Source organism: Thermobia domestica, chromosome 5 (genome assembly GCF_964235325.1).
Source record: "Thermobia domestica chromosome 5, izTheDome1.hap1.1, whole genome shotgun sequence".
Lineage (NCBI taxonomy): Eukaryota > Metazoa > Arthropoda > Insecta > Zygentoma > Lepismatidae > Thermobia > Thermobia domestica.
Window position 1 is genome coordinate 18,559,176 of NC_137458.1, and position 216,727 is coordinate 18,775,902.

Here is a 216,727-nt window from a genome sequence, read left to right on the forward strand (position 1 = left end):
CAATTACCACACTGCTGTTTGTCATGTGCCAAATTACGATGAATTTCAATTAAATTATCATAATATAATTATTTCCTTGTTGAATTATCAATACTTTTCAGTGGAAAAAAGGATGAAATTTCAAAGTTCCAAATCAAAGTAAGTAGACCAACATAAAGGAAAAAAAAGTGTAAAATTTTCCATATAATTATGCGTACAATCCAAACTTAAAAGTTCCGTGTAATTAAGCTTACAGTACAAATTTTATGCCTATTTTTCTCACAACTTTATGGGTTGATTGCACTGTGCTGTAAGCGCTCCATATAATAAACATAAGCTTCAGCAATTATTATAACAGAAAGCAATGGGTATATGAAGCCAAGCACTGTATTTTTTGTTTCTGATTTTTTTTCTTAAATAACATCGATCGTTTTCGATCATTTTTACTAGAGGTGGGCACGAGTCGAGCTGAAACTCGACTCGACTCGAAACTCGACTCGATTTCGAGTCGAGTTTCGAGCCGTGTGAAAGGTTGTTTTCTCGAGTCGAGTTTCGAGCTGAGTTACTGTTTTTGAGATCGAGTTTCGAGTCGAGTCAAGTTTGGTACATGGCTCGCTCGTTTAGCTCGTTTTAGTTCGATTTGAAATCATGGCCTGATTAAACTGTAAAGCGAAAGCCATGAGAAATGTAAGCCGTACTGTGGAATACTTTTAGTGTTGCTCACGAGAGGGGACACTGCTTGCATCTCATCTCGTCTCGATAACGAGAGCACAATACATTTTTTTTAAAATAAAAGGACAGCCTCAAATGTCGTGAGCACCAATATATGTATATACTGTAGTTTTTACCATAAAGGATGAGACATGCACGGTCGTATTTCTGAACCTAAGCAGAAGCCCAACCCGGGTAGTGATGTCAACGGGCTCGGCTCGGTTCAACTGAACAAACAGCTCGAGCCGGCTCGGTTGGAATGAGCCATCGGCTCGGCTCAATTGAGCCGATGGCCTGAGCCGACTCGTTCGGGATGAGCCACCGAATCCGTTCGGTTCGGCCCTGGTGAGCCATCGGTTTTTGCCGTCTCGGTTAGGTGAGGTGTTGACTCGGTTCATTTCTCGGTTCGGCTCGATAGTAGATGAGCTGTGAGCCGAGCCACTCGATCCGTTGACAACCCTAAATACGGGCGGAGCACCGCGGTGATTCAGATAACTGCTAACTCCAGAACAGAAAAAAAACAGGGTTGCCGGGGTATTCTAAGATGGATATAGGCCTATACATGATGTGTCTCATGTAACCCCTCTTTAATCAAATTGATGTGGGCATCAATTTATCTCCTGGTATACACCTTTATGCTATAGCCGTGTTGAAGCAGCTCTCACGTTATGAATACTCGTAATTAATTAATTAATACACAAAATTTACCATATTTTCTAATATTTTATCATATATATCTCGAATAACCCCTCCAACCATAATTATCAACATTAAATCTCCTTGTCTTTATATATGTGACTGTGTATAGCTGTGTTGAAATGGCTCCCATTATGAATGATTAATAAAAGGGATAATTCAAAATTGATAACTTTTCTGAATATCTTATCATAGGCTATGTGGAGAAATTACTAATTTTTGAGTATTAACATATTGGTTTATTAGTCTGTTTTTCTGTTAGTATCAATCATTATAAAGAATTCTAGTGACAAAAGAAATCATACTTAACTTTAAATTATCTTCATAATACTCTTTAGTAATATTCCTATATTGTCTTTAGCTTTATAATTTTCCTATGGTATTTTTAAATTCCTCATATTTAGAATTTCTTGCGAGAAGAATAATCGTCATCTAGTTTCTACATATTATTATTATTATTATTATTATTATTATTATTATTATTATTATTATTATTATTATTATTATTAACAATATTATAAAAAGCCTATTCCGGATAACAATGTTGTTATTTGTATAATATGGGCAGCTCGTGGAAACATAATTGTATGCCACATTTTCTGACTTTCGAGTAAGTATGAAAAGAAAGTTCATCATTCCTATGCAATTCGATACAATGACACATACCAAACAAGTTTCCCTTGTGGTTTAATACCAATCCGGTCCACCTAATAACTTAATTTTACCAGAAGTGACAATTATCATGATGTTCGCTAAATCCTCTAGTATCATGGTAAAAACGAAATGAATCTTTAAGTTTTATGTCCCACGGTTTTGCCGGTTAGGCTAAAGGAGACGGTGATGATGAGAGATGAGTGAAATGGTGGAATGAAGAAAGTGTGAGGAAACGGGAGAATCCCGAGAAAACCCACGAGCACGGTGTTTGTCCACCACAAAGTCCACACGGCGCGAGCTGTGATCGAACTAGGGGCCCCAAGCACCGGAGGTGAACGTTCTACTACTGAGCTACCGCGCCCCCCCGCCACACACACATCATGGTAAATAAAGTGATGACTTCGCTTCTTCATATTTTGTATGGCCGGAAATTCTCTTTTATCTTATTCGTTGGAGGCAAACGTTCTTACAGATTTAGACTGGACTGCAACTGAACACGTGTGGTTTATTGTTCAACAGCCCTGCAACTCTGCAAGTAAACAAGTTACCACCAAACGGAATCTGTAATCAGAGGTCCCTCCCTACAGAGGTTCAGACTTTTCTTTACTGAATAGTTTTAAGCTCTTTCCTTTTTTATAGGAGGCAATAAAAATAGGAGAAGAACAATATTACTTTTCTGAGGCACTGTGTCATTTATTTGAGCAAAGCTATGGAAGTCAAAATTTGCAGACACTCCTCAAATAACAGGAAGAATCGCACAGCTATTTACAAAGGGAATCGGAAAAACAAGTTCATTTCTCTGCTTTCACGAAAATATTTACATGTGTGACACTTTGCGTGCTGAAATTAATAATAATAATAATAATAATAATAATAATAATAATAATAATAATAATAATAATAATAATAATAATAATAATAATAAGAAGAAGAAGAAGAAGAAGAAGAAGAAGAAGAAGTAGTAGTAGTAGTGTCATTGATAATAATTGTATTGTGTATGTATAATACTTGAAGAGAGTACTTGAACTACACACACGATTAGGCTCGATTTGGCTCAACTCGAAACTCGAACCAAATTCGAGTCGAGTTTTGAGTCGAGTTGGAGGAAATTTTTCGAGCCGAGTTCAAACATGTCTGTTTCGAGTCGAGTCGAGTTTCAAAGAAAACTCGCTCGTGCCCATTCCTAATTTTTACAAACCAACTCACTACAAATTTTCCATATATAGAAAAGTGCCCCTCCCCCACATAAAGGAGAATTTTAAAAATGCTAGGACACATTCTATTTATTTTCAATAAAGAGTTAATACACTGAATTTCAGCTCCGTAAGTTTAACGGGTTGCGAGATACTCATTTTTTTTCCGCAAAAATTTGAATCCTCACTACCTCCTTAGGATATTATGCATTATAATAAAAGCAATATAACATCCCAATTTGGATTAAGGCCGAACTGTATACCAAAAGTAATTTCATTTGACTTTGCAATTTGACCGTGATGATCAGGCACACATAGTTACATTCAATTTTTTATATATTACAGTGATTCAAAAATGTATTTTTTCCCAGTAGTTAGCTCTAAAAACTCACAGGTCTCGAAAGCCAAGTTGTAGTGTAAGTCCTATTGCTATTATTACAATTAAAAATATCAATATCCAAAAGTGCCAGAAGTTCTTTTTTCACTTGGTTAGATATACTCACCTCAGGTAGGTAGACAGAAACAAGTGGAAAAGGAAGGGAAATAAAGGTCTTGAAAGTAAAACAGACAAATTTACCAGTCTTCAGAAGATACTGTCTACAATTCAGTGAGCAGAGAGGGTCGGTAGACCATACTGAGTTGGTGGGTCGCAGTGGGTCACGGTGGGTGGTAGGTCGCAGTGGGTCATGGTGGGTGGTGGGTCACAGTGGGTCATGGTGGGTGGTGGGTCGCAGTGGGTCATGGTGGGTGGTGGGTCACAGTGGGTCACATGCTGTTGACCCACTACCCACTGACCCACTCAGAAAACTTGACCCACTTGACCCACTGACCCACCGACCCACTGACCCACTCCAACTCTGAATGGCACTAATGAGCACTTACTTGCTCTAACGGTTAACCTCATTTTTGAGATGATTCTTAGAAGTGGGCGTGTTGGCATGCAGTTAGAAGACTTATATCCATTATTTAAAAAGCACACGTTATCTGTGGAGTGCTAACGATTTGCGTCACTATCGAACACTAACATAGCACTAGCAACGTTTAAAGTCGAAATTGGAGTCTGACATAAGTGGCTTATCAACTTCACGGACATTATATTTTCCTTGAATGCGAGAATTTTGCGCCCGTGAAATTTGCGCCCTACCACAAAAATAGGAAAAAATGCGCTCCCAATATATTTGCACTGGGATGTTTGCGCTCTACCGCAAAAAGAGGGGAAAATGCGCCGGCTATATATTTGCACTGGGATGTTAGCGCCCTACAATTCAACTTATTTTTGTATTGTGTAAAGTAACTTCCACTCACACTTGAACTAGGCTTGCCTCTCATCGTCTCAGTGAGTTACTCCATCCGTTATAATATTCCGAACAAATGAAAAAAATACAATTTTAGTTCACTAAAGGGCAATCCATACAAATACAATTTTTCATTATACTACAAAATTTACAATAAAAGTATAAATGACTGATATATAATTATTTATTAATATAATCAAAGAGTATAATTTAATCTACAAAAGGCTGTTTGGCTCTACCCAGATATCTCTGTTCACAATCCTTGCGAGTTGTTTCGCTTTTTAGGACACAAAATATAGAAAAGGAAATGTAAAGTAAATGTAAAATCAGTTCAGTAATATTATCAAGAAAACTATGTACAGTCTGTTTACTTGCTGGAATTACACTTCAACTTCAAACACACAATTGCGTTCAGTCGTTCTTACAGAAAAAAAAGTTCCGGGGGGCACACTTAGTATTCCGGAGGGGGTCACTGCTGGTACTATTCTATTTATTATTATATTATAGACGTATTATTTTGGTCTCCTCCGAGGGGGCACTTTGAGAGCTCTGGGGAGGCCAGTGTTCCCCCAAAATCATCTCTGGAAGAAGCAGTGATTGCGTTGATCCGTTGTGTTCTTTTGGCTTATATTGAAGTTTATTCTCCCCTTATGTAGCCACAATGAAAATAAATCACAAATGGCATGGTTGTGGGGGGAGAATTGTTTATGCTGTAATGTCAGCCCCTCCGAGCAAATGCGTAAGCTCCAATAGGTTATTTTATTTCGCAAGGCTCAAACTTCCCGGTGGAGGTACATCGCAGGCGCAATTTTCCCTGTTCTTGAGGTAGGGCGCAAATTTCCCAGACGCAAAATTCTCGACACCGTTCGAATGACGTTCGAATCTTTTACAATACTTTTTAATATTTTTTTTACTCGAGATTTCTTCATAGCTTCTTATTAAAATACTTACTAATATATCCTCATTTTATTGTCCTAACCAATCAATATGGGTATGTTGTCAGTAAAATATTTAGATTGATCGAGCCCTGTGTAACCCCAGTATTTCATATCATCCCTCCATTAGAAATCTTGGCTAAACGAACCAATATATGTTGCCAATAAAATAGTTTAGAATGATTGAGCCCCTAGAAATAACCACAGTATTTCGTGACAGACCCCCCCCCCCTTCCTATTACCACATTCTAGCTACGTGCCTGACTCAGCTAATTCTCTACATTCTTTACCAAGGACACATTTTCTAAAGCGGAAAATGCTCTCTAAATACCTAAGGTCATTATTTTCAGCAGATGCACAAATTGGGTAACATTCTATCTACATGAATGTTATATAGTCTATGTCGATTACTGGAAACCGCTTCTCGCTATCTATTACCATATTTACTATATAATGATTAACGTTAAAACCGGAAATGGTTGATTTGTACCGCTTCCGGTTTGAATATTACATTCATCAGGGAACTCGATTCTTAACTATTGACTCTGCATCGTGGCCAAAATTGATGGTAATCGATCAGATAGCTTTTGAGACTGTTTGTTTCACTGACGGACAGAATGAATATATGGCTATAGAGTTTTGATAAACTAAATTCGTTAATGAGTGATGATGGAACAAATATAAGAAAGGGAACCAAGAGTAGGCCTACCACCGGAAAAATTTTCGAACACAAAATTAGCCATCGAAAACCCACACGTCCTGGGTTAGAATACCATAGATGAAAACTCTACCACTGAGTCATCAATCACCCGCTTATTAGTTTTATTAATTATTATATTAATATAAATTAATGAATGCCTGCTTATGTTAATTATTGAACAATTACATTGTATACTTCGTAAAGTCAAAAATAGGTGAAATCAATGCCACGAAGACTACAGACAATCATTAACGCACAGGGTAATCCCACAAAATATTAAATAACGTAATATACTTTATAAGCATTAATTCAATCATAAGTGTACGGTGACTTTTTGCGTTTACAAAAAAGGAATTCTCTCTTTCTTCTGAACAAAACAGTGATTGTCTTTGTTTGGCCTTTCTCTTGTACAGTATATAGAAATAAAATGTATGAATGTGTAGTCTTAATTCTGGTTATATATATATTTTCCACCTCCCGTTCTCATGCTAGCTGTTTTCAATATAAAGTATGCATGGTGTACGAACACTTTCTGCGCTCACTGTAGGTATGTTGACAATAAGCGAATGTTATTAGAATATTTGTTGAGATTTCTTTTCCTTCACTGCCTTTCGCCTGGTTAGAAAGTAGTTTGCAGTGCTTTGGAGCAGCTGCAGGTGGGAACGCGATAATGTTTGAGACATACCGGCGACTTTTTTGTGTTTGAAAATAAGACCTTCCTCATAAAGCAGTAAATAACTGCAGTAGCAATTGTCTACGTAAGTGATAAAGACATATCCAACTACAAGAAACTAATACAGTATATATATTCATTATTGTGTTTCTCTTTTAACAGCTACTAGCTAGGGATGGCCAATTCCAGAATTTTTACTTTCCGGAACCCGAAAAGTAAAATCGGAAAAATTCCGAATTTTTTCTAAATTCCGGATTTTTTCCGAATGTCGGAATTTATCTGAATTCCGGAATTTTTCCGAATTCCGGAATTTTGCGAATTCCGGATTTTTCCGAATTCCGGATTTTTTCCGAATTCCGAATTTTTCTGAATTCTGGAATTTTTCCGAAATCCGGATTTTTTCCTAATTCCGGAATTCTTGCGAATTCCGGAATTTTTCCGAATTCCGGATTTTTCTGAATTCCAGAATTTTTCCGAAATCCGAATTTTTTTCGAATTCCGGAATTTTTCCGAAATCCGGAATTTTTCCGAATTCCGGAAAGTAAATTTTCCGATTCCGGAAAACAAAATTTCCGGAATCCGGATTCCGGAAAATTTTGGCCATCCCTAATATATATTCATTATTGTGTTTCTCTTTTAACAGCTACTAGCTAGGGATGGCCAATTCCAGAATTTTTACTTTCCGAAATCCGGAGAGTAAAATCGGAAAAATTCCGAATTTTTTCTAAATTCCGAATTTATTCCGAAATCCGGAATTTTTCTGAAATCCGGATTTTTTCCGAATTCCGGAATTTCTCTGAATTCCGGAATTGTTCCGAATTCCGGATTTTTTCTGAATTCCGGAATTTTTCTGAATTCCGGATTTTTTCCGAATTCCGGATTTTTTCCAAAATCCGGAATTTTTCCGAATTCCGGAAAGTAAATTTTCCGATTCCGGAAAACAAAATTTCCGGAAACCGGATTCCGGAAAATTTTGGCCATCCCTACTCTATATACATTGGCTACCTGCTATCGCCCTCCTGCTGACATAAAGGAAAAACCAGTTTCGCCGCTTCCCAAACAACGGATTCTTTTGGACAGGGAGAGGGAGTGCGCCAAAATACATGTTTTTAACGAGGAGATTCACTATTTGTCCACTAGAGTGCAGTGCTGCATAGGTAAAAATACCTTTCTTGCTTTCATGAAGTTGTAATATGTAAATACAAAGATTGGGTTGCAAGTTGTTTTTTTTAATGCCAGCTACAAGATTCATTTAACGTGGCAATGTGGCGTTAACTACTATGGCGCGAAACCCCACAATGTGTGTGTGTGTGGGGGGGGGGGGCGACACTTCCAAGGGAGCCCTCCTAATAGGTCGAATCTGCTTTTCAGTTTTGTATTAGTCGAAAATGTTCTTCCACCCTCTCCCCCCCCCTTTTTTTTTACTATCTTTGGGAGGCTTTGCGTGTAGGTCAAGCACTGCGAACAAAAAAGAGGGAAAGTATGTTCGGTCGGCTTTTCTAGGCTATATATTTTTCTTCGGCGGGAAATATTGAGTCAATCTTTAGAATTAACATCTATATTAAACTATTTGACGTGCTAAATTCACAGTTCCATTATCGTTTTACATTTTTGCGTGATATATAGTATCCAAATTTTCCTATTTGTTTCCTGCCAATATAATTCATCTTACTGATTATGGAATTCTAAGAAGGGCACAGATACTTCAAACAACTTACAGTTGTGATATTGGTTCTTCGTTTCCGATGGAAGTAATTTGCTTTGTGAAACAGCAAACCCAAAATAAGTGTTCAGAATTCTGTGTTTGACCTACAGGCTTTTAATTGTGAAATATGTCATTGGCATGTAGCTTTTCAGAAATTATTACACCGTGTTTGTTGTATTTGACGCTTCCTGTCTCTGTCAGTTCTGCGGGGAGATCGTTCTCAAACTTGACACTAATATAAAACAATGTGAGAAGCAGAATAGGCCAAAATAGCTTGAGCAATCTAGCACTACTCTCAATAAATGCGGACGAAGCTGAAACAATGAATGTACGGAAGTCAGTAAAGGATTTTGCTGACAGGAAAGCAAGAAAGAAACCATATTAATTAATTCCTGCTACTTTTCATGAAGATTAATGTCACTGACTGAAAAGAAGTAAGTCCATCTTCCATTGTAAAGTTTATTGAATAAATTATATGTATAATAAAGTGGTTTCCATTTATGAATATTTAGGCTTAGTAGTTGCATGCATTTAACTCATTATACACAGATACAGGAAAGTATGGTTATTTATTATGTTATCTATTATTCCACAAAAGTATTATTAAGGCGGTGCCCTGGGTATTCTTGTGGGGGGGGGGCATAAAACGTAGTTACGTCACTGGTCAGCTGAGGTTTATCAGGATATTTGATTTACTTGAGCTTGAGGAAAGATTATTGTGCTTTGAAGATAACAAAGCCACCTGCCATACTGAAACCATGAATGTTTTACTACTTTTTTTTTTCAAAGGACAGAATAATCTGAAGGGAAACATGGTCTCCAGGATATCCTCATCTTATCTGTGGACTTCGCTTATGTGAGAATTTTTAAAGGGATAGGTTTATCTTCACAAACAAGAAATGTGGAGCACTTGAAGACAAACATTGACTGAACTTTATTACTGAAATTACTTTTGTCACACTGCCCTAAGATATTTTATCCCCTCTTGCCTCTATGAGCGAAAGTAAGGATGTCGTTTAGAGCATTTTCTATAAATTTTCTACTTTGTAAATATTTCGATACAACGTGGTCGTGAATACCGCCTTTTGAATCACCCTGTATAAGAAATTTAATTTGTATCGAAACTACTCAGTTAAGGAAAACAGGAAAAATAACTTTTTCTGGAAATTACTATAAATTAGGAACCTGCATAGTAACTGGACTTAAATCTTAAAACGCAATAAATCCAAGTGACAATCGACAATACCTTCATATTTGTTACTCAGTTCATTCAACCTGTTTAGTAAATCCCATGCATCTTATGGATAAACCAATTCCAGTTTAACATAGAGAAATTGTCCATAAGAATCAATTAAAACCAACGGCGTAACTTGGTTCATCGGCTCCTTGAGCGGACTGAAATTTTTCCGCCCCGAAAAGTCGTGAGTTACACCCTCTGTCCCTGCTCACAATATTAATGCTAAGTGCTATATTAATTAGGTCAAAAATAAGTTAAAGCTAAAAATCTACGTATAAAGCTAATTAATTGCATTTGTTTACTTTTTGGTTTACCAAAGTACATTTAGTTTATCATTACTAAACTTTACACTTCTTACAGAAGAATTTTACGCTCCTTCCGAGCAGCAAACTCTAAAATAACACAATCAAAATCATTTCCATCTGTTAATTCTCTTTCAAACGACAAAATTGCCAAAATAGTCACCCTCTTGTCCTGGGTTATGGATGATATTTTACCTAATTCTTACTAATTCTTAGTAGCTTTTACTTCAAGAAGCTGCGCTCACAACTGGCAACCCCATGCCGTAAGCGTCGGTGGACCATCGTTGGGCAACTATCAACCATTCGCCAAAAATTGGCGGCCCCGCAGCGACTATCTGCGATGGCTCCGCTTCCGTTTTGAAAATTATACCTCCAGCGACCCACCAGTAGCAGGGACGCAACGAAATACCAATGAACCATAAAATTACTCCTCCAAAATATGTTAAATCGCCTATATGTGTGATTTGTTTACATTAGGCTAAGGTGAGTCTAAAAAAAGCTAAAAACAGTACCCCGGGATGAGTGCGAACCACCAACCTTATGATTAATCGGCGCGTGTTCTTCCGACTTCGCCACGGAGGCGATGAAGGAAACCTCGCTTGTAGAGGAATGAATCTTTGAGGTCTTTTTAATTTGGTTAATCAGAGTGCTTCTTTAACCGTGTATATTGGACGATAACCGTTTGAGATAAGATAAAATGTGTTTGCTGTGTAATTTTATAACAAAATGACACGCGTCTATTTACTTTATTTCTTGGTTCTTCCATATTCACTTTCTAATGATCGGCGAGAGTTGCCATCTACATTCACACAATTAAAATCACTCATCTCAAGATTTTTCACTTCATGATATAGAATAAGAGGTTACTCTCGACTCTAGGAGCTCACTTTAGGAACAAATCGTCAGGAAAAGGTAATATATAATAATAACCGCATGCACATGACTGGCGATAGTTTGTGTTGGTCTCTTCGTGATACTTCGCGACGAATCGAAGGAGCGCAGGCCAAAATGAAGGCTTCGCTGCTCCGCGGTGGTAACTTCAACGCCCCGACTATAGATATCTGTTTCGACTCGACGAAAGCCTGCTGTCAGTGGTACACTAACAGCAATCTTTCGACACATTGCTATATCGACGATCGACATTTACCGGCAAGTGGACCACTTACTGTTGGCGACGTTTACGGCATTTGGAATGGTGGTCCTAATCCTCAGCAAAATTCGTAACATTATTACAATATTTGGAATAGCAATACTGAGGTTAAACTGTTAGATAAATTGTAAATTTTCAAAAGGAATTGTGTTTATTATATCTTGTTCTGACCCGGCAATGAAATTTTGCAAACGCTTCGTCTCCAGTTCAAACTCTTCCTTGTTAACGTGATTAGGTACATTATCCAGTTTGCACTCATATTCAGAATCCAAAAGCTTCGATAATACCAAGAGATAAAATCGGTTATCCAGGTTATAAAATTGTTGGAATAGTGTAGAAATATCTTGAGTGATCTTATCCAGGAACGTAATAATCTGCCTTCTCAGTTGATGTTCGTATAATAATGTATCATCCCTCACAGTCAATTCGCTTCTTCTTTCTTGTTCTACATGGCATAAACTCCAGCTCCTCGTAGAGATTCTTCGCATATTTGAACCTGTCATACACAAGATTAACTTTGTCCTTCAGTAAGAATGATCCTAGTACACGGGGTTTTGCCACACAATCGTAAACAATCAATCATTTTGTTTCCATGTAAAGCTGTGTTAATTTCCCCAAGTATCCTCAATCTAGACCAGAGATAGCACAAAAACACAATCGAATGTATTGCTACGGACAATAAGGTGGCATCGAATCGTGTTCTGTCATTGTTTGTTGCATTTATTAAAAGTTGCTCAAATACTTCAAGGATTTGAGGGAAGAGATTCTTCATCAACTTCATCGTGTCGTGCACTCCAGTAAGATTCAATTAAGCTCTTCAAATCTTATTCTGTAACAGCAATAACAGCAGCCTGTGATGGAGAAAGCGTGCACACCAGCATGTTCAGGAAATGATTCGTGTATGCTACGAACTGTACTTCAGGGTTCACATCTTTAATACGTTGTTGGACTCCAGTATGTACATCCTCATCATTATTGTCGTATCCTTGTCCTTTAGAATCCTGAATGTTCAATTATATTTCTTGACCTTACCCAGAATCAGTGTTCTCATATCTTCTGCATTCTTCTTCTCCATTTCAATAAAATTGACGATACATTCCCCAACTTCCACTTGTGTACCATCCATTTTCAAATACCTCAAAATTTGACTAATATGGACATTGAGAGAAATGTCAGACTCACTGTCAAAAATGATGCAGAAACTCTTTGCTACGTGAACTTACTGAATCATTTTGCCCCACATTTGTTTTCCCAACATTCTGAATGTCCAATGATACATAAGAAGCTTATAATCTTCTTTTCCATTTTGACCTTTCTACGGTTCTCACATATGATTACATCGTATTTTCCCAACAGATTCACAAGTTTCAAAAGGCTCCCGCAGCTGGCAGCATCTTCAACATTTCAAAGTGGTACCGGTAAGTCACTAATACATGTAAAGTATTGCAATAAAAAGAGGATCAATTAAACAACTAGTTACCAGGGGTGGATTAGCCCAAAGAGCAAGCAAGCAAATGTCTGGTGCACCCTCCGTTTGATGACACTCCAAAAAACGAAAAATAAAATGAATAAATATCCTTCTAATATTTACAATATTTTTCTACTTTTCATGACGCGTATAAGTTTGGCTAACGAAAAATATTCTTACTTTTCATGGTGTGTATAAGTTTCGCTAACGAAAATAAAATAAATACATATATTCTTACTTTTCATGGCATGTATAAGTTTATCTAACAAAAATAAAATGAATAAACATATTCTTACTTTTCATGGCATGTATAAATTTGGCTAAAAAAATAAATAAATATATTATCACTTTTCATGGTGTGTATGTTTGGCTAACGAAAATAAAATAAATAAATATTCTTACTTTTCATGGTGTCTTACTTTTCATGGTAAATACATATTCTTACTGTTTGAACACCTCCAGATGAAACATATTCACTCAGACTGTGTTGTCCAAGTATCCTCCAGATGTATGTACAAAATGTGCAAAATGTATGATATTACTTTGTTTTCGATCTGTTTGCCGGGAAGAAGTAAAATGAAATGAAATGAAATCTTTGAGTTTTACGTCCCACGGTTATGCCGGTTAGGCTAAAGGAGACGGTGATGATAAGTAATGAATGAAATGGTGGAATGAAGAAAGTGGGAGGAAACGGGAGAACCCCGAGAAAGCCCACGCACACGGTGTTTGTTCACCACAAAGTTCACTTGGCGGGGGCTGGGATCGAACCCGGGACCCCAAACACCAGAGGTGAACGCTCTACCACTGAGCCACCGCGGCCCCCTGCCGGGAAGAAGTGTTTCAAATATATCATACTAGTTACTGTTTTTAGAGAAGTAACGTTTTTGGACACGCGAAGCACACTTTATAAACACTATTTCATTCATTTCCCGCTCACCTTCTGTACTAAAAGTGTTTCAACGGTGTTTTATTTTTAAAAGTGTATGTACGAGGGTGGATCAGAAAGTAACGCATAATATTTTTTCCCTCAGGTATTGCAGCTGGAATGGTGAAACTACACAACGAGAGAGTTTGAAATTTGTGCTACAGAGGGTATTTTGTTCTTCTGTGCAGCTCTAATGAGAGAAGCCTGAACTACGAAACAAACATGGCGCGCATGTTACTGTCGTCCACGTGTGAAGAGTAGCGAAGTGTGGTTAGATTTTTGTGGGCCAAAGAGCAAAAAGCGTGTGAAATTCACAGGGACATGCGTGGCGTGTATGGGACGATTGTAGGGACCGTAGAAATTTCCCCAGGTGGTGTGCATTTTCTGAAGAAGGCCGTGAGAACCTTAGTGAAGCACCACGCTCTGGACAGCCGGTAACAACTTCAACACCGCCGCATATAGGTTGGAGGTGCTCGAGCATCCTCCATACAGTCCGAATCTGGCACCGTCGGACTTTCATCTCTTTGGCCCCATGAAGAAATTCCTGGCCGAACAACACTTTGCGACAGATGCGGAAGTGAAATCAGCAGTCCGCAGATGGCTATACTCCAACCAAACGGACTTCTATGAACAGGGCATCTTGAAACTGGTACCACGCTGAGAGAATGTGTCCACAAACTTAGTGACTATGTAGAAAAGTAGGTCAAAGATATAAGTTCATCTGTACTTTGTTTGGTTTTGGTATATATTGAACTTTTTTGAAAAAAAAATATTGTGCGTTACATTCGTATATTGCCGAGGCACCGTGGCTGTCTCCTGTAATCAAACATCAAACTAAAGTAACACTTTTGTTTGAAGTATATTTATTTCAAAAATATGTCATAATTAAAATTATTTTATGTGATTATCATAGACGTGTATAGCAACAAAGTTTTAATACACTCCTCTGCAACCAATTGCCATGCCCTTCTCTCATTATTGGTACCACCGGCCTTTCCATGTAGTCTGCCCATTTATGTTTATTACGTACCTCACAACGAGGAAAGGACGTGTAAAATCCACGACTTTCATTCTATTTCTGTTTACAGAGAAATGCACGGCAGCCATGTCTACTTCATCCCTCTGGAACATTCCAATCATTCCAGAAGCGTTTCCAGACGACTTCACTTTGCCCCACACATTTTCTAGATTTGGAATTATGGTGAAGCTGAAAAGGTCAAAAAAATAACGCTTTAGCATTCAGAATTATTTGTACAGTACTAAGCTACAGACATTAGTTACATGGTAAACATTTTCTGTTGTCATAATTTTAACACTTCTTAAATAATTATTTGTGTAATTTATTGCTTCAGATGTAAATAATTTATTAATGTGTTTTTTGACCTTTTTATTTAGAATATTCTTTACTTAACAAATCAAGTAAAGATGCCCAAGAGAGTTAAATATTAGCAGACAGTTTGGTAGTAAAAAACTGGGTTCGTGATGAGTTGTACAACAACCTGGAAACAAAAGAAGGACGAGAGATGATTTACAAGGTTTCGAAGATGAAATAGAAGCAAAAGAAATACATTTTGGGTGTGTGCTGAATAAAGGATGAAAATAAAGAGGTTCTGACAACTGAGGAGAAAATAAAGGAGTGAAAAGAGTATTTTCAGAAACTTCTCAGTGATGAAAACCCGAGGAAAACATGCGAAAGTCTACTCACGAATCAGGGACTGATTCGAGTTGTGACTATGGTAGAGTTAGAAAATGTCATGAAAAAGATGAAAAGTGGTTAAACCCCAGGACCGAATAGTCTCCCTACCGAAGCATGGAAAAGGTTAGGTAAAGGAGTGCATTGATTTGTTCGAGTTTTTATATGGATATTGAAAACAGGAAATATACTAAAGGAATGGAGAAGGAACTATGTTTTGCCGGTTTTTAAAAACAAAGGAGATGTGCATAAGGGTAACAACCAGTCTTTCTTCCAGACCTGTTTTTGGGGGACACTGCCCCCCGGAGCAGACCAAAATAATACGTCTATAATATAATAATAAATAGAATAGTATCTGGAGTGCCCCCCGGAATACTAAGTGTGCCCAAGAGCGTCGATCCTGGGGGACCGAGGGGGCCGGGCCCCCAAAGCTCATGTGGGTCACTTATTGTATTAATGAATATACAATATTTGGCATAATTTGAATGCAATTTGTCTTAAAATCCTCATATATATATATACCTTCTGCATCTGAATGGGCCCCTCAAATTTATGGAGAAATGGGCGCCCTTGAGTGTGCCGCCCCCCGAAACATTGTTTCTGAAAGAAACACCGGTGACAACTACAGGAGAATAAAACTTACGAGTCATGCAATGAAGCTCTGGGAGAAAATAATAGCAGTAAGATTGAGTGAAGAAACTGAAATAACAAAGAAGCGATTTGTTTTCATTCCAGGACGGTCGACAACGGATGCAATAGTTGCACTTGGGATGCTAATGGAAAAATATATGTAATACCAGAAGGATCTCCATATGATTTTCATCGACTTAGAAAAAGCGTACCACGGGAACTTATTTGGTGGGCACTTAAGAAGCATTGTGTTCCGAACACATACAACTGTGTAATTCAAAATATCTACGATGAATGTATGACAGGAATGAGGAGCATGTGTGAAATAACAAGAATAGGACGTCATGAGGGATCTAGTCTTAGCTCATATGTTTCTGCAGTTATGATTCACGACCTCACAAAGTATACCAAGAGTGAGCATCTCGGAATATGCTGTTTGCGATGACATCGTGCTGGTAAGTGAAACCAAACAGGGTCGTGCCGTTGGGGGGGGGGAGCAGGGCGACAGCCCCGGGCGCCGAAGTAAGGGGGCGAAAAATTCGGGAGAAAAAAGGAAAAAGATAGCAAAAATGCTTGGAATATACGTATGGGGGCGCCGTCGTATACTCTCGCCCAAGGCGCTGATTTTCCACGGCACGGCTCTGAAACCAAGACAGCATTGCAAGAGAAATTGGGTACTTGAAGAGGAGCATTGGAGAGCAAAAGGCTTAGAATTTGTAAAACCTAGAAAGAATATTTATATTTCCTATTCAGCAAAAATGTAATCGAAAATACAACAATGCAACTGAACAAAGAACAAATGGTAAAGACGAAGAAATTCAAGTACGTATTTGGGATCAATATTGCAGGAAAATGCAGCAATAGAAAATGATATAAACAGCAGAATTAGGAGCAGTTGAACAACACGGAGAGAAGCAGTAAGAGTACTATTATATTTTCCTAAGATGCCAATACACCTTAAAGAAAAAGTTTACAAAACAATAGTGAGACTTGCCATGTTATATTTAACGGAATGTTGGACAACGAAGAAGAGAACAGTGAAGGTGAGACCAGTAGTAGAAAATAAAGACTTCGATGGTTTAAACACGTAAGAAGAAGATCTTCGGAATGCATAGCATTAGATTACATTAGTTAACTAAGTAGATGTTATAGAACTGGAATTGGAAACGAGAGTGTACCGGCCAAAGAAGTGGGAAGATATGTGAACCGAACGATACGATACAGTGCGATGTCTCAGTGAATATGACATAAGATAGAAATAGATGGATGACAATGATCCCGAAAGCCGATCTTACAACGATAACGTTGTATGTATCATTGGCAATCTGTGCCTATTTTCAGAAAGGGATCAGAGGCGAATTATGTGAACATTATAATGTATAAAAGAGAAAGAAAGGTATATAGAGATATATATAGAGAGAGATTTCGAGATTATTGTTTTGTAAACGGTAACTAAAATAAGAGTTGTGGTTACTATAGCAACGTCGTAAATAAATGTACATGTACGTAGACATATTTACGAGTAAAGAAGTGTGTGTATGAAGTTCCATATATTTTATTATATGTGCACAAAAGTTAATTATATATACTTATCATGGTCAAATATTAAAAGCCAATTAAGAAAGTGATAAAACGTTTTGAGTTATTTTGAAGATTAATTACAAACCAGGAGACCCCTTACAATCTCAAGTAACAGAAAAAAGGCTTAAAAGAAGAAGAAAAATAGCTAAAAAGCTAACTCAAGAAAGCGTACTTAGCAATGAACACAACGCACAAATCAAGAACGCTGATTAGCCTGGTGAACCACTCCCTATATTCCTAATGGAAACTCAGATCATTCCCACAATGCAATGAAAGTGATTCGGCGACACTACTGGCTATAGTTGGAACTAACTGCATCGTCTGCTACTGGCAGTAACTAAGTGTGTCATTGGCTAATTCTATCAGACTCACTCATTCTAAATGATTTGATTCGTTCTTGCTTTTAGTAATTCGTGGTACCCAACTTCCTTGAGTGGTGGCGCCAGTCTCCATAGTTTCAGCGGGAAAAGTAGCTGAAACCTCTTATACTATATATCATTACTCTATGATCAAAGGGTTGTATAATTTAATCCTCGTTTCAACGCTAACCTTTGTAGGTTTTAAATGTTCGAAGTCGCAGCAGTAAAGTCTACTCGGCTATATCATTCAATTCGTTAATGTAGAAATAGTTGTAATTGTAAAATAATTACATTATACTTCTCAAGTAGAGGTTTCAAAACAAAAATCTAGGAGTATGTTTAAATATTGATCTCTTATTTAATATTAATAACCTCAGTATTGAGTAAGTTACTTGTAAAAATGTAACGCGTTACTTGCCTCATCAAAGTAACTGTTACCTTACTTCGAAAGTAACGCAAGTAACGCGTTACTTTTAGGTCGGAAGCTTTGAATGTCTAAAAAAAATCATTATTTCAATTTTGCCTACTACTATTATTACTATTATTTCAATTTTGCCTACTGCTACTACTACCACTATTATTAACCTCTGACACAATACTAAGACAATAACTGTTGCTCAATATGCAGGTAATAATTCAAGAAATAGGTAAGCGACCACCAGATTACCTGAGATGTATCTCTGATCTAACATATAAGTAGTTCTGGAGGTCAAACTCTTACATTTACTATTCTATAAACAAAGTTTAATTTTACTTTTTCTCGGCTTTTACTAGTAAAATTCTTCCCTAAATTTCAAATGGATAGATTAAATTTTAATTTAACTTTAAAAAGATACTAAAATATACATTAAAAAGTTAAAGTAACGTTTTATTTTTTTAAAACTCACTAAAATTTAGAAGCCAAACTAGTTGTTGTACAAGGAAACTTGGCCCCAATATAATGGTGCCAGCCATTATTATCATCTTATCAAAGTTTACCCTTGTCTCACATTACATTTCTGGTCCTTGCTATCCAAATTCTTACATCATGCTAATTTTATATTCAGGTGTTCACACATTTGAATTTTCCTACTGAATACATATATCATAGTTGATTTTGTTGACTTCAACATTCTAATTAGAAACACTGACACTCATACAAATTTTAAAGTTGTTTGATTGATAGGAAATGGGTGAGAAATTGGTGAGAACAATAGACTCGGAAGATATGAAAAGTTAATAAAAGTAGAACAAGGACTAATTATATTGGGAGAGTTTTCTTTGGATTCAGTATTAGTACAAAGTGCACTTCATGAAAGGTATATAAAAATCTATTTATGTATGTATGTTTTAGCATAACTCTACAATGCTGGGAGCAATTTTAACCGAACTTTGTGCACATGTTACTTACAGTCTAGAAAACAGTATGGTGGGAAGAAGACCTCCTGGCACACCTATGGGGGAGTGGGAGGGGATTACACAGAAATGATCGACATTAGTGTCGAATTCATAGGTTTCGGAGATACTGAGATGAATTGGGAAAACTCGATGTGCACTTTATGAATGGAATATAAAAATATATGTGTGCGTGTATATTTCAACATAGCTCTACAATGTTCGGAGCAATTTTAACCGAATTTGGTACATATGCTAGTTACAGTCTAGAAAACAGTACTGTAGGAATAAGAACTTCTGCCCCACCTAAAGAGAGTGGGACGGGATGGCATAAAAATGAGCATGCGGGGGGAGAGGGAAAGGTGACATTAAAAAGTAATCGAAAAAGACTGATATTAGAGTCGAATCAGTCATTTTCGGAATCGATCCCTAAGTTAATTGATAACAGTCCTGATGCCTTTTGATTTCAATTTTAGCTTTCAGTGTGAGTAAGACCTTTTGCATCCCTAGGACGTGTGGTAAGGAAAAGTGTGTAAAAATAATTTTAAAAAATTATCTGTATTCATGTATAATCTTTGGGGGGGATTTTTCCGCATCCCGAATGGGGGATTTTCCTTATCAGCATAATGTTCTCTTTTGTGTCCCTTCACGGTTACAAAAGGTTTCATGTTTCTATCTGCCTTGGTTTCTTCAGGAGACGGGCCTTAGTGTTATTCGTAGAACGCACTGTATATGTGTGTGCGTATATTCCATCACAACTTTAAAACACATGGATTTTTTTTTCAACCAAACTTGGTACACGTATGATTTACAATCCGGGAAAGTTGGTGTGGTGTAAGACATTTCTAGCTCTACTAGGAGTCGGCGTGGAAAGGGATGACGTAAAAATAATTGAAAACGAGATATTAATGTCGAATAAAAAGTTATAAGTGGACCACTGATATGAGTACTAACACTACCGATGCCTCCAGTGTGGGTAAGACACCGCTAGCACCCGAGTGTGGGGTCAAAATGGACTGACATGTAAAAGTAATTGAAAACGACCTATATTCCATAGTTTCCAAAATCACTAAGATGGATACTCCATGCCGTAAACGTTGCCAACACCTAGTGACCATTTGTCGGTAAATGGCGGTCGTCGATATAGCGACGCTTCGAAGGATTGTCGCTGGGTGTGGTACTGGCGACAGAGTTTCGTCGAGTCGAAACAGATATTTACAGTGTGGGGAAATTGAAATTATCACTGCGTAACAGCGAGGACTTCATTTTGGTCCGCACTTATTCGATTCGTCGCGGAGAATCGCGAAGGGACCAAAACCAATTATCGCCAGTCCGTACATGCGGTTATTATTATATATTATTTATTCTGACGAATTGTTCCTAAAGTGAGCTCCAGGGGTGAAGAATAACCCCTGCCTCTACATCTTGAAGTGAAAAAACGTTGAGATAAGTGCGTGTAATTGTACGAATTTAGAGGGCAACTGTCGCTGATCATTAGACATGAGGTTGGAGATTCGCACCCACCCAAGCGTACTTTTTAAAAGTGTTTTTAGACACCTTTATGTAAAAAAAAATTCGCGCATATAGGCAGTTTAACATATTTTGAGGTGTAATTTTGTAGTTCACTGTCGTTTGCGTCTCTACCTCTGGTGGTACAATTTTCAAAACGGAAGTCGCTGCGGGGCCGCCAATTTTTGGCGAGATGTCGTTAGTTGCCCATCGGTGGTCCACTGAGGCTTACTGCATGGGACACTGACACTACGGATGCTCTTTAAGTCCATATTCAGTCCCCATTGGCATGGTAAATGAGAGGATGAAATATGAAACATCCATAATGACGAAGAATAGTGTCGATTCATAGTATTTTGGATCGGGGAAACGGCTGACCCATTTGAAATAACTTTTTGAAACATAGTATCAACGTCAACGTTTGTTTTTTTCATGTCACTTCGATTGAACTTTATATTTTATAGGGGATAGAATGTCTCAAAATTTATGCCAAAAATAGAGTATCTTGTGGACTATTATTATTACACTTTCATTGAAATGCGTTTCATAAGGGGGGAAAGGGGTTCAAATATATCCTATACACCTATTCTACCCTAAGATAAATCAAACTCTTACCTGAAATTCAAAGCAGTTGTTAAATCAGACCATACATCTCCTACATAGCCTCCAATTTCATATTCATCTTCTGAGACTTTCTTCCAGTCAACCAGAGGATATTCCTATTAGACAAGTTATTTAAAAAGATACAAGTGTTATAAATTGTAAGTAAAATAGCAATTACTCAATTAATTTATTTACTTATTTATATAGTTTTATTTTTACAACTGCTTATCCTGCTTATCGATTGAGTTGGAAGCGAAAACCTACCGTTAAAATGTAACGGAAACTACGTACATATTATTACAAGGTGATTTTCTTTTTTTAAACTCACGGATTTCATTTGGGTCTAGAATTTATAACTGAAGTTCGATTTTCATGCGGTTTGTGGCAAATGATTAAGGATGGGAGATTCCAGGCAGTTTCGACGAGGTCCCTTAACAGCCTTGAGCGCGAACACTTTCAGAGAGCCTATGAACAATGGAAAAAACGCTCGCAGCGGTGTGTTGATGCACAAGGGTCATATTTCGAAGAATTTTAGTTCGCTCTACAAAAATGTTTAATACATTTTGTATTCTCCGACCAGTCTTGAAATTTTGTGAACACACTCTGTATGTTACTCCTTTGAAGTGGTAGTAGAAGGGAAACAATATATACAACATTTACTTTTGATTTCTTAGGAAGGAAATTGACGCACCAAACTGTCTGTCTTTGTTGAAAGTAGTGTCTAGGAGATGTTATTGCTGTGTAAGTTCTTGCCAAATCATTCAAACAATCTGTGTAAATTATTCTAAATTTTAAGGTACTGTTTTAATGGCACAAAAAGATATGGACGTTTTCCAATAAAGTTCCCTAAATTGACCTTGATATGGTTTACTTATTTATCAAACTTACGAATGTTAAAGAATTTCTAATACTTGATAAAACCTGATATTAAAGTTTAGTCTTGTAAGAGTGTTCAGTTTTTGTACAAATTCATGAGATATGTTTTATGAATGCTATGGACTTCAACTACTAGGACCTACATAAAAGGATTGTTTATATTGCTGTGCATAAAACACGTTCAACATATGTGAAATGTATTTATTGCTATTTCACGTTAATTGTTACATAGTCGGAAATATGGTGGAACGATTCCAGATGTTATTCATATAAGTGTAACTAAACAATTTACAATATAGCGGTATTCAATAAATGCTATTCGATATTCTTTTTGTTTATACGAGGGCTGTCAGAAAGTTCCAGACGTTTTGCCCTATCGCGGCAGTGGGCACGGCTAGAGTCGCCATCTTGGTATCAGAACATTGCCACACTCAGTACGCATCCAGCTGTGGTAGCGTGATGACTGTGGCGCTCTTACTGTGCTTTGGTATGACGTGTTACAATGTTTGCTGCAATAGAAAATCACGCTTTTTGTGAGGCGGTCTGTGATTAGGCTTTTGTTAACAATAAACCACAAGCCAATTAAAATCCACCGCCAACTGTGTGAAGTGCACCGACATGGAATAATGAGTAGTAAGGGCTGAGTGAGGCAATGTCACCCAGGGCCAAGCGTACCCTAGAGCTCTTGGATGGTTTTGGATGGGAGGTGTTCGATGGGCACCCACCATACAGTCCAGATTTGCCGCCGAGTGACTACCAACCCTTCCCAGCGAGAAGATTTGAATCGCTACTCAACGTTTTGATATTGACGCCAAATTGGATGCCGGTGTAAGCAAGTGGTTGAAATCGCAAGTGGTAGATTTGTAACGCGACGGTATTGAAAAACGTGTGCCACGGTATGATAAGTGCCTAAATTTGCATGGCGATTATGTGAAAAAATAGCTTTTGAGTGTACCTTTCAAATGTATATAATACAATTTGGTTTGTTCATTCTGTTGCTTGTTTATTTCAAAATGTCTGTTACTTTCTGGAAGCCTCGTATATATTGGTACATAAATAATAATAATAATAATAATAATAATAATAATAATAATAATAATAATAATAATAATAATAATAATAATAATAATACAATGTAATTAATACCATATGTATATTTTAAGTACTAAATATGCCTATACCACGTATTTGAGTATTAATTTTTCTTTTTGAAAAATTGGTTTAAAATATTAAATTCACTTTAATAAAATGTGAAATATAGGCTAGGATTAGGGGGGCGCCAAAAAGTTACTTTGCCTGGGTGAAAATTTTGCCTTGGTCCGCCCATGATGGGGTTTGTTAGAGGATTGAGTGAAGAAACGTTTCCTTCCACCACCTGAACGTGCTGAACTTGTTACTGCGCTTTATGAGAAATGGCTGAAAATCTCCCTGCAAACAGTGCAGGAAACTCTATGGATCCATTCCAAGTCCTATTGCTGCTGTAATGGCCAGCAAAGACGCTCTAACACCTTATTAAATATAAGTTATAACTTTCTACCAGGTGTTTCAGTTGCAATGTCCACTACCTACCTGTATGTGATACCTGTCACACACTGAGGATTTTTGAGCTAAACGTCCCATCTATATCATTTTAAAAAAAATAACAACTTTGAGAAGTGGACCAAAAGCTATAACCACTGGTCGTAGTGAGACGCTATGCGATGGTATGCCATACCGCCTCTGGTCTTTCAGTGTTCAAGACATACCGTCACTGGAGGGTAGATCCTACATACCTTTAATAAATCCATTTTTATACACAGTATTTTACTAATAGTTTTGCACGTAAAAGGATTTTATTTCTTATGTAGAATTTCTAAGTTGACAACACCGACATTTTTGTTATATTTTTCCTAGATTATTTTTTAATGAGATGTCTTTAAAGAAGCTAATCTAGTTTATATTTTGATGTACTGTATTGGATTGTTTCTTTCGTATGTATGTGTGTGTCTTCTAGTCTTAATTCATATAAATGTTTTGAGCACAGGCGGATTTAAGGGTTGTCTGCTATGGAGGCGGATTTTCCGGGCATTTGGAATACCCCTCAGTTGAGTAGGGGGTCCGGGGGTTTTCTCGCAGGAAATTGTTAATATAAAAGCTAGGTTTTTGAGTATTTTCGTGTATTTTTCATCAACATCACATAGCTCACTAAGTATAATATTAGGAGTAAAACCTATGAATATTGTAGCTCTGCAGAGGGCAGCGAACTATTGGTTAAGAAAAGGAAATCTAGACAAAATCAGGAATACATTTGATAAGAACTAAATACCGAAAAAGAAATTGAAGATCATATGATAGCAATTTGGAATGAAGATTGGCAACGGCATGAAGGAGCTCACAGAGTACATCAGATATTTCCAAACATAAAAGATAGACTAGAAATAAAACATTTAAATCCCACTTAGGAATAATTCATTTCCTAACAGGACATGGACCGTATGAAGATTACTTGTATAAAATAAAATCCAAACGAACACCAAACTGTGAATGTGGAGAAATTGGCACACCAGAATACCACATTATGTGGTGCCCAACAATGGAAGATGAAATGATATTAAGAAGGGATATTCGAAACAAGACTTTACAAGAAATATTAACTAGTAAGGAAGATTGTGAGAAATTGAAAAAATGACTAATGAATACTCAGATATAAGAAGAAATATATACAGAAGAAGTTTAAACAATGGAGAGAATTAAAGTGATGAATGAAAGAAAATGAACGAATGTGAGACTTGTTCCTGGACCGGAGAAAAGACTCCAGGACAGGAAACACAGGAAAACCGTGTCTCCCACCGGGAACAAATTGAATGAATGGATGTATATACCTCGAGCCTAGGGACTGGAAGAGGAATTCCGGTGTAAGGGTGTGTGAAGAGTGCGTGAAGTGGAGAGTGGTGGTGGGTTCACGGGAGGGAATAGGTATATGATAAGAAAGGACATAATGGAAAACACCGCATTTACCGTTCGGGCGCCAGGGGAGGTTGGTGAGGATAGCACTGGGATACAACGGACCAGGGTCCACACTAAGTGCTCCGAGTGGACCCCGGACCCAGTCTATAAGAACCAGCCAAGATACCAAGGAACGCTAAATGAGCGGTTAAAACAAATAAATAAATAAATAATGAATGAATGAATGCAGTAATACAATTAAACGAAAAGATATTTTTTTTTTAGTATGTGGAAGAGTGAAAGTAAACAATAAATGGAAAAACACACAGGCTGAAAAACTAAATGCGTAATCCAGAAATTCGTGTGGTGCAAGGTGAAGTTAAATAACTAACTAACTCTGTGGCCTATGGAACCCGGAGGTTCAGTGCCGCGTTCACAAAAGCTCTCCACTGACTTCTATCCTTAGCTAATTGCATCCAGTTTCTACTTTGTATTCCAATCTCTGCGAGATCCATCTTAATATTGTCCTCCCATCTGCGCCTAGGTCTTCCTAATGGTCGTTTTCCTATGGGTCTACCAGTCAGTACTTTGAAAGCGTTTCTAACTTCTTCCATTCTAGCTACATGACCTGCCCACCTAAGCCTCCTAGACTTGATGACCCTAACAATGTTGGGTAAACCGTATAAACTATGTAGTTCCTCGTTATGAAGCTTCCGCCATTCCCCATTCTCGTTCCTCTTGGGTCCGAATATTCTTATCAGGATCCTGTTCTCAAATACTTTCAGTCTGTGTTCTTCCCTCAGAGTAAGCGACCATGTTTCACAACCATACAGAACAACAGGCATGATTATCGTTTTATATATTTTAAGCTTCAAATTCCTCGACAGAATTCGCGACGACAAGAGATTTTGAACCGAATAGTAACACGAATTCCCTGCTTTTAGTCGACATTTAATTTCTTCGTGAATATGATTTTCGTCTGTTAATATTGATCCTAAATATTTGAAAGTATCCACTTTATAAAAAGCATTATTTAATATTTTAATGCCTCCACGCCTCCACATTTTGCCGTATTACGGTCCCGACGCACTTCCATGTATTTAGTTTTCTCTGCATTTACTTCTAAACCCATGTCCCTGGAAGCGTTTAATAAGATCTCTGCATTTATTTCTACTGTTCTCCTATCATTCCCTATTAAATTTACATCATCAGCATATGCCATAACCTGGTGAATGCCGTTCAACTCTAGGCCCTGGTTGCTATCTTTGATTTTCCTTATGGCGTATTCCAGCACAAAGTTAAATAATAATGGCGACAACGCATCTCCTTGTTTCAGGCCATTTTCGACGTGGAAGCTCGTGGACAAAAATTTTCCTACCCGGACTTTACTTTGGGATTCACTTAAACATATCTGAATTAATCTAATTAGCTTTCTCGGTATTCCAAGTTCTGTAAGAACGTTGTATAATGTTTCTCTCCTAACCGAGTCGTAAGCCTTTCTAAAATCAATAAATAGTTGATGTACCGGGGTATTGTATTCCCACTTTTTTTCGAGTATTTGGCGAATGGTAAATATTTGGTCGATAGTTGATCGATTTCGTCTAAATCCGCACTGATAATCTCCAATAATTTCACCTGCGTATGGGGTCAATCTTGCTAACAGAATATTTGAAAGGATTTTATAGGATGTTGACAGAAGAGAAATGCCTCGATAATTATTACAGTCAGTTTTGTCGCCTTTCTTGTGAATTGGAACAATGATTGATTCTTTCCACTCTTGTGGCAATTCTTCCTTGTTCCAGATAAGGAAAATGAGTTCGTGTATCTTGTTCCACAATTTTTCGCCTCCAGCTAAAATTAACTCAGCCGGAATTTCATCTACACCCGGAAATTTGTGTTTCTTCAATTTCTTTATAGCGGCTTCCACTTCTATTCGATTGGGTTCTGGTAAATATATATATATATATATATATATATATATATATATATATATATATATATATATATATATATATATATATATATATATATAGAAAGTCATAGGTGAAAAACAAGTGTCAGTGATTATTAGTGTTAGTGACAGCAAAAGCATACAGTGTAGTATAGTGTTAAGAATATTAGTTTTGGTGCACAAGTGTTAGTGTGGAAACACAGGTGAAAACCATTAGTGCAGTGAAAGAAATAGGTGAATACCAAAGAAATATATTTAAAAATATGTATATGTGTGTATATATATTTATATAAAACATATGGGTGAAAAAACCTAAACACACAGGGAAAACCTGCAAGAAACAAGAAGAAGTCTAAGGTAAAAAGAAGAAGAAGCCAAAAGGTAAAAACATAAAAACATAAATACGCAACAAACACAGATACCAAACACACATACAGAAATACACAATAAACAAGCAATCTAGATTCAAACCCTTTTGTTAATTTTTTGTAGTTTTTTTTGTTTCGTTTTTGTAAATTTTACTTTTTTGTTCTCTTTTCCTTCCCCATCCTTTCCCTCCCAAATTTTCCTATTTTTTCTTTTTTCACTTTTGGAGATAAAGAAAAAAAAAAACAAAACTACCATAGAAATCATTCGCAATGATGATAACTCGTCGGTTTTCGAATGCTCTAGGTAACCGACTAAGAGTAACGCGACTGAGCGAATGTTAAAAAAAAATCGTGTATAATTCTCTGCAATACAACATATGGGGATATTTTTTTTTCAGAAAGTTTTTGACAAGGGATTGAAGTCTGTGTCCCCTATTAATTAAAGAGAAGTTGTTTCTAGTCATTATGTAAATAAAAATGCAATCTTTAGGCAACATACTCTTACTGTATTTCAGCATTTAGATACCTGTATGTGGATTCAAAACCGTACAACCTAATAATTTTTATATCAAATTTGAATATATAAAATCATTCTAAAATCAAATGACTGAAAAAATGCCCTCGTATGCATTTTTGAATACAAAAGTGCGTCTTTTTGTAGTACGTAAAAAACTAAATTTTCACCGAAATTCACTAATTTTAGTTCATATGGGGGAAGTCTAATTGTACTGCTGTTATTTTGAAAATACTAAATTAAAGTAATTTCATGCTATTCAAAGTCGAGAAAGTTAATCTTTAAAATTTGAACGTTAAAACAATAATTCGCGATTTTGGTCATATTTTGTAAACTTTAGGCACATCGCGCGAACTGAAGATAAAATATAGATTTAAAATATATATTTCTCCTCCATTAGCATCCGAATACCCAACTTCTCCTCACTACTAGAATTCAATATTTGAAATTCACTTTTTTCGACCTTTGGGAATCTCTCCCAATGTTATCCTCTGGGGTCCTTATTTATCTGATATTGTGGAGTGTTGTACTGTATGGGACGGAAACGTGGACATTACGTAAAAATGATGAAAAACGACTGGAAGCATTCGAAATGTGGGTGTGGAGAAGGATGGAAAGAATTAGTTGGGTCGAGCAGAAAACGAATGAGTGGGTGTTAGAAATGGTGGGGGAGAAAAGAACACTTTTAGATATTGTTAAGAAGAGGAAGAGAAACTGGTTGGGACGTTGCCTAAGAAGAAATTGTATCATGAGGGACGTCATAGAGGGTATGGTGGCGGGAAAGAGAGGCAGAGGGCGAAGGAGATTACAATTAATGGATGATATAAAAACAGAAAGATCATACGTGAAGACGAAGAGGTTAGCGAAGGACCGTGGAGCGTGGAAGCTTCTCAGCTGCTGCAAGTGACCTGCCAGTAATGGCAGAATACCTATGATGACGATGCATTCTATTTGTATTGAGCTGTGCCCATGAATGTTCATATTGCATGAAATTTAACGTGAAAAATTGCACCCTAATGGAGTAAAGTCTTGCTGAAATACTTACTTTTGCTACAGCAACTCGAAAGTGAACTCCTTGTAAATTCTTCCTTCGTTTCCAAAAATTATTTCTAGCCAAGAAAGTTTTAGTTTCACTAGCTGCAATACTGTTAAATTGAAGAGGACCATCTTTGGTTATTTGGTAAGTTTCAAATATTTCATTTACATTGTCACGTTGTGCCATATAGACATGGCTGTCTAATGGCAGAAAACACCCAGAGGAGAACTTAAGAAAATATTCCTTGTTTTCAAGTAGTATCAGCTGAATTATATGGTTAGTGTTGTGAGACAATACCTAAAGAAAGTACAAGAAAACAAAAAATACTTCGTAAATCAAGACAGAGGTTATTTTCACTTAAACATTAATTATAAATGAACCTATAATTTCATTTTAGAATAATACAAATTTAGCATTCACTATTTGATCTTAAATACTATTTAAAATTTTACATAATATTATAAAGTTTCGCTTGTGCAGGAATAGGTAGGGCATAGGCAGATCAAATTATAGTCCAAAACTGTTTTCCATCTACCGGTTTGATTACAAAATCCACTATAAACAGTATATTACAAAATATTAATTACTATAATATAAATTCTTTATACTGGCTTTGTGGTAGACAAACACCGTGCTCGTGGATTTTTTCGGGGTTCTCCCGTTTCCTCCCACTTCATTCCACCATTTCATTCATTTCTCATCACCACCGTCTCCTTTAGCCTAACCGGCATAACTGTGGGACGTAAAACTCAAAAATTTCATTTTCATTTCTTTATACTGGGTAAAGAAAGGTGACTCAAGGCCCGAGCAGTATAGGGAAGAATTTCCACAGACCTCCGAAGCAAGCTAGGTGACAGAGGTTAGAAGTCCCAACAAAGCTCCGAGTAAGCTGAGTGGGAAGAAAGGAAACCTAGAGTTTCGAGAAAACTAGAGGCTTTGAGTTAGGTATCTCCTAAAACTCCACTCAAGCTAGAGGAGGGTGACCAGTCGCAGAATAATGCTTGTCGCTGAAATCTTCTCGGTTTAGGTGCTTCAGGTGAGGCGCTGGCGCGGTTGTTCCTTCATCATCAGCTATCCTTGTCGTCTGCAGCTATAGTAATCCGTAGTAAGACACACATGGTTGATGTTTGTAAATAAAAGCATATGTCGGTAGTTCGTAAACACAACTGTGCGGGATATTGCAATATACAGTAAAACCTATACGTAACAAACTTGTATAAATAAACAGACAAATTCTGACCAAAGCATATATTAACTAATAAATAATAATAGCGTTACAGTTTCGACAAATTAACTTTGCCTTCATCAGACACGTTATGAAATACAATTTCTGAGATTACAGCTTATATACTTCTTAAAATGAGAGGAGGTCATCCCATGAGCCAATCATATTCGTCCTTTCCTTTAACAATTTTTAATTAATACATATGCAACTTTTAATGATCAACTTTCACGTACGAGCTAAACTTTTAATTGGCACAAAGGTGAAAGTTATTCATACACAGGTGTGCCAATTAAAAGTTTAGCTCGTACGTGAAAGTTGATCATTAAAAGTTGCATATGTATTAATTAAAAATTGTTAAAGGAAAGGACGAATATGATTGGCTCATGGGATGACCTCCTCTCATTTTAAGAAGTATATAAGCTGTAATCTCAGAAATTGTATTTCATAACGTGTCTGATGAAGGCAAAGTTAATTTGCCGAAACTGTAACGCTATTATTATTTATTAGTTAATATATGCTTTGGTCAGAATTTGTCTGTTTATTTATACAAGAAGTTCCAAAGTTAGAATGAGTGGTATTCAGTAACAAACTTGTGTATAATGGACGTACCGTAACTAATGAATAGTGGTATAAAACAAAAAAAAGTTGTTCATTTGATTTTTCAAGGGTTTGAGTTTACCAAAATTCCTTTATGTATTTACCTTATTTCTCCGTGTGTTCATCCGGAAGATAAAAGTTTCAAAGACAACATGCTGGATCACCATTAGTTTTGGACAGGATGTACAGGAGTCAGAAGTTCGTTGACGGAAGTGGTATTCAAACCGGAAACAGTAGAAATAAACCATTTCAGGTTTTAATGTTGATTACCATAGAATAAATGAGGTTATACATATGGAGAAGCAGTTTTCTGCAAACGACTAAGTGTCCCAAGAATACATTTCGTCTCCATCCTTAACTCTCTATTAAAGTCGAAAATCATAGAAATCCATTGCAACGTTGGGTTTGAATATTTATTACGCAGAAATAAATAAATAAATCTTTCAGATTAACGTCCCACGCTAATTCCCTTTAAGCTAGGGGGGACGATGATTGAAACAAGTGTATGATGATGGAAAAGTTGGTAAAATGAAAACGTGGGAGGAAACGGGAGTACCGCGAGAAAACCTACAAACACGATGTTGTCCACCACATACTTACTTGGGCGGGGATCGATCTAAAGACCCCACACACCAGAGGTAAGCGCTGTACTACTTTTTTTTAAATTCTTCCACTACCCCTGCCGTTGCCTATAATCAGGTCTTAATGGCAGACGCATCTGCCCCTAACTCTGGTAAATCTCTCTCCTTTCCTTTCTATCTCTACTCTCTTTTCGTTTCTTGTGTATCCCTAACGGTGGGAGTGGGGCTATGTGTAGCCTGTTTCCTAATATTTAAAACAGGCTTATATTTTATATTTTTCTTCTATATCCTGAAAAAACAATATTTTTTTATTATTATTATACATTATTAACATAAAAACACGTATTACATATTACATATAAACACGCAATACAAACACAAAACAACACATAATACATATAACTTAACAACACTCACTGGTGGCCAATTGACTTAGTCTATATATTCAATTTATAACATGGTTTTTTACCTGTATAAGCAAATGAGCTCTATGGTGGTTTCTCACTTAATAAAATCTAGGTTACTTTTGTAAACAGAATAAAATTTGGTTTTCACCTGTTAAAATAATATCATTTTTCACCTGTATAACTATCAACAAAATTATTGATCATGAATTATTGATCATGAATCATAAATTATTGATCATGAATTAAAATTTTGGTTTTCACCTGTTAAAATATTTTTTTTCCACCTGTATGACAATCTATAAAATTTTGTAACTATTATTGATCATGAAATAAAATTTTGGCTTCCACCTGTTAGTGATAAAACTTTTCCACCTGTATGAGCTACCTTTCTTTCACACTAGCACGAAAACACAGACATTACATGAGATAATTCATCGGTCCTCCTTGCATTCCATAATTTGTTCCCGGTCCTCCGAGTCCGATTGAATTATATTATAGAAATTGCTTGGTGTTAACTAATTAAACATAGTTCAATATAGCACTACACAACATTCTACACTACAGTACACAAGACTCACACAAACCACATTAAAATAATATGATTCCATTATACGTATAATTTCTTGGTTAATATTATAAATGATTGAACAAGTCCTTTGATAGGGACTAATTTTGTGTTCTACGTCTGGAAAGATCAAGTCCTATTTGGGCTCTGCAGATTTCCAGGATTTTGTTACAAATCTTGTTTAGTTCCTTTCTTTTACCTTGATCACGAATGAGTTGATAAAGGCCATTATTTTCGAATGCTTGTTGTAGATTTGACCTTATTGCTTGAATATTATCTTCCAAAATCAAATCACGACATTCGAAGACCACGTGATTTGATGTCTGTATTTCTCCGCAGTCACATTGATCAGAATTTAGCATCCCGATTTTGTGGAATGTTGCACGGAAGGGTCCATGGCCACTTAGAAACTGGATGGTATGTTTATTGAGATCGAGTTCACCCAAGGCCATCCTTTCCTTAACGTTAGGAAGTACCTCGTAGACATTTCTTGATTTAGTGCTGCTATCCCAGTTGTTTTGCCACTCTCTCAAAATGTATGTTTCTAAATCTTCCAAACTGGTTACTCTGCCTTGGAGTATTTTCTCTATTTGTTCAAAGTTGCCTTTTTGTTACCAGTATTTGACTGCAGATTTTAATACTGAAAGATGTAGGGGTTCCACACCAAGGATTATCTGCAGTACTTCTACTGGGGTCGTAGCCATGGCTCCGCACATCCTTAGTAGTATCAGTCTTTGGATACTATCGATTCTGGTTCTTATTTTGCTGTTTTGTTTAATACAATGTCCCCAGGCACTGGCTCCGTATGAAGTTATGGCTGCAAAAATGGTTTTGTAATATAACTGGCAGTGTCTGGGTGATAGTTTGTAATCCCTGGCCATGATACAGAATATTTTGTTGGCCAAGCCAGTTATGTTTTCTTTTTGTTTAGTAACATGATGGTCGAATCTAAGGTGTTCGTCCAACCACACTCCAAGGTATTTAAAGGTATTAGTCCTGGCAATCGAGTTTTGTCCAATTTTAATGATTGGATTTCTATCCAGATTTCCGTTTACTAGTACGTATTTTGTTTCGCTTGAAGATATTTGTAGTTTCGCCGAGTCACACCAGGTCGCCAGAACTGACATGACTCGGTTTGCCTTGTATTCCAAGTTGGTTCTGGTGTTGGCACTGATGACAATTGCGATGTCGTCGGCGTATGCAACAACGCCTGCGGTTTCATTCATCCTATCCAGTATAGTTAGACCTGGTTGCAAAGTAATATCCCACAGAAGTGGTCCTAGCACCGAACCCTGAGGGCAACCTTTGGTTATATCTTTACTGACTGTAATTGAATTTGACCTGTATATAACTTGTCTATTAGTGCAATAATTCTTGATGATTCTTAAAATTGCTTCATCTACTTCTAGTTTGTCTAATTCATTGAGCATTACAGGCCACCACAGGTTGTCGAATGCTCCAGTTATGTCCACAAAGATAACCGCCGTGTACTTATCCCCAAGGCACATGGTTCTTTCAACATGCTTCAACAAAATGTTGATTGCGTCCGTTGTTCCTTTGTTTTTACGGAAACCATATTGTAGTAGGCAGTTTCCTATATTCGATGTTTTCTTGTTTATTCTGTTCTTGTTTGGGTTAGTTTTTCTAGAATTTTCCCCATTATATCTAAAAGACAAATCGGTCTGTATGATTTGGGTGTTGCGATTTCACCTAATTTATTTTTCTGTACTACTGAGTCACCGTGACCCATCACTGATTACACGGAAGCAAAACGATAAAATATAGCGAGAGGTAGTTTCTTGGAATAGATCTAGTGTAAGAATACCTTGTTTTTTACTAATATTTCGATCCCTTATAGAAATGTGCTTCTAGTTGGTTGCGAAATGTTCTTAGTATTCCTTAATAATTCACGTGTGTAGGTTTTATAATGGTTGGGGAATGGAATGAAATTAAACTATTCTTATACGAGGGGGGACCCAAAAGAAATCGGATTGAAAGAGCGCTTCCGTTCCTAGGCGTAGTAGAGAGTTCTCCTAATAGGTCGGTCTAGTAGAGACTTTCCCTGATCAGTTGGCCAATCGGCGTCTGCGTAGGAGGTTAACGTTTGATCGTATTATTGTTTTTCTCAACTGTTCTCGTTTGCCGCCTGCGAAATCGTTATGGCAAATTCAAAGGAGCAAGGAGTGTGTTTGCTTCCTACTTGCAAAATCGGAAACGAAACCCTACCAAATGTTTCAACAGGCTTTAAGAAGGATACTATGAACCGCACACAATTTTTTGAGTAGTTTGGGCGCTTTAAATGTGGCGAGATGAGTGTTGCAGATCATGCTCGTTCTGGGTGCTCTTCATCATTTCGAAACGACGAAAACATCGAACAAATCTGTCCCAAAATCAGCGAGGATCGTCATTTCTTGATCTAACAGGCATGAGTGAGTTGGAGCTCATGCCAGCGTGAGGTTTTGCAAATGAGACATGTTACCGCTAAGTTTGTTTCTCGCCTGCTCATACAGGATCAAATCATTCGTCTGAATTTGAGCTAGGACTTGAGAAATCAGATTGAAAGTGATCCAAACTTTTTGACCAACATGACATTTTCCGAGAATTAAACAAAATCTAAAAGGAAAATGTTTTGATGGTGTAGAGGCTGTAAAAAGACAGTGCGCATTGGACGATATAAAAGTTCCAGAGTTCCAGAGGTGCTTCAAACAGTGGGAAAGAAGATGGGAGAAATGAATCGCATTTAATGGAGAGTACTTTGAAGGGGACTGAAAGAATTTTGTAAAAGATGTAATAAATATTTTTTTTAGAACGAAAGTCCGGTTTCTTTTCTGTCCTCCCTCGTACGTTCTGTTTATTTATATAGACCTATCTAATATAAAATGTACTTTGTAGGGTCCAGGCCCGTATAGCCAGCCCAAAAATTTAGGGGGGCCCGGCTGAAGTTAGGGGGCCGATCCAACCATATTACCATATTATAGTTCATTTACAAGCCTACCGTGAAAATTGTAGGGGGGCCAGCCAAAATTAAGGGGGGCCCGGCCCCCCCAGACCCCCCTGGATAGGGCCTGGTAGGGTCTATATTATCAAAATAAATTCTTCAAGTATACTTCTTTTAGCTATTGGATGTGTCTCAAGTCATGCATTGTAAACTCATCTCTGCTTATAAGTGGTAATCTTGCGTATTTTGAACGCACTTGTAGACAATTAAATGAATTCCCAGAAATATCTACATCAAAATGATATTTACATGTGTAGAATGACTTACCTGTCTGAAAATGTTCCGTGATTGCTGTCCATCATCAGCATAAACTAACATATCTTGTGGTCGAAGAGTCTGAATAAAATAGCTGATAGGTAGAGGGAGCTGAATGTATATACTTTGTTTCCAAAGTTTGGATAAAGTCTTCATAAAACTATACATTTCAGAAATACATCTCCAATCTACAAGAAATAACTTCGTTTAGAAGAAAAACGAATATCTATAATCGTAGAAGTTTCCTTATAATAATACTCATAAAAACAATATCGAAGTGCATTGACAATGTTAAAGAAATTATTGGCGTAGTGAGAGGTTGTGTAGCATCAATGGGATGATCACAATGAGGACATAGGTGTTGGAGAGTAGGATCTGTAAGGTGTTCGATACGTCATTAAAACTGAGTGGCAAAATGACGAGGAGGTGGTGTAGACGTAACAATGGTAAAGTGCTTACAACAGGGATGCAAATAACCACTCGTCCATTCGCCCGGGACGAGTAGTTCATCGGTACCTGCGAATATTTTATATCATACCGAAGGTAAGTAAATGATTTCTATTGTGGAATGTGTGCTAGTAGCTTTTTTCTTGGGCGAGTAAAATTTTATTGCTTATTTGCATCTCTGGCTTACAACCAATAGTGGAAAAATCTGCCTTTATTATTTAATTATGAAATTAATACTGTTATAAAACCTAAATGAATTGCTTATCTTTATTGATTTAGAAACAGAGTTACATAACATACCGAAGCTGAAAAAAATCGTTCTTCTGGAAGATGTTGTTTTTAATCTTTTATTGTATCAACTATTGCAAAGTATCAGAGAGAGTATCAAGTAATTAATATTTGCTACAATCACAAAACCTTCAGCCTAAAAATATTACAATGGCGTAGCAATGGGTGGGCGTGGTGGGCCCGCGCTCGAAGGGCTCCGCAGGCCTTAGATTACCCCCCCCCCTCCAAGAAAAGAATTTAGTTAAGAAATGAAGTTATACAATGACTGGAGTGAGGATACGAATAAGATGAATTATGATACAGTTTTCAATGTATTATTTCTCATTTAGAATATTCCGTGGCGTATTTATTTGTTCAACCGACACCAACAAACATTATCAGCTGACAAAGCAATATTAATTGAAAATAAAGAAAAACATGCTTACTGGCTGGGGTGAATGTTGCAGTTGCCCCGGTAATTAAGCAAAAACAACGTACATGTATGTCCTGCGCCAAACTTTAAGTCGCTGGAGCCACAATCATCAATGGAATGAGGTCCCGCTTTTTTTTTTTCTACACATACGTAAATGGAAGTAAATTGTTCTTTATACATAGTCTGGAGGCCTATATCGCAAAGAGCCGCTTAAAGAAAAATATCTTCTGTCTGCAATGGAACAGCATTAAATGTAATTTCCTTATTCATACTCCTTTTCTGTTATTATTATTTTTGTTATTATTATTATTATTATTATTATTATTATTATTATTATTATTATTAATTATCTTAATTGACAAGATAAATAATAATTAAACATTCACTCATGCTTAGTTATACAGCTACTGACAATAAATTTAAATTGAGGCTTAATATCAAATTAGTATTTTTGTAATTATTAGTCGTAGCGCCACCTTGCACCGGACATACACATAGGGCCTATATCAAACATGAAGTCAATCCGACAACTCCATCGATATAACGGAATCTTTCGCATAACGAGTGACAGCATATAATTCTTCTTTGGCATCTTCCAGAACTAAAAAAATTTTTTAAAAAAAAACTGATTTTCTTGGTAGCCTAAATTCTTAAAAATTACAGTGACGTTGAAAGGGCAATGTCGTTAACTATACATTCCTTGTTAACAAATGGGAGATTCCCCTAAGATTACAAAACTTTACTCCCGATCAATCAAGTTTTTAGTTTGTGCCTTTTCCAGGCAATATTTCTCCTTAAATTAGAAATTAAAATTGTATTAAATAATATAAATCTAGAAAATCGGACGCGGGCCCTCTTTTACCTGGGCCCGAATGTTACGCCACTGTTAGCGATATATTTTATAATAAACCAGTGTAGTAATGAATTTCTGGCATTTTCTTTAGAAAAGTTTCTTAGTACGAACATTAGGCTCAATGTTATTTCGAAGGTACTCATTTCACCTACAATTTTTCCATTGAGACTTTCCATTGATTGGTTCTTATCATGGGCGTCTCTGGCGGGGGGACGGGGGGGACGCGTCCCCCCCAATATTTTGAAGTGACATGATCTAAAATTCCGCTGAGATACTAGCAGTTAGATCATTTCCTTTGATGTCCCCCCCAAATTTTACATGCCAGAGACGCCAATGGTTCTTATCGTATATTGTTCAACGCCTTTCTTTTTTTTAAATAGTCATATGTTCATTGCATGGCATTATTATTATTATTATTATTATTATTATTATTATTATTATTATTATTATTAGGCCCTATTATTATTATGAGCTGTGTTCTTCAACGGATTGACAAGTGTATTGTGTCATTATACACGCGTAAGTATGTATGTAGCTACAGATAATTTGCGTGATGTTTACTCGTATGTTTCAGTCCCATGATTTATTAATTTTAATTATACGTACATACTTCTGGATATTGTCGTAATCTACGGCCTTAACCCCGTCCCGTATGATGGATTACGTTCATCGATTAGCACACTATCTGGGAAAAGGAGGAGGAAGAAAATATTGGAGAAGGAGGGAAGCGGCATGGGACCTGTATGCTAGGTACCATTCTGCCATTTGGCTGGTGTGAATGAGGTAAAACCTAGGAAAGACCTCACTTAGAATGAGGGGGGTAAAAGTGAAGGAGAACGTGAGGGGACGCCGTCCTCTCGCTTCCAGAAAATATCATTGGCGGCCCCCCCACTTTCCAAAATAATTACAATGGGCAAAGATAGGTATGGGGTACAGCGTGGTGTCATGCGTCCCTCTAACCTTTCCCGACTCACTTTTATCCCTGCTTAAGATACATGGCCGCAAAAAGCTGTTACACCTTTTAGATCGAGCCAGCAATACCGTATGTGCAACACGTACATTTCCACGGGGCGTCAAAATCTATCATAACTATATATTATTTAAAATAAATATTTCTTGTTGGAAACAGACTTCATGATGATGGTCGTTAAATTTACTATGTTTTGCTGACCTATTTGAATACTACATTCATAAATCATGTTTATGTCGCACATTAGTTTAAGTGCTTAAGCAAATGGTCAAAAAATACCAGCATGAATTGCTTGATTGTTGTCAAATACAAGAGCTCAATTGTTGAACAATAGCGAACACCTGTTCCATTTAGTTAGTTATCACAGTTTTGATATGAGAACTAGTCTTGTGTTTCTCACAAACAAGTTCCTTATCATTGAAGGTGGAAACAAGTTAAAAAAAAAAAAAAAAAAAAGATGTAAAAATAAAGAGCTAGTTGCATTGGAATTGCAAACTGATATATCGAGATTGAAGCTCGATATTAAATTCTATAAAAAGGATTACCATCTTTCCTTTGCGCATGTGTTTGCTTTACCTTTCACTAACAATAGATTATTATTTAAAGAAAGAAAAAGAAAAACACAATGAGATTGTATTTGTAGTGTTTACGAATGAGAACTTATGGAACAAAATAAAATTAACGTTTACGTTTATCATATATAATAAAATATTTTAACTTGAACCAATGTCTGCAGTGCCCTCACACGGTAATCATCTGCTGCCTGCGTCGTACATCATAGATGTCGCCTCTTTGTAGTTCTTTAGTAGGGTCATAAATTAAGTGATATCAGTAATGTCAACATGGAATCCTATAAAATCCCATCTTGAAAGGCAGCTCACGTGCTATACTAATTACAAAATTTTCTAAATATATAAAATATGAAAATTGAAATTACTGTATGTAACTTTCTTCAATATTAGAGTGACTTATTCGTAAATTCCAATCTTCTAAACTCCTAATAAGTATTTTCCGTAATTAAAAGAGACTGTTGAAATTGTTGATGAAAACAAATACATTTTGTTGTCAGAATTTAGTATTTCCATCACGCTATTGTGCTATAATCTTCTACTGAACTTAATGAAACTACACAAACTTCATTCTCCAATTATTATGTGTGAGACATTTTAGAAAGTAGCTGTTTCTCGTTTGGCAACACTTTTTCCATTCATGATTTCTTTTTTTAAAAAAAACTACAATTTACGTTCCTTGTTGCTTTTTAAAATTATTTTTTTAAATTCACAAGTCCTTGCATAAATCACTTTAAATCTAACATGCACTTCGCAACAACACAATTTGACAATTAACACTCACCACGTTCCTTCAAGCGTCATCAGCTTACTTTATACTCATAGGGGCCGCGGTGGCTCAATGGTAGAGCGTTCACCTCTGGTGCTTGGGGTGCCGGGTTCAATCCCAGCCCCCGCCAAGTAAACTTTGTGGTGGACAAACACCGTGTGCGTGGGTTTTCTCGGGATTTTCCTGTCTTCTCCTATTGTTTCATTCCACCATTTCATTCATTGCTCATAATCACCGTCTCCTTTAGCCTAACCGGCATAACTGTGGGACGTAAAACTCAAAAGATTTCATTTCATTTACTTTACGCTCATAATGAATTTTCTTTGCATTGATGAAATGTAAAGTGATCTTAGGTTTACAAAGTGATTCGTTTTTCTGACTTTAAAGCTTTTGCAAAGACATATCATCTTAATCTACTTACATGTTAGAGAAATCCATTGATTACTATGCGCTCCCGTCTTTGGACATTTTTTCCCCTTAAAGGTCAATAATATTTTAGAAATAAATAACCTCGTTTCAATAGAAAGACTATTAAAACTAAGAAGGAAAACGTTATAATGTGCATGGATAAAGATAAGTTAAGTAAATCGTGCTCAAATTTCTGTCGAATCGAGTTCCTTACAGGGGCGTCATTTCAGATTTCGCTTGGGGGGGGGGGGCGCAAGAGCACCACCGACATAAGACTTTCATGTTTAGTACTAGTATATTAGTATACAATTGATTAAAGTATATGTGTTCCTCAAACTCATGGGGGAGCAATTGTCCCCTCCTGCCCCCACTAAATGATGTCCCTGGTTCCTTATCGGAACAAATAAAAATTTATTGACCAACGTAAAAAGAAATAATAATAATAATAATAATAATAATAATAATAATAATAATAATAATAATAACTGTTTACGAATTTACATTAACTACGATCTATGGAACCCTGAGGTTTATTGCCGTATTCATAAAAGATGTCCAATGGCTTCTTGTCCTTAGCCAAATGGATCCAGTTTTTCCACTTTGTATTCCTATTTCTGTGAGATCCATCTTAATATTGTCCTCCCATCTGCGCCTAGGTCTTCCTAATGGTCGTTTTCCGATTGGATTTCCAGTCAAAACTTTGAAAACGTTCCTACTTTCTTCCATTCTGGCTACATGTTCTCTTCACTTGAGTCTCCTAGACTTGATAAGCCTAACAATGTTTGGTAAACGATGTGAACTATTGAAACTAAAATAATATGCACTTCAAATAACAATAAATTTTAAAAAATAACATAAAAACGACAATATGGTAAGAATGCACTCCATAATACCTTGTTTGCAGAGATGATTGCTATAATCAATGCTAAATAAATTTGATAACCAGAGCTCCTTCGTGGCTAAGCGGTTAGCGTACGCGCCTATGGCGTGGGAGACCCGGGTTCAATTCCCGGCGGGAGCTCATGTGTTTCGGATTCTACGTTAATCAGTAGGTCCACGTCTCATATAGCCTCGCTGCTGAACGGGACGTTAAACTCAAAAACAAACAAACAAAAAAATTGATAACTGCTAATCCATTCAACCACAGTTCACACAACAAACGGATATCAAACTGGGTATGGGAAGATACGAAACAAGTACTGTCCAAAAGTAGTACTCAACTGAAGACTTTTATGTTTCAAGCATAAGGATATTTGTTGATACCAATTGGTAAGTTCAGAACACGTCATTCTATGATCTGGTAGATTGTGTCCTAGATAGGGTGAAAAGTCTGCGGCCTACTATTAAAAAAAAAAAAAAAAAAAAAAAAACTATTCTTACATGTGATACCATTTTTATTCTCCAGCATCTAATATTTTGATACCTTTATAATAATACGGTTTGTTAAACTACAAAATTGGCTTCCGTTTGCGATATGTCCTGCTCACTGGTGTGAAGTATTTTCCTCTGCAACCATCTGTTCGTTAAGAAACAAATACTATTCGCTGGGGGCCAAATATGGAGTATACGGTGGATGGGGAAGCAATTAGTAACCAAAAGAATCAAATTTCAGCATGTCTTTTATGGATAAGTCCGCAGGTCGTTGTTAGCATGAAACAACATTTTTTATTCTTCAAAATTTTTACTTGATCTCCTCGTCGAATTTGTCCAATAATGTAACATAGTACTTGGCAGTTACTGTTTTTCTTTTCTCCATATAGTCGATTAATATTATTCCATACCATCCCAAAGGTATTTTGCCGGCCGAACGTTGTGTCTTTGGGCACTTCGATTGGTTTTCACCTGCTTGTGATCACTAAGCAGAATGTCCACTGGATTCTCGTGTGTAATAACAGATCCATCATCAAGTTGTCAGGAACCGATGCAAAAATTCCGTTGGATTATGCTGAAATAACACCAAAACATGATGCAAATCATCATCAATGTCCAATCATCATCCAAATCATGTTGCTTCTGGTGAATTGTTAGACAACGTGGCACCCATCGCTCACAAAGCTTTCTCATACACAAAGCTTTCTCATACACAAAGTTTTAATTCATTTTTTACTTCCGTTTTTACACTGTCATACAATTGAATCGTTGAGTTCGAAGCTAATTTGAGAGGAAAAACAAGCAAAACTAAATTATTCAATATTCATCAGACATATAGGGCTGTTTTCGTTTTCGGACTGTAGAACTGCCATTTTCCTACGATCCAGAAATAAAAACAACCGTACATGTCAGATGCATATTGATTAATCTGGTTTTGTTTGTCTCCGTTCTGAAATTAGCTTCGATGGAGATGGCCGGTTTTCGAACTCAACGATTCAATTGATGAAGTCTTCTTGTCATAGACTGTTTTGAAGATATATGCTCTTCCATAGAGAATGACCGCACTCTTTATTGCTGTTTTAAGGCAACAATATTCTAAGTCCAACTTCGGGTATCTTCGAAAAAAAAAAAAAAAGTAAACCAGGTTCGAATCTTCAAGCCAACCTTTGCAATCGGAAAAAGAAAAATGTGCAGGATGTCAGTTATCTACCTCACTTTATGTTTTCGGTCATCCCAAACAATATGTTGCACCTTTTTTTTACATTTTCTGCAGCAACTATCTCACTTGGATGAACTGAATGTTCAGCATCATTGGTGCATGTACGACAATTAGAAGATGTGCTTTAACATTTATGAAGCCATTCTTTGGCTTTGGTGGTATTTTTTCCCAAAGCAATGTTTATTCAAAACACGAAAAACTTTGGAATCCATGTTTTGCCACACAGCACAAATAGTGTCACATTAATATATGTAAGTCGCAAACTAAGAGATTGACCAGAGACTAGATAAACTTGGGGCTACTGAATAAATATAATGATCGTCAGGTTATATGTAGAGTACCCGTATATGAGGCCGCGGACTTTTCATCCTATGTGGTATAAGGCTTTGTTTTATTGCTTCGATGTGAAAATGAATAGCGGAATGTTGAGTTCTTGGTGAGAATTGGAAAATAGCTTACTTTATCAATAGTGTAGACTTCCCGCCATTTGCTTTATTTTCTTTTAAAGAGAGGAAGGATATCAATGGTTGCCGGCAAATATCAACTAAAGACTTTAGGTCATTGTTGAAATGTTGGAGAAGGGTCATATATTTCATAGCACAGAATTCTTCTAATTCTATTAACTTATAAGTCAACTTGATACAGGGGCGGATCTAGGACGGACTTCTGGGGGTGGTGGTGGGTTGTAATATAGCTACTTAGAGCTACTGTTAAGAGCTCCAAGCTCTAGGATGAGGTTTATTTATATATAAAATAAGAAAGTTTCCTCTTGTTTGTGTGGGCGATCCCCCTGATCGCCCCTCTGGATCCGCCCCTGACTTGATACATATCTTTTCAATATCTTGTATTGGATTTCCTAATTTTATCACCTACAGTCAAGGGCGCCCTTGTTGTTGTTTCCAAGGAGAGGCAAGTATAAGCGACGTTTCAAATAGTTTCAAATTTTGCTGTAACTAATGCTAAAATTTTATTGGGTTTTCGATATGCTGAAGTACAATTTCCTCTAGGGGGGCAATCGCCCCACCCTCATGGGCGCTCTTGCCTACAGTTACTTCTGTCGCTCGTAAACAACTTTCAAATGTTCTTCCGCTTTTCTCTTTCATTCTTTAGAAAGCAAGAGATGAAACGAGATACATGAATCGCCATAAAAAGTACTAATATGAATCTTACTTACCTGAAACCGCTGTCGGGTATTTGAAAATCCAGATAACACCGTTAATATGATTTTCTTGAATGAATAGCAGTATGGTATCCTTATATCCCTGTACATCTAGCGAAACGTTTATTATTTTGGGGGGTAAAAATATCACGATAAATAAAAATAATACAAGTTTCATACTTATCAGTGAAACGATGCTTTCTCAAATTTATTTTACGGCGGTTGTTTTTATATTAGAGTTTTTCATTTACGTGGAAACATGAATATAGAATAACGATATATATATTTTATAGCAAACAAGTGCAGCAGTGTATTACTCGCAGTCTCTTCGAAAAGTTTCTTAGTGGGAGCATTAGTTTTAACATTGTTTCAAAGGTAGTTTCCCCACATCCACTACAAACCGTCTGATTTTGCCCCATAATAGCTCTCCATTGATTGGTTCTTATCGTATGTTGATTAATATTTTATGTTTAGTATACGGCGGCTTACTACGAAATTAATACAGTATTCATGTTAAAACGATAAGTTTACCGATTCGTGCGTGACCTTTGTATCTCATAGTTTGCGTGAATGTTTATACTTGAGTTTCGTGTAATATTCAGTTATAATGAGAAGTTAGAAGAAAAGAAAGCAAAACAAAAAAGAATAATATAAATAACCCTCCCACACGTTACTGAGAACAATATTTTTGCGTTCTTTCTATACCTTTGTACTCGAAACCTCACGAAATCCGAACGCCTTCTATGGGAATTTATACTTAAGAAGCCTGACGTACTGAAAATAATACAAAATTTTCCATTTTTCTTTTGCTTGTTTTTCATACGTGAAAGGAGATAATGAAAGGTAACTTATCACAACCATACATAATGTTATTCTACAACAGTAAATATGAACCTGAAGAATTTTCAGTGTTGCCATTCATAGAAATTACAGTATTGCCAAAATGGCATTTCCCAAAAATTTAAGTAAAAGCAGTGACTAGAGGAACGAACTCAACTGAATTTAATTACGTATTATAGTGTCTTGGAATTCTGTAAACTACTTTTTTACATAATAATTGTATTTAGTTTGTAATAATACTTTGTAATGCGGTTATTAAAATTAAATAATAATGTTATTTAAAAACTAGTTCACAGGATACCACAACAACATGACGTAATCAAATGCAGTTGAGTTCTTTTTAACTTAGATTTTGGGTAAAATGTTATTCTGGTAACACTGTAATTTCTATGGATGGTAACACTGAAAATTCTTCAGATTCATATTTTCTGTTGTAGAATAACATTATCTATGATTGTGATAAGTTGCATTTCATTATCTCCTTTCACTTATGAATAAACAAACAAAAGAAAATGGTAAATTTTGTATTATTTTCAGTACGTCAGGCTCTTAACTACACCTATAACGCCTTTTTTTTTTTTTTTTTTACACAATTATGACTTTTAGGCTAAAGGAGGAGATTATTAAAGCAAGTGAATGATGATGAAATAATTGGTGGAATGAGAAATTGGGAGGAAACGGGAATACTCGAGAAAACCCACAGCCACAATGTTGTCTACTACAAACTTACTTGGCCGACGATGGAACCAAAGACCCCCCAGGCACCAGAAGTAAGCTCTATCACTGAGTCACCGTGCTTGGTCAAACATCAATAAACGCTAAAACAATTGTTTATTTATTTCAGATGAAAAGTCCAAACAATGTCTCGAACTGTAATAAATTCCGAAATATATGGACACCTTAGGGCCTGTTATAATAATTAAACAGCGTCTCTTATTTTCTTTCCACCTTTTGTTTTCTCTTCTATTACAAGAATAAAGTTACACTTAAATACTTGTTTAATTGTTGTAAATGAGAAGTCGAAATATGAAACTCCGTGTCTGTAACTTGAAGAGATTTCGAATAAAGTAAAATGAATTTTTTAGTCTTACGTCCTACGATTATGCCCTTTAGACTAAAAGAGACGCATTATTAATGAAAGTGAATGAGAAATGAAAGAATTGGTAGAATGATGGAATGAGTATGTGGGAGGAAAACAGGAGAACCTTGATAAAACTTACGGATATGATGTTTAATATAAGCTCTCTGGTCCTGGGATCAAACCAGGGGCTCTATACCACCACAGGTGAGTGCTGTCTGCCATTTACTCAGCATACCCCCATCTTAAGAGATTCCGAGATATGGACATTTTATTATGATAATAACAAAGCTCATTCCTTTTTCTTCGCAGCTGCTGTCTAAAGTTATGTTCTATTGTAAATAAAAACAGTGAAACTTGTGCTTAATTATTCAAATGAGAAATCCCACATATCAAATTCCCTATTTCTAACTTTAAAATACTCCGAGGTATGGGTATCTCAATATTGGAATCCTCATTTTCCCCACTCTGTGTTGAATTTCTAAAAATTCTTGGGGACACGGTGGCTCAGTAGTAGAGCGCGTACGTCTGGTGTGTGAGACCCTCGGTTCGATCCCCGACCAAGTAAGTTTGTAGTGGAGTCTTCGCGGGTTTTCTCGGGGTACTCCCGTTTCCTCCCGTACTCTCATTCCACTAAATCTTCCATAATAATTCATTTACCTTCATCATCCATCTCCCTTAGCCTCAAGGGCATAATCGTGGGACGTTAAACCTGAAAGATTTTGTAGAAATCCTTCCTTAGTGCTAGCTTACGTAAGAAAATCTATGCACTGTCAAACTTCCAAGTTTCTAGCATCAGTTAGTCTTAGTCTGCACTTGTTCTTTTGTATATAGAGATAATAAGTAGGGATGCATTCGAGTCGAGTCGAGTCGAGATTTAAGCCTGTCTCGACTCGTCTCGAGAAAATGTTGTCTCGACTCGTGTCTCGACTCGAAAATATGTTTCTGTCTCGACTCGTGTCTCGACTCGACAGTCTCTGTCTCGACTCGACTCGAATTCGAGTCGAGACGTCTCGAAATTCGAGTCGAGACAAAATGTACGAGTTAAAATATACGCACACATCAGCCAGACCATCATGACTACCTACCTAATTGTCAGTATGTCGACTTTTGGCATGGATAAAAACGGCGACACGTCTTGGCATACACGCAATGATCCTTGATAGGTCGCTGGAGAGAGCTGGCACCACATGTGCTCAGTCAGTCACCTAATTCCCGTAAATTTCGGGAAGGGGGGCGATGTGTTCTGACGTCACGTTCAATCACATCCCACAAGGGACATCACTCAAATGTCCGGCTCCAATTTCAATGAAACTTTTTTTGCTGATAGAAGGCATGTGTGCATCATTACTTGTGATGACAAATTTTTGACATGGTGCATGTTTTCTATTTTTTTTAATAACTTTTAAGAGTTGTGATGTGGTTATTAGAGATTACTACAGAAGTCCCTTACTACCCTTTGTAAACGGAGCGTTAATGAAGAAAAGTGAAGAAAAACCATGTGGATACATATAAGTCCTGGGGGGAAGTCGTATGGTAGATATGACCTTGATGGCAGCCATCTTAAAATCCGCCATTTTGAATTAAGGTCAAGTTTTTAAAATGGGAATAGGGTAATATGATACATAATTTCGGGCTAGAATTTAATTAGAAAAATAATGGTGAGGTTAGTTTTAAGATACACCCATTTAGGGGAAAGTTACCGGCATATTAATTGTTTTTACTTACTGTGTGCGTAAGACCCTTCTTACTTTCGTCTCAAGACCTGTAAATCGATCGCAACGGCAGAGCCCGGTTTCGCACTAGTGTTTAGAAATCTTTAAACTCACTTGAGGCAATATTTGTGGATTATTGTATTGTATTTTGCCTTTAATTAAATTTGAACCCACTTCATGATCTTGTGTAAAGTATCACTAAAAGAGAATTTCTGTTTTTATGGAGAACGTAAGCATAGCAATTATAAAAGGTGAGTAAGGTGAGTATGTATTTATAAGAAAGTTTATTTTACGAGTCTTTTGTGGTTCCGCTAACCTATTCTTTAGTTGTTTTTTTTTTTCAAAATACTCATATCTCATAAATAAAAGAGCTATTATAAAATCTCTTACCACTATTCTTTAATACTTATAAAATTTTATTTATTGTAAAAGCACTGGCGAGATATTTCTTATCGCCCACTAAAATTATGGTGGAGCTCCTTCGTGGCTAACGGTTAGCATACTTGCCTTTGGCGTGAGAAACCTGGGCTTGATTCCCGGTGGGAGTTCATGAGGTTCGGATTCCACGTTAATCAGTAGGTCCACGTCTCACATTGCCTCGCTGCTGAACGGGACGTTAAAATCAGAATCAATTCAACTCAAAATTAGGGTTTTGACTTTATTATGATGTCATTAGTTTAAACGCCCAACTGCCCAGTAATTATAAACATTGACTACATTATAAAATTGTAATTTGTGACGACTAAAATATCAGAAATTAAAGATTATTCTTTGGGTTTTGGAACATTTTGAAAAACGTGAAAAACTGGCACTGCACCGATACAACACACCTTTTGGATTTGTCATTGTGTAAAGTGATACAAACTAAAGAAGAATTACAACTTTATGAAATTGTATTAGGACTTATTATTTAGAAATAAACACCAAATAAGTGTAATAGTTCATATCCGTATCAAATACCAAGTTTGTGATGAATCAACTACACAAAGTAGGATCCAAAAACGCTCATTGCAATTTGTTCCATCCTTCAGTCGAACCAGGAACTGAAACATAAAGAGTGACATTTTCTTTTTAAAGATACTTTGTCCAGCTAAGTATTGTGAAGGTTTATGTCAGTAGAAGGAATTGCATTCCATTATACAAGCGCAATTTCACAACTTTATGTACACATTAATAAATATCGAACACCCTTGTCCATATGATTAGCGTACGCGTCTTTGGTGCGGGAGACCTAGGTTCGATTTCCGATGGGAACTCCTGTGGTTCTGAACCCACGTTAATTTGTAAGTTCACGTCTCATATAGCCTTGATGCTGAAAGGGACACTAAACTCTAATCTAATACTAAATACAAATATTTAAAGAAAAATGACGACGCACCAAGATGACGTGAATTTGGCTATCAAATCCATTTTGTGTTTTCAGTTATTTTCTAGTAGTATTTTTTCTAGGCATCCTTTCAAAAGACAGTGATGCAAATTTCGTAACTGCGAATTCCTGTTAGAAGCCATGAAATTATCCGATTAGATGCAAAATTTCCCGTCCACTAAAATAGATACCGTAAATTTACAATATCTAACAATAAATAATTTTGAAAGATAACGCTTTCGAGGGAAAAAATGAAGTGAAATCTTTGAGTTTTACGTCCCACGGTTATGCCGGTTAGGCTAAAGGAGAGGGGTGATGATGAGAAATAAGTGAAATCGTGGAATGAAGAAAGTGGGAGGAACGGAAGAACCCCGAGGAAACCCACGCACACGGTGTTTGTCCACCACAAAGTTCACTTGGTACGAGCTGGGATCGAACCAGGGTCCCCAAGCACCAGAGGTGAACGATCTACCACTGAGCCACCGCGGCCCCGCTTTAGAGGGGCCACGACGTATAGTTGAACTCATTCTCGTAGTATGAAAGGCATTATTTATAATTATGCATGATAGGATCACAAACAAAATTTAAAAATATTATGTGCACTTTCTTTTAACAAACATTATATTGTCTTTTGTGGTGTGGAAGGGAATGTTATGTTCGAAAAAAAAAGTCCTTAACACAATTCTTGTTGCTACACACTGCATGTTTCTAGCCACAGAAAAGATGCAGCGATAGGTAGGCTATTTTTCAATTGCTTTACATTAGTTTGATGTTTCAAGTCTTTTGTGTGTTTCTGAAGTTCACTTTTACCACAAAAGAGCTCAATATTAACATGTCTTACATAGCTTTGGTTCGATTCTCAACACGGACTGCAACTACCCGTTAAATTGTGCATCCGAAAGGCACTCTTTGTTAAACCTCGCTTATCACCGCTCATCTTAATAATATATATAACTTCACCTCGAAGCAAATGTTGCATTTCTCTCTTTCATCCTAACACAAAACAAAACTAACCACAGCTGTGACACGAAGGAGCTATTTCAAAAAGAAACAAGCTGTGCTTCATAGAGATGTGTACCAAATGATAGAAGTATAAAGTATTGTTTTCTTTCCTGTTTATTGATATCAGTTGGTGTTCTTAATGAGTTTACTCATTAGTTTAGAAAGAGTATATATGGAATTTGGACATATGTTGTACGTATTCTCCTGAGAAATTGATGAGACCAGAAAAATTTAAGGACAGATGGAATAGGTTTAAACGCATCTACGTGACTTTATCAAATATTTATTCTCCATAATGGTACCACGCGGAAAACTTGGTATAGGCCTACTTTTATCTTTGCCTCCCTCTGTTAGCTGTTTTGTATCATATATATCGGATGGTTTTGATATTTCTTCTGATCATTAAAACAACAATGGTACCTGTGTGCGTGCAGAAATGCAAAAGCACAAGGTAACTTCCTATTTGTTTTGGAAACAACAAACCCATTTCACGTGTGCGAGAGAAATTGAGCACAGCGAGATCGGGTGTTTACTCACGGTCAGTTCGCAGCAGGAGTCCATGGTAAAAATTTGGCTATCCCGAAAACACTCGCAAAACCTTACAAATACAAAAGACTGCGCTTCAAAGAAAGTTTAGACACAGATGTTTCAATTTTCTTTTAGCATCGTTCTTCAGCAAAAGAGTCGGTTCATTGTATTCGAAAAAGAGAAGCGAGAAAGGGTGAATTTATATTTTATGTGGGGGGTAACGTTGTAAGTAGTATAAACAATACATACCGCTTCCGACTCTGTACGCATACACTAGCCACGGAGTTCACACACACACACAGAATCAGAGTCCTCACACACCAAGGGTGAGAGCTGTGCCACTGAATCACAGCGGCCACGGGGCTAGGTCGAGTCCACTTTACGTTCATAGTTTCTTAGTACATAAATGTACGATTATGAAATAGATTTTCCTTAAACATAAATTAAACATAACTTTCTTACAAGGCTGTCTGTATTCTTTATTATAAATTAACGAGAAATGTAACAGTTTCGGAAGTATATCACTTCCTTCATCAGACTACTATTTCAACTGAAATCATAGATAACATAACATAATTTGTTATCTCTACCAATCAAGAATCATCTTTTTCATTAAAATTCAAAATATAAAAAATTTATGTTTAAGATGGACACAAGGCCTTTTTATAAAAATATCTAGATTTTCCTTAATGAGCTGCATAAAAACAAAAGCTTTCGAAATGCATTAAACAATTAGCTCGATTTAAGTGTGAACTTAAAGTTATATCAGAGTGTAAATACGGATACGCACCAAAGCTCGAAAACTTAATACACTATTTCTCCTATATAGTCAGCATGTATCAAGCAATCATTCAGCTTTCATTTGAGAGGATGGAAATCGAAGGCCCCTGAACAACTATGTTACTAATGTGCGGAATGTATTTATCTTACAGTGAACTGCTTTGATGCCAAGTGGCCTAACTCCAAAATTGAAATTTTCCAGGAGTGAAAGTTGAAGTTCAATATCTCATGAACAATCCATATTTCTTTTATGTTGGGAACCAAAACCATAACTACTGTATGTAGTTCATTGTTTTATAACTTAGTGTTTACAAAAATCCTTTTAAAAAATACATATTCATAGAAGTGGATGGTACTTATCTGTACTAGTTCTTGGCATCCAAGCAGTCCATTTATTGTAATACTAGCTTAATATATCCATTCTTCGCATGAGGGCTGTATTTGGAAGTCAACACCTGTGGAAGTATCACCATTCATTTCAGTGACCGCGAAAACTAAGGATTGGACACTAGTATCAATCAATATGGGCTATTTATACATGTTTCGGTATTCCTCACCCGCTGACACCCGGCCCGCATACAGTAGTAGCTGAATTTGCAAGTCATCGCTGATGGAAGTGTCACCATTGATCTCAGCGACCGTGAAAACTATGGATTTGACACTAATGTCGATCAATTTGGATTACTTTTACTACATGTCTCGCTAAACGCCCCCCTGAGACCCCCTGGTTCCAATTTTGACAAAAACGCTTCGCCTTAGACTGGGACCTGGACCAAGGTATCCGTGACCAAAATTTGGTAACTCTCGGTCAACTTGTCTGGTCCCCAGGTCGGTCCCAGTAAATGTCCCCCCCGAGACCCCCCTGGTTCGAAATAAAAAAAAACCGCTTCGTCTTGATCTGGGGCCTGGACTAAGGTACCCGTGACCAAATTTTGGGAACTCTCGGTCCACTCGTCTGGTCCCAGGTCGCACAGACAGACAGACAAACACACAAACAAACTCTTTATTTTATTTATATTAGATAAGATATACTATGTAAAATAGTCTCGTATCATAATATGTGATGTACAACAAATGTTACATTATATATTATCCGTAGCTCGTGATATGCTGCAACATATTAAAGCCTGAGAATAGTTGGGCAAGCGAATAATCCAGAAGTTACGTAACCCTATTGCGTTCATGGGAACGAAAACACAATAATTATAACTATGCTAAATTACTATAGACTACCAACTGCTCATTCAGAGAATTTATGAAGTTCACTTTATCGCAATAGTTTTATACAAACTAGATTTAGACTACGGATAATAGTTTTATACAAACTAGATAATCAATTATTATTATTATTATCATTATATTTACAGTACAACCAAATACAACGACATTAATTACTAGTTTTAATTAACTGAATTGATCTGAAAATTAAATCTTGATCTTTAAAGATTAACTATTAATTTTATGCGTTCTGTACCTTTCTAAAGGAATAAAAGCTGGAATTGGTTTCAAGGCTGTTTCTGAGTGAATACTTTCTTCAAAATAATATTAAAAATTATAGAAAGATTTTCGAGACATTCGAGTCGAGTCGAGATTTTTAAGAGCCGTCTCGACTCGACTCGTGTCTCGACTCGAAAATTCGAGTCGAGAAATACGTTTGTCTCGACTCGTCTCGAATTTTACAAAGTGTGTCTCGACTCGAATCTCGACTCGAATTCGAGTCGAGTCGAGTCGAGATTCGAGACATGTCTCGACTCGAGCGCATCCCTAATAATAAGCATTTCATTAGGATCATGTTAGTTGGAGACAAGGACGCCGATTTCTCTGTAAATTTGGTGGTGGGGGGGGGAGCATTCAGGTGCAGAAGGTATATATATGAGGATTTTAAGACAAATTGCATTCAGATTATGCCAAATATTGTATATTCATAAATATAATAGGGGGACCCACATGAGCTTTTGGGGGGGCTCGGACCCCCAGGACTCCCCCAGAATCGGCGCCCTTGGTTGGAGATATAATTTGTAATATTAGTACGTCCGTCCGTTTGACCTTTAATGGAGTCAATTCGGTAACGGTCACCTTACAATATTCTCTTTCCAGTCTTAGAAAAGAGTAGAAGTAAACAAACCCACCTGACTACCAGTGGGTGGATGACCAGTGATTGGTTGTTGGTCTCACTGCACTAGTATCCTACCGCAATATAATCCCTACTAAAATAATGATTTCAAATAAAGATATCTGAATTTATCCTGCATTTTGTGATAATAAACGCAATATATACAGTATAATATTTAACAACCGATGTAGCTTTATTTCAACCTCACCCGTTTTTGGACATATAGTATTTACTGCGCATGCGTATGCGTTCGCGGGCCTACCCCACTCATTTAAAATTATTGTAGAATGCATAGTTTCATGGCGACGATGTGTGACAATAATCCATTTTCGTCTCGTGTTATAAAACACAAAAGAGGACAACAGGAACAAGAGGCAATCTCGTTTATATAAGGATTTAAGAAAATACATCTTTCCAACGTAGCAGTAGTCAGTGTTAGTGCACTTTGGAAATTATGCGACGACAGTAAGTAAGCAGACGATCTTGCTGTTCACGTTTTTCGCTACCGAAGCACGTGAGAGCCGCGGAGAAATACATTTCGCTTTGTTTACGTCTACTTTGTTCTAAGGCCGGAAAGACTTGAGCTATGCATATCCCATTTTCCTCATTTGAAACAAAGTTAGTAGAAATTATACATCTCGCCATTAGATGGCAGCAAACGCCCTCCAGCAATTTTTTTTTTTTAACTGTTAACCACGGTTGATTTCAGCTCAAACCTACTTAGAATATGCTTTATGTAGATATGTGCTGCAATTCAATGTTGCCAAACAGCGTATTAAGATGCCCCATCACGGCGAAACTAAAATACCCCTAATTTTACAGTAATTACGTGATTATCTTCAAATAGATAAAAGATAATCGAAATGTGGAACAAGAGCTCGTAGACAATATTATTTAACATGAGATATCGTTATCACGACTCACTTATCTGCTTTCGATTTCCAGCCATTTAGAAAATCGACATTTATTTTCGCGCTTCTAAATGGCTAAAAACGGAAAGCTACTAGGTGACTCGTGATAACGGTACCTCTTGCAAAATAATATTGTCTAGCGCTAGTTATTTTAGGAATTTGCTTATTACATACGAAGGGAGAGCTAGTAGAACTTCACATGTACGAATCAAGCGGATATGAATACCACTATTTTGGGTTTTCAAAAACAAAACTCATGAAAATATTCAATTAAAAGTAAACTGAGCTTATTCTATTTATTGGAATAGAGAAAGAATACTTAGTAGATATCTTAATGAAAATAAAACCAATGCTCATGTGCAGAAATTATTTTATCCTAAATGATTTTTTCCTCACTCTCACAACAAAGGAAAACATTAAATGTAACACTTCAAACATTTTTATAAACTACACATTTTCATTACCTTCTTTAAAACTTTTAATATACAGGTATTATAATTAGTACATGATAACAAAAACTATTATGTGTTGTAGAAACAGCAAAACGGGCAGTATTATTTCGAAAATAGTGGAAGATTATAAATTTCAGTATATCTAACAGTGCTTCGTCTATATTGTCCTGTTAAAATAAACTAACTTCACTTGTGTGCTTGAGAGCTGTAACATAGGTGGTGTGGTGTGACGTAATTATGCAGCACTTCGAATATCTTGGAACGAATTGTTCAAGATAGGTGGTTGTCAAGAAATATTGCAAAAAACTTTCATCCAGCAACGGCTTGACAATTGTATGTGTTTCAAATATGTATAAATAACCCTCACCACTTCACTCATATGATCCCAGTTTTCATTCTTAATAACTAAGCATTTGAGATTAAGGAATAAACACCTATACTTTCTTCTAAGAGATCCTATGTTTAACTCTGTAACTGTCAGAATTTCTAAGAGCAAAGATACTTAAAATAAAGTTTACCATTCCCTCCGCCCTCCATTAATCTTTTGGTATATACAGAACAAAGTAATGTACTTGAAATAGGTCAATTGTTTTTGGTTGTGAAAATTTTGTATTCTACAAGCTCTCCCTTCCAACTGAAATATTGAAATGCACACGCTTGCTATGCTAATAGAAATACATAAGATGTAGAAATCTTATCTGCTTGGTTTATTTTCGATTTTCGAAAATGGGTTCTGCTACGTGATGTTGGCAGCGCCCATTTTGTTTTTAGTTTAAATTGTTTGTAAATCATAAACAAACAAAAATTCGAATAAATGTGAAGAATTGATGAACAAGCGATCTGCATGGTTTACTTTCGATTTCCGAAAATGGGTTTTGCCAGATTCAAACACATAATTTGTTCGGCTTCTTTCTTTCACTCTTTGCTAGGTCATGTTTGTGTGTGTGTGTAGTTATGTTTGGATGTAACAAACGGTTCTGCGAACTGGAAATATTTTAACAACCGGTTCTAGCAAACCGTTGCGAACCGGCTGAATAGCACAACTGGCTGTAACACATAGAAGCATTGATCAATACCAGTTTGTAACGGTACACATCACAAAAAGGTATGCATTTTTCTTAGGTGGTTAATAAAACTTCACATGAATACAAAAACAAAGATATGATAAAACCATGTGCATTTGATATGATAGTAAAGAAAATAACTTACAGGTTCATACCTCTATTTAATGCCTCTATTAATCTTTCTATTCTTGTGGGCAGCAGCAAACGTATCAACAACTTCTTCAAGATCTAACGATTTAACAATTTTCTTCTCAATGTAAAGTAATCCTAAGTTTCCCAACCTATCATCAGTCATTGAATTGCATATGCAAGTATTTAATCTTTTCAAACATGAGAATAACTTTTCACATGCAACACTAGAAACCGGTATAGTCACCGAGATGATACCTAGCTGGTACGTTTCTAGGAATGCGTTTTTGTAAACACACACACACACACACACACACACACAAATCAATGAAACTCATCAAGAAATCAACTTTGGTTTTCTCTCGCCTTCATACAACTTAATTGTGTTTGGGAGGATTTTGAGTTCTCACTTTGGTGTTTCCAAATCACTTCCATAATGAAGGGCCATAGTCTCAACAATACTGTACTGTAATTTGTCATGAATTCTTACAATTTCAGAAAAGTGTCCCGATTTTACACTCTAAAAATATGGTAGCCTAATCGGTGACGGAACTAGACATTGGTGAACTTTGCGATTAGCACCCCGTTCACCTACATCTACATATATAGCAATATAGCTTAATTTGCTAGCGCCCGGGGCAACTGCCCCGGTTGCTACCTCTTGTTTTGTAAATGGCCGAAGTTCAATTATTTTTGGTTACTTTTTCCCCTCAGTTCTAAAACTGAGTATTGAATTTGCATTTACTTCCTTAACATGATATATTGAACACTCTTTGAAGTAAAGAGAGGAAATGTGTTTTTCTTTTCCTAATATGAAACAGACATTTCAATGGGGACTCTTTTACAACAAAAGAAGTAAATTATATCTTTTTTTTTCCTTTACTTCGTTTGATTACCTTCTCCAGTTTTTTTTAGAATTTGACATGAATTAAAATATACAAACACTTCACACCTACACCGAATGACCAAAGCCAGCGAGAGAACATCGACTTCAGATTCAGAAGATGGTGTGATTAATCCCTCTTGGGCAAATATTTCAACCTAGAAGTTTACCAAGATTCTTCCTCAGTGTCACTAGGGAAATGTTTATGGTCCAACTGACTCATTTCCCTCATTTGTATCCTCTGAGAATCGGATTTATCAAAGCCTTAAAATAAATTCAAATATAGTTGAAGTAACTTAACACTACTATCCAGTAGTCGATGCTAGTTTTGAGATTAGATATGAAGGAGCGGCATTAATTAGTATATCTTGTTGAAAATTCATGTCACCACGGACTTACTGCCCGGCATAATTTCTACAATGTAATTTTCTCAGAAATATTTAAGGATATTTGAAGAACAATATAAATCTGCGATAAAAATTCACTGAATAAAATCTCTATGGACCAGTCCCATAAACTCCTGATATCTCTCTGGTTTCTAAACATTAAATAAGATAACGGGATGACACAATCTGTTCAGGTAGTAACTACCGCTTTTACACAAAATAACATTACTACCCTTACCAAGTTGTATCGCCTTTGGTATCTTACCTGATGATTAGTAATCAAGAGATTGTAACACTGGCTCTGTGATAAACTTCGAAATGTTTCTATGAAGTAGCATTTTATGGATTACACTTGAAATCGTTTAAAAGAAAATACTTCTGAACGATTTATTTACAAAGAATCACTGATTTTTACTACATTTCCCCAGGTTTTAGTTAGTAGTACAGGTCCATCAAGCGTTAATTCCATTTTCCTTGAGATCGCTATCACAACTTGTTAACATCGTAGCAGAAGGTTTCTACAGAGTTACCAACGGCCAAGAGCGTTAGGAAACTAGACGTACTCGAGATAAGACCAGAAGATAATCAAGAGGGAGAACCAGTATCAGTATCAAATAGTAGGTGTTGGTAGTATTCAGTATCTAATATTTTTCAAACGACCGGGATGCGAATGACAGAAAGAACGATTATTTCAGGAATAATAAACTTTTGTTTTCTTCTTTTACTATATATTAAACAAGACAGCTCGATATTAAGATTCTTTGATAAATAAGATTATTATTATTATATTTATTATTATTATTATTATTATTATTATTATTATTATTATTATTATTATTATTATTATTATTATTATTATTATTAATAATAATAATAATAATAATAATAATAATAACAAATTATTTAATGGATGTTATGCATTTGTTCTATGTCGCAATTATCAATCGAAATTAATTACTTAATGTACGAATTGTAATAAGTAGTGTACAAAAAGTTATTTCGTTCAACGCAAGTGTAATGTTTTGTTGCAGTAGCCAGGATTTCGTGAAGGGGGAGGGGTCCGTGACATGAAATGCTGTGATCATCACACCAAGGGCTCGATCATTCTAAACTATTTTACTGGAACAGATATTGGTTCGTTTAGCCAGGATTTCGTAACGGGAAGAGGGGGGGGGGGTGATATGAAATTCTGAAGGCTCAGGAGCTTGATCAATGTAAACTACTTTACTATCAACATATATTGGTTTGTTAGGACAGTAAAATGAGGATATGTTGGTAAGTATTTTAATAACAAACTATGAAGAAATCTCGAGTAATAAAAGAATAAAAAAAAAAAGTATTGAAAAAGATTTTACAATATTTACGTTCCTTTCTTTGTTCATTCAAATACAGTAGAGCGTCGATTATCCGAAGTAATTGGGGGACATGGGTGTTCGGAAAACTGGTTTGTTCGGATAATCGAACTGTACATGTTTATTTGCCAAAAAGAAGTACTGTACAGTAAATTTATTCATAAAAAGAAGTGTGCTGATTGTTGAAACACAGCGACTGGCGGCTTGGCCGGTCAGCAGCGCCTTATGAAGGCCCCATTAGAAGCAATGTTCCGCCAGCGGTGGCTCAGTGCGGCGACTACTGTGGGAAACTTGGTTTGGGAGTGAGGGGGATGATGGATGGTAGGGTGGGAGAGTAACAGGTGCGAGCGAGTACACAGTTCGATTAAGCGGTCGTTCGGTTGACCGACGTTCGGATAATCGACGCTCTACTGTATAACAATTTTCCTTTCATTATGATCTCAACTATTATGAAAAGTACATATTCACTATTATAAAAAGTACATACTCAATAATGTCTTGTAAAATATTTTACAATATCTGCGTTCCTTTTTCTGTTGAATCAAATGCTAACAAAACTCCTTTTCCATATAAATTTTTGTTTTAATTATTCCTTCAACTACTGTCGGTTCCAAATAACAGGTTAAAGGAGCAGTAGAAAATTGTTTTTTTAAATAACATGTTTGATTCTGTAAGGATGCGATGACGAAAAATTATGATAAAAAATGTCGACGCTGTTACTCAACGGCTCTATGCTTTCGGAAGCTTGAAATCTCCCTGACTAGTAGCAGAAATTCTGAGAATTCTGTAACCTTTTTAGAAATTTCAAATTCCCTGACTCTTCCAGGATATCTCGCTCACCTCGCCACCATGTAATGCAAGTAAAATCTCCTCATAAGAAAGAGTAACCAAAAGCTTCCTGTAGTTTTTTTTTATTATTTTTAATGCTGATCCTTCTTTTTCTCATTTCATTTTGTTTCATCCTTCCGTATTTTTTCATTTCTGGTCTCGAAGGGGGGTCCGGGAGGTCCTGACCCCCTGGCTACGTGCCTGTCTTAATTTGACTTTCAACTTTCAAGCGAATGAGAATGCCAACTGATTTTGCTCTTCTTTCAGGTTCTTTGTCGAAAACAAAGGAGATAACTGGATAAAACATGCTCAAGTGATGATGAGGTCAATTCATGCACTGCACAGATTTCGGTAAAGTAGATTTTGTTGTACCACAAACAAAAACGAGAGGACCTATTTTAGACGGAACGTAGACTATTGGAACATGCAGTTGGTGACTCTACTGTCGAGATATGTTTTGGTAGTAGTTTCACTTCTTATGACCACGACCCCACTCACCGTTTGTCAATCTATAACAATATCACTACGCGTGGGGGAGGGGCACTAGGGGGGGCAAGAATTTGAGCAAGGGACCCTGGCCCTCCATTGGCTCCACCACTGTATCGGAATTTTAATTTCGCAGAGAATAGGCCTCTTAAGCAATAGACATTATTGTAGCCATGAAAATGTAATAGTATATCTAATATTCCGCCATATTTTGTTACATTTGAAAGATACACATCTCTTCACTAGGCACAAAAAAATCAAACAATATCAGTCTTTTCAGACACAGCCATTGAAGTGGTACAGTGTAATAGCGTGGCGTGACTACTCTGAAAAGAAATACGAACCAAGCAACTGACAACAAATACTGACATTTTTTTGATCTCTTATGTTTTTTTTTCTTTAATCTTTCAACTCCCACCTACGTTATAGTTTTGTGTGACAGGATTACCAGAATACACAAGAAATACATAGATACGCACAAAAAAGCATATAGACATACCTTTCTTCATGTGTGTTGTAATGTATTCAGCAACTAGCTATTTAAAATATTATTATTATTATTATTATTATTATTATTATTATTATTATTATTATTATTATTATTATTATTATTATTATTATTATTATTATTATTATTATTATTACTATTTTGTGTTAGTTTGGTTAATCTCTTGTCATCAACTGAAGTATCTTGGTAATTTGCTGACCAGCCATATAAATTCGCCAAGTGCTTCAATTGACGTAGGCCTAATCGCCTGGTGAATAATATATATAGGGTCAGATCCAGGATTTTCTGAGGGGGTGCACCAATAACTACCAGTACATTTGAATTGAATTGGAATTCTTGAAATGGCTTTAGGCGTCTGTGGTGTGAGTGAGAAAATACCCTGGAAATGCTGTGTTTGTTCTCCGTGAATCGTTATCTGTCAACTTTTAGAAAATTGATTTAAACTATCAATTTTGCAAAATTTCCCTTTGTTTTAAGCCCAAACAGAAACATGACACCAGAAAATTTCGAAAAGTGTTGCCATTTGCACTGCTAGCTTCTCACTTTAGATAGTGTATATTAACAACTAAGGGAGGTGCACGTGCACTTTTGCATCCCCTAAATTCGGTCATATATATATATATATAAGATTTTAGAATGTTGTCTCCACATTTTGAGATTTAATTATTATTATTATTTGACTTTTTTTAAAACTTAAAGCTGACGCCATTTTTTTATTTGATTATTTGACTTGATTTGATTCCTTGCTTATGAACATCTTAAAATTCTGTCTGGAAAATTGTGTGATCAGATTATTTAATAACAAATTGCAAAACAAATAAATAGAAAGGATAATATTAATCATAGTAATGAATAATGGGGCTTGTTTTGTAGAAGTCATATTGAAACTGTGAATCAATGAAAAACTTATATTTTTAATTCCATACATGCCATTAAATGTATGTCATTACGATTAGAAAATGAAAGACAGTAAATTCTACAAACATATGCTACATTTAAAGAAATATGCAATTGCAATATTAATTTCTTTGAATTGTAATTAAAACGCAATTCCTGTAGCTTTCTCAACTCCACGGGAAGACAAATAACCAATACCTACTCATGCAACGGCAAATATTATATGGCACCATTTTTGTCTATGAACCAGTAATACATACAAAAACTTTACATTTCCAAATGAAACTATATACATTAAGGAGTCACTTCAAAAAAGTGGGGGCAACTGTCCCCACTTGCCCCCTTAATCGCCGCCCCTGTTTATTGGGAAATGGTTGCTAATAGTAAGAAAATATTTCTTCTCTTGCTGCTAAAGAAACAAGGACTGCAGAATCTCGGCTCAGAAGCAGCGGAGGGCTAACCACTTACATGTTATCCTAAAAGACCATCGATATATGTTTTGTTTTGTCAACAACATATTTCGTTCTTTACGTACTTCTTTATTTAGTGCTTGAATAATAATAATAATAATAATAATAATAATAATAATAATAATAATAATAATAATAATAATAATAATAATAATAATAATAATAATCAGTGGAGTATTTACGTTTTTGTTTCGGGGGAGGCTTTGCTAACTTTCAGGGGGGGCTTTGCCTGAAAATGTGAAAATTCTGCAAGATATTTCATATACTTTACTATAGTAAGTACGATTTCGGGAGGCTTAAGCCCGGAAGCCCCCTAAATACGCCACTGACAATAATAATAATAATAATAATAATAATAATAATAGATCGTGAAATGCTTCATTTAGCATCACTGAAAAAAAGGACTTGGTTAGGAATACCAAACTTGTTTGGTCAGGGCATTTGGTCACTTTGTTTTTGTAGTTTAACTAAAATTTGGTCATTTGCACCAAACTTGTTTGGTCATGATCACTATATTTTTGGTCAGAACATTTGGTTGATTAATTTGGTTATGCGAGCCAAGTCTTAAGTGATTTGGTAAAGATTTGGTTTTCCTGACCAAAATGTTTAGTCGCAAGGTCACATGTATCTACTTCATTTCTGGGTAAACATGGTGAGTATGAAAGTGTAGATCGCGGTTTGAGCGTAAGAGTGAAAGTATATAGTATTTCTACCGGGAAAAAGAGACCACGTTCAACTAATAATCACAAGTTTACACCGCTTGGAATTCCAAGAACGTGTGCGAAACAGACTTTTGTCTGCACTATCTAACTTTTAACACCAAAGTCCCAGTGATGTGAAGTGACACGTAATTGTCATGGGGCACCAACACAATGGATTTCTACACTTACCGCAGCTAGTCGACGTGTTTCGAGGTAAGCTTACTTTTTCGTATATATTACTTAGTCTTAGTTAATGTGTTTTGGTTATTTTATTCGCTGTAAATTTGCCGTAACAAATGCAAATTGAGTAAATTTTACAATACACGCTCCAGTTGCGCATCGATGTGTATGACCGCTTTAAAAGGGTGTAGTAGAGTAGGGTAGAGTACAGTAGAGAAAGATAAGGATACGAGTGGGTTAGCTTGAGGTTAGGGAAGTTTTGACTCATTTTCATAGAATTAATAGATTGTAATTTCTATTTTTCTTTTTAGTTTAGTATCCATACCAACAGTATTTGGTAATTGCTAACAAATGTTTTGGTTAAATTCACAAAATGTACGTTTAGTATTTACAACCAAATTATTTCGTTCCAAGATCCAAACCTGGAAAATTTTAACCAATTTTTTGGTATTCCCAACCAAATCCTACTTATTTGATCATTATTTGGTCAAAATTACCAAATGCATATTTGGTACTGGTAACCAAATACTAGGTTCCTGCAACCGAACAAATTGTAACCAAATGATTTCGTGCTGGTGATCAAACGTTTGGTTGGCGCTATATTGACCAAACAATTTGGTAACCAGCACCTATTTTTTGGTCAATCTAACCAAACCTTTTTTTCCAATGAAATGGGGGTGCTGAAGATGGGTTGATTAATATACAGATAACAAAACATAACAGACGATTAATTAACTCCTAACGCAACTTACAAAAAGTCAGGGATATAAAGATAATTTGGAAGATGGAATGGTACTACATGTAATATAAAGAGGTGGGCAATAATCTCTTTCTCTCTCTCTCTCTCTCTCTCTCTCTCTTTCTTTCTTTCTTTCTTTCTTTCTTTCTCTCAGGTATTTTACGACAATGTTCATTTTCTTTTACCTTTTGACCAACGTTCATTGGAGGTATGATACGGCATTGTAACACAAAATACAGAAGTAGTCTATGGTTATTTTAATATAGTCAAGAACTCCAGTACATGGTGTAAAATGAAGTCAATTTTTAGCCATGAAAAGTAGTGCAATTTTCGTCTCTGATCAGTAATTCAAATAAGTTTATACCTTTTTACAAATTTTACACCGTTCATAAAGATCCATTGGCAACCCTGAGTAGTGGCGGCCACTGCAGTGTCGCTATATGAAAGCTCCCATTTAAGAAAATGCTTCTTGTCGAGTTACGAACGCTGAGAGTGGCAGATACAACTTGCACGAAAGAAAGCAGTGGCAGCAACCATTTTAATGGGGGCAACTGCGGTGGCCTTGTATGAACCCTGCGATTTATTAAAATAATGCTTCACAAACCCTGGCGCAGCTCAATTGATGTGTATGAAAATACACTGATAATAAACTTATTGAAGTAGGTAATACTGATTCTGAGGTTCTTGCAAAACAAGCAGTTCAAGATGGATTGCATGCAATAATTAGGATAGGAGATTGAGAAATGCGCCAATGGGATAGGACATGAGCAAAATAAGGAAGTGTTTAAACTATAGGTAGATAGATAGATATAGATAAAAGTGAATAAATTAATACAGGGTGGCACAAAAGTGAATCTGGTCCATCTAATTATTTCACGTAATTATTGCAAGTAGTAAGGACGTCACTGTTAGTTGCCGCTGGAAGAAGGCAAGAAACTAATACGTTTCCAGTATCCCTTGACAGTATGTATATAATATATACAGTATATACATACATGCATATATATATATATATATATATATATATATATATATATATATATATATATATATATATATATATATATATATATATATATACAGGGTTATTATAAATGATGGACCCATTTTTAAAAATTCGTAGTAATTAAAGTGGAAAGAATCAATCATTGTTCCAATTCACAAGAAAGGCGACAAAACTGACTGTAATAATTATCGAGGCATTTCTTTTCTGTCAACATCCTATAAAATCCTTTCAAATATTCTATTAGCAAGACTGACCCCGTACGCAGATGAAATTATTGGAGATTATCAGTGCGGATTTAGACAAAATCGATCAACTATTGACCAAATATTTACCATTCGCCAAATACTCGAAAAAAAGTGGGAATACAATACCCCGGTACATCAACTATTTATTGATTTTAGAAAGGCGTACAACTCAGTTAGGAGAGAAAGATTATACAACGTTCTTACAGAACTTGGAATACAGAGAAAGCTAATTAGATTAATTAAGATATGTTTAAATGAATCCCAAAGTAAGGTCCGGGTAGGAAAATTTTTGTCCACGAGCTTTCATGTCGAAAATGGCCTGAAACAAGGAGATGCATTGTTGCCATTATTATTTAACTTCGTTCTGGAATACGCTATAAGGAAAATCAAAGATAACAACCAGGGCCTACAATTGAATGGTATTCACCAGGTTATGGCATATGCTGATGATGTAAATTTAATAGGTGATGATAGGAGAACAATAGAAAGAAATGCAGAAATCTTATTAAACGCTTGCAGGGACATGGGTTTAGAAGTAAATGCAGAGAAAACTAAATACATGGAAGTGCGTCGGAACCGTAATACGGCAAACTATGGATGCGTTAAAATATTAAATAATACTTTTGATAAAGTGGATAGTTTCAAATATCTAGGATCAATATTAACAGAGGAAAATCATATTCACGGAGAAATTAAATGTCGACTAAAAGCAGGAAATTTGTGTTACTATTCGGTTCAAAATCTCTTGTCGTCGCGAATTCTGTCGAGGAATTTGAAGCTTAAAATATACAAAACGATAATCATGCCTGTTGTTTTGTATGGCTGCGAAACATGGTCACTTACTCTGAGGGAAGAACATAGACTGAAAGTATTTGAGAACAAGATCCTGAGACGAATATTCGGACCCAAGAGGAACGGGAATGGGGAATGGCGGAAACTTTATAACGAGGAACTACATAATTTATACGGTTTACCCAACATTGTTAGGGTCGTCAAGTCTAGGAGGCTTAGGTGGGCGGGTCATGTAGCTAGAATGGAAGAAAGTAGAAACGCTTTCAAAGTCTTGACTAGAAGACCAATCGGAAAACGACCATTAGGAAGACCTAATCACAGATGGGAGGACAATATCAAGATGGATCTCGCAGAGATTGGAATACAAAGTAGAAACTGGATGCAGTTAGCTAAGGATAGAAGTCAGTGGAGAGCTTTTGTGAACGCGCCATTGAACCTCCGGGTTCCATAGGCCATAGAGTTAGTTAGTTAGTTAGTTAGTTAGTACTTAAAGTACAAATCCAAAATGAACAATCTTTATACCAATGGAAAAAGGAAGATTGAAAGTTTCGGTGGGCAATGATGGATCCCGAAGCGGCCGGTAGAGTTCGCGCGGCAATAGGCCGCCATTCGTTTTCCTCTCACTTGTGAGTGAGATGGCCAGAATCAGAAATATCAGATGGCAAGGATCAGAAAAATCTCCTGATCTCACCCCATGTGACTACTTCTTATGGGGTTATGTTAAGGAAGCTGTTTACGTCCCACCTCTACCAATAACTCTGGATGATCTGTGGAACCGTATCACAGCTGTCGTGCACTCAGTAACAGGAGATACATTTGCTCGTGTGTAGGACGAATTCAGTTACCGCATAGGTGTTTGCCGTGCAGTAGACGGTGGACACATTGAACATTTATAATATATTGGAAAAAAAAAAAAAAAAAAAAAAACTTTGAAACTTCCACTTTCCATTGGTATAATGAACAATCTTGGATTTGAACTTTAATAAATACACATCTTTAAAAATGGGTCCATCATTTATAACAATCCTACACACACACACACACATATATATATATATATATATATATATATATATATATATATATATAGACAGTTATATAGATATAGATATAGTATATAAATAAATAAACGATTTGTTACAGTAGAATAAAAAACATTCATATATTCTGGCACAAACGACATACCTTTTGGCATCCTAGAAACTCATTTTCCCCGATTTCTTCTAAAACTAAGCATAAGAATTTACTCTCAACCATACATTTTTTTTTTCAGTTGTATGCCTATCTATTGATTTATGAATGTCTCATTTTTATACAATATTAGAATTAGAATACAATATTAGAAGTTTAAGAGTTGGTGATCATTTTAAGCTATATTTCATTAATCTTTAAACGCCCATTGACGCAACTGTTGCGTCAAGGATTTAAGTCTCAATAGCTCAGCCCCTAATTAAGCTAGAAAGATAATTTTGGTATGAATGTGTTCCTGAAGGATGAACCTTGCCGCCGATATTCATTTCATATATCTCCACTGAAAAGAAGAAAGGTGCTAAGCGCCATTCTCCTTGACTTCCAACTGAGTGCATATCCTTAAGGAGACAAGTGGCAGGAGACAATATGAAAGGTGTGCAGTCAAAACTGAGTTCTATAGAGGAATGAAAGAATTGGAATTAATTAGTATTTCATTCGTTTTTATGCTCTACTGAGAAATTTGCAGTTTGGCGCTTAGCACCTTTGTGCTTTCTGGGGGATACTACAATAGAGAAGGGGGTAAAGTTCATGTTCTATGTTTTTTTTTTTTTTTTTTGCATCAGCTTTTTGGGGGCCATTTCCCCCTTGGAAGTACACTCCTAAAAATTAGTATCTGAAACAATGAAGTGGTCCACTTCAAAGTAATACCCTGTATGTGTATTTGTTGCTTATATGAGGGAGGAGGGGGACAAAGTTCCAATTTTTTGAGGGTCAGTTGTTTTTACATGAACTGCATTTGTTTTCAGGACGGTTCTATATAAGACAAGATATCTTTTTACTGGATTGGTCTATAAACAAAATTTTTGTTGCTGTACATGATGTGTGCAGTAAAAGTGATATGCATATAACATGATAGGGGGGAAGGCGGGGCGAATGTCAAATTCAATGGAGATCTCTTCTACACATAACATTTTTTTTCTTTTTACAATATTTCCTACATAAAACGAATTCATTACGTTTTTCTTTTTAGTAACTCTCAAAAATTCTGTTTTCTTGCAACACACAGACAATATTTTCTTGTAGGAAGAAAAGAGTAACTATTGGCTCCCAATTCTAATTTGCCAGGGCTCTCTAAATTCTATTTTTTCATATTTTTAGAACTTTTGTTTCTTCTTCTTCTACGACTAGGGCGGGAATTTATTTCATTGAAACCTGTGTTCTATAACCTTTTTAAAGATATATCAATCATGACTCTGTGATAATAGGGTGCCCAACGTGAGAGTTTACAAGTTCGTTCAAATCCCTGGCGGGGCATAATCATTCTGTTTCCTGCCATACAGCGAACGTCATAATGAAAAACTTTTCAAGTTGTCCTACACATCTAAAATATATTCTATTGAAGGTGCATGAAACATTTGTACACTGTCTTTCTATTACATATATTACAGTTAAAACGATAGAATCTGTTTACATTTTCACATTGCTTTTAGCAGTTTTATCAAAATACTTAATGTTCAAAAGGGATTTTTGGGTTGTGAATTTTTAAATATTATATATCAACAGAAAGGCCAGGGTTATTGGAAAAGCCAATGTCCTAGAGACCAGGGCTCAAAGTATCAAAGAGGAACTATCAGCAATAGTTAGAAGAACAAAACATTATCGAAGATTGAGGAAAAGAAACTAGAATATTGTAATATTCATTGCAATAACAATACATGGGATTTTCCTCAACTTTTTATTATAAAAAGATGTTTATACAGTTTGTACAAATGATTACAAATACGTAGTTTTCTAAGAGTTCTTTCCTCTAAGTTAAGTACAATTGGATCTCTTGGCCGTTGCAGCTCGGAGGTTTGAGTTTTGCTGGTTAAGAATGGCCCTGCCTGTTGCAGCTGAGTCTAAAAGAACTTCTTGCCTGTTGTAGCCCAGAGATAGAGTTAAGACCTCCTGCCCATTGCAGCTCGGAGATAGGTAAGGATATCTATTGCCCGTTGCAGCTCAGTGGTAGTGTAAAAGGAGTCTCTCCCACCCGCCGCAGCTTGGAGAGAAGAGAGTATCTCTTGCCCGTTGCATCTCAGAGATACGTAGAAAATAATCAATTAAGAATTGATGACTTCTGCTTCGAGATGTTCGTTTATATAGCCAGATTTTGGAGGTGGAGTCTGTGGAGGGGTCGAAGGAGTCTTCTTCGTATCCCTTTGTGTTCTCTTCGTGGTGATGGCATCCGTCGTCTGCTTGCTGATGCTTGTGCCGAAGTACGTGGTATATTTACTGATATGGGATGCTCCCAACATGAAGGGATATCGCAATATTGATTTAGAAGAAATTGTAGAAGAAGAGATAGATATATGATAAAAAGAAAGCCAAGGAAGAAGGATAAAAAGAGTAAAACGGTAGTAAGAAAACGAATAGTTCATATTTGAAATGTATGTGATGTTATTTCCAATTAAAATGTGTGATATTGTTAGCACTACTTACGTAACTGTTAAAAGTGTGTGTATGAGACTATTACGTGAAAACAAAACACTAGACACAATCGGCTACGTAACAGTATGTTTCTTTTACATATTCAGTACAAAGGTTTAAATAAAGAAACACTCTGTTCTAACAATAAAACTATCAAAGGATATACTTATTAACATCATAAAATGTATATTCTTCTCGATTTTCTTGAAAACTACGCACGAGATTCCACTATCAAGCATCTAAAATGATGAGATCAATATTACTTATCGATCAATATATGTATAATCTTTGGAGAATAATAAAATAGAAATTAAAATTTAGTACTTAGAATTATATATATATATATATATATAATTTATTTTTTTTTTTTTTTTTTTTTTTTTTTTTTTTTTTTTTGCTGTAACTTATTAAGCATATATTTCATCTATAAGCGTTTCATTCGTGCCAATGCTAGTGCAATTTAGTGCTTTTTCTCCGATTATTATTCCAGTGCTTCTGTCATCGTGTCATCATGTCAAATGCTACGATAAATGCTTCCGTCTAAAACTATTCTTATACACCTTGCCTCAATTAGATCTATTAATTGGTGCATGTTTATCTTTGGACATTTTCATTTTTAATTGAGCGCTAATAATATTGTTTGAAATTTCAGTATTGCAAACTGGTGTGCTTTTAATATTATATTTGTAATAAGTACTATTTTATAAGTACAATACTAATGTCATTGTCCATAGAGAAATGATTGTTTCGTGGAAGCATGCGCCGACCAAATATTCTCACAGGCGAATATCTTTTTTTGCGGTTTCGTCCATACTTTTCTCGCTGCTTAAACTTGTTGACTAATATTTCCAGCCCAAGAATTACTAAGGATAAAAATACACCACACAGTAAAATAGCATGAGCGAAAAGTACTTGGTCCAATCGCACTACATCTACATCAGCATGTGAAGTCTTCGTTGATTTTACTCGAATCCATTTCTTCTTAAGTCGAGCAAATATTCCAGATTCCCCCATCAGATCCAATCTGAAACAATTAAAAAATTGAACGATATTATTTTTTTAAAAATGAAATTTTAAAATGAGCTATGCATATTTTTTATACGACCTGCTCGGGAGAGTAATACTCCCGGAAGTGTTTTTCCGCGCGCTACTCTAGCCAGCTGTTTTACGCGCTATCCTAGCCAGTTGTTTTAAGTTGGTCACAAAATTTATATCATGAAGTACAAGGGGAACAAAACGAGCCCTATATCATGGAGTACAAGGGCATAAGTACTACAACTACTTATCTGGACAAAAATAAATAAATCACTTTTTTAAGAATTATTTTCATATTATTTTAATTTAATAAGTGTTATAAAAATGTAAAAAAACTTTCCTCGCGCCAAAAGAGATTTTTACTACTAGCATGTAGCGCTAGCCCACTCGGCTACGAAGGCCGACAACAGCAAGTGTTTGATTTCTGCTATTTTAATGTAACGTGGCAAGAAGTGGATAACGCCAACCAATCACAACTGTGTTTCTCGTTTCTACTTCCGGGAGTATTACTCTCCCGAGTTAGTCCTTTTTTATGCTCTACTCTAATCAACTGTTTTAAGGTGGTTAGAAGGAAGCAACAAGCAAGTGAGAATAGATATACATTGAAGTTGCACCAACCGAATGTGGCGTAATGCCACTTGGTATTATTATGGGGGTCAAGGTGGAAGAAAACGAGCTCTGCGAGGCTTCTAACCCCCTTCGCTCGCTCAGCTGTTTCGTAACGTAAGTAAATTACATTTTATGCATTGTATGTTAGTACAATGGCTAATGAGTATTGTTTTTACCTTATTTTAATGATAAAAGTGTTATTTTTTCTTTTTTAAAATAAGAACTTCTCTTGGGTCGGGTTTGAACCTACTCCAGAAACCATCTTCATTAGCGCGCTCGGCTACAGTGCACTAGATGCTCGGCCACGAGAACCAACACCAGTCCACGTTTGTTTTGTGCTATATTTATCCTACGTGGCGCGTAACGGATAACTTCAACCAATCAGGACCGTGTATTTAGCTCCTATGGCTAGGGCCAAGCGTGATTAACACGTTCGCTGCGGCAATATAAAACAGTTTTTATTTCAGTGGTATACGAAGTTGTATAGTTGAAGGGTAGCACGTGTATACTAGTAATCTTAAAAATCTGTACAAACGAAAATACTACAAACGTAATATAATGCATAAAACGGTACCGCACAGAAATAAAGTATCGCACGAGCCACCGGCGACTCCTAACGCAGCGAACGTGTTAAAATATATGCATGAGCTATATATTTATGCTCTCTATCCCATGTACTGTACATGACCAAAGTTACAATTGGAGCTGAGGAAGTCATTTTTACATTTAGTAAATACCTAACAATGAAATACAGGAAAATATCGTATTTAATGTTTAGTTTGAAGTTATTGATACACGTAATTGGGTTTTACAAAACTACACTATTTTAAAAATTGTATAAATCATAATTGTCAAAGAACAGAGAAGTTGTAGATATCTGCAGATGGAGATAGAAATATTTCGGTATCTTATATCCAGCCAGACTTCTACAAATCAGATGCTTTTCAGAATAGAAGCAACACTGGTAAAACTCACAAACTTTTACGCATCACAACATATTTATGTGGACTGAGTCGGCATAATACTATTTTACTGACACAGAACTCAGCCTGAAACCACCTCATTTGAAGAAATGAAATCTTTAAGTTTTACGTCCCACAATTATATCGGCTAGGCTAAAGGAGACGATGATGATCAGAAATGAAGGAAATGATGGAATGAAGAAAGTGGGAGGAAACGGGAGGACTCCGAGGAAACCCACACACACGGTGTTTGTTCACCACAAAGTTCACTTGGAGCGAGCTGGGATCGAACCAGGGACCCCATGCACCAACCTCATTTTTTGCAAGAAATAAATATGGACCAAAAATGACCCGAGTTTAAGCCATCCCTAAGGTTAAAGAAATCAAAATCAATACTGCTATTCTCTAGGAAGTTAAGCAGTAGCGTAAATAAAATATGATCAAGAGTTGATTCAAACATCATATCATTTCAGGAAATCTAGAATTTTTATTAATGTCTTAATACAATACATTAATATTTTTCATAATATGTATCTTGTAGAAACAGGCAGGATTAAAAAATTAGAATCCAGTTTGTGTACGCTTCTGCATTAAACAATTATATCATCGAATTTTTAAGACGCATTTTAATATGTTGTATTTTTGTTTCAAAACTCTATGTGCAATGTCGATTTAAGTGCCTAAAACAGCTTAACTCAATCGCCTTATACTATGTATATTTTATTTCGCTTACTGCTTCAAATTAATATTCTATAAACACCCTTACAAGATTTCGATTTTAGGAGTATTTAATGCATTTTGTACCATCATTTCATGCAGCCTAGGTTATCTTATTTAATGGTACACTAAAAAGTAAACCGAAGTTTGGGAAAATGCTTATTCCACAAGAAATATAAGACTACGAAACACCAAATTCAAATCAAACATTTAGAATAAAGAGAGACACACACTTGACCAACGCTCGTACCAGTCACGAAATCAGTACTGAGGGCATTTGGTGATCTCTTTTAGAGCACATATTTTACAATCTTCTGACTAGGTGAATTAGCTGATCAAGTTTTAGAGCTTAGAGAAATGATAGTAGTTGGCTGCAGCAAGATCTGGATAGTATGGAAGCTACGGAAGAAGTATGTTTTGCTTGACGAAGTACAGGATTTTCATAAAGTATGGACGGATTTAATTCGCTTATAATTTACATAAAAATGCTCAAATAAAGTGGAAACGGTAGCGGAAGGATTAAATTTTTACCTGTAATCTGGACCAGCTCTTTTCATTCACCGCCACACCTCCAACTGGGCGCCATTTACGTCCACACATTCGCGTAGGCGGCGCTGGAATCCACTCACAGCGTTCCGCAGTGTTTGATCCGAAATGCCAGCCACAGACGCCCTGATTTTGTCCTTTAAGTTCTCCAAACCACTTTGTTTCTTTGCATAAACTTCCGTTTTCACATGACCCCAAAGCCAGAAGTCGCAGGGGGTAAGGTCGGGTGACATTCGGCCGCCTACGCGAATGTGTGGACGTAAATGGCGCCCAGCGGTGAATGAACTGAGCTGGTGCAGATTACAGGTAAAAATTTAATCCTTCCGCTACCGTTTGCACTTTATTTGATTTCATTATGAGCATTTTTATGAAATTTATAAGCAAATTAAATCCGTCCAGACTTTATGAAAACCCTGTATTCATGTACTAAGAAAGCGTTCGGTACGCTGGACTCGGTTAGGTGCTGCAGAACAGGTCAACATATGCACAACAAGCGTTGTGAAACTAAGCAAAATGGCGTGCACAAGTATTTTGTAAAATCTTACATTTCGTGTTATAATATTTTCACAAATGCCCGGTTTATTTTTCTTGTGCTACAGGTGACAAACACCATATGCGTAGTTTTTATATGGGTGCTTTCGTTTCGGTTTCTCTTTCCACTGATTAGGATAACAATTCGACCATATTTATCATTGTAAACATTATTACAGTAACGCAACACATACTTACAAATTATCAATTACACTTTTATAGAGAAATTGTTTTTTAACTGGAAATGCTTTCTGTGTCTCAATGTAGCTTTGTCTGATGGCCATCAACTGACAGGGTGCTGTATGCATTACCATAACCATCACTTCATAATTATTGATAAAGGCATAATTCTCTGCGCAGGCTTTCTCCATGGCTTCTTCTAACGTATGGAATAAATTGTTGTCCTTTAATGTAGTTAGTCCCTACAGATGGAAAGAAACATGAACAAATAATAATTACTATAGTACTTGTTAGCCAATGAAATAACGTTACATGAATGAATATATTATAAGTTTATACGCCACAGTAAATACTTTGCTACATATTTAATTGGGTGCAGACTTAGAATATGGGAACCATTTTTAATAAAATTTTCAGGTAAATTCTCTTAATTCACGAAAGAAGAGTGATGTTTAACTTACTTATGTTGTCAGCCAACGTGTAATTCAGTTAACTGAAGTAAATTTCTCGAAAACAGTTCCACTAAAACATGAAACAAACTAGACGGCGTTTGAAGATGGCGCTCCAGATCTCATTAAACACTGTTAGCAAATGAAACGCCTGCGGTATTGCCACCTGTCTGTATACGTTCACGTAAGGCCATCTGCTATCTGTTCACGTGCTTGGGCTATAGCATGTCTGCTTATCTACAACCATATACAACATGGCAACGTTGCGTCACAGTCGTCTTTTGATTTGGTTAAGCAACCTGCCATTAACCCTGCACGTACACACTTATTTTCTTACTCACAAAGTACATACTGGGGTTTGTAGGACCCCAATCATATTTCTCTAAATTATGGAGTTTATTTTTATTGAATGAACTCATACATTTTTACACAATATCTATCAACAATGCTCCAACATTTTACTCAAAATAGTATTTCTAATGCCACTCTTGTAATTATTGTATTATTTTGAAAAAATGAGGCAAATTTGTAAAATAATTATTCCTTTAAAATACATACTGGGGTCTGTGGGACCCCAACAGCAGTAAATGTTATCACCTTTCTGACAATTACGAAAATAAACTTTGTGATACTTTGTTGTAAGTAGTATATGTAAACAGAACATTTTAGACACTACTAGAGTTTCGAAACTGCAACTTGATTCTATTTACATCCCATACAGAGAACTCACTTAAAGTACACACTGGGGTATGCTGGACCCCAATCAACGCAAGAGCGAAAATAACGTCTATTTCCAACAATGAATCTCACTAAACTGGCTAGACTGCTATTAATCCGCATAGACAGCGTTGCAAACTTAATTTAGATTGATAGGCCAAACTGCAAAAATAAATAGAATTGTTATAGTATTAGAATGAATATGCCTTGGGGTCCCACAGACCCCAGTGTGTACGTGCAGGGTTAAGTTTATCCCACGCTTTAATTTGAACTAAAATTGGCGTGAAGATCAATGATGGCATACGTATGTGGTCTGTCAATAAGCTTGAAATGTGTAAAGATCAAAAGCAAAAATTGGTACTGACCGATTAATTTTCTTTTTTTTAAAAAAAAAAAAAAAAAAAAAGAACTGAAAATACGCAGTAAAGTCACTACTAAACAGTATTATGTTGTGTAAATCTCGGAGAAGAGGGCTGATTCAAGAACGGTAGCCAGGTCAAAATAGTGAATGATCTAACTGATCATATCAAAAAGACACTTTAAAGAAATAAGCGAACACTGACGTCAAGCAGTGCTAAATGATTATTCTGATATTAATTAGGCAAGTTATTTTGTGAAACTTTGAAGAGATACTGATTAATTGTGTATGTCGTATATTTATTATAATCGCCAAGTTTCAAGTTCAATGGCGCATATATTTATCTGTGGTATGACTTGCTTCGTACTGAAAAAAAAGCAATATCTACTTGTTTAAACCTTGCTCAGCGTCTTGATCTTCTCGCTTCGATATATAACACTCTTAGTTAAAATCAGTGACGTACAGAACTTCATCAGTTAAAATATTCAATCCTATATCCCTTTAGGGCAACCATGATTTTTGTATATACATCTTAATATAGTAAATGAAAATGAAATGAAATCTTTAAGTTTTACTTCGTACGGTTTATCGGCTAGGCTAAAGGAGATGGTGATGATGTGAAATGAATGAAATGGTGGAATGAAGAAAGTGGGAAGAAACGGGAGAACTCCGAGAAAACCCCACACATGGTGTTCGTCCACCAGAAAGCTCACTTGGCGCGAGCTGGGATCGAACCAAGGACCCCATGCACTAGAGGTGAACACTCTACCACTAAGCTACCGCGGTCCCATTTGATATAGTAAACATTTATTCTTGTATAATGTCTTTCTCAAGGGGGTTAAACCCTTAAATTCCCTCTACGTACGCCACTGGTTAATTCATATAAAATTTTATACAGATTTTTATAGATGCCTACTTGTATAAATGTTTCAGCTAATTCTTTCTCCACAGTAAAATTCTAAGGACGCATATTGCGTCAATACCATTTTCTGGACACTGCTGTTATAATTGTCATTACCAAAAAAAAAAAAAAAAAAAAAAAAACTATAATGTTAAAGCTGCTTACTAAGTATTCACTTTCAATTGAGCACTACAAAAAATGCTCAAGGTATATCGGAAGATTTACGCAAACAACATGCAAGTAACTTAACTCTCCTTTGATATTAATCCGTTTGATATAAGTGCGGATGATATGACACAACTATAACATAACGTTAAACTAACATTGTCCCACCGTTGATTCAATGTTATTGTTTCAGTGACATTAATTATAAAAATTAGCAGAATATGAAAATGCTCTTACCTGCATCAAACTCTGAGTATTGGAATCCTTTTCAACCAATGGCTGATAAGTCTTCTTGTCCAACATCTCTTCTAGCGAATGAAACGGTGGGTCTATAACTCGGAATGTAATATATGAAGTCAACATGGTTTCAAATGCTCCATACATTATCATTGAAAACATCAAGGTAGACAGAATCACCAAACGACATGAGAAACTGTAGTGATCGTAGTAGTAACCTGAAACAAAATAATAACTGTAATTTGTATATCCACTCTTCTTTTCGAAGTTACTTGTCTTATTTCGTTAATTTTACGACAGACCTAAACAGCATTTGCTTATAGGGGTACCAAGTGTACGACACATCCCCTACTAAGCTCTCTTGACATGTATCTTCCTCAAAACATTTAGTTTAAACCTTGGCTCAATGGTAGAGTGCTTACCTCTGGTGCATCGGGTCCCTTATTCGATCGCTGGCCAAATAAGTTTGCGGTGGACAACATCGTGTTCGTGGGTATTTCTGGGATGATCCCGTTTTCTCCTACATTCTTATTTCACTATTTTTTCCACCATCATTCACTTGCCTTAATCATCCGTCTCCGTTAGCGTATAAGACAATCGTGGGACGTTAAGCTGAAACATTCCAAACAAAGATATTATTTTCTCATGGTAGGGCCCTGATTAAAAGTACTACACTTTCATATTATATATATACATGGTGTTTCAAAACAACACCGACAATGTTTGGGAGATGATTCCTGACACCAAGATAAGACAAAAAGTATAGACCAACCTGGATGCACAAATGCTTCCTTTCAGAGTTATAGGCTGCCGAAAACATGAAAAAATTAACTTCAAAGGTCCATAGCTCCAAAACTGTGGGACCTACCGTAGTCGGGTCAAGACTTCACTTAGGAGCTATGTGCACTATCCTAAAATACATGTTTCAGAATCCTAAGGTACTCACACAACAATTTTTATAGAGGCAGTTTGGCTACGGGCATATAATTTGGAGTAGTCAACAACTATCTCTATAAAAATTGTTGCGAAAGTACCGCAAGATTTTAAAACATTGATATTTGAATAGGGCATATACTAGTTCTTAAATAAATCTTGACCTGACTACGGTAGGTCCCATAGTAGTGGAGCTATAGAACTTTGAAGTTCATTTTTTTATGTTTTCGGTAGCCTACAACTCCGAAAGGAAGCATTTGTGCACCCAGGTTGGTCTATACTTTTCGTCTTATCTTGGTGTCAGGAATAAACTCACAAACATTGTCGGTGTTGTTTTGAAGCACCCCATATACATATACATATGCATATACATATATACATATATAGGGTCTACATATATATATTCGCTCCCCTCCCTGCAATTTCAATAATGCACTTTCGTTGTAATTCCCTTCCCCCTTCTTGACACTTTTCTAATCTATATAATTTTCGGAGTTGTGTAATATTACAGAAAGACAAACTTGAATCACAATTAGTAGAGTGTTCTATGCGAACATGTATCTCAAGATAGTATGTCTATATTAAATTTTCAATCTAATAAAATAAGAGTGAATATGATCTATCAATAATTATTGAATATTCCGCGTATCTCTCTACTATGCTTGATTTCCAATATTCTCATAAATGGAGAACCACAATGACTTGACACCTAGTCTTCCGTTTCAGGCGCTGCTATCGGTTGAAGGAATTCCACTCTCTTTCGCTAAGGCTCTCTCGCTTAGCAGCTGCTGAACCCTTATTGGCTCAGCGCGTGGGTGTGTCGGGGTGTGAGCTTTAGTTCGCATTTTTGCCACGGCTCAAGACATTTTGGCAGCACAATAGTATTTTTATTGGGCCACGCTGGATCAGTGGTAGGGCATTCACTTCTGGTGCATGGGTCATTGGTTCCATACCACCTCGCGCCAAGTGAACTTTGTGGTGGACAAACACTGTATGTGTGGTCTTTTACGTGGTTCTCCAGTTTTCGCCCATTTTCTTCATTCCATCATTCCATTTATTTCTCATCATCACCGTCTCCTTTAGCCTAGCCGGCACAATTGTGGGACGTAAAACTTAAAGATTTCATTTCTACTATTTTTATTTATTTTAATTTATAAGTACATGGTGCGAAATAAATAAATATATATTTCTTTCTTTTACACATCCAATACTAACAAAATAAATGAGCTTTAAATATTTATTTAAGTTCCACTCTCTGAAAATGACCTCGCGCCATGTTTCTGCGGAAATGACGTAAGTGGTGCCGAAGAGCCTATCCTAAGTCTAAGAAGTTATCTCGATATATAGAACTTTTTTTTTAAGAGAGAGAGAGAGAATTTGGACAGAATGTCTTTCCTAGATATCTCCAACTATTGAAAAGTGTTTGAAGAAATATTTTAAGGAAGATTTTATATCACTGTTTTACATTTATTTATTGAATCTGAATATTAAATCCAAATTTTAGTGGAAATCCCCATTTTACCGTAACATTTACATCGTGGGGTACCACACTATTAGAGTTGTATACACATGCATCCCCTCACTGTTTTAAAATGTTATTGTGAATAAATACAAACATAGCATGCTATAGGCCAGTGCCTAATGATAAATATTTTTTTCAAAGATTATAACATTTACCTTGTTGTGACATAATCCCGAGAATACAAACAAAGCTCCAAGAAAGTGAACGATGCTCTGCCACCCCATATTGGCAGTTTATGGAACAGATGATGAAGTGAAATATTGTAAGCATTAAAAATAGGCCGAAGCAGCAACACCACAGCAAGGTCGTAAAAGGATATGTAAGAATATTCCATCTAAGCGGAGCCATAGGTTGACGAATGTAGAGTCTCTTCCTGAAAATAACTCAATGATAATTCTAGTAATTCTTGAGTAAAAATTAAACACAAATTAATTGTTTATAAATAATGTTATTAATGTTGCCCATTTGTCGCATTTCAATAAATTACGTAACTATACAGGATGATCCAAAAGTTAGTATTCTCTTGAAATGAAAGTATATTTCTAGTTTTATGTACCAGGTGCATGTCCTTTAGAGTAAACAAGACAGATGATTACTACAAGCAAATCAATATGAAATAATTAGTGGAATTAGGATGTTGAAGGAAAAGGGGAAAACCTTAAAAAAAAAAAAAAAAAAACAAGGACACAACGTTGTCTGCCACAAGCTTGAGGGGCCGGTGATCGATATCTCACACCTGAAGGTTCCACCAACAACCCAAACATCTTCCTGGAAATTTTACTTTATTCTGACAGAATAGTGGTTTGGTGTGCCATATCCAAGCACCAAGTTGTAAGTTCAGTTTTCTTTGCCACTACGGTAACGGCTGAGATTTGTCTGTATATTGCTGTACATTTTATTGCCTTACTTGAACCTTAGCAAAGATGTTCGTGGTTTTAACAGGGCAAAGTCATTTGCCATGCAACGGCCGCAACGATAGACGTTTTGTTACTGTTTTCTCTCTTTATAAGACAAATAATCTGAAGGGGAAGGTGGTTTCCAAGACCTCCTTATGTGATATTTGAGCAATTCTTGTCTGTGAGGATTTTTAAACGAACAGATGACAAAAAGATATATAGAGCGCTTGATAAATAACGCTGCTCTTTGCTACTGAAATCAGTCCTGTCATGTTGTCTAACCATAAGATATTTTTTGTGCTGCCAAAATGTCTTGAGCCGTGGCAAAAATGCGAACTAAAGCTCACCCCCACGCGTTGAGCCAATAAGAGTTCAGCTGTTGGAAAGGGAGAGAAACCAAGTGGAATTCCTTCAGCCGATAGCAACGCTTGCAACGGAAGACTAGGGATCAAGTCAATGTGGCATATCATTAGTAACTTTTCACCTCTATGAACGTCAGCATGAAGTGTCTTCCAATATTTTATATATCTGGGAAGAAATACGTCTGTATATTTTTTTTTGTGTGTGTCCAAAATCTCCAATTTCAGCGGAGAATATAGGAAGAACTAGGTCTGTATATTTCTTGTGTGTGTCCATAGAATTCTAATTTCAACGGAGAATAAGGGAAGAAATATGTTTGTATTCTTCTCGTCTTGTGTCCATACAACTCTAATCTCTAATCTAGTCTCAGTTTAGGTTTCTTTCAGCATCGATGCTATATCAAACGTGGATCTACAGCTTAATGTGGGGTCCGAACCTCATGAGCTTCCGCCTGGAAAAATGAAACGAAATCTTTAAGTTTTACGTCCCACACTTATGCCGGTTAGGCTAAAGAAGACGGTGATGATGAGAAATGAATGAAATGGTGGAATGAAGAAAGTGGGAGGAAACGGGAGAGCCTCGAGAAAACCCACGAGCACGGTGTTTGTCCACCACAAAGTCCACACGGTGCGAGAACCAGGGACCCCAAGCACCGGAGGTGAACGCTCTATTACTGAGCCACTGCGACTCTCCCATATCAAAGGCGCATACGCTAACCGCTTAGCCACAAGGGAGCTCAATCTTAACAGAGAATATAGGAAGGAGTACGGCTGTATATTTCTTCTCTATCTTTATAGAAGTGTAATTAGCTACTAATTTCAACTAGTGATGAGCGCAAGTCTTGGTCTTGTAGCTTTTGCAAGAGTCTTGCATGCAACACCAAGACCAAGACCAAGACCAGGAATCCCGATGCAAGACCAAGACCAAGACTCTTGCGCAAGTCTTGCACAAGTACCGGCTCAGTGGTAGAGAGTTCACCTTTGGTGCTGGGGTCCCTGGTTCGATCCCAGCTTGCGCTATGTGAGTTGCTTTTTGGTGGATAGAGACCGTGTGAGTAAGCTTTCTCGGGATTTTCCCGTTTCCTCCTACTTCCTTCATTCCACCATTTCATTCATTCTCATCATTACCATCTCTCTTAGCCTCGGTGCATAATCGTGGCACGTAAAACTAGATATTACATCATTTCAAAACATATTAATGGTGTTCTTCTTCTAAAACTAAGAGAACTGTACTATTGAACATCGGTAATTCCGTACATCACAAGTGCCGATTACATGGGTATGACTTTGGCTCCAAGGATCAAGAAATTTTTAATGTGTGCTCAAAAAATTAATATCGAAATAATATTTTCATGACATTGACTAAAACTTGTGTATGTGACCGCAAGTTTCATTTTATGGGCGGGTGTTTATACGTTGAATAATTGTTTATCAATATAACTTTTAGAATCCTCAGGTATATGGCACACGAGGATTAAGCGATATAACATTATACAACAATAAATCATCCATATTCACAAGTAAGAATGATTTTGTACAGTTATTTCAAATAACTTGGAGTTTGCTGCTGTGTTTTTGTATTTCTAATATAGGTCAAAAGTATTTGTGTAAGTTAAGTTTACACTAAAGAAATGGACAGTTGAGTCGTTTTTAGTTTTTACTCAAGTTATACTAAAATATTAAGAGGTTTGATTATAATCGTTATTTAAATTTTTCTCTCTCTGTTTTGGCCAATATTGCTAACATATCATCATAGCTATTCTGCCATTATTGGCGGGTTTTCTTTAGTTCAACAAAAACTTGGCCATTTAAACCAAACGTGCTTGGTCATTAACACTATATTTTTTGGTCAGAACATTTGGTTGATTAATTTTGTTATGCCAACCAAATATTAAGTTATTTGGTTTTCCTGACCAAAATATTTCGTTACAAAGGTCACGTATATCTACTTGAGTTCTGGGTAATCATGAAAAGCAAATAGCTGCTTGCCTAGCAGCTAGTGCGTAAAAGTGACGTTGTTTTGTATACATCAAGGATGTTATAAAATAGAGGATCTGCCCATACATATTTTCATCATATGAACTCAATGAAGCCAAAAAACAACCGAGCATCGTCTGAGCCGGCACGTCTGATTGGCTACTCTCGTTTCCGCCATGATTGTTGGCTCGAAACATTGCGATCTTAGTGGCGCGGAGTAGGCAGAGTAGGTGTGGCGAAGCTGTGACGTATGGCTTCATGATTTTCTTGTATGGGCAGATCCTCTATTTTATAACATCCTTGGTATACATAGAAGAATCCGAAGAAACAAAATACAGTATGATATAAGACTGTTTGGCTGCGAATGAGTAGGTAATCTATATTTTAAGAAGATAAAGTTACTACAGCTGATAGACCTGTTTTGAGCTAAGTTTTCTTTTTCTTATATATTACTTTTTTTTACTCTTAAGTAATGTGTATTGGCTAGTTTAGTGGCCGTAAATTTGCACGATTAAAAACGAGTAAAAATGATTGTTCGTATTATGGGACATGTATTTTCATTCAACCTATACGTAATATTTACGTATTATCGGTCCAATGCCGAAACCGCGAATGTGAAAATTTTGCTATTTTCACCTAAGTGCAATTTCATGTTACTTGGGACACACAAATTCCAATACCATAGTCCCATTTATGAATTATGAGCATATTAGAAGTTATCGTCAATTCCTAAATCATGTAATGTACCTACGTCTATATACTGATTTTTCGGAGTAAGTTGAATATTAAAATGATTATAACTCAAAGTCAAATTTAGCACATTCGCGGTTTTGGCATTGGATCGACGATTATGTACTAACTTTCCATTTTCATATTTAAGAATTTCTTGCTTTGTTACCATTTTCGTTAGAAAGAAGTTCCCATGACTTTTGCAATACCCATCTTATTATTTTCAGCTTAGTACCTCTAATCAAAGTATTTGGTAATTGCTACCAAATGTTTTGATAAATCAAGTTTGGTAAAGGACATTTGTTTGAATTCACTAAATGCAGGTTTAGTATCTACAATAAAGTTATTTAGTTCCAAGAACCAAACTTGGATCATTTTAACCAAATATTTTGGTATTCCCAACAAAATCCTACATATTTGGTCAGGAGTACCAAATGCATATTTGGCACTGGTGACCAAATACTGGGTTGTTGCAACCAAACAAATCGTATCAAAATGGTTTCGTGCTGGTGACCAAACGTTTGGTTGTCGCTATATTGACCAAACGATTTGGTTAGCAGCACTACTTTTTTTTTTTTTTTTTTTTTGTTCAATTTCACCAAACCTCTTTTTCAGTGTAGCCACAGACTTTTAACACGCTCCTCTCCAACCAATTGGTATGGCCTTCTCTCATTATCAATACCACTGGCCATTCCATGCAGTCTGCCCTTTCATGTTTATTACGAACCTCACAACGAGGAAAGGACGTGTAAAATCCACGACTTTCATTCTGTTCTTGTTTACAGAGAAATGCACGGCAGCCATGTCTACTTCATCCCTCTGGAACATTCCAATCATTCCAGAAGCATTTCCAGACGACTTCACTTTGCCCCACACATTTTCTAGATTTGGAATTACAGTGAAGCTAAAAAGAAAAAAAATATGCTTCAGCATTCAGAATTATTTGTACTGTATTAACCTACAGACATTAATTACATGAAAAACATCTTGTGTTGCCGTAATTTTCGCATTTCTTAAATTATTTGTGTAACTTGTTGCTTCAGATGTAAATAAATCTTAATGTGATGCTTGACCTTTTATTTAAAATACAGTATTTTTTACTGAAAAATTAACTAAAGATGCCAAAGAGAGTTAAATATTAGGATTGTTAGGGCACATTTTCATGCAAGCATCCGTTGTGTTCGTTGCTTGTGTTTTCTATGTGTAGCCAACAGAAAATTGTGTTAGACGTAGAATCGTACTTAAACAACTTTCTCCATTGACTATTCAGCCACATCACAAGCAAAGAACGTAACGGACGGAACTTGCATGAAAATCCACCTTTAACAGCGAAATAGCGAACTCGAGCAAAGTATAACCACAGACTAGAATACATACAGACGAGCAACTTTCTATATGCGCTACTGAAATCAATTTGGATCGTCTGCACAGCGAAAGAACCAATCAACGCTTTCGGTGGGCGGGATCAGTGTTGTCGTGTTTGTATGGCGCTGCCATCGGTCTTGGAATGTGACGTCATAGGTTGTCATAGTAACCGGCGGATTGTTTTCGTCTGCTTCGCATCTCATTGTTAGATGTAGTGCAAAAAGATAAGATTTATAATATTCACTTTTTCTTCTACTGTCTCTGGACTGGACTTTCCTTTCCAGCTTTTTTTTTTTTTTAATATTAATAGAATTTTCTCCCTTTTAAAAGAGTTCACTTTGAAAGCAGTGTTTACACCACAGAACATCACTGATAGATTTACATGCTAAATGGAGGAAATAACTGATTTCATCCTGTATCACGTATATTTAATGTGATACAATCGATTATTCCTCCAATTATCAGATATAACAGTAAAATTAAACCGTTTATCCTTTAAATAATCTAAATATTACTATCCAATATTACGACTGTACAATAAAACACAATAATAATAATAATAATAATAATAATAATAATAATAATAATAATAATAATAATCAGTCTGTGATTACTTTCGAAATTTCCATGTAGGTGACCTCAGACCGACTGGTTAGTTTCGTCGTCGTCGTGTTAGAGGCGCTACTGTCGCCAAGTTTCCAGTTTTTCGCTGATTTTGCGGTCTGTATATTTTAGTTTGTAAGTATCTGTTTCAATTGACCTTGAATGATAAAGAATACTATTTAGCAGTGAATAAACACACAATTCAAGAGCCAACTTCTGATTTTGTTTCTAACCCTTGTGCGTATTAAATCTTCAAAGTCGCAGCAGTAAGGTTTACTCGACTATATCACTCAGTTTGTTAGATGTTGAAATTGTTTTAATTATGAAATTATTAGATTAGCCTTCTCAGGAAGAGGTTACAAAACAGAAGTCTAGTAGTGTGTTTAAGTATTAACCTCTGACACAACACTAAGTTGACAACTGTTGCTCAAGAGATAACGTGCGGATGATTGTTTAAGAAACAGGCAAGCGACCATCAGATTATCTGAGATGTATCTCTGATCTAACATGTAAGTAGTTCTGGAGGTCAAACTCTTACATTTACTATTCTATAAACAAAGTTTGATTTTACTTTTTCTCGGCTTGTACTAGTAACATTCTTCCCTAAATTTTAAACGAACAGATTAAATTTTAACTTAACTTTAAAAACAAATTAAAACACACGTTAGAAAGTTAAAGTTACGCTTTTATTTTAAAAACAAACTCACGAAAACGTAGGAAGTCAAATTAGTTGTTGGACAAGGAAACTTAGCCTCAATCGAAGATGGCAGCCATTATTATCATATATATATATATCATATATATATATATATCATATATATGATAATAATGGCTGCCATCTTCGATTGAGGCTAAGTTTCCTTGTCCAACAACTAATTTGACTTCCTACGTTTTCGTGAGTTTGTTTTTAAAATAAAAGCGTAACTTTAACTTTCTAACGTGTGTTTTAATTTGTTTTTAAAGTTAAGTTAAAATTTAATCTGTTCGTTTAAAATTTAGGGAAGAATGTTACTTGGATATATAAAATCCAAGTTTACCCCTGCCCCAGATCACATTTCTACCTCTTGTTTTCGATTTTTTTTTACATCCTGTCAATTTTATGTTCAGGTAATCACACCTTTTAAGCATTTCATTGAGTACATGTATCATGATTGAGTTTGTTAATTTTATTAATGTAATCACGAACACATGCATACAAACTTTAAAGTCGTTTTGATGGTGGGAAGTGAATGAGAAACTGATAAGAAGAATAGGCTCGAGGAGACATGCCAAGTCAACAAAAGCATAATGAGGACAAATTGTGCTGTGAGAGTTTTCCTTGGATTCAGTTGTAGAACAAAGTGCACTTCATGAAAGGTATAAAAATATGTATTTGAAATTATCTGTTATTCGCATTTCATTTTGTTGGTGTAATCCAAACTTGCGTATTAATCAAACTCTTACCTAATATTCAAAGCAGTTGTTAAAGCAAACCATACATCTCCTACATAACCTCCAATTTCATATTTATCGTCTGAGATTTTCTTCCAGTCAACCAGAGGAAACTCCTATTAGAAAAAAAGTTCTTTTAAACATACAACTTATAAACTGTAAGTAAAATAGCAATTACACACTTATGTAACTAATTTATTTAGTTATTTATACGTATAGTTTTATTCATACAACCAGTTATCCTGCTCATCTATTAATGAGTTGGACGCAAAAATCTTCCGTTAGAAAATAATTTTAACGGAAAGTACCCACATACATATTATTGTTATATACTTTGCAGCGGAAAACATCTTTAGTCGAAAAGTTCTTCCGAGGGGCAAGGAATTTACCTCATCTTTCTTAAAGTAATTGTTGAGGAGTATCAATTGTCAACAGATTCCAGCACATTTCATCTTTTAATAGATTCGTATTATTTATACTGGTTCAGTGATAGAGTGTTCATTTCTGGTGAAAAGGGCCGCTGGTTCAGCCCTAGACTATTTGAACTTGTGTTGAACGATATCGCGTCCCTCCATTTTCTTGGATTCTCCAGTTTCGTCCAACATTCTTATTCCACTGATTCTTTCGTGATCGTTTAGTTTTCATATACCATCCGTTTTCTTTCGGTATATACGGCATGTAGAATGTAAAACCAGAAATTTAATTTCACTTCAATCTTGTTTGATATAACTAACGTCTTATAGCCCTAGTGCAATGATGATGCCAATTCTAATTTCTTGGAGGGACAGAGACATTTGGGAGGAGGTAGTTATTCTTCTTGTATTTCTCAAATAATAGTTTTATACAGGGTATCTCCGAGTATATTTTGAACTTCGATATTCCGCAGGCGTAATAACTTATATTGGTTAGCTGGGTGTGAACCGGAAGAGGAAAGAACGCCACGTTATATGGTCAGTCGCAATGGGGCATTGGAGTGTTATTTCAGTTGAGTCAATCCATTCTAAGTGATCAAGCATGTGCCACTCGACCATCTCCAAAAAAATCTATTTTTTCATGAATGTTCAACCTATATCAGGGTACTTCAAAACCACAATTAATTATTTTTTACAGCATCCCATGGCGACACAACGGTCGCCGTCATTTTGCGTTTTTTCGATTTTAGACGTTCACGCTGGTTTGAATATGTCAGCATGTATTTATCCTACCAAATTGAAAATTGTTTGACGTCTCCAACTCGTGCAGAGCTAAAACTTTGATCTCTTAACATTTTTGCCTAAAACCACTTGAAAGGAGTGAAATCAGGGTCTACAATAGCAACACTTTTGGACATTGAAGACATGTTTGGAAAGAGGAAACAACTGATATAGAGGTCTGAATTTGTGTGTGCATGTAGTCCGGGGTCATAAGTTAATACACAAAAATTTACAGACCTATAGCTCCCAAAGGCCTGGGAAAAAATCGTAAAGTTGGATAATTATGCCAATTTGGCATGTTTCGCTGTCCAATATCTCCGATAGGCCTGGATGAAAAAATCTGAAATTTTGGGAATAGTTAGTCCTTTAGTATACCATAACACACAACAAAGCGTGTTTTGTGTTTTTGAGCAGAAGGGGGTCAAAGTATTAAGTAATGACGCCATACTCTAGGAGGTGTTTTGTTCATAAATTCAACTGGAAATTTGTTGTTGTGAAGTAAAGTAAAGTAAGTAAAGTAGGATGAATGGTTAGTCCAGTCAAGGCTCCCAAGCTCGTTTCTTTCATCTAGTTGTAACATTGTCTTATCACACCCACAGCAGCACTGGTGAAGAATGTCGCTATCAGCAGAAGGCGAGGAAAGTCAAAATGTACCCTTGACAAAAAAAAGGCCGTAAGTACTTCTTGCTCTTTCTGCTTGCTATAGCAATGATATTCAATCATGTTTATTCGTGTTTTAACTGCCAGTTCATGCAGGAGACAGCTGTCCTTTCGTTTGATCTAAATTTCGCACTCAGTGTTTACAGCGAGTAAGTGTTCACTGACTTGGGAATGTAGATCAAATGAAATCACCTCTATCTCCTGCATAACAGGATTGAACAGGAATAAACAGGAATAAACAGGATTGAATATCATTGATATAGCAAGCAGAAAGAGCAAGAAGTACTTATGGTCTTTTTTTTTTTTTTTTTTTTTTTTTTTTTGTCAAGGGTGCATTTTGACTTTCCTCGCCTTCTGCTGATAGCGGCATTCTTCACCAGCGCTGCTGTGGGTGTGATAAGACAGTGTTACAACTAGGTGAAAGAAACGAGCTTGGGAGCCTTGACTGGACTAACCATTCATCCTACTTTACTTACTTTACTTTACTTCACAACAACAAATTTCCAGTTGAATTTATGAACAAAACACCTCCTAGAGTATGGCGTCATTACTTAATACTTTGACCCCCTTCTGCTCAAAAACACAAAACACGCTTTGTTGTGTGTTATGGTATACTAAAGGACTAACTATTCCCAAAATTTCAGATTTTTTCATCCAGGCCTATCGGAGATATTGGACAGCGAAACATGCCAAATTGGCATAATTATCCAACTTTACGATTTTTTCCCAGGCCTTTGGGAGCTATAGGTCTGTAAATTTTTGTGTATTAACTTATGACCCCGGACTACATGCACACACAAATTCAAACCTCTACGTCAGTTGTTTCCTTTTCCCAAACATGTCTTCAATGTCCAAAATGTTGCTACTATAGACCCTGATTTCACCCCTTTCAAGTGATTTTAGGCAAAAATGTTAAGAGATCAAAGTTTTACCTCTGCACGAGCTGGAAACGTCAAACAATTTTCAATTTGGTAGGACAAATACATGCTGAGACGCCTAAAATCGAAAATACGCAAAATGGTGGCAGCCGCTGCGTCACCATGCGATGTTGTAAAAAATAATTAATTGTGGTTTTGAAGTACCCTGATATAGGTTAAACATTCATGAAAATATTATATATTTTTGAAAAGGTCGAGCGGCAATTTTTCTTTTTTCTCGATCACTTTGCATGGATCCCAATTCGTAGTTATTAAGAAACTAACAAGGAAATATCTTAAATTGATAGTAGCATTGCCCAATCAAGCAATGCGTAGTAGATAGAGGAGTGAAGAAAAGTAAGGAATCCAAAGTTTTACAGGCTGACACCCAGAAACACAGGAGATACAGAAGAAAGAAGAATCTAGAATCATGTGAAGATAGCAATGCAAAATATATACTTTCACAAAGAATTTCAAACCGATTAAAGTAATCAAAATGACATTTACAGAACAGTATTGTATCCACAGACATGCTTAATAACATCATATGTAATGCAGTGTTGCCAACTGAGCACAAAATGAAGTTTTGTTAAATGATACGGAACACAAATTATAACATCCAGAAAATTTAATTAGGAGTATAACCATGCCTGTGAAGTCGAAATGTACAGTGTTGCTAACGTTTGAGGATAGGCACATATGAATTCCTATATGAATCTCGGATGTGGAAGAGTACATACAGAACACGATTCGAACTAGTTGAAACCAAAATATGAGATCACAAACAAGAATATAATCACTGAAGTACGAAAATAAGGGATGGGGCACAGTGTCGAAGCAGTTTTGTCCAACTGAAAAATCAGAATAGTATCAAACACAACACACAAAACTGAAATGATGCATGCTCTTGGATTAACAACTGATTAGCAGGCTCACGTTTCTGATGCACGTAATATTGTAGCACTTCATACATTACTGGTAGTCAGTTTGTCAGTGCTGCTGTTGATAAAGCGCTTCGAGCGAGCCTGCGGACACTTGGTCATCCAAGGGCATGGATCATTTCAGTAGGGTTTTGGTACTATTCTGAATTTTCCTTTGGCAACAATGCTTCGACACTGTGCTTCGTCCGTTATTTTTGTACTTCAGCGATTATTTTCTTGTTTTTGGTCTCATATTTTTCTTGGGAGGAGGAGTAGGAAGAAGAAAAAACTGATCAATGATTTTAAAAATAGAAGAAAATATTAGGAGTTAAAAAGAGGAAGCTGAAGATCGAGAAACGTGGAAGAAACATTTTTAGGACCGAACCTAAGAAAAAAAAACTCTTTAGCTCCAGTACCTGCCAACAGGCAGAATACTTAATAATTATAATCAAACACGTTAGTGAAATGAAATGAAATGAAATTTTTGAATTTTACGTCCCACGGTTATGCCGGTTAGGCTAAAGAAGATGGTGATGATGAGAGATGAATGAAATGGTGGAATGAAGAAAGTTGGAGGAAACGGGAGAACCCCAAGAAAATCCATGCACACGGTGTTTGTCCACCACAAAGTTCACTTGGCGGGAGCAGGGTTTGAACCCGGAACCCCAAACACCAGAGGTGAACGCTCTACCATTGAGCCACCGCGGCCCCGTCGAACACGTTAGTCTGAGTAAAACTATTGTCCATTGCGGCTACAGTCCTGAACAAGCAAAGTCTTTATTGTATTATATAAAACTGATAATGATTTGTGATTTTATATATGAAAATAAAAAAGTCGCATATTTTTAAGAGTTATAGCCAGCTGATAACTAAAAGTACCCCAATTTGATATTTTAGTAGCGAGACCACTTCAAAAATCGCTCGATCAGCTACTTGTAGCCCAATCTGGCAACATTGGCCAACGTGTGCAATTGTTAGCCTACCATTTCCCACTGTTGGCCATACTGCCTGTGCCACTGGGGTGTATCGTCATTTCATGCAATCTATCTCTATATTATCAGCTTCTGTCGCAATTCATCTGATTGTGCAGGCCATTTGTATTGAGCTGCGTGCCCATGAATGTTCACATTGTATGAAATTTAACATAAAAATTGCATCTTGTATACAAAACCTAATGGAGTAAAGTCTTGTAATTTCTAGAAATACTTACTTTTGCTACAGCAACTCGAAAGTGAATTCCTTGTAAATTCTTCCTTCGTTTCCAAAAATTATTTCTAGCCAAGAAAGTTTTAGTTTCACTAGCTGCAATACTGTTAAATTGAAGAGGACCATCCTTGGTTATTTGGTAAGCTTCAAATATTTCACTTATATTGTCACATTGTGCCATATAGACATGGCTGTCTAATGGCAGAAAACATCCAGAGAAGAATTTGTAGGAAGATTTCTTGTTATTAAATAATATCAGGTGAATAATATGTTTTGTGTTGTCAGATAATACCTAAAGAAATGAAAGAGAAACCAAAATACTACGTGCATCAAAACAAAGGTTATTTCCATTGAAATATGAATTATAAGTGAACCAGAAATTGTATTTTATAATAAAAATAAATTTAGCATCCACTGTTTAATCTTACAGAGTTCGAAAAATTAAAGAATAATTTAACATTAAAATTAAAATTAGTTTAAATATTAGACGATTAAAATCAAAATTTGCAATGACAATTTTCACTGCTATACAATGTGAATTGTCATGTTTTTTGAAAGTTAATGTGTTATTTAATAAATAAAATTGTAGGCGTTGAGAAAATTAATCGGTAAAGCTGCTGTTTTTACAAAAACCTGATAATTAATAGAAATAAAATTAAAATTACATGAAATTGAAAAAGAAATGATCAATTATAATTAAACACTTTTAATTTAAGCTTTTATTAATCTATTAGTTAAATCTTCTACGAGAGGTATAATTTTTTGATTATATATACTTGTATGGATTCGTGTAGAGACTTATAACTCACCCTCATATACAGGGTGCGTCATAAGTCTCCATACAAATGTGAAAATGGTGACTAATATTTATTTTTCCTTTTGAGACAGGTAAACCAATGAAGAATCTATAGATGTCACATAAATCTCCATACAAATGGTTAAAACGATGAATAATGTTTACTTTTCCTTTTGAGGCTGATGAATCAGTACAAAAGAGATGTCACTAACGAAGGAAGAACGGCTTGACATCACTCTGTTGACTGGAAGTGGTACCACTCTCATCATGTGTCACGTGCATTCAATGAAACGCACAGAATGCAGATGACCCATAACTCAGTGGCCAAACTTATCAAGAAATTCAGATGGACAGGTTTCGTCGCCGACTAATACAGAACTGGAAGACCCAAGACAGCAACACATGAAAGTATGTAAAGAATAGTGCTGGCAGCAATGACCAATAGTTGACCAGCAGTTCGACAAGGGTAACCCGACCTCCTTTTGCGGAAATTTTGATCAGCCAAAGCAATGTCACGCGTATTTTGCACGCTAACAAATTACACTCATACAAGCTGCAGTAACTGGAACATCTTATAGAGGATAATCCTTTAGTGTTTTCACAAAATTATAGATTTCAGAAATACATCTCCAATCTACAAGAAATAACTACATGTAGGAAAACACGAAGATTTATAATAGTAGAAGTTCCTCTATATAATAATATCAAAAACTATCTTTAGTCTCAATTTTTAAAGAAATGCTCATGAGGAGTCACCTCCAAAAATGGCGCCACATACTCTATTTAGTGCATGGGCAGAGTTCCATGAAATGGCATTGAACATAAACGACACTGTTTCTGGATTTGTTAGCGCCATTTATTTTCGAGATGAGACAGGTTTTTATGTCACTGCTGACGTAGACAGGCAAAAGGTCAGGTACTGGGCGGATAATAATTACATTGGATGCTGGACTGCAAAATGCAAGGGGCGGGAAAACTAATGCTGTGGTGCAGAATTTGAAGTAATAGGTTTGTTGGACCTGTTTACATTGAGGGAAAGCTGAAGAAATGTTATCTCGACATGTTGAAAAATGACATATTCATGTCAATCCTAGGCAAAAGTGGAGATTTTCCTGCATTCTTACAGCAAGACAGGGCACCAGCGCATTACGATATTGAAGGGCTCCAATTGTTGAAGGACTCCGCAGTTTTCTGGGCATTGAATCGGTCGACATGATCCACTGGAGTGGTCACCCAGGTCACCAAATCTCGCATCACTCCCATGGATTTTTACCTTTAGGGACACCTGGAATCGATTTTATACCAGAAGAAAATTCATAATAATGACCATCTTGAAAGGAGAATTACACAAGCTTGCAATCAAGTAACAGCAGCAACATTTTCACATGTTCGCCGAAATTATTTATTGGTTAGGGCACCTATCATTGTGTTAAGAGGTGGAAGGGAGACATATGAAAGATATCCTTTAACTGTAGCATAATCTAATCCCATTTGTAGAAAGAAAATAAACATTATTCACTCATTTTACCATCTGTGTTGAAACTTGTGGCTCACCCTGTATAAAGTCATAACAAAGAAGTACATAGTGGTGATTTCAATGTTTAAAATTACATGAGAGGATTTTTATGACTACCCTTACAATACATCTTCTGCATTCTACAATACATCAATTTAATTTGTCCAACCCTGAAGATCAATTGAAGGGTAAGGGGGAAAAAGAAGGAATGTCACAAAACTACATTTTCGAGAAAACGGCGTTTTAACATTGAAAACCGTGTAAAAGGAATAGGATTATTAAATCTTTCGCCCCTTTTTACATGGACATTTTTACATCTACGTATGCATGGCATATACAGTCAAATAGTACCAAGAGTCGTCAACAGATAGGACAAAGCACCCGAAAAAGCTCATACATGGACATTCCTTGTTTTTTCCCCCTACCCTTCAATTCTTAATTCAATGCTTATTATAATAACGTATATACTGTGCGTTCTTATATAAAGTTCGGTCAAAAATAATGCATTTTATTTTTTGAATTTATTCATGTCATGATGACTTGATAGAACTTTCAGTACGCTCACATACTTTATTTTTAATTCCAGCAACAAAATAGGAATTATAGAAAATACTGAGGTTTTGATGAAGTTCCGGTGAATGTTGTTAAATTTTGTTTTCCTTTCATTGCAAATCATCTCTGTTATGTAGTAAACCTCTCTCTTGAAATAGAATATTTTATATCTATGTTTAAAATTTCAAAAGTAATTCCACTCCATAAAAAGGGCAGTATACACAATATAAGAAATTATCGTCCAGTCTCCATTGTCTTCACGATTTCCAAAATTTTTGAATATATTGTGAAGTCATTACTCTGTAACTTTTTGAAGTCATGTAATTTACTATCACTAATACAACATGACTTCCAAAATAAGAAAAGCATCAAAACAACCCTGCTTGCTTTCATATGAATTTTGAATTTTAAAAAAATATGTATGTTGTTGGTCTATTCATCGACCTATCCAAAGCTTTTGATACTATTGATAATGCTATTCTGTTGAGCAAGTTGTATGCTTTCGGTATTAGAGGTTTAGCTGAAATGGGATGACCCCTCCCTTAAAAATTAACTGGGGATAGTGAATAAGATTATATTATTGACAAAATCTTCCAGGTTAATTACAGTAATTCATAATTATATAGGGATAATTAACATATTTTTCACAAGTAGGTGTAATTAATTGGTGAACTAGTGGTTAATGGTATTCCTAATCTTACATATTAACTAACTAACTAACTCTATGGCCTATGGAACCCGGAGGTTCAGTGTCGCGTTCACAAAAGCTCTCCACTGACTTCTATCCTTAGCTAACTGCATCCAGTTTCTACTTTGTATTCCAATCTCTGCGAGATCCATCTTAATATTGTCCTCCCATCTGCGCCTAGGTCTTCCTAATGGTCGTTTTCCTATGGGTCTACCAGTCAAGACTTTGAAAGCGTTTCTACTTTCTTCCATTCTAGCTACATGACCTGCCCACCTAAGCCTCCTAGACTTGACGACCCTAACAATGTTGGGTAAACCGTATAAACTATGTAGTTCCTCGTTATGAAGCTTCCGCCATTCCCCATTCTCGTTCCTCTTGGGTCCGAATATTCTTCTCAGGATCCTGTTCTCAAATACTTTCAGTCTATGTTCTTCCCTCAGAGTAAGCGACCATGTTTCACACCCATACAGAACAACAGGCATGATTATCGTTTTATATATTTTAAGCTTCAAATTCCTCGACAGAATTCGCGACGACAAGAGATTTTGAACCGAATAGTAACACGAATCTTACATATTAGAGTAATTAATGGATGTTAAAATGCCTTCTTCACTTCGACTGTTATGATTTCGCACTCTGGTGTAGATTATGGAATTAAAACATTCTTATACACTCTGTTCCATTGTTATTTAAATGCCTCTCTAACAATACAAAATGTATTTTGTGGGACTTATATTATCAAAATTAATTCTTGAAACATACTAGCTTTAATTATAGAATAAGCAGGGAATCATATATTACAAACTCGTCTTTGCTTATAAGTTACAATTTTGCATATTTGGACAATCTAGACAAATGAATTCCTTGAAATATCAACTTCAAAACGATAGTTACGTATTTACAATTACTTACCTGTCTAAAAATATTCCGTGATTGCTTTTGGTTATCAGCATAAATCAGCATATCATGTGGCCGAAGAGTCTGAAGAAAGTAGCTGATATCAGGTAGAGGGAGCTTAATGCATATACTTTGTTGCCAGAGTTTGGATAAAGTTTCCACAAAATTATAGATTTCAGAAATACATCTCCAATCTACAAGAAGTAAATACATGTAGAAAAACACGAAGATTTATAATAGTAAAAGTTCCTCTATATAATAATATCAAAAACTATCTCTAGTTTCAATCTTTAAAAAATGCTCATGAGGAGTCACCTCCAAAATTGGCGCCACATACTCTATTTAGTGTTGCCAGGTCTCTGAATAGAAAAAGTATAGACACTTGGAATTTTAGTGAAAATTAGCGAAATCGTTTAAGTAAAGGAAGACTATTTACGTTGACATTAGAATACTATCGTCATAAAATTGAGATCCTGAAAGTTAAAACTGCTAGACTAATCTGGTTAAACACACATGACGCTGAAATACTTTTATCTTTATATATATACCGACTGCTGAAATAATGGCGATAACTGATCTCCTAGGAGATGCCGGAAGAAGCAAAAATGTCTGGTAAACATAGGGTAGAAAATATCTCCTTCCGAAGTTATAAGCTGCCGAAAACAATGAAAAATAAACTGTTAAGTTCCATAGTTCGAGAACTTTGAATCCTATCATGATTCAGCCAAAGAATTACATAGTAACTATTATAGACACTATTCATGTTTCAGAATCCTTCCTCAAAGGCGCATCGAATTTTATGGAGAAAATCGGAGTACGGGCAGACACTTTAAATACTAATTAAGTATAAATGAAAATATTCTTGTAGGTACCATTTAAAATTCATTTTATTTCACTGTTAATAATAGAAAATGATTAATATTACGTTTCACCTTCACTTAATAACCAATATTATGTTCAGGAGTTATGCAACCACACAACATATTATGGTTTCAAAGAAAAGTTTTCTATAACGTAGCGAAATTAAACTTCGATATCAAAATATAATTCGGTACTGTTTGAAGGACGTTTTTGCTAACTTGTTTTTGCTTAAGAATACGTAAGAATAACCAAAATATATTGGAGTTCGACAATCACTTCTATCTTCAAATACATAGTTGTTTACAAGAGCTAATGATTGTAATCTAGTTCGTCATTAGATGGTACAAATAAATTTTTCTTTTAAAAAAAAGCATCTAATCGTTCAATTGGATGAGAATTGTTTGACTACAGTGTTTTATCTCTTAGGTCTTGTGTCCGTCATTTTTCTAACTCTGTTTCATGTCTTTACGAGCAAACATAAAGAACTAAAACTTAAATTACTGTTTTGCACTTGACTATCCGCAGATATAACATAACGGAGGAATAACAAACATTTCTATAGATCTTGGAATGGAGAGAAACTTTGATCTTCCATTTTCCTAGGAGTTGCCTTCTCTTATTTCTTCTTCGAAACGTCTATCTTCTTAATTACTTAAATTGAGGAAACCGACTCAAGTGTGACACGTTTGAATATGTAGCGGTAGTACAAATAAAAGAAACATTTAAAAATGAAGAGTTCCTTTATCCACGAAACTGTAGTAATATGTCGCCTTAGATATGAGGATTACAAAACCGAAGAATCCATACAAATTCTAGGGGAAGAATGTTTTGGAGGGAAAAGGCGAAAATAAAGTTTTTTTTTTTTTGGTTGCCTGAAATAGGCGTGTAAGATGTCTGTGTATAGGTTTCTTGCTACGCTGAATCAAATAAAAGCATCATCAGTTAAAATAGAATGAAAAATAACAGCAAGTAATATCATAAAATTTTGTTCTTCGTGTCAATGGCTTTTGTTATTCCTCATAGCCCCTGCCTTTTTCGGCCTCGGATAAAAGCTACGCCACTCACCTCAACACTCAACAACACTTTTATTCGCTCTGGTGCATCTTTCTTAATGTTTAAATGCAATTTTCAAACATATTCGCTCACAACATAACCGAAAATCCACAAAATATCACAGCACCAGCTTTCCCCTTACTCCTCTATATCTCCGGAACAGTTGAGATCGAGGATTTTCCCCCCTAATTGATTTAATTGTACACAACACACTTCGTTTGCGTATAAACTTGTCCACAATTTCGTGTCACAGTTGAATCGGTTTCCTCGTTAGTTGAGACATCTCTTGTTCACTGAGCAATTACTCATACATTGAAGACAGGCACCTGATTCGTTTCCACTCCAGCTACAATATTTTCTTAAATCTGACAACATTGTTTTTCTATGTGCACTACACTGACTGAAAACTAGTTATTGGTATAGTGACAATCTGGCTAAGTAACAAAGTGAATTTTCACAGAAAACGTTCAGCTCATTTCATGGGATTCCTCAAAGCTCTTAATGAACTTAATCTTCAGAAACTAGACAGCACTGAGAAACTTACTAATGAATTAGCTCAAGAAAAAAAAGATTTATTGAAACATGGGTCTTGACAATCTGTGAAGATAAAAATGACAAGTTTGGGGGAAAAGTACCAATAAATTATCCATAACGAAACAATTTATTTTATATAAAAGTCCATATGCTTGGTATTTGATTTATATGGGCATAAATGGTATATGTTTTCGAAAAAATAGATTGAATTCAGGCACATTTATGCTCATAGTAAAGCAATAAATAAAACGTAATTATTCATAGTACATAGTTGTAACTTTATTGATTTGTTGGAAATTTATTTTTCAGTAAGTTATTTGAAGAAATATTTTCCAATATTTCGTTTCAAATGTAAGTAGAACTTAGCTTTCTTTCCTCCGATGTAACACAGAACCACGTATGTCAATGTTGAAAATGAGTCACGAACCATCAGTCATGTGTCCTACAAGATGTATCGCATAATGATGTGGTTTAATTTTTTTTTTTTTTAATATGTTTCATCTTCTGTTAATAGGTTCGTGTGAATGAAATGTCAGCTTTGACGTCTGGAGAGAAAATCACCTCAACAACAAAACACAGTGATTTACTAAGATAACTTGTTTAACTTCAATAATTCAGCACAGTCCAGCAAACAGGCTGTAGCGCTCTGACAGTCAGGAGATAGGGCGTTGTTGAACAGGATCGTATCATAATGCATCACGAAGAAATTACAATTACGATATACGATTCACGTAAAATCACCGTTAGTTAGTCAAATTTCGTTCCCGTAACAGCATTGCAAAATAAAGCTCCATGGACACCAACCAACATTATGTTCGGATGATTTCCTTAGGAACACTGTGTAAGTCAACCCTCGAAGAAGTATTCGTGCAATTTAAGACGAGTTAGGCATACATCATATCACTGTCGTCCAGTGGGTCTGTGCATTCGGAAAGGTAAAAAAGTTGGCGCAGACGAGATAAGCGTATACCGGCGGCTACGTGCAATCGGTAACAGTGAAAAAGTTGTTTCAGACGAGTTAGGTATACACCAGACCACCGTTGCCCGATAAATCTGTGCATCTAGAAAGGTGAAAAGTTGGCGCAGAGGAAAAATGAAATACTTGAGTTTTACGTCCCACGGTTATGCCGGTTAGGCTAAAGGAGACGGTGATGATGAGAGATGAATGAAATGGTGGAATGAAGAAAGTGGGAGGAAACGGGAGAACCCCGAGAAAACCCACGCACACGGTGTTTGTCCACCACAAAGTTCACTTGGTGGGAGCAGGGTTTGAACCCGAGACCCCTAGCACCAGAGGTGAACGCTCTACCACTGAGCCACCGCGGCCCCTGTTGGCGCAGAGGAGTTAGGCATACACCATACCACTGTCGTTCAGCTGCTCCGTGCAAGCAATAAGGTGAACCAACAAGAATCGCCGTCTGGAGGCGTGCAATTCTCTTAATGTAAAGAAAACTGTGGAGGGATTCCTTCATCGGCTTGCCACTTCAGAGTAAAAAAATGAATCTGCTATAACAATCGTAAACAATCATCAGGACAATGACTGGATAATGGTCAACGTCCTGGACGATTTCCCAAACTACCTCTCCACCCACAGAATGTGTTGTCACTGGTATGGTGATCTATTGGTTAGTGATTTACCATGTCTTTCTCAGAGGAGGTGAAGCCACTCATGGAGATTGTTATAGTAGTGAACTCAATGAAATGCATCGCAAGCTTCTTCGCAATCATCAGCCAATGGTCAACAGACATAATGTCCTTACGATGCACGACAAGGCTGTTGTTCAAAGAGTGGTGCAGATTCTCCGTTATTTGCAGTATCAAACTCTTACTTTCCCCTGTACCAATCTAATATCTCTCCTCCTGATGACTATCGACTCCAGTCACTTTTTGGTAGGGAAATTTCCCTGACTATTGGATGATGTAGCGTATGGTTAAAGATGTCTCCCAATCAGACCCGTAGCCAGCCTAAAAATGTAGAGGGGGCGGTAGAAGTTAGGGGCCCCGATCGAACAATTACAGTCCATCACCATATTATAGTTCATTTGCAAGCCTACCGTAAAACATTTAAGGGCCAGGAAAATTTAAGGGGTCGGCCCCCTAACTCCCCGTGGCTGGTTGAAGAGACAACTATTCTAATTAACAGCATGTTGCAGTTTAAAGCTAGAGTTTAGGCCTCTGGAATTGCCGTTCATGAGGTAGGCATTTTATTCGCATCAACAAAATATAAACGTTTTACATTTGCTGCAAACATTCAAATATTAAACACATTAAATAAATGCGTAAGATTTAAGGGAGTAGGAAATAATTTGCCTTACTCCGTACCGCCATGGCCACGCTCCTCTTTTTACTCAATAAACTTCTGTTAACCTAATAGTTCTTGAATTTATTAGACCTATCCAGACACAGCAAACTACGAGAAGATATTTTGAAAGAATGTGTTTCGTGTATTCGTGCAAAAACTAGATAATATTTAAATTTATTTAGTTTTTACACAATGATATGAAGTGCTATCAGAAATGTTTGTTACTCTGGTAATTCAATGGTAAAGGAACAATGAGCGAATCTGAGATCTGGCTTCAATGTTCTGTTAGTTGAACAATAATATATTTGTTTTTGTTTTTTTTCATACATTTGTACCTTGTACCCACCAACTAGATTAAAATAAATACCTCTTTTGAAACAACTACATATGTCAAGATAGCTCAAAGGCTCAGTGGTAAGAGTGCTTACCTATGGTGCATGGAGTCCCTGATTCGATCCCGGCCAAGTAAAATGGTGGTGGACAACATCGTGTCCGCTGGATTTTTCGGGATACTTCCATTTCCTCCCACTTTCTCATTCCACCAATTCTTTCATCATCATTCACTTGCCTTAATCATCGTCTCCCTTAGCTTGTAGAGCATAATCGCGAGAGGTTAAACGGAAAAAATTCGTTCTTTCCTTGCAAGCTATGTGGCCAGTGGCGTATTTAGGATTTTGTTTCGGGGAGGGACTATGCACAACACGTGAATAAACATATACATTTTTCCTTTTGAGTGACGACAAATTTTAATGAAATTGTGCATATACGAAATTTATTTCGGGAGGAGGGGCTTGAGCCCGATAATCATCCCCTAAATACGCCACTGTATGTGGCCTATGCAAAATAGTTTTTAAAACATTCACGATCATGCTCTTCAATAACTCCTTACGTTTTACTGTTTGCATGTGACTTTTTTTTATTTGAATTCAATCGATAACTGCAAACATGTTTCCGAATAAATAAAAAGGAAAAAAACACTATTGCGTTTAATACACTTGAATTTGTATTTTATTACATGCTCAACTGGGATGTAACTTACCTCTTGCATATAGGACGAAAACATGCTAACATCAGCATGCAATATGTAAGAACTATTAAGATCAGTAATGAACTGATTGAACTATGATATAGTAATGACTCGTACGTGTACTCTGTATTGGGTCAAACACATTCGTCCTACCAATTTTTTTCAGCATGGAGTAATTGCGAAATGATACTTTTCTTTCCTCTGGAGATCCAACAACACTTTGCAGCGTTCCCTGCTGATCCCTAGTGACTAGCGTACGCTTTTGATACACGGGGTCTTGGGTTTAATTCCCGGTGGAAGCATTGAATGCATTACGGTCGTTCAGATTCCACCTTAAAATGAGGTGCACGTGTTATATAGTCACGATCCTAAACGATGAAGCCAAATTGAACGGGTGAGTTGAAAAAGGTACATATTCCAAAAATATCACAAATTAAACTGAGATAGCCATTTTTTTCTTTGGACGTATCTACATCCATACAGCAGAAAAAGAAGCATATTTCACTATTGCAAATAATCTTTCCAAAAATATGTAGATGTGATTGAGTTGAAGAAGGAACATATTCCAGGAATATGTCCCTTCTTCAACTCACTGCCGCGCTAGTGCCGGCGGCACTCGCCACAGCGCTAGTGCTCAGTTATGTATTATGACTTAACAGGTGAGCTGTTGTTTAAGGTCATGTTGGTTTAAAACCCTAAATAGTGGCAGACTTAAGAACGAGCAGGACACATTATTAGTGAGCCTAATTGAGAGGCATGAGGTTGCAAGGCTCAGACCACCAAATCAAAACCCAAAGCAATACGAGTCCTCTTTCAAGTAATTTGCCACGAAAGGAACGAGCAGAGTTGAAGTATGTCGTAATGCGTACATAAGCCTTCATGCTGTGTCACGCAAAGTTGTTATTAGGTTGACAAAGATTTTGGCTTCTTGGAAATTCCCTATTGACATGAGAGGTAAACAGGAACACCGTTCTAATACTGTTCCAGCCTCACATCTAGTTAAAATACATGAACATATTGATTAATTTCATAAATATGTTGCACATTATACGTCTACATCAGTCATATATCTCGATGCTCAGCCTAATGTGGCAAAAATGCATGAACTTTTCATACAAAAATTTCCTGACTTGAAGAATGTAATTAAGTATGAGTTTTATTTGGAATATTTCAAGAAAAACTTTGGTTACGGATTTGGCAGACCTCAGGTCGGTGTCTGCAGTACCTGTGAAGACCTAAGATCAAAATTAAATCAAACATGCTTAATGACAATGAAAAACATGTAAATTTTATATTCAGTATTTTATATTTTGTAAATTACTTTAGACCATTTTCATTTTACCTGAACTTATCTATCTTAACTACAGTCTGAATATAACACGAAACTTCATAATACAATCTAACCTAACCTAACCTAAGTATTGCTATCTTTATTACAGGCATGTTTTATGGTAGGTTATGACATTGGATTCTGTATGTAACAAAAAAGACTGATTTGCAATGGCAAAGTAAAACAAATCGTTTTAATATTATTATCTCAGCACTTTTTCGCAGCTCGGTGTGTTTTAATCACATAAAAAAATTACTAATGATGGTCAAACTGAAAGGGAACATCTTTTTATAATGATTTTCGATCAAGGCTTTTGTTTTTTAGCTGCTGATCCGCTAGATCAAGATGATTTATGATTGTCTACTCTGAAAAATTCAACAATGACCATTAATTTTTCGGAAACATGGTTATTTTGTCAATATGTGTAGCTAACAGTTTTGAAATACATTTGTTTGCCTTTGTACAAAGATTGAATAGTATTACTCACTTATTTCTGAAACCTGTTTAACATAATCCACTAATTGGGATACAGTATTGTGCATTTAAAAACATTGAGTTGAAAAAGGAACATATTCCTAAACATCTTTACACAATTATATGGTATATATAAAAAAAATTATGTACAGGTACCATGTGCAATAGGTTTGCTACACTAAACGACACATATTGACAATAGTAAATGTTTTGGTAGAACAATTAGTTTTCTCACAAAACAGTTTTTCTTAGTTTTCCGAAAGTTTATATTTTTGGAATGTGTACCTTTTTCAACTCACCGATTCAATTATAGTAATGAAACTCACAAGCAATAGCGCGTTATGGTAGGGAGATCGCTGCTAAAAGAACATCTTTGAGTTTTACGTCCCACGGTTAAGCCGGCTAGGCTAAAGGAGATGACAGCTCCTCCTCGGCTAAGCGGTTAGCGTACACGTCTTTGGCGTAGGAGACCCGGGTTCGATTCCCGGCGGGAGCTCATGTGGTTCGGATTCCACGTTAATCAGTAGGTCCACGTCTCATATAGTCTCGCTGCTAAAAGGGACGCTAAACTAAAATCAACTCAACTCAGCTAAAGGAGATGGTGATGATGAGAAATGAATGAAATGATGGAATAAAGAAAGTGGGAGGAAAAGGGAGAACCCTGAGGAATCCCACGCACACGGTGTTTCTTCACCACAAAGTTCACGTGGCGTGGGGTGGAACCAAGGACCCCATTCACAAGACGTGAATGCTCTACCACTAAACCAGCGCAGCCTCTCACTGTTAAAAGAATCTAATATGTGTTAATTTGCCGAAAGTGCTAAGTTCTTGGTAAGAATAAATGTTAAGTTAGTTGATTAACTATGTGCCGCGTCTTCTCTTTCCATGTTTTGAAACTAGTAGATATATCTGCATTTCCATGGTAAAAATCAACCACTTGCGGTTTTAACGTTAATCACAATAGAAAAAAAGAACGGTAACAGATAGCAAAGAACTAGTTTTATGCAAAGGATTAAACGTGAAAGGATTAAGGATATATTTTATCTCCATTCTTAACTCTTTACTAAAATCAGGAATGATAAAAAGCCACTGCAACTTCCAGTTTCAATACTGTAAAATTTCTTGGGTAGAGCAATAAAATGTACTCCAGATTTGGACTTTCCGTTCACCTTTTTATTATAAAAAGTCTTCTTATATACACAAATTATAATAAGTAATTTCTCTAATATTTAGGTAAGATTAAGATAGGAGTCCGGTGACTAAGCGTCGTGGGTATAAAGATGGGTACCTCTCGGTGACCGAGCGTCGTGAGAGGGGTTTTAGGTGTTTCGATCAATCCGGGAAGATTGATGTTGGGCGAGGCGTGCAGGTCCCTTTTATCCTGTATTGTCGGCTTCCTTCGTTGATTCTCGTCCTTCCGACCGTTGGCGATGGTGAGCGACTCCTCTTCGGGATCGTCGTCTGCTTGTTTGTGTTTATTATCAAACGACCCGCTCGGGAGAGTAATACTCCCGGAAGTACGTTTTTTCGCGCGCTACTCTAGCCAGCTGTTTTACGCGCTATCCTAGTCAGTTGTTTTAAGTTGGTCACAAAATCTATATCATTTAGTACAAGGGGAACAAAGTGAGCCTTATATCATGGAGTACAAGGGCAACAAAACGAACCCTGCGGGGCTTCTAACCCGTTACTACTACTACTACTACTTCTACACTGTAAAAAATTTCGCCTTAAATTTACTGACCGATTACCGTCAACTCTCGCTGCCATCCGATTACCCTAAATTTTACGGACCACCGTTTTTTCATAAAAACGGCAGACCGTATATTTAGAAGCAAAATAATATTGACCGTGTTTAGAAACAAATTTGGTACCGTATATTTTACGGTAATTTACCGTAATATTTAGGGGTCGTTTTTTTTAAAAAAAAAAAGCACAGGTGTGTTATTACCGTACAAGATTTACGGTAATAACACACCTGTGTCCTCTTGCTAGATCCAGTAAGAATTCTTGCTGGTCAATATATATTGACCTAATTTTCATCTAATTGCTGGAAACTGTATCAGTACACACACTGGCTAGCAATAACTTTTGCTGGATGGATGCAACTAGAGTGCACACTGGTCCACTGCTGTTAAAGACTACTTAACTAAAGAAAACAAAAGTGAACGAAAGAAGGGTTGCACCTACGACGTGCATAATATCCATAAGAATAAAAGTTGAAATTAATTCTTAGTTTGTAATATCGAACCCTTGTTCTGATATCATCTTGAATATACATTGCTTTTTCTTTTCAAAATTACTAATTTTGTCATGTATTGAACAATACACCAGAAGAGGATTCGATATTACGTACAAAAAAAAAAAAAAAAAAGAATTTTATAGCTGTTTTCGCACGCTTTGAAGATGTAGTTGGAACAAACATTCATGCCCTTTTAAGATATTCATAAATCGATATCCTGTTACAGTGTTAAGACTAGCTTTATTGAATGTATTTTCGCTATGAGTACCAGTAGACTAATAGACCTCAAATATTCTAACCAGCGATTCATTCGATTAGTCGCATCATTACGGTTTCAGATAACCAAGCAGGCACTCGACAACATAGCTTAGAATGACCAGAAGTACGACTAAACAAGTGTAAAACCATATGACTTCTCACAACACTGCCTACAGTATCCAGTATCCGCTATCTCAAATTAATAAATACGTGTTTGTATAATTGTGTAACAGTGGCATCAATGTTTAAAAAAAAAGTCACCAAACTTCCAGAGTATCGAACTTTATCATATTTAGACTATTAAACGCTCAAATGTATTAACAAGACACCAGAACAGATTATAGGTACTCACAACAAAATTAAAGATAAAAACATTTACAGAAATATTTTTCAAATTAACAATTTATTTATCCAGAAAAAAATAATGACAGCATGGGCGCCCGATGAAAATTTTCTAGGGGACTCAACTCCCTGCTTACTATATACCCTGATATTTTTTATTTGTATTAAGAAATTTAATACGTTTTCACTAGCTAGGGGAGCGACCCCTGCCCCTCCTTCGGGCACACATGAGTGACAGTATACTTTTGTTTCTGTAACATGAAAAAATTCCAGTTGATGCAACACAAGTTATGTAATGCTGTTACGGTAAACTACGAAACACTTTTCCTAATTTTATTTTTTTATTTTTATTTTTATTTATTTATTTATTTTTTTTAAGTATTTCAACATTGTGATTCTAATTCTAGCTTCACAAACCACTCGTAGTTGGCTACATTATCATAAGACTTTATACATCCAGCAGCTTCTTGGTTTCGAATCGTTGCACTTTGGAGCGATCTGCTTGCCACGATAGCCAACTAAAGTTTTGTTTGTCACCGAACAAAGTTCAAATATTAACATGGTGCTTTCCCATACATTACCTTGCTTAATGTTGAATTTCCAGGATATCTTCAACTGTAATACCGCATTTATCACACCAGAAAACCACACACTAAACAAACAAACAAACAAAAGAAAGAAACAAAACAAAGCACAACACATCCGAACCTACGCGCCATGAATCCTCGCTTCGAACATGTGCTTTTTCTCTCCAATGCGCATGCCCGACACAAGCATCTGACAGGAAAACGGTCTCCTACCATTATTTTAGAAAAACGGTAAACCGTATATTTTTTATGGTAGGAGGCACTTATTTTCACGGTTATTAGTTACAGTGTAATCTGCACAAAAGTAAGTAAATCACATTTTTGAGTATAATTTTCGTATTATTTTAATTTAAAAAGTGTTATAAAAATGTAAAAAAAAATATGTTAAAAAAAAACTTCCTCGGGCCGGGTTTGAACTCACGCCAAAAGAGATTTTCATTACTAGCATACAACGCTAGCCCACTTTTTTTCTTTTTTAAAAAAAACTTCCTGACTGTTTTAACCACTTCTCAGGACTACTAGACTCGACAGGGACACGAACACACACACATCGAGGACAGTTCTCGGCCACGAGGACCGACAACAACAATCGTCTGAATTCTGCTATTTGAATGCAACGGGGCAAGACATAGATAACGAAAACCAATCAGAACTGTGTTTTCCGTTCCTACTTCCGGGAGCATTACTCTCCTGAGCTAGTCCTATTATCAACACGTGTATTACGCATGGCTATTGCATGGTACGGTAACGTGGGGATCCTTACAATATTCTTCTATAAAGTTATAAAGATAGCAGGCAGCCCAAACATGTAGGGAGGGCCGATCCTACCATATAATTTATCACCCTATTATAGTTCATTTGCAAGCCTACCGTGAAAATTGTAGGGGAGGGGGTCAGATACAGGCCTGAAGATAAGAGATAGTGAGAAGTTGTTTTTGAAATCGATTAAGCGATCTAAGAACAAGTACTACCTTCTCTCTTAACCGTCTATTCAAAGCTGAAGTATCATAAATCAATAACTTTAGGTTTTAACGTTGGTCGCTACACAGTAATAATGGTAATAGGTAGCGAAAATAAACGGTTTTCTGTAATCAATCAAGCATTTCGAGAATATATTCTATCTCTACTCTAATCTATCGCTATTAAAACCAGAAGTGATAGAAATCTACTACCACTTCCGGTTTCAATGTTAATTTTCATTGAAACAAATCGAACTCCTTCGCGTTGGCACAATTAGTTTTTAATATTATGTGGACTTATAAAGTTGTATACTTTCGACAAGTCTTTCTAAACAGAAGAAAATAAAAACTGATTTCCGTTATGTAGTTCAAGGTCATCAGTTGCTTACGAACCATTAATGTGGTCCTCGTCCTCACTATCCTCTGCACGTTGCTGTTGCTTGTACGAAAGGTTTGGTTAGACTTCTTCTGCATCGAACCTGCAGAAACTTTTCCGGATCTGAAGGTTCTCGTACTTTGCTATTGGAAGCGCAATCGGCTCTGGGTGTGATGGTTGTAGTTACGACAGCGTTTCAGCAGAATGTTCCATTTCTGAGATGCCCTCATAACGATAGACGTGAATGGTCCGTTGTGGGGTTCCCGGTGTTCGATTGTTCTTAGGTTAGGTTAGGAATTAGATTTCTGGGCTTTCGGCATTACGACCATGTTAGCCTATCACTATGAGGGATGACGTCCTTTGGCGATCACACTATTCGAGGAAACGGAATGAAGAAAGGATTCGGGAAGGAAAAAAGTGACCTGGGGTTTGATTTTAACTGAGAGATCTTAACTTCCCGAATGTGGACAAGTTGCAGCACTGAACTTTCTACAGTACTCACCCAGGCCCTCCTAAACTTTTCACGGTAGGCTTGCAAATGAATTATAATATGGTTGCATCGGCCCCGCCTAACTTCAGCCGAGCCCCCCTACATTTTGGGGCTGGCTACTGGAGAGAACCTCACCTGAGAGGAAATTGCCCTACTGTTTGAAGTTTTGTTTTTAGAACGTACAACTTTAAAAGGCGACCCTTTATCTCTTGCTTCGCATATAATGTCACGCTAGTTGTCAGAAGCTTCAGGTGACGTCCTCCTTGGAATAAGAACCATGTTTTTATCTGGTTCCACATAGGAGTGACCTCTTATTAGAAATACGGTTGTAACATCCTTAAAGCATTTTTTAACAACAGTCGTGTAATGGAAATGTCTCAGCACAACAAAGTTCTTATTTGGGCCACTGCACGAGTCACTCTCAAATTCTCCATCAATTCGTCGAAATAATTCTCAATTGTAGTGGTTGATCATTGAGACATGATCAACCCCTTTCTTTCCTTTCAATTGAGTGTACGTGTAGAACACTGATTCGTCAGTGGCTAAAAAATGCACATTAAACAAATAGAATGACAACTACATTCTAAAATAGATTTCACTTATTGATACATCAGGCAGTTGTAAGTTTCGTCCGATACGTACAACTTTTGTATTTTTTCTACCAATTTTCTTTGAGTACTTTTTACGACTGTAAAAAGTATCTGCTTTCATTTTATGTATTATCTGTCAGGAAAGTAAATGTACACCTATTTTTCGAGTCTTGCATTCTTGCGCTCCATCCGTGGAGAGTATGACAGTTAAATCAATCAAATGTTTACTGAGGGGCAAAAAGAAAAGTTTAATCTGAATAAGACATTGCAGAGAGGCACAAGCTGTGAATACGATTAGTGCATAGTGTAAATAAAGGATGACACCGAAAGAGAAAGCCAGAAATAGCTGTTAAACTTAGAAAAAAGAGTAAAAATTGTCGAAGTGGGAACATAAAACACAAATACAACAAATACGCCGACAACTAAACATTCACCATGCCATGATATTGGTGTAGTGGCTAAGGTGATGGCTTAAAAATGCAAAGGTCGCCAGTTCGAATCCCCATCAAGGACATTTAAAAAATTTTTTGTTAATAATACATACAGCTCATGAGAGAGTAAAAGAGGTCGTATTTAGTTTTTCGTAGCAATTATTATTGGTAATGTTTAGTACTGATAATACTTTTTGTCTTTGCGTATTGCTTTACTCTTTTCTTTATTTCGAAAGAGAAGAATATCCGAACAAATGCCACCAAGTTTAAATAACTTTTCCTCTTTTACTGAAATTTTTGTGTGGAGGGACTTATTGAAATATTGGACCCGATTAATCGCCTAAAGAAGGTTCACGCCCTTTCGCTACGGTCAGGTTTTTTTTGTGCAAAAGGGATTATTTTCCTATCGGAACAAGATGTTTATTAGTGATGATATGGAATTACACATTGAAAGTGAAGTAACTGGTGAAACGTGTTATTTGAAAGAATAATATAATAAATGTGGTTTCCCCTAACACAGAGAACTGTAAATCATGTATTTCGAGTTCGGGAGCCTGAATGGCGAGGAGTGTTATTTGATTTGCTTTTTAGTAACACATTGCATTGCAAATAAAGGTAGGCAACATTAGTGGTAAGTAAAATAATAATAATAATAATAATAATAATAATAATAATAATAATAATAATAATATGTGTTGTTTGTGGCAAGGCAATATCTTCCTCAATTCTTCTTCAAATGTAATGATTGTAACGCCATTATCTTCCTTACAAACAAAATATTAGCCATTTATATCGAGAGAATGGGAAATTGTAGTGATGCGAACAATGTTGGTCAGTATGCACTCATAGTACTCAGAAAAATAAGCGATTTCAATGCAAAATGAACGAAGAATCATTGTCATGGGTAGTCATGGGGCCACGGCAGAGCCCTCTTTAGGCAAAATGTCGATAACTTATATCGAGAGAACAGGAGGTGATAGTGGAATGGGACCAACGTTGGACACCGTGGACCCATAAGGCACATCGAAAAAAATACGGGGGGGCGCCAGGCAGCCTTACTTATTACCACATAATAATATAAAATTATATTGTCGAAATACACACACGAGTTAGCTACTAATATTTCATATTATTATTATTATTATTATTATTATTATTATTATTATTATCGACAGCGTCTTTTCATTACGTGTGCATGTTTGACATGAAGCCAAAGAGAAGATCCATCATTCGTAGAAAGAATAAGAATAGTCACTTACTTTAACTGTGAGCGACAGCGAAAAATACGAAAAGAATGATTACCTGCAGCGAAAAGAAACCATACTATCTCTCAAATGGATAAAAAAATCTAGCTGAGATAGATTCGAACTCGCATGGACGGCGCGAAAAGCGAGTGTTTGGTCCACTTTTTTTTAACTGACTCACCGAACGTGTTTCAGTAACTTACTTATTGCTAATTTTACTTCACTCGTTTAACTTAATTTTTCTAATAACTTATAACGACACGGACACGAACACAGAAACATCGAAATCAGTTAAAAATCATAGATGCTCTCCCGCCGGGAATCGAACCCGGTACACCATGCACCAAACGCGCACGCGCCAGCCACTAGACCAGCGGGGAGGGCACAGCTCACTCTCTGTGTCGTTAGGGACTACGACCACTGTATTGCCAGCTATCACTTCTGTGGGTTGTATATTTTGATCACATGTTTCATCTTTGCTGGAAGAGTTAAACCTACATTCTATGTAATACATGAGGTATTTAGACCTACATGCTCTTCATATAATGTGATAAAAGGGTCATGCTGGGAATACGAAAAAGAACATTCCTTGGACAACACGGAAACTATTGACATGAGAAATGTTTATCTATGAGGCATGCGCAGTAGTATATTTGAGAATAGTTACTGTTTAGTTCAGTAAACGAAGAAAGGGGTATTCCAAAAGCAAATATGTCGCGTCAACGAGATCGACCAGAGTTGACAGAGGCGGAAGCAGATGTGTAGTAATACAACAACTTGGTTAAATTGATAATTGGTTCTTTATTCTGTAGTAGATCGTATCACAACTTTACGGGAGAGCAGAGGAAGACTTACTAACATTATCATATAGTAAACTTTAGTAACACGACCATATAGACACAAATGGATGTAACTGTGAGTAATACAACTTGGATTTAACGAAAGCCGTTTAGATATTCAGTGGTTTGAAGGGTTGTATAAGACACAAAAAGATAAGACACAATACAATTCTTCATACCTCAGCTTCCAGTAGCTAGATACATGCAATTTCTGATTAGATACTGAAACTGCTGTCGGATTTTGATACATGACGTATTGCAGGATACAAAATGCTTTGCATTACTTGTTTGTTTGTAGACAGCTACTATCTTAGTGTTCTGAAAGGCTGTGTATAAACTAGGGATAGCCAATTCCGGAATTATTACTTTCCGGACTCCCGAAAGTAAAACCGTACAAATTCCGGAATTCGGAAAATTCCGATTTTGAAATAATTCCAGAATTCGGAAAAATCCGGAATTTAAAAATTTCTAATTTCGTTAACATTCCGGAATCCGGAAAAATCCGAATTTTTTTCGAAATCCGGAGTTTTTCTCAATTCCGGAATTTTCTAAATTCCGGATTGTTTCCGAGTTCCGAAATTCTTCTGAATTAGGGAGTTTAACTGAATTCCATAATTTCGAAATATTTACCTCTGCATATCCTAAAAATTAGTTTATTATATGCCTTACTGTTGCGTGATATTCAGTTATATTTATTACAGTTATTTTCCTTAAAACATACAGTAGAATACTTTCTACATGAAACTTCAATGGAACGTTCTAGTTTAAAATGTTGGTAGTTGCAGAGGTGTGTCTTGAAGGTACGGAACCCTTTCCCCGAAATCTCTACTTTTAAGTAAGTTTTGCCAAATTTCAGAGCAAGTTTAAAACTTTTATTATTATTATTATTATTATTATTATTATTATTATTATTATTATTATTATTATTATTATTATTATTATTATTATTTTATCAACACCGTGTATAATCTTTAAAAGATATACGGTTTGTATCTGAATAGTAAAAGCTATTGTCGATCTCGGTCGTCGAAAAGTCTTCAGGAGGCAAGGACATCGATCACATTGTGGGTTTGAGTTCCGAAGGGCCAAGTATATGGGCTCGAGCCAAAAATTGTTAAAAGTTATAGGCTTCGGCCAAACATGTTCAAAACAGCTGGGACCGGGTTTAGGCTTCTCAACGGCTCGAGCGGCTCGGCTTACAGCTCATTCACTATCGAACCGAACCGAGAAGTGAGACGAGCCAACAGCTCACCCAACCGAGCGATTTGAGCCATCGGCTTAGTTGAGCTGAGTCGAAACGTGCCGATGGACTAGTTTCAAGTTTGCTGGCTCGAATCGGTTCACATGAGCCGAGTAGGTGACCCATCCCAACCGAGAAAGCTCGAGCCATCGGCTCATCCCAACCGAGCCGACTCGAGCTGTTCGCACAGTTGATACGAGCCGAGCCGGTTGATATCACTACCCGAGTTGGTCTTCTGCTTGGGCTCAAGAATTCGACCGTGCAGGTCTCAGCCTTGATTTTAAGAACTACAGTATATACTTATATTGGTGATTACGACATTTGAGGCTGTCTCGTAATAATAATAAAAAAAAACTCTGGTCTTCTCGTTAATAAACTAACTAAACGAATAAATTAACTACGGCATGCACTTTGGTGGAAATATCATTACATGAACATGTTTGTAACGAACCAATAATGTTCCTGTAATGATATTTCCACCAAAGTGCATGCCGTAGTTAATTTATTCGTTGGTCTGGAGACAATTTAATGTCCAATAATAAACTAAAGAACATACAATGGAGTAAAATTAAGGAAATGATATCGTATTATACAGTAATTTCGCCGTGCAAGTTCAATAGTATAATAATAAAAATAATAATAATAATAATAATAATAATAATAATAATAATAATAATAATAATAATAATAAATTTTCATCGGTCCTGCGCGGAAAGTGAGAATTAAATCAATCACATGTGTAGTCAAGGTAAGGAGAAAAGCCTAAACTGAATAAGACATTGAAGGGGTCACAAGCTGGGAATAAGAATAGTGCATGGTGTAAATAAAGGAGGACACCGAATGAGAAATCCAGAAACAGCAGGTAAACGGAGGAAAAAAGAGTAGAAATTGTTGAAGTGGAAACATAAAATACAAATACGAATAGGGATGAGCACGAGTCGAGCCAAAATTCGACTGGACTCGAGTTCAATTCGAGTCGAGGCAAAGGTAATTTTCTTGAGTTGAGTTCCGAGCCAGGTCGCTGTTTTCGAGGTCGAGTTTCGAGTTGAGTCGACTTTGATAATGACTCGCTCGCTCGTTCAGCTCGTTTTAACTCGTTTTGAAATAATGGCCTGACTGTAAAGCGAAAGCCATGAGAAATGTAAGCAGTAATGTGGAATACTTTTAGTGTTGCTCACGACAGGGGAGCGTCTCGTCTCGTAATTTTAATGCACCTCTTGGGGCAATTTTAGTGTATCTCGTCTCGTCTAGATAACGAGAAGACAAGAGTTTTTTTACTGTTATTATTACGAGACACCCTCAAATGTCGTAATCACCAATATACGAGGGCTATCCAGAAAGTAGATTACGTTTTCGTCTGTGTCCGCTAGGGGCGGGGCTAGCGCGGCCATCTTGGGGTCAGAGCGTTGCGCAGCTCAGTCGGCATCTAGCCGTGCTAGTGAGAGGTTCGTGCTGTGCTCCGTTAAGATACTGTGACGGTTTGAAATGTCTGCGTTAATTGAAAATCCCGCGAGCTGCGAGGTGCGTGCAGTAATAAGGTTTCTGACAGCAAAAAACTGTAAACCGATAGAAATCTATCGGCAGCTGTGTGAAGTGTATGGGGACAACATTATCACTGAAGGTGGAGTGCGACAGTGGGTCATAAGATTTAAAAATGGCCGAACCAATGTTCACGACGAAGATCGAAGTGGGAGACCCAGCAAAGTGACTGCCGAACTTGTCGAAAAAGTCGATGTTAAAGTCCGTGAAAATCGAAAGTTCACAATAACGGAACTTTCTTTGAGTTTTCCACAAATTTCGCGAAGTTTGTTGCACGAAATCATCAGCGAAAAGCTTGGTTACCACAAGTTTTGTGCAAGATGGATTCCAAAAATCTTGACAGAGGACCACAAAAATCAGCGAATGGCTGCAGCGTTGCACTTTTTGGACGCCTACAATAAGGATGGTGACTCTTTACTCGATCGCATCGTTACTGGTGACGAAACATGGGTGAAACACGTGAACTGTGAACCGAAATTGCAATCAATGCAGTGGGGGCACACAGGTTCTCCCCAAAAACCCAAGAAATGCATGCAAACAATGTCGGCAAGGAAGATGATGGCGACTGTTTTTTGGGACAGAAAAGGTGTGATTTTGGTGGACTTCCTGGAAAGAGGCACTACAATAAACGCTCAAAGGTATTGCCAAACTCTGCAAAACCTCAGAAGAGCAATTCAAAACAAGCGCAGAGGAATGTTGAGCTCTAAGATCTTGTTGATTCACGACAACGCCCGGCCCCACACGGCAAATGTCACGCGTGAAGTTCTTGAATCTTTTCAGTGGGAGTTGTTTCCTCATCCGCCGTACAGTCCCGACCTGGCACCGAGCGACTTCCACCTATTCCCAGTAATGAAGAAGTGGCTGGCTATGCAGCGTTTTGATGACGACGAACAGCTGCAAGAAGAGGTAACGAAGTGGTTGAAGTCGCAGGCGGCCGAATTTTTCGACGAAGGAATTTCCAAGCTCGTACATCGCTACGATAAATGCCTTAATTTGAATGGTGACTATGTCGAAAAGTAGTATTTGTGTGTGGCTTTCATCTGTATATAATAAAATTTGTTTCCTATACTTTGTTGATTTTTTATTCCAAAACGTAATCTACTTTCTGGATAGCCCTCGTAAGTATATACTGTAGTTCTTAAAATCAAGGCTGAGACCTGCACGGTCGAATTCTTGAGCCCAAGCAGAAGACCAACTCGGGTAGTGATATCAACCGGCTCAGCTCGTATCAACTGTGCGAACAGCTCGAGTCGGCTCGGTTGGGATGAGCCGATGGCTCGAGCTTTCTCGGTTGGGATGGGTCACCTACTCGGCTCATGTGAACCGATTCGAGCCAACTAAGTTGAAACTAGTCCATCGGCACGTTTCGACTCAGCTCAACTAAGCCGATGGCTCAAATCGCTCGGTTGGGTGAGCTGTTGGCTCGTCTCACTTCTCGGTTCGGTTCGATAGTGAATGAGCTGTAAGCCGAGCCGCTCGAGCCGTTGAGAAGCCTAAACCCGGTCCCAGCTGTTTTGAACATGTTTGGCCGAAGCCTATAACTTTTAACAATTTTTGGCTCGAGCCCATATACTTGGCCCTTCGGAACTCAAACCCACAATGTGATCGATGTCCTTGCCTCCTGAAGACTTTTCGACGACCGAGATCGACAATAGCTTTTACTATTCAGATACAAACCGTATATCTTTTAAAGATTATACACGGTGTTGATAAAATAATAATAATAATAATAATAATAATAATAATAATAATAATAATAATAATAATAATAATAATAATAATAATAATAATAATAATAATAATAATAATAATAAAAGTTTTAAACTTGCTCTGAAATTTGGCAAAACTTACTTAAAAGTAGAGATTTCGGGGAAAGGGTTCCGTACCTTCAAGACACACCTCTGCAACTACCAACATTTTAAACTAGAACGTTCCATTGAAGTTTCATGTAGAAAGTATTCTACTGTATGTTTTAAGGAAAATAACTGTAATAAATATAACTGAATATCACGCAACAGTAAGGCATATAATAAACTAATTTTTAGGATATGCAGAGGTAAATATAAAAGCTTTGCTACAAAATACCTACACAGAGCATAATTCAATGAGCTCTGAAATAGAATGTAACGAAATAGCCTATGAGATTCAGTCTACAGAGCAATTGTTACTTAAAGAATGGACATACACTATTTCGAGAATCGAGACAAGACGGAAATGTTTACGATACTTTTCGTCTCGTCTCGATTCTCATTTCCAAAGACAGACGAAAATTTTGAGTTAGCCTTGACCTATCTCGAATGTAAAATGTAAATTATCATGTTATTTTATTTGTTTTAGAAACCAGATGAGAAATTCCTCTTCTCGTGAGCAACATTAAAGGAAACCGAAATATTCTTTCCAAATGTCACGTTTCTGCTTGTAATGGTATGACCTGAGCGATAATTAGCTCCTAGCTTTTAATCTTCTACGAGATAATAATTATTAATATTAGTTTATTATTATTCCTGAAGATTTGATATTTCAAGTATTGAAATATCCAAGTATTCAAATATCTGAATATAATAAAACGTATGTTATCGCCGATCAATCGCCATCAAAAATCCTAAAGTAAAAAAAAATACAACGTGCATTCGCACAAGCACCTCGACCACTGAACCGCGATCGCTACGCGGTAAACGATTCGTCTTTAGTCTGTTTACGTTAGGTTTCTTTGTCTCCGCTTGCAAACTTGTATGTTATATTTCTTCGATTCAAAATGTCTTACGTATTTCTTTTATGAAGTCGGCAAAGCTAACATTAATAACTTGTGTTGTTCTTAAACCGCTGGTTCACAAGTTTGTTTTTTTTTCACACGAAACTACAAATATGACAGATTGAATTCTCATACTCTCCTTTTCTTTCAAAGCAGTCGCCATTACCTGGTCAAAGACTTATATCCGCCTCGATTCATATTAACCAAAATAAATTCATTTTTCGGAAGCGGAACTTTCACTTTCCTTATTTCGGAAAATTATGGAATTTTCAGTTAAACTCTCTAATTCAGAAGAATTTCGGAACTCGGTAAGAATCCGGATTGAGAAAAACTCCGGATTTCGAAAAAATGCGGATTTTTCCGAATTCCGGAATGTTAACGAAATTAGAAATTTTTAAATTCCGGATTTTTCCGAATTCTGGAATTATTTCAAAATCGGAATTTTCCGAATTCCGGAATTTGTCCGGTTTTACTTTCGGGAGTCCGGAAAGTAATAATTCCGGAATTGGCTATCCCTAGTTTATACACAGCCTTTCAGAACACTAAGATAGTAGCTGTCTACAAACAAACAAGTAATGCAAAGCATTTTGTATCCTGCAATACGTCATGTATCAAAATCCGACAGCAGTTTCAGTATCTAATCAGAAATTGCATGTATCTAGCTACTGGAAGCTGAGGTATGAAGAATTGTATTGTGTCTTATCTGTTTGTGTTTTATACAACCCTTCAAACCACTGAATATCTAAACGGCTTTCGTTAAATCCAAGTTGTATTACTCACAGTTACATCCATTTGTGTCTATATGATCGTGTTACTATAGCTTACTATATGATAGTGTTAGTAAGTCTTCCTCTGCTCTCCCGTAAAGTTGTGATACGATCTACTACAGACTAAAGAACCAATTATCAATTTAACCAAGTTGTTGTATTACTACACATCTGCTTCCGCCTCTGTCAACTCTGGTCGATCTCGTTGACGCGACATATTTGCTTTTTTATACCCCTTTCTTCGTTTACTGAACTAAACAGTAACTATTCTGAAATATACTACTGCGCATGCCTCGTAGATAAATATTTCTGATGCCAATAGCTTCCGTTTTGAGTTGAGTTGAGTCGATTTTAGTTTAGCGTCCCGTTCAGCACCGAGGCTATATGAGACGTGGACCTACTGATTAACGTGGAATCCGAAGCACATGAGCTACCGCCGGGAATCGAGCCCGGGTCTACCACGCCAAAGGCGCGTACGCTAACCGCTTAGCCATGAAGGAGCTCTAGTTTGCGTTTTGTCCAAGGAATATTCTTTTTCTTATTCCCAGCATGACCCTTTTATTACATTATATGAAGAGCATGTAGGTCTAAATACCTCATGTATTACATAGAATGTAGGTTTAACTCTTCCAGCAAAGATGAAACATGTGATCATAGTATACAACCCACAGAAGTGATAGCTGGCAATACAGTGGTCGTAATCCCTAACGACACAGAGTGAGCTGTGCCCTCCCCGCTAGTCTAGTGGCTAGCACGTGCACGTTTGGTGTATGGTTTACCTGGTTCGACTCCCGGCGGGAGAGCATCTGTGATTTTTAACTGTCCTCGATGTTTTTGTGTTCGTGTCCCTGTTGTTATAAGTTATTAGAAAAAGCAAGTTAAACAAGTGAAGCAAGTAAAATTAGCAATAAGTAAGTTACTGAAACACGTTCGGTGAGTCAGTTAAAAAAAGGGGGGGACAAAACACTGGCTTTTCGCGCCTTCCATGCGAGTGCGAATATATCTCGGGTTGATTTTTTATCCATTTGAGAGAAAGTGTTGTTTCTTTTCGCTACAGGTAATTACTCTTTACGTATTTTTCGCCGTCGTTCACAGCTATAGTAACTGACTATTCTTATTCTTTCTACGAATGATGGATCTTCTCTTTGGTTTCATGTCAAACATGTTCATGTAATGAAAAGACGATGTAGATAATAATAATAATAATAATAATAATAATAATAATAATAATAATAATAATAATAATAATAATAATAATAATAATATGAAATATTAGTAGCTAACTCGTGTGTGTATTTCGACAATATAATTTTATATTATTATGTGGAAATAAGTAAGGCTGCCTGGCGCCCGCCCCCCTATTTTTTTCGAAGCGCCTTATGAGTCCACGGTGTCCAACGTTGGTCCCATCCCACTATCACCTCCTGTTCTCTCGATATAAGTTATCGACATTTTGCCTGAAGAGGGCTCTGCCGTGGCCCCATGACTACCCATGACAATGATTCTTCGTTCATTTTGCATTGAAATCGTTTATTTTTCTGAGTACTATGAGTGCATACTGACCAACATTGTTCGCATCACTACAATTTCCCATTCTCTCGATATAAATGGCTAATATTTTGTTTGTAAGGAAGATAATGGCGTTACAATCATTACATTTGAAGAAGAATTGAGGAAGATATTGCCTTGCCACAAACAACACATATTATTATTATTATTATTATTTTACTTACCACTAATGTTGCCTACCTTTATTTGCAATGCAATGTGTTACTAAAAAGCAAATCAAATAACACTCCTCGCCATTCAGGCTCCCGAACTCGAAATACATGATTTACAGTTCTCTGTGTTAGGGGAAAGCACATTTATTATGTTATTCTTTCAAATAACACGTTTCACCAATTACTTCACTTTCAATGTGTAATTCCATATCATCACTAATAAACATATTGTTCCGATAGGAAAATAACCCCTTCTGAAAAAAAAAAAAACCTGACCGTAGCGAAAGAGTGTGAACCTTCTTTAGGCGATTAATCGGATCCAACATTTCAATAAGTCCCTCCACACAAAAATTTCAGTAAAAGAGGAAAAGTTATTCAAACTTTCTGAATACCTATTTATGGGCGAAATTTGGTTCCCTTGGAACTTTTTAAGAGTTTGAAGGGCCGTCATTTTGAACATTTTCATCTGATTATTCTGGTTAACGAACTCATCAAGATATTTTTAAAAAAATAATGTTTATGCCAAGTATCGTCTCAATCCGCTGAAAATTAGGGTGGTTATGGCATTCATAAATAGCGTTATATATATACAGATAGATAGATAAATAGACACACAGAGGGAGAGAGGAAAAGTGTTTTGCTCCCTTCTCGCACCTGTGATGCGTCAGAGCTAAACCGGGCCCCTTTGCAAAACGTATTGACCAGTCTAACCTAAACACAAGCCTCTTACTTGCTAACGTAGAAACGTGGTCGGGAGGTGTAAGGCATGTAGAAATTGTATTTTTAGTAACCATGAGTATGGTCCACTTCCATGTTTTTCTTTTTACTTTTTGCAGCTACTTCGGAACGTTCAATTTTTATTCTTCACTAATTGCAAATGGCGTTTACATTCAAAATAAGATAATTTTTGGTGGCATTTGTTCGGATATTCTTCTCTTTCGAAATGAAGAAAAGAATAAAAGCAATACGCAAAGACAAAAAGTATTATCAGTACTAAACATTACCAATAATAATTGCTGCGAAAAACTAAATACGACCTCTTTTACTCTCTCATGAGCTGTAAGTATTATTAACAAAATTTTTTTAAAATGTCCTTGACGGGGATTCGAACTGGCGACCTTTGCATTTTTAAGCCATCACCTTAGCCACTACACCAAGATCGTATCATGGTGAATATTTAGTTGTCGGCGTATTTGTTGTATTTGTGTTTTATGTTCCCACTTCGACAATTTTTACTCTTTTTTCTAAGTTTAACAGCTGTTTCTGGCTTTCTCTTTCGGTGTCGTCCTTTATTTACAGTATGCACTATTCGTATTCACAGCCTTGCCTCTTTGCAATGTCGTATTCAGATTAAACTTTTCTTTTTGCCCCTCAGTAAACATTTGATTGATTTAATTCTCATACTCTCCACGGATGGAGCGCAGGAATGCCAGACTCGAAAAATAGGTGTACATTTACTTTCCTGACAGATAATACAAGTATCTCTGAACGTAAATTTTGTAACTCCTTTTGTAATGAAACTTTATTGACAGCAGTTGCACTTTCAATAGATTTTTCTAAACTAATTTCCTGGGTGTTCATTTCATCACATACCCTTTGCGAGTCCTTAAGGCTATAAGGTCTTCTATACACTATAGGATAGATCCTACAAAATTATTTACGATTTTTTCTAGAGTTAAAATCTCAACGTGATGGCATCAGAACACATGTCATTTCCTGTGTTCTGAACGATCCTATGATATTTCTCTTGTTTAGAACACGCTCTATTTCGGAAAGAAAATATGTAAGATTTCGTTTCAAGCTTCATCAAGTGAGATAAAGTATGCCTTTATAGAGGTGTGCAATTTAACAATTGACAAACACGGGCGTAGTTAACCTGATGCTATCCTATTTTAGATCTCACAAATTTGCAAAATTTACGGAAGAAATGTGTAATATAATCTTGAAAGAAGATTTCATACGCGCAGCACCTCAGAGTTTAATATTTCGTGAGAAATGCATGCTGAACTTCTCAAGCACGTAATCAGGTCAGACAGGAAAAATCTTCACGTGTCTGACACAAAAGGATAGGATTTCCTACGAGGCATGTCGTAACATTTTTCAGAAGATAAATGCTAAGAGAATTCCTAAGATGGATCCTATAGTGTATAGCTGGCATAATGAGTCATCTGCTCTTCACAGACGCAAAAAGCCCCATCATAGCATTTTTTACTTCCTCTGAGATCTTCCGTGAAAGGTTGCTGTGCTTTCTTCTTTAATCAATATGAGGTTTGCCTATGACTATCATGTCTCTCTTAATAGTTACTAAACGTCGATTCAAATTTTGGTTTGGTTTTTAGTTTTGCGTCTATTTCAGCAGCGAGGCTATAATTATGAGACGTGGGCTTATAGCTTAATGTGGAATCCGATCCAGATGAGCTCCCGCGTGAAGAAACAACAATTCTTGATAGCAAACAATGACATGAAAGCCTTTAATCGTACGAGTATTTCTTGCACTTATTCATCACCCACCACTTTTACCTTATACTAATACGAAAAGTCATTCAAGCTACCTTCTTCTTTAGTTTTTCTAGGTTACCTTCGTTGAACACCAAGAACTGGAATTAATCCAGCTGAAAATGGGTTTTGTTCATTTACCTAGGTATGTCTTTCAATGCACTGAACAATTTAATCAATTCACAACGTTCTGACTCACTGACATTTGGAAAACATTTCAGTCGTTTACGCATACAGTCGGGTCTGGTCTGATTCATACAGTTTCTTAACATTTTGTCAACTTCACGAACACTGGCGCAAATCCCGGGGAGACGAGAGGGTCATGCCCCCCCAATCTTCGACCTGGTGGAAAATTGCCCCCTCCCCCCAATAATCTGACGTGAAAAGTGCTGTTTGGAATATGTGTGATGATTAGTGTCCGACTGCCACAAAGGAATGTAAGTTGAAATTGATTTCTCTTTTCTTTTCCATCTTTTAAAAAGAATCATATTCTGAAGTATTTCAAACTGAACTTCGTGCTGTAGTCCGTTTAGTAGTCTCATCAATATATATTAATTCCACTTCCGCTACTTGGGCACAAATTGCAATAAATTCCAGAGGAGGATATGCCCCTCTCCTCATGCTGCAAAATTGTCTCAGCTGTAGGTATGGGCACAAATTCCCGGGAAATGGGGAGACATGTCCCTCCCAACATTGGAACTAAAGGCTCTCCCAATAATCAGATCTGAAAAGTGATTTTTGCAAATAAATATGATGATTTTTGCCCGACTGCCACAAAGGAAAGTGAGATGAAATTGGTTTCTCTTGGCTTTTCCATTTTTAATGAAAATGAAAATGAAGATGTGCGACTGTGCGTGACGTAATCTGATGTGAAATCTTATCTCCTACTCTCCCCAAGGACCTAGCATACGAAGAGTATATAGACTACCTAATGTCACTAGAATCCATCTTTTCAGTAAATGCGCATTTCATCTATTTGTAGTATTAGCCTAGGCATCTACTCATGCTTCTTAAGCTAATTAACTCTATGGCCTATTCAGCCCGGAGGTTCAATGCCGCGTCCACAAAAGCTCTCCACTGACTTCTATCCTTAGCCAATTGGATCCAGTTTCTACTTTGGATTCCTATTTCTGCGAGATCAATCTTAATATTGTCCTCCCATCTGTGCCTTGGTCTTCCTAATCTCTGCCTTGGTCGTTTTCCGCTTTGTCTTCCAGTCAAGACTTTGAAAGCGTTCCTACTTTCATCCATCCTAGCTACATGACCTGCCCACCTAAGCCTTCTAGACTTGATGACCCTAACAATGTTTGGTAATCCGTATAAATTATGTAGTTCCTCGTTATGAAGTTTCCGCCATTCCCCATTCCCGTTCCTCCTGGGTCCGGATATTCGTCTCAGGATCTTGTTCTCAAATATTTTCAATCTATGATTTTCCCTCAGACTAAGCGACCATGTTTCGAAACCATACAGAACAACAGGCATGATTAGCGTTTTATATATTTTAAGCTTGAAATTCCTCGACAGAATTAGCGATGACAAGAGATTTTGAACTGGATAATAACACGAATTCCCTGCTTTTAATCGACATTTAATTTCTTCGTGAATATGATTTTCGTCTGTCAATATTGATCCTAGATATTTTAAACTATCAACTTTATCAAAATTATTATTTAATATTTTAACGCATCCACAATTTGCCGTATTACGGTCCCGACGCATTTCCATGTATTTCGTTTTCTCTGCATTTACTTCTAAACCCATGTCCCTGCAAGCGTTTAATAAGACTTCTGCATTTCTTTCTATTGTTCTCCTATCATTCCCTATGAAATTTACATAATCAGCGTACGACATAACCTGGTGAACACTGTTCAACTCAAGGCCCTGGTTGTTATCTTTGATTTTCCTTATAGCTTATTCCAGAACAAAATTGAATAATAATGGCGACAACACATCTCCTTATTTCAAGCCATTGTCGACTTGAAAGCTCGTGAACAAAAAATTTTCCTGCCCAGAATTTACTTTGGGATTCATTTAAATATGCCTTAATTAATCTAATTAGCTTTTTCGGTATTCCAAATTCTGTAAGAACGTTGTACAGCGGGGGACACTTCTAAATGGTACAGCCATATGGAGATTTACGGCTAAGGTGTACCATTTAGAAGTGTCCCCCTGTACAATGTTTCTCTTCTAACCGAGTCATAAGTCTTTCTAAAATCAATAAGTAGTTGATGTATGGAGAGATTGTATTCCCACTTCTTTTCGAGTATTTGGCGAATGGTAAATATTTGGTCGATAGTTGATCGATTTCGTCTAAATCCGTACTGATAATCCCCAATAATTTCATCTGCTTATGGGATCAATCTTGCTAATAGAATATTTGAAAGGATTTTGTAGGATGTTGACAGAAGAGAGATGCCTTGATAATTATTAGTCAGTTTTGTCGCCTTTCTTGTGGATTGGAACAACGATTGATTCTTTCCACTCTTGTAGTAATTCTTCCTTGTTCAAGGTAAGGAGGGCGAGTTTGTGTATCTTGTTCCTCAGTTTTTCGCCTCCAGCTAAAATTAACTCAGCCGAAATTTCATCTACACCCGGAGATTTGTGTTTCTTTAATTTCTTTATATCGATTTCTACTTCTATTCGGTTGGGTTCTGGAATATACGGTTCTGCGGTGTTGTATCTCCCTTTCTCCATGCACAGTAGTTTTTGGCTGTGTGTTAAGCAAGTCGTCAAAGAAGTCTTTCCATTTATTTAAAATGCTATCTGTATCAGGGAGAACTGTTTCGTCGGGTTTCTTTAATATAAGCACGAGGTTGAAAGCCTTTTTTAAATTCGTTGATCCCTTTATACATGTCCCGAATGTTTTTATTTTTACTATTATCTTCAAGTTCCTTAATTTTAGCTTTCAAAAAATCGCGTTTCTTTGTTCTAAAAGTTTTGGGAGTTTCCCGCCTGATATTTACGAAATTTTGTGTAGTTATTTCATTCGGATTTTGTAGCCAACGTAATTTTGCCTGTTTTCTCTTCTCTGCTAGTTTAATGCATTCCTGGTCGAACCATGGTTTATTCCTATGTATTTCCGCGTGTCCCAATTTTTCTTTTGAGAGAGGATGCTTCGTAAGCAAAGAAAAGAATTCAATTGCTGGAATATTGTTTTCCATAATCTTAAGCTTACATCTGTTAACTAAAGAGTATATGACATGCTTCAGATTTCTGTAACGATTCCTGTAATGCTATTAATTATAATCATTTTGCTCAAATAAGAGTATTGTTGCGTCATACATAATTGATATTCTTTCTTCATAGTTTTGGGGAAGTCATTATTTATATTATTATATTATTATAAAACAATTTTAACGTGGATCTTTGTGGATGCCTAATTAGAAACATACCAATTATAAATATACATGTATTCAGATTTCAGAATGTGTTCACGGCAGTGGTTTGTAATACTGATATGTACTACTACTTTATCTACATCGCCTAATATATAATATACTCTACAACAGGTTCACCTCAGATTCATCTACCGTAATATGAGTTTCGTCTACCTTCCCTAGAATAAGCCTCAAATCTGCCCACCTCCCAATGTTGAAGACAACCAATGGCATATTTAGGATTTTGTTTCGAGGGGTATGCCCAACACAGGAAAGGAAGTAGGCAATTGCACACCTGAGTTTGAGAATTAAATATATTTTAATTTATGCATAAATTGAAGTTATAATGGCAAGAATTTCAGACCGATAAATCCTATATGGTATGATACAAAAATTTAAGAGTGAATCTAACCCTTTATTCTATTCATACAAGGAAAAGGAAGCATCCTCTTGGCTGACCTAATTTCCCGGGCTAATTATTCCTCCGTTTTGATTTTCTTTACTTCAAACATTTCGTTCTTTTAAAAATTACTAAACGATATAATTTTTCCTTTTTATAATAATAAAAGTCCTGTCATATTGATATCCGCGTAAGTTGGTGTGGAACACCAGTTTCTCTTATCAACTCCTCTTAGTTTTTGTGTTACTGATGACGGCCGACTTGAATCACAACTGACAACGGTCGATAAAGTATGATAGGCGAAATGAAAGAAAGTAACGTCAAGAAAAAGAAACAGAAAAGTAGAAAGGACGAAAGAACAAAAGGATGTAGTTCTCACATGGAATGAAATTTCACAAATACAGTATTGTTTGTGAACAAAGAGGATAAGAAAATGGAAACTCAATGACATTCTTAGAAATGGTAAAAAGGATTATTGTTGTACGTGGAATGCGAAAAACTAACAAATTTATTTCGGGGGGAGCTTGAGCCCGATAGCCCCCTAAATACGCCACTGAAGACGATTCTGGTTCCCTGATCTTTCACAGCATTGTTTTTCAACTTCATAAATATTTTCAGCATCGCTTGGTATGGAAACGGTCTTACCAGTCCCCACCAATGTTGAAGACAGATTTGCGCCGATGTTCACGAACTATACCAGTGATTCATCTTTTTCTTGAATTTCACAGAGTAGTTACTTCGTGCACAACACTTTCCTCATTTGCCTTCACTGTAAAAATGCGAGCAAAATCACACAGCGTATTCTCAGTGACGCAACACCAATTTACTACTACAAACAAAATGAAAGAAACAGCCCGCGTCAACCTACAACACATTGCACTCCAATGAGCTGCGGCTTGTCCGGGCTGTGGTCGCTCTTTTGTTGAAACTGTGGAGTATGATCGTTTTCCCCTTGTATACAATATCTTTAGTTGTTTCTTCAGGTATATTTTAAATCACGCTTTACCCTAGCCATAGGAGCTAAATACGATGTTCTGATTGGTTGAAGTTATCCGTTTCTCGCCACGTAGCATACCTATAGCAGAAGTCAAAGAGTGGCTGCTGTTGGTTCTCGTAGCCGAGCGTGCTAGCACAAAAGGCTAGTAGTCATAATCTTTTTTGGTGTGGATTCAAACCCGGCCCAAGGAGTTTTTTTAAAAATTTTTTCATAACACTTTTTTCATTAAAATAAGATGAAGATAATACTCAAAAAAAGGATTTACTTACGTTACGCGTGCAGTTTTGCTATACGAATCCATAGTATAAGCTGTAGTAGTAGTAGTAGTAGGAGGAGGAGGAGGAGGAGGAGTTGCAGTAGTAGTAGAAGCAGGAGTGGAAGGAGTAGTAGGAGTAGGAGTAGAACAGGTTAAAAGCCCCGCAGGGCTCGTTTTGTTTCACCTTGACCTCATTCAACCAATTAGAAACGTGTATTTAGTTCCTATGGCTAGAATTGAGCGTGAAAAATGCTTTCTTCAGAGGGCCGTGTTTAGTTTAGTCCAACTATTGCATATGCTGAATTTCGCCATTTTTTAAAAATTTTGTGACATTTTGCCCCTGTACCCTTCATTTTAGATAGTTCTCCAGTATGAAATTTATCTTCAATACCCTTACAGACTGCATATTTACAACCCAAGTAGGTAAATGCCTAATATATTTCTACATCCTTAATGTCTATAGTATTTAAGGTTAGATTGTAGAAGTCACCTAACCATGATAATTTATGAAGCTTAACTACAAAACACTACGCACTTCTCAAGTAAAATTTTCATTCCTAAGCCATTAATTAATTCATTTATAATATTAAATAATTTTTCTAATTCTTCCTTCGTGTCTGCCACCAATACTACGTCGTCAGCGTAGGCTAGCAGCAATATTTCGGAATTCATATATCCATTATTTATTTCATTACTACATCTAATACCACGTTAAAAAGTAATGGACTTAGGGGTCTTCTTGTCTTACTCCATGTTTCACAAACATTTGTACACTTGTTATAAAACTCTGTTGCATTATCTACATATAAATTTTGTACAAGTGTGCAGTAATTTGTAGGAACTGATCTACCTATCAATGGTTTCACAACGATATCTGGTGGAACCATATCGAAAGCTTTCATGATATCAATTGAACATCCGTATAAAGGTTTTACTCTTCTATTTAGTTTAAGAACAATATCTAGCACGAAGCAAATAAACAATGTTGATCTGGCAAGAATAAATCCTTTCTGTGCGATATTCAAATCTATTATTGACCTTCTTTCTGTGCCTTAATCTAGTGTTTTCAATGCTCGTAAGCACTCTACTTAAAATAGATGAAACGTTAATGGTTTCCAATTTACGAATAAGCACAGTTTTATTTAGTTTCCGGAATTTCGGAATATAACCAAACGCAAACATTATATTGTATAACTTCACTAACATATCTAAAATTTCTTCGTTGTTTACGCCTTTCTAGTCATCCTGGAGCACAGTTACATGCAAGTCGTCTTACTCTTTTCTTTCACTTTTTTTTACTTCTTGAAAGGTTATTGGAAGGTTTAATTTGTGCATTCCTTTAATAGCAACAACCTGGTTACAAAATTCTAATTCGTTTCTGCTTCCACACCCAAAATTTCGTTATAAAATTTACGTATAATTTCCCTCTCTAGCTTAACTTCATCTTGTCTAACTGTATTGTCTGTCTATCTAAATAACTTTGCTTTCTAACTTGCTCGGGTCATATTTACATAACTCCTGTGTGTTAGCATACTTATGCTGTATACTTATTATTATTTGTTAATACTTTTTCTCCATTACCCTTTTCCCTCGTAATCTTTGTTTCACTATTTTCACTATAGTTCTTTTTTAAGTACTTCATTAACATGTCTACAATAGTCTCTACATGTCCTTTTATATGCACCCCAAGGTCTTTGAATATTCTATTAACTAGCTATATTATCCATTTCACATTGTAATATTCTGTAAGTAGAGTCGAAATCATGTACTCGGGTATTTAACTCTTCACCTTTATTTTTATTATAAAATATGTTTCATATAAATTATTGCACGAAGTATTTAAGAGGTTAGCTCTATCTTTTAGTGTAAGTTATAAACAATCCCCTCCAGCATACGATGTTGCTTTCGAGTTGCTCTTGGGTGTAGCCTAGAAGGCATAAATTATATGAACTGTAAAAATTTCATGTGTCTAGTTTAAGTGGTTTGGTCTGGACATTCATCAGTCAGTCAGGACTACTCTTTTTATATATAGATTTGTATACCTTGCAATCTTTTATACAATATATAGAATTCACTTACCTCTTATTATTGTGTTATCCGTATAAATCAAACTCAATCCACTAATATGATTTTGTGAAATATCAAAAACAGTACTTTTGTGTTTAATCACATTCTGCAACAATGCTTCTTCATTAGAGAAAATCATACATAAGAGAAGAATTGTCCATCTAGTTCTAATAGATACAACAATTGCCATTTTGTTTTGTCTCACTCTTCTTCATCATTTATACATTATGTAAATGCTAGACTATGCTGTGATAGAAACACTTTAAGAAAAACAATATGTATGGTATGGTCATGTTGTAATTAATAAACGTTTATTCTCTTACAACTTCGAAACCTTTCTGCCAAGTCCATGCATAAAATTATACTACCACAGGAGTAAGTTGAAAGGTTTGGTCTGTTTGTTTAAGAAAGAGAGAGTTCAAGAACACTTCTATACATAAATCCATACAAATTTTGTTATGTTTACTATAGAATAGGAACCGAAACGATCACGAAATAACTACAATTAGTATTCGTTCTAATTAAAATGCAATTACCGCCTTCTCATCAAAATACAAGTTATGAAATAGCGGCGAAAAATAATAAAAATGTATTACAAATATATATGGAATAAATAGTTATTTCTACAACACGCATAAAATATCTTTCTTTTGTATTCGTGAGAAAAATGTTTTGACAATATTAATAAATATATATCCATTTGCAGTTTACTGAGTGTAGTAGTGTTATGTTCACACGTTATGTTTACATTCGTTAAGCAAAATTACGAGTAAACTTCTGATATTAGTATTTTGTTGAACATCAACATGCAATAAGAATTTTTTCTCTCTCTCCTGGGAAATACAAAGTATATATTTGCAGTCCAGAATTAGCACTTTGTGTTGTTTGCGTGTCAAAATAAAAGATACTGTACTCTCGTATATCTTATACACAATCTCTTGAGTCATTTTCATTAGCACCGTAGTCTTCTTTCAGTATATTACTTTATTTAAGTATGTTTAATTACAAATTCTTCTCTCGAACTGTCGGAAAATGATTCAGAGGCACATTAATTGATTTATTCGTTCATTAGAGTTGAACGTCCCTTTTCAGAGCCAACGTTATATCAGGTACAAATTATTGGCCAGTACAGTATAGACAAGGTTTCTTTTTTTTTTTTTAGGTTGGACGGGAACGCACAGAAATATCCTTACGGAAAATATTGTACTGTATGGTACAGAAGCGGTACACTAGTTTTTTTCCTCACCCTTGTATTATAAAAGTTCCTATACATGTTGATGTACACTGAATTACAAATAAGTAAACGTTCCTAATAATCCTTTCTCTATGAGTTTGGACCTCTTGCGTGTAGAAGAGCAGAGGTGGGTAGTATCTTCTGCCCAGTGCAGCGCGGAGATTTTGAAAGGAACCTCTTGCCCGTAGCAGCGCAGAGGTGTGTAGTATCTCCTGCCCAGTGCAGCGCGGAGATTTTGAAAGGAACCTCTTGCCCGTAGCAGCGCAGAGGTGTGTAGTATCTCCTGCCCAGTGCAGCGCAGAGATTTGGAAAGGAACCTCTTGTCCGTAGCAGGGCAGAGGTGTGTAGTATCTCCTGCCCAGTGCAGCGCGGAGATTTGGAAAGGAACCTCTTGCCCGTAGCAGCGCAGAGGTGTGTAGTATCTCTTGCCCAGTGCAGCGCAGAGATTTGGAAAGGAACCTCTTGTCCGTAGCAGGGCAGAGGTGTGTAGTATCTCCTGCCCAGTGCAGCGCGGAGATTTGGAAAGGAACCTCTTGCCCGTAGCAGCGCAGAGGTTTGTAGTATCTTCTGCCCAGTGCAGCGCGGATATTTGGAAAGGAACCTCTTGCCCGTAGCAGCGCAGAGGTGGGTAGTATCTATTGCCCAGTGCAGCGTGGAGATCGGTAAGCTTAGGGAGTCTCTCATGCCCAGAGAAGCTTGGAGAGAAAGGAAGAACCAACTATTGAGAACCAGATACGTACCTGTAGATGCATTTTGTTCCTTGCAGAGCGATTTGCTTGAAATGCAGGGCGTAGTACTATGAGTTCTTGGACTGTTGTCATAGAGGTTTCGTACAAGAAATGTATTAACCCAGCTTATAGAAAGAAGTTCAACTCTATAATGTCGGGCGAGCGCGGTGGCCAAGTCGCAGCTCGATCTCTACCAATTCAACGATCCGCAAACATTTTATTAGGAAAGTTTCTAACGCGCCATTTTTAAACTTATTTAGTTTTCTAGATCCTTCTTCATCATTCTTGAAAATAAGTTTTCTTGTTGTTTGGTTATTTTATATAATTCTTAATGATTCATTAATCGTATTCATATTAATTGTTGAAAAATATCAAAAACAATGTAAAATGCTAAAAGAAAACACATTTCACATGTACGACCGGTTACACCATCATTTAACTTCGAACTTCGATTCAATTATTTTAGGATACTTAAGAATTATCTTTAATAATAATGTATGTGTCAAGAGATTTGCAAATATATATCACCACCTAAAATCACCAAATTGCACCAAAGAATTCTTGAACAGACCTAATCGGCTTGGGGAGGGAGAAGTATGCACGTTTCTGGTTGTTTCTAAGAACACTTTGCTTGTATGCAACGAACGTTAGATATTTGCTATACGGGCTTACATAACAGCAGAAAATTAAACGCAAAGAATGAAATGCCTCCGAGAACACCCCTTTAAGGAGATCTTTATTCCTCTCTTTTTATCGGGTTCTGAATTAAAATCCGGAAACGACGGGTATTCACAGCCGGTTATTATTTGCATAACAACTAGTTTTTCTTTTTTTTAATTTCCTTTTCTTCGGCACAGAAATTGTAATATTAATGCCCAATATAAAGTTTCCACAGTACGCAAGCACGTCTGCAATAAGTGTAAGTTTGCCCTTAATTTTCCTTGATAACCTTAGAAGTCCTGTCTGTATATGACTTTGCTAATTGTAAATTCCAAGTCATGCTTGGAGTCCAGATCGTTTTGACGTATAAACCTGTGTGTGCTTAGACCAGATGTAAGAATAGAAGCTACGCAAGAATGCTTGCATATTAGACTTAACCTTAGAGGTTGCCTCTGTGTATGACTTTGTCAAGTGTAAATTTTATGTCATGCTTGACAGGTTTATCAATTTAAAGGAATTTTAAGGTTAGCCTTATATTATGTATTATTGTCAAGCCTGAAACAAGCTTGAAATCGAGGCAAGTTTGCTATAGCCTTGATTAGGTCTGCAGCCATGTAAATGCAAATTTGTGCAAGTCTACAAACTTGGGCTTGACGGTTAGAGTAAGGCTATTAAAAATCTAGAATGCTATTGGATTGCTATCGTTGAAATTAATTTGGTTTGACTTTTCTTTTTTTCAAAAGGTACTTTCGGAACTCGACTATTACTTAAAGTGGAATTGTCCCAACGACCACAGAGATTTGAATCCGGGATAAGTCGGAGATCAAACCCGATATACATAAAACCCGTTCCAGTTCTACTCAGCACTATTAATACTTTAAAAAAAATAAACAGCAAAGTTTCATAATAACAACATAATAAGAAAAAGGATACAACACTAGCATGTAGACCTGTTGCACGTAAACACTTCTCAAAAATACGTGTATGGCATTTTCAGAGCAATCTTCAGCACGTGACACAAAGACTAGTTGATCAACTACAATTATAATGTTATTTGTCGTATACTGTAGATGATAATTATCATTAAGATATCAGCCACGTGTCAAACCATGTTTTGTCTTAACAACGTTGTAATACTTATTTACAAAGTCATCCGTAATTGACTTAATGCCATACTAAATTATCAAATTCAAATGCCTTGGGACTTAATGTTGTTTACTTACTTCCAACAGGGCTATGTTTCTACGAAGTACTTTTCAGGTCAACGTATTATGACAGACTTAATTGTCGTTAATGATCATTAGGAATATACGTGTCTGTAATTTCGAGTTCATCATGTGTACAAGTACGTTGGATTTTTTTTTAAACCACTACATGGATGACATGCAAAAAAATGCAGTTAATAGCAAAAAGGAAGTAATCGTAATGTCATTTGCACAAAAACAAGTAATTAAACTTCTATTCATCTAATATGCTATGGAAGAAGTAATACCAGTATCGGCTCTTAAGGGACATCTGTAAATATTGCAATTTTATCGCTGCCTACAAGCTAAGAGAAGGAAATTTAGCTTGTACCTTAATTATGTATAATATGTATTTGACTCTCTCGCTTTTCGAGCTCTTTTGCGGCAAAGCGGATAGCATACGCGTGTTTGGAGTGGGAGACCCGGGTTCAGTTCCTGGTGGGAGCTCATGTGGTTTAGATTCCATGTTAATCAGTAGGTCCTCTCTTATGTAGCCTCGCTGCTGAAAGGGACGTTAAATTTAAAATCAACTCTTTCTCTTTTCCTCAAAGGGAAATTTGGTTTGTTACTCTCCAAAATTTCTTTTATCGCTTTGTAATAGTTTCGCGGTCATAGCATCATTTAGAGCAGTGATGGGCGAAAGAAAAAAAAACTTCAGGCGGGTCAATATAATATATTAAAAACAGCAATCAACTTCTATAAAATTCAGCCCTATTAATGATTGAAATATATCTCATTATCTGACACTAACTAGGATGTACTAATTCTAAGAAATGAAATGAAATGAAATATTCATCTGTCACTTTGTTCCTAATGCAACAGTTAAGAATTAACCTTATTTTTCTTTACATTCGTTAGATTAGAAACAATCCCACCTGGGTCGCGGGTGGGAAGAACATTTCAGGGAGCCATGTGTGGCCCGCAGGCCATAGTTTGTCCGTCACTGGTTTAGAATATAGTAAGTGACACAATTACAGAAATAATAAAGAAAGGATTCTTCTCTTCCCGTTATCATCGTATTACACAGGGTGTTTCAAAACAACACCGACAACGTTTGTGAGGAGATTCCTGACCCAAGATAAGACAAAAAGTATAGACCAACCTGGGTGCACAAATGCTTCCTTACGGAATTATAGGCTGAGGAAAACATGAGAAAATAAACTTTAAAGGCTCGTAGTTTCAGAACTATGGGACCTACCGTAGTCAGGTCAAGACTTTACTTACGAAGTTGTATGTGTCCTATCCAAATATCCATGTTTTAGAGTCCTGCGGTACTTCAGCAACAATTTTTATAGAAGTAGTTAGTGAGTACTTCAAATTAAATGCCCGTAACCAAACTTCTTCTATAAAAAATGTTGCGTGAGTACCTTAGGATTCTGAAACATGTGTTTTTGGATAGTACACATATTAGTTCCTAAGTGAAGTCTTGATCCGACGACGGTAGGTCCCATAATTTTGAACCTATGGACCTTTAAATTTCCATTTTTTGTATGTTCTCGACAGCCTTTAATTCCGAAAGGAAGCATTTGTGCACCCAGATTGGTCTATACTTTTTGTCTTATCTTGATGTCAAGAATCACTTTCCAAACCTTGTCGGTGTTGTTTTCAAACACCCTGTATACATGCTTACGTGAGGGATGATTACAAAGTTCCAAGATCGTCCATATTACATTGGAATTTTTTAAACTATAAGTTCCGCTCATTTCAGCGTGAAACTAAACTTTTCAGGTCATCTTTCAGCAAACTTTTGAGAGTCTCTACATTTCTTAAATTGGGCCGCGGTGGCTCAGTGGTAGAGCGTTCACCTCTGGTGCTTGGGGTCCCGGGTTCGATCCCAGCCCCCGCCAAGTGAACTTTGTGGTGGACAAACACCGTGTGCGTGGGTTTTCTCGGGGTTCTCCCGTTTCCTCCCACTTTCTTCATTCCACCATTTCATTCATTACTCATCATCACCGTCTCCTTTAGCCTAACCGGCATAATCGTGGGACGTAAAACTTAAAGATTTCATTTCACTTCATAAATTGCTACTATGCAGAACTTTGTTTTGTTGTATAAAGAGATTTTATTCACCAGGAGCAACATCAAACGAATCAAGTGAGTATGGGAGCAGTTTATAGCGCAGGTCCAGGGCCGGCGCTAGCAGTTTTGCCGCTCTGGGCGGTACTTTCAAATGCCGCCTCTTTAATCCGCAAACCTTATTTTGACAGAGGACGTTCAGGTATTAAGAGAAAGTAAGATACCATATTTATAAACATGTATGAAAAGAAAAAGTAAACACAAAATTGAACTGCCTCTCTCGAATGCTTACGTAATATTTAAATGACTCCATACATGACACAATATTCAGTATGATCGATTTCGCTGTACGTGATATACAGCAGGGCATACAGAAAATTCAAAAATATATATGCTTTAAGAATTTAGTTTTAAAGCTTATTTTATATCAAAAGGTGTTTCCAATAATGTGGACCATGAAGATAATATAGTGAATCAGATATTACGGCAAAAGTAAGTGATTAGCCTAAGCCTTATAGCGTACTAAAACACAATAGAAATACACAAATTTTACATACTTTAATTGAAAAAACTTTTCTTGCTTTGATATGAGCAAATTCCTTTATCACATTCGCGTAGTCCAATGTTTCAGCCAATTCGTGTTCCATTGATATCATCACTAGACCATCTAAGCGTGTTTCAGATATGGAAGAACGTAGACAGTTTTTAATAAGCTTCTTTCGAAAAACTTCTTTCTCTACTTGCCACTGTTACTGGTATCGTATACAAAATAATAAGTGCAACACTGACATTGGAAGCAAAGTAATATTCCTTAATTAATTTTAGTCTCTTTTGTTGAATTTTTAGGCTTAAGTATAGCCGATAATAGTTTCAGTTCGTCTTTCAAATCACTGGGGTTATATATCTTTCGATTCTTCACGTATTAAAATGCAGACACTTTTCAGACAAAAGTTCAGGTGGTATATCTTTAAGATAATTTATATAGTAAATAAAATCGAAATACTGGCTGTGATGTTTAAGTTGCCCAAACCTTTCTCTTAAAGCTAACACAATCACGTCTAGAAGTTTGTAATAAAAATCGATCTAGTATCTTATTTGTGGATCTTCAATAGCTTCATCCTCTGCCTCGTACTGAAGCTGTGTCTTCTTTCGATTCGAGCTTGCACTGTATTACCTGTCCGTAGAACATCCATATCTAATGCTGATGCCAACTCCATCGCATCAATTAAGTAAGGTTGAAACTTTGCATAATTTCTGCTCCTCTCAAAGTATTTAGATATATTTAGAAGAAACCCGACAGCATCCGAAACATGAGAATCAATGCTTTGGAGACTTTTGCTTACTATGTTTATGTGGAGTAAAAAGTCATATCAGATAACGAGTGAGCAAAGAAAGTAAAGCCACACAGCTGGTTTGCTATACATAGAGGATCGCAGGCGACCATTCTATCTGCTCTATTGTCGTTACTTATTTGAAGTAAGTCATCATAAACCTCTCCTATTTGATATCTAAGTGGAGTTAGAGCATCAATTCGGGTCTCCCATAGTGTGGTGCTGAATAGTTTTAAAGTGAGGCTGCTAATATGTTCCTTTAGTATGGCCCAACGTTTAACTGACGCAGAAAAGGAGTCATAAACTTTTTTTACTATACAAAAAATGAAACGGTGAACTGAGGTGTTCTGGTTGCATCGTTAACGACAAAGTTTATTAAAGGAACATAAAAGGCTTGGGAATTTATTTAAAATATTCTCTTCTGAATGCTTGAATGTTTGCTTTTCATATTGGAACCATTGTCATATCTTTGGCCCTTTTTGTCTTCGATAGGAAGTTCATTTCCTTTAGCTGTTTAATTATTACTTCTGTCAGTCCTAGACCAGTGGTGTCTGTTACTGGTACGAAACCAAGAAAGTATTCGCAAATTTTTACAAGGCATTCTTCATTCCTGTATGCATATAATTTGTACAAAACGATTGTTGTCATTTGCTCTGTACCAGAAATATCTGGTGTACAGTCCAGTATTATACTATAATATGTTGCAGCTCTCAACAAAGACAGTATTTTACTTTCAATTTACTCACTAAGAATTGGAATAATTTCATTTTGAACATCTTTTCCTTAGTAATGGTGGTATTTATTTTGTCCTCCCATGATTCTTTTAATGTGTTCGGCCATGACGCTGTCAAATTTATATCGCTTAAATATAAAAACAATTATATATAACGTGTTCTCTAAAATATAATTGTTGATAAGATATGAAAAATTTGTAAATTGGTTAAAAACTCGCTGCTAGAACCTAAATGTCTCTAGGTGTTGTAGGCTAGAACCGCTTGTCTCAAGTTTGATTGTACCTTTTGCATACTTGGAGTGGAGCGTTAGAATATTGCTGAATAGAAAAAAAAAATATCAAAGACACTTGATAATCTTATCCGCTCTAGTTGGAAATCTTATCTACGCCGCTGCAAGGGAAATCTTGAACGAGATGCCTGTGGCTAGTAGTGGCCTGTGGATGATCATTGAAAATGAGGGGGAATGCTCTGAATTTCCTGAGTGAGTATTTTCCTGAATGTGAGGAATTAAGTTTAATTACATTCTCAGGTGAACACAATTTTATTTTTCCATGTGGACCTATTACGAACCATTATATTTTGACACTATTTTATTTTTCCAAATTTTGCCGCCCATTAGATGTGCCGCCCTGTGCGGTGGCACGGCTCGACCCCCCCTCGCGCCGGCCCTGCGCAGGTCTCTTTATATTTCCCTCTTTGGGTGATCAATATGTGGTTTTGCATTATCATGTTTGAAACAATGGTCGGTTATGGGTCGATATTTTATAAAGGTTTTTACACTGGAACGAACAAAATACGAGAATAATATTCTCCGTTAACTTTGCTTCCTTTTGGTGAGCAACGCCCCAAAATTGTTTAACTCTTCCGTACTCATTACTTTACTAGCAGAAGGTCTGAAGCGTGCCATAAATGAATCTCCTTCGTCTGGTTTGTGCTAGTCTTTAGATTCAGTTTCCTGGTTAGAGTAAGGGATCCATGATTATTCAATTATTGTACATTACCAGAATAAATTCTTGTAACGAGCTAACAGCTCTTAAAGTTAATGACAGGTGTCGAATCTGTGCAATCTCTGCTCTTACCTCATAAGATGGAATACTCATTGAGCAGGAACCAGTGTCTATTGTAACATTTATTCCGACTTCAACTATTTTTGTTGGACAGTTAATTACATATTTGCCTTAAGTTCGTCAGAATATATGATTTTTAAACTACTTAAGATGTAATTCATTCAATAGATGGTCAATAGCACACAAAATAAAATAAATTTAAACTTGTATATTTTCCGAAGACTTTGTCACATTTACCTTATATTTTTACAATATTTCTTCCTTTTAAATTGAACATACAGGCATTTGTAATGACGTCCTTTTTGAATTATATCTTAACTGCCTAGAAATTTCTTTGGCCACAAAACCTAACAATTAAATGTGAAGGGTCTGGCCATAAAAGAAAATAATATCTTTCGTATCAGACCATTGTCCATAACATTTATACATTTATACGGATTATCGTTACACTATACTCGCACTAATTTTGTGAATAGTTATTCGTTTATCTTTCACCGAGATATCCTTTGTAGTAGCTATCCTAACGTCACTTATATATATTGCAACTGCATTTGGGCTTCTAATGTTATTACGAGATAATCTACTAGACAGGGGCGGATCCAGGGGGGGCAATCGGGGCGATCGCACCCCCAGAAGAGGAAACTTTCTTATTTTATATATATAAATAAAACCCATCCCAAAGTTTGGAGCCCTTAAAAGTAGCAATATGACAACCCACCGCCCCCCCCCCCAGAAGTCGGTCCTGGATCCGCCCCTGCTACTAGAAATGTTCTATCAACTTTAAATCGATTTTAACCTTCTCCAGATTTGATAAAGATTTCTTTGGCCAATATACGTTGAACAATTTTAGATATACTAAGACGTTCTTTCCACAGAAAGAAATCAGTAAAACCAATGGCCACAGGAACCAATGTTATGTCTGTTTCCACAGAAAGAAACCAATGTCTTTGAGAACTAGTCATGTCTTCCATATTTTCCAAACTAATTCTTAACTCGCTAAATCATGTTTACCGGCGTTGCGTTACGTTGTTGGACAAACATGTTACAACTTATTTATACAATGAATATTTAATTAGAGTGCTCTATACATTTTAAATTCTTTTTCTCTTTTCTGAACAAAAATAGATGTTCCGTATAGTTCTTGAGTTCCTGATTACGAATCTGAAGTCAAGTATGCTGTATTAGTGTTGGATTTTCAGAAATGTTGAAATGTTGATGGAAACCTTATACTTTTGAAATTACGTCTTTTAATAGATTTAATATTTTTATGTACAATGTAGATTACATGAAAAATACGTGTATGACACATTTGTATATCAGAATGATAAACCAATAGTTATAATTTACTGTTGCGTGAACAATAGACTAGCAAAAGGATGAAAACCACTAAACGTCCACATGCATGAAACAATTTGTACTCGTATGCATAAAGATGCAGCTGAAATCAGTGCATTTATACATTTGCCAACCAACCAAAAGTGATAGTGAAGCGACAAAAAATAAAATGACAAAGATATAGACAAGTTCATGCATGTTAAGAAACACAAAATAAACACCTGTCAATCGTTTCTCTTGTATGATGGGGAAAGTGTGTCAAGTACCAAGTTCCAACCAGGGGCGGATCCAGGGGGAGCGATCGGGGCGATTGCCCCCCAGAAGAGGAAGCTTTCTTATTTTATATATATAAATAAAACCCATTCCAAAGTTTGGAGCCCTTAAAAGTAGCAGTATGACAACCCACCGCCCCCCCCCAGAAGTCGGTCCTGGAACCGCCCCTGGTTCCAACAGTAGTCTGCGAGCATTGACACAAGATTTTAACTTGTATCGTTGCTCTAGAATCTAAATCGATTACTGAAACTTCTCACCATCCTCATTAGACATATATCTTAAGTTTTCGGAAAAGAAAGGAGGTGGTTATGTAGAAAATGCACTTTAAGAGCCTGACACTAAAAATAATACAAAATTTACCATTTTTGTTTTGCTTGTTTAATCATAAGTGAAAGGAGGTAATGAAATGCAACTTACGAGAATCATAGATGGTGTTATTCTACAACATAAAATATCAACCTGAAGAATGTTCAGTGTTGCCATCCATAGAAATTACAGTGTTGCCAAAATAACAACGCCCCTAAAATCTAAGTTAATTCAGCGACTAGAGGAACGGACTCAACTACATTTGGTTACATATCATGCTGTTTTGGTTTCCTGTGAACTACTTTTCAAATAATATTATTATTTAATTTTAATAACTGTATGTTAAAACTATTTTATTTATTACAAATTAAATACAACTATTATTTAAAAAGTAGTTCACAGAAAACCAAAACAACATGATATGTAACCAAATGCAGTTGAGTTCTTTCCTCTAGTCGCTGCCTTAACTTAGATTTTAGAGGGCAACACTGAACATTCTTCATGTTCATATTTTGTGTTGTAGAATAACATTATCTATGATTGTGGTAAGTTGCATTTCATTGTTTATACCACTACTTATTTTAACCGTCACAAAGCACTTGTTATGATTTTTACACTAGTACCCCTACACTTGTAAATCTAAAATACAGTTGTAACAGTATTTAATTCTGCCGTCTGCAGAAATTTGTTCCTTATAAAAACGTGTTTCCATGCAAAGCATTGAAAGTGTGTAATATTGATGATCAATCATTTCAGCGTCGTCTGGTGTTTCCAAATGTGGCTAAGTAAATTTCCCTCCGACGGACATTTTTTCCCTTCTTTCGGGCAAAATTTTCTGAACTTTTCATCCATGACAGGTAAATTATTCTTATTAAGGAACTTCTATTTACTATATATTGAAGTGTATGAGTAATTATGACTAACATTAATATAATCAGGAAATTATATATATAATATTTCCTAATTATATTAATGTTAGTCATAATTACTCATGCACTTCAATATATATATCCAATCAAGTTCCAGATATCATTTTTAAATCCAGCAGAATAGAAAACTTCCGGAATCATCTATTACTTTTCCCAAAAGAAAAATAATTAGGCATTTATTCCTAAGTTGGGTTTCCGCTTTCGCCACGTTTTTTCGCTGTCATCTCCTTTCTACATTTTCTGCAATTTGTTATTAGATTCATTAATCCGTACTCTTCACAAACTTTTAAAAGATTTTGCTCGTTATCAACGTGTTGCTTGACAAATGTTAAAACTGTTAGTTCATTGCCCTTGTACATTCACCATGTCGATAATATAAATAATGCTCGTTACTTTCCCAAGCACACAAACGATCAAATTATCCATATCTTTCCAATAAATTTTAAAAAATTTTGCTGGAAATGGACGCCCAACTTTGGAACTTAACCCTTTAATTACGTCATTGTACAACAGCACACCAAATATTGCAGTATTCTAGAGGTACCCTTTAGTAGGTGTTTCCGGCTGAACCTCGAATTCAATGTAATGGCAATCGCTAATGTTACTGTTACGAAATATCTTTCATTAACGCCATTATGCTATAGTTTTACATTTAGTATTAGTACTAATAAAATTCATTGACATTTTATCACATATTAAGAAAGGAAAGAGAGAGATTACGTAATGATTATACTTACTGTTATTAACATCCGTGTTGATAATGGCAACAATTCTTTTCGAACGACTAATCGTTGCTAAACTGTGTGCAATTTGCAATAAATGATATTGATTTGAAATGCGTTTACTATTAAAATCCTTGCTTACGGATCTCATTATAAGAAACAATAAAAAGATGCTGATACCAGTAGCAAAACGTTTCATACCGTTGACTTCAGTATGAAGAAATAAACTGTAACAATTATTTTCGTATAGTTTCAAATTTGAAGTAATGATATACTGTTTGTTATTTTCTCATGGTTTGTTTAGAATTTTGTAGCTTGTAGTTGTACAGGAAAAGACATGCTTGTTAGAACGACATATACGCAATAGAATCTATAGCTTGTTTTGCAAAATTCTAACCTACTTTGTACGATTATCTTTTGGATTTTCTTTTGAAAGCTCTGTTGGAAGAAGCTGTGATATTTGTTATTGAAAGAGGTAGGGAAAATAGATTGATGCGCACAATATCTAAAAATCACTACTGAAAGAATTAAAAATATATAGTGAAATATTCCCTTTTCTACCAAAATAATAGCTGACTTAGGAGTATAGTACTAGAGAAGATAATTTGTGTTTCTGAAAATGTCATACCCTACAAATAACACTTTGGGGAGTACGTTGTTAGACTGGCTATATTTGATCCACAACTTCTATTTTGGCTCAGAAAAATATATATATATAAAGTATTCCTAAATAGAAAAATAGCAGGTTAACAAGGACAAACTAAACTAAGCCATTTATGTACACGCTTCAGGCATTACATCTATTACACATAAGTATAAGTAATTGTATATATGTATAGAAAAAGAAGAAACCAATCAAACCATAAAGAATACTACATAATAAGTTAACTCCCACATTCCATTAAGATAAAAAGATACAATAATGCAATTACACATATTGTAACTGAAAATGTATTAGCTAAATTGATCACTAATAGTATTGACGCGTCATGACGCCAGAAATAAATGGAACTGAAACACGTATACGCAAGATCGGAACTGAAACTGAGGTGAGATATAATAACACATTTATATTACGAAGGCAGTAGAAGCATAACAAAATATAATAAAGATTGCAATATGAAGAGCCTTATTGTTATTGAAGGCAACGGCAAAGCCATGGACGAAAATAATCTGGTCTATCAAAACAACAAATAAACTGAGGTTTCGACAGAACACTCTCGATTCAGCCTTTCTGCTCTCATTTTGCCCAGGATACTTTGTGGTCAGTGACGCCACGTGGGAGCATCGCCAAGGATGTTTTAAAATAGAGGATGTGCCCGTTTCATAGAATCCTGAAGCCATACGTCACAGCCATACGTATTCTATGATTGGTGATTTTCTTACCTGTGAAAGGTTATTCCGGGTAATTTTTTCTCACTCCTATTTGTACACTCATACGTGCAGCATGTAATCACTGTATAAGTATAAAGCAACGACTCAGAAGAACACAATGTTTTGAGCCAACATATACGGCGGAAACGAGAGTAGCCAATCAGACGTGCCAATCCTAGAGTGGTTTTTGGCTTCATTCAATTAACAGGATGAAGATATGGTACATATGGGCAGATCCTCTATTATATAGACCCATAACATCCTTGGGTATCGCGAGTTATCTTTCAGCAAAATAAGTGTAATACTGCCTGCGCAATTACGCTTGTTGGTATATTTTATCAAGATGGGCAAACGTCCCTCCACATGACGTCACGGACAGGGAGCCAATCAGAACGCTAAGCGCGGACTGGGGCTACCTGTTATTTTCGAGGCAAAATATTGTCAGGGTTTGGAGGATAGTCTCGAACTACCATTTAGTAGAATGTTTTGTTTAATACAAATGTTTTTTCTTTTTTAAAATTTATTTTGAACTTAATCTTTAAAGTGATCGGAGATCCAAGGCATCACTATTATTATTATTATTATCTACAATGGATTTACTATATAACATTATCATTTAGTCCAAGCAGGGGAATTCGGATGTATGCCTGCGCCATTTTGGTTACGAGTAATGCCCTAACTAAGTTATTTAGACCAAACATGGGTCAAACACGAGATCCTAATTTTGTACTAAGCTGTTTGGTATTTCACGATCTATCAAAGAAGGTATCACTCGCCCTATGTTGCCATTTGAAAATTCCTCATACATTCCTCCCTACAAAATGAGGGGCGAGGAAACCTCGTGTTTAACCCATATTTTAGGCCGTCTGTATTGTACATTGACTCTTAACACTTTTCTTATTTGATGCATAGTTCGCGGGATATTGGCGTGTAACACTCAATTTGAACACTGTGCTTTGTAACTGAATGGGGAACTATTTTCGGCGGCCATTTTGAAACAGGCTTCCTCGAAATCAAAACAAATTTTGTACTAAGCTGTTTGTTTTTCCACGATCTATCAAACAAGATATCACTCCACCTATATTCCCATTTGAAATTTTCAAGTTGGTCCCGGGGCCCCTGGGGATACCGCTATAACACCATTCCAAGTTTCCTATGGCGTTTTCCTTTTTCATTTTTTGTTTCATCTTTTTCTACTCAGCCGTTTCTGATTTATAAGTTCTGGAAATTTTATCTGATACAGGAACATTTTGGGGGGGCCATCTTGAAAACAGTGCCCCATATCAAAAATTGTTTCATACAAAAATTGTTCCATTTTCCAAGCTCTTTCGAACGAGGTATCACTCGACCTATGTTCCCATTTGAAAATTTCATGTACACCCTCTCCACCCAAAATGGGGGCTGGGGCAATCTCATGTTTGACTCATTTTTAGGAACCTCTGTATTGTACATTTACTCTTAATATTTTTCCTATTTGATGTATACTTCGCGAGATATTAGCTTGTAACACTTATTTTGACCCACCCTGTATATATATATATACATGTGCGGAGGCAAAGGGGCTATAGGGGCTATATCTCCCCCTTGACGCTCAGGTATAAACTGGATAAAATGGACTTCAATCCTGTGTTACACTGGATAAGGTGGCAAACTATGTTTTAGCCCTTCCCTTGATGACATCCTGAATCCGCCACTGTATGTATATACAATTAAATTTAGTAGTTAATTAAGCGTTGGTAAGAAAGTTTTGGACCTGGAGAAATTACCAATATAAGCCCCAAACCCATGATGCTGTTATCAAACTAAGAATCATATGAACTAGTGTGTCTGGCAGATATTTACCTAAGTATTAAAATCTTTCTCTCCACATTTTCCCACTTATGTGGAGTCGGCGTTTCAGATGAGTCTTCCATGAAGCCCATCCTGGAATTCTTTTTCTGTTAGACCTTTCTCCCTGAAGTAGTTCTTAATCATGTTCATCAATTACCATCTTAGTCTCCCGCTACCTCTCCTCCCATATACTTCCATTGTCATCACTCTTTTAACCACATAGTCGTTTGTTCTTCTCTTTAGATGGCCATACCATTACAGTCTTCTTTATTGAATCTTCTTAGATATCTCTACAACCTTGATTGTTCCCTTTACTCTCTCATTCCTTACTCCATCTCCTCTTGTTATCCTACACATCCAGCGCAGGATTCTCATTTCCGTAACATTATATGTCTTTTTTCCTATGTTTCTTTATCGGCCACCTTTCTGCTCCATATACCATTGATGGCCTAACCAATGTTTTGTAAATCATCCTTTTATTCTTAGCCGTGATTCTGTGGGGTTCACACAGAACACCACAATCTGGTATCAAAATTCACTTATCAATATATGAGCACAACTGCACTGCAATACGTAAACTTTCTGAGTTAGTAACACTGAACATTCGTTTGTTTTTTTTTTATTGTCTTGTGTTAGTGCTGCTTTAGGTGACAGTAGCTACCACCGAGGGGTGTATATAATAGGTTAAACGTGTATACATTAAAAATGTAAAAAAAAAAAAAAAAAAAAAAAAAAAAAAAAAAAATTCGCTAAATGGTATTCAATAAATACTAAATACTGCTATTTACGTATAGACACTTTATGATTAGCCTTTACTTTCGCAATATGTTGAAAAACTGTGGAAAAGGTGATGCGTATATAATAAACACTTAAACATCAAAATTCCACATGACACGTCGGAAAGTCCAAAAAGTCAGAAAAATATTGAATTGTCAACTGTCTATTCATTGTCCTTGTCTTGCCCAATTCTCGGTTCTTTCCGTCGTCATTCGTAAGATTTATTGAATGTTGATCAGAATGTTGCTTGTTGCAAATTTCTCATAATTTACATTTTTTTATGTTTTCCCTCGTTTATCTTTTATCTCGTCTTGAAATCAGAGACAAGTTAGGACTCCTCGAGACGAGACAGGAATATATTTTCGATATTAGTTCCGAGTTAAGTTCACATTTTCTGGCTTCTGTCTCGTCTCGTGTGCACCCATACTACTTAGAGTAATAGAGAAAATAATGGAAGGGAAAATTAGGAGAGTAATCTACAATAAACAGACAGGATTAAAATGGACGAAGTGTGAAGATGAGAAGGCTAACTGAGGATTATGATCCATGATAGTAATGATAGAATAATTATGATATGCATATAGTTACCAAATTAACGGAAAGTCAGCAGACGAGTGTGTAATGCCACCTAACGGGGACAAGGTGAAACTGTGAGTATAGCTGCGAATCACCCATGCATAGGGTTTAAATGGGATTCTCCTGATGGTTTTATAAAAGGGGGAAAATGGAAAGAAAGTTTGGTAGTGATCTTATTCCAGTTATCACCTAAGCAATGACATCTAGAGTCTGTATCACAAAACAGGACTTTCGTACATTTCTGAAACATTCCAATTGACAGCAGATCTCTGATAGAACACTACTTACAGTATATGGTAATCGTAGTCATCTAGATATTACTATTCTCAATACTGCTGAGAGCAGTTTATCCAAGAAGTACTGAGACTGGCCGCCGCAGCGCTTCAGTCGCCCACCACCAGAACGCTCTCAATGGGTGATATCGGTGGTCGGGGTCTTACCAGCGTTGCCAGATCTAGCATAATGATGCTAGATCTAGAATATTTGCATGTCTTTAGCATCTAGCATCTTGCCCAAATCTAGCATAATTTCAGCAAGTTTATCAAAAAGCCGTCAAACCTGGAGATGAGAAAGAAGTTGGTCGTGGGAAGAAAAAGAACGGCAGAAATGTATCCTCTCCCATTGATTCATACAGTCGGTAAACCATACAGGCAGTCTTATTATCCGAAGTAAGTTAGAAAAGGCTCTGGGCTTTTTTGTATGTGGCTCCACCCAGGGTTTTCTAATCCTTTAACTGCGAGGGATGGGAGGAGCTATGGGGGCCATTCTCCCCCAACTTTTTGACAACTTCACCATCTTTATTTCTGACTTCATGACCATCTTTATTCCTGAAATGAAAGGTCCGAGACCGACCAAAAATCTGCCCCCCAGCAGACAATTCCCAACTCCGCTTATGCTGCGAGGTAATTTTCTTTCAAAATATGTAAACAAACACTTTGCATTCATTTATACGATATATACGCCATTGAGTCTGGCAACGACTGCACTAGTTTAGTTGAGTTAAAGCTTTGGTGCGCGAAGTATTGAGTTCTATCGACGCATTCTTCCGTTCTGCGTATTTTAAGTTACGTTATCGTATCTCAACTACGTTTTTTTTTTTTTTTAACTCCTGAATTAGTAATTATGAGAATCTAGCATAATTTGACCGAATCTAGCATAATTTCGATCAGGTTTTGGAATAATTCCGAGCTGTGAGTCTGGTAACGCTGGGTCTTACCTAAGCATCGCACTGCGCGGCAGTCGCTTCTGAGCAGTGAGAGAATGAGGATCGATCATTGCGCAAAGTGTTTTTTTTTTCATTTTGGTGACTTGATAAAAACCGAAAAATGGAGCGGGCGATGGAGCAGCGATACGCCATCAAATTCTGCATTCGCTTGGGCAAAACTGCTTCAGAGATTCTTGCCTTGATTAAGCAGGCCTGCCTAGACAATGCCAATTCGAAAGCCCAGGTTCTTTGTTGGCATAAAAGCTTCAAAGACGGGCGAGAAACAGTTGAGGACAAAGATCAATTTTGACGCCCTTCGACGAGTTCGTCGGATGAAAACGTGTCAAAGGTGAAAGAATTCTTGGACTCTGACCGTCGGTTGAGCCTGCGATTAATAGCGGAAGAACTGAGCATATGCAAGTCAATGGTACACACAACATTGTAACAGAGAATTTGAACATGAGAAAAGTTTGTGCAAAATTGGTACCGAAAGTGTTGAGTGATGAACAAAACCAACGACGAGTTGACGTGTGCCGTGAAAAGTGGATGTTGCGGAAGGTAAAGCTGACTTTTTCATGTTTCCGAGAGTGAAAACCAGCCTGAAAGATCGCCGTTTTGATTACGTTGCCACCATCCAGAAGGCCGTTACCAAATCTTTAAAAGGCATTTCGGAAGCTGACTTCCAGGGAGCGTATGAATCATGGAAATCGCGCTGGCAGCGGTGTATCGACGCCTAAGGGCGTTATTTTGAAGAATTTTCAGGAGATGTTAAAATCGGATAAATAAATTCCTGTTTACAGACTCAGTCTCATTACTTCTTGGACAAACCCTGTATGTCGAAGCTACCTTATCCAGAACTATAAAAGCTGTACAAGTGTGAGTTATGCGATAATTCCATCTTTCATAGTTTCAATAATCACGGTTCATATGTAGTATAAATGCTTCTAAATGCTAAGATAGTAAACATAGTCGAGTTTTAAAATAGTTTCTTCTTGTGAATCTCGTTCTAAAAAATTAGAGAAGAAAGCTAGAAGAAAACTACTTTTTAAAACCTTTTTTAAAAATCCATATCAACTCAAATTACGTAGTCGTTGACGTGAGAAAAGTCAAAACACTTGGATCAACCTATTGGCACGCAGAGTTATTACAAAAGAAAATGAAGAATAAAAAAAGAGGTAACAAGAATCGATTACAATATTGTTTAATTGAGAGTGTTTGAGTGAACATAACTTCACGCAGAGAAAGAACATGTTCTTCACTGCTGCCATACTTCTAATTCTGTTAACTACTGGTTAGTATTTCTTACAATTGATAACAGTTATTCGTTTTCAACTATATAGAATAGTCTGTGATTCGTAGTTTTTATTCTTTTCTTCTTATGTAGTAAATTTATGACATTTTTTGATTACAAAATTTTTACGTGTGAAACATCGCTGTATTAAGTTTCGTCAATGTTATTTAAAAAAAAAAAGAAAAACATTATATGTAGGAGCACTTTAATTTCATTTTGCGAATCACTAACTACACAGGATAAATTAAGTTGGAATAAAGCGGTATCTCTCTATGTAAAAGAAATCCTGAGTAATCAACGCCTAAGCCAAACTGCTTATTGCTTAAGCTAGAAACTTCAAATTTTGAGGGAGCATAAAATTTGCGATATACGGTACAATTAACGAAGGATTTTTTTTTAGTAATTCGGTGGGTTAATAGTCTGACATACTAAAAATAATACAAAATTTACCATTTTTGTTTTGCTTGTTTATTCATAAATGAAAGGAGATAATGAAATGCAACTTACCACAATCATAGATAATGTTATTCTACAACAGAAAATATGAACCTGAAGAATGTTCAGTGTTGCCATCCATAGAAATTACAGTGTTGCAGCATAACATTTCCCTCAAAATCTAAGTTAAGGCAGCGACAAGAGGAACAAACTCAACTGCATTTGATTACGTATCATGTTATCTTGGAATCCTGTGAACTATTTTTTAAAATAGTTGTATTTTGCTTGTAATAAAATAATTTTAACATGCAGTTTTTAAAATTAAATAATAATGCTCGGAATCTATTAAGGTTAGGGACATTAAATTTGGAAATTGGACTTTTTCATTTAAAGTAATTAGAGATGTGTTTAATCGTTTCTTTGTTTTTGACCTAGAAGGGAAGAATAAAGGGTAGAACAAAAAGGGTGGGGCTACAATTGTTATAACTGATAGGCCATATCTCGAAATCTTTTAAGGTTAGATACATGAAAATTCACACTTAGTGTTTTAATTTAAATAAACTAAAAACGAGTTTCGACGTTTTAGTTTTTCTTAGAAGAGAAGTAGGTGAGCTTTCAACTATTATAGTAAGATTGAGAGTCATGTTAGGAATGTAAAACTTGGTATACAAACTCCTTATTTAAAAAAAAAAAAAAAAAAAAAAAGTGAGCATATGCCGTCGTGTTCCCAGAAATTGCGCCACAGCGTCCCCGGAAATTCCGCTTTAACGAGAGAAGGGTTCAATCTCTCTCTCTCTCTCTCTCTCTCTGAATTTACAAAAATGACTTCGAGGTTCTTTCTTATTATCATGAGAAAAAAGAATTATTTGAAATTAATTTTTGATCACTGGTTCACCCATTTTCATGCACAAGCAAACCTCGAGATATGCGTATGAATATGCACGAAAAAATATTTTAAAATAATATGCATTAAAAATTTAACTTAAGCACTGAAGTATACACTAAGAAAATAAAATTTCAATTTCTTACTAAAATATCTTACGCATTCCTTAGATTTTCTTCTGTAAATTCTCTGCATTTATCAGTGAGAAATTTTTTGTAGCTCGAAAAGTTCCTTCACCATAAGTCACTGCTGCATGCAAAAAAACACCAAATGTCTGCTGGTGTTAGATCCTCTTTCAATTCCGTGTTTTCACCATTAAATACATTTGCAATGTCACAAATTGTTTCGTACCCGGAATTTTTGGCGTAATACTTGCCTAAGGATCAGCTTGTATCGCATGATCAAGTCAAAAGTCTCGTTGCGTGCTAAATCGAGTCTGGAGATTCCAAACCCAGACGTGAGATATTTCAGGCAGGTAACCTCGCGTGAAGCGCCCTCGGTAATTCGCTGAAGATGCCTATACTTTATCATCATTATTGATTTTATTCAAACAACTTGACTTTTCATAATGTTCTATCCATATTTACCTTACATGCTATATATAGTTTTTAAGTTCTTCATTATGTCTTTACACTAAGCATTCAATTACATTGAGAAAAAAAATTGTAGGTGGCGTACTTAAAAAGCTAGGTTACATGAGTAATTCCTATAGTTTTTGGACTTAACGTATAGCAGACGTATAACTGAAAACGCATCTTTTATAATACTTTCCGTATAACTGTTCCATCTATAAGTACTTTCCGTATGAAACAATATAGGCGGTTAGGATCTCACATACAAATGGACATATATAACATTTAGCTGAGGAATGTAACATAAGTATATGCATGTAATATACGGAAAACTGTTAGATGTCAGACATCCTGCAACGGCATGATGTAACGTCTAAGGGCAGTGCCTTTGTAGCATACGGATAACGTATGTTCCATACTGATTTCTGTAGTAAGCAGGAGGAATCCGTATATTTGTACAATATACCGCTGTCCGGAGAACGGATTTTTCTCAGTGTAGCAATTTCCTTATTATAGTTTTTGAGATACGTGGACGACTTCATTTATTTTCATTGATTTTCCATTGCCTTTAATGTTCTTGGTTCGTAATTTTTTTCTGTTCCATCTATTTTAGGTCAATTTCTTCTTTCAATGTAGAATCTACATAGTCTGTTCTATATTTAAGCTGATTTTCAGCCATCTTCTTCTTCTTCTTCTTCTTTAGATAAGTGGAGGAATTATTTCTATTTCAGTATTTCACTGATATTCAATTGTCGATAATGTTAATGTATCGTGCTTTTTGACTATGTTCCATCAATTTTAGGACAATTTGCGTTTGGAATATAGAATTTACATATTCTCTTCTACATTTAACTTGAATTTCAGCCAAAATTATGTTCACATCATTGCAACCGGATATTCTCTTTATTTGACGCTATTTTCGTTACACCGTAAGTTTCACTGGACAAAGTCTGCGATAATTCGCCCAACAAGGAGAGTGAATGCTGCAAACCATTCTTACGGTATTTTCGAAAATGGTTGTGTATGTACTTAATTTTGTTCTCAATGCCACTAATAGAGAAACATTTTTGAGACATATAAATAGCCTCTCCATCATCGGGATTTAGTGAGTCTACAACTGTCTTCGCTTGATTTAAATTACCTGTTATAATACGACACAGCTTGTAGCCACGAGCCTCATCGGTTTAGAACAGGTTGCGGAGGTATCTACCTTAATATATATAAATTATATTATATGAGTTACTTTTAATTTTTAATATGATTTTTTTTTGCCCTCTATTACGGTTTATTTTATACTGTTTTTTTTAAGGAACACTTCCTAAAAATATTTTATTTTCTACTTTTCTAGTCATAATTAAATGCATTTTCTACAGCGTGGGCCCGAAGTGGTCGTGCCCCTAATTGGTGTTTTCTGACGGTTTTAGGTTTTACCTACATTTGTTTGGTAACATTGCTTGGCATTATCTGGCAACATTACTATCCATGTTCATTTGTTTTCTGCTTAGTAACAGTTATTTGCAGTGAAGTTGGGATAATCAACAATGTGTGATGCTTAATGAGTGATTGGTGACTCAACTGGAAGAAAATGGTATCAAAGACATTGTTGTGATACAGCAGGATGGAGCACCAGCGCACTTCGCGATTCACGTGCGCAATTTAACTGAGTCAGACGTTTCCTGGCCGCTGGATTGGAAGAGGTTGTGCATCTTCAACAGCTCCCTTTTCCTGGCCTCCAAGAAGTCCCGATCTGACGACACCAGACAATGCTCTCTGGGGTTTCATAAAGCAACAAGTAAGAAACACTCGATATCACACAATGGAGGAATTGCGAGCAGCTGTGGAACACGCCTTCACCCTCGTGACTCCGGAGTATCTCCGCAAAACATCTGCGAGAACTTGGCGCAGGATTTAGCTGTTACATGGGTGGTGATCTACCGGTGTTTATGACTCTTAAGACTCTTAAGACCTCAAGGTAACTGCGTACAGATATTGTACCATAACTAACACTATATTGTTGAAACTAAAGGGGGATAGCCCACTTCGGGACCACTCTGTATTTACATTTTACTCTACTTCCTACATCTATCATCACATGTTTTTTTTCATGTGGTCCATGTTTGGATCAGATTTGAGTTTAGCGTGCCATTCAGCAGCGAGGCTATATGAGATGTGGATCTACAGCTTAATGTGGAATCTCAGTCACAGGAGCTTCAGCCTGAAATCGAATCCAGGTCTCCCACGTCAAAGGCACTTACGCTATCCACATAGCCACAACAAAGCTCGGGTCCATGTTTACCAAGACTCGTTGTCTAACTGAGGAAGAGATTCAAACATCACTCTTAGTTATTTACGATACAGAACTATATGAAAGTAACAGTGGAATATTTTATTCTCACCCGACTAGTGTTGTGCAAAATTTTATCATTGTATGGCCTCAGGAAATGAGTTAAGATTGGAAAATTTGAGGACACGATTAAACCATCGTTAAATTAAGGTTGCAAAGATTTGATGACACATTGAACCTCGTTAAATCAATGTTGCAAAGATTTAAGGACACGGTTGAACCTCGAGCAAAGATTTGAGGCCACGGTTGAAGCATCGTTAAATTAAGGTAACAAAGATTTGATGACACGGTTAAATCATGGGTAAATTAAGGTAGCAAAGATTTGATGACACGGTTAAATTATCGTTAAATTAAAGTAGCAAAGATTTGATGACACGGTTAAACCATCGTTAAATTAAGGTTGCAAGGATTTGGTGACACAGTTAAATCATCGTTAAATTAAGGTTGCAAAGATTTGATGGCACGGTTAAACCATTGTTAATTTAAAGTTGCAAAGATTTGATGACACGGTTAAACCATCGTTAAATTAAGATAGCAAAGATTTGATGACACGTTGAACCTCGTTAAATTAATGTTGCAAAGATTTAAGGACACGGTTGAACCATCGAGCAAAGATTTGAGGCCACGGTTGAAGCATCGTTAAATTAAGGTAACAAAGATTTGATGACACGGTTAAATCATGGGTAAATTAAGGTAGCAAAGATTTGATGACACGGTTAAATTATCGTTAAATTAAAGTAGCAAAGATTTGATGACACGGTTAAACCATCGTTAAATTAAGGTTGCAAGGATTTGGTGACACAGTTAAATCATGTTAAATTAAGGTTGCAAAGATTTGATGGCACGGTTAAACCATTGTTAATTTAAAGTTGCAAAGATTTGATGACACGGTTAAACCATCGTTAAATTAAGATAACAAAGATTTGATGACATGGTTAAATCATGTTAAATTAAGGTTGCAAAGATTTGATGGCACGGTTAAACTATTGTTAAATTAAGGTTGCAAAGATTTGAGGACACGTTCAACCATAAATATATATATATATATATAAAACATTGACATTAAAAACTGTTCAGAATGTAGAATGTATATGTAGTAATAAAAGTGAATTAAATGTGAGTTTTAAACTCTTGTACTTATCCGGCAGCCATTTTGTTTCACTTCGTTCACATTTCTCAGGATACTATTTTTTTTTTTTTTCATAATATTCTCCTATTTTCTTTGTTCTTTTATAATTTTCTCCAGTGTGAAGTCCATCAAATTAGAGCATTGGATATGAACAAAATGCTGATTTTTCTGAATGGAGCATAGTTGCATTTTATATGAAACAACCTTATTGAAAACAGAAAATATATTCTCTATCTTCAATTACCTAAGTGAAATACAATTTATCTTACAGGTGTACCGAAAAGTGCTGCTCAAAATAGAATATACTTCGGTCAAGAAGCTGATGATGGAGAATTTCCGTATCAGGTAAATTAATTATAATTAATTTGGGATCAACTATGAAATTTCTCATTTCAATAACAAGTTATGTATTATAACAAGTTGTGAGTGGCTGCGAGAGCAACCTGCAAAAAAGTAAACAAGTCGAAGAGATTAGGAGCTGCTACCATCTATTGATCGTACTACCTTTTAAGCACATAAAATTTGCTATTACTCAAGTCTTTGAATAGACTTAAATTGAAAAATTCATTTAATAAATACAAATGTGATACAGAAATAGCTGAAACAAAGGAAAAAGTGCTGATACGACGTACAACTAGAAAATAAAAAACACTTATCAATACTATAAGTATACTATTTTCTTTAAAAAATAATCTATCAAAACTTCCATGTCACTCAGGCACGTACCCAGAAATGTTCGTTGAAAGGGGTCTAAAATTTGGAGCGGGTCAATACTACAAGCCACTGCGTCTATGTAGTATTGAACGGGTATTACCCAAGTAGCTTTTTCGGTTGGCAAATGGTTGGGCCAACCGACCATAGTTGATTGGCCAACAGTGATTTTGGCGGTACTGCAAATCGTTATGCCAACAATTATTCGCAACGTTGGGCCAACAGAAGATTGTGTACAGTTGGCCAACCAACCAATGGACGACAGTGTGCAACCATGGAGGAGTTGGACCAACGAAATTCCAACAAAATGCCAACGAGAAAATCACAGTTGGCCATCGATCATTACAATACAATCTACCAACTATGGTGTGGTTGGGCCAATGGAATGCCAACAAACCACCCACGTGAAAAAAACCGCCAACGATCGTTATCCTACGGAACACCAACATTGTGACAACACAATAGAACATGGTCTTTCGATGCGTTACCGAAACAACGATGCACCTACGTTGACTCACTATTTTGTTTTCGCTTGTTGGCATCGATGGTTGATGGATTGTCGAATTTGCCGTTGTCATTTTGATAGTGGCTTTGCCAACGATGCCTACAAATAGACAAGGGTTGGCACATCGTTTAACAACGAAAATGTTACTTGGGTATTCTGCACCCGAAAAGGCAATAAGTAATTGTAAAATACTTCCATCCATATTTTCAGGGAAAAAATGATAGAAGAAAATTGCTTTTATATGAGAAAGAATACAGATGAAGTATAAATACAGATGAAAATTTCCATGCTACAGCAATCATTTCCCTGTTAAACCAGTACAGTTTTATTGAGAACTTTTTGGGAGGACGGAGCCGGTGGAAACCCCCTCTTCTTGTGGGTACGCCCCTGGTGTCACTTACTATTAAGCATAATCAAATTTAAGTTCGTTACGTAATTTGATCAATCATGCTTTTAGTACTATATGAACGTTATTGAAACTCATGTTCAAAGTACTTTGTTGTAAATATTTGTAACGTATTTTTGTAGCTAATTCGAGAAATACGCTCTAATAATTGAAGAGTTCATTTTCAAAACGTTTCTTATTCGTTTTTGATTCAAAATTCAGAGAATGAGTAAACTAAGATTTATTTATTAATTTATGCTCTTATTTGATTTCAAAATCCATACAAAATCGGAAAATATATTTCTTAAGGATTTTGAAATTAGATAACAGTAATTACAGCTAAAATTAAAAAAGGATTTCTAGTTTAGCCCTTACCTGAATTTTGAATTAAAAATGGGCAAGGGATGTTTTGAAAATGAATTCGTCAATTGTTCTAATGTTACAAAATAGTAGACCGAAATATCTAAACAAAATTACTTTAATATCATATTGTTTATTAATGAATGTGGTTTAAAATAGTTTATTATTAAATCACGAATATTTTAATAAGATTTTTTAGAGACTGCCAATATTTTTTTTTTTTAAAAAGAGAAATCAGATCATAAATTCCGGCTTATAGGTATCTATCCAAATCAGTAATGTCCATACATGTGGAGGATCCATTTTAAGTGAAGACTGGGTACTGACAGCGGCTCATTGTATTCAATTGTAAGTATGTAACATCATTACTTGATTTAAATCTATAATTAAATTAAATACATGGTTCAATAAATACGCGAACTGAGCTACTAGGGTGGCCTTGAGTTGAAGTTAGGCCGTGCGCACTTACTGCTCTGTTGGCCGGGGACACACTGAAGCGATACAGTAACCGCCATACCGTCGAGGCAAGCGTACGGCTATAGTGGCATTGGTTTTGCGGTGTCCTGTTTTTGTTCACGTCGACGATGGATGGAACAGATGGAACAAGGAATCAACATAAAACTTTCGGTGAAACTGGGAAAAATTTCTCAGGAAATTCATGAAATGCTTATGAAAATAACACTGAAGAAAACAGCTCTTTTCAAGTGTATCAAGCATTTCTGTGAGGGGCGTAAAGACTACAACGATGAGGAAAGGTCAGGACGACACGAGTTTCTGACCCGTAATTTGATCACAGCCATAGATCATCCTTGCTACTCACCAAACTTAGCCCCATGCTATTTCTTTTTGTTTCCAAAATGTAAAAATGTTCATGCAGGGGCGGCACTATGACGACGTGGAAATGATAAAATGTAAATCGACACGGCACCTGAAGAGACTGACTCCTAAGACTTCCAGCAATGCTATCAACATAGAACACAGAAGTGGGACAAGTTCTATAAATTGGAAGTGTTTTAAAGGGGATAAGATTGATGTACCCTAATTTTGTCAAATGCAGTGTTTATGACATCAGTTCGCGTAGTTATTTGACAGACTATATAGTTTAGCTTCTCTGTTATGCTCAATTGATTAAAAAAGATAAATTTTAATTACTGCGTAATGGAAGAATTGGTTGAATTAGTCGATTAGTTTAAAGTAGTGGTAAGAAACGGGATAACTGAGGGAAAACCCACAGACATGTTGTGTCCAATAACAAACTTACCTTCATGTAGAATAAGGTTGAGAATTATGGTTCTGGAATAAAATGGTCAATCTAAATACATTGGCACATCCTGGAATTCCTTTAGGTTTAGGAAAATGATATTCTATTTAGATATTTCATATGAAATAATAATTGTTTTTGTGTTTCTTGATATTTAACATAGAAAGATAGAGGACTGAAGAAAGTAGCATCATCTCAAGTTTTGCTTATGTGAAAAGAAGGCGCAAGTTTCTCCACCAAAATAAATAATTGTACGGTTTTCATTACACTATTTATCAAAACGTTTATAATGCCTGGTGTCTGTACCTTCTTTCTACTTTTGAAACAAACTTGCAGAATACAACTTGCACCATATAATAAAAAAGATCAAATACAACTGTCATTATATAATACATTGATCAAATACAACTTTCACTATACAATACATTGCTCAAATACAACTTTCACCATATAATGCATTGATTAAATACAACTTTCACCAAATAGTACATTCATCAAATACAACTTTCACCATACAATACATTGCTCAAATACAACTTTCACCATATAATGCATTGATTAAATACAACTTTCACCAAATAGTACATTCATACAATACATTGCTCAAATACAACTTTCACCATATAATGCATTGATTAAATACAACTGTCATTATATAATAAGTTGATCAAATACAACTTTCACCATACAATACATTGCTCAAATACAACTTTCACCATATAATGCATTGATTAAATACAACTTTCACCAAATAGTACATTCATCAAATACAACTTTCACCATACAATACATTGATCAAATACAAGTTTCACTATATAATATGATGATCAAAATACATTTTGAGCTTACAGAACAATCTAGAAGAGACTTTCAAACATATTCTTTTCACCATCAAGACTATCACTGACAATTGTTTTTTCGAGTGCCCCATAGGTACTATACTCACGTTTATTTACAAAATGTTCTAAAATAAGTAAAGTAAAATAGTGAGTCTATAGGCCATTATAAACATTTCTTTCTTTTCTCTCTTTTATATTTTCAATGCTAATAATATTTAAGGTTATTATATTAGTAGATGATTATTTGTCTTTAAGTTATAATTGTTATAAGTAGGTAATGTTTTATAATTGTAAAAATTTTCTTAATTTTTTGTCATAGTTTAAACCTGTTCTTTAGCATTCCAGAAACTTCTGCTTCTTTCTTGATTATAAGTTTTCCTTGATTTAAAGTTTTATATATAGGGTCTAATAGTTGATTATTTTCTAAAAAATATTTGTATTAAAATTAAGTGTTGATAAAATGTATTGTGATGAAATTAGCTGAAAAACATCAAAACACTTGTAAAAATTCTAAAAATAACACCAACATGCCCTTTGACTCCTTGTAATCTCGAATCTCTAAACTGTACTTCTGTCAGAAAAATAATCAAGAACTCCAAATTAAAGCTTGTTTTTAGTTTAAGCATTCCCGCCTAAATATGTAATGTCCATGGTTTATCCTCCTAACCTCCCTATTTACCCCATTCTTCTCCACACCTACGTTTCACAGACCTTTACGTATTTCTTGTAATACACATAATATAATAATCCGCTCAAAACTTTTGATATTTTTTGTTTCGTAATTATTCAGTACGCTTTTGTTATAACCTTTTACATGTCAGCGTTAAGAAGCCTCACATGACAATTCTGGCTGGCACAGTAGACACGAAGTCAGGCGGCTTCAAAACTTACCCTGAAGAGATGTTCTACCATAAACACTATGACGTCACGGATGAAGCTGTGAATGACATCGCAGTTATCAAGGTGAATCTCTCTTTCTTTTCTTACTTATAATTCTAGAGTGAAACATAACTGCCACCTCTTAATGCCTCTTGATATATAGGGCCAAATGATTTATATGCTTGGTCTGGAGTTCGATTCCCATTAAGACTTTTTGTTTATTCTTGAATTTTAGCGTCCTTTTTCAGCATTGAGGCTATATGAGACATGGAGCTATAATTTATTGAGATATCCGAACTCACCGTAATTAATTAAAATTTATGATCTCCCTACGGACCTGGATAGAACTCGAAATTCCCTGCAGCAAAGGTACACTCATGTCCAAAATGATTGTCGCATATCTATAATTGTTTTCTTGTAAGAATATAATTTGATAATGATTTTCCAGGGTACTTTTAATGCTGATACTATGTGTGTAATCGGGAAATGTATATTTGTGGCAAATTTCATAGGGAAAGAATTATAAATACGAATATTAGTATGAGTGAAACAAAATGTTGCTAAATGGACAAGAAAGTTTTGTCTTCGTTTTATTGTTCTTATTTACTGCTCGTTTGATATGAAATTTTCCACATACATTCCTTTGCCGATTATACAGATACTAACATTATAAGAAATACCGGGCGAATTCGTTATCAAATTATATTCCTACAACAACATATTTATAGACATGCGACAATAATTTTATAGACATGCTTCAATAAAATATTTCAGAAATAGTGATCTATTTTATTGCGAGGTAGCCAGTACATAAATATATAGAAATTTGCCACTTATAAGAATGTGTTCGAAGTATAAAGGAATAATCTCGACAACGTAAGAGATAGATTTGTATTATTTTTTAAAAAATTAGAGATTTATAAAATGTAAAACATTTTATAACTGATTTGATAAAATGTTTTATTTGTAAATTAGTACACGATGATCTTATTAACATCAAGTGAATTTTTAAATTGATTTTACTTAATTTTATTTTTACTTAGTTTTTGTGGAAGTGAAAAGTGAAGCTTTCGAGATGTTACATTCTTACAAATAATATGAATATTTTAGTATGCTTAATTTATATATTTTTCTTTTCATTTTTTGTATATGTGTGTGTATGTTTTTTTTGTATTTCTGCATAATATGTATAGAAATGTACCTTATGTATGCCTTTTGTAACTGGAGCTTGTAGTCTGTTGGGGTAAATAAATAAATAAATAAATTATAAGTATCGTAACGTAAATCAGGTAATGCAGAAAAGTGTCCTACTTGGAATACAAAATATTAGTGCCCTTAAAATTTTCTTTGCTCCTCCGTTTGTACCCTGCTAACGGACTTGTACTGCACAAGACTGACATGTAATCCGATTTTATTTATTTTAGGGCCTAGATTCGGGAGGACGAGGATCTGAAAAGGTTGGGGGGACGTTTCACGTCATGCCGTCCCCCATGCCTATCTTTGACCATTGCTATTTTTCAAAGTGGGGTACACCATAAATATTTTGTGGAAGTGAAAGAACGACGTCTGCCTGAGTTCCCCTCACTGAAAGGCAAAGCGTATCCGGAAGTATATCTTAAATAATTGTAAACATAGATCAGCAACACAATTATGAAAATTTTCTGAAAAGGAGCTAAATCTAAGAACTTTCGATATCTTTCCTTAGAAGAGCAATGTTAATTATTTAAATTTCGTGTTAATAAAATTGAAACGAGAAATCTTTACTTTCTCGAAACCCTGTTAAAGACAACCCTTAAGGTCCTCAATCCTGAAATTGTTCCAGTGTCATCGTCAAATTTGAGAACTTCAACGCAAAATCCTTGTTAAGAAATTAAAGTCGTGAGTCTACGAAAAAAAAAAAAAAAATCGGTTGATATAAGATAGATATTAATATACAAAATTGGTGTGACTGACGCTTATTGTAAAACCAATATGTGATATCAAATATCACAAACGCAAATTTTGCGTTATGTTGATGCTGTTCGATACATATGGGTTCCCATGTGTCTTCGCGACTTTGTGTCGCCAGTTTTATTATAGTAAAATACCAATAATAAAGATTGTGCGTGATTGCTGTCCGAAAAAAAACGAGAAAATCAGTTTCCCATGTTTCCAGGACTCATTTTCATAGCAGCACCGTAAGTTGAACAGTGACAGACAGTAGAGTAGCGGGCCATGCTCGCTGAAAAGTGACCACTGGGCTCTGTAACAAGAAAATACAGTAGAGTAGCGAACTGGCAACATTGGTCGTGCCCTGTAATTGACTGCTCTTTTGTTATTATCTGCTAAACAATTCAACCAAAAACGTAAACCACTATAGAAGGAGTAAAATTACTTTACTCTCTACAAAATATTTTGGCAACAAATAATTGGAATCTAATTCACATCATTACAGAATTCTTACAACTCAATGAAATTCAATTATTTAAAAAAAAAAGGGGGGGGGCTGATGAAGCATTTAGCGAAAACTCATACTAACAAGATTACAATAAACCTTTATTAACTTTAATCTCTCATCAAAATCAATAATTTTTAAGACCAATCCGAAAATCCAAATATGATGTACCTATTATATATTTATATATATCTATATCTATTAAAGTAGTTATACTTCAATAATTTTATTTTTATGTTAATCAACAGATGATAAAATTGTAGAACCTATTCAACTAACTTGTTTCAAGGATTCTACGGAATATCATCGATAAGGACTATCAATCAGAATTAGTTCATCGAGCAAGCATATTCATTGCATCTTACGTATAACAAACAAAGTGTAATACGGAATACAGCCTTCAGGCTGCCTAACAGCAAACAAAACCCTACGACTGGGTTCAAGATTAAGAATAAGAATAATAAGTAAAATTCCGGTTGGAAGCAGGAGGTTGAAACTATCGGGTAAATTAGAGCAAATTGTTGGTTTTCCATTAAAGACCTTGAAAAACGTTCGGCCAACGTTAGTATTTCAATTTTAATTTATCATGACTAATTCCAGAAATGGCGACCATCTGGCCTACGTGGGACTAAAACCAAAGTGTTCTACTAGAATATCATCTTAATTCTGTGTGATTAATAAACAAATAATTGTCTCTTAATTCTTCATAATGCCATTAGTCTATGTTGTGAAAGGATATTTTTTATTCAAACATACTAATTTTCAATAGGTCCATCGATGTCGTCGAACCATATAAGTGAGTATCATTCCGCGTTGTAGAACTACGGTAGAAATAAAATTAAGTGAACTCAAGACTGAAACTGGTCGTAATCAGGGGGTGCTCTTAACCTATGTCCCGAACCTCTACTTTCACGCTCTCTTCACAGTGACGTCACCAGCGAGGAACTTAGAGCTTGTCGTCTGCTTGGCGCGCGAAGATTTGCTAGTAAGACCACAAACAATTCTTTATTTATGTTGGGTTTTTGCTATGTTGAATTGTGTTGTTTTCTTTTCTAGTGGTGTACGTGGACGAATATTATTTAATAGAGAAAAGGTGTATATCTCTTAAGATTTCTTTACGTGGGCTTGGCTGTACAGACATGCAATATTGCAAGATAATGTGAACTTGAGTACGTGTGTACATATGTATTTTTACGTGTATTTGTCTTTAATCTCCAAGTGTTCCACATTATAGAATTAGGGATGTACCGATATATCGGTATCGGTAATATCAGCCACTTTTGGGAGTATCGGTATCGGCATTGGCAAATAAACACCGATATTTACCGATACATTTTTCAAACTATTTTCAGTTTGTTTAATATTAACAGTGACACTTATATTTCATCGGTTTCTTTTAGAGTTAAAAGTTGTTCTAAATTATTATCAATTGTACAATCAATCGATTTCTTTATGCATGTATACGCCTTTGATTTGCACTATTCATACTTAACTGATAGTTTTAGTCCCTCCATGCCAAAATAGTGAAGAAAATACAAAGGTCCTCAGTCAGGATCATAGGCACCCGAAGAAAATTTTCTAGGGGGAGACGATTTTCCGATTTTAAAGTAAAATAAAGCAAGTTTATTTTCCTTATTCATTTTCATAAATTTCTATATATGCATAAAGTTCATAATTTAAAATTATTTTTCGATTTTTTTTTTTTTTTTTTTTTTTTTTTTTTTTTTTTTTTTTTGCTTATTGGTTCCCTAGATGTTTGAGTTAGAAATCAGAGTAAAACTGCGGGACATCGTCTGGATAGAACAGGTCGGGCGATTGCCCCACGCTTTGCACCACAGAATGGAAGAGTTTGACCGTTGAGGAAAACTAGCAGGTTAACTATTTCTAATTCATTGTTGAGATTAGTGTTGTCCACGAAACGAGATCGAGGCGAAAAATGTCTCGTCGAGACGAGGAGAATTCGAGACGAGGAGAATCTTTTTAATTCCTTTAAATTTAAAAATATGGGAGTTCTCGTGTCGTTTTCGAGGCAAGATGAGAAACTTCACGAGTCTCATTGGCAACACGAGTTCACCCAAGTATTAAACCTTAAACACTGATTTAAAGTTGCATGGTTCATCGTTAGAAAAACTATAAATTGATAAAGTGATTGTAAGAACACAATGAAGAGCATTCAAAGATACACAAGTCATTACACAATATACTCCAATAATAAATATGGTTTAACTGTTGTTATATCTCATCCTTCGTGGATCTCCCGTGACTTTAGGAGGTCAGGACAAATTTTCTACACAAATTTATACAAGAGGCTAGAGAAACTTCGAGGCGAGACGAAAAGAGCTCTTTTTCGAAAATCGATTCTACAAGACGAGAAAACCTAATTTCTCGTCCCGTCTCGATTCGTAACACTAGTTAGCATACAAATATTTAGATATAAACCAAATACATTTTTCCGGACTGTCTACTATTACTGTCACGAAGTGCAATCATAGCGTCAACAATAGTTACATTAAATATAATCTGTGATGGATAGTCGACATGACGTTTAACACGGATGGGTTCCGTTTTAATAACACTGCAGTGGTCGCGCGTTCTACTATTGTAGAACAGGAGTTTCATTTTTAAAATCCTGAGCAATTGGCAACACGCTCGACCTTAAGTGGTTGTGTACCTTTCTCTGAAATCCTTCTGTACATTCGAGTCAATTTTCACCGCTTGTTCTTGCACCTGCTCAAATATGTTCCATGATTTCATAAGTGTTCTACTATTGTAGATCGCGCGACTATTGGCGTACTGGTTTGTTAAGTATTAGTGATTTATTTCGTATTACATTTTCACGTTATTTTTGTGGAATACGTGTTTGTAATATATGAAATGTCAGTGCACAACAGAGAACAAGTGCGTCTTTAGTTAGAAGAGGCATAAAATGACTGTGAAAGTGCATTTGAGATTGAAGACATGTAGGAGCTCGAGGAAGATTTTGATGAAGAAAAAGTTGAGTGCAGTGATACCGAAGATGTACGTGGCAATATACCGAAAGAAGAAGAAAAAGAAAACATACCAGTACAAGCCACTGTTGAAGTCATGGATCTTGCTGCACAAACTTCCCTCGATACACATGCGTTTTATATCGGTAGAGAGAAGAAACTAGAACCTTCTCGCTGGTATGTAGATCCCATAATACCAAGAAACTCACGAACTCACAATTTGAATATAATACCAGCTTTCATAGGCTTGGCCCACAAGGCATCTTTTTTATGGCTAATTGATGATGAATTGATGAAGAAACGTAGCTGGTGTTAATGCTTTTAATATATTTAGAGCAAATAAGAATAATGAGAATGTCAGACGAAAGAATTTCCTCCATGATCTAGGTTTTGATCTAGGCTGATAAAGCTAGCAATAAGCCAACGTTTAGCCGTGGAATCCTTGCCAAACGAGCTTCGACACAGAGGAATACTTCTGTTTGGGTTCAGTGAAGGTGTTCCATTACCACAAGACGGAGATTCTGGGTTTGGAAAATGTTTCCTTTGTGGCAATTCTCGCAACAAATCAACAAGTAAAAACTTTTGGAAAATGCCAGAGATGTGTGTGCCCAGACCAGCAGAAAAGCGTGTGTCACGATTGCTTGGAGTAGGCAGTCATTCAAAAAGAGTACATCAAATTATTCTACATGTATGATGTATAATAGAAAAAGATTTGTGCTGTTATATGAACACTTATACCGAAACACTTGTTCGATTTCAGTTCAACATTGTTATATATTAAATACGATATAACAAATGTTTCTTTTGTCAGTGTTCTTGTATTAATCAAATAAGATAATTTTAAAATATTTTAAAACGTGTATAATACTATAACTAACATACCCAAGACAGAATATCGCTAAAAATCATATCACTATAGAAAAATATTGATGTTCTACAATAGTAGAACGCGCGACCACTCACCTAAAGATGGAGGGCGCGACCAACGCAGTGATAATCATGTGGAGAATATATGAATTGGCAATTTTAAACTTTAAGCCTGAGTGCCGTATATTGGACAAAATAAAATGCTAGGCATCAAAGGGCTTCCGCAACTGAATACATCGACAATCTATTATTAATATTATTAATAATCTTCTTCTTCTTCAAATTATTATTATTATTATTATTATTATCCATGGTTTTATGTATTTATTGAGATATTCTTATCAGTAATCACAAAGTAATCTATTTATGCCGGGTGTGGAACTCACCTCATCATTGGTTCCGCAACTCCAGGCACCGGAAATTTCAGAGATTGCCCTGGTAAAACACATATTTGTCTGCAACTTTGCTTAAATACATTCACAGCAACATTTCAGATATAAATACATTTAAAATGTAATTATAATCCAACAATTGTCTATCTCATCAAAAAATAAATAAATGATCATGCAACACAGGTACATCGTTAATTTTCCATAATATAAATTGCGTTAAGAAGATGTTCTATTTATTTCTGGCTTATTATTTATTTATTTATTTATTTATTTGTAGTTTGTGTGTAGGAGAATGTTGTGACTGCAAAATGTTATGCATAAAGAAAGAAAAAAGACATTCTGGCTGCTTCGTACATTTCTATACCTACTTGCTGCTCCTTGCTGGTGACGTCACGCAAAACGAGGAGCGAAGCGTCTGTGCGTATAGCGCAACCTTTCCTTCTAGTAACCTTGGGTCGTAATAGGTCTATAACTTCCAGCTGTAACACTGGAAATAAGGGTAGAGACAGACCATATTCCTGGGACGCGGAAGCCATACCAAAAAGCTGATTATCTGTTGCCGTTTTTGCTATACCAAGATTAATGTTCAAATCGGATCTGGTAGTAGATTTGTCAAACATCTGGTTGCACTATAGGAATAAAAGAGATGGAATACATTCTTGGGATGGTCAATGGGTTGCAGATAACCGGCTTTTTCTCTTTTCTTATCGTTTTTGGTCTGTGGAGATCAATATTGGAACCGAAAGTAATACCTCTTCTAGTTGTAGTGGAGAATGTGGGTGAATATACGAGGGATGATCAGAAAGTAAGGTTATAAAGCCTGCAGTGAAACATGTATACATTATTTCATACAACCAATAGAGCCAACAGATAGTACATACATTAGGTTATTTTTCTACATAGTCTCCATATCGGTTGACCAAAGTAAATCACTTAATAAATACGAGGAGTGATCAGAAAGTAAAGTTACAAAGCCTGCAGTGAAACATGTATACATTATTTCATACAACCAATAGAGCCAACATATAGTACATACATTAGGTTATTTTTCTACATAGTCTCCATATCGGTTGACCAAAGTAAATCACTTAATAAATACGAGGAGTGATCAGAAAGTAAAGTTACAAAGCCTGCAGTGAAACATGTATACATTATTTCATACAGCCAATAGAGCCAACAGATAGTACATACATTAGGTTATTTTTCTACATAGTCTCCATATCGGTTGACCAAAGTAAATCACTTAATAAATACGAGGAGTGATCAGAAAGTAAAGTTACAAAGCCTGCAGTGGAACATGTATATATTATTTCATACAACCAATAGAGCCAACAGATAGTACATACATTAGGTTATTTTTCTACATAGTCTCCATATCGGTTGACCAAAGTAAATCACTTAATAAATACGAGGAGTGATCAGAAAGTAAGGTTACAAAGCCTGCAGTGAAACATGTATATATTATTTCATACAACCAATAGAGCCAACAGAGAGTACATACATTAGGTTATTTTTCTACATAGTCTCCATATCGGTTGACCAAAGTAAATCACTTAATAAATACGAGGAGTGATCAGAAAGTAAAGTTACAAAGCCTGCAGTGAAACATGTATATATTATTTCATACAACCAATACAGCCAACAAATAGTACATATATTAGATTATTTTTCGACATAGTCTCCACATCGATTGGGGCACTTGTAGCATCGTGGGATGAGTTTGAAAATTCGCTCCTGGTAAAAATCCTGTCCTCGCGTGTTCAGCCACGTTGTCACTAAGTGTTTCATCTTCTCGTCTGGACCGAAGCGACGGCCTCCGAGCTGCTCCTTCAAGTGCGGGAACAGGTGAAATGCTTGAAGCGAGGTCCGTGCTGTAGAGAGGGTGGTCAATGATGTGCCAACGAAACTGCTTCAACACCTTGGTGGTCTTCTAGGCTGTATGCGAGCGAGCATTGTCGTGAAGGAAGATGACGTCGTCTCTCCCGATTACAGTCCGTCCGTAAACTTCTACCAGCTACCGGTGAATTTCAGCCGCAGTTACATGTTTCGCCCACATAATTCGAATAACTGAGTCCACTTCTTCGCAAGATCAGTTTTCCAAGCTAGTCGCCATTTGTGTTTACATACAGCTAGCGCCGTAGGTGGCGGGTGTCTGAAACTCTGTACAGTTGCCAACTCTATATATTAAAATTACCACACACCCCTCATTCCACTATAACAGACGAAACTCCAGAAATATCGGCCTTGGAAGCTTAGTTTCTGATCCTCCCACGTATTATCTTTTCTTGAGAGGTTGAATTAATTCCAAGACAGTTTATCGCTCGCTATCTATTCCCATTTTTTGTATGGCAATCAACATTAAAACCTACGTTTGTTAATTGCTACTATTTTTGGTTTGAATAGAGAGTTAACAAATGAGTTCGAAACCATTTTGGGGGCCCTGAATAGATCTAAGAAAACCGTTTCTCGATATCTCTTTACTATTTTGCTCTAATACTTGCTGAGTGATAGACAAACAGACGGACATGCCGTCTATAAAACTTCCGATATTTGTACATAGCGTATTTTATAAAACTCATATAAATACTCAACAGTCGGAAATAAAAACGAATCCTCCCGAAACGTACTCGAACTGGGACGAATTTGTCTGCAAAACATTGTATAAACACGAAAGCCGGAAAATCTCTTTTCATCGTGGAAACTTTTTATTCTTGAACTGTTGTAATTTTACAGAAACATTTCCCTTAGTGAGAGAAAGAATTCACCGAAAACAGACATTTGTACTATCAAGTTTGACAAATTATGATCTTGTTGACAGTTTTCTTGTTAATGTATACTTCATTTATAAAGCCTTAGGGGAGACCGGGGCTGGTTGGCGAACTTTTCATTCTTTATTTTTTTATGAGCAGATGGTGCACTGTATTGCAATATAATGGATGTGTACGGACAGACCAATGTTTCCTCTAATAAATTCAATTTTTGTTTTTGTTTTGTTCCTTACAGTTTTCGAAAAATAAATTTTTCCTTCTTTTAAAACGGAGTATGCCAACCGACCCCTAGTAAGGAGCTCGTAGGCTGATATTGTGGGGCTAGTTGGCATACTTTTTAAATATAGCAAAACACAAACAAAAATTGGATTTATTAGAAATAAACGTTATTTTTCTGAATTCCATTATATATATATTGCAATGAAGTAGGCTATTTGAAGTTTGAAATGATTTTTATTCACATTTAAAAGAATCAGCATTATGAAATATGAAAACTTCTTTCTTTCATTCTAGCTTGGTTGTCATGACATTGAAAGCTACAAAGATTATCAAACCACCTCAGTTTTAGTATGATTTGGTGTAGGTTAATTCTTCATATTATTTCAGAATGTAATTAAAATAACTGAACTATCAAGAAAGGTAGTTTATTTCCTGCTGTTCACAAAGTAGCTAAGAGAAACTAAGATATGTTTTAGCTGAATTATCGAGAAATGCAGTTTATTTCCTACTTTCCACAAAGCTAGGCCTCTATTTTTGTAACAAAAGAGCACATACAAAATATTCTTGATCCTGAGAATTAGGTCTATTCAGAAAATTCAGAGTCCGGCATACAGTCTTATCTCGATTTCTAAATTTTGACAGCAATCCAATACATGCATGCTATTCTATAACATTGAAGTAAAAGATTGGTAGAAATGTAAACAACATAACAATAAAACAAACAATGTAACATGCAATAAAATGAAATAAAATTTCACACGAGGTTGTTTGGCGCACTTGCCAACCAACCTCTAATGCTATACGCCAACTAACTCCAAGCCAATGTTGTGCAACAAAGTCGTAATTACTCAGCAATTGTTTGGCATTTACGTTTTATTGTTTGAATATCCATAAGAACAAAGCTCAGATCTAACTAATGCTATATTACTTACCTGTGTACTCCAAGTAGTGACGATTCTGTGATGTTGTAACGGAGAACTGAAAAAATACTTCAGACTTTCAAAAACACTCTTTATCTAATAGACGCCATAATCCATTACATGTTCCATATGAAGATGGCAGCTGCGTCCATAAGTCGCTCTTTTAGACAGAAGCAACAGCTCATTATGATAATTAATGAAGGACTTATATGCAGTTCGTCAACCAGCCCCTGCTGCCAACCAGCCCCGGTCTCCCCTAATGATCATGTACTTTTTAAAATTATTCTTGTAGGTGAAGCCTCGTTTCGAATTCGGTGAGACTGTGAAACCAATAAAATTACCAGAAGCGTGCTATCACGTACCACCTGGAAGCCAGGGAGTTATCACAGGATGGGGAAGAATGGAGGTAAAGACGATCTATAGTTCAAATCTTTAGCACATCCCTTGCACATTTGCACATCCCTTGTTCAAAATAACATGAAGGAAATTTCTACCGTTACTACGAAGGTCTCATATCTCGATTGTGCTCAATGTTGATTGTGCATAGGGGAGAGGGGGTACATTAGAATAGGGAACAGACTACCAGCGCAGTATTGTCAACGCCAAACTTTGAAATTATTTCTGCTGTCACGAAAAAGAAAGAAAAACTATTTATGTCACGGCGTTGACAATACTGCGCTGGTAGCATGTCATTAGTTTTCAGACATATTGGGTTGCACGGTTGTCATAGTAAATCTCATAATAGAAAATTCTGGGGTGAAAATTAAATATTCGTAAAGAAAGTTGTTAGGTTTTTGTGCAAATATCGTATACACATGTTTGATAAATATTTATAGAAGGTAAGCATAATCCTTTTGTCATTAATTCTTACTGATTGCATTGTGCTGAAGGTACAGATATTTTTTATAGTCAACATGTTCTATGTGTTTGGCATGTAGGGGTAGCTTTGAACAAAACAAGTGAGGTACATTTAAACAGTGTTTTAGTTTGTTTTTCTTTCAATAGTATACACTTTGCAAAAGTGATATTAAGTTTAAACAATTCTAGATTTTGCCTTGATAAGGGCCCAATGTCAATCTTTACTATACTTTAGCTGTAAAGAGTTGTGTATTCTATTGGTAAAAACCCATCGAGTCTCGCTTGAATTTCAATAGATGGTACTTTCTGTCTGGTATTGTAGTAACGGAAAAAAAATTTAAAAGCCAGTATGAACCAAGAAATCAAGCCATTCGTATCGTATCAGAATTGGAGCTGATGCCTTATTAACGCAAACTCATCGGGAGTTCAGCGGCGACAGTGATAGTGTTAACATCCCCTGGTGTGTGATGCAGAAGAGGAAGGGGATTAAGTGGGGAAAAAGCACGTCATACATTCATTCCACACATTTACATTTATTCACAAATACATATACATTCGTGCAAAATTACTCTGTTCATCTATATTTCATTTAATTTTCACTTTTCTCCAATTTTTACATCCTGACTAACTGGGTAGTTGGCGCTCTTCGTTCCGCTGGCCCCCCTTAACGATTTTGACTTCAATTCATCCCTATTTTGACAATTTTACAGTTAACCTGACTTTGACATATTTTTTAAAAATATATTACATGCATCTACTGAAATCTATTTTTAATTGCTGTCAATTTCTTTACACTATAATTTAGACACTTCGACTTTACTGTCGGCCAACCATTGCAAATGCCGATGTTCGCCATTTGCAAATTTTATTATACAAATAAGTCAATATTTCTGCATTTATAGCACACTTGACCTTAGTTGTTGGTGCACCTAATTATTAAACACCATCAACGGCATTTTATGACTTATCATGCTGTCTGTGTCCCTTGTTAACTACTTTTTAAATAATATCTGTGTTTATTTTGTAATAAAGAGTACAAAATAAACAATTTTTAATAAACAGTAGAATTAAAATACAAATATTATTTTAAAAGTAATTAACAAGGAACACAGACAGCATGATAAGTCATCAATTGTCGTTGAGTTCATCTTTCTAGTCGCTGCCATAACCTAGATTTTTGGGTAATTTAAATTCTAGTCACACTGTAATTTCTATGCATGCATGGCAACACTGAAAATTCTTCCGATTCGTATTTTCGGGTGTTGAATAACATTATCTATTGTTGAGGTAAGTTACATTTCATTACCTCTTTTCACTTACGAAAAACTGGCAAAAGAAAAATTGTTAACTTTTGAAAAACATTTAGTAGTCTGTCCCCTTAATGGTGACGAAGACAAGACAATACAAACTCATCAATTCCTAACAAATTTAAGCAGCTAAAAGTCGCTAGGCTACAGGGATGTATTACTTTTCAGTTCATTGTGTATAAATATATAATTATTCGTTGTTGAACATTAAATTACTTCACTGAGTTCTTTTATTTGATTCTATCAGAGAAGTGAGTTTGATCTGTCACTTTCTTTTTTCATGTTTTCTTTAAAAACAGAAATATTGAGTTAAAACTTTGTTCAGGGCAAAAGAAATATTTTTTACTGAACTCTTTGAAGGGTGATGGTCTCTTACACTAACCACCTTTTCTTATAGCTCTCGTACGCTTTGGTGCAGATGGTTAGAAATGCAAACCACTAAGTTTTTTTTTTTTTTTCTCCAATATTTTCCAATAGATGGTATAAGCATTAACTCGGAATAGCGGAATGTTTGTCTTTTGAAAAGCATGATAAATGAAGTATGTAGGTCACTAGTGGCGTATTTACGATTTTGTTTCGGGGGGGGGGGGTTGCCTGAAAATGAGAAAATTCTGCAAGATATTTCATATACTTTACTATAGTAAGTAAGATTTCGGAGGAGGGGGGGCTTAAGCCCGGAAGCCCCCCCTAAATATGCCACTGTAGGTCATACTCAAAATGTCATTCTCCTTTTTTCTTACCCTCAAAGAGTTAATTTTTCTAGTAACTTTAATTGTTTGTAGCGCTCTTTATTCTCTAAAATAAGAGTTATTACTGGATCAAAATTAATTGTTCAAAACTTCCCCAAACAAATTCAAATCTACGCCAGCCTTGTTTAACTCCACCCTCAGGGAAGTTCATGTGAACAGTCTTATTTTTCTCACTGCTATTGGTTGAAATTCATATTGGTAGACCCTGTCTTCTTGGAAAACCTTCAGAGAAAATGTTCCATACCAAATAAAGTTCCAACAAGAGTAAATCAAATTGTAAGAAATAAAAAAAATAATATTAGAATTTCAAATGTACCCCCTCTCCTCTACTATTTTTGCAGTATTATTTTTTTACCCCCGAGTAGAAAGTCCCGCACTAGGAAAATTATCACTGATTTTCCATTTTCCTCGTATTAAATACACAAAATAGTTGTCAGATTTTAGCTTTGCAAAAAGAAGTGTGATTACAGGAACTTCGAAAGTCAGAAATACTTTCTATCAGTACCAATATTCTGTTTTCAACGCTCGGCCAGATTATGAATCCTATACTCGCAGTACGTGCATCAAACAAGCCTTCGACAAAGAGATGGAAACGTCATTCCTGCAAATAATACTCTAAGATATGGGAATTCGAGGGTAAAATGTGTAGGGAATATGGGAGAAACGTTGACCTTTGTCAACCAATTCAGATAATGGTGACACGGATGACCGTCATAACACGTGGTTTCGCGTTATTCTCAAGCAGAATAACATCTGTGCCCACAGGCAGGTTTTAGGGCGCAAGATGCACCCATGAGAATATTTGGAGGAACATTATTTATTGAAAATGGTACAATCGAATTGAGAATGGTAAATTTAGGAGGAAAAATGGTAAGTTTGCGGAAAAAATGATCAATTCGAGATGGCTGCCCCCAAGCACTTGCGGGACGATGACACCCGTGCCTGTGGGATTCACAAGCAGTGACTTCAAAGTTTAAAATATTTTGTGTGCAGTTTATATTTTTTGTGAGTATATAATCGCTTCGATCAGCTTCTAAAATGAGAGTAGTTCGCGGTCTACGATTCCCAAAAATGTCCCTTAAATACAGGTGCAACTTTTGTTGATGTTGTGATGGTTCTGGCTGTTGGGATACATATAGAGTTAACCAATAATAATGGGCATCGTTGTATACTGATTTCTCTAGTTCTTATTGCATATGAGCACTCTGTCCATAAATCGATACTTTTCCTAATGGGCCAACAAAGAAATACAGCAGAGCTACGATTATCCGAGCTATCGTGAACCAGACTAACCTCAGATAATCGGGGTTCGGAAAATAACTCATTTTCTGCCAAATGAAGGGCAATACTGTATGTAGAGTAATAAAAAAGAGAGATATAGTATGATGATCAGCGCTCTACTGTACATGCTTTTATTTGCTCGTGTCGCTTTCCGACGAGCAGCAACCAACTCATTGTCTCAAACACTGCCTTTCAGTGTTTCTTCCAAAGTCTCAAATCATTGGCCGTTATCGACCTCATTAATAGCCTTGAGTCAAATGGTTAGCCTTATATGCATATGACCCACGGTTTGATTCCCAGTGAAAGTTCAGTGTTCATCCAATATCATGAGGCAACTGAAGACCCATTTGGATTAATAGGTTACAAATCACATTCTTGAAAGCCGAAAATAATGACGTTGGAACTAAGACATCACACTCAAACGTGATCCATGAGCTTCCCCATGGTTCTTTATAGTCTGTAGCGCCAGAGAGTTCAGTTTAGTAGTATAACAGAACTTCTTGAATTTCAAATATTCCTATACTTTAACGAAAATACTGTTAAAATAGACAATTAGACAAGGACTTTACTTTATGGCTTTTACTGTCTTCTACAATGCTATGAAACTCGGATATCAAATCATCGCTTACTAACCATATGTATTTCTTTCGACGTGGTAAATTTTACGTGAAGAAATAATAGAATGTACATTTTTGTCTTATTGTATTACTAGCTGAAATATCCATTCTTTGCATAGGTCAAATAAAATATCTATGTAAATGAACTGAACAACGAAAGGAAATAAAAATATCGGTCATTTTCTGCTACTTTTACATATCCCGGTAAAACTATGGATTTGACACTAATATCGGTCATTTTAGATTATTTTATATGTCTCGGTAACCCCCTTCGCAGGTGACCCCGGCCCGCAGCCGAATGGGGTGCATTTGGAAGTTAATGCGATCGGAGTTTCACTATTGATCTCAGTGACCGCGAAAACTATGTATTTGACACTAATATCGGTAATTTTCTATTACTTTTACATGTCCCGGAAACGCCTTTCCCCCGAGACCACCCTGGTTCGAATTAAAAAAAAAAAAAAAAACGCTTCGTGCATACATCTGATTATCGTATCTTTACGTAGACTGAACCTACCTTTCTTTACACGGTGATATTTTCTGTATATAATGTGGTATGTGTAGTTCCACATGAAGAAAATGAAATGAGTTAACCGTAAATTTTGAAATTTAGAGGTTGGAATTAATTTCCTAATTTTATGTAAGAATTGTTACATACAAGTATATTTTATCGACAGGGTTACAAACGTGCGAGATATCTACAAAAGGCCAAAATGACGGTACTAGATGACAAAGCGTGTAATAGAACATTCAATGCATTTAAAAGAGGGGTTTATGAATGCATGATTTGTCTTCATAACCCAAGTGGAGAACGATCGTGTCAGGTAATGTATAGCTAATGTTCAAAATTATATATTGTAACTCTTCATTCGTTCTGACTACAAAAGTAAATTTTGCTCCCTTAAGGTTCTTCAATACTTCTAAGTAGTTTGAAGCTGAGCCATTAGATGGCGCAACCTTCTGCCAATAGAAGTATATTAGAAAATAAAAAAAGATTGAAACACAATAACTGCATTATTTAAAGCAATAATAAAACCAAACTTAGAACATTATCGTAGCTCAACATTATCTAGTGCGTTATCCTTGCAAAATTTTGATTAAGTCATTATATCCATTGTTACAACCATTCATTGTTGAAAACGCGGAACACGATATCTCAGTCAGTATTTCACCAATTGATCTCAAATCACGCAGACGTATGTACTAGTACAATATCTAGTGCATTATCCGTGCAAAGCTTGATTTCCTAATTATTTCCATTGTTGTGAGCACTCCATTGTTGAAAACGCTGGACACGATATCTCAGTCAATAATCCACCAATCGATGTCAAATCACGCAGACGTATGTACTAATACAACATCTAGTGCATTATCCGAGCAAAATTTTGATTTCCTAATTATTTCCATTGTTGTGAGCACTCCATTGTTGAAAATGCGGAACACGAAATCTCAGTCAGTAACTCACAAAAACATCTCAAATCACGCAGATGTATGTACTAGTACAACATCTAGTGCCTTACCCGAGCAAAATTCTGATTTCCTTATTATTTCCATTGTTGTGAGCACTCAATTGTTGAAAACGCTGGACACGATATCTGTCAATAATCCACCAATGGATGTCAAATCACGCAAACGTATGTACTAGTACAACATCTAGTGCATTATCCGAGCAAAATTTTGATTTCCTAATTATTTCCATTGTTGTGAGCACTCCATTGTTGAAAACGCTGGACACGATATCTCCCGTCAGTAATTCACCTATGGATCTCAAATCACGCAGACGTATGTACTAATACAACTTCTAGTGCATTATCCGAGCAAAATTTTGATTTCCTTATTATTTCCATTGTTGTGAGCACTCCATTGTTCAAAACGCTGGGCACGATATCTCAGTCAATAATCCACCAATGGATGTCAAATCACGCAGACGTATGTACTAATACAACAACTAGTGCATTATCCGAGCAAAATTTCGATTTAGTCATTATTTCCATTTTTACAACTATTCTTTGTTGAAAACGCGGAACACGACATTTCAATCAGTAATTCACCAATCGATGTCAAATCACGCAGACGTATGTACTAGTACAATATGTAGTGCATTATCCGTGCAAAAATTTGATATCCTGTTTATTACCATTGTTGTGAACACTCCATTGTTGAAAACGCTGGCCACGATATCTCAGTTAGTAATTCACCAATGGATCTCAAATAACGCAGAAGTATGTACTAATACAACAACTAGCGCATTATCCGAGCAAAGTTTCGATTTAGTCATTATTTCCATTCTTACAACCATTCATTGTTGAAAACGCGGAACACGACATTTCAATCAGTAATTCACCAATCGATGTCAAATCACGCAGACGTATGTACTAGTACAATATGTAGTTCATTATCCGTGCAAAAATTTGATATCCTGTTTATTACCATTGTTGTGAGCACTCCTTTGTTGAAAACGCTGGACACGATATCTCGGTCACTAATTGACAAATGGATCGCAAATCACGCAGACGTATGTACTAATTCATCATCTAGTGCACTATCGGTGCAAAATTTTGATTTCCTAATTATTTCTATTGTTGTGAGCACTCCATTGTTGAAAAGGCTGGACACGATATCTCGGTCAGTAATTCATCAAGAACTCTCAAATCACGGAGACATATCAATAACTGACAATACCTAGCGTTGGACGTACTTCAGAACCAAGTTCGCTGAGTGCAAAGGCTACTAGGTATCGTGTATTTACTTTTTATTTTTACCTGCTTTTTCGGTGTCCCGTTCGTTTTTGTCTTCTAATTTTCTTTCTTTTTTTTTTTAGTCAAGTCCAGGCAAAGGACAGAAAGAAAACAAAACCATTTCTAAGCTGTAGTCAATACTTTTTATTTTACTTTTTTTACGACTTTCAGAGGGTTCACCCCCTGTCGTTTTTAGAAAGGCTAGTGTGTAAACCATCATTTGTAAAGTCTTCTTCTTTTCTGACCTGTGTTTTCCTCCCTTCTGTGCGTCAAATACCCAGTGGACGTGAAGCAAAAATTAGGCAGCAGACAGTTTTTTTTTTTTTTTGAAAAGTTGTTCTGGGTTGTTCCGCTGAAACTGTTGTGTCCGCTATAAATAGGAAAATTTCAAACTATCGGAAATGGAAATTCAATGCCATGAGTGTTGCCACGCTCCATAATTTCGTAATTAGGAAGGAAAAATATTTATTTTGATGTGAAATAATCTAATGTAAGTGAACCGGGTCAATGATTGCAACGTCACTTTTGTCTCCAAAAACACGAATCCCAATTTCGATGCGACATTTTGTCGCAGTAAACATTATTCGAGTCCCTGTTCGATGCGCTCTTTTTCACGCTATACATTATTCGTGTGCCTTTTCGTGGCGCCATTTTTCACGGTTAGCTTTACCGTTAGCTTTACTGGAGTCGAACCTCGGTTCAGCTGAAAACGCTACAGATGAGAAGGATTCGTCCGCTGGCCCACCTGAATATTACTCTCCCTTCTACTTCACTCCTAGATCAACCCCTCAGTATCTGTGAATGCTTCGTAGCTTGGTGTAGTCCTGTTTCCTTGGTCATTTGCAATAATTTCTACCTTCCCATGCTGAAAGATTCCAACACAGGAATATTCAGTCACAAGATCTTGTAGTGTGTGGAACGTGAGAAAACTATCATCGAGTTTTGTCTGTTATACATACCAAAGAGAATAAACATGGCAAAAGCACCAGCTGTAGGCATCGATCTTGGGACCACATATTCCTGTGTTGGAGTCTTCCAGAATGGGAAGGTAGAAATTATTGCAAATGACCAAGGAAACAGGACTACACCAAGCTACGTAGCATTCACAGATACTGAAGGGTTGGTCTAGGAGTGAAGTAGGAGGGGGAGTAATATTCAGGCGGCCCAGCGGACGAATCCTCGCATCTGTAGCGTATACAGCTGAACCGACGTTCGACTCCAGTCGGACTCAAACCCCGGTAAAGCTTGGCGCTGCGAACAGGCACACGAATAATGTATAGCGTGAAAATCTACTAGTCCAACATTTAGTGCATTATCCGTGCAGAATTTTGATTTCCTAATTATTTCCATTGTTGTGAGCACTCCATTGTTGAAAATGCTGGACACTATATCTCAGTCAGTAATTCACCTGTGGATGTGAAATCACGCAGACATATGTACTAATACAACTTCTAGTGCATTATCCTCGCAAAATTTTGATTTCCTTATTATTTCCAGTGTTGTGAGCACTCCATTGTTAAAAACACTGGACACGATATCTCAGTCAGTAAATCACCAATGGATGTGAAATCAAGCAGACATATGTACTAATGCAACGTCTAGTGCATTATCCGTGCAAAAATTTTATTTCGTTATTATTTATATTGTTGTGAGCACCCCAGTGTTGAAAACGTTGAACACGATATCTCCGTCAGTAATTCACCTAGGGATCTCAAATCACGGAGACGTATATACTAATACATCATCTAGTGCATTATCCGTGCAAAATTTTGATTTCCTAATTATTTCCATTGTTGTGAGCACTCCATTGTTGAAAATGCTGGACACGTTATCTCGGTCAGTAATTCACCAATGGATCTCAAATCACGCAGGTGTATGTACTAATACATCATCTAGTGGATTATCCGTTGAAAATTTTGATTTCCTTATTATTTCCATTGTTGTGAGAAATCCATTGTTGAAAACGCTGGACGCGATATCTCGATCAGTAATTTATCAACAGATCTCAAATCACGTAGACATATCTACTAGTACAACATTTAGTGCATTTTCTGTGGAGAATTTTGATTTCCTAATTATTTCCATTGTTGTGAGCACTCCATTGTTGAAAACGCTGGACACTATATCTCAGTCAGTAATTCACCAATGGATGTCAAATCACGTAGACGTATGTACTAGTTCTATATGAAATTTTGATTTCCGCATTATTTCCATTGCTGTTTTCATTTCATTGTTTACAATATGATGCAGGATATCTCCGTTGTAATTTTTTCAATTAGTGTTAAGTCATGCACACTAGTGCAATATTTATTGCATGATGTACGAGAAAATTGCCATTTCGTATTTTTTCCATTGTTGTGAGGATTGTATTAGTAAAAAGGAGGCTACGATATAAAATGTTGGCACACTACACACGTCCATTGACTGCTACAACATCTAGTGCATGGTTCATACGAAATTGCGATTACTTAATTATTACCATTTTTAGAAGCTTCTATAGTTGAAAAATGAACTATATTATTTTTGTTGGCAATTTGTTGAAAGTTACCGTACTTACGCGCTTATCCTACTAGAATATCTATTGCATTATTGATACGGGATTGTGAAGTTCATTTTTGTATACACTTCATATTGAAAGCGAAAACCATGCTCGTTTACTACACTATCTGGTGCATGCAGTGGCGTAGGGAAAGGAGGCTCAGCGGCGTCGCCCCCTCAAAGATTTCCGATTATGTACTCTGGTGCTTGTAATTGTTTATATTTTTTTATGTTGGTTATTTTTGTGTATATCCGGTACTAAGAACCCACACAGACACACAAAAACATCCTAGATACGCTGCTGAGTGCATGATCCACATGGAATTTCGATTACCTCATTGTGGGACATGGACACATTCAATAATATAAAAACAGTATAAAAATCTACACAAGTTGTATAGGAGTCATTCCTCGCACTTACCATCAAGTAAAATATAATATGACGCTAGTGTCTGCAAACAGTTGTTTGACATGTTTTCAACAAATTGTCTTTTACTGTTATCGAGATGTTCTGTTCATAGCTTGCAAACAGTGGGAGTTCACAGAAGTCGCATGGGCCTGTCTGGGAATGAAACTTCCTTCTTTGTCGAGGGATGTCACAGCTGGTGGGCTGTTTCTAGGAGAAACAGGTCAAGACACTGTCTGCCATGTGTTTGTTCCCAGGAAGTTTAGTACATTTACTCATTTTTCACGTCTACGGCAATCTGAAAATCCTTTTTTCTTTTATCATTTCTTCATTCAACAAGTAAATAGTGAAGAGTAGAGAACATACAGAAGTGAGTTATTATTATTTTAAAAATCTGCTCACCTTTGAAATAATAGCGTTACGGAGGCTTTGTTTGAATTATTCATGTCCCCTCACTCAAATGTCTTCGAAGCCACACCCACCTCCCAACCGAAAATACGGTTTAGACTTCCGAATTATGCTATGCGTAAGCATGGGTATTATAGAATGACTATCCGTCCACCTGACAACAGGTATCAGAGCAAGAACCGTAAGAAATATCGATAAGCGGTTTCTTGGAATTGAGTCAGTGTCTCAGCAATAGGTTTCAACTTCTTTGTTCATTCTCTATTCAAACCGGAAGTGGTAGAAATTAACAATTTCCGATTTCAAATTTGATCGCCATAGAACAGAAATGGTAACATAGCAAGAAGCGGTTTTGTAGAATTGATTCTTCGTCTCAAGAAAAGATAAAATTTCACTCGCATCTCCCTACCAGTGTTTCTTCCAGACATGTTTTATGGGGAACACTGCCCCTCCCGGAACTCTGAGAGTGCCCCCCGGACGAAACCAAAATAATACGTCTATAATATAATAATAAATAAAATAGTACCAGAAGTGCCCCCCGGAACATTTTTTCTGAAAGAACGACAGCTCCCTACGACAACCGTAAATAGTAATATATTACCAATTTCTTCCGTTTTCTATTGCCTAAAGAGCAAAACTTGTTACGAGACAACGGCAAGCAGTTTATTTTTGCCTTTGATTCAGTATCCCAGCAGTAGGTATCAACTTCTCCATTAACCCTCTGCTCAAATTGTAAATGGTAATAAATAAATAAATAAATAAATAAATAAATAAATAATAACCTTTTCCGGATTCAATATTGGTCGTCATAGTGCAAAAACGGAAAGAAAGAAGCTTTTTTTTTTTTTTTTTTTTTTTTGGAATGTACTCATTGTCGCAAGAATAGGTTCTCCTAAGGTAAACTCTATTCAACAAGTAGTTTTAGAAATTGTCATTTACGGTCCCCCATTTCATCGCTATAGAACAGAAACGGTAAAATAGCTAAAAGCATTGTTTGGGAACCGATTCCATGTTCCAATAGTTTATTCGGCTTTCACGCATATTCTTTTACTCAAACCGGAAGTGGAAGATAGCGGGTAAGTAATTGCGATTTGATTTGGATACAGAGTCGGAGGAACAGGTTCTATCTTTTATCTTATCACTCTGGTTATTCGGTGTTTTTGCAGAATCAGTGTACAGCGTTGCCAAGTTCTGAAGAAGTGTCTTAGCAGCTAAATGTCAACGATTAATTCACCTCAATTTCCTCCTCTTTCGCGTGAAAGGAAAATAAATCGAATGTACATCTAAGAAAGAGGTGCGACTCGGAATAGAGTTTGCCTTTGTCTGTCATCAATGAGCAAATATCTTTCCCTCGTGACGTTTGCTTCCATGGAATCAATTTCCAAACGAAGGATCAATTTCTCAACATGTATTACAAGTATCGGCGTTTCTCAGCGTATAATAAAGATATCGGAGTGCTTCAGGTGCAGTACAGATTTTCCAAAAACCTACATCTCTCATTCTGCAAAACGGGAATGTACACTCATTGCGTATTTTCTGTTCTTCGAAACATGGCAACACTGAACGTTGAAAACCAGTTGGAATTCCTATCTGCGAAACAGGATTCTGCCAAACGAGAACACGAGGATCACTCTATTGAAAACAAAAGTTATAGATGTACTACTTCCGGTTTTATTATTGAATTCCCATAGTTCGGAAGCTACTTATTGTAGTTTTTCACTTTGAAAGGAAACTCACTTGTTTCTCAAATGAAAATATTGTTCAAACGTTTCTACATGTGATATTCAAATAATATTACATTAAAAATGCCTACCAACTCTCTTTTTTTTTTTTTTTTTTGAAAAATGTAAACTGTTTCGTGGTGGAAAATTTAGATATAACTTTTTAAGAATTGTAAAGTTTTATGTTGTTTATTTTTCACCTTTTAAAATCTTATTTGAGGCAGACGGGTATACTATAATTTGTAAAAAAAGAAATATGAAGAAATGCATAGCAGAATGCATGAGTTTCCCATAGTTACATGGGTGTATTTGGTACTCCTACAACGTTTCCTTCTACGATTTGAGATTATCCCTCCTATCACGAAATTGTATCTTCTGACTTCATCTTACTCGAGGATCCAGCAACTCTGGTAAAATATAACACATATAAAATGTTTGTAATTTTGGAAACACTTTATTCAAAAAATGATAATCTCTTCGGATACGTTCAATGGATAGTCCCTTTGGTGTCCAAACAGCAAAGTCACACTACTGTCCAAAGGCGCCGATCCTGGGGGCCCGGGCCCCCAAAGCTCATGTAGGTCCCCTATTATATTTGTAAAATATACAATATTTTGGCGTAAATTTGAGTGCAATTTGTATTAAAATCTTCATATATAGAAAAAATATACCTTCTGCATCTGAATACCCCCCCCCCCAAATTTACGGAGAAACCGGCACCCTTGCCACTGTCTACCTGTCACTCGTAACTGTCCCTGAATTTGATAGTAATAATTATGGTTACTTTCCAGTTTCAGCTCCTTTGTGAGAGAGTCTATGTGTAAGTAAAACTTCTTCAATTTTGTAGCCGCTTCTGTTGGGGTATAATCACGAGCTGAACTTGGACACTTCACTTCCAACAATCCATCGTCGTGGATAAGCCCATCAGGACTGGCAGCTAACCAAGGACAGAGACTGTGAACTACCAGTCCGCATTGCGTGCACATATATAAAATGGAAGAAAAAAAATAATAAAAAGTGCTCAAAACCAATGAAAAGCAGGGTTTATTTTTGAAAATTTTCTTACGCTTCCCGCCAAACATGGCGCTTCACGGCTGGTCTGTCGACCTCACTCATTGTTGCCACACTTGGTACAATTGTACCAACTTAAGCCCTTTTTGTCATTCATCGGCCCGTTGGTACCACGCTGGCATTTTCAGCCCCTTTTGTGAAAAAGTTGGTACAATTCTGCCCAATTCAGCACTATTTAACAAATATAAATACACATTTTCAAAAGTGTCAGTAAGACTTTTCCTACATCTCACGTTACTCATACTGTGTGTTGGACTCTAAAAAAATGATGTTGAACATTTATTCTGTGACGTTGCATCGCATAACACCATGAACTTTGTGTGCGAAATTCGTAATTCGAACTATACCGGGAAATAAGTGATGCTAGATGGGCGCATCCTGATAATTTATATTTTAATATTTTATTATAACGTACTGTTTACACGCGAACTCGGAGATGATTGATTTGTTCCTCGTTTTTTGTATTTTTTCATATATAGCTATAATACCGTTTAGGTTTATTGGTCACTTTGAAATAGAGGCGCATTTAGTTTCCTTACAATACATATCGAAGATGATAACTGTTTTCCCTTTTAATTTGCGGCCTCTGTTATACTTCCTACGTATGAGAAAAGCTTCATATACTTCCATAATTATTCGGGATCCTCCTATTTGGATGTTTTTAATTAAAGTAATTTTTAAAAAGAGCACTTTCTTTATTTAGACTCATGGAAGAGGGGAAGAGTGTTCTAGAACTTTACTCTTTTAGAGCCATATATTACAACTGGTATAAAGAAATGAATTCAGCCCTTTTTGTTTCAATTTGGTACTATTTTTCAGCCCACTCCAGGGCTAGGACTGTGGCAACACTGACCTCACTCATATGTACGGAGGGCGCCGTCGTATACTCTCGTTCCGGGTGCTAATTTTCCACGGCACGACAATAAGTAGAACTTCATCGCCACCGCAAGATTTTATTCTAGACCAATTTGGGTGACTTTCCTCGCTTAGAGAAATCGAGATGGAACTAGCATTTGAATTGATCGATCTATTCCAAAGATTTTTGTACAACAAAATCTAACGTTGGGATTGTACTTTTCCTTCTGGTTACAAGAAATGTCACGTTTTGAAAACAAAATGAAAGAAAGAAAAAGGGTAATCTAAGGTTCATGATCTTGGAGAAAAGAACAACTTTAGGTATACTTGGATCTCACATTAATTTTCTTGGTATCGATAAGACACTATGATCTGCTTAGTTCTAGAACACTGAAAGTACGAAATTGTTATTGCCACAGTAATTTTACTAACGATTTTCCCCTCACATAGAAGAGTTTATATAGCCAAATGAACAGAGTTTTATTGTATTTTAATTTATTTTCTTTACGGATAAGTTTATTTATTACTTTTGTTAAATTTTGTACATACAGATTGCAATTATGACTCAAATTGCGTCGTTGTGAATTTTAGAAGAGGGATGCAACGAAAAAAGTCGAAATATTAAACTCATAAAGTAAAAGAGTATACTTTATACAATAGGATATTTTATCAGAAATATTGAGTAAGTTTCAGTGGCATATTTAGGATTTTGTTTAGGAGACGTAGGGCTATGCACAATATGTCAATAAGCACTTAATTTTTCCTTATGGGTGCCAGCAAATTTTAACGATTTTCGGGCCGGGGAGGGGACTGGAGCCCGATAGCCCTCCAAATACGCCAGTGGTAAGTTTACGAGTTGGTAGTTGGTACTACTGTTTTGAATAAGGTATGTAAGGATAATTTGGAGGTTGACATTACATACAACGCTTTCTTGAATAATAATAATAATAATAATAATAATAATAATAATAATAATAATAATAATAATAATAATAATAATAATAATAATAATACAAACCTTGGGTAATGTATTTTATGTAGTTAACATAGGTGGGAAGAAGGAGACTCATACGAGAATAAAATGGAAAGCTTATCTGTAGTAAAAGTAAAAACTATTGGTTATTTCATATGAATACAAGAATTGCGTTCCAGCAATGCTTTCTGAATCTCCCCTTGACGAGTTTTCTGGCTACGCCACTGGCTGGAGCCTTTCATGTGCTTCGGTCCTTTGCTACTCTAGTCATTTTTACATAAGAATTGCACATATACGTAGGTATAACTCTGTGTAATGTGATTTACGTTGAAAGATGAGCGTTTTGCTATTAGTTTTTATATTGAATAAGTCTATATGCATTGAAAATTTTCCTATGACCCGTGTTACATATAGAGCCAATAACATCTGATTTGTAGTGTAAATCATCGCAAGAGAACGATGTTTACAGACAGAGAGGCTACACATCGAGCAGAGGGTTTATAATGGACAAGAATTTTTGTTTTACCACCATTCTCTGCACAGGGACAAGATCTGTGACTCCAGGGGGTAAGGCCGGATGAGTTTTGACCTGCACCCTTGCTGTGTTTGCTGTATTTGTGTGAGTTACACGAAGTGCCACTACGCGGCGCATTCGTCCATCAACAAAATTCTCCAGATGCGTGAGTGCCTATTGAAGGACCTTAAAAATTTAATAAAAACACAGAAACTAAATGATTTACAGTTAGTTGTGACATAATGCAACAGACAAAAATTCGTGTTAATGCACTGTTTGTCACAACTTGGTTACATTATCAGCGGGAGTTATTTATTTATAAGCTGATAAACTAATATTTTAAAATTAAATCTATAATTTTCGGCATCTACATTCACACTTTAGTGGTACAAAACAGACATACCGGATGTCCAATATCCAATGCAATCCGGAGTTTAGGATAGTACAACTTTCCAACCTGAAACGATCCACAAATAATGGTTATACCAAAATGAAGCCTTGTTCATGTATATATTTTTAAACTAGGAAGCAACGATTGAAGTACACTAGGAATCACACAGTGTTGTCAGGTGTACCAAAGGTGTAAATTATTATTATTATTATTATTATTATTATTATTATTATTATTATTATTATTATTATTATTATTATTATTATTATTATTATTATTATTATTATTATTTTGCAAAACACGCAAATTGACTCATAACTTATACGTATGGATGTTCTGTCGTTAATTTTCAGTTTGTTTAGTTAAAGTAGCTTTCATGGTAATTTTAAAGTTTGTTTTTCGCTGTTTTCAGGAATTGCATAATGTAGACAGATCCTTAACACACCTTTTGATGCACTGGAACATCAGAACTATTGCCAATTCAGAGTATTAATTTATGAAAACTACGATTTCCCTAGTTCCCCTTTACAGAGGCCCCATGCGATTAGTTATTGGTGAAAATGATTTTTTTTTTTTTTTTGCCCCATAGTTTTGAAGCTACTCCAACTAGACAAACTGAAAATTAACGACAGAACATCCACACGTATGAGTTATGAGTCAATTTACATGTTTTGCAAAAAAAAAAAAAAAAAAAAAAAAAAAAAAAAAAAAAAAAAAAAGATTTACACCTTCGGTTACATCTGGCAACACTGTGTGATTCATAGTATACTTCAAACCGTTGCTTCTTAGTTTAAAAATATATACATGAACAAGGCTTCATTTTGGTACAACCATCATTTGTGTATCGTTTCAGATTGAAAAGTTGTATTATCCTAAACTCCGGGTTGCATTGTATATTGGATACCCTGTACTTGCCGCTTTTTCATGTTGTAGTCTTATGATTTTATGGCAGGTATGTATGGGAACACTGAGAGAAAATATACTGTAACAACGCAGTGTTTGTAGTTTAAAAAAAAATCCTTATCTAGAGAACTTTCGTAGCTAAATTTAGCAAAAAGGTAAAAAGATAATTTTTCGTTAAAATGTTGAAAATTTAGGGAAATTCTCTCGCTGATTAACTGACCAATCTAAACGCTTAAAGTTTTCTTTGTTTCTCAGAAAGAAATCAATTCAGTAGCAATAGTTTGTGTGTGTGTGTGTGTGTGTGTGTGTGTGTGTTCAAAATAACATAATTTGCAAACATTGTTGGCTAGGTGAATTTGTGCGCATGCATTTTTTTTGTAGAAAAAAGTTAAAGAAAAAGTAAATAATAGAAGCAAAAACAAAATGAATAAAACAAATATGGTTGGCACTTTCTTTAATATTACTTAATTAATCTTATCACATAACTACTGTCGTAGGAATTGGACACTCAACAAACTAGGGAAAATTTAATAAGGGAACATTTTGAGTAATTTGAGGGAAATTTTCTTACGGAAACCTACGAAAACTGTAGCAATGTGCAAGGACGGATCCATGACGGACTTCTGGGGGGGGGGGGGAATTTGTAATATTGCTACTTAGAACTATTTTTAAGAGCACCAAACTCTAGGGTGGGTTTTATTTATATATAAAATAAGAAAGTTTCCTCTTCTGGGGCGGAAGCGATCGCCCCCTGGATCCGCTTCTGGCAATGTGTGTGTGTGAGAGAGTACTGATATACATATTATTGGTGATATTGGTCGATTTTTAAGACGGTGAGAATTCTTAACAACTGCACCGACCTCAGCACAAAGCTAAAGTATCGAATTGCTGTAATTGATATAACTCCGCTGTTCTACCTATAATGAGCAGTTAAGGCTACCCTACAAAACTACTGCAATACATTATTTAATCATTTTTCATTCATAAACGAGGAAAGTTTGCGGGTCCCCAGTCTATGGCCTGGATTGTAGGTCTTGTTGCCTTTAATGGTATATCGCTAACTCTCGATTGGAGACCTATGTCTGCTGGCAAAACTGTATCATTTCGCTCCTTTTTAAAACTTGAAGTTCTTTAGATTTCCGCGTCACGGTAACTGATGCAAACAACTAATCTTTATTAAGTGGATTACGTATAGTACGTCCAAGTTCGGTTTGTTTTTGAACAAACCTCGTATATATAACAAATATTCGACCTAAACTGAAATAAGGTTCCTAGCTTTGTCTGATACATGTAATTAAAAACGTGATGAATGAAATAGTACAGAAAAAGTTTATAACTATTTGTATATCATAATCTCAAACTATATTATCCCGCAATGACCACAACAGATTCCCTGATCATCTTGGACTAGAATGTTATACAGCTAATTTTTAGCAAAACATTATTTTGTATTGCAGCTCATAACAAGAAAAATACAAAATTCCTATTTTATATATAACGGAAAATAAACAATCATTTTTGAAAGTACTTGTAGAAGATTATAATACGTAAGTCGGTATTACCTGAAAATCTAAACTGTAGAAGATGTGAACATATGAAACTATATCATACTCTTTGCAAATTAAATGGTACTAGAGCTTATCTCAGTACACACCACGTGTGTTACTTGTCTCAGTATATATCATGTGTATAGGCTATTATTTGCTGCCTCAGCATATACCATGTGTATATTATTTGTCTTAGTACAGTAGAACCCCTCTAATCCGTCACCTTTGGGACTGTGGGTATGGTCGGAACGCAAAAAGGTCGGGTTATTAGAAAATACAGAAAAGTACAAACTTATCTCTGAACTCAAAAATGACTGTATTGTTCTCTACAGCGAAAACAAACGAACTGTAAGCACTAAAAACTGCACAGTACAGTACAGAAAACACGCACAACGAAGGAAACGATATAAGATATGACGGAGCACTAAAACGGATATGCGGTAACAGCAAGTAAAGCAATGTCGCGACGGCAGTAAACGATAATTATCCTCGTGAGTCACCAACGAGTCGAGACAAGTTCGGCTCGAGCACGGTCGGATCAACCGGAGTGGCGGACCAGCCGAGGGCGAACGAGAGGGGTTCTACTGTATATACCATGTGTATACTATTTGTTGTTCCATATACCATGTGTATATTACTTATATATCTTCATTGTACGCATTATTTCTTTAACTGTCTTCGAATGTTTTGTTATGTTATCCAAGCAGAATATTCCCATTCCATCACAATTATTTTGTCACCCGTATCTATTTAATTTGTCATGAACGTACAATGTAGTGTTATAGTGGGGTCCAGGCTGTTTTAGCACTAAGAAAATTCAATAAATTAAAATTTCAATTTGTATTTATTCTCTAGAACAGTTGGTTATTTATTTTTACAGGGAGATTCTGGTGGACCCTTTGTTATTAACGGAACCTTAATCGGAGTATGTTCCCATGGGCACAAATGCAAAGACAACAATAACCCTTCTGTATATACGGAAACTTCTTACTACATAGATTGGATAAGTGATAAAACTGGGCTGAAATTTTCAACTGAAAACAAAAACAAAACAAAACCTAAAGGCTGAAGTGAAACAAAACGAACAAATTACGTCAGGAAGACAAAACCAGACTTCATACATAAGAAAATGCAATTGAATAATTACAGATTTATAGATATGGTGTATGTTTCATATAGTATGTACTGGATATATTAATTTGTGTACTTTACCAATTGTATTGTAAGTGTATGTTAAACGTAAGTACTAAGAAACATTGTGGAATCATGAATGTATGTTAGTTAAATCAAATATAGTATTGTGGTCTCTCAAGACGAAACGATTCATATATTTTACTTTAGGTTCGTAGCAACATTTGCAGACCTAGATTCTTTCTAAGAGTTTTGGTGGTTTCAAATGCAAGAAATATAAGCGGATCCCTCCATCTAGTATTCTTCCAACTTAATAAGGTCTCAAAATGAACTTTAGATTAAAAAAAAAAAAAAAAAAAAAAAACTCCTTTAATGTGGTTGAATGTTTAATTTTGTTCAAGTAAATAAATAAATATTTATTTAGAACGCTGGAATCTTGTTTTGGTAGCAATTATTGGTTATGATCAAAGGTGGACTACCCCAATGGATTTTCCTAATTTTGGCGCCTCCCCCTTAAAAAAGCTATATACAATTATATTTAATAACGAAATTAAAATCCATACATTTTCCTTAAATATTTACATTACTGTTGTGGAATAATGCACAAATGAATTCGCGAATCTCATAAATGGATGTTGGTAATAGCTCTCCGAGGCGTGTGTAAAGTTGGCTATCCTGAAGTTACAGGTATATGCCGAGATGCCACTGCTGTCTTCGGTAATCAAATTTTTAAACTAAAACAGTATTTTTGCCTGAAGTATCTTTATTTCAAATTTTGTCGTGCGCTACAGTTAAAATTATATGTATATACACGTCTTTAGCAACAAACATTTTCAAATGACTTTGTCTCCCTCTCCAATCATTTGATATGGCGCCATCTCAATATTTGAACCACCGCCATTTTCGTGAAGGCAGTCTATCCTAGATTGCAGTGCCATTGTTGACTTTTTATCGTTTACTTTCTTAACAAATGAAAAATATTATCTAGATTATAGAATGTTATTTAAATCGTCATTTTTTATAACTTAAAAGCTGCACAATGAATTGTACAGAGTATATTTTCATGAATTTTGCCTTCTTTTCAATGTCATAAGAAATAACCATATAATAGGAAGATTACACAAGAAGACTTTCAGTACTTACACAATCAAATCATTTAAAATAGCAATGGATGAGTTAAGTAAGTGATTTCGTTACTTCCTGGTAATAACGAAAGTGTAAAGTACAAAAGTTCCATTTTGAACTCCAAAGCAAAGGCCAATATGTAATTCTCGCAATACGTTTCCTTATTTTTATTCTATTTACCCTTTAATTTTTCTTCTCAATTTAGAAAATAAAAAGCATTTCTTTCATTATAATGTTTATAAGTCGACATGAAATCCCAACTATTGAAAGCTGCGTAAATAAGAACATCTCTTTGGAAGCCACCGGAAATAATGATTTCGAAAATATCTCATGCTTGACCCATCCATTTAAAACAAACACATTTCCCTCTGGCGAAGTGTTTAATAAGCACGCCTTTTATTACAGGTCTTCTCGGATTTGATTTACTGAGCATTAAAACCTGAATGTGTTACAGTAGTTGGACTGCATCTTAAACTGTAGGCCCATGTCTCCTATAGCCTGGATGTTAAAAGGATATGCTAACTTCAACAAACAAACCAAACACATATAAATGGCCTATCGGAAAAGTATCCGACCATAATTCCGGAAAACCAACACTCACCTGTTTTCTTTGTCCTAATCTCCTTCAAACTACTTTCCTCCCGCTTCCACGCACCGAATTTGGTAGCCTTTCTACAGTTGGAAATAGGCCTGGAACCCCTCATCGGTAAGTGCTACGAGACATCAGCCGTCGCGTTGCGCTAGATCTCTCAGGTGCGAAAGCGAGTTTCTTCCTGATACCTTTTAACTTTTGCGTGGAGGCAAAAATCTCACGAGGCTATAACCGGAGAGTAGAGACCTGCACGGACCGAATTTTTCGGCCCGAGCCCAATCCAGCCCGAACGTACCTAGGCCCGGCCCAACCCGGGCCCGAAAAATTTTGGAGATTTTCTGCCCAAGCCCGGCCCGGCCAGATAAGTTTTTCAAAATTCTTGGCCCAAGCCCGGTCCGGGCCCGATAAATTTTAAAAGTTTTTGGCCCGACCCCGGCCCGATAAATTTTTTAAAATAATAGCTCGATCCCCAATCTTTCTCAAAATTTAGTACTAAATTTGACCTAACCCTCAGAAACATTTTCTAAACTTCGGTTCACAACCTGACGCTTGCCTTCCGAATGGTACCATTGCTTGCTAGAACTTTGCCTGTCATCGAGAGAACAAAAACTGCATTCCCTGTAACAAAAATCTAACTTTATTGATTTTTATCATAAAGTGAAGATGGCAATATTGTTTAGCGACAGGCAAAACATTCCCACCCCTTCTTGTCATATTTTGGGTTCAGTGAAGGTCAAGGTCAGAGCTCAATTTACGGCATAATGCCTGCAATCCTCTATAGTGAATGTGGAGCCGCTAAGCAACACAAACTGTAAATAGCTATTGCATTCTTTGTAACTTTTTTCACGGACACACTTCTTCAACGTTTGCCTTTATTCCAATTATCGTTTAACGGAAGTCCATAATTATTAAAGAATTGCAATTGATCGGCCCCAGCCCGGCCCGACCTGAAGAGAAATCAGTGTCGGCCAGCCCAAGCCCGGCCCGGCACAAAGAAATAACAGTATCGGCCCGCCCAAGCCCGACCCGGCCCAAAGAAATAACAGAGTCGGCCCGTGCAGGTCTCTACCGGAGAGTAGGGAGTTTCACGATACACCAGAATCTTGTGTTGTGCCGAAAAGGCAATGGAATTGCTATCCTGGTGCAATCTTCGGGGCTTTGAAGTCAACAAATCAGATCATTTCGGACAAAGAGCGCCACGTAGACAACGGGAAATATCTGAAGAGAAGTTCCTTGTAGCTGTATGTCCTTCCAATACGTATTCATGTTGCACATTGCGTCGGCAATCGAAGAACACAAACAGCATTGATTTGAGTTTGCTCGCGATCAACATCTGGCGATCTTCTCTCCATCTTCGCGAGCTTTGTTAGGCTTTAAGTGAGTTCAGTTGTAACTACGGAGTCGATTGTGACTTAGTTCTCGCATCCTATCCGCACACCCATCTTTTTATCATTTTAGTCGTGCCAAGATCACATACCAGCACCCAACATAACCTCTACAACAGAAGATGAAAGTGAGAGTTGAATTCATTTTGAGTTTAATGTCCCTTTCAGGAGCGAGGCTATATGAGATGGGACCTACTCATTAACGTGGAATCTGAACCACATGAGCTCCCGCCGGGAATCGAACCTGTCTTCCACGACAAAGGCGCGTACGCTAACAGCTTAGCCACGAAGGAACTCAGATGAAAATGAGAGTAACACTATTTGCAGACTGAAGAATCATGAACCCATCTTCCATGACGCAAAATTTGGTGAAGCTACGCCATGTAGTTTTCCCCAAAACAAAGAAGATCGGATACTTTTTCGACAGGACTCGTGTTTAGTCAGTATTAGGTTGTATCTGCATAGCTAAAGTGACATCGTATTCTATAGTTTAGTTTGCTTGATAATGAAAAATCTTGTAACAACAGATATTTTAGATTTGAACCGCTTCATTCAGAATCGTTCTTACTTAAGATTAACGTCATACTAAGAGTTTGACTACAGGATGACTTTACTTTAGTCAAGCCCTAGGTATGCCGCTTATCGCACATAAAATGACTGAATATGACCCGAATAGTTTAAGAAGCATGCACAAGGGTCAAGTTTTAGTCAAAACTGAGATCCAGTGATTTTGAGCTATTTCAACCAAGTTGAATTTTAGATAATTACCAAATTGTGCATATATTTGCGTAAGAAATGCATAAGACCAGTAGCAAGATGAAGAACCCAGTCAGAGCACGTAAAGTATATGACTTGAGAATCCAAGATAATTACATATGTTAATAATTGAGGACAGATTTTGCGAAAACTGTCTTTGTGAAAAGGTACTTTTCAGAACACAAAAATATCTAGACGACATCACAAAGTAAATCCAAATCTGAACACAATGTAAGCTGAAGCAACAGTGATTCTTACGCGTCTCACCAAAAATATTCATATCACCATGTACAGGTACACAACATTTATATGTAAAGAAATGAATAAGAAAACAAATTTCGCTTTCTTTGCAGAAAGTAAGTTTTGCATAAATGGCCTTGAATCAGAAAGGATAATATAAAACTTCAAAAAAAAAAAATTGCATAGGAATGTGAAGGGTTTTGTCAATAACAATATGCTTGATCCCACATGTATTGCCCACGCTCACTGGTATCCTCATTTTTTGTTCTGTTGGTAATGTTTGTTTACATTTCAAACGATTAGGTTTAGTTCGTAAGCTGCTTCGTCAATTGTCATTTTTTCTCAAAGTAAACTGTTTTAAGACATCCCCTTTCCCGACCCTTCGGAGTTAAATTTCTCAAAGCCTCTCTTCATATGTAGGTTATAGAGTCGAAAAACACAATTGTACAGTTTCCAGTTTCTAGGCCTCATTGATTTTGGAAGTCTAATGATGAATGGGTAAGTCACCTAGTTTACTCTTTCATATAGACTGCCTTTCTGTTTTGAAAAACATTTTACAGAGGTTGAAAAAGTGTTTTTTTTTTCTGGACTCTTTACCTTACTAAAACTACTAGAAAAATTACATGTAAATATACCAGTATATCAACTTCTATTTTTATGGAGTATTCAAAAATTGTAGCATTACACTGTAAAATTTAGCGAACAGCCTTAACGTTTATATTAAATATTTTTTTTTTGTCACTGCAAGAATATAATGCATAGTAATCTTTAATATCGATGTATTTCATTTACTTATGTTGACATGGCGTTCTTGAGGTCAAGTATCGATTGTTTACAGAGCTATGCAATTACTGCTAATTACGCTAATTACTGCGAAATTAAAATATCACTAATTTTACAGTAATTGTGTGGTATCTTCAAATAGATAAAAGATAATTGAAATGTGGAACAAGAGCGCGATAGACAATATTATTTTGCGTGAGGTACGGTTATCACGAGTCATCTAGTAGCTTTCCGTTTGCAGCCATTTATAAAAGCGACAATAAATGCTGATTTTTTAAATGGATGGAAATCAGATAAGTGAGTCGTGATAACGGTATCTCATGTAAAATAATATTGTCTAGAGCGCTCTTGATCCACTTTTCGATTATCCTTTACCTATTTGAAGATATCACATAATTACTGTAAAATTAGCGGAATTTTAATTTCGCCGTGATGGGGCTTCTTAAAGGTATATTTACTTCATTCTGCAAACACAATATTGTAGAAATAAAGTAACTGCAAATTAGAATGGGCAATCGATATATTTAATACAAAACTAATACAAAAATATCACAACAATAAAAATTATACATTCCTTGCACAAAAATTTTGTATCTTACCACATTGGCTTCTCTCATTCAGTGTTTACATTTACCCTTCATAATTATCATTAAAACATGTCAAGTCACATGACATTTACATAAGTATACAAACAAGGAAAATATCAGAGAAGGACTTACAAGCTTAATAAAGTTTAATGAAACCAATATTCTGAAGATTTGCTTCTAAAATAATTTAGATTAGGTTATCCAATTGTTTAAATATTGTCTAGTCGACACAAAATGTTTATACATACTAAATTCTATATAGTTTTCTGTCAGTATGCTTACAAGAACCGTACTACAGTTTTAGATCTATTCTATGCTATTCAACATGACTAGACTATAAAATGTTGTTCCTAATTGGATAGTATACATCAAAATAAATGATGGACAAAAAATGGCATTGGTTCGGCCATATACATAAGAAGAAAGATGGATATCGATTCTGTACATTACTTTAAAATAGCGTGGGTATTATCTTGCACAGTATTCATTAGTACACAGCTGGTAATATGATTTTTCAAGATCTCCCCTTCAACCAATTGTTATTAAATAGAAATTCGTATGCCCTGTTATTCCGAGTTGTTTCACAACGTTTTACCTCTTAGTCCTTAATCTATAAATCTTTACATTACTTTTGAGTGATGATAAATACTATTGCTCTATTACTAACGTCTATGCTCATACAAACTTCTTCATTCACATATAATCTATAAAAACTAATTTTAAATTTCTGATCTGTCATGTAATTAGTATCTTAACATTCTTGCGCTAAACCACTACAGTTAAAATTAATTGATCCGAGATACACAGTACCTTTTTTAAAATTTCTAATAAACAAAAATGACTTAGCTTAATTAAAATTACTTAATTACTAAATTATCATTGTTTTAAAAGGAAACTAGATAATATTTTTAAAAACTATGTACACTCCAGCGAAACAAATTATGGTATTTAAAAAAAAATCCAGAAAAGAGGGAAATAGTAATGGATGATTTTTCAATCGGCATTGTAAACAGACTGCAGGGCATCTAGGGTAACTTGATTAGGTTCCTTATCGGAATACCAGTCTAAATCTGTGACTCTGCATCTGAACACTCTGTTTCCGTTCACTTCCAATTCGATACGATTCCAATGGAAGAAAGGAACGAGTTTGACAATATGTCCAGCATCCAAAAGTTGACCTATATCACACATTTTAGGAGGAGAAAAGTATACAATAAATACGGACACTTCAAATGTTCCATTAATATATAATACAATTAATATTAATAAAACAAAAAAGCAGATGTTGAAATTAATCGAGTTTAGCACAAAATGTTAAAATTAGCATTCTAATGTACTAATTTATAATAAATATCAAAATAGTTGTGACTTGTGACAAGTTGAAATTCTCTGGTATAGTTCGTTATTGACCTTTGTTAACAGTCAAAGCGAATGAAACAAGGCACAGTCAAAGCGAATGTATTATTTACTGAATCCTTTTATGACAGATCTCATAAACAGTTAATTGATATGCTGCAAAAAGGCAAGTAGATTCTTATGTATGAGGTTAAATTTTGACATTAATATCAGTCAATTTTCACATTTTATTTTCCATACGCCTTCACCTTCTCTCTCTCTGCTGATGGGACTGAATTTGGACTTAAATGGCATTAGGAGCATCATTATTCATTTCAGAGAACCCGAAATAATGGATTACACAGGGATATCGGTCGTTTTGGATTATTTCTACATCACCTCCTTCCAACTCCCATCCATTGGAGATTGGAGTATCTAACTCAGTATTTTATCTACAGTCCAGAAGGTATAACGTCGTTGGCTTCCCGCGCTTGAACCTGCTCGTCACTAGGGGTGTGGTCAGAGGGTAACCAATCACCACCAACTAATCACTGCGCTCAGCGAGCCACGAGTAACCAAGCTGGCCACTCCCCATAAACGTCACTACAACTTTTCGCGGGAAGCCAATGACGTTATACCTTCCGCACTATAGATTGTTAGTCTTGGCTACCGAGTTTAGTTGAAATTGCCTTAGGCGTTCCACAGTTGTGCGTATATATTATATATATTATATAACGTTACCGTTATAGACCAAAACATTTGATATAATCCCTGTATATATAAGAATAATTCCTGGAATCAGCGCTTGGACAGTCGAAATTCGCTGAAGAGCAAAACTAGGATTTTTTCTACACAGAAGGTGCTTGTGTGTGTAATGGCCACAACGCCTTTCGTATAGTAATTTTTAGTAAGGAATCTGAAAGTGTGGCACTCTCACCCACCTACGTATAATAAAAAGTGTGCAGAATGAACCTATATTTTAACAGATCTTATTAATTAACGCTGCTTAATAAATTTTATGTGTAAAGGTAATCTTCATTTCACTAATAATATTGAAATCCATTTTTTGTTATCTGTAAAAGGTGTATTCTAAAAATTGAGTGTTTTAGTGGAAATATATTTTACATAAACATGTCTTATTACGCCTATCCATAGTGCGTAAACAAGCAACGTTCGAAACCAACAAACATTCGGCGTCACAGTAAACCCGAATCTGGAAGATTTATCTCAATCGTAGCAAATTAAGAACAATAGGTCAAATCTTTTTTTTTTTTTTTTTTTTTTAAAGGAAAGGAACTGTCAGATAAAATGTGAGCCAGCATTAAGAAGAAAAATGTAAGTTTCAGTGTGTATTTCGCCATTTAATGTTTGGCAAGATTTGTTTTTGGTGATATGTTACTTAATAGTGGATAGCCACAACTTTTATACGCAGCATAAAGAGCAAGTAGCGTAATTCTCATGGAATTGTGCATAACCTTTCTCCAAATAGTGATTAAAAAAATCCGTGATTCTTGCGTTGTGTTTTCGTTACGGTTTCAGTATCGCGATTATTGGGCCAATAATTATTTCCTGCAAAGTATTTTGTTTCTACTAAAATATCAAAGTAAATGTACCGTAAATAATAAAGTAAAATCAAATGTATCTATATAAATGCTAAAGCCAATAAATTAATCCTTTTTAAATTAATTTTGTTTCCTTGTGCTCGAGCTCATTTTAAATATGTATATTAAGTATCAATTTCAATAATTTCTATTTACGTAACAAGAAAGGTAAGAATATGCTTGTGTATGTTTTATCAAGTTTTATTTTGTATTATTATTTGGTGCAGTGTGGTGCAAAAAAAATCCTCCCTACCAAACACTAAATGTTAAAATTAGTGCTAAGGTAAACCTAATATTTTCTCTAGCAGAGAATATATAAAACCTATTGCAAAACCAGCTCAAGGTAATAGGAAAGTCGCAGTAAAAGTTCTGCATGCGATTAACATCGCGAACTGAATCTTAAGAGTATGTATTCAATGTTACGGACCATCTATGACAACTATAGAAAAGGGTGAAAAGATGCAAATCACATACACAATACAAGTACTTTATTTGGTGGGCAATGTTCTAGTCCCAATACATCCTAAATTAACTGTACAGTTGGTGTTAATTTTTGGTATTGAGTTAGTGTTGTCAAGCACCATACCCCGTTCCTGTCGTATCTAGGATAAGCTCGTTCAAAAATCTACTGAAAACAAATCCGCCACCCTCATAAAATGTTTTTCCAAACTGGAACGTACACTTCCCAACCCTATAAATGCATATATATATATATATATATATATATATATATATATATATATATATATATATATATATATATATATGTGTGTGTGTGTGTGTGTGTGTGTGTGTGTGTGTATTGTCAATGCATCCGTATTACAGAATGATTATAATTAGAATTTGATAAATAATTGGATGAAGATTATTAAAAATTAAATATAGGTTAAGTTTATGAGAGAATGAAACAACATTTCAAAATTATGTCAGTCGCATTGTTTTGTTTACTTGGATGTAGTAAGAATAAAAACACACATTAGCAAAATTAAGTAATGTTATGCTATCGAGTACAATAATTAAGAAAGTGTAATGTCAAATGTTTTGTAAAATGTTTGTCAACAAAAACACACGATTTTGGATATGTCAAAACAGTCAGATTGCAAAGGTAGGTGTCTGGAGATTTCAATCACTTGATGACATTGCAGAAACACGAGTTTCGGCAATGAGATAGGTAAACACCGAAAGATGTCGATGGATGATGTAGCAGTTTCATCAGTCAAGAAAAGATAATAAAAAGGCCATGTTTTAAGGAATCGAGAGAGAAAAGGAGTCAAGGATCAGACAAGTTGCAGTCGAGTATCAGTCAGTTGAGATCCGTCGCCGACCAACTAAGTTTAGTTGAGAAGTTGGTATTTCAAATGAGACGAGAGTAGCCTACGAGAGAAGGTAACATTTATTATCATAACGGTCGATGACATTACCAAGTTTGAGGTCTGACCATCGTTAATCTACCGATTCCATCCAGGCCATCATACAACGGAGGACGAGCTCTACGTTATCCAGAGGAGAGAACCAACAACACCCAAGATATGTGTTCCCATCTAGACCTGTTGTCGAATGAGGAAATAACCAGAATTTATTAGATTGTGATCTGACGCATGTTTTACATTTCCTCTACATCCACACACATTTTACACTTGACGATGATTGGAAAATCTGAATACATGAATTGTCACAGTTAAACACCTGAGTTGTCATTAGAATTTTTCCCCGTTCTAGTTTGTATGTTAAGTCTAAGATTTCTTGGGCATTCAGATAATGTCCAGAGGACAATCTTCCTGCGTCACGGACTACGCAATCCCAAAGTTAAAGGCACACGCAGGACGATTGACAATATATATATATATATATATATATATATATATATATATATATATATATATATATATATATATATATATATATATATATACAAATACAAATACCTGGTCAAATATGGTCAAATATATATATACACCGGGTGTTCAAAAAGTAACTATACAGTGCCATGTTGAGGTGTGCTAAGGGATGACTGATGTGATTGTCAATTAGTAATACAGCATTTTCCATTGTTTAACATATTTGAACCTTATTTGACCAGGTATTTGTATTTGTTCACAGGTCCGGTTTGATTGAAGACCAACGTCTTGTGTGACATCATTGTGATCCAGGTCATCATGCTGACGATTGAACAAAGAGTGTTTCTTGTGCAGAATGTGTTCCGCAATAGAGACAAGTTTACCTCAGCAGTAGAAGCTGCATTTGCAGCACAGTTCCCAGGAATGAAGATGCCTAACCGTCATGCTGTACGGGACCTCATCATCAAGTTTCGAAAGACCGGAATCGTTCATAATGCTCCAAAATCAGGTAGGCCATCCACGGTTACATCCGCAGAGAAGGTGGAGGAAGCGCAAGACTTGATGCTGCACAGTCCAAACAAATCGGTTGGACGACTAGCTCAGCAGGCCCAAGTGTCCATGGGTTCCGCTCACAAGATTCTCCGGAAGTCACTGTCCATTTATTCGTACAAAATTTCGGTCGTGCATGAACTGAGAGACACCGATCACCCGGCGGGTGTGAACTTTTGCAACTGGTTCCTGTCCTTCCTGCAGGACAATGGTGAGAGAATTCTTGACAAAACGTTTTTAACGGATGAGGCATGGGTTCACCTCTCCGGTTACGTGAATAGCCAGAATAGTCGTGTGTGAAGTACGGAGAATCCGCATGAATTTCATGTATCCCCACTGCATGATCAAAAGGTTGGTGTTTGGTGCGCCGTGACTTGTAAACGCATCATTGGGCCCATGTTTTTTCAGGACACCATAATTGCAGAGCGGTACTGCACCTGCATTCTGGAGCCCTTCCTAGGTGAACTGAATGAGGACGAAATTGAGAATGCCTGGCTGCAACAAGATGGGGCGACTGCACATACCGCCCACAAGGCGATGAGCTTTTTACAGGACATCTTCGGTGAATGCATCATCACTCGAGGACTCTGGCCTCCGCCTTCACCCAACTTGACTCCGCCGGATTACTTTCTATGGAGTACGTTGAAGGGAAAAGCCTATGAAGGCAATCCGCACACCATACAAGAACTCCAAGATTCAGTGACACGTCACATTCGGAACATCACTCCCGATGTTCTGCACAACCTCTTCAAGAACATGCAGAAACATGTGCAACTGTGTCTTAAAGTGCAAGGGGATTACTTCCAGCATCTCTTATAACTTCCATGACATTAAAGTTTAGCTTTGAGTTAACTTCAGTTGTTTAAAGTGGTTTATGGAAAATAAAATACGGCAAGTTATGAACTGCATAGTTACTTTCTGAACACCCAATATATATATATATATATATATATATATATATATATATATATATATATATATATATATTTGTGTGTGTGTGTGTGTGTGTACAAGCAACGCATTCAGTGTTGTTTTTCTACATTCTCAAACCAAATGGCGTGCCCATTTTGTCCAGAACTTGAGCTTAAATGTAATCGAGATTCTGATGTAACAGCTTAACAACTCCAAATCTATTGATTCAACACTAATCTCGGTCATTTTAGACAATTTCTTTTCCACCATTTCTTACCCATATGGCAATGAGAACTGAGCGTGGACTTCAATTTATCGGCGGTGTGACTATTCATCTAAGCAACTCTGAAAACTATGGATCCGATACTAATTTTGGTCGTTTTCGATCAATTTTATACATGTTTCCCCTACCCATCTACTACGGTTGCTAATGTGAGCTAAACGTGGGCTTTAAACGCATCGGGGATGTCACTATTCGTCTCAGAACCCCAAAACTTATAAATTCGATACTAATACAGGCTATTTTTTAATTCCCTATTTCCAACATTCCTTAGGGGCGCTAGGGAGTATCACCCTTACTGGAGGCTGAAGTTCAATGACATTGTAACTGCCACCAATCAACGTAGAAACCCAGAATACTATTGATTTGACATTCATATCAGTCGTTTCTTTTTATCTTTACATGCCAATATTTTATTCTCACTCAGGGCCGTGCCGTGGGGGGGGCGAGCGGGACGACGGCCCCGGGCGCCGAAGAAAAGGGGGCGAAAAATTCGGGAGAAAAAAGGAAAAAGATAGGAAAAATTGCTTTGAATATATGTATAGGGGTGCCGTCGTATACTCTCGCCCCGGGCGCTGATTTTCCACGGCACGGCCTTCGGGGTGATAATGAAGGCTAAACTTTGACTTAACTGGCATTCAAATTGTCACTATTTATCTCAGTATCTCTGAAAACTATGGGTTCGACACTAGAATCAGTCGTTTTCGTCATTTTTATATATCGTTCCCACTCATTCCCTCTAGACATGCTAGGAAGTCTTACTTTCACAGTATTCTTTTCCAGAGTGTAATATGTGTACCAAGTTTGGTTCACGTTCCACTCAATATAACTGGGAAATTCAAGTCGTACTTGCTCCTTTTTGTTTTTTTATTTACACTAACCTTAAAATAAAACAAAAGGTTCTTCGGAGTGAGGAAGATGTAACAGATAGGTGTATAGACCAGAGAAAAGCTACAAAGTCACAAGGTTTACATTGATACTTTTGTTCCAAGGCAAATTATTACTCCACAATCTCGAAAGTAATTTTGCTTCCAATCGCTTGCCTCTGCCTCCCAGAATTCTCTTCCATTATAACTATATCATTATCGTTAGTTGTCTGGGGTTGGAGGCACGAGTTCTCCTTAATAAAAGCAAGCAACAAGAGTAAGTGTTAGTCAAATACGATCGCCACGTGTCTTTGATCTTCCTTTGTAACGGAGAACGATAGTGAATTGGAAATGTGTATAGAAAACGACAGAAGGCACAACCTATGAATTGTCACAAGATAAAACTTTAGTATCTAATTTACTTTTGCCATAATTTGATTGATTTACGATAGCCCGTGATTAAATTATATGGGACTCTACGAAAAATAATTGTATGCCTAAGACAGCAGGTATACTAAATATAAACTAACAAAACATGTTAGTAAAGTTGTTCTAAAACTAAAGCGAAATATAGTATTGAACTTCGGTAATTCTATATACTATCAGATCATACTTGCATAAAACTGAATAATATTAATTTAAAAATATGCTTTCGTTGCTATTGAAGCATTAAGACACTCAATGATACATGTATGTTTTATATATCTTATATATATTGTAAAATCTATGAAAAAACATAAGGGGCCTCATGCAGAGCCGTTCTGACGCGTGATTAGTGCCATACTAAAGCGATCGACTAATATATGATTCCTGCAGTAGTCAGACCTTTAGTATGATGCTAATCATATGTCAGAACAACTCTGAATAAGGCTCAAGATTTCTTAAAACCAAAACTTGCAAGGCCCTTGCAAGCAAGACCAAGACCAAGAACTCCAATCGAATTCAAGACCAATAATGGATGTGTAAGACCGAGAGCAAGACCAAGACCTGATCACCAACCAGGGCACGCATATCCCTCTCGATAGTATCCGAGATGTGGTCAATGAGACTGAGACCGGTGCTTCTCGTGTGCCAGGTAAGCATCTTCTCGTCCGTAGAGAGCTCATCGAACCAGTTATCCATAATTAGGGAGCGATGAGCTGGAGTGTTCTCTTGCTGTAAGTATGATTGCCTGTAAGATGCTGGAACGAACAAAAGGGTGAACATGATCTGACAGCAGGTCTCTGTAACGTTTGTCTATGAGAGACGTTGGTTAGATGCAATAGGGGTCCCACTTCATCCAACGTTAACAGTCCTCATACGAGGATATCACCATTACCGTCTTGAATTGCACCTTACTGACAAGAGAGATCCATTGCCTCATGTATTTGACGACGCATTGGCATCTACCAACTTTTATCTCGACTCATCTGTTTAGGCGACGATTTCGCATGCTTCGAGCGTCCAATGTTAGCGTTCCTTTGTCCATGTCTATCGTTGTGCATTGTGATGGATGTTTCAGGAGACGCTTACTTCTGCGCCCATTGGCGAGGAGATGGTTGTGGGTGGTATGACTCACGTCGTTGCTGTTCAACATTGAATTGGCGATGGCCCGTCTTTCCGCATTTACCATTCAATCTGTCTGATAGCAACTTCTGTCATCAATGCGTCGTACACCACAACAGTTGACCCAAGCGGCAGTGATTTAGCCGGAATTCACGTACTTGTGGTGCATGCTTGATACATTGGGCTTTCGAAAAAACAGTGCCTGCACGACTTCAGAGGTTAATAGTTAATTTTGAATTTAACGCCCCGTTCAGCAGCGAGGCTATATGAGACGTGGACCTACTGATTAACGTGGAATCCGAACCACATGAGCTCCCGCCGGGAATCGAACCCGGGTCTCCCACACTAAAGGCGCGTATACTAACCGCTTAGCCACGGAGGAGCTCCGACTTCAAAGGTGTAGTGGCCAATACGTCTGGCGCCGACAATCTGACCCTGATCAACTACGGCTGAGGTTTTGTGTCTCACTAATCTTGTAGTTAATATTGTTAGTCATAATAGCATCTACGAGGTCTTACGTCCTTGCTGTCAAATACATCTCCCTCCTATTACATTCGCCGGCCGATCAGAGTTACGTTTTCCCAGAGCGGCAGCTATCTCTAATGCAACTGCTCATGACTGTATAAATCAACATTGAAAGTGTTCAGACGATAGTTTAGAACATTAATACACTAAATCAATAAACACAGCTGCAAAGAGTTTAATAAAATAGCTCTTGATACTTGATTGATTTTTTTTTTAATAATGGAGAGTAAAGATGAATGAAGACAGAAAAAAAATTGAAGCCTGAAGTGTGGTCTGTGTTAGTATCATCCGTATTGAATGTTATATCCGATAACTTTCATTGTGACTGATAATGACAAATGAACAAACCTTTATCTTTCTTTCTCGAGTCCTTTCTACACACTCTTGATGAACCGTTCATGTCTCAAATGCTATGTCTCACTGCTTTCAATGTGTATCTATTCAAATGTTCATGTAAGTATTTTTAACATTTATGTATTATGTCTACACTGATATTTTTGTGCAGGATGTTAATAATCTATACCTACAAACTGTGAAAAATGATTCCTCACACCAAAATAAGAAGAGACTAAGTTTATATAGACATGTGTGGAAAAGTGCATGTTTCAGAGTAGAACCATTCCAAAGACGGGAAAACATCGTATATTGCAACACGCGTTATTTCGAGCATGAGAAATCATAGAATAGTAAACTGTATCAGGGTAAAGGAAGTCCATTTAACCCATTCAAAAATGTATATTTCAGCATGTGCAATGGCTGCGCAAGAAATTTCCTACAGAGCATAATTTCTAGAGATGCTCCTAACAGAATTTTCAGATACGCTCGGACTTAAGTAGACAAACAGCACGTCTCGGCATCAGTGAACATGAAATGCTTTGGCAAAAAGACCGAAGTGTTAGGGACCGACAGCTCCACGGTTCCGAAGGAACGGATGCTGCGATGTACTTTTTTTCACACTTATACACAGGGCCGCCCTGTGCAATGGCATCATTTCCTGCCCCCTTTCTCCAGAAAGATCAAATCCTAAAAGCCACGATTTTACGTATGCTACCCCAATATGAACAACAAACGGGAAGCAAAGAGCACTCACATTAACGACGTACACACAACAATTACAATCTCGTTGTGTCTGTGTTTTTCTTTAAATAGTAATATACTATGTTAGCGAAAGATAAAGCAAACACACCTGCAGAGGAAAGATGATAATCCTTTTTATAGAATTCAATATCAATCTTTAATCACAATATATCAGTTTACAATTCCAGTGAAAATAGTTCTGTTATCTTTATTTCTTGATTTTCCTTCTACATCTGTTATTTTTTTTTTTTTAACTCTTGTTTCTACTTTCAACGATAAGGAACTTGTTAGTGACAGAGACAAGACTAGTTTTGATATTAAAACTGTGATAACTAACTAAATGGAAAAGGTGTTCGCTACTGTTCGAGAATTCAGTTCTTGTATTTGACAACAATCAAGCAATTCATGCTGGGATTTATTTGACCATTTCTTTAGCACTATCTATGTGACCTTAAACTAATGAGACCTAAATATGATTTATGAATGTAGTATTCAAATAGAAGGTCAACTTAGTAAATTTAACTACCATAATCGTGGAGTCTGTTTCCAACAAGAAATATTTATTTTGAGTAATATAATTATGACAGATTTTGTCGCCCCTCGAAACTTCCTGCCCTGTGCAAATGCAGGTTTGAACATATGGTAAAGCCGGCTCTACTTATACATAAAAAAAAAAAAAAAAAAAAAAACCGTGAACAATACCATGAGAAAATATATCGCAGCACACGTTATAAGGTCTTCTCGAAAGCATTTCATGTTCCTTGCTTCCAATTGCTTACTTTGGACGCCTTTAAGTTCGAGCATATCTGAATATTCTGTTGGCAGTATGTTTGGGAATGATGTCCTGTAGGCAATCCCTTTCACACCCCTGACACTTTGCTGAAATATGCAGTTTTCGATATCGAATGTGTTACTTACTTTACGCTAATATACAAGGTGGACCAAAAGTCAGGGACAGTCCTGTAACAGAAAAGTTTGTTAGGCTAGAGGTCCACATTAGCCATAGATGATGAGTAGGTGTGGGGAAACCCAGTGGCGTAGGGAAGGGGGGCCCAGAGGGGCCGGCCCCCTTCAAAGAGGTCCGACAATGTACTTTGGTACTTCGATGTTTGTAATTTTTTAATATATTTTTTGTTTGTAATTTCTCTATATGTACCTATAACAGCACTTGCCCCCCCCAACACACATCCTGGCTACGCTACTGGGGAAACCAGAAAACACACGTGACTACCACGACCACCATCTTGAATTTCATCATTTTGAATATCATTTTATTTTTATTTTTTAATTGGAAGGTAGGCATGTGGCACATGTTTTAAGATTATTTTCTGATCATGGATGCAATGCTAATGTTCATTTTGTCATATCATTAACAGTTGATGAATTATGGCCTGTTTTATCCCTTTTTATACCATCGCAACACATGCGCGAAATGACCACCCTGTGCAACAATGATGTGTGCCACACGCCTTTTCCATTTCTCATGCACAGCCAGCGATGTCGGTGGACTTACAGAAGCACATGTATCTTCAATCCGCTGCACGAGATGTTGTACATTCCAGATCTTGACGCCGTATACCATGGACTTAAGGTGACCCCATAGGTAGAAGTCGAGAGGCGTGAGATCCGGAAAGCGTGGTGGCCCTCCACCGGTCTCCGACGTCCGATCCACCTCCCAGGGAAGTGGTGATTCAGGTATTCCGCACGCCAAGTCCGTAATGGGGGAGGGGCTCCATTATGCTGGGAGAACGTTGGATATGAACTGTCCTCCAAAATACTGACGAAAGGATATTTTCATCCAGCAACTGTAGATACTGGTTTGCGTTCAGAGTGCCGTAGATTAGGGATGCGCACGAGACAAGATTTGTGGCTGTCTCGTCTCGAAAAAGTGCTGTAAAAGTGGTTTCGACTCGAAAAATGTATATTTCTCTATTGGAAGAGCCATGTCTCGACTCGAATTTTGTCAGGAAAATCCTGTCTCGACTCGTCTCGTGCGCATCCCTACCGTAGATGAAGAATGGGCCAATGACCCTCATGCCAAAAATACCACACCATATCATAACCTGCTGACCACCAACCATCCCTGATGTCACTCCAGTAGTGATGGTTTTGTTCGTTCACTTCTCCGTTGAGTAAAAACTCACCGGAGTAAAAAAGTATCCTCCGAATGGACGTTCGACTAACTCCACATTCCTGCGATAAACGCCGTTTGCTACGTTGGGGGCTTTTACTGAAGGATGTGAGGACAGCGACAGTGGTTTCCTCATCTATAGACGTTTCCAAACGACCACTACGATATCTGTCGTCCACACAACCCGTCTCCCGGAATCTGCTGATGAGTTTGGCCATACCACTGTAGGATAAGGGCTCCCTTTCGGAGTGTAGCGCATTAAACTCCGCAGCCACCACACGCGAGCTGCGATTTCCACATATCAAGATGATCTCAATATGTTCCTGGGGCGTCAGCACCATTATTCAGTGAGTTTTTATTATATATATATGAATGGGAGGAATATACAATGGCCGCTCCAGCTGGTATCTGTACGCACACACGAGAAATTACACTCGATTAATTTTAACAAAACGGGTACATACTTCTCCAACTCTAACTTAACCCTCTTTACTCTGGTGTGAATTTTTCAATACACGTCCCGGATTGAGTATAGCCCGCCCTCCCCCCCAGTGATTTTTAACGAATCATAGTGATTCTAACGGATCATATTAGTTCATAATGAATCGGAATCACATGTTATAAAGATTTAAGATGTAAATCTTGTGGTAAGGAGGCTTTAGTATAAGTAGTAGTAGTAGTAGTAGTAGTAGTAGTAGTAGTAGTAGTAGTAGTAGAAGTAGTAGTGGTGGTAGTTAGTAGCAATACTAGTTGTACTAGTAGTAGGAACGGGTTAGAAGCCCCGCACGGGTTGGTTGGGTTCTGTTCTCGATATATGTAGTAGTAGTAGTAGTAGTCGAAGTAGTAGTAGTAGTAGTAGTAATAGTAGTAGTAGTAGTAGTGGTGGTGGTAGAAGTAGTAGTAATAGTAGTGGTGGTGGTGGTAGAAGTAGTAGTAGTAGTAGCAGTAATAGCAGTCCCAGACAGCACAATGCACGTACAGTATCCGTATAGTACATGTACAATTGCACGGATGCAACATGTGCATCATCTGTATAAATGCACGCCTGTACATGTAATGCACATATACATGCCAGGTTCTATTCAACATCTTCACGTGCACAGAACATGTGCAATGCACACGTACACGTCCTGCACAAGTGATTTACACCTACCGCGCAGGTGATTTTTACAAGTAGCACGTATTTGATTTACATGTAGTTCACAGGTGATTTACATGTAGGACAGTGGTGATTTATACGTAGCACACAGGTGATTTACATGTAGCACACAGGTGATTTACACACAGTAACCAGGTGATTTACATATAGGACAGAGATGATTTACACGTAACACACAGGTGATTTACACGCAGTACCCAGGTGATTTACATGTAGGACAGAGATGAGTTACACGTAACACACAGGTGATTTACACGCAGTACTCAAGTGATTTACATGTAGGACAGAGGTGATTTACACGTAGCACATAGGTGATTTACACGCAGTACCCGGATAATTTACATGTACGATAGAGGTGATTTGAAGCAGTACCCAGATGGTTTACATGTAGTGCACAGGTGATTTCCTCGTAGTACAGAGGTGATGTAAAAGCAAATTCGAGATGCAACGAAAAAAAGGAGTTTATATATTTAGTGTCTTACGCAGTAACACCATCTATAACTGCAAAGACATCACCTTCAAAGTATATAACAAGTAACTAATAATTGTCAGTGAGAATTTTAGTTTTGGAGTTTATTATTTGAAAGAAGCAAAGCTTTAGGTAGGATCTTTGACATGTTTGCCAAGTAACAAATAACGCAACATATTTTGCTGTAATAGGTCACGAAAATAATTTTGTAAACCTATGAACTGTATGACTGTAGTTACATCAGTACAATGCTGCCACCTGTTGAAATTGTATCCTAGCTCAGTAGACGTTATGGAGTTTTTACAATCATTCAGCTGTTATTCGTCGAAAAATCTCTATAACACCGCCTGGAGGAAAAACGACACCTACCAAAAATGGAGGTTACCTTCTGTTGATGAGAATGAGAGTAAAAGAATGAAAGTAAAATTATACACTTGCACGGTAATATGGACGTCTCATACACACGTGCAATAGCCGTGCAAATATCCATGTGCACGCAAGGTCTTAAGCACCGGTAATTTAAATGTGCTTCATCCACGCAAATACACATGTGCACATGCAGCTCAAGCATGGGTTATGTACATGCGCTGCATCCACGCAAAAGCACATGTATACATAACGGCTACAGCACGGGTTATATAAATGTGTGCTTCATCCATGCAAATGCACATGTGCATATAACGGCTTAAGCACGGGTTACGTACGTGCGCTGCATCCATGCAAATGCACATGTGTACATAACGGCTTAAGTACGGGTTATATAAATGTGTGCTTCATCCATGCAAATGCACATGTGCACATAACGGCTTAAGTACGGGTTCTGTACGTGCGCTGCATCCACGCAAATGCACATGTGTACATAACGGCTTAAGCACGGGTTACGTGCATGCGCTGCATCCACACAAATGCACATGCGTATATAACGGCTACAGCACGAGTTACATAAATGTGTACTTCATCCATGCAAATGCACATGTGCACATAGCGGCTTTAAGCACGGGTTCTGTACTTGTACTTCATCCACGCAAATGCACATGTGCAAATGTACGGCTTATGCATGGATAGTGCACATGTGTCGTACACGTACGTGTTGTCTGGGGTAGTAGTAGTAGTAGTAGTGACTCTTCCAGTTCCGGTGACAAAGAACTGGGGGGAGCGGGCTATACACAAGCCCACGTCCCAGTTATGCATCGATAAGTAGGGCCGCTTTAAAAGGGTATTGTATAGTAGAATAGGCTAGAGTATAGTAGGGTAGAACATAAGTAGAAGAGTTGGGTTGGGTTGGCTTAAGGAAGTTTGAATCTACGTATTTTGTTAAAACTGACCCCAATATATTTTTGCATAAATCTGTATTTATATCCAGAATGGTGATGCCCTCCTGAAGTTATTCTGAGCCGAGAAATGCGACTTAACCTATAAAATAGAGTCCTAAAGGTTCTAACATTCTCTTTTATTTAAAAATACAGGGTTTATGTAATAATACCTACTCGGTGCCATATTCTTAACCTGCACCATATTGCATTACCTTTAGAAATATATGCATTTAACTACAAAAAGGCTATATCCATAAAATCTACTTATCAATTGGATTATAATCAGTTACTTATCAATTGGTGCATCAAGTACATAACACCAATACTAAATGTCTTACCTATAAGAGTTTGCAAACGCAAGGTTCTGTGTCGGACAATACCACATGATTTGTAGGGTCCATAGTATATAATCACGAAAGCTTTGTATGGCATAATTGCCACAACGGACTCACCGTCATAACCAAAGAAATAGGGCCTTATCCACCTTCATTAATATTACACCAACAAAATTGATTAGAAATATTTGTCTTTTTCATTGTGAGTATGTGCCTAAATACTGTTTGAACTTGCAGCCAATACGTAAATAAAAAAATTGAAAATATTTTAGTTATCCCTTCCTGTTTTATTATTGTAAGAAATTTATTGTATAATCTACAATATCATAATCGTTTAACAAAACAAAAAAATGTCCAGAGATGAGAAGTATACGGTACCAATCAATAGATCTTAGGTGCAGATATGGAATATGAGTGCAACTTTTGAGAAAATTTACAGGTAAAATGAGTTAGTTCATAAAGAGAGTTATATTTAAAGAACTTATTTATGTAGGTGACAAACATATAACTCTTATAGTACTCCACGAACGAAGAAATAGTACTCCAAAGTTAGCTCTATTACCATGATATTGCATTATGTAAACAACACATGAAACATACGTATTTACCAGTGATGGTTATCCCACGCATGTGAGGTAAGCAGTGCATACTCAAAGATAAAACGCACACATTATATTATTTTTTTTCTTTTTATTACAACCGATTTCCAAAATTGCTCTTTTGCTTTCCTTTCTTGACATTGGGACTGAATAGTTGTTGCAAGTTCCTCATATTGTCACTTGAAAGCAGCATATTAGCATCGGTTTGTGCTCTAACGTCATTCATTGGTAGTGTTTGGGAGTCTGGAAGTAATTCTCTGCATTGCAATTCCGTACCAAAAGTTAAAACAGAAAGTGATAATCCGGGCAGCTGTCATTGTGCTGAAGAATATGGTCCAAACCCTTCCAGACGTAGCACAACCGTGAGCAGAGCTTCTCCAACATAGATTGAGAGTTTATCGTGGTTCCCTGTTCCAATCCCAAAAATTTATCACCATATGGCTTTCTCCGCAGATTGGACTCTGAACTTCTTGGGACGTGGATGTGTGTTATGGCGTACTCCAACGATTCTGGGGCTCAAAATGATGCCCCCACAATTTATCCCCCGTCAGAATAGGCTAGAGCAGCCTTTCCCAACCTTTTCCGCACTGCGGCCCCCTTTACAGTCTACAATGCATGTGAAGGACCCCTTGCAATATATACGCTTAGTATTTATACTTCTGTCCCATGATAGTGGGTGTGGGTATGAGGGTTTGTTTCTCTTTGTAGTCGAGCGAAGTAGCTCAAGTGGTAGAGCGTTGGCTTTGCATTCGGGAGGTCGCGGGTTCGATTCCCGCTGCCGACCATCCTGATTGGGCTTTTCCAGGGTTTCCCTCAATCCTACCAGGTAAATGCCGGGATGGTACCTACTAAAACAGGCCCTGGCCGATACCTTCCCAAATCCTTTCCATTGTTGTTGTTGTTGTTATTGTTACATATCCAGCATAAAATGGCTTCAGAGCCGTTTCTGGTAGTTGTTAAATAAATAAATAGTGGTATAATCATGTTAGAGTGGTATGATGGTGAAGGCAATTTCCTTGTAGGTCCAGTATCACTTCTCACACAAATTGACTTGTCATTAATAATTAGATTATTTAAGTTAAATGGTGTATTTCTGTGTCTTTCTCAGGTTGGCTTGCAGACACCCTGAGATCGTCTTGCGCACCCCTGGCGGTCTACGGACCCCAGGTTGGAAAAGGTTGGACTAGAGAAAAGCCTCATCCTTACCATTGTACCAGCCCAATAAATCCTGCTAAACTTGTTTCCTTTGCACTTTGTGCTCTTGAGTCAGCATCACCCAAACACAAGCACACTTTGTAATACCCCAGCACCTTGATTACGATAAAGTACACTCCTTGGGAAATGTTGAGTTGTGTGACAATCTGTGACTGATTGATTTGACAGTTATTGTAAATCATTTCGTCGAAACGATTCTGAAGCAATTCCCCTGATGCGGTGGAGGATCGTTCACTATGGGGTTTGATCAACCACAGTAGAAGTAGCAGGGTTTTCTTCTCTCAACTGCCTAGCCCACCATCTTCACCATGCTGACATCAAAGGTAACGTCGCCAGCTGTCATTCAGCAAAAAAAAAAAAAAAAAAAAAAAAAATGCATAGGCTCGCAATCCTCAGCTGTCATCTACACGGTGACGACTCACTGTTTCAACCTCATCGACATATTGGTCGCCATCTTCTTTAGTTATCAGCACACCAACGATACCTATCACTTGTCAGGTGGTCTTGGTGCCCACATGGTCTTGCTCCCTCCATAGCTCCCAACTTACTAGGGTTTATTACAGATCTTTGTCTTCTTTTATACACTGTAAATGCATTAAAATTTTAGTTAACTTCGGGCATCATTTATTATAATTCAATTGAGCTAATTTTTCTGATTGGTTACTTTCATCTGACATGCAACCATTTTCCGGGGTGACACACACACACACACACACACACAAAAAGAAAAAAATCTTGGAAGTCTACAAATAAGAATCACTCTAATATACGAGATATGATCAAAAACTACGGTGAATAATTTTATTAGAAACAAAATATAATAAGTTTAGATGGAATTTGATATAATCTCCTTCAAAGTACTGTCCTTGGCTAGCAATGCGCTGGTCCCAACGTTGAATCCATGACTGGAGGCATTTCTGGAAGGCTTCTTTTGGAAGGGCGTTCATCTGCTCTGCCATGACCCTCTCAATGACAGGAATGGTATCAAAATGTTTTTCTTTAAGCACGGTTTTAATGTTTGGGAAAGAGCCAAAAGTCTCATGGTGCCATATCTGGAGTGCACAGCGAATGTGGATAGACAGGAATATTTTTTTTTCGGCGAAAAACTCGCAGATCTAAAACAAGGCGTGGCACGGCGTACTTTCGCGGTAAAGAAGGAAGCCATTTGCCCACTGAATCGGTGGTTAAAATGTTTTTCACGGACCCATAGACATGTTTAGTTCTTCGGAAAGCTCTCGAATAGTTATTCGCCTGTTTGAACAAATCATTTGTGTCACTTTTTGCACTTTTTTATCTGTTTTTGATGTCGAAGGATGTCTCGATCGTTGCTCGTTTTCAACCGACTCCTTGCAGCTTTTGAATCACTCATACCACTTGTAAATAGTCTTCAATGCCATCTCTTCATCGCCATACACTGATTTTGATATTTCGTGAGTTTCTTTGGCACTTTTTTTTTCAGTTTAGAACAAGATTTAATGATGGCACGCGACAGACACTCTTAACACGTCCTAACTCTTCTGCCTCTGGAAGCCAACTAACATGTCACAACTCGTTCGAACTCGACATTGACTGTACTAAAGGTTTAGGCTACCGGGCTTACTACTTGAAATGGATATATCATCATCAATGAATAGCACTGTGCAACTACATTTATAACGATAACGTTATATATACTTTTCAAACAACCCTCGTATATACAAAAAAGTCTTAAAATCAGCATGCAGCAAGACAAAATTCTAAACAAAATCAAAAAGCTGCAAAGTTTCTCGCTCACAAGTCTTTCTATATGTGTGTGTGGTTAGTCGCCCACTTCTCTCTTCGCATAGCTAAATTTGAAAAAAAAAAAAAAAAACGGCACAGCTTGGCTTCTCCCCATTCCTGTACAATTCGCGACATAGAAATTGTTACAAAAATTCTAAGTCCAAATTAATAACAAACTCTTGCCCCGTTTTCTTATGCATCCAGAAATACATGTCTCAATCGATTAGTTGCTTCTAGTACGATCCAACTCCAACTCCTCCCCTCCTCCACCTCTCCTTGTCTAAAGCAGTGTGTGTGACGTAGTACACTCTTTCCATTCAGACGAAAAAAAAAAAAGGAATCAAGTTTACATTGTTATAACTCTAAAACAGTGTTTTTCATTCGTTTGTTCTGAAGTATCTTTTAAGAGCCTAATTTTTTTTTTTTTTTTTAAAGTCTCATAATCTTCCCATAGCTTCATTAATACCTTTAGTTTTATTCTTTCCCCTCTTTAAAGACTGCAAGCTAGTAAGAAGCTCCCTTAGAAATCTATGGAAATTGCCAATAATGGCAGTAAGTTTTGTGCTTCCTAAAGTCTGTAATTACATTTTGAACCAGTATTTAATTGTGACAATCTTTTCATCCCTTTTTGTGTGTTCTATCCTCATTGCAGTATTCTAAAACATTATTTTTGATATTACTTATTTTATATTAACAGCTATGTAATCTTAGTATATAGTAGGACGCGCATCCAGAAAGTAAGTTTCCCTAGGGCAGTAAACACAAAGAGAACACAGTGATCTTGAAACATTTGCTGCCACAGATAACGCATAGGTGACTACTTTTCGACATGTTCACCTATGGATTTCACATACTTGTCATATCATGGGACCAACTTTTGTATTCCGATGTCGTAACAGTCAACCGCCTGGGAGTGGAACCAGAGTAGGGCAGCCGTCTGCAACTGTCACTAGTATCAAAATGCTTACCGGACAGTAATTTCTTGAAATGTAAGAAGACATGAAATTTCTCGAAGCAAGACTCGAGCTATACGGAGCCGAGATGGTCAAATGCGTCTCACGGAAACGATTGCAGAAGATCAGTTGTCATATGGGCGAATTTTATCGTGGACCAATAGAACACAAGTACTTAGCATCCCATGCTGCTTGTTTCGAATGGTCTGTCGCAAATTCCTGAGTGTTTGACAATTGACACTAACGAGCAGAGTTCACAGTTTCGCCTTTAGATAGGAACTTGATGAACAGACTGGTTCTACTCCTTGGTGGCTAACGTTTTACGACTTCGGAATACAAAAGTTGATTTAGCAGTTTGACAAGTGTCTGAATTCCGGTAGTGAATATGTTGAAAACTAGTGTCATCTGTGGCAATAAATGTTTCACGCTCGCTTTCGTGAATTCTTTGTGTTTACCATCCTAGGGAAATTTACTTTCTGGATACGTCTCGTGTATACATATACGCTATTAAAATGCTACAATAGCAATTAAAAGCGACTGAGCTGGAGCTCCAACCTATAACTTTGGCTTTCAAATCTTTCATTTACGGTTATGTGTGATTTCAAGTTTAACAGAGACAAACATAACATTTTGAGTATGTGTGCTTTAAATAAATTAGTTAAATACATCATTTTCATAAAGTTTATGTTTTAAAATTATTGTTCTAAGCCTTTGTATTTTAAAAAGCCTTCTTTAAAATCAATGCACGTGAATTGTGCTGCCATCTTCCGAGTTATTTTAAACTATATGTTGTGGACGTTTATATGTTTGCGGTCAATCCTTTCGACAATGAGATCTCGGAAACTACAGGCTCTAGAAAGATGACGTTTTCACTGATCGAATGCAAATTTCATGTAGATTGTCCATTTCTAA

At 36.4% G+C, this 216,727-nt stretch overlaps 3 protein-coding genes across 6 annotated transcripts; 1 reads left to right on the forward strand and 2 right to left on the reverse strand.

Annotated features, from left to right (window-relative positions):
- The first annotated feature begins 62,588 nt into the window (after positions 1-62,588).
- On the forward strand, positions 62,589-190,287 carry LOC145685763 (trypsin Blo t 3-like). 4 transcript variants are annotated; one of them, XM_081758273.1, is made up of 7 exons: positions 62,589-62,837; positions 154,624-154,697; positions 156,573-156,661; positions 159,235-159,376; positions 170,172-170,285; positions 175,369-175,515; positions 189,634-190,287. In XM_081758273.1, exons 1-7 carry the CDS (start codon positions 62,780-62,782, stop codon positions 189,820-189,822), a joined length of 813 nt encoding a protein of 270 aa, XP_081614399.1. In that variant the 5' UTR covers positions 62,589-62,779; the 3' UTR covers positions 189,823-190,287. The 4 variants fall into 4 exon arrangements, with proteins under 4 accessions (XP_081614399.1, XP_081614401.1, XP_081614402.1 ...); XM_081758275.1 differs by lacking the exon at positions 175,369-175,515 and adding an exon at positions 187,157-187,255; XM_081758274.1 differs by lacking the exon at positions 62,589-62,837 and adding an exon at positions 148,918-148,989 and having other exon boundaries at positions 189,634-190,285.
- LOC145685762 (putative glutamate receptor) lies at positions 69,598-129,807 on the reverse strand. Its single transcript, XM_081758272.1, has 9 exons — positions 129,371-129,807; positions 95,826-96,004; positions 91,366-91,653; positions 86,478-86,581; positions 83,794-83,970; positions 79,261-79,478; positions 76,651-76,868; positions 73,842-74,065; positions 69,598-70,267 (listed from the first exon to the last, which is right to left on the reverse strand). Exons 1-9 carry the CDS (start codon positions 129,546-129,548, stop codon positions 69,940-69,942), a joined length of 1,914 nt encoding a protein of 637 aa, XP_081614398.1. The 5' UTR covers positions 129,549-129,807; the 3' UTR covers positions 69,598-69,939.
- A 6,018-nt stretch (positions 190,288-196,305) lies between the features above and the next one.
- LOC145684596 (UPF0728 protein C10orf53 homolog) lies at positions 196,306-211,488 on the reverse strand. Its single transcript, XM_081756989.1, has 2 exons — positions 211,291-211,488; positions 196,306-196,530 (listed from the first exon to the last, which is right to left on the reverse strand). Exons 1-2 carry the CDS (start codon positions 211,382-211,384, stop codon positions 196,346-196,348), a joined length of 279 nt encoding a protein of 92 aa, XP_081613115.1. The 5' UTR covers positions 211,385-211,488; the 3' UTR covers positions 196,306-196,345.
- Between the last annotated feature and the right edge of the window lie 5,239 nt (positions 211,489-216,727).

Excerpts from the sequence above, each read along its gene's own strand:
- LOC145685763 (XM_081758273.1), top strand. The coding sequence starts at position 62,780 with ATGGGGCACCAACACAATGGATTTCTACACTTACCGCAGCTAGTCGAC. Across the intron at positions 159,377-170,171 it reads ATGACATCGCAGTTATCAAG|GTGAAGCCTCGTTTCGAATT; the intron begins GTGAATCTCTCT and ends TTATTCTTGTAG. Across the intron at positions 175,516-189,633 it reads GTGGAGAACGATCGTGTCAG|GGAGATTCTGGTGGACCCTT; the intron begins GTAATGTATAGC and ends TTATTTTTACAG.
- LOC145685762 (XM_081758272.1), bottom strand. The coding sequence starts at position 129,548 with ATGGCAATTGTTGTATCTATTAGAACTAGATGGACAATTCTTCTCTTA. Across the intron at positions 76,869-79,260 it reads CGGGATTATGTCACAACAAG|GTTACTACTACGATCACTAC; the intron begins GTAAATGTTATA and ends ATTTTGTTTCAG. Across the intron at positions 74,066-76,650 it reads ATACTCAGAGTTTGATGCAG|GGACTAACTACATTAAAGGA; the intron begins GTAAGAGCATTT and ends TTCCATCTGTAG.
- LOC145684596 (XM_081756989.1), bottom strand. The coding sequence starts at position 211,384 with ATGCCATACAAAGCTTTCGTGATTATATACTATGGACCCTACAAATCA. Across the intron at positions 196,531-211,290 it reads GCGTTTGCAAACTCTTATAG|GTCAACTTTTGGATGCTGGA; the intron begins GTAAGACATTTA and ends TGTGTGATATAG.